This window comes from Cydia fagiglandana, chromosome 25, assembly GCF_963556715.1.
Source record: "Cydia fagiglandana chromosome 25, ilCydFagi1.1, whole genome shotgun sequence".
In the NCBI taxonomy this organism is placed as follows: domain Eukaryota; kingdom Metazoa; phylum Arthropoda; class Insecta; order Lepidoptera; family Tortricidae; genus Cydia; species Cydia fagiglandana.
Genome location: NC_085956.1, coordinates 1,603,179 through 1,867,774, shown reverse-complemented (window position 1 = coordinate 1,867,774; position 264,596 = coordinate 1,603,179). Strand labels below are relative to the sequence as shown.

The following is a 264,596-nucleotide window of genomic DNA, read 5'->3' as shown; positions in this document are numbered from 1 at the left end:
GATTTCGTAGAAAAACAGTGACGTCACACTAGGGGGAGGGGTTTGCCAAATGTGACCAAGTGTGACAAGGAGGGGGGAGGGGTCAAAAAACCTAGAAATTCGTGTGACGTAATTAATGGATGACCCCAAACCTGTGTGTGCGTGCGAAATCGGATTATCATGAAGTCACAGTCTTGTATTAAGTGTATTTACTGGGAGCTGGATTCAGATTCAAAAACTTGTTGCAGTTCGAATTTTGTTTTGATACGAACTGTGAAGCCGATGGTCCTGGGTTCGAATCCCGGTAAAGGGCATTTATTTGTGTGATAGCCACAAATGTTTGTTCCTGAGTCATGGATGTTTTCTATATATAAGTATGGACAGTCCGTTAACTCTCAGAATGAACTTCGGATTTTAGAAAGATACATCGGGTATCGACGCTGGTGGCCTAGCGGTGAGAGCTAAGCGTGCGACTTGCAATCTGGAGGTCGCGGGTTCAAACCCCGGCTCGTACCAATGAGTTTTTCGGATCTTATGTACGAAATATCATTTGATACTTACCAGTCGCTTTTCGGTGAAGGAAAACATCGTGAGGAAACCGGACTAATCCCAATAAGGCCTAGTTTACCCTCTGGGTTGGAAGGTCAGATGGCAGTCGCTTTCGTGAAAACTAGTGCCTACGTCAAATCATGGGGTTAGTTGTCAAGCGGACCCCAGGCTCTCATGAGCCGCGACGAAATGTCGGGATAACGCGAGGAAGAAAAAGAAATCGGGTATCGGCGGTAATACGCGAAGTGCCTATACTTACGTCGCTATAAGCGGTTGCGTAGTCGTTCTAACCGGACTCTACTGTATATGACATTTATTTCAGTTTAAGATCAAAACCTTATCATAGGCGGTCTGCTTACCTCTGCCTATGTGTCGATTCTGTGGATAAAGTCTCATTTTATTCAAGTCTTTGCTTCCGGCGATTCTATAATCTAGGTTTTCTAAAATTTGCTAAAAGCGTTTGAATATAAATATTCCTTAGTCTAAAATGTTGATACTATAAACATTTTTTTGTAGCCCTGTTGATGTGACTCTATATACAGTGAAACCTGGATAAGTGGGATCTCAAGGGACGAGCAAATTTGTCTCACTTAAAGAGGTTTTCCACTTACCCAGGCTCCCAGTTAGCCAGGTACAAATAAATTTCTATCTCATTTACAGAGGCTTCCATTAATAGAGGTGAGAATAGAGTATATTTCAGTTATAGAGGTGGTTAATATAAGGTATTTAGTAATTATCTTTAAAGATAAATAAGGTAAAATAATCCTTGTCCCTAAATATTTTTTAAGTCTGTTTAAATATTTCTTTGTATTTATTTAGAATGATTCTTCAAAGGATCGATATTTCAAATTTAAATTAAATTTGATACGGACTTCATTGCGTATTAGAAATTTAATAAATGAAAATTTATTTTTTCGTGCTACTTATCAAAATTTCAGCTTTCGTTTCGATAGTTTTAACTACTTACATAAATTAACTAAATCAATCTTGAAGTTGTTTAGACACAATTAGGCATATGTGGAATTTGTGGATAGACTAAGAGTTAGTAAGAATACGGAAATTGGCCAATGAAGTCTAAGTTAGAGAGGTCATAGATTGACGTTATCTCAGATACAGAAGTCAATTCCCTATAAAATTCTAAAAAACAATTAGGAAAATGTAATCTTATAAATATAGTCTCAGTAAAAGAGGTAAAATACACTCTCTGTCTCAATTATAGAGGTAAATGTGACTATAAAATCACAACAACGAATCCCAGTTATAGAGGTTCGTTTTTTCTCAGTAACAGAGGTAATTCAGTGCTAAAGTGTCGGGACCGCACCATGAGTCCCAGCTATAGAGGTTTCTCACTTATCCAGGTCCCACTTAACCAGGTTTCACTGTAGTTAGAGTGGGACCAAAAAAAGTCTGCAGCGGATTTGATAGCCCACGCTAGCTACCACGGTACCTGCAGACTTTTTTTGGTCCGACTTTAGTGTGTTTCACTCTCCCTTTCTCTCTCTCTCTCTCTTAATCTTAGAACCTCGGTTGTATCTTCAGCTACTGCTTTGGAACCCAAGGTTTGCTAGAGTCTTCCATTGTTGAGTAATGTTAGAGGGCGGCTGGAGTAACAATAAAGTGAAAATAATGGTTGCATGTATAATTAATAGTTAGTGTTTTCCACTCTCCCTTTCTCTCTCTCTCTGTCTCTCTCTCTCTCTCTCTCTCTCTCTCTCTCTTAATCTTAGAACCTCGGTTGTATCTTCATCTACTGCTTTGGAACCCAAGGTTTGCTAGAATCTTCCATTGTTGAGTAATCTTAGAGGGCGGCTGGAGTAACAATAAAGTTAAAATGATGGATGCATGTATAATTGGCCTGATGACAAATATTGAAATCCCTTTTAATATTGTCGGTACACTTGTATTGGTTCCGAAAAACACAATATTTCAGCTATACTCATAAGATTTAACATAAATAATTGCATTTTATTAAAGCCAGTTTAAACCTCGCGCGAAAACGGCGTGTGACGATTTGTGACGTCATAAATTATGGTGGTAGACATTGCTTACATACTTACAGTTACGAATTTCCCTTGAATCCGAATGATATTGTTAATTAAGCACCATATATTACGATTAGGGATGATAAATACATTACAAAAATTGTTCACAATAAGTCATTTTATACAAAGACTCTCACACGGTTGCAATTTAAGATGAATTATTTAGATACATGTAAATTTTGAGTGAAAATCACCGAGCGCCGGATTTACTTTTTAATTTTTTATAGTTACGACAGCCAACATGGCAATGATAGTTCCGTTCAGCCAAATAATTAATAAAGTTTTTTGGGGAAATATCGTATTATTTAGCATTTTATTTACCTATATAATATCAAATAAATATTTACCTTATATCGTGTAATAATATTTTTTGGACGTAATAAATGTTTAGTGGCGAAACAATATTTTTTTTGAACCTCCAAACTCTTTGGGGAGTACGTAATGGATTACAGTCAATGAGGTTGTCTATGTTGCTCTAAGAAATATGTCATGCATTGATGACGTCAACTCTTACGTCGCCTCTGATTGGTGTTTCAGCCAAAATGGCCGAGTGGAGAATTTCGCACTTTTATTTTATTGAATATATTGATAATACTTCAGTTTATACTGAGATTGGGCCATATTTTAGAATCATATTAACATATACGTTTCTTTGAAACCATTATTTCCATGATTCTTTGTTACTGTCATCAGGCCAATTAACAGTTAGTGTCTTCCACTCTCCCTCTGTCTCTCTCTCTCTCTCTTAATCTTAGAACCCCCGTTGCATCTTCAGCTACTGCTTTGGAACCCAAGGTTTGCTAGAGTCTTCCATTGCTGAGTAATGTTAGAAGGCGGCTGGAGTCACAATAAAGTTAAAATGATGGTTGCATGTATAATTAATAGTTAGTGTCTTCCACTCTCCCTTTCTTGCTCCATCTCTCTCTTTCTCTTAATCTTAGCACCCCGGTTGCATCTTCAGCTACTGCTTTGGAACCCAAGGTTTGCTAGTCTTCCATTGTTGAGTAAGTAATGTTATAATAAGGCGGCTGGAGTTAGAATTAATTAAAATGATGGTTGTATGATGTAATTAATAGCGATTGAGGGACCTTGATATGCAAAAATACATCTTTGAGAGAATTCTTCCTAATTTTTGGGACCACATGTCAAGATCTGGTTAATTGCGTCTTTAGAGTCTTCAGAAGTCAATAAAATTGGTGTTGGTCAATAATATTATACAAAAAATCAATCTTTGAGAAAGTTCTTCCTTGTTTTTGATGTGGTTATTCGTTTCCTTAGAGTGTTCGGAAGTCAATATAGTTGTTGTTGGTGTTGGGGCTGATGATGCTCCTAAGCCAGTTGGCAGTGAACTGCACGTTGTGGTAAATCCCGGGCTGGTGGTCCACCCACCGAACCCTGCTGACGTGATGCCGGCCAGATAGTACCTTCCAATATCCAGGACTATTAGGGAACCTGGGTTATTTGAGTGGCGAGAAGGCTTTTAAGTTCTGATGACTATATCCCTGTTGATGTGGTTCTTATCAAATAGTTTCTTCAGATACAAAGCATTTATTATCAGAAAATGAGTAATGGATATCCCTCTTTCTCACTCTGCCTCTCTCTTCCCTCTCGATCATCTTAGCATCCGGGTTGCATATTCAGCTACAGCTTTGGAGGATTGCTAAAAATAGTATCTTCCATGGTTGACAATTTTCGAAGACAGTGAGTTGAGTGCGTGTAGATTATGGTTGCATGGTGTCATTAATAGCAATTGAGGATCTGACCCTAGATATTATGCAAAACATCAATTATCCGAGAGAATTCTTCCTGGTTTTTCGGACCACGTGTCAAGATCTAGTTATTCGTGTCCTTGGAGTCTTCAGAAGTCAATATAGTTGGTGTTGGTGTTGGGGCTGATGATGCTTCTAAGCCAGTTGGCAGTGAACTGCACATTGTGGTAAATCCCGGGCTGGTGGTCCACTCCGCACCCGAACCCTGCTGACGTGATGCCGGCCAGATAGTACCTCCCGCTGTCCAGGACTATGAGGGGACCGCCTGAGTCACCTGAAATGCATAATTTATATTTTTTTATTGCATGAAAGTGAGGTGTTGATATACAAAGAGTCCATCATAATGTGCAGAGATCCAGTAGTGCAATAATATATCTTATTGAAGAGGAAAGGAGGAATGGAGGAAAGTAAGTAAGGAGAAAAGGACAATGGGAGGAAAGGAGGAAAAGAAGGAAAGGTGGAAAGGAGGAAAGCACGAAAGAATAAAGGTAAGGAACAAGTAAAGCAAACCTAATTGGAATTCTCAAGCTCATGCGTTGCGGGTTCTAATCACTGCTTGTATCAATGACCAATGGCTAGAAGGAAAACATCCTGAGGAAACCGGTCCAATTCAATAAGGCTTAGTTTCCCTTTTGGGTTGGAAGGCCAGATAGTAACTGAGCGACTACCGTGAAAACCGAAATTCGCAAATTGCGGGGATCTTTCTCTTTTACTCCAATGAAGGCGTAATTGGAGTGACAGAGAATAATGCCCGCAATTTGCGAACTTCGATTTTCGCGGTTATAGCCCTGTCGCTTTGAAAAGAAAAGCGGACCCTGGCATAGGCCAGGATAACGCTAGGTAGAAGAAAAGATTCGATTCGTTGCCTTGGGTTTTTGTATGATGCAACCAGGAAAACGCTAAGAGACAATAACAATTAATTGGTGTTACCTAAGCAAAAAAGCGCTAATGGCCTAGCGGTAGCGTGCGACTTGCAATCCGGAGGTCGCGGGTTCAAACCCCGGCTCTCGTACCAATGAGTTTTTCAGAACGTATGTCATAATTTTGATATTTATCAATCGCTTTTCGGTGAAGCAAAACATCGTGAGGAAACTGGACTCATCCCATTAAGACCTAGTTTACACTCTGGGTTGGAAGGTCATATGGCAGTCGCTTTTGTTAAAACTAGTGCGCCAATTCTTGGGATTAGTTGCCAAGCGGACCCCAGGTTTCTATAAGCCGTGGCAAAGTGCCGGGATAACGCGAGGAAGATGATGGTGTTACCTAAGCAGGCGTCCTGGTGACCGTCCGAGTGTCCCGCGCAGATCATCTCTGAATGGATCTCAACTGTGATCTGCTTGCGTTGGTGCCAGTTGATGCACTGCTCTGTACCTGCAAAGTTTTCATTGTTTGTATTCGAACTGGTTTGGGATATTGACATATTATCATCAAGTGTTTGTTGTTTCTTGCACCAGCCTTTCGGCCATTACATTGTAGAACTGACGAAAAGGGATTGTGGTGCTAATAAGCAATATCTCAATTATCAAGTCAAATATAGCCGGTAAATAAATACGAAATTCAAAAACGACTGGTAAACTGCTGGTAAAAGGTTTAGAGATGCTGAAAATCTATGTATAAGGGAGGCCCTTGACCAGCATTGTGGCAATAAAAACACTTACTCAATATAGGAACAGTAGCCGATCTAAGCAGATTTGTCCCCGTATGTCCATTACTGGTATCCGTCTTGCCCCATCCAGCGATGACTCCATTCTTCCCCCTCAACTCTAAGGTAGCTTCTGGCAGACAGATAGGTAGTATGTGGCTGGCATAGGCGATTGGTCGAGAGAGCTTGAGCAAAGCGATGTCGTAGCGATCTGGCTGCGTCATACGGAATTGGAAGAGCGGGTGGAGGATTTTTTGGATGACCCTGGAAGAGGAATGAATGAGTTTTGATTAGGTATATCAAGTTTGGCTTTTTGATAAGTCTTTCAAAAAGTTCATCATACATTTATGGTATACTTAGCTTTCTAGCGACTCACTTGTTTTTGGTAGCTCTAGTTACCAGCCACCCTTACACAATGTTCACTAAAATAAGCCTATAAAACTTTAGGGCTCTGGAGAGAAGCGCGCAGTTTAAGGGGGATTTATATGCAAGAATTTTTTCTGTGTGCAGCCTGGCAGCATTATAAATTAGGTGATATATGTAGGTACATGAAAATTAATCGTAATACAACAGGTCTAAGTTAGCTTTAAAGTGACATTCCATTTCCAACTGCAGCTGCAATACTGTTCATTTACTATGGAAATTGACAATGACAGCGACGCGTTTCCATAGTAAAATGAACAGTATTGCAGCTGCAGTTGGAAATGGAATGTCACTCTTAGACTGATAGCCGGTAGAACTGTCGCCAAAAACGTCAAATTTGTCTAGAAATATCCCGTGTATAGCGGCGCTACGATAATGTTGTATATACTGTACTGGCTGTATAATGGTAATATTACCTGACTTTTCTGGCAGTACTGGATCCAGCAGTGGTGTCCAAGGCTCCGAGCCACACCGCGATGTCTCTCGGATGCGCGCGACACGTAGTGCTCCGTCACGACCCAATGGGACATTAACAAGTGATATTACCCGACTTTCCTGGCAGTATTGGATCCAGCAGTGGTGTCCAAGGCCCCAAGCCACACCGCGATGTCTCTCGGATGCGCTCGCGACACGCAGTGAGCTGCTGTCGCCACGAACCAATGAGACACTGAAACCATAAAAGGATACCTATAGGTAAAAAATTGCACATATAAAACTGTTTAAATACAGGTACAGGCGACGTCAAAGATATTATGTTTACTCTTTTGCACCTTACTCCTTTGTAACAAGGCGAAAAATTTACAACGACAGCGGAAGACCTCCCCCAACCTGTTTATTAGGCGCGCGAGCAGCGTGCGACGCGGCGAGCCGCAGTACGCGATACACGGCCGTCGTGAACGCAGCTCGCACTGTCAGTGCTTGAGAAAGGGGACCTAGTCTCTCCGAAACATGTCGCGCGAGTGACTAAAAACAAGCGAGTCTAAACCGTAAAGGACCCCGCAGCAAACATAGGGAAAAAGTGGTTTCAGTTAAATCTCACGAAATTTTAGTATGATGTTAATTTGGCTCTCTGGCTGGATTATTTTTTAGTATGGGCACAACTCTCTCAGAAGTATACTTTCAGAAATAATCAATGTAATTGTTTTATACAAAATATGTGTTTTTTAACCGTTTTTACGTAATTCCTCCTCCTGACAGTTGTTGGCTGCACCTTATAACGTCAATAACTGTCAGTACGTGTCATAAAAATATATCGATTTTAGAAAACATGTCGTGTAAATAGAAAATTATATTCTTGATTATTTCTGAAAGTATACTTCTGAGAGAGTTGTGCCCATACAAGAAAATAATCAGGAGAGCCAAATTAAAATCATACTAAAATTTCGTGAGATTTAACTGAAACCACTTTTTCCCTATGTTTGCTGCGGGGTCCTTTGTTCAATGTTAGTATGTCTCACAACAGTTTAAATTCAACTTTGACAAACTGACCTAAAACACCTCCACACTGGAATTCGGAGATTCTGACATGTGCTTGCCACGGGAATTCGGCGAACCTCGCCTCTCGTCCGCCTATGATCCTCTTCTGCAGAATACGGGTGGAGGGAAGACCGCAGTCCAACTGGAATTTTAAATATTGAAAATTAATATATACAGTATGTATCAGAACGAAAGGCAAAGAAAGAGACCCACTAATGTTTAGGTGATACTGAGCAACTTTTACTATGGTACCAACCCCGAAAACGCGGAAAGAGAATTACCTCTCCCATAGGAAATTTCAACATCAGACCAGCAAAATGTATGAATAAACTTCCAATTTTTTTCCGCGTTTTCGGGGTTGGTCCAATGGTCCCATAGTAAAAGTTGCTCAGTATGATCTAAACATTAGCGGGTTTGAGTAATTGCTTTTCGTTCAGATACATACTGTATAAAAACCGGCCTAGTGCGAGTTGGACTCGAGCACGAAGGGTTCTGTACTATTTACGCAAAAAAAACTCAAAAATATCACGTTTGTTGTATGGGAGCCCCACTTAAATATTTAGGTATTTTATTCTGTTTTTAGTATTTCTTGATATAGCGGCAACAGAAATACCATCACGGTTCATGAGATACATCCTGTGTGACAGACAGTGAACAGACAGACAGACGGATAGTGGAATCTTAGTATTTGGGTCCCGTTTTTACCCTTTGGGTACGGAACCCTAACAACTCAACAACAATATTGACAACCAACTTCTCCGGCCCGGTCTAGCCACAGAATAAATAATAGTACCTGCTAGGTACACAAGACTCACTCTCTAAGAAAACGCTTCTGTTACGATCAGGACAGATATGGCCGCTAGGTGGCGCCAGCGCCACGCGCGGCTTATGGCTAGCCACCAAAATTGGTGTGGAACGGATGTACTTTTAGCTGCCTGTTGCAAAGCGACGAAACCGCGGAGTGAGCCACGCCTAGTCTAGCGTGAGTCTTCATTTAATGGCTCCTCTACACGATGGGCCAGCGCCGGCCACTCCAAGGACGCATTTATGCGTTAGAGGGAGCAAGTGATATTGCTATCTCATTCTACCGCATGGCTGCGTCCCTTGGATTGGCCGGCGCTGCCCCATCGTGTAGAGGAGCCATAAAAGACTACAAACCTGAGTGCTATCGTCGTCTACCCTTCTCCGAAAAACATTGTTGGGGACCACACTGCGCTGCGGCACTCGCAGGCGCGGCGGCGCCTTGTAGCGCCATTCTGATGACGTCATGCTGGAACTAAAAAAAAATAGTTTTAGCAACTGGCAAAAGTATTGCATAGATGGATCCATCTACTTAAAAGCTTCGCTTCGCGCATAAAGTTAGAATGAGACAGATTGAGATCTGTGTCCTCTCTTTCTCCCTGACGCAGCAGGTGAGCAGCCAGCCGCCGCCGCAGCCGCGAGCGCGCGCGCCGCCTCGCAGCCACCACGTCAGAGCTAGAGTGCATGGTCGGGCTTCACCGCCCCCACGAGGCGGTGTAGCCGAGAGCCCTCATGTTATAAGTGCTATAGTTAGAATGAGACAGATCTCACCTCTCTTTCTCCCTGACGCAGCAGGTGAGCAGCCAGCCGCCGCCGCAGCCGCGAGCGCGCGCGCCGCCTCGCAGCCAACACGTCAGAGCTAGAGTGCATGGTCGGGCTTCACCGCCCCCACGAGGCGGTGTAGCCGAGAGCCCTCACGTTATCAGTGCTATAGTTAGAATGAGACAGATCTCACCTCTCTTTCTCCCTGACGCAGCAGGTGAGCAGCCAGCCGCCGCCGCAGCCGCGAGCGCGCGCGCCGCCTCGCAGCCACCACGTCAGAGCTAGAGTGCATGGTCGGGCTTCACCGCCCCCACGAGGCGGTGTAGCCGAGAGCCCTCATGTTATAAGTGCTATAGTTAGAATGAGACAGATCTCACCTCTCTTTCTCCCTGACGCAGCAGGTGAGCAGCCAGCCGCCGCCGCAGCCGCGAGCGCGCGCGCCGCCTCGCAGCCAACACGTCAGAGCTAGAGTGCATGGTCGGGCTTCACCGCCCCCACGAGGCGGTGTAGCCGAGAGCCCTCACGTTATCAGTGCTATAGTTAGAATGAGACAGATCTCACCTCTCTTTCTCCCTGACGCAGCAGGTGAGCAGCCAGCCGCCGCCGCAGCCGCGAGCGCGCGCGCCGCCTCGCAGCCAACACGTCAGAGCTAGAGTGCATGGTCGGGCTTCACCGCCCCCACGAGACGGGCGGTGTAGCCGAGAGCCCTCACGTTATAAGTGCTATAGTTAGAATGAGACAGATCTCACCTCTCTTTCTCCCTGACACAGCAGGTGAGCAGCCAGCCGCCGCCGCAGCCGCGAGCGCGCGCGCCGCCTCGCAGCCAACACGTCAGAGCTAGAGTGCATGGTCGGGCTTCACCGCCCCCACGAGACGGGCGGTGTAGCCGAGAGCCCTCACGTTATAAGTGCTATAGTTAGAATGAGACAGATCTCACCTCTCTTTCTCCCTGACGCAGCAGGTGAGCAGCCAGCCGCCGCCGCAGCCGCGAGCGCGCGCGCCGCCTCGCAGCCAACACGTCAGAGCTAGAGTGCATGGTCGGGCTTCACCGCCCCCACGAGGCGGTGTAGCCGAGAGCCCTCACGTTATCAGTGCTATAGTTAGAATGAGACAGATCTCACCTCTCTTTCTCCCTGACACAGCAGGTGAGCAGCCAGCCGCCGCCGCAGCCGCGAGCGCGCGCGCCGCCTCGCAGCCACCACGTCAGAGCTAAAGTGCATGGTCGGGCTTCACCGCCCCCACGAGGCGGTGTAGCCGAGAGCCCTCACGTTATCAGTGCTATAGTTAGAATGAGACAGATCTCACCTTTCTTTCTCCCTGACGCAGCACGTCAGCAGCCAGCCGCCGCCGCAGCCGCGAGCGCGCGCGCCGCCTCGCAGCCAACACGTCAGAGCTAGAGTGCATGGTCGGGCTTCACCGCCCACACTGCATGAAGCGGGGTAGCCGAGGAGAGAGATCATGCGGCTGGTGAGAGCTGGAACGCAGACAAGTTTGTTTTTAAGTCCTGTCTTTTTTTAAATACTCTAATCACTTAAATGACCAAAGGTCAAAGGTCAACGGTCAAAGAAATTGGAGCGTTCGTCATTAAAAATAATCGAACAAATGAGACTCGAATAGCCTTTTTACTATTCTATTCGATCTCGTCTTTTGGTGAAGGATGATTACATTGATTACATTTACTGACTTAATATTCTTTTAATATATGTAGATAATATGTAGACTACCTATAGCTTCTGTCAGGAACTTGGTCTGCGTAAAATGATGACTTTCGTGTCAAAAAAGCTAGGGTTTTAAGCTTTAACACGTGACAGATAGACAACGATGATATTATGCTTTGCAGAGTAAGCTTGGTCTCATTCTGAAATTAAATTAAACCTAAAACCAAGTTTTAAAAAGAGGTCACTTCTGTGTACACTCAACGGTAAAAATATGGGTGTATAAGTCATTTCAAAAATATGTCCCATAACTCTTATGTCAGTGAATTAAGAACTATGGGACATATTTTTGAGTAAGTTGTCTACACCCATATTTTTACCGTTGACGGTACAGTACAATAAAAGTTAACGAGCTTTGTTCGACTCTAGGTAAATTAAGCATTTCAATATAATAGGATTATAAAGAAATATAAAAGTGTTCTTATAACCCGGCAACCTTCAAATCAAGAGTGAACAGGCACCTTCTGGGCGAGCTCGCTCCATCGTAGGCCACGTCTACGCCTCGGCTAGTCTGTGGCCATGAGTAAGCCCATTCATAATAATAAAAAAAAAAGTTACTTACACTCAACAGCTCCCGCCCGTCCAGTGACGTTCAAAATCATCAGCGGAATCAGCATCCTCGAGCTCAGCCGCCATTTTATTTTCGTCCGCCATCTTGGAAACTCCAAAACGTTCCGTTTCTTACATTCTCTATTCTCATTTCGAAATCTAGATCTATTGCGGCCATGTTTTTCGAGAATATTTCTGCATCCATTCTTTTTGAGGTTTTCACTTGTTTTGTAATATGTTTTTTGGAATTTGGAATGTTGTGTGTGTGGAAGCCATGTTGTTTTCACCGCTGGCATGGTGTCGATGTGTGGGTGGTTGATGACATATCGTCGTTGTGGTAGTTTGTTCTGAAATCCAAAAAATAAGGATAGTATTTAAACGATCAGCAAAAAGTTGCAACTCTAACCTAAACTTAAAGCTAATCGCACAGCAAAAAAAAATGCAGAGCAAAACAGTACTCTGTGCAAAGCAGAATTTTTAAAAGACTTTATTTAGGGACACTTTGATTAATAAATCATGAATGCGTGAAAATAAAATTATATTTTATAGAAATTGATAAGGTAAGGCCAACGAACTAATAAAAAAAAACATAAAACACTTTTGATAATCGCTTTCTATATTCGTGTTAGATCTGCGCAAGGGGGTGCTACGGGAGGGTGCACGACCATCAAACAAGCGAGCCAGTTTAACACTGATTTATTTTATGCATTACAGAACAAGTTAATACAAACACAGCGGCGCGCACTCACACATGCATAGTGTACATATCTAACATCCCTCCACCTTATAGCTAGGACTATACCTTAGTAGGTACCTACAACTACAATCACCTAAACCTAAACTACAATTACAATGACCTTAACTTAAAACTAGTAATTCACTCGGTATCGTAATTATTAGTGTCCTGCCCTTGGGGGGGGGTGGTGAACTGAGGGCTGATGGCATATCTTCGCCTAGCGACGTAGTCGGCAGTTGGCGTTGTTGGACCTTCGGCCTGAGCCGGGTCTGGGTCTACTGGTGTGGCAGTTACATCCAGTCTCTCTCCCTCTTCTGGCTGTGATGGTGGCTGCTCGCCAGCAGCAGGCGTCGCAGCGCCAAGGCTCGTAGTCGCGGGCGCGGCAGTATCGGCCTGCGCATTGGCTTCCGACGACGATGACGACGGTATGTCCGGCACGACGTCGGGATCCCACTGCGAGTTGACGCTTTGTATGGGGAATGGATGCGCCCTCAATTGATCGATGTGTCTGGTTACCTCGCAGTCCAGTTCTGGTACATAAATTTGGTACATAACTTTTCCAATCTGTTTTTTTACGATACCTTCGATCCAAGTGATTTTCTTATTATTATGCGTGTATTTAGTTAGCCACACGTTATCATTAATTTTAAAATACGGTCTCTGTACTCCTTTATAATATTTAGCCTGTAAGGACTGACGTTGTTCCACATTTTCAATGAGTTCTGTGGACGAAGGAGACGGTGCGAACGGATTTATCAAATCTAATCTTGATCGTAACTTTCGGCCGTATACTAACTCGGCGGGTGATTTACCCGTGGTACTGTTTTTGGAGTTCCTGTAGTCAAATAAAAATTTACATATTTTTACCTGTAAGAGTTTATTATTCTGACTGCTTAATATAATTCCCTTAAGGCCCTTTTTTACTATCTTGACAAAAGATTCCGCTTGCCCGTTACTCGATGGATGATAAACAGGTGAGAACACATGTTTTATACCGTTAGCATCGGAAAACAATTTAAAGTCGTGAGAAGTAAAAGAAGTGCCATTGTCGCTCACTAAGGTGTGAGGTACGCCAAATCGTGACATAAAATCACATAGCCGCTCAATAACCGCTTTTGACCCGTATGACGAACACATATTGTAACATTCGACCCATTTGCTATACGCGTCAACAACAATAAGGTAAACGTGATTATTGAACGGGCCCAAAAAATCAATGTGAAGTCGATAAAATGGGTGCGGGGGCACCGGCCAGCTGGCCAGCGGCGCGTGCGGCGGCGCGCCGCGCAGCGCGGCGCACACGGTGCACGCGCCCGCCAACCGCTCCAGCGCGGCGTCCACGCCAGGGAACCACAATCGCTTACGCGCCTCGGCTTTCATTTTCACTATACCGAAGTGAGAGCTGTGTAATTCTTTACAAATAACATCCCTTAATGACGAAGGAATGACAACCTTGTGCCCTCGCATTAGACATCCATTTTCATACGATAACTGTGATCGACAATAATAATATGGTTTTATTTCTGTATCATTAGTCTTCCTAGGCCACCCATTCATAACATAATGCTTGACCGTGCTAAGTACCTTATCGCGGCCGGTTTCGCGCTGCAGGTCGGCCAACGTCACGGGCAAGCTACCCTCAGCCACAAAACTGACGTAAGCGGTTCTTACCTCACATTCCTCAGTCTCGGCCTGCCCCGCCTCCCCCGCTTCCCCCGCCCCTGCCGCCGTCCGCGTCGGAAGGCACGCTCGCGATAGATAATCAGCACTATTTTGTTTACTAGTTATATACTCAATAGTATAATTATAGGCTGATAAAAATATCGCATAGCGTTGCAGTCTGTTAGCGGATATTTCGGGGATGCCTTTATGCGGACCGAATATTGAGAGTAGGGGCTTGTGGTCCGTTCGCAACACAAATGGAATTGACCGACCATACAAGTACTGGTGGAACCGCCTAATTCCAAAAATAATGGCAGTGGCTTCCTTCTGAATTTGCGCATACTTTTTTTCTGCTGACGTAAGCGTTCGGGAAGCGTAAGATATGGGTCTTTCCACTCCGTCGGGACCCAGTTGTGAAAGAATGGACCCCAAGCCCACTGGTGAGGCGTCTACTGTCAAAATTAAAGTAGCATTAGGGTCAAAATGGGCTAAAGTACTATCAGAGGCAAGAATAGTTTTTACCTTATTAAACGCGTTATCGTGGATAGAAGTCCAGTCCCATTTTGTATTCTTTTTTAATAAATCGTACAATGGGCTTAAAATTGAGGATGCCGACGGTACAAAATTTCGGTAATAATTGGCTAGACCTAAGAAAGACTGTAGCTGAGCTACGTTCAAGGGTTTAGGCGCCTCTAAAATAGCCTTAACCTTATCCGGTGATTTCCTTACCCCGTGTTTATCTATGACGTGACCTAGATAAGCAACTTCGTCCTTGAAGAATTCGCACTTGCTCATCTGTACAGTTAACTGTGCGTCTTCTAAACGCTGCAACACCGCAGTTAACCTTTCTTTATGTTGAGTTTTATTTGTGCCCGTAATTAAAATATCATCCAATAAAAAAATGATTCCATCTATTCCCGCTAGTACGCACTCCATGGCACGCTGGAATATAGCAGGTGCACACGCTAACCCAAAAACTAACCTGGTATATTTAAATAACCCCCGGTGTGTGTTAATACATGTCAGATTTTGCGATTTTTCCCCAAGGACGAATTGATTGTACGCCATAGATAAATCTATCTTACTAAATTGGACGCCCCCGTGTAGTTTAGATAACAAATCGTTAACCGAAGGCAAAGGATATTGATCTATTAATAACTGTTTATTAATAGTGACGGAGTAGTCGGCACATAACCTTATGCTACCGTCTTTCTTCAAAGCTGGTACTATCGGTGACGCATAGTCTGAGTGTTGAATGGGTTCTAAAATACCTAACCCAATTAACCTATCTAACTCTTTATCTATCTTTTCCTTTAAAGCATAAGGCACCTGTCTAGCTTTGAAGAAGATCGGCTTAGCGTCCGGTTTTAGGTGCAAATCGACGGTGTACTTATTAAATTTCCCTAGATTGCCTGAAAAGACCTGCGGGAACTTTAAAGACAATTCATCAATAATATTTTGGTCACAATGTTGCTCGGTGTGCCCAGGCGGCGCGGTTACGGCGTTCACGGCGTGCACGGCGCGGTTCGCCCGCGCCAGCTCCAAGTTAAATGCGCGAATAAAATTCCTGCCAAGAATAGGCGGCCCCCCCTTCTTAACCACATATATGGATATCAAATGGGTTTCTTCGTTATACGAAATAGGTACAGTAATAACACCTAACGTTGTAATGACCTGGAGCGAATAATTATATAATTTTTTGCTTGGGTTCGACAATGGCAATTCTTTAAAATGGGAATTATAAAAACTTTCGGTAATCACGCTTACCGCTGCTCCACTATCTATTTCGAACTCCAAAAACAGATCACCGATCCGGACCCGCTCCGTCATGGGCTTGCCCTTTACGCACCGAATATTGTAAAATTGCTTACCGTCGTCTCCTTCGTCCTCAAACCCTTCTTCGACGAATTTCACTGTGTCCTTGAACGTACACATTTTACGCAAATGTCCTTTTCTATTACATTTTTTGCACTTATAGTTTTTGTAGCCGCATTGATTAGATTTATGATTGGTAAACCCGCAAACATTGCACTTTTCTTTTTTGGAGATGTTGAACACGGAGTCCGGGGCCGCTGCCGCCGCGTCGGCGCCGGCGCCCGCTGCGCTCGCCCCCGGAGCCTGCGCGGCGGTGGCGCGGCGCGCGCACCGTACGCTCTCTGCCAAGTCGATAGCCTTGGCCAGGGTCAGCTCCAGTTGATTCTGTGCGAACAGCTTATCCTTTTCGTGTCCCGCCACCATGCCCATGATAAATTTATCCAGCAAGGCTTCTTCCAAATTCTTAAACCCGCAATGTGCCGCCAATCCTCTAATCCTGGCTGCCCACTGAGTGTGACTTTCACCTGGCCGTTGCGTTGCCGAATAGAAGGTAGACTTCTCCGCGAAGCCGAGTCGCTTTGGAGTGAAGTGGTCGTCGAGGATTTTGATTAATTTCACGTACTCCAATTCTTCCACTTTGCTGGGCAATGCCAGGTCACTAGCTAACTTAAACGACGATTCGCTTAATGCACTTAATAAGATCGCTCTTCGCTTGACCGCGGACTTATCGGTCTGCTCATTTATGTCGTTGGCAATAAACCACTGACTTAGCCGAGATTTATAGCTGACCCAGTCCTGCGAAGTGTGATCAAAGGTCGAAAGAACGCCAAACGTTGCTCCCGTGGCCATAATTATATTTTAAACGCGAGTCCGAACGTCGCCACGTGTTAGATCTGCGCAAGGGGGTGCTACGGGAGGGTGCACGACCATCAAACAAGCGAGCCAGTTTAACACTGATTTATTTTATGCATTACAGAACAAGTTAATACAAACACAGCGGCGCGCACTCACACATGCATAGTGTACATATCTAACAATTCGAACCCAGGACCATCGGCTTCACAGGTAGGGTCACTACCCACTAGGCTAGACCGGTCTAATTGAGCCATTGACACTCGTTGATATCGTTTGTATGATAAGATAAGATAAAAGATAAAAGATTTTTATTCGTGACGATCACAAAACAATGTATGGAGTTCCATGCAACTGTATGAAAGACATCAACGCGTCGCTACATGCGCGTGAGTGTATTAATACAAAAGGGTTCCGTTTTTTGCCATTTGGCTACGGAACCCTAAAAAACCGGGACAAGTGCGAGTCGGATTCGCGTACTAAGGGTTCCCATTTACACAAAAAACGGCAGAAAAATCACGTTTATTGTATGGGAGCCCAACATAAATATTTATTATAATATTCTATTTTTAGTATTTGTTGTTATAGCGGCAACAGAAATACATCATCAGTGAAAATTTCAACTGCCTAGCTATCACGGTTCATGAGATACAGCCTGGTGACAGACAGATGGGCAGCGGAGTCTCAGTAATAGGGTCCCGTCATTACCCTTTGGGTACGGAACCCTAAAAATCAACACCCGTAACCATGAACACTAAAAAGTTTCACCCAATGGGGTTGGCCGATTGAAGTATTAGCAGATGGCGCCAGCATAGCTTGCCCTGTCAATCCCTAGAATTGTGTCAAATTTTTGTTTTTTAATGGAATTTTAAACCAAATCAACCAAGGGGCAAGCTATGGTGGCGCCATCTATGCAAACCTTTGACAGTTGCCAACGCCATTTACCCGTCAAACGACCATCATACAACAAATTGATGCAAAGCAATTTGACCCATATTGATCTGTAGGTGTCTGTAGTAACACACATTTGATACTGATTGCCGTATTCGAACTTCAAGATATTCACAAGAGACGACACTTACTAGATCCATTCTAGATACGTTATAGTCTAGATATCAACTAGTTCTCTTTTCCAGCGCAATTCGGGCAACCAATGTCACTTTTACGTTAGATAGAGTAAGATATCTATTAGATGTGAATTGGATCTCTAAGTCATATCCTGTGGAAATCGTTCAAGAGTATCTCCAGAATCGCGCAAATGTCAAAGTTGACAGGTTAGATCTTAAACATATCGTTATCGTATCTTGGTGATGTCTAAAAGATATCTAATAGATGTCTATTTCAAAATCCGAATCGGGCCCTGAGTCGCTACGACCTTAGGGTAGCGCCGCTTCATCGCGGGGTTAAGGTGGTTCGCCTAGGTTACTCAAAACTTAACTCTCGCTAGATGGCACCACTTTTGCAAAATTTCAGATTTAATTTTTTTGTGAAATGGTCTTGGTATTTGTATACTTAAAAGTATGTTTCGCGCACTCTTTAAGTAAATATTGAACTATTAAAATAAACATTGAATACTTCATTGTGCAAAAACCACCTTTTTAATTCGACGGAATGTTGCTGTCACGTTTTTTCCTACTATTACTCACACATGCAAACAGTGTTTCCGTGATCCTTGTAGTAGACAATTTCACACAACGTAAGTATGTTGCAATAGCGTAACGGTATGTTCGTGGAAATACGTGCAAGAGGATTGGGGTTCAAGACTGGTGCGAGTAGGTAGTTTCTTTTTGTTTCTCCTTTGTGTTATCTTACCTTTAAACGAGCAATTATTAGATATATAATTATTTATTTATATATTTGGATGGTATCAGAAACGGCTCTAACGATTTCGATGAAATTTGCTATAAGGGGTTTGATCTCTTAGCTAGGTCTATGAGAAAACGCGCATTTTTGAGTTTTTATGTTTTGTAAGCTTTGGTCGGTCTCCCAGATATTCAATCTCCGCTTGGCAACTAATCCCAGAATTGGCATGCGCACTAGTTTTTACGAAAGCGACTGCCCTGACCTTCCAACCCAGAGAGTAAACTTATTTGGATTAGTCCGGTTTCCTCACATTGTTTTCTTTCACCGAAAAATAGGTATCGGTGTATAAATAGGTAGGTATCAAATGCTATTTCGTACAAAAGTTCGAAAAATCATTGGTACGAGCCGGGGTTAGAACCCGCGACCTCCGAATTGCTTTCCGCTAGGCCAGCAGCGCTTCCCCCACATACTCAGTGTTATCAGGTTTTTTAAAAATCAAAAACGATTACTTATGAAAGCAGAAGAATATAAATGATCGTATTAGATTTATAATTGTTACATATTTGCCGTAACTTATTTTTAAAATGTGTTTTTCAATTAAAAGACACGTCAAGATTGTTTACCTTATTTCTAATGCTAAAAAAACAAACTATAGTAATAATTGTGTTTTTCATTCATAGACAAAATCCATTATTTTTAACCACAGGAAATTTTATACACTTCTTTTTAGGGTTCCGTACCCAAAGGGTAAAACGGGACCCTATTACTAAGACTTCGCTGTCCGTCCGTCCGTCCGTCTGTCACCAGGCTGTATCTCACGAACCGTAACAAACAACAAACGTGATTTTTGACCAAAGTTAAGCAACGTCGGGAGTGGTCAATACTTGGATGGGTGACCGTTTTTTTTTGGTTTTTTTTGTTTTTTTTTTTGCATTATGGCACGGAACCCTTCGTGCACGAGTCCGACTCGCACTTGCCCGGTTTTTATTGCAGTGAGGATGTCCTGATTGTAAAAATCAGAGAGATTAGGTAGAGTATAATTTCTAATTATCTTTGTAAAAATAAAAGAATACGTGTAGCCCATACTTAATAATCGATTTATGATACTCGTAATAAGAAAAATTAAATAAAAATAAAAAAACAATACGAAATTTAGGTGTAACAAAAATACAAAAAGTTATGTTCCAGCATACAATATGACTGGGGATCGAACCGGGAATCTTCCGTTTGCAAGCAAAAAAGCGACTGTTTGCATAACACGCCATGATAGTTCTTAGCTAAGCTGACGAACTTCTCGCTTAGGTCAATTAACTACCTGTCAAGTATCAGTGTCAACAAAATTGCACTAAACATGACGGCACTCCAAATTCGAGCCGTGGTCAGCCCGGCAACGTCGGAAATGGTATGGCAACGTCGCATATGTATCTGTACACGACATTTGTGACACACACATACGTAAAATTGATGAAAAGTTAACTATGATTTTTGCATGATTTCTGTATGAAACATTGTTTTCCTGTTAATTTCGCGCAAACGAATATTCGAAAGAAGATAAATGCGGAAATATTTGTGTACTAATAGTGTGTAGTTACTTAATGAGCTTTGATTGAATTTTGTATGAAAAGCGAACCACCTTAAGCGGTTAAACCGTTAACCCAGTGTCAAATTTTACTGGTAACCATGGCAACTCCAGGTTTAACCGGTTATCCCCGGTTAGTGGAATGGTGTAAGTGGCCCTAATTGAGTTAGTAGCACACGTGTGATACTAGGGCGATCCACGGGTTAAAGGATCTATAACCGTCGCTTTTCCCAGACCTAGTGCTTATCTTGTAACCTATAGTCAGGAGAAACTTAACCCGCGATTAAACGCGAAAGCTGCGCGCTCCGCTGCGCAGGTAGGACGACCTCTAATCGTAGTCTAATCAACGTAGCCCAGTCAATTAGTCTTTGGGTAGACACTTTTTTTACAGTGGTCACCCAAAGCATCATCATCATCATCTCAGCCATAAGACGTCCACTGCTGAACATAGGCCTCCCCCTTGGACCTCCATTCGTACCGGTTGGAAGCGACCCGCATCCAGCGTCTTCCGGCGGCCTTAACAACGTGCGGCAACTGATAGCAGTACTGATAATTCCGCTACTCGACGCTAGATGTCGACTATGAAAATACTAATATTTTTGGCAGAGATATATATAACTCCGTATAAGATAAATAAAGCCTAAGAAAAAAACGTGCCTCTGATATCAAGAAGAAGTCATTCTCGAGTAGATGGCGCCATTATAATTTATACCTTTGGCCTATTCTCGGCTAGATGGCGTTGAGGACATCGTTTGATATTTAACAATTTTAACACATATCAGTGAAAGAACATGGGTCAGTATGGAACAATAAAAATTAAAAATCATTTATCCGTAAACATATTTTGATTAATTTATACATTTTCAATTTTATTTTAAGTTTTAATCGTGTGTCGATAGATGACAGTAAATGTACCGTGACTACAAAATTGACAATGACAGGACCCCTCTATACTATCTATTCTTTTTGTTTTTGGTACCAAAACTGATGTATGGAGTGAGCACTTTTGTCTTACTATATTTCTCTATGCCCAAAGTCAAGATCTTTTTTGAAATATACGTATGTTACTGTAATACTTATATCGATATATTTTATTAAACATATTGATTGTTCCTTTTTATTGTGGGAGAATAAGATTACAATCTTAAAATTGTATAAACAGATACAAAAAAATTAAAAAACTGTAAAATTGTATCACAATGAAAAAATTAACTGTGATTAACTCCAGCCAATGTGGGATTCGAACCCTCATTCCCCTGGAATCTTATTCCCCTGGCTATACCTAATCGCAAATTCCCAAGAGAATCCGCTTAGCTATTTTTGTAGTAGATGGAACTTGGCACGAGTTACACAGTCACCAAAAATGAGTTGCTAATAAAGCGGAATTTCCTGGGATTTTACTTAAAGGTATGGCCAGGGGAATGAGATTGATTGCCGGTCTAACGCGCTACAAATTCCGTCAGCTTGAAATAAATGATCGATGACCCATGAACAAAATGTATGTAACTGCATACATCATCTGTGAATCATCTGAGTGTGTGCTGCTGGTGCTGTAATGCATGTTAATTATAAGATGTTTTGAAAAGATGTGTCCCGCCGAGTTTGTTGCCGGTCCCATATTGGGATACCCTCCTCCAATTGAGGGGGGATTTGAATCTTCTTTGGGCAGAGGTGTACGGTTGGAGCCGGTTTGGGTTTATTTGACGTTCATAAGCGCATTGTAATATGCCTACTTGAATAAACTATTTTTTATCTTATCTTTTTTATCTTTATCTTATCTGCGACGAAATATCGGGAGCTCGAAAACAATACAAAATACTAACGTCGCGCTGCAATACTGCAGCAATAATGCTGGTTTAAGTCCGAATCCGAACGATACCTTATTATTGCCATGTCATGAACTGCCATAAAACTTGTCGAATCGGTCCCAGTATTGTTTTTCGAAAGCCAAAATTACCATCACAAAAGGTTGTGAAGTGAAATTTAATGTTTAAATAAGAAACAAAAGAATGTTTTCTATACGAGTGATCTTATGTTATTGTGTGGGTGAGTTTCACCGCCTGAGTCACACGGAGATTTAAGCTACGTTTTTATGTCAGATACAAATCAAATACAAAGCATTTCTTAAGACGAAACAGGAGCTGAGATTTAAATATTTTAGGTAAATATACCCGGCTCGCTAACGGAAGCGGCTCCTAAAACTAGTGCGATAAGGACAAGGCGAAAAATACTGCGTAAAAATTTCAAAAATCGAGGTTTCTTACTGGACTGTTTCCTCCTCTAAAACTTAACCAATCGTAACCAAATTTGGAAATCTAAATGATTATGAAATTATCTGTTTCGGACCGTTTTGATTTTTTGGCTATTTGATATTAGTTTTGAATACCACGCCTCTCATTGCGGCATAGTCAATGTTGCCATTTTGGCCATTTTTGAAGGGCAGCGCCTTAAAAAACAAGAATATCAAAAAAAGCAAAACGGTCCGACACAGATATTAACAATATTAATCTGTGTTGAAAAAAACATTGCTTTAGCTTCAAAACCCACGGAGGAAACAGTCGAGTACGTTTGTATGGAGAAATGACCACTCCTGTTGGCTCTTAAGCTACGTTTATATGTCAGATACAAGTCAAATACAAATCATTTCTTAACGTTTTGAATGATTGACGGTTAGTTTCCCTAGGCTTATATTGACCGGGATATGGAATGTGATTAACTGATTACCTTTTGTATTGTTTTCGAGCTCCCGATATTTCGACGCGGTTACATGCATCTTGTAACAATACAAAAGGTAATCACGGTCCATATCCCGGTCGATATGTCGGCGGCCGATCGTAAGATCAGGCAGATCGTAATGTTCCTGTGTAATGTTTTGACGATAGTCACATTAAACCAATATATAGGTAGGATAGATTCGTTAGGTTGCTTCAGATGCCTGAAGGGCAAACTGCCTAGAAATAAGAGCCGACTCCGTCGACTCAGGGAACGAGTCAAAGATTTTCACGTTTCACGATATGCCTAGGAATTTCACGATATGCCTGATCTTACGATCGGCCGCCGACAGATATAAGTCTAGAGTAAGGCATTGTTTACAGTATAACGAATAATTTCACTTTTAACGCTCTACATAATAAATAACATTAATTAGGCTCTAATTTAAGCGTTTCAAACTAGGCTGTCAGTCATATTAGTACCTACCTCTTGGTTGCTATTTTAAATTGTTTTTAGGGTTCCGTACCCAAAGGGTAAAAACTGGATCCTATTACTAAGACTACACTGTCCGTATGTCCGTCTGTCCGTCTGTCCGTCCGTCCGTCTGTTACCAGGCTGTATCTCATGAACCGTGATATTTTCAGTTGAAATTTTCACAGATGATGTATTTCTGTTGCCGCTACAACAACAAATACTAAAAACAGAATATAATTAATATTTAAGTGGGGCTCCCATACAACAAACATGACGTGATTTTTGCCGTTTTTTGCGTAATGGTACGGAACCCTTCGTGCGCGAGTCCGACTTGCACCTGGCCGGTTTTTACTTTTAACGCTCTGTATAACATTAATTCGGCTCTAATTTAAGCGTTTCCAACTCTGCTGTCAAATTAGAACTAGACATGCAACGGATAGTTGTTTGGTACGACACCAGATACCGGATATTCGGCCTGACCATCGGCCGAATATCCGATATCCGGCCGCCGAATATTCGGCAAGTGGAAGTATACCTACAATTCGGTTTTACAGGTGCGCATTCTGCAGGCCTGTTTCCTAGTGAACGTTCGCGCGGACACATTTCTAGGTACGCGTGAGTGCGCGTGCAAGTGAGTGGAATGTTTTTATTGTTTTAAAATAATAAACAAGTACGATTATGATCAAGACTGTTTCTTAAATCCAATTAGTTTACACCGAAATCAAGCAATTTTACTATCCGGTATCCGGCCGGATAGTAAGGTCACTATACGGTATCCGGCCGGATATTAAAATCATGGCCGGATATGCTGGATACCGGATAGTAACCGAATAACCGGTGCATCTCTAATTCTAGATCCTCTTGGTTGCTATTCTAAATTGTTTTTAAAGAGTTTAAAAACTTTTCATCACACTCGCTCAGTAAATGTGGAATCACACGCAGGTTTAGCGGGAGTTATAGAAAAAGCGTTTTCCCTAGGGAGTTATGAAGTTTCTAGTGCCATAATTAACAGTTTTTTGTCTTTAGGTATACTTAATTTTTGTATTGCGAGTGTGATGAAAAACATTGTGTGTAACTTGGGGCGTAATAATTGCAAACTCCGAAGCCGTCGCGATTTAACTATACTCTCGTTTGCAATATTTAACTTACGCCCCATGTTGAATAATGGCAGCTAAGGGCTACTTGCACCATTCCACTGACCGCCGGGGTTAACCGGTTAAACCGTTAACCCAGTGTCAAATTGTACTGGTAACCATGGTAACTCCAGGTATCGTAAACGTAGTAAATCGTAAATTAAAGAGTGTTATAGTTTGTCTAAGGTTAGAAAATTCTTTATTTTTTAAGAGCCCTTCAACGTGCACACTAGCGCCACTGCTAAATAATCGTATTATTTAAATTTAACGACAGGTATTTAAAAATAGAGGCCGCTACGGACTGTATTGTGTATTTAAGTACCTTTTGAATACATCAAACTAGTTTTTTATGTTGCTGGATTCGTCGATCTAGGAACTCAAAACAAAAACGGCCGTTTTTACTTTGGACGCATAGATTGACAAATCCAGCAACATAAAAACTAGTTTGATGTATTCAAAAGGTACTTAAATACACAATACAGTCCGTAGCGGCCTCCTTTTTTAAATATCTTTCGTGAAATTTAAATAGTCACGATAATTTAGTAGTGGCGCTAGTGTGCTTGCACGTTGAAGGCAAGGGCCCAACGTTTTCTGTTCTCTTTCACGGCGCAGCAACTAGTATCATTTCTCTCTCCTCGCTCTTTTAAAAATGCAGTTTGTCAAAAAAGGACAACCATACTGTTGACAAGGTGGACTTCAAATCAAGTGTTGCCTTTCTTGATGCGCCCAGGCTGTGTATGTGTGCGTAAAAGCGTATATGTGTGCTCTTTTAGGGATGTGAAAAGTCGATTTTAATTATGTTATATATCGATAAACGCTCCACAGCGGAACGAAGTAGCGATTAATTGAAGCTTCAATATCTTCGTTAAACATAAACATAATTGAAATGCTAATGGATAATGAATATATTTTAATATAATAATATAATTCAATTATTGCCATATGCTCGTATTAATATAATAATATAATTCAATTATTGCGGAACACCTATTTTAGAAGGTATTTATGTATTTTAATTAAATATCTGAACTTTCCCTTGGTTCCCTGCTGGGGCGTGAGTATAAAATTGTGATCTGATAACCACAATAAAGAATAAAAGCGTTTTTGGTCATTTTAGGTATCGTTAAGCCTTTGAAGTAAAATTAAAATTGCAAGAAATGTCGATAGTTTATCGATATGACTTTATCGAGTTATCGACATGGCTACAGCAAGGTGGGCCTCATTGTTAATCGTACACTAAACAAAAGTGGCAACAGTGGCAGCTCGCTGAGACACCGTCTCTATATATTATAAGTCTATGGTTGAAGGGCTCTTAAGTAGGTAGTAACTAAAATAGGGTTGCCATAAGCCATAACTATAGGGATGTCGACCGTCCGGCGTATGGGAATGTAGAGCAACACTAAACTAAAATAGTTATTTACGATACAAGTGCGAAAAAGACGAAATTCGAAACGAGTGGCGATAAGTTAAAACACGACCGAAGGGAGTGTTTTAAATCGACACGAGTTGCGAATTACCTATTCGCACGTGTGTCGTACAACGTTTTACAGTACATATGGCCCTTTAAACTTTTGTCATCGCACGAAAAGTGCTATAAAATAGTGCGGGAAAATAGGACCATGTGTACTGTAAACATGTTTTCGACTTTTATCTTAGATAATCCAGCAACTGAAGATGTCATTGCTGTAATTTTCTTTACGAAACAGTCTGCCGATTTTTGCGGGGGAGGGGACGTCAAATGTATTGCTATTTGTACATGGTTTGTACGTAACGTACAAATAGCCATGTCAGTCTATATGTCGGCGGCCGATCGTAAGATCAGGGAAATCGTAATGTTCCTGTGTAATGTTTTGACGATAGTCACATTAATGCAAGATATAGGTAGGATAGGTTCGTTAGGTTGCTTCAGATGCCCGAAGGGCAAACTGCCCAGAAATAGGAGCCCCGCGTAGCGGGGCTCCGTCGGCTCAGGGAACGAGTCAAAGATTTTCCCGTTTCACGATATGCCTAGGAATTTCACGATATGCCTGATCTTACGATCGGCCGCCGACATATACGTCGTCGTCGTCGTCGACGTTTTGTCGACTAAATAGTGTTTAGTTTTAAGTTTATAAAATACATTATGTATGTTAGTCTGTAAGGTATTTGTAATATGGGCCTTGTTGCCTGAATTAAATTTCTAAATAAAATAAATAAATATACACAAGTTTGCACAATTGTACAAGTTTTTCGGCACAGTAGGGGAGGGTTAAGCTCATAATGGCCACTCCAGTTATTAAATGCTCTAAGGGTCACTTGCACCATTCACTAACCCGGGGTTAAAAGGTTAAACCTGGAGTGTCACTATGGTTACCAGTACAATTTGACACTACGGTTTAACCGGTTAACCCCGGGTTAGTGGGATGGTGCAAGTGGGCCTAAGACTTTTATCAAGCTTTTAAGCTTTGTAAGCTCTATAAGCATAAAAGCTGTAACTGGGTCAGATACAAAGGCATCTTCAAAACATTTCTCCTGCACCCGTTCGGCTCACCTTTCACTTTTATCTTATACTTTCACTCCACTGATAGCACTATATTTTTATATTTAACACTTATGAATTTAATTAAAAAAAAATGTTGACGATTTTTTATATTTTTTTTCTTTACACTTACCTAGGGTTGATAATTTTTTTTTTAATTATTTTAAAACAATATTAACACTTTTTAAGTGATTTTTAATATTACAAAAAACACACAAAAAAAACAATAATTTTATTTATTTAGTCAAATTTTTAAGATATCTTTTAATAAACGGTTAAAGTCTCCACATTTATGAAAAAAAAAGTTTTGTTTATTTTTTTTACGCGCGAGCCGTGAATCCGGCCTCAAGCCTGCCGCGCAACTGCAGTTTCTCCAAACCAGTCGTAAAGCCGGAGACACACTAGCGGCCGACAAAATTATACACCATCCTACCAACTTACTAATGCAGCCGACAGAACGGCGCTGTGACAATTTACATTCAAATTAGTATGAAGTTTACATGTCAACGCGTTTTTCGACTTGCAAATAAAAATTTGTGATGGAAGGAAAAATTTAATAGCATGTTAGGGAATAGAGAGTATATTTTCTTTTAGGCGCAGTTTTACATTTTGATGGTAATTTATTTGATATTATCAATGTCGTAGAAAGTGAAAACGTCCTTGAATATTCGGTGACTAATTTGTTCATTAATATTTAAAAAGTAAAAGTTTTTAATTTCTTATTTTTCATTTTTTGTTTATTTAAGTAGACATTAATGATAGGCGTTTTCATTAATATTTATTATTTGTATCTATGAATTAGTTTAGTTACGTAAAATCGGTATCGTTTTAGAAATATTAATTTTACTTTAGCTATAGTGAGAATAAATGTATCAAGGTCATTTATATTATTATTAATAATGTTGTGTATTTCAACATTCGAATGAAAACAACTTAACCTGACCCTGGTGGCGTAGCGGTAAGAGCTTGCGATTTTCCAACCGGAGGTCGCGGGTTCAAACCACGGTTCGTACCAATGAGTTTTTTTGGTAATGTACGAAATATCATTTGATAATTACCAGTCGCTTTTCAGTGAAGGAAAACATCGTGAGGAAACCGGACTAATCCCAATAAGGCCTAGATTACCCTCTGGGTTGGAAGGTCAGATGGCAGTCGCTGTCGTAAAAACTAGTGCCTACGCCAATTCTCTGGATTAGTTGCCAAGCAGACCCAGGCTCCCATGAGCCGTGGCAAAATGCCGGGATAACGCGAGGAAGATAATATAATTTGAATAATAAAATAAATAAAATTATGTAACTAACTTAACAGTGTAGGTATAGTGAATGCTTGAGATTCTGCGAGACGATGGATGCTAGGCCAGCTCCTATTCCAATAAAATTTGTCTATGCTGATGTAATGTGCTATTATTGTTGTTATAATTGTTGCTGTTGTTATTGTTATTGATTTTAGTCTAAAAGGCTTGCTACACGGTCGCCGACAAGCCTTCTAACCGTCTGACCTTGGTCTGTCCTTGGTCATTTTTGGTCAAATTTTGTTGGTAACAACTGTCTACACGGTCCGGGACCGGCCAAGGCCACGCGGTCTGGGGGCTTGTCGGCGACCGTGTAGCAAGCCTTTAAGTTTCGTGACGCATTGGTTTAACTGTAATGTTTTTATCAATAAAATAAAAATAAAATTTAAGTACTTACCCAGTGTGCCCTTGACCGTATGACGGGCGAGGCTGCGCACGAGTCGACGCGACGCGTAATTTAATAGCTCTATTTCTTACTGACTGCCTACTGTACACCGTAACCCCTCATCGAAAGTTAGGAGTTATAATAATTGTTTATGTGACTCGCACATAATGAAAGGTATTAAAATACGAGTGTAATCATTGACTTGGCTACTCTACACTGTAACTCCTCATATGTATAAAGTTACCTTAGGAATAAAAAATAAGATAAGACAATGTCGATTAGAAAATCTAACTGTAGTTTAATAGCTCAATTTCTTACTGACTGTCTATTTTGCACTGTAAACCCTCATCGAAAGTTAGGAGTTATAATAGTTGTTTATGTGCCTGACACATAATGAAAGGTATTAAAATACGAGTGTGGGTTTATGAAACGAGTTAAAAGTAAGTTTCATAAAATCAACACACGTAGGCACAATTATTGCAAACTTGGTAAATTTTGGTAAATGGAAAGAGAGAGAGAGATAGAAATTTTATGTTACTTCTCAAGATATTTTCTTCCTCTTTGGATCCTAATAGGAGAAAAAAAGGACCCAAAAATTTCCATCCATCTTTCGCTCCTTCTAACTTTACTGTCATACAAAGTGTAACGGCCTGAATTTTATTTTAATAAACGTCAAAAATAAGTTTTAAATACGATATGGATCGGATCTGCCTGTGTCAAAAGTTACGTTTTTGTTTGAAAAAACGTCACTTTTGCACCGACAGCTCCGAGCTATATCGTATCGAGATCTAATAGGTATTTATAGTTTATTAAATTTAGAATCAGGCCGTAAGAAAAATGGTAAAGAAATGGAAAAAATTGGAACATTTTTTACCTATTTTTTTTATGTGTGTGTGTGTGTGTGTTTTTGTATGTTTTTGTTCAATGCGTGATCATTTCCGTTCCATTTAGCTTATTTTAATGGCAGTCCGTTTGTTTTGCAAGTACTCATGCTGATGCTCTGGGTGCGTAGCCACCGTGCAATCGTTAACGCTCCGTAGCGAACGAAACTCAACTGTCACTGGCGCACTAAGTGTTGAAGAGTGATAGAGAGATGACTACGATACGCTACCCTAGTAGCATTTTCGTTGGGGCCCACGGTGCCAACGGTAGGGAAAACGTTGGGATGAGGTTCGTTCCGTAGCCAACATTCATTTTGTATTGGCCCACCATCGCATTTACCAACATTCGCTGTGGCACAGATGCCCAACAATGGGCCTTTGTGTATTTTGGTACCGTTGGCTAAACAACGATAATATTCGTTGGCCCAATGATGACATATATCGCATTTACCAACATTGGCAGTAGCAGTGATGCCCAACAATGGGCCTTTGTGTATTTTGGTACCGTTGGCTAAACAACGATAATATTCGTTGGCCCAATGATGACATATATCGCATTTACCAACATTGGCAGTGGCAGTGATGCCCAACAATGGGCCTTTGTGTATTTTGCTACCGTTCGCTAAACAACGATAACATTCGTTGGCCCAATGGTGACGAATACCGCATTTACCAACATTGGCTGTGGCACGGATGCCCAACAATGGGCCTTTGTGTATTTTGGTAACGTTAGCTAGTCAACGATATCATCCGATGGCCCAATGATGACACATATCGCATTTACCAACATTGGCTGTGGTACTGATGCCCAACAATGGGCCTTTGATTATTTTGGTAACGTTGGCTAATCAACGATATCATCCGATGGCCCAATGACGACAAATATCGCATTTACCAACATTGGCTGTGGCATTGATGCCCAACAACGGGCCTTTGTTTATTTTGGTAACGTTGGCTAATCAACGATATCATCCGATGGCCCAATGACGACAAATATCACATTTACCAACATTGGCTGTAGCATTTATGCCCAACAATGGGCCTTTGTGTATTTTGGTAACGTTGGCTAATCAACGATATCATCCGATGGCCCCATGATGACAAATATCGCATTTACCAACATTGGCTGTGGCACTGATGCCCAACAATGGGCCTTTGTTTATTTTGGTAACGTTGGCTAATCAACGATATCATCCGATGGCCCAATGACGACAAATATTGCCTTTACCAACATTGGCTGTAGCATTGATGCCCAACAATGGGCCTTTGTGTATTTTGGTAACGTTGGCTAATCAACGATATCATCCGATGGCCCAATGATGACAAATATCGCATTTACCAACATTGGCTGTGGCATTGATGCCCAACAATGGGCTTTTGTTTATTTTGGTAACGTTAGCTAATCAACGATATCATCCGATGGCCCAATGACGACAAATATTGCATTTACCAACATTGGCTGTAGCATTGATGCCCAACAATGGGCCTTTGTGTATTTTGGTAACGTTGGCTAATCAACGATATCATCCGATGGCCCATTGATGACAACTATCGCATTTACCAACATTGGCTGTGGCACTGATGCCCAACAATGGGCCTTTGTTTATTTTGCTACCGTTCGCTAAACAACGATAACATTCGTTGGCCCAATGGTGACGAATACCGCATTTACCAACATTGGCGGTAGTACGGATGCCCAACAATGGGCCTTTGTGTATTTTACTAACGTTGGCTAATCAACGATATCATCCGATGGCCCAATGATGACAAATATCGCATTTACCAACATTGGCTATGGCACTGACGCCTAACAATGGGCCTTTGTGTATTTTGGTACCGGTGGCTAAACAACGATAACATTCGTTGGCCCAGTGAGCACAAATATCGCATTTACCAACATTGGCTGTGGTACTGATGCCCAACAATGGGCCTGTGTGTATTTTGGTACCGGTGGCTAAACAACGATAATATTCTTTGGCCCAATGATGACATATATCGCATTTACCAACATTGGCAGTGGCACTGAAGCCCAACAATGGGCCTTTGTGTATTTTAGTAACGTTGGCTAATCAACGATATCATTCGATGGCCCAGTGAGGACAAATGTCGTATTTATAACTATAGCCGGTCAAGCAAGTTTGTCACTAGAAAAGGTCGCGAAATTCAAATTTTCTATGGGACGATAACCCTTCACGCCTACATTTTTTAAATTTGTCGCTCTTTTCTAATGACGGAAATGGCTTGACAGAGTATAACACCATAAACAAATAAATCAATATTACACGAGCATTTTAACAAAGGCCAGGGGCTGCGTGACGTCATTAAAATAGCTACCAGTTGAGTTTGCTTGTGGCGTCACTAGATGGCGTTACTGTCTCCAAACATCGAAGTTATAGTTATTTTCTCGACTATTCCGGATATAATCATAATATTTTTTAAAAGTAACTTATAAATCTAATAGCTATAACTATAAAATGTATATATAAATTAAAAAAATTCTATTTTACCAACATTTTCTCAATTTAAATCTCAAAAAACATAAATCTCGCTTACGAAGTTTCGAAGTGCGGTTAGTATATATACAAATTAGAGTGTATAGTAAGTGTACTTGCTTCGGCAGTACATATACTAAAATTGGAACGATACAGAGAAGATTAACAACAACTGCTGCCTAGGGCCTTCATGTGGATACAACCAATGCCTACCGTAGTGTAATTGTAATATTTATCAGCAAAGGCCCAACGTCGTATTACACAACCACTTACCTAACGTAGGGTAACTGTAGGACTCGTAAACAAAAGCCCATTACATAATTAGACTGTAGGCCCACTATAAATTACACAACTATTTACCTACGGTAGTATTGTAAGAATCCTACACAAGGCCCAACGTTAAAGTTACAATGTTGGCCCTTTGTGGGACAAGCTGTGTTGGGCCTTCAACCTGGTGCACGACTACCTACCGACCTACCTGACTTGCCGTTGGGTAATTGTTGAATTTGCAAACAGAAGCACAACGAAAAAATTGCCCTTTTTTCATTTTTTGCAGTTGGCCCTACAGCAAGCCATACGGCCAAATGTAACAATTAACCAACCATCAAACAAATGTGTATAGGCCCAACCACGGTCCAACCAAAACCACCACCGTTGAATAATTGTATGATTTATTTAAATAGGCCCAACGAAAAAATTACTCTAATGGCCCTCTGTTGGGAATCTTCGGGAGGGCCTTTGTCGAGGGCCCTCCAGCAAATCGTACGGCCAAATGTAACAATTAACCAACCATCAAACAAATGTGTATAGGCCCAACCACGGCCCAACCAAAACCACCATCGTTGAATAATTGTATGATTTATTTAAATAGGCCCAACGAAAAAATTACTCTTATGGCCCTCTGTTGGGAATCTTCGGGAGGGCCTTTGTCGAGGGCCCTCCAGCAAATCGTACGGCCAAATATAACGGTTGCCCAACTAATACGTAAACAAAGGCCCAACAAAATCCCTACAAGAAAATGCTATTAGGGTAAGGAGCGGTTACGATGACTAACTATTGGCACCAGTGACGTAGCGTGAACTATTCTAGCCATGGGCACAGTATAATAGTACTAGGTGCAGAAGACTCACTCTATAACAAAACGCGTCTGTTACGATCAGCACAGATATGGTCGCTAGGTGGCGACAGCGCCACGCGCGGCTTATGGCAAACCCCAAAATTGGGGTCGAACGGATGTACTTCTAGCTACCTGTAGCAAAGCGACGAAATCGCGAAGTGAGACACGCCTGCCATGGGTGAAGTCGCATCTTTTCTTTCAGTGTGCCCGAAGGGGCCTCGCGCGAGTCTCCCTTGGGGCGCGAGGCCGTGAGGCACTTTGCCCACGCCTAGCGACGCCGCTGATTGGCACGTTGGCTACTCGCCCTGTTTCCATACGTTTGTGTTCGTTCACAAATAAAGCGCTAACAGCCTCTGTAACGGTGCGCGCAAAAAATGTCCCGTAAGCGACTTGTGAGACACAATTCTAGTGTGTGTGGTATGTACACATGACTGAAGAGTAGGTTTTTATAGGTATTTTATTAATAGGGTTAGCCGGTGGAAGTATTTAGCGGATGGCGCCATCATAGCTTGCCCTGTCAATCCCTAGAATTCAGTCAAATTTTTGTTTTTTTTTAATACTCTGGATGCCAGCCCTTTTAGCCAAATCTTATAGAAAAAGGGGCAAGCTATGATGGCGCTATGCTATATAATGCAAACCTTTGGCAGTTGCCAACCCCATTTGTTATCATCCGTGAAATCGTCAACAGACGGACAGACGGACAGCGTAGTGTTAGTAATATGGCCCGTTTTTACCCTTTGGGTACGGAACCCTAAAAATGAAATATGTTATTACTAAAAATAAAAATCTAAATCATAGTTAAAAGTGGGTGCTTACATGGAAGGACTTTCTTAGATTACACAGATTCAAAAAAATACACTTTTCTGTTTTAGGTAGAGTCAGACCAAGAAAAGTCTGCAGCGGATTTGATAGCCGCACGCAGTGTACGTGTTATTTTACTTAAACGTCAAACTTCTATGAAATTATGACGTATACATACCTAAATACACTTACACTGCGAGGGCTATCAAATCCGCTGCAGACTATTCTTGGTCTGACTCTATATGACCTACAGGGTAATTTTTGGACCGTTAGCCATATTGTGCGAGGTGATTAGGTAGGCCATATTGAACAACTTTTTCTATGGGGCCAACTCCGAAATCACAAGATTTTTTTTTGCCGTTTCATACATTTTGGTCGAGTGGATGTCCAGCTTTTCTATGGGAAGGCCATATTTTTGTTTGGGATTTCGGGGTTGGTCCCATAGAAAAAGTTGTTCAGTATGACCTACCTAATCACCTCGCACAATATGGCTAACGGTCCAAAAATGACCCTGTATATTATTAAATACAAACTAAAAACCATATCTCAACGGTGGAACCGTTCTCTAAGCACCATACTGGGCTGGCTGAGATGTAGGTTCAGTATCGCCGTTATACGCGCCACCAGCATGTGTATCCGAGGCACACGCCACCGTTTTAAGTCGACCGCCAGGTGGCTTGGGTTCGACGACGGTGCCGCCCTTCCACACATCGATTGAAACCACTTTTCTACCCTACCCACATATGTATTACCTAACCATTTGCCTATGTACTTATGATTGTTTTAATGTAATAAATTTTTGGAATTCCATTATACAAACCAAAACGTTCATAATAAATCAAATAACGTTATATATTCGTTTATGCATATATTACCGTCGAAAGTTGTTATTTTCACAGGTTTGAATGCAGACGGCGCCAACAACGTAATAAAGCGCTACGTAATACCTATGACACGGATTAATCAAGACGGTTGGTTTACTTTTTGTGCTAGTGGCGCCCTCTACGCTGAGTTCTTAATATTCCCTATAGACGGACTTATCACGAAAAACCATTTCTTCCTGGTAATCCAACAAAATACATACAACTTAGGTTCATCGGCCATACTGCCTCACCTGTATATTTATAAGCATTTAAGAGTCCGCAGCAAGTTCGGTTCTCCATACAAACGTACCTGTGGGCCTTTTCAAAAATAAATATCGAAAACCCGACTCTCACAGATCCCGGTGTTTTTAGGTTCTTTCAACTCCGAATCACTAGCATATTCAATTCTGATGATAAAATAAAATGTCCCAAAAATTTGTATGAAAATTGTACATTCCACTACGTCACGCACATACAAGTGAAAAAATTTTTCATACTAACACGTGACGTAATGGAATGGACATTTTGGGACACCTTTTATTAATGGTGGGATGGAGAATGCTGTCGATTCTGAGTAGAATGAGCCTAAGAACGTCCAGATGTGAAAGAATCAGGTTTTCAATATTTATTTCTGAAAACGCCCAGCTAGCTGTAGCTTTATTTCTTAAAACGACTAGCTAGATTGCTCTGAAACTTTGTACTAACAATAGGATAAGGTATATCTAGTCCTGTAATTAATTTATGTAGGTTCAGATACCATAGTTAAAAAATACAGCGAATTTAAGTTTTTCATAAAACACTTGTTTTTGCTCTATTTTGTTTGCTTTATAAACTGGAGATAATATATGAACTAGTTACAGAATTAAGGATGACTCACGTTAGACCGGGCTGTATCCGGGCCGGAGCTTCCGGCGCATCATTTTCTATGGAAAGCATCACGTGATCGCCTGTCATGTCATAGAAAAGTAACCTATGGAATCTCCGGCCCGGACACGGCCCGGACAGCCGCTTTATGTCGACACCGTTATCCTAGGAAATCAAAGTTTAAAAAATGATGTTGTTAATTCGATAGTTAAGCGCCATCTTTGAGTATTGTGAAGAACTAAATGGATCAAGTGAAAGGCTTGACAACATGGGTCTCTGCGAGTCTGATTCTATTAATCTTTTTTTACAGTTTCGTTTACAGATGGCGTTTTAATCACTGACAGTGGTATATCAAGGACACTTCCTACAAAACCGAAGTTTGGCAGAGACGAATCATTCATGCTGTCGCTTTCTATGGCACTAACTTTCGGCTATTTAGGGTTGTCAAAATTCGAGTCATTATCTTCATTATCTGTGGTCGAGAACGCAAAGGGACGTCAAGTTGTGCCAACCATAACAATTGCTCGGAGCAATGCTGAGCCGAACAGAGCCGAGAGTGCCCGAATCGAGGAGTGTCGCCCCACTGATATCATTCAGTTGTATAGAAGCAGTTATTGAAAGCACAGTGTAGTGAGTTAGGCTTGAGACGCATGCACCAACCAGCGTGAGTGATTTTCAAGGTTGTATCAAAATGAAATCAAAACCGTAACAATTTGGAAATCAGAATCGGGCACTATGATTTTTAAGGGGTGTAGTTGTTATAGCGGCAACAGAAATACATTATCTGTGAAAATTTCAACTGTCTTGCTATCACGGTTCATGAGATACAGCCTGGTGACAGACAGACGGACAGACGGACAGCGGAGTCTTAGCAATAGGGTCCCGTTTTTACCCTTTAGGTACGGAACCCTAAAAACATTATTTATTTATGTGACAAGGGTAATAATTCTCTTTTCACCACACCAGCTCGGAAAGGCTTACTTTGCGCTTCAAAACTGATAGCAAAGTTGCATTTAATTCACATATGAGGTAAAGTTATCAAATGCAAATTTTGAGTTGTTTTCTTATGTTTGCTGGTAGAATTGACTTTTAAATGATGACTTTGGATCTTAAATATTCAATAACATTAATTTGGATTTGTTTTATTTGATATTTTACACTATGTTTGCTTCGGGTTGGTGTGGTGATAAATTTTGTGTTTCACTCGGGAGCAAATTTTATTTAACCCTCGTCCTTTGAAACCCTCGCAACGCTCAAGATTCCATTTTTCGAATGACTACGCTACGATCGTGGTTCAATTTTGGAATCTTTCGCTTGCTCTGGTATCAATATTTAGCGCGAGCGGTTAAACAACAACTTTGCCCCCTTGTAAAACAAATAACTATTTTTCGGAAGTCGGTTAAACAGCTGGTAAATCCCCATTTTCACGGAAAACAAGCATAATTGCAATACGATCGTATCATTAACGTTACGTAAACCATTTTCACCGAAACCGTGAGTAACTTAATTGCAGACAGAGTAACACGCAAATAGATCACGCCAATGTGTTTGTATCATAAACCAATAGAGGTAATATTACTTCGTTAGGACTGGTCTTAGGGGTCATCCATTAATTACATCACACGTTTAGGGGGAGGGAGGGAGGGGGTCAAGAAAATGTGACATATTGTGACATGGGGGAGGGGGGAGACACAAAGTTTGTGACGTCACTTTAACTTCATCAGTAACCGAAAATTTATTTAAATTATTTTATGCGCTGTACATTTAAATAACAAGTTTTTAAAACGATAATCGTTTTTATTCGTTTACTTTTCTTTCCTAAGCAGTTCTGGGTTATAAAATTACTAATATTTATATCGTAGAAATAAAGGAAAGTAATTTGAATGTATTTCATCAAAATATCTGTGGTGTTAATAATAAGCGACAAGAACTTGAACTGTACATAAATGAAATGGAAAAAACTTTGCACTATATATGTTTAAGTGAGCATTTTTTAAGCAGCACTGCGGTACCCTCTTTTTCTTTGCCTAACTATTTCCTAGCTACTTGTAATACCAGAATAAATAAGAAAAGAGGAGGCACGCTAATATTAGCTTCATCTGATAGAAAGTGTGAAGAATTGCCTATTTGTAAGGACTTATACGCGATGGAATATTTTGAGATATGTGGGGTTAAAGATAGTCTCACTAATACTTGTATCATTTGCCTGTATCGAAATCCCACAGACAATCAATTAGGCGAATTTATGCAGAAACTAGAAATGTTATTAGAGTACTTTGCGAATAAAAAATGTATTATCTGCGGTGATTTTAACATTAATCTTCTCATCACCGACAAAAAAAGGGATGACTTTGTAACATTATTGAACTGCTATGGCTTTAGTTTGATGTTTAATGTACCTACATTTAGGAGAAATGGTTCAGAATCAAGCATCGACAATATTATATCTAATCTTTCCGATGAGAATATTATTTGTTATAAAATTGATCATAATAATTTAGCTGACGGGCACGCAGGTATTTTCGGTGATTTTTACTTCGAGCAGAAAAACAAAAAACAACTTCCAAAGTACATTTTCGCGGAACAAAGGATGTTTAACAAAACTAATAATGAAATATTTAGAAACTTTCTAACATCTGTGGACTGGTATGAATTAGGAGTAAATAAGTTCTTAGACAAAATTAAAGAAATTTTCCAAGAAAGTTTCAAAAAAAAGAAAAGAAAAATATTGCTTAATAAGCGGGAAACACTTAATTGGGTCACTCAGGGGATAAAGGTATCAAGTAAAATGAAAAGATTTTTGAACTCTGTTAATAAATCTGAATGTGACAGCAGCATCCTAAGTTATAGAGATAAATACATAAAACTCTATAGAAAAGTCATGAGACAAGCTAGGCGACTTGCCGTTCAAGCGGAAGTAGACAGATCCAATGATTCTGTGAAATGTATTTGGAAATTGGTCAATAAATGTAGAAATAAGGTTAAGAAGAATAATCAAAAATCAATACAGCTAGTTGTAGACAACAAAGTAATTTGTAACTCAATGGAAGTTGCAGATATTTTTTCGAGCAAGTTTGATCACGGCAAGAGCGCTGATGTAGGTGACTGTAGCAATGCACTTGACATGATAGAGAGTAATATAGAAACAAGTTACAATGAAATGAAGTGGTGGGCTGTAACACCTAAAGAAATTGAAAGCCTTGTTACTTCCATGAAAAATAAAAAATCTTGTGGCCATGATGAAATGCCGATTACAATTTACAAGGACAATATTGATTTACTAGCGGGCCCATTAGCACACTTCTTTAATAAATGCTATGAACTAGGCAGCTTTCCCGATCAACTCAAAGTAGCAAAAATTCTCCCAGTACATAAAAAAAATGCTAAGAATGATCCAAAAAACTACCGACCGATTTCTTTATTGCCGGTTATGTCAAAATTGTTCGAGAAAGTGATCAAAAAAAGGCTCAGTACACACCTAAATATACACAATGTAATAAATCCTAGACAATTCGGATACCAAAGAAATATTGGCACTACAGATGCAATAGATACTTTACTTAGCGACGTAGCACAGTACCTCAACAATGGAATGAAAGTAGCGGGTCTCTTCCTAGATTTGAGCTCCGCCTTCGATACAGTAGACCATACAATTCTTTTAAGAAAGTTAGAATACTACGGAGTGAGGGGGAAAAATCTTCAAATACTTAGAAATTATTTGCAGAACAGGAAACAGTATGTAGAAATTAGAAACGTAGATGAGGGACAAGACAAAGTCTTCAAGTCAAAAATGACCACAATTACTAGAGGGGTCCCTCAAGGATCTATTTTAGGCCCTATTCTCTTTATCATATTTATAAATGACGTCATAAAATACGTACAGAACTCCCAAAATAATTTAAACGTGGTGATATTTGCCGACGACACAAATGCTATTATTAGTGCAAGTAATGAAGTCGAACTAAAAAATAATATTAAAACGGCTCTTTCAGTTTTCCATAAGTGGTTTGGAGATAATAATTTAAAATTAAATACAGAAAAAACAAGTATCGTCCAGTTTAAGAGTGATCGAAAAAATAAGGACATCCTAGAACTAGCCTTTGACGATAACACTCTACGATCCGTTGAGGTTGTCAGGTTTTTAGGGGTAGAAATTGATTCTTTTCTTAACTGGAAACAGGAATTGAATCAAATCGAAAACACAATTAGTTCTGCCTGCTTTGCACTGAGAAATTTAAGAGATATCATCGGAATAGATCGATTGAAAACTGTATATTACGCTTTAGTTGACTCAAAACTCAGATACAGCATTAAATTCTGGGGGGCAACGTATAGTTATAATATAAAAAGAGCTTTCATCATTCAAAAGCGGGCAATAAGAATAATGGTGCGTATACCCCAGTGCTGCCGCCTTAAGAAAAAAAACCATAACTAACAAAAAGTAAGTTTCGAGAAAAAGCCAAAAAACTTTGCACTCCTTTTCAAATAGGTTAAATTCAAAGTACAAAGTTGAAACTTTTGTTAATGAACAAAGTAATAGTGTAGAATTTTTATGCGTTGTAAATTATTCGATTATCTTTTTATTTAAATAAGTTATTTAGAAAAAATAGTTACTGCCTCGTGATATAAATAAAATAAAAATATCTTTACTAACATTGAATGACATAAGTGTGTACTTATGGTCTTTGTGTTAGTTTTGCACTACGATGTCTAAGAAATAAAAACACAAGTACACAGTTGCGCTTATGTGACTGACCGATCTCGAAGCTGAAAAAGCACAATTGCGTACTTTATGTTTTTTTTGCTTAGTTAACGTTATCAAATTAAATCTCGTTGTTAAATTATCTCGTTAAAGGAGTTCATAAAAATACGAAGAAGAGAATTATTTATTAAAAGAAAACAAATGAGGTATATTTAGAGATATTTGATTAATAATGTAATATAAAACTAAAAAATTGCACAATTATATTGCACTATCTAAGTGCAAATTTATGCTATTAGAAACCTTTAAAATATCATAATGTTAATTTATTTTTTAGGCACTTGTATTAAGTCTGTTATAAAATTATGATAATAAATATATATCCTAGTTTGGGATGTGATAATGTAATACAAAACTGAAATGAGGTACAAATAGATTGTACTAAGTACTAGTCCTTAATTTATTGAGATGCTGCTGATGTTTGTGGCTAGACATAATTTTCTTGAATGTCACATCTGGCCATAAGAAGCAACCGTCTACTCCTGGACGACTGCCGCATCGTCAGTAGGTAATCTGATAACCAAAAAACAAAAAAACGCACCCACAGCCAAGAAGCAAGCACAAACAACCTTTGAGTTCTAGAATAAAATGTGGTCAGAATTAAAATGTTAGATACAGCTCAAACTCTCAAAATAATATAACAAAACTTGCAATCATAAAAGTAACAATAAAGCGATACTCATGATCTCATGAAACAAACATAATGAAAAATAAGTAGTTGGGAAAAGCCTGTTTCATAAACAAGCATGACTTTGGGCGGTGTATCCCGTACTAAAATTAAGCCATGTGCCAATGTAAAATTGTACGTGTTATTTTGCAACATACATAAAGCTCGGTGACGCCGGAGTGATCATACATAGGACCGAAACTTAAAGCCACGTTATTTTAAACCATTGTACCTTAAATTCATGGTTAGGTTTATAATATGTTTTAGGTAGATATTTAACAGCAGTCTCAATAGACAAGTTACTTAACACCAATATAAATAAATAGATAATGTTAATTCCAGATACGCATAGGTATACATTTGAATACGTGCGCCAAGCCTTAACGTAGGTACCTACTAGAATGACCGCGACAAATATACCTAAAGTTATTCAAAAATATAGGCAAAATCTGGAATACGCGACAAGATGAGAAACGTAACATGGATATAAGTATACTTACGAATAATTTTTACACTTATTACAATCACGTATACACATTTAACACTTCTAATATTTTTTGAAGTAGGTACAGGAGTAAATAATACGTGCGTCGTGCGCGCAACCTCTTCCGAAGGAAAGTAACCAGGAGTGAACCGGCCAAAATCTGTCCTTATAGGGGACCGGAGGGGGACTACCTACTAGCCTGATAAAGTATAACTGACCACAACATTTAATAAATAAAGCACAAGGTTACTTTTTTGGCAACCGACACTAAGCAGAAAAAGCATAAGGAAGAGTCATACGAGATAGAAAAAACATAACGTGCAACTTATGTTTTTTCGTATTCCCATAGTTATGACTAATAATTAATTTATACTTACAAGAATGAACACTTCTGTCAACTTATGGGTTTTTTACATAGAAATTTTATTGAAAACCAATATTATGGTTTTTCTTCTTGTGAAATAATTGTCGGGCTCAAATTCAAGACAAAGGAAAAAAACACAAGTCGTCAATTTAGTACCTTTCTGTCTATGAATATATACTTATGCTTTTTCTTTCTCGAAAATGCAGTAGTTTTACCAAAATGGCGTGTAGTTATGCTTGCCCAAATCGTGACCTGTTAGAGATAAAGAAATAACTGCTAGATAGAAAAATCACATTTTTCTTCCTGATTTCGAGGGTGTCAATAACTCAATTTCGCAAAAATTGTCACTTATGGTTTTTTTTCTTAAGGCGGCAGAGTGGGTTTCATGTAAAGACTTCTTCGCCAAATTAGACATTCTAACTGTACCATGCCTTTATATTATGATACTATGCACGGACTTAGTAAAATTTCTGGCAAGTAGTGAAACTGTAGACGCTCGGGCGATAAGACTGGCAACAAGAACAAAAAACCTGAACCGTCCCTTTACACCAAGACTAAAAGTCACTGAGTACTGTGCTAGATACCAGGCTATCAAAGTTTTTAATAGGCTACCCACAGAACTCAAAGCGGTTTGTAACCCAACTACATTTAAAAATAAATTAAGGTCGTTTTTGCTAGCTAAATGTTTTTATTCAGTTGAAGAGTTTTTCCAATACAATAATGAATCTATTTAATTCTGACATGTACACCGTATATTATTTAATTGAATCAAGTTTTCTTTGTTTTTTAGTTAAGTATTTGTTTTTTTTTTTTGATTGACATGTTATCAAATATTTATTTCACTGTAACTATTGTAGGGTATGATTTTATAACATTTTATATTTGACATTATATTATATTATTTTATTAGTACTTTTCACCTGTTATTTAATTGTTTAATTTAATTATTGAAAACTTATTTACTTATTTGCTGACATGTCCCATCTTTTACTTCGTTTAATTAGATTATAAGTATGTAATTAGTTCATAAGTTTTCTAACACAATGTATTATTGTTATAGAAATAAATGAATGAATGAATGAATGAATCGTCAAAAATATTTTGATAAAATATTAATAATACTTAGGTACTTACTTAATTCGATTTGGCGATTTCGTAGAAAAAATGTGACGTCACACTAGGGGGGGAGGGGTTTGCCAAATGTGACCAAGTGTGACAAGGAGGGGGGGGGAGGGGTCAAGAAACCTAGAAATTCGCGTGACGTAATTAATGGATGAACCCTTACCGGTAAAAATGGTACTACTTCAGCGGTATCACTCGCGAATTCGAGCCAATCGTGCAGTCTAATGGTAATATTCCATTTCTAACCGCAGCTGCACTACCGGTACTGAACGCGTCGCTGTCATTGTCAATTTCCATAGTAAAATGAACAGTAGTGCAGCTGTCGTTACAAATGGACTGTCAGTGACAGTCTGACAGTCTGTCACCCTAAGAGTGACATTCCATTTCCAACTGCAGCTGCAATACTGTTCATTTTACTATGGAAACGCGTCGCTGTCATTGTCAATTTCCATAGTAAAATGAACAGTATTGCAGCTGCAGTTGGAAATGAAATGTCACTTTAACGCAATTGGTTGTGGTTTTGGTCGAATACCGAATATTCGGCAATTTTAGTCTCTGTGTCGGCCGAAGTGCCGAATATTCGGAGACGGATATTCGGCATGACATTTGAAAAAATTTGGGTGTTTCATTCATTTTGACTTGTCCATTTTCTATGGGAGGGTAAATTTTTATTCGCGATTTCGGAGTTTCTTTTCATTATAAAAGTTGCTCAGTATAACCCCAAAACCTCCCTGGCAACGGGAATGCTGTTATTTTTTGGGTATTATACAGGATGGCCTATATAATTTGCAATAAAACAGCGCCTTTCCACTTTAGACTACTCTCTTCTGAGATTTATAGACTAATATATTCATATGGTGTTATTTCGAGTAGTAACTAGCGATATTTAGCGATGTGCCAAAGATAATGTTCAAAAATTCTGCACGTTCCTTGCCACACCTTTAAGTTATTTTCGATTTCTAATGGGCCTGAACTGGACGCCAATGAGTGATGTAAATGTTATTAAATGAAACAGTTTTCAACAGTTAAGTACATTGGGTTATAATTGTTATAAACCCTAATCTGAGCGGGATCTTTCCAAGTCATACTTACAATTTTCCAAAATTTATCGAAAATTTGAAAATTATATTTGTCGCAGAAACGTATGCGAACGATACTATTAAGCTTAGAATAGGCAGAGGTCGTGAGTTCAAGTCTCAACTAAGACAGTTATTTTTCCACTTTTAAAATTAATTTTGAAAATCCTCTGTTGCACATTGCTAAACACAACCAGGTCCACAATATCACATACAACGATGCCAATCAATTTTCCAAGTTTTCTAAATCTTGCGGTCAAATAATAAAACTTTATCCAAATAAGCACGCCGTTTAAGAATTACATAAACCCGGTCGCGTCACACACAATTTTATGTAACCAGTTACAGAGATAGTGGGGAACGAACAGACAGGCAGTCCGCGATCACCAGCCAACGGCGCCGCACGCTCGCCCGCTTAAAAAAAATGAAAACAAGATTATAAAAACAATACATGTACACCAAAACATGTATTAGTAAGAAAAACTACGATAATTTTTCGAAAAAAAGTGTCAGTCGTAAAATGAAAGTGAAACTATAAGTGCAGTGACCGTTTCAATATGTTGAGCGAAAAATGGAAAGTCATTCTCGTACTGGCTACGTCTGTGGTCGCGGGCGAGTCGAGCCGCGCGCTGAGCCTAGTCCGAGACCCTTATCGCCCCATCTTCATCCCTAAATACAAACCTAAGCGCTCCAGAGTCCTATTTCTAGATGACCACGAAAATTACCAGCCAGTCGGGCGAGGCGAGATAGATCTAACATTACAACCAGTAAATTCGAAAATCAAATTTGACGATGCCAGCGATTACGATTTCACTTCACCTGGAGACAAGACGGAACTATCAGGAAATGAGAGGTTCTACGAGCCGAGAATCCATCCTTTCTCATACCCTTTATATCAAGGAAGATTTGGGAGATACGCCCCTAACTTCAACTTTGAGCCTACTGTTCCTTACGCGCCTTTCCCGCCAGTAGTCCGCAACAGTTTCTACAATGGGTGGAAGGCGCGAAGTCCAAGAGTTGTCTTCCCTTATAGTGATGTGAACGCTATCCAAACAAATTCGCATGCTGGCCCAACGTTTAATGACAACGTTGTGTTCCGCGACAGCTTGAACGACGTGGGGGAGAACGAGATAGCTCCGCAGGATGATAATAGTGGAGGTGATGCGTTCGCGGAGAGAGGTGAGTGGGAAATACACAATATGTTACTATCACTAAATTGCAGTGGTGGTGCGTCAAGATTGGAGTTTCTTCACAAGCTGTAGGAAAAGTGCTCTGTCTAAAAGGCAAGCCAGTGGGAATCGAGTTCCGTAAAATCATTCAACTATAGTGTAGTGCTACAACTATGGACCACAAGTTTAATACGTAATCTTCTGTTTAGTGTTATCAGAGATTTTTATGAAAATATTTTGACTTAGAACTGCGAATTTCGTATGATTAATAGTCCTTCACACCTAAACGAAGATATTGGAATAAATTTTGGACCTCAGTTGGAAGCTTTTGAACTATAGTTGGATTGTTTGATGATTCTTTGGACGCAATGCCACTGCACAGAGTTCCAATAACTAACTAATGTGGTTTCACAGTGCCTTGGTTTTATACTGTAATGCTGTGTTACTTATACACTTACAACTAATGTTAGATTCAACATTGTTTTTAATTTAGTCATGACTGTTCATTGACATAGATATCTAGGGACTGGCTTTACGGGCAATAATAATGAGGCATGACAGGGGCCAGTACAGCGGTGTAACACCGCTACAACGCGATTGGTTGATGAGTTCGCATCACGCGCGCGATTGGTTGATGAGTTCGCTTTACGCGCGCTATATTGGTTAGACTGCACGATTGGCTGGAATTCGTGAGTAACACCGCTGAACTAGTACTATTTTTAGTGCCCGTAACTCCCGTCCTTAGATATTATACGTCAATGTGATGATATAACTTAAGATCAAGTTACACAAACCTCAATTTTAGCCTGATATCATCACTCTCAGCAGTAAACTATGAAACTTCCCATACAATTCGTGACTAGTGATCCAAAAGGCTCGAGCCCTGTGAGCCTTTTTTTAGGGCTCGCCTCATCTCTTGACGCCTAAAAGGCTAAAAGCCTTTTTTATTTCATAAGTAAAATAGGCCTTTTAGGCGTCAAGAGATGAGGCGAGCCCTAAAAAAAGAGCTAAAAGGGCTTGAGTCTTTTGGATCACTAGCGGTGAGGCGGTTTGGTGCAATCGACCCTAAAACATATCCATTACCATAAGACTACCTTCGAATTGGCCAGTTAGCCTACCAGACAACTAAACAAGCCTGGCTAATGGCAGGAAATTAGACATGCTTGGTTACGTGACCGATTTGAACTTATAACCTCTGAAAGTTGCAGTATACCACGTAATATGCATATTACGCTAGAATACACATATGTGTAATTTGTGTGTAAGTATAGACTGCCAAATTGTGAATGTAAAGTGTCATTCGATAGATCTTGCTAACTATGTAAATAAACCGCCATATTGAAACTGTCACTGAATGATGATTTCAGTATGGCGGTTTGTTTACATAGTTAGCCATGCAAGTTACATAGAATGACACTTTAATCATTATTGATGATGATGACGAATGATCCTGGTTTAACCTTTTGATTTCCGTTTGACAAAAATGTCACTCACACGCTAATTTCATCGAAAAAAGCCAGCAAAATCTGACAAATCTACTTTATATTATGAACAAAAAGGAGGGAAATTTAAAACTGTAGGCGCGAAGAGTTTGATTTCCCATAGAAAATATGAATCATAATCATAATCATAATCATAATCATTTATTCGATGCAATCCATGGTGTTTATAAAGGTGTTTAAGTTTCATTCAGTACAGCATGGACCCTACTAGGGCGTGGCAACATATTATACGTAAAAAAAGTAAGATATTTAAACATTCATACATTATATAACTATTTATAATTTGTCAAGCTATTTCCGTCAGTAGAGAAAAGCGGTAAATTTGGAAAAATGTAGGCGCGAGGAGTTCGCATCCCAAAAAAGGTTTAAATTTCTTGCCTTTTTCTACTGACAAACTTGTTTGACTGTCTATATTTATTATTTTAGGTAATCAAACTAATTAAATAGGTCACAATATGCTATAGTCCATATACTTTACTATTTAATTGTCCATAAACTCTTGCAAAGTGTATGGGCATTTGGTTAAAAGGTAAGTCTTGAGCTTATTTACAAAGCTATTATATTTATTTTCATTTTTTATATACTGAGGGATGTGGTTATATATTCGAATGGACATTGAGTAAGGGCCTTTGTTGAAGAAATGTAGGTTAGCGGGAACTGCTTGTACAAGTTTATTGCGGATACGTAAGTTATGTAGTTGTGGTATGGGATTTTGGGGTTTTACAAATAAGCTCTCGTGTTTTCGCACAAATTTGCAGGTTTCTATGATGTATAAGGATGTAAGGGTGAGAATATTTAATTTCGTAAAATGTGGTCTACAACTTTCCTCATTACTTATCTTGGTTAGAACTCGTATGCATCTTTTTTGTAGTAAAAATAGGTCTTTAGCGTTTACACTATTGCCCCACAAAATGATACCATATTGCAGCCATGACTGGGCAAAAGCATGATAAGCACATACAGCAGTTTTTAAGTTGGTATTTATTAATATTTGTTTGAGAGCATAAGCAAATCTGGATAATTTAACAGAGATTTTATCAACATGGGCTTTCCAGTTAAAGTTTTCGTCAATATTCAAGCCAAGTAGTGGGCAAGTGCTGGTAAGTTCTAGATTTTGTGATAGGTATGAATAATTTATTTCTAGGGCCAATCTTTGGTAGGGTCTAAACTGTATTAAGTTCGTTTTCTGCAGATTTATAATTAGATTATGATCTTCAAGCCAAGGTAAAATTGTATTAAATATTGTGTCTAAGGTGTTCGTAACTTCAGCGGTGTTCGCGCTGGGAAATATGATAGAAATATCATCTGCATAGAGTAGGGATTTGATATTAGTATTAAGTAATTTTGGTAAGTCATTAATATATAGTATAAATAAGATGCAGCCCAACACGCTACCTTGTGGGATAGAACAAGTTGTGTTAATTGTGGAAGACCGAACTTTGGATAATGTTTTAGTATTGTCATTATAGAATTCTATTTCGACTATTTGTTGGCGGTTCATTAGGTAAGAGGTAAACCATTTATGCGCGGTGCCACGAATACCAATTCCGTATAGTTTGTTTAGGAGTATGTCATGTCGAACTCGATCGTATGCTTTACTCATGTCCAGGAGCAGCCCGAACGCGTATTTCTTATTATCAATTAATTTTAACGCTTCTTGAACAAATTTATATACTGTTAGTGTGGTAGATCTTTGTTTCCTAAATCCGTATTGTCGTTCATCAAACACATTAAATTTGTTGCAAAAGGATGTAAGTCGGTTTGTCATAATGGATTCAAAGATCTTCGAAAAGGTATTGAGCAAAGCAATTGGTCGATAATTTTGGGTGTCTGAAAGGTCTCCCTTTTTAAATATCGGTTTTATTAGTGAGATTTTAAGGCTTTCTGGGAATATTCCTGAGGAAAAGGATTGGTTTATTAGGTCCGTGAGAGGATTTGTCAATTCAGTGGCACATAATTTGACAAGTGAGGGAGGAATTTCATCAATTCCATGACTAGTTTTATTCTTTAACTGTTTAATACATTTGAACGTCTCGCAGGGATCTACAGGCGACAAGAAAAATGTGTTGCTGGTTGGGTTAATGACAGGGCGGCCGTGCGGTATACTATTACTAGTTGTTGATCCTACGGAGGCAAAAAAGGTATTGAAAGTATTCGTTACTAGTTGCGGATCGTTTGTAATACTACCATTTATGTTTAGGCTCATATTTTCGGTTTTTTTTGTCTTGGTTTTATTTGTTTGTTCATTCACGATTTGCCAAACTGTTTTTACTTTGTTTTTAGATTTGTTTATTCTATTAATGTTGTTAATTTTTTTGGAGATATATACAGATTGTTTGAGAATTTTATCATATGTTTTAGAATGTTTTTTTAAAACTGGGTCGTCAGTTTGAGTCATCAATATTTTTAGGTGGCGTTTGTGTTCAGATGAAATTTTGATGCCGCGAGTTAACCATTGTCTTTTTGGTTTAGGTTTCGGTTTAAACTGTATTTTTGGAATGCATCGATCAAGTAGGTTTTTAACTTCAGTATGAAATCGGTCAAAATTTTCAATTATCGTGTTTTGAGGGTTAATCATGGATGTAAAGTCTGTATTTTGTAATTCAGTTTTGAAATTGTATATGTTTCTTTGGTTATAAATACGGGTCATATAAGAGTATTGATTACGTAAGTATTTTGTCTTATTTGTTATGTTTTGAGTAGTCACTAAAACTCCTCTATGGTCCGAAAGGCCAAGCTCAACGACGTCAACAACTATATTATTGATATCAAAGTTCGTGAATAGAATATCTATACATGTCTTTGAATTCTGTGATATTCTAGTCGGTTCTTTTACGTGTTGATGAAAGTTTGCGTTTCTGAATAGGTTTAACAAGTTTTGAGATAGAATTGATGTTTTTAATACATCGACATTTAAGTCTCCACCAATAATCACGTCTTTTTTACTGTACTTTATGTTAACGAGTTGAAGGAGTTTATCTAATTGTTCAAAAAATAAGTCGGGTCTTCGTGAGTTATTTGGCCAATAAATTACAATCAATATTAAATCTAGTTTACGAATCTTGATTGCACAAGTTTCAAAAATACATTCTATGGATAATTTATTAATATCTGTTAACTCTAAGTATTCTATTGTATCCTTTAGGAATATACAAACTCCACCTCCTTCGTGGTTTGTCCTACAGTAATAACTCGCTAAGTTGTATCCTTCTAGTTTTAACAAATCTAACTTAGACATTGAAATCCACGTTTCACAAATACATAAGGCTTCGATAAACGGCTTATCATCTATAAGTGACTCAATTTGGTAAATTTTATTTCTAATACTACGCGTGTTTTGGTATAATATTGTAGATTGGGTCGGTTTAGGGGCGAAAAGTTTTGACAGATGACGCTGGCTGTGTGTTTGGTGTCGGCGGATGGTTTCTCAATAACGTCTGTTGTGGTTCATCTCCGATGAGGCGCATAATAGGTAACGTTTCTGAGTTTAAGGTTGTTGCGGGTATAGTCTTGTTTCTATCTTCGTTATCGGCGTATACTTCTTGGAGGGGCATCTCTTTCCCATTGACAAATAATTTGTTATTGCGTATCACTGCGCTTTGTCCGGTTTGTCTAACTTCTCGTAGTTTTTCTCTGAGTAATTTTCTGGTTCGAAGGCTGTCACGATCAAGAAACTCTGACACAAAGAGTCCTGTGTATTTAAGGTATGAGGCGTTTTCTATAATATACTTCGTCATTCTCTTACTTAGAAGTTCTATGACAATAGGGCGCCTGAAGCCTCTACGCCCTATTCGCCAGATCTCCTCGATTTGCCCAGTTAAGTCGATGTTGTAGATGTCATAGAACAGATTTAGTACTTGATCTATCAGTATGGGTTCGGATTCACGGTCATGTTCGTTTAAGCCATAGAGAACCAGCCTCCTCACGTATTCAGTATGACTTGGTCCAGTGAAATTATGATTTGGGCTGTCTCTTACATAGTTATTGTTGCTGGGTTGTTCGGTTTTATTCGAAGGCACTATTCGGTCCGAGCCTGAGGATTTTAATTTATTTTCCAATAATTGAGTTTGAAGTTTTAAGGACGCCATTTCATGTTCAAGGGTTAAGATTTTCTTGTTTGTTTCGTCAATACGTTGGAAATTTGAGTTAGATTTTCTTAAGATGTTATCTGTTTGAATATTTGTAGCGTCAACTGATAGTTTTATGTTATTTAATTCCGTTTTTAATGTAGCATATTTTTGAAAGAGGTTAGATATATTAGTTTCTATTTTATCAGCTAGGTTGGTAAATCGTTGCTCTTGTTGTTCAAGCTGCAGGGTCATTTGAGATCTGAAGCTTCTTAATTCGGTAAGTATGATATCAGAGAGTACTTCATTGTTCTTTTTTAGACTTAGATCCGGATCTTTACGGGAGATTATTAACAAACTGTCGTCGAGGCTGTGTAATGTGTGACCTTTATTCCGTATTGTTACATTGGAGTCATCCGAGTCTGTGTCTGGAAGTTGGTGCCAATCGTCCATTGACACGTAATTTTGCAATGTGTTTTTAATTGGCGTGCTCGTTTTACCTGTTTTTGGAGCATTGCGACAAAGTTTGCAGGTCCAATTTAATTTTCTTTCAGTTGACATTAAATCAAATAATCCATGATATACATTGGCACAGGGAAGGTCGTAAGTACGCTCACAGGCACAGCATGTGAGACGATCCCGTTTCGGTAGTGTCTCGTGGCATTTGGCGCATACATCCGCTGTGCTGGACGTTGCTACGTCGGTACGCAGGTCTGGAGGTTTCGTGGAGTCATCTTTCGACATGGTGACAGGAAAATTTTAAAAATTTCACTCGCGCATTTAGGACACTGTTTGCGGTTTATTGCGTTGGTAAAAACGCTGGTATACTTCCCAGGTGTTTAATTATTATTTTTGGTGATGTTGTAAACACTATTTGACTATTTATATAATTAAAACATTTATTATTTACGGGAACAATATTTATTCGTGACAGTTGACATTGACATTACATAACTTGGGGGGGGGCCTGGAAAAGTGAGTGTCTGAGTATAAAAACGATATCGAGGCATATATTTAATTTTATATAGGTATGAACTTAAGCTTTTCATCTTGCCAATGGTGGTTCGGCCATCTTAACAAAATCTATCTATACGGAACCCTCGGATCTTGAGTAGGTATGACTCACATTTGGCTGTTAATAAGTTTTTTTTCATTATTAAAGCGATACCTTTATTTTTGCCATTTTTATATATTGTGACCTTTTTTGCCACTTTTGTGTTATTTCTACTCAGAATCACAGCTCTTTCGATCCTAATGGGATAAAAAATGTCCCAGAGTTATTTTCCTCTGGTGTTACCATTTCTTCATATACTTTGTATGGCGGTAACAAAAAGGAAATTTTGGAAAATGTATCGAATTGTAAGACAGTTTTTTTCTCCTTTAAGGATGAAAAGGTCTCGCGAATCACGATCCTGGGCTATAACCGCGAAAATCGAAGTTCGCAAATTGCGGGCATTTTTCTCTGTCACTCTAATTACGCCTCCATTGGAGTAAAAGAGAAAGATTCTTTCGCGGTAGCCCTGCTGACCAGAAATAAAACAAAAGTGGCAACAAAATTCACAATACCTATATAAAAATGGCAAAAAATAAAGACACGCTCATTATTCCTTCAACTATTGTCATCCAAATCTCTTGGATCGGACAATCATTACGATTTCACCGTTGTGTCATCGTGTCATTAAGTTTCGGATGTCATTTTAAAATCATTAATCTGAAAGAGTGTACTTAGGTAATAGCTTCTGTCATAGAGAAATATAGCTTCTGCATAAGATTTGCTTTTATGTAATATTTTCAATCGCCATTCAAATGTGATTAATCGTCCTAGTGCTTACACTTTATAGGGTTCCGTACCTCAATTGGACAATACAGAACCTTTTAGGATCACTTTGTTGTCCGTCCGTCAGTCTGTCTGTCTGTCAAGAACCTATATCTCGAGAACATATGGAGATATCGAGTTGATATTAAGACCATATTCTCAGGTCTATGGCCTCTTGACGTTGTGAAAAAATCAAACTTCTAATTAAGTTAACGTAAATAAAAGATAAGACCGTTAATGCCACATAAAACTATATTTCGACACTCTCAAGGGAATCAAAATTTATAGAGTACCCTCCGTTGACCTAGAACTATATATGAAATTGGCAAGTAATATCGTCATATAATTACAAGGTTGGCTTGGGTCGTCCCATTAGTTTTTCGTCAAGTTCTTAAATTAGTCATATTCTGCTTTCGTCACGCATTCTACATTGAGAGCCACCGACGATTGTGATGAATGTAGAATGAGTGACGAAAGCAGAACAGGACTAATTTAAGAACTTGACGAAAAACGAATGGGACGACCCAAGACGATACCATATACAACATGTAGGTACAGGAAAAAATCTCTAAGCTCAAAATTAGTAAAAAAAATCGTAAAAAATAAGGGACTCTCGCACTTGTCCGGTTATTAAGGATATGCAAGGCAAACGAACACACAAATCTGCTAAGGATTCGGACACCTGCAGGATCAGAAGGGTTGCGAGTGCGTTGCCAGCATTCAAGATAATAATGTGCCAAAGGAATTCCCAGGAAATGTTCTCAGTATTTTTTATATCATTGACAACTATTGTATGCACATCTATTCTAAGTATGTTGATTTGTGTATTGCCTAGCTCTTGAATTTCCTCTAAAAAGCGACATCTATTTTATTATGTTGGTATTTTTTGATAACATAACTGTTTAAATATATCAATTGACTTTTAAACTTTTGTCTAGGTATGTATGATAAGGAACCTGTCTGAATCTTTAGCCATCTTTAGCATTTCTCCCGAGAAAGATTTTTTCTCCTCTATAAAGCACAAGCGAGGTTTGAACCCACCATTTTTGACAGCCATACTAATTTGAAAGGTTAAAAGTAAGGATAATATTTCGGTTGAAAATTCTCTAATTGGCTTCCAAAAAGGATGGAACAGCTGTTCGTAATATGCCAAAATGTTACATAACGTAGTATCGTAAAACAATATACACAATACGAACTGAGAGTTCACGCCTTTGCATTTCCACACAATAGGTAAAAGTGCAGCGCGCTTTTACAAAAACGTCATACGTATGTATGGTACTAGATGGCGCTTACGCTCTTTTTATCACATTCATTTGACATATACAGAAGTCAAAAGATGTAACAATGTATGGAGTTTAATGTCGCTTAAGACATTCCCGTTTTAAGGAGTTGCGTTTAGTTAGGCAACGCACTTTCCAATTTTAGTGAACATGCATTTCGTGAAACACTAAATGTAGTGTCAAAAGTTGCTTGTCATATGTAAAAAGTTGTGCATAGGAAAATAGCCTTTACAAATGGGACTATCTGCCGTATTCGAACTTCAAGATATTCACAAGAGACGACACGTACTAGATCCATTCTAGATACGTTATAGTTTAGATATCAACTAGTTCTCTTTTGCAGCGCAATTCGGGCAACCAATGTCACTTTTACGTTAGATAGAGTAAGATATCTATTAGATGTGAATTGTATCTCTAAGTAATATCCTGTGGAAATAGTTCAAGAGTATCTCCAGAATCGCGCAAATGTCAAATTTGACAGGTTAGATCTTAAACATATCGTTATCGTATCTTGGTGATGTCTAAAACACTAGTTAGTTATTTTTGTAATTATTACCCACCAAAAACATAAATGTAAAAAAGGAGAGCTAGTTATACTATATATTGATATTCTAGTTCAGAGTTTCTTAAAGTGGGGTCCACGGACCCCTTAGGGGTCCGTAGCATGTTTATCAGGGGTCCGGATTAGGTCAGTTAGCTACCTACTACAGGTAATCTTATAGTAAAGTTGACTACATTTTATAAAATTTTATTTTAATAGTTATTTGTACAACAAGAGATCAAAGTTTGATATTTCTTCGAGTGCTTATTTTGAGTCCCGTGCAAGCGAAAGATTCTATAATAGATTCATGAGCGTAGCGAGTGAATCTAATTTAGAATCTTGAGCGTAGTAAGGGATTCAAAAGCGCACGAGATGTAAATAACTTTGATCTCGTGTAGTACACAAAATTTTTCACCCTAAGCAGTGAGAACATACCTAGAGGGACAGAGATAATAGAACCCAAGCATATCGAACTTGTATTAGACCCCGCATGTTGAATTGAAATGACATTTGACTATAAAGGTCACTTGAATGACATTTTGCTCACTGTTTTTAAGAAGCAAAGTACCCTTGTTCGAGCTGCTGAGGTGAAAAATATTTTTGACCGGGGTCCGTGGAATTGTTTAAAATGTGAAAATGGTCCGTGACTGCAAAATGTATAAGAAACCCTGTTCTAGTTGGTTGGTGCTAAACTATAACAAATTCTTGTTATTTAGAACAACCTCTAGTATGTTTGCTTAACACCGAAATAAGGCCAATACACACCAGTTGCAAACAGAAGGGCTATAACTCATCGCGTACACATGCGTGCATACATACAATTATACTAATGTATGATGATTATATGTCAGCTGTCACTGCGTTGCGTGTTAATAACATAATAAATAAATGCTATAATATTTATGTAACATATGCAAGCGTACTACATTATGTAATATAAATATGTTATGCAGGTAAAGCCTAGTCAATCTGGATAGTCCGTCTGTCAGGTAAGACGGTCTATTTGTATCTTGATATATCTATTTTTTGCGCCCTACAGCCGAAAATCATCATCTACATCAAGATTTTAATTACAATATCAATCCACAACACAGGCTTCGTCATATTTGCTTGCTACACACAAAAATAGTATCCGCTACATGCTTCGACAAAAAAAAACAAAAATTTTTTGTTTGTTTGTTTAGGAGTTTATTTATTCTTAAAATCAACACTGGCGGTTTATGTAAACGTACAAATAATTTTTAAAGGAATTTTTGCTGTAGGGCGCATATATCAACATACAATAAGCACGTTATAATAAATAATAATATAGGAACCTGTTAGTATAGGAAAACATACTACCTAAGCTCGATATTGTATTGTGGTTTGTGAACTAGATGACTATGTTTATAATATAATATATATACATAAAATACATCCATAACTCAGGAAGAAATATATGCCATTACCAGAATTTGAACCCAGGACCTCCTGCTGCGTAGGCGGGCCTGACTACCGACAAGGTTAGGAGGCCATAGAAGTGCATTAAAATAAAAACAAAAATAAATTGGTAAATATTAAACACAAAGTAAGATTCTCTGCACATCTTCATACACAAAACAGTATTTATAACCATTCAAGACCATTTGACCTACACAAAGCTACCCCGTGCCATATCCACTTTCTACTTGCATTGCACAATCCAAGATGGCGGCCAAGATGGCGTCTGACGTAACAAGACGTAATGCGCTCAATCGAGATCGAGGTTTTTTGTCGCGATTCGGGGTCGGCGTTTGGTCTCATTTCCGGAAATCGGATGTAGATTAGTTTGTGGTTTTGTTTTTTATTTAAAATCGGTGGTTTTTATAATAAATTAATTATGTGATAAGGCTGATGGTGCTCGACGCGGTCCCAGTACATGTCATCTTGAAACTTAAGTCATTGTCAATAGAGGTGACAGCAGGGTGTCATCTATTGGGCATTAGCATGTCGAGCACTACCTACTACACCTTACTCCTATTTTATTGTAGATATGAGATGTTAGAGTCTGTGCGGAAATAGACACATCGTGACATGTAGGTGAATTTAACCTAATTATTTTATGATAAAAATAATGCGAAATAACTTTTGATAGGTATGTTTTTTGGGTTTCTCCTTCTTCCTAAGGATCCTATTATTCCCTAGGGTATTACCAGAAATTTCTTCGTATCTATTTTAACTTGTTTTGCGTTCTAATTACATTTAAGTTAACTATGTAGGAAAAGATGATCGCTTGCCTCGTAATAGGCAATCCGGTGGGAAAGGAGTTATATAGACGCTCCGGAGCTCCTGTTCTCCTGTTACATATTTTATTGTATTTATTTATACATATATAGAGATCCCATTCAGGGATAAGTTCGCCTTTGTTGTATTTAATTGACTCTGTAACTGTGTTTCTCGTGTTTATATTTCTATGTACAATAAAGTAAATACATACATACATACATACATACATACATACATATATATTTCGGGGATCTCGGAAACGGCTCTAACGAAATCAATGTTTCGACGGGTTTTCGGGGGCAAAAAATCGATCTATCTATGTTTTATCTTTGGGAAAATGCGCATTTTTGAGTTTTCATATGTTTCCCGTGCAAAGGTCAGTTTTACAGATATTACTATTTACAATATGGGGCCCGATTCGGATTTTGAAATAGACATCTATTAGATATCTTTTAATGTAATGTAATGTAATGTAACGTTTATTTCAGACAAACAGTCCATATACATCTAGACACGCGGCAGCGTGTCAAGCCAAGTTCAAGCAAAGGAACTGGCTAGCCAGCGCCGAGTGTAATATTACACGAACCACTTGGTGCCACTTTTGACCCTTCTATAACTCAAAACATCTTTGACGTAAACACATAAAACTACGTGTGTTTAATTATATCCATAAGGACATCTAGAAGCCCAAATTTCATGAAGCTAGCTCAAACGGTTATAAAGATATGAAGGTCAAAAAGTCGTAAATTTTAAGACTGACTTATGACTTATAGTACCTAAACCTAACCTACTTCCAGATGACCTAGAAGGATGAAATATGGAATCCAGCTTGGTTATTGTGTGTAACCGTAGGAAAAAATCTAAAAATAAAATAAAGTTAAAAAATAGGGGGGGTCCCCATACAAAAAAAACACTTTTTATTGGGACTGACATATAAGTACCTAAACCTAACCTACTTCCAGATGACCTAGAAGGATAAAATTTGGAATCCAGCTCGGTTATTGTGTGTAACCGTAGGAAAAAATCTAAAAATAAAATAAAGTTTAATAATAGGGGGGGTCCCCATACAAAAAAACCACTTTTTATTGGGACTGACATATAAGTACCTAAACCTAACCTACTTCCAGATGACCTAGAAGGATAAAATTTGGAATCCAGCTCGGTTATTGTGTGTAACCGTATAAAAAAATCTAAAAATAAAATAAAGTTTAATAATAGGGGGGGTCCCCATACAAAAAAAACCATTTTTTATTGGGACTGACATATAAGTACCTAAACCTAACCTACTTCCAGATGACCTAGAAGGATGAAATTTGGAATCCAGCTCGGTTATTGTGTGTGAGCGTAGGGAAAAATCTAACAATAAAAAAAAGTTAAAAAATAGGGGGGTCGCCATACAAAAAAATATTTTTTATTGTAGCGTTGGAACCGTTACAAGCAGATATTTGAAACTACCCCAATATATGTATTATTATATTTGCTATATTAAAATAAAGTTAAGTCAAAAAATAAGTGGTGTCCCCATACAAAAAACTTGTAATACGCTCTAAACAACCGGCCAACGGTGTGTCGTCGGCGGCGCGCGGCACCACATAATTATACAAAGAACAGAAGTAAAAACCATACAGCGGAAACACAAGAAAAAACATTAAATCTCAATACCTGCCTAGTTTTCTTTACAAAAAGTATTGATATCCCACCAAAAACATAAATGTAAAAAAGGAGAGCCAAGTTCAATACAAAAATTATGCTTGGCTGTGGGGCTCGCCGCAAAAAGAATGGAGATCTAAATGAGTGCCACTGCCAAGTTCTATGCAAAATCCAAATATGTATTTATAGGAACAAAATAACATTATAAACAAGTATTAAACTCTATTTCTTTGCTTTATTGGATACCTATAACAATTGCTGTTATTTAAAAAAATGTGAGATCTTAAAGTAGGTTAGATTTGACTTGGCCAGTTTTCATTATATCAATCATTTTATATATATTGTAATTCTGATAAAACCTGGCCAAGCCAAATCTAACCTACTTTAAGATCTCACATTTTTTTAAATAACAGCAATTGTTATAGGTATCCAATAAAGCAAAGAAATAGAGTTTAATACTTGTTTATAATGTTATTTTGTTCCTATAAATACATATTTGGATTTTGCATAGAACTTGGCAGTGGCACTCATTTAGATCTCCATTCTTTTTGCGGCGAGCCCCACAGCCAAGCATAATTTTTGTATTGAACTTGGCTCTCCTTTTTTACATTTATGTTTTTGGTGGGATATCAATACTTTTTGTAAAGAAAACTAGGCAGGTATTGAGATTTAATGTTTTTTCTTGTGTTTCCGCTGTATGGTTTTTACTTCTGTTCTTTGTATAATTATGTGGTGCCGCGCGCCGCCGACGACACACCGTTGGCCGGTTGTTTAGAGCGTATTACAAGTTTTTTGTATGGGGACACCACTTATTTTTTGACTTAACTTTATTTTAATATAGCAAATATAATAATACATATATTGGGGTAGTTTCAAATATCTGCTTGTAACGGTTCCAACGCTACAATAAAAAATATTTTTTTGTATGGCGACCCCCCTATTTTTTAACTTTTTTTTATTGTTAGATTTTTCCCTACGCTCACACACAATAACCGAGCTGGATTCCAAATTTCATCCTTCTAGGTCATCTGGAAGTAGGTTAGGTTTAGGTACTTATATGTCAGTCCCAATAAAAAATGGTTTTTTTTGTATGGGGACCCCCCCTATTATTAAACTTTATTTTATTTTTAGATTTTTTTATACGGTTACACACAATAACCGAGCTGGATTCCAAATTTTATCCTTCTAGGTCATCTGGAAGTAGGTTAGGTTTAGGTACTTATATGTCAGTCCCAATAAAAAGTGGTTTTTTTTGTATGGGGACCCCCCCTATTATTAAACTTTATTTTATTTTTAGATTTTTTCCTACGGTTACACACAATAACCGAGCTGGATTCCAAATTTTATCCTTCTAGGTCATCTGGAAGTAGGTTAGGTTTAGGTACTTATATGTCAGTCCCAATAAAAAGTGTTTTTTTTGTATGGGGACCCCCCCTATTTTTTAACTTTATTTTATTTTTAGATTTTTTCCTACGGTTACACACAATAACCAAGCTGGATTCCATATTTCATCCTTCTAGGTCATCTGGAAGTAGGTTAGGTTTAGGTACTATAAGTCATAAGTCAGTCTTAAAATTTACGACTTTTTGACCTTCATATCTTTATAACCGTTTGAGCTAGCTTCATGAAATTTGGGCTTCTAGATGTCCTTATGGATATAATTAAACACACGTAGTTTTATGTGTTTACGTCAAAGATGTTTTGAGTTATAGAAGGGTCAAAAGTGGCACCAAGTGGTTCGTGTAATATTACACTCGGCGCTGGCTAGCCAGTTCCTTTGCTTGAACTTGGCTTGACACGCTGCCGCGTGTCTAGATGTATATGGACTGTTTGTCTGAAATAAACGTTACATTACATTACATTACATTAAAAGATATCTAATAGATGTCTATTTCAAAATCCGAATCGGGCCCCATATTGTAAATAGTAATATCTGTAAAACTGACCTTTGCACGGGAAACATATGAAAACTCAAAAATGCGCATTTTCCCAAAGATAAAACATAGATAGATCGATTTTTTGCCCCCGAAAACCCGTCGAAACATTGATTTCGTTAGAGCCGTTTCCGAGATCCCCGAAATATATATGTATGTATGTATGTATGTATGTATGTATGTATTTACTTTATTGTACATAGAAATATAAACACGAGAAACACAGTTACAGAGTCAATTAAATACAACAAAGGCGAACTTATCCCTGAATGGGATCTCTATATATGTATAAATAAATACAATAAAATATGTAACAGGAGAACAGGAGCTCCGGAGCGTCTATATAACTCCTTTCCCACCGGATTGCCTATTACGAGGCAAGCGATCATCTTTTCCTACATAGTTAACTTAAATGTAATTAGAACGCAAAACAAGTTAAAATAGATACGAAGAAATTTCTGGTAATACCCTAGGGAATAATAGGATCCTTAGGAAGAAGGAGAAACCCAAAAAACATACCTATCAAAAGTTATTTCGCATTATTTTTATCATAAAATAATTAGGTTAAATTCACCTACATGTCACGATGTGTCTATTTCCGCACAGACTCTAACATCTCATATCTACAATAAAATAGGAGTAAGGTGTAGTAGGTAGTGCTCGACATGCTAATGCCCAATAGATGACACCCTGCTGTCACCTCTATTGACAATGACTTAAGTTTCAAGATGACATGTACTGGGACCGCGTCGAGCACCATCAGCCTTATCACATAATTAATTTATTATAAAAACCACCGATTTTAAATAAAAAACAAAACCACAAACTAATCTACATCCGATTTCCGGAAATGAGACCAAACGCCGACCCCGAATCGCGACAAAAAACCTCGATCTCGATTGAGCGCATTACGTCTTGTTACGTCAGACGCCATCTTGGCCGCCATCTTGGATTGTGCAATGCAAGTAGAAAGTGGATATGGCACGGGGTAGCTTTGTGTAGGTCAAATGGTCTTGAATGGTTATAAATACTGTTTTGTGTATGAAGATGTGCAGAGAATCTTACTTTGTGTTTAATATTTACCAATTTATTTTTGTTTTTATTTTAATGCACTTCTATGGCCTCCTAACCTTGTCGGTAGTCAGGCCCGCCTACGCAGCAGGAGGTCCTGGGTTCAAATTCTGGTAATGGCATATATTTCTTCCTGAGTTATGGATGTATTTTATGTATATATATTATATTATAAACATAGTCATCTAGTTCACAAACCACAATACAATATCGAGCTTAGGTAGTATGTTTTCCTATACTAACAGGTTCCTATATTATTATTTATTATAACGTGCTTATTGTATGTTGATATATGCGCCCTACAGCAAAAATTCCTTTAAAAATTATTTGTACGTTTACATAAACCGCCAGTGTTGATGTTAAGAATAAATAAACTCCTAAACAAACAAAAAAAAAATTTTTGTTTTTTTTTGTCGAAGCATGTAGCGGATACTATTTTTGTGTGTAGCAAGCAAATATGACGAAGCCTGTGTTGTGGATTGATATTGTAATTAAAATCTTGATGTAGATGATGATTTTCGGCTGTAGGGCGCAAAAAATAGATATATCAAGATACAAATAGACCGTCTTACCTGACAGACGGACTATCCAGATTGACTAGGCTTTACCTGCATAACATATTTATATTACATAATGTAGTACGCTTGCATATGTTACATAAATATTATAGCATTTATTTATTATGTTATTAACACGCAACGCAGTGACAGCTGACATATAATCATCATACATTAGTATAATTGTATGTATGCACGCATGTGTACGCGATGAGTTATAGCCCTTCTGTTTGCAACTGGTGTGTATTGGCCTTATTTCGGTGTTAAGCAAACATACTAGAGGTTGTTCTAAATAACAAGAATTTGTTATAGTTTAGCACCAACCAACTAGAACAGGGTTTCTTATACATTTTGCAGTCACGGACCATTTTCACATTTTAAACAATTCCACGGACCCCGGTCAAAAATATTTTTCACCTCAGCAGCTCGAACAAGGGTACTTTGCTTCTTAAAAACAGTGAGCAAAATGTCATTCAAGTGACCTTTATAGTCAAATGTCATTTCAATTCAACATGCGGGGTCTAATACAAGTTCGATATGCTTGGGTTCTATTATCTCTGTCCCTCTAGGTATGTTCTCACTGCTTAGGGTGAAAAATTTTGTGTACTACACGAGATCAAAGTTATTTACATCTCGTGCGCTTTTGAATCCCTTACTACGCTCAAGATTCTAAATTAGATTCACTCGCTACGCTCATGAATCTATTATAGAATCTTTCGCTTGCACGGGACTCAAAATAAGCACTCGAAGAAATATCAAACTTTGATCTCTTGTTGTACAAATAACTATTAAAATAAAATTTTATAAAATGTAGTCAACTTTACTATAAGATTACCTGTAGTAGGTAGCTAACTGACCTAATCCGGACCCCTGATAAACATGCTACGGACCCCTAAGGGGTCCGTGGACCCCACTTTAAGAAACTCTGAACTAGAATATCAATATATAGTATAACTAGAGCTCAATGACTGACTGGCCAATTCAAACTTTAAGATACGTCAATTAATAGATCGAGAAACGATATGGATTAGGTGTGTCAGTGTCAAAAGTGACATTTATGACGTGATAACGTCTTATAAATCGATGAACACCGGTAGCATGCATGAAAAAGTGTCACGTTGTGGACAGATATCCATGGTAACGTTACGGCAATATTTCATCTATGTTTTCTTATGACATTATCAATATTATCACGCAATATTTATCGTCCGTAAACTGACTTTACAGACAATAATATACTTGTTTAAAAAAATTGTTCATATCGGGCCGAATATAATATTCCATCACTGTGTAACCCCAATAAGTGCGCACGAGCTAAGCACGCGGGGTCGAATCAACGTGCGATTGTCAAGGTATCAAAACCAAAAAAAACCCTGCCAAGTGCAAGTCGGACTCGCGTTCCAAGGGGTCCGTACATTACCCAATTTTTAATAATGTATTTTTTATATGTGAAACGTGAGTGAATTGCCAAAACTAAGTAATTAGTCCGACTCACGCTTGACTGCATATTTCGAATAGGTTTTCCTGTCAGATAGATTTTTTTTGTGTGTGTTTTTTTATCTGTATTTTGTATGTAATTCGACATTAAGAGACCATATACATCTCTTAGTAATTGTAATACGTTAGATTGAATTGTTAGTTTTATTTTATAAAATTGTTGATGTTATTATTTTTGCTTTGATGTAAATTCAATGTTGACGTGTAAAAGTGCCCTTGTGGCCTATTTGCTGAATAAATGTTGATGATGTTGATGATGTTGATGATGTCATTTATAGGTAAAGAACAATTTTGTATATTTATTTTAAAATTTTAGACCCAATAGTTTCAGAGATAAAGGTACGGAACCCTAAAAAATGCTAAATCAGAATTGGCCTCCAACATTTTGTTGGAAAACCGAATGTCCTTTATTTGAATACACGCAACATACTCTCACGCACTAGTTCAATATTATTCCTTCATGCAATTTAAAACTCTAATCACGTGGCCATAAAGTTTAAAATTCATTGCAATTTCTCGCTACACAAGTTAGATTTCCGAATATCGTTGCAAGCTAATATCAACCTTGTATTAAGTAAATAAAGTTGAAAGTTGTAACTATATTGGTAAAGTTGACAGGTGCTCTCTTCCTATTTTTTATAAGACTTGTATGGTTTTTAAGTGTTTTTGCGTTGTATTTACTTCGTACAAACAATATTGAAAAAAAAAACATAGCACTGCTACTGCTAAAAAGAAGTTATCCATTTCATGTACTACATTTCAATGGAAGTAGTTTTTAAACCATTTTTTGTATAAAAACGAAGTTACGGGACTAACGAAGTAGGTACTTTATCTATTTTAAACCTTACTCGTCGAATTATAGTTTTTTTGCAATGTTATAAATGTAACATTTAAGTAATAAATACGTGGTACAAGTAACAATGTACAAATTGCAGAAAATTCCGTACAAGCATATATAACTTCAATTATTTTTAAAATTAAGCCCAGCAAAAAGATTAGATCGCCACGCTCCTATTTTAGTTTTGGAATCTTTCGCTTGCTCGGATATCTAACTTAGCACGAAGAGTTCAATAATAATGTTGCCATCTTGAAAAACAAATAAACTATGTACTTTAATGTTTCTACTTTTGTATGAATCGACGAAAAAAATTTTTTATTTTCTTTAAGAATCTTATAAAACTGCTTATGTACAGTTATCGTATATTTTTTGAACACTGATAACAATGTGCTTCATTGCACATTCATCTCTTCACACTTTTATTAGATGTCTTCACACTTTTATTAGATGTCAATAGGTATTGTAATTTGTGATGAACTGTATACATATAGTATTATTTTTCTTTAATTTTCTGTGTAAGTTAGCAGTGGTTTGGTAGTTTTACTGTTATGCTGTTTAACTTGTTTGAAATAATAATAATTAAAACAAAAACTGACTGGTAGAGAATACCTTCTGGCATTAAGTCCGTATTTTGTATTGTAATATTTTTTGTGCAATTAAGATTAAATAAATAATCTCATCTGATGTGACAGATGTCATCCAATTAGCCAAAACACGATTAAATCTCAATTAATTATGCAATTATTATCAAACAATAGTATTTATATTAACTTCAAAGTCCACTTTCGTTTCTGCTGTACTTTCTTTGTTACACAAATTGTCGTAAGTACAGTCAGCGTCAAAAATATGTTTACACTTTTGCACCTTACTCCCTTGTAATAAGGCGAAAAATGTAAACATATATTTGACGTCGACATGAACATTGGGAGGAGTTACGCCATTTTGTTTTGATTTCAAAACGGTTCTCACTGTTTTGTGACACAGTGAAACTAGGTTTTCACCCGGCGCCGCTCGGTCCCACGTCTTTAGAAATTATTGCGCATTGTTCGTGTTTTTTTGATAATCTTTTTTTCCTGTGAGTGTTTGAAAGTTTGACCTTTGTTGGTTTGTATGTATGTATTTATGTTTATGATTTGGGATTTATTCTAAATTGAATGAGCAGTTACGCTTATATTATGAATAACTATAAATTATTTACCTTTACGGTAAAACGGTATGAAATGAACAAATAGTTTCAATTTCAATATCACAAAAGTGTAATTAAAACCGGACAAGTGCGCGTCAGACTCGCCCATCGAGGGTTTCGTACTTTTTAGTATTTGTTGTTATAGTGGCAACAGAAATACATCATCTGTCAACATTTCAACTGTCTAGAGTGTCTAGCTATCATGGTTCATGAGTCATCAACATGGCCTGATGACAGACAGACAGTCGCATATACGGATAGTGGAGTCTTATAGTAATAGGCTTCCGCTATTACCTGCCCAAAGCGAACCAACCCTAAAAATTATTAAAAAAAATATATTACAATAATTCAGCCTTTAAACGTCCAACTACTGGACACAGTAGGCCTCCTCTCATGTGCGAGAGGGCTTGGGCTATAGTCCTCAAAAAAAAAAAAATTTAAACGAAATGCATTCAGATTCAGTACAATGAAAGATCCAAATCAAATGCATTGTCATTGTCAATGTTCTTAAAACCTTGACAGCAGATCGTGACGGTTCATGGTCGTCCGGTTAGATTTTGTATCAGTATTGAATGATGCACCACCCGTAGGGGTGATCCATTAATTACGTCACACGAATTTCAAGGTTTTTTTACCCCTCCCCCTCCTTGTCACACTCGCATTTGGCAAACCCTGGTGGGGGGGAGGGTGGACACTGGTGTGCCGTCACATTTTTTCAACGAAATCGACAACTCGAATTAGTTTAGTAGGTATTATTAATTATTACTCAAATCTATTTTGAAATGTTAGAAATTTTATAACCCAAACCTGATAGTGAAAGAAAATTCAACTAATAAAAACGATTATCGTTCCAAAAACTTGTTATTTAACTGTACAGCGAATAAAAAAAAATTAAATAAATTTTTGGTTACTGATGAAGTAAAAGTGACATCACAAAGTTCGTGAGTCCCCCCTCCCCCTTGTCACAACATGTTACATTTTGTTGAACCCCCCCCCCCCCTAAATGTTTGATGTAATTAATGGATCACCCCTACTCAATATTGTGACTAATTTTAAATTAAAATTTCTTGTCGGAGTTACACAACAACAACAACACACAACAACAACAAACAACAATTTGTAGTCTGTGGCCATGAGTAAGCCCATTCATAAAAAAAACATAAAAATTTTATGACGCACAAAAACGTACTCAGAAAACCGACTCAACGCCTCAAACTCAAATTTCACCTCATTTTTTGTCCTAAACAATGCAAATAAAAACGAGATACAACACAATGAAAGATAGATCCGAACTGGCAATGCCCTCAAAGCCTTGACAGAACGGTTCAAGGCAGGTCAGGTGTACCAGCTGTGTTGATTATTTCCTGATGTGAGTCAACGTTTTACGAAGTTGATATTTTGTTTTTAATTTGAGAAGAAATGACATTTTCCATCTGACTTAAATTTACTTTTACTAAAAAGAAATTAATGTGTGTTTTTGGTCCCGAATGAAAACGTTGTATAGGGACCGTGCGCGTTGGAGGGTCTGCCATCTTGTGGCTTTATTCGGAAATATATGTGCACATGTACTTTGCAAAAGCAATTGCTACATCGAAAACATAAACGACACATTTAACTCACTCATCATCACTCTATAGCACATGCACTAATTATTCTAAATAAATAAGGGTTACCCTAGACACAACTGAATTTGGAGCCAATATACTTACATCAGTCTGTGTGGCCCCGAATATGGTTTGCCAGGGGCCGACATAATGCCAAACCTAACAATCTAAATCATCTAAATTGTTTTAGAATTGTTTTGTTGAAGCGCTTGTGCGCTTCTCAAACAGACAGCCAATATTACGTAACCAATATTTATTATTGTCCGGAATCGAACTCACGACCCATTATCCAACCTCACCTACGCGTGTCGTAATAGTTACACAATTTTAACAAACAACCGCTGTTCTATAATGACATGAAAGAAAACTTTGTGGTGCTAACTATTAGGTGATAACGAGTGTGATAACTATTAGGTGTTGAATTATGAAATTTATGTAGTATGAGATATTTGAGGAAAATATATTTCTCCGTAGTAAGCGCTGATGGCCTAGCGGTGAGAGCGTGTGACTTGCAATCCGAAGGTCGCGGGTTCAAACCCCGGCTCGTACCAATGAGTTTTTCGGAACTTATGTACGAAATATCATTTGATATTTACCAGTCGCTTTTCGGTGAAGGAAAACATAGTGAGGAAACCGGACTAATCCCAATAAGGCCTAGTTTATCCTCTGAGTTGGAAGGTCAGATGGCAGTCGCTTTCGTAAAAACTAGTGCCTACGTCAAATCGGGATTAGTTGTCAAGCGGACCCCAGGCTCTCATGAGCCGTGGCGAAATGCCGGGATAACGCGAGGAAGAAGAAGATATTTCTCCGTAGTACATTTAAGGCCGATGTATTATATGTAGTCTACTTGAGCGTTTCTTTTATTTTTTGCCATTTTATATATTGTGACGTTTTTTTCCACTTTTGTGTTATTTCTAATATTTTTTTTTTTATTATGAATGGGCTTACTCATGGCCACAGACTAGCCGAGGCGTAGACGTGGCCTACGATGGAGTGAGCTCGCCCAGAAGGTGCCTGTTCACTCTTGATTTGAAGGTTGCCGGGTTATAAGAACACGGAAATATAGACGCCGGCAAGGAATTCCATTCCTTGGCAGTGCGCATAAGGAAAGTAGAAGCAAAGCGCTTCGTGCGAATTGGTGGAATATCTACCAAGTAAGGATGGAAACCGGCCGTGCGTCTAAAAGTCCGATGGTAGAATGGGGACGGTGGAATAAGCTCGTGTAGCTCTTGGGCACACTCCCCAAAGTGCAACCTGCAGAATACCGACAGGCTGGCGACTTTCCGCCGATGGGCCAAGGACTGAAGCTTAGCCGATATGAGTCGACGGAGCCCCGCTACGCGGGGCTCCTATTTCTGGGCAGCTTGCCCTTCGGGCATATGAAGCAACCTAACCTATCCTACCTATATATTGGTTTAATGTGACTATCGTCAAAACATTACACAGGGGAACATTACGATCTGCTTGATCTTACGATCGGCCGCCGACATATATACCCCAAAATACAATGAGGACACATCTTTACATAACACCTATAACGCACAATTAACCTAAACTGACCCAAAGGTCATCTTATTGCACTCTTATCTAACAATTCAAACAAAATTTAACCTTAAAATCTAGCATGCAAAATTCATTGCATAATCTTGTCCATCTAAAGTGTACGACTCAAGTAAATATAGACTCTAAACCTCCTACATTAAGGTTGTGTTTTCGTTGGAAGCTTCATAGCGACTATGTAATACTATTGAGTAATCATTTGGTTCCGTATTGAGTGATAGTGTTTTTTACTTCCGATGTTTTTGGGTCAGTTATGTTGCTATGTCAATATTGCCTACTTAATAACTGGTTGAATGTTCGACTTTTTAAATATAATGGATTCTGCGGAAGTGGCACAAAAGTATAAAGAATCTTTATATTCATACCTTTAAACGAGCAATTCTTGTTTATTTATTGCTGCAAAATAAAAATTTACTTAAGGCCATGATTATTCCGATCATGCTTCTTTAATTTAGGGTTTGTCTCAAAAATACATAAAAATAAAGTAAACAAACACTTTATTTGACGTGGCAAGTAGTTAATTACTTGTCATGTCAAATTAAGGTGGACGGCGTACATTGCTGCTCGGTAGGATTAAAAAAAATAATTACACCTAATTAATAACACTATTTAACAAAATGATTATCGTATGCGATTTGTAAGATCAGATACTATAACTGGATACATTATACGCCCGTATGGAATACACACGCTGTATGTATATATATTTCGGAGATCTCGGCAATAGCTCCAAAGATTTCGATAAAATTTGCTATATGGGGGTTTTCGGGGGCGATAAATCGATCTAGCTACGGAAAACGCACATTTTTGAGTTTTTATATGTTTTCAGCGAAGCTCGGTCTCCCAGATATTCTGAATATCTTTAAACGAGCAATTCTTATTTATTTATTTAGGTATATTGTATATATTTCGGGTATCTCGGAAACGCCTCTAATGATTTCGAAGAAAGTTTCTAGGTTTTCGGGGGCGGTAAATCGATCTAGCTAGGTCCTATAGTTCGATTTTTTAGCATTAGAAAGAACTTGCAAGAAGGTTAGCGATCTTGACATGTCTATTAATTGAAAAACGCTTTTTAAAAATCAAAAACTATTACTTATGAAAGCAAAAGAATATAAATGATCGTATTAGATTCATAACTGTTACATATTTGCCTTAACTTATTTTTAAAAAGTGTTTTTCAATTAAAAGACACATCAAGATTATTTACCTTATTTCTAATGCTAAAAAAAACTAACTATATCTCTGGGAGAGCGAAGCTCGGTCTCCCAGATACTGTGCAATAATAACATACAATTCCTTTTTTCACTTAACCGCCGTGAGGAATACAAAACGTACCATAAATGATTGTTGTCAGCTTTCTAACAAAATAAGTTTTTGGCAAAAATGTCATTTTTGGTACAAGCTTTTATCGCTGACTGTACTTTTCTTACGACAGACAATTAATACTCATCGAGACCATTCCAAAAACCCCTAATACAATTAGGTTGCGTTGTTTCATCACAGAGTTCCTATGGCCACCTCCTGTCTCCATCATCAGATCAGCTCGATGGTACCATAATATTGCATTGTCATCCGATTTATACATGCATGCAAAATTTCAGCTCAATCGGAAACCGGGAAGTGGATCAAATTTAACTTGCAAGATTTGATTACACACAGACAGACAGACAGACAGACAGACAACGGTCAGGTGAAACTAAATAAAAGCTTGTAAAAAAATCACTATCTGTTCAAGCCTCAAGGTGTAAAACATCATCACGCCTACAAATATTCCAAGATATCGAAAAACGCTGTAACCTAAATATTTAATATAGTTTAAAAATCAATTAATAAAGCTCTAACGGGCTAAATATATATTTATTTATTATACAAAAGGTTAAAGGTACATAAATAATCATACAAAAGTAACTTAAATATATCTAAATATTAAAATATTTTAATCTAAAAGACCTCCGCGGGCTGTACCGGGTGCAAAGGTGCCCATGATACTTGCCGCGTTATCACGTTGGATAGCGATGGCCAGCCTTTGCACCAGGTACGAACCCGCGCGAGCATCAGAGGGCTAAAAGTCTTAAAAGCAATTTAAAAACTATTAATAACTAAAAACATCCAAATCTAATCAATTACAGTACGCAGTAGGAAGCTGGATATTAAGTCAGACAGAAAATTATAGTCAGACCGTAAAAAGTCTGCAGCGATTTTGATAGCCCACGCAGTGCAAGTGTCATTTTAAACGTCAAACTTCTATGAAATTATGACGTATAGGTACTCACTTACACTGCGTGGGCTATCAAATTCACTGCAGACTTTGTTTGGTGCGACTACTTAGGTATAGTAATTAAGCTTTTTTTGCGTACCTCTAAATTTGTCCTTCTTTTTCCCCTGCCCTTATCCCACGTTATGTGGATTCGGCACAAAATGTTTTTCTCTTCCATTCTCCTCTGCCTTTCGTCACCTCAGCATACAACAACATATCACTGGACAACATAACATCATGCCTCAGCAACATAACTCTGGACAGCGTGGAGGGTTTTAGTCTGTAGGCAGCTGGAGCAATCCCAGCTGAGTCGGGCATGCTGCCAAAACCCGGCTGGCAGTATCCAATGAGGATTACCTCCACCCCTGACAAAAAAGAAACTTTCTCATATCCTTTCTCAGTATAAATTTCCTTGCCAGTCTTCTAGATAAACCAATCTTCTGAATAATATGCCAATTTCTTATTAATCTTTGAAGAAAGTAACAGAGAAACTTCACGATCTAGTGTAGTGATAAAATATTCGTTTATCTTTAACTTATACTCTCCTCAGAATAGTCATGTCACGTACATAATAAATATGCGTCGAATACCACAAAAGCCCATAAGGGTCGACGAACTTTTGTAAGCTTACGAAAGCTTAAGCGGTTGCGACATGTGTGTACATATTTTCGGCGGGTAGGATTGGGAAATGGTTCGACACTCGAATCCATTAGTTATGCTATTTGGATGTACGAGTGTGACTGGTTTGTCATAGAAATACCGCCGATTTTATTAGTGTAGCGGACTTATTAAGCATAAAAAAAATTCCATTGCATAGCTTTTATACTTTAGATTTTATTCATATTTAAAAAACCCAGATTACGTCACTGACTGACTCACTCACTGATGATCATCAAAACCTTTAGGGTACTTCCTGAAGTCCTAGAAGCGGCAATTTGGTATGTAAGATAGTCTTCAAAATCAGGGCATCAGTAAAAAGCAAATTGTATAAAAGATGCCCCCAGATAAGTATTTCAGGATTTGCAACAGTCAATTTTCTACCAGCCGTATTAACAGCCGTAGTAAGGATTAACAGCCGTATTCGAACAATGAGATACGTCAAATACTAGATATTGAAACGATATGGATTAGATGTCAGTGTCAAACAAGTGTCAAAATTGACATTTCTTCAAACAAAAACGTCACTTTTGACACTTTTTTTTTTTATTATTATGAATTTTATTATGACTCATGGCCACAGACTAGCCGAAGCGTAGACGTGGCCTACGATGGAGCGAGCTCGCCCAGAAGGTGCCTGTTCACTCTTGATTTGAAGGACACTTGTTTGACACTGACATATCTAATCCATATCGTTTCAATATCTAGTATTTGACGTATCTCATTGTTCGAATACGGCTGTTAATCCTTTAAATTAGACGATGGAAGATTGTCATAAGCAACTTACAAAAAGAAGTGAAATCCCACCAAAAACACTTTCATGTCAAGACGAAACCATAAGGCTCGCACTGTAAAAAAGTTATCAGATCTCTTGTAGAGCCAAGCTTCTAACTCTACAAGCCCTAACTTCACAAACTCTACACCTTAGTCATAAGAATGTGGCTGGCCAGGCCAAACTTGCTCTTAAGAGGAAACAGGAGCGGACATTTAAATATTTTAGGTAAATATACCCGCCTCGCTAACGGAAGCGGCTCCTAAAACTAGTGCGACATTTCTGAAAGGCTCTAGCGCCTTAAAAAACAAAAATATCAAAAAACGCTAAACGGTCCGACACAGATATTGACAATATTAATTTGTGTTGAAAAAATCATTGCTCTAGCTTCAAAACCCACGGAGGAAACAGTCGAGTACGTTTGTATGGAGAAATGACCACTCCTGTTGGCTCTTAAATAATCTTTCACACTAACGGCAGTAGAGTTGACCGGCTACAACAACTTAACGGTACTATGCAACTGCGCCATGCATTTTAATGTCAAAATAAATACGTGTATGGTTCCATGCTGTTTTATGTTTCTAGTGGGAACGGACGATGGAATTTTAAGTGCTTAGTAATTTAAGTAAAAAATATTTGTATGATGGTTTTACATAAAATAAATCAAATTAAAACAAATATTATATTTTAGACCCGTTAAGTATTGCGACAGCCGTATTCGAACATTGCTCATAAGATGTCACAGCCACAGCGTTACGATACCTATCTGTCAGTGTTAAAAGTGACGTTTTTGATTGAAGAAATGTCACATTTTGACACTAACAGATCGGTATCGTATCGCTGTGACTTTTTATAAGTTTCGTTCGAATAGGGTCGTGAGTCAAAATAGAATATCATCAATTCAATAGACTCACGCGCATGCGCATGTAGTAGCGCGTTGATGTCTTTCATACAGTTGTATGAAATTCCATACAATAGACATAAACGTGTGTCAGTTTATATGTTTCATTAAAAAATGTATTTACTTGTCCTTTCATACAATATTTATATATACAATAATATCTAGAGATAATTAAATATCTATAGATTTATATATTACATATCATAGGAACCCTAGCTTTTCGGAGGAATAAAATAAAATTACCACTACTATAATCGCAATCTTGCTATTGTTATATCCTTCAAGTCATTCGATCACTACGGGCCCGATTCGGATTTTGAAATAGACATCTATTAGATATCTTTTAGACATCACCAAGATACGATAACGATATGTTTAAGATCTAACCTGTCAAATTTGACATTTGCGCGATTCTAGAGAACTCTTGAACGATGTCCACAGGATATGACTTAGAGATCCAATTCACATCTAATAGATTATCTTACTCTGTCTAACGTAAAAGTGATATTGGTTGCCCGAATTGCGCTGCAAAAGAGAACTAGTTGATATCTAAACTATAACGTATCTAGAATGGCAGCCGTATTCGAACAATGAGATACGTCAAATACTAGATATTGAAACGATATGGATTAGATATGTCAGTGTCAAACAAGTGTAAAAAGTGACGTTTTTGTTTGAAGAAATGTCAATTTTGACACTTGTTTGACACTGACATATCTAATCCATATCGTTTCAATATCTAGGATTTGACGTATCTCATTGTTCGAATACGGCTGTGGATCTGGTACGTGTCGTCTCTTGTGAATATCTTGAAGTTCGAATACGGCACTACGTATATTGCATGCATATAATTTAAATGACTATTACATGCGATATTACAATCGGTGACATCAATTACACTTGGACAGTCGACGTCAAAAATATGTTTACATTTTCCGCCTTATTACAAAGGAGTAAGGTGCAAAAGTGTACACACATTTTTGACGTCGACTGGACTAGAAACAAACACGGTATTGGGTAAGCAGACGATTTCACTACGCCCTCTCGCTCTAACCGGCTGTCTCGCTCTAGTCATTGACTTCGAGGGGTTTCCCACAATGCAGGAAACGTAAACCTTTTGAATGAATGTTTGGTGTCAAGGTAAAAAGGTTGTGGATTTCTGTTTTATCTGTCAGTAAAACTATTATTCATTCAAATCATTAAACATTCATCAATTAATATGTCAGCAAATTCACAACTTATCGTATTTGAAACACAGGCGTATTCGAATTTCAGTTATTCGATTTGTTTCCGATATGATACTGATCCTGTCAGTGTCAAAAGTGACGTTTTTGGTTAAAGAAATGTTGCTTTTGACACAAGTATCATATCGGAAACAGATCAAATAACGAAGATTCGAATGCGTCTGACAGTCCTTCAAGTCTAATATCGTCGGGTGACAAGCAAAAGTCACTAATTACGAGTAATATGGTTCACTATGGCTATGAATTTGTGGAGGCACAAATTCATAGCCATAGGGAACCATATTAGTACTAAAAGATGGTCGAATTTTGTTTAAAATGTTTTTAGTAATTAGGGACTTTTGCTTGTCACCTGACGATAAGGACCCGACACTATCAATAATGATTAATGTCATTACTTTGAAGGAATTACATTTTTAGTGATAGTGTAGGGATTGGTACGAAGGAATAGTGCAAGTCATCATCATCATCATCATCATCATCATCATCTCAGCCTATATACGTCCCACTGCTGGGCACAGGCCTCCTCTCGAGCGCGAGAGGGCTTGGGTTATAGTCCCCACGCTAGCCCAATGCGGATTGGGGACTTCACATACACCTTTGAATTTCTTCGCAGATGTATGCAGGTTTCCTCACGATGTTTTCCTTCACCGAAAAGTAATAAACTTCATTACTTTTTAGGGTTCCCGTACCTCAAAAGGAGAAAACGGAACCCTTATAGGATCACTAGCGTCTGTCTGTCTGTCCGTCTGTCACAGCCTATTTTCTCGGAATCTACTGGACCGATTAAGTTAAAATTTGGTACACATATGTAAATTAGTGACCCAAAGATGGACATGCTTTATTTTTAATTTTAAAATACATAGGTTCAAAGTTATTTAAGAAAATAACCAAAATATGACCATTCCCCCCTCCCCCCCTTTATATCCAAAACTACTGGGTCTAAAATTTTGAAAAAACAATACACAAAATAGTTCTTTACCCAAAGACGACGGGAAAACCTATTAGAAATGTGCAGTCAAGCGTGAGTCAGACTTATGTACGGAACTCGAAACGCGAGTCCGACTCGCACTTGGCCGGTTTTTTTAATATCTTCCTTCAGTATTGGAATTATGTCAATGTAATGACACTAGTAATGACATTACTACTGACAGTGAATTGATTAGAATGATGGAATCAGAAATGACAGAAAAAATGACGGATAAAGTTCTAAACCTTCTAACCTAACCTTCACGAAACTATATTATTAGCTAACAAAGAAATTACTATACTCAGTTCTATCGCAAGCCAATGTACGCAACATTATTTCCAAGCCATTTTAAACCTTACACCGACGAGTTAAGGTCGAGTGTAAGTGAAGCGCCTGTCACGGACGGTAACCGCGTATGTAACATTTAGGCGATTACAGCGATTTGTACATTTTGAGGTAATTGTATGGAGTTGCGCGGGAAAGTGAGGTAGCGTCCGTAGAATATAGTCATGTATTCGTATAAACTATGAATTCTGTAATATTATTTATCTACACACATAAACCTTTTCAAGATTCAGTTTGTAAAATATGGTAACAATACCATAAGGTTGTTATAATACTCTTATATTTTTATTTTCATCTTTTTAGGGTTCCGTACCCAAAGGGTAAAACGGGACCCTATTACTAAGACTTCGCTGTCCGTCCGTCCGTCCGTCCATCCGTCTGTCACCAGGCTGTATCTCACGAACCGTGATAGCTAGACAGTTGAAATTTTCACAGATGATGTATTTCTGTTGCCGCTATAACAACAAATACTAAAAACAGAATAAAATAAAGATTTAAATGGGGTTCCCAACTTCCCATACAACAAACGTGATTTTTGACCAAAGTTAAGCAACGTCGGGAGTGGTCAGTACTTGGATGGGTGACCGTTTTTTTTTTGTTTTTTTTTTTGCATTAAGGTACGGAACCCTTCGTGCGCGAGTCTGACTCGCACTTGCCCAGTTTTTTCTTTTTTATTGTGTTTTGTTTTTGCGCGCACAAATAGCTCCGTTTTACTATGTACTTAATACTTAGAGACTACTTAATAAACATGATGTTAAAATATTTTCATTAAGGAAACTGTAAGTCTAGTTTTAAGAAGAGTTCCAGTGTTATATATAACTATAAAAGACTGTTTGTTTCTTAAATAAATAAATAAACCCTCTATGATGCGTTCAAAAACTGCAAGTTACGGCCAGCATGAAGATAAACTAATGTGTTAGAACAGATTACTTATCTGTGAAAATGTTTACGTTACGTAATAATAATAACAAAGGAATTGGATTCGACCTCATTTCCAGTATTAGTTAAAATTGAAATCACATTTTATTGAGAGTGTGATCAAATATTTGTGTTCCTGAACACATCGGAGAAAGCTTATAATATACAGGGAGAAATTGTTATATTTGACCATACGCCGAGTGGTAGATATGTTAGGCCTCATACATTTTGGTAATTTTGGTAATCACATGTCAATGTTTTCTATATAACAGCTGATTTTTAGGGTTCCGTACCCAAAGGGTAAAACGGGACCCTATTACTAAGACTTCGCTGTCCGTCCGTCCGTCCGTCCGTCCGTCCGTCCGTCCGTCCGTCCGTCCGTCTGTCCGTCTGTCTGTCACCAGGCTGTATCTCACGAACCGTGATAGCTAGACAGTTGAAATTTTCACAGATGATGTATTTCTGTTGCCGCTATAACAACAAATACTAAAAACAGAATAAAATAAAGATTTAAATGGGGCTTCCATACAACAAACGTGATTTTTGACCAAAGTTAAGCAACGTCGGGAGTGGTCAGTACTTGGATGGGTGACCGTTTTTTTTTGCTTTTTTTTTTGTTTTTTTTTTGCATTATGGTACGGAACCCTTCGTGCGCGAGTCCGACTCGCACTTGCCCGGTTTTTGTTTTTCGATATTGGGGTTGGCCCCATATTAAAACATTTTCAGTATGTCCCACATATTCACTCCTCACCGTATGGTCAAACACGACAATTTCACCTTTTATTGATAGAAAAAGCAGTGTAAATATGGGGCATTATCAAAAGGGGCCTTATTAACGATGGCGCTTACGCCGCACTGCGTCGCGCGGCATTGTTTTTATATCGGAGCATTGTTAATAATGGCGTAAGCGCCATCGACAATAAGGTCCCTTTTCATTGATAACGTCACATAATTGTCTACAGAATTGGGCATTAAAACATTCTTATGATGTGAAACATTTTTAACAGTTATCTATGATTGCATTTGGAAGATTTTTTATTCCCCCCCCCCTCCCTCCACTCACTACTATCGCTAGAGTAATGGCGCATGCGTGTGAACGTGTCGTGCGCAAGCGACTGTTTTTCTCCCCAGTTGTGTCAAGAGAATCAACAGTTTTTGTTGAAAAAGGTCGGGGCTAGTGAATGTATAGGTACAGTCGCCATCAGATATATCGGAGCGGCCAAGGTGTTCACAATGTCTGAACACGCACTCTAACGCATTGACAATAGAGGCGTGTTCAGATATTTGTGAGAGCCTTGACCGCTCCGATATATCTGATGGCGACGGTACAATGTGTAAATACACCCACAAATACTATAGGCCCCGTGCATGAACTATAGGGGGCAGCATAGGAGCCGTCAGCTTTTGGCGCGAGGCGTAAATGTTTTTATATTTCCGATGTAGCCCACAAGATGGCAGAACCTACTGTGCACAAGGAAACGTACCGACCAGAGCGATAGATGGTAGCACTTGCTTTGGCAATGTACATGTGCACATATGTTTCCGATTCAGGCCACAAGATGGCAGACACTCCAACGCGCACCGTCCCTATACCCCTTAGGCCCACTTGCACGGTCCCACTAACCCGGGGTTAAAAGGGTTAAACCGTTAACCTAGTGTCAAATTGTACTAGTAACAATAACAACTCCAGGTTTAACCGGTTAACCCCGGGTTAGTGGAATGGTGCAAGTGGGCCTTATTCATAAAACTTTACGGGCCTGATTTAGTTATTATGTTATCCCTTTCTTACAAATATATAAGTCAAAATTACAGATAAAGACAAACGATTAGGTATTAACTAATTGAGGTTTGTAGCGCGTTTATTATGTAACTATCAGGCAAATTCGTGTTTTAAATTATTCGATGTATTTGCAATACTTTCTTACAAATAATATGACCAGAATAGCAAGACAAATAACTTTTGGCCTTCTTAGGCTTTCTTAGCAGTCTTAGCTCCATAACTTGATCCAGCCTGCTCATAATTTAATGACTAAAATACAATGCCTTCATCTACACGTTTACCCAATTTCATTTAAATTAGAACAAATTTACTTAAGTTATTGTGTATCAAACTATCCTCTGATAGTTCAGCTTAGATCGAAATGCCGGGATGTACCCCTAGCCAGCCGCGTGTTCAAAGTTGAATGTAAGAACTTCGCTTCGCTCGCTCGTCGGATCATTGTTCTTGGCTCTGTCAGCCGTATTCGAACAATGAGATACGTCAAATACTAGATATTGAAAGGATATGGATTGGATATGTCAGTGTCAAACAAGTGTCAAAGGTGACGTTTTTGTTTGAAGAAACGTCAATTTTGACACTTGTTTGACACTGACATATCCAATCCATATCGTTTTAATATCTAGTATTTGACATATCTCATTGTTCGAATATGGACGGCTGTATATCAAATTAACCATTTTGCGTTAAACAACAATTCTTCAATTTTCAGACAACAAAATAACAGCAACGTCGCAAACTTATTTTAGACTTTAACTTCAAAGAATAGAGTCCAAAATACATTGAGCGATGCGGTCAATCGAAAGTGAGCGTATGACATCACCACCCGGACATGGTTAGCGCCCCGTCTTTGCCTGATTTTAATGATCACCATTTTTAGAGTGATATTGGTGGTCTTACGAATCAGAGATCTGAAAATAAGTCTTTATTTATAATATGAGCAAAATTGGCATTTTTGTGAACAAATTACCGATATAAAAAAATATAAAGTGTAAAATAATTGTACCTATAGTTACAGATTTTATGGCTAAAGTAGATGACAATTAATAATAACAGAGTAAAAATAAAACAACGAGTTGCACTCCGGGAGTGCCGACAGAAGTGAAAACTCAATGACTAGTCCAAAATGTCTGCAGCACTATGTATAATTTGACCCATCCTCCTTTCTATTGAAAAACTTTAGATTCGAAATTGCTGGTCACGGTCAGTGAGCTTGTTTAAAATTCGAAATTCAAATTTGTAGCGTTAATTTGTTTAAAATTCGAATAGAAATTGTAAAGTTACCTTGCAGACCTCGCATCTAAATATACCTATTTGGTCTTATATTTTGAGTTTTATTCACCAGTACTAGAAATTAGCGATTTCATCAAGATGTAGCTTTATTGAATTATATTTGAGTGATATAAAGTTAGAATGTAACTGTGAGATCCTCGTATTTCAACCCGTACAAGCGTACAAGATTAGAACCTTTTTCATGTAATGTCATTGAGTTTTTCTTTATTGATTTAAATGCCATCTATATAAATGAGTGGTCATCTAAACGTTACGGTCACGTGATCGCCTTACGCTGTCTCGAGTTTATCATTTTTTCCCCACCTCAAAAAGTCCCGAGCGCCGCTAAAGAAGTTTTCACTTCAAAAATATGCTTGAAAGTGTCCAATTCAAATTAAAAAGTGACTTTGTTATGCCAACTTGTACATTATAGACCGATGAGATATTTTAGAAAATTATTGAGGGCGTTACATTTTTAACGTAAAATGCTTAAACAAGGCAACAATTTAGTATGGAATTTTCTTAGTTCCATTTTATTTAATTTCTACTATTTTATGTCGCACTTGATAAAATGTAGTGACATTTGCAGCCACATTACTGCCGATATTTGTGACTATCCCGTAAAAGACAACTTTTAGTATGTCAGTTCCAAACACTGTAATATTATGACCAAATCCATATTAACCAATTATCACGCGTATTCGGGAAACGAGATAATCACAAGATCTAGAAACGATATAGAGATCAACTAGATTTACATTAGATATCGACTAGATGTGACTTGGATATCTAAGTCATAACTTGTCGAAATCGTTCAAGAGGACCTCCAGAATCGCGGAAACGTCAAATTTGACATATCTATCTTGTCGAAATCGTTAAAAAGGACCTCCAGAATCGCGGAAACGTCAAATTTGACATATATATCTTACAAATATCTTTAAATTATCCACATCGTAACTTGTTGAGGTCTAGTAGAGATCTAATACATTTTCAGAATCGAGCCGTATGTTTCTGTGAAAGATCTTTAACTACGTTCCGAAATCATGTCTGAGTCAGTATCCGGCCATGCAATCTTGCATAACGGTATTACTCATAAATAAGCAAAGATGTCCTTTCATAATCGTATGCAGGCGTTAACTCGGTTAAACCATGGCCTCCTGAGACCAGTGGCCTATCCCACAAAACTTACAATTACAATTTTACAAGTGTCAAGTTACAAGTTTGTAATAATACAAATGTGCGTACCACAAGTAACAAATTTGTAGTGGAAAATTCTTACAAATATGTAAATTGTATCACAAGTCTACAATTTGTTGTATCACAAAACTTTACATACGCTACATATCTTTTCCGGAAAATGTACAAATTTGTAGCTGACAATTGTTTTGTGCTACATTAAATTGTAGTAATAATTATACATATATTAAACGTGTGTCGCACCCTCTTGCTACAATTGCTACTATACGAATACTAGTAATTGCAGTAGTATCTTTATCATATTTAGCGATTCCAACCCTTTGTATATATACCTACCATGAAATATTTAGTTCAAGTAGCAGTCATAGTGATCCTAGGTGTCATGAATTTCATATATACCTACATATATAATCCCAATTTTACTTAGCTTTAATTTAATTTACGAAATACTTATATATACTGGACAAAAAAATACGTATACCCAAATTGAGCTTATCTTCGTACGCCTTTTCCAATTTTGCCACATAGTGTCCCTTAAGTATTTCCAATCTTTCTCCATTATTCCTAAATCATTTAAATTTTGCACTTTTTCCTTCCATTTGTTTTACATAGTGTGCGTCAATTTATCACTAAATTTACTAAAGTTTTTGTTTTCATTTGTGAGGTTTATAATATAATGGTCAGTTTAGCTTGCAAATCCATTGTAATGTCAGTTGGTATGTAAATGCTCGTAGATAGATCAAGATCACTATATAAATATAATTGATGTAATTCTTGCGTATTGCGTATAAAGTGAAACTACCTTCAACATTAAAGAAGCAAAATAAATTGTTACATATTTGTAGTTGTAACATTTCGCTTGTATATTTACAAATCAACAGTTCTACAATTATGTAGCTGTCGTGACATACCTTTATTCTTTGTGATACGCTTTAGCAATAATGACATATTTGTATACGGCAGACTTGTAATGAATACATATTTGTAATTATTGTGGTACATTTTTTTGTTTACAATTTAATAATTTTGTCGAATTGTACACTTGTAAAGTTTTGTGGGATAGGGCACAGATGTTTTGTTGTTGAATTTGGAACCTTTTGTTAATAATTGAAGGTTCAGAATAGATTGTGGAATGTATACAAAAAATTGTACCGGGGGCCTCAGGAGGATATAGAAATAAGAATGTTTACTCCGTAATTTAATTTGCTTACTTCATACATAACTACTACTTGTATAGGAAGTGTGATATAATGTAAATCATGTATGGCTGGCTGACCATCTCCGGTGTGCATCAGCAGATCAGCTCGGTACCATAATATTGCAATTATTGCATCCAATTTACATACACAACTTTTAGCTTCATCGGAAACCGGAAAGTATGTATGCCAAATTTAATTTTCAAGATTTGACTCATACAAACATACATAGCTACATACAATATTGCAAGTTAAATAAGTACAAACTTGTAAAGATTCTATATGAAATTATGTGAATAATATTATGTTTTTTATGAATTTAATGTAAACAGTTTGGAAGATTCTTTTTTACGGTATTTGATTCAATAAAAAACCGGACAAGTGCGAGTCGGACTCGCTCACCGAGGGTCCAGTACTTTTTAGTATTTGTTGTTATAGCGGCCACAGAAATATATCATCTGTGAAAATTTTAACTGTCTAGCTGTCACGGTTCATGAGATACGGCCTGGTGACAAACAGACGGACGGACAGACGGGCAGACGGACAGACGGACAGACGGACAGACGGACAGACGGACAGACGTACAGACGGACAGACGGACAGACGGACAGACGGACAGACGGACAGACGGACAGACGGACAGACGGACAGACGGACAGACGGACAGACGGACAGACGGACAGACGGACAGACGGACAGACGGACAGACGGACAGACGGACAGACGTACAGACGTACAGACGGACAGACGGATAGTGGAGTCTTAGTAATAGGGTCCATCAGTTTTTACCCCTTGGGTACGGAACCCTAAAAAGCATTAGTAAATAATGGCTATTTGTTCAACTCGACCGAATGTATTCAGGAACTTCCAATGTGAATGTTTATGTTTATGTAGGTATGCAAGTGCATATGTAATAGGAACTGATTTACATGTATGTAAAACACATGTAAATTATATGAACTTGTTGTAAAACAAATAGCTATGTAATCGCGGATGTGGTGTGTTATGTTATGTGGGGTAAGACCTCCAGTGAATGAACACTTAAGCAATTTACCAATTTTGAAAAATCATTTCTCAGCAATTATTCATTATTGGAATAATTATTTGCTATTTAATTAATCCTCATTTAATAAGCAAGAAAGTAATTGCTGTGATTTTTTATTATTGTCATAGTTTTTGAGTTATAGAAGAATTTATCAACACATACCTAAAAACCTAATGAATGAACATAAAAACTAATGAATGAACACCGCAAAACCCAGTAAATGAACATTATTTTTATGTATTTAATCAGCACTAAAATACATTTTATACAAAAAAAAAGCGTTTCCTACATTTATATACTTTGTTTTATAATATTCTCCCCTTTTCTAGGTTTCTCTATTCACTGAAATTTTACTACTTGCACATGAATGGGTTATTTGTTTTATCAATGGTCTTTGTTCATAGGTACATATTGTATATAATGTAAAGACACGTAAACATTATTGTACATATATTTCACTTAGGAATTTCCAAACACTCATTGAATATTTAAAAAAAAAAACTATTTTATTATTGTAACTTACCTACTATATCAACCTCTTACCTACACTGAACATTCTCTAAAATACGAAAATAGAATACTTTTCTTTAAAAATGTATACATACACACTTTTGAAAGTCGTACATGTAAATGATAAGATTGATAACTTGATAAGATTGATAACTTGACAAGTATAGTTGTTTACTTTTTAAAACTGTTCTTTTGTGGTGCCAATTTTTTTCCCTTTTATTTGTAAGAAATATGTTAAATAGGTATTGTATAAATATGTAGATACTTAGTGTTAAAATAGTAGTGCTTATTAGAAGGCACTACATAGTAAAATATTTAGTTGGATGAAAATACTTTTCAAACTTTACAATAACATCTTCTTTAAACAGTTTGAATGATTCACGGTTAGTTTCACCAGATTTATATTGACCGGGATATAAACTGCGTCGAAATATCGGAGCTAAAAAATAATACAAAAGGTAATCACGGTCCATATCCCGGTCGATATAAGTCTAACATCTTCTTTCTCCTTATTAAGTAATAGTAGCGTCACACAATTTCTAGAAGTAATAAATAAATACAGCAGGCAGGAAACTATGATAATATTAGTAGTTGAAATAGCACTATTTTCTGTAAATTTCGCACATATATCTATATAGGCTCTTTGTTACTACGTTTTTAAATTTTACTTTTTATACAGGTTGATTCAGGAGACGTGAGCAGGACTAACACTGCGCATTTCGTAAATTATAAGCAACTGTTTCGTATCAGTATTAGTGAGGTTAACGTTAATTATCTAGTCGTGTTGAAAAAAAAAGTTATTAATTTATTTACGACATGCATGGTCACCCTACAGTTAGAATACTAAACTACCGATATTCTGTGTCAAATTGAATGTCATCACGGTCTGGTTACTTTTGAAAACTCGTATCTCACTCAAGTTTGACAGTTTATTTTCTTCGTAATCATAATGCTGTCACTACGGTTAAAGAGGTTTTATATTTATTAATTAGGCCGTGTAGGGTAACCATGATTGTAGAGAATTAAATTTGCCCTCGCCAAAAAGTTAAAAAATAGGAAAAAGTGTGGTTGTTTCACCTAAATACGACGGTGATCGATCAATTATCAGTTACTGAGTGTGCAGGATTAGTCCTGCTCACGTCTCATGAATCACCCTGTATATTTCACTTTTTCTGGGTCATTATTTGAGTGCTCCATATACCCCGCTTTCCTGGACTTTTTTTACATATTGGCATCAGAATTTCCAGTTGTCGTAGGACCCAGAAGCCAACTTTTTTTTTATAAGATTAAAATACGTACGCAGTACTGTAATTTTCTACGCAGGGCCTAACGAGGTTATGTATTCGAATTATAGCCTAAATTATAAACAAATTCTCATGCCACTTTTAATACATGTGTCCAGGAAAATGACGCATTGTATCCACAAAAATGACATAAAACACTCCAATAATGACCCTTCCTTGATTGACGTCATAATTCATATGATTCTTTTTTCGCACAGATGCCAACGACCACCGAGCTCTCGACATCCAAAGAATGGATTTCAAAAAGCGAACACTCTCAAAGCCCATGTTCGTTCAAACAGAAATAAAAAGGCCATACGTAAAACGAAACTACATTTCGAACGCAACTGTCCTGCCGCAATTTAAGCCAATCACAGACGAGCAGATGTCCCGAATGCGTGATATTTTAAAAGACATTAGTACAAAAACAGTGCCAGTATTCAGTACAATTAGAAAAGGTAGAATGTCGACGGACGCGTCGAAAGTAGAACCTCAGAAAGAGGACAGACAGGATGAGAAAAACTGCTCGCAAGGCGGGACTTGCGAGTTTTTTTTCTACTGCTGGATGGTGGGTGGTTTGCTCGAGGGATCCTGTGGGGGATTGCTTAAAGGATGCTGCCACAGAGTTGCGAAGGCTGGGATCCTGGGGGTCCAGGATTCGAACAGCATTGAGTTTTCGGGGGAGAGTTATGGGCCTGTGATTAATGATGAAAGTAAGTCTTTTGGAATTTTGGGGATACGTAGCTGATGTGCCTTATTACAGCGTGTTTCTTATCTTATCTTTGAATTTTTTTATCAAGATAAATGTTTGTAATGCTCTCTTGATCACCTAGAGTGATTTTCAAATATCAAGTATATGTAATACCTACATAGGTATGTACACTACTCAGCACTTTAGGTGCGTAAACTGGCACTTTTATGGCACTTTTTTGTAAAAAAAGGATTAAATACTGATTACAGTGGCACCTGTTCATATAAAGTTCATACAAAGAAAACTACACAAATATTTACGATACGGACATGTTATGTATTTAATTTATATAGTACCGTAATGAATAATAATGCATAACTGTGTACAGTGTTATGTATAAAAGTTTAAAAAGAAATGACGTGCCATAAAAGTGCTGCACTTCAAGCACTTTAAAGGCCAAAGTGTCATTAAAGTGCCTTGTCTTAATTACATGACTAAAAGTGCCATTATTGAACATGTAAAGAAATTATGAGAATTATTTTATATTATTGCTGTGATAAGGCACTAAGAAGCTACTAAAAGTCCCCTACTAACAGAGCTCAGATGTGGTCGTTCGGCAAGACATAGATAGGAAGCTCTAGAACGTTCTAGATCCCAGATATGCCGTGACGTCATCAGGTACCTTGTATATAGTAAATATGTATATATTCTTCTCGCTCTTCTCTAACTATGTCTTGCTTTCTCACATCTATTGTTAACAATCATTTGTATATCTGTACATAATACTAACACGCTAACTATTTTTTTCTGTGATCAGTTTTATATGTGATAAATTTCGTTTGTCCCTTACTAACATGTATGCTTGTGTGAGAGGGACAATTGATTTTTATCAAACATAAACACGATCGTAATTCTGTGGGCACAGCATGGTTCCATTTTTATCGTCTATCACTATGCCCGTCACTTTCACACATACATACTTGTTAGAACGTGACAGGCATGGTGACAAGCGATAAAAATGCGACCATGCTACCGCCGCTGGTGGGGTAAGTCAAAACAATTTTCTATTATTTGTAGCTTTTGTAAAAACAGTGTTTTTTTCTACTCTATATTTTTAGTCATTTTTACTCTTACCGCATCAAACTATTAGAAAACATTTTTTTGTTGTATATTTTGTATATTTTCAGCATTTTGACTATTGGAAAATACTATTGTTGTATATTTTGTATATTTTCAGCATTTTGACTATTGGAAAATACTATTGTTGTATATTTTGTATATTTTCAGCTTTCTTCCGTACATTCTTCCCTAATCGCTATAGATTTGAACTATTTTATCACGTGGGAATTTTCAATTCCTTATTGAATATTAGAGATGCACCAGATATCCGGTTACTATCCGGTATCCGGCCTACAGGCCATTATTTTACTATCCGGCCGGATACCGGATAGTGACCTACTATTCGGCCGGATACCGGGTAGTGACCTACTATCCGGCCGGATACCGGATAGTAACATTGCTTGATTTAGGAGTAAACGAATTGGATTTAAGAAACAGACACGGTCATAATCGTACTTGTTTATTATTTTAAAACAATTTAATCATTCCACTGACTTGCACGCGCACTCATTTCGAACCTAGAAATGAGTCCGCGCGAACGTTTACTAGGAACAGGTCAAACCTGCAGAACGCGCACCTGAATAACCGAATATTCGGCGGCCGGATACCGGATATTCGGTGATGGTCAGGCCAAATATCCGGTATCCGGCCAAACAACTATCCGTTGCATCTCTATTGAATACGAGTATCATATTGGCGCGCATGTTACGCACGTCATTTTCACTTGATTTCGCATGCACCAATCCACCTAAGCAACCTTTAAAGTGGTATCGAAACCAGTTTAAAACCATAATAGTTATTTACGATACAAGTGAGGAAATGCGAATTACCTATTCGCACGTGTATCCTACAACGTTTTACAGTACATATGGCCATTTCAACTTTAGACATACGCACGAAAATTGCTATTTTACGCACTAGTGCGGGAAAATAGGACCATATGTTCCTACTGTAAAATATTTCTTAAACTAGTTAAGGTCAAAAACATATTATATCACAAACATGTTACACAGTTAACCACATATGATCAACTAAGCCTATTTAACATACCATTCTCGGACATGTACATACAATTATCTCAAAGTCTAGACACGCATTTATGTCATACGTGTAATGACATCCTAGCTCTTGGCATTGACGGTTATACTACTTATTAGATCCTAGAAATAGACATCTTTTAGACATCACCAAGATACGATAACGACAGGTTTAAGATCTAACCTGTCAAATTTGACATTTGCGCGATTCTGCAGATACTTTTGAACGATTACCACGGGATATGACTTAGAGATACAATTCACATCTAATACATATCTTACTCTATCCAACGTAAAAGTGACACTGGTTGCTCGAATTGTGCTGCAAAAGAGAACTAGTTCATATCTAAACTATAACGTATCTAGAATGGATCTAGTACGTGTCGTCTCTTGTGAATATCTTGAAGTTCGAATACGGCAGTTACTCTTTGACATAAACCCTGCATTGTCAGCACGCGGTTTCCGCAAGTGGCTTTCACCGTCATTCATTGTGCATATTATTATTTTAACTTGTTACCACAAGGTTATTTCTTTAGTTCTTTCTTTATCTTATGGCCTCTACACCAGCGGTCGGCCACCAGTGGCCCGCGGGCCGCGCAACCTCTCACTTGCGGCCCGCGAGCCTCCCTGGCTATTTTGTATGTAATATTGACAAATGACAAAATCTGATAAAGTCATAAATATTAACAAAGTGCGGTCCGCGTCCAGTTCGTTAACTGTTATGTGGCCCTTGGCTGCTAAAAGGTAGCCGACCGCTGCTCTACACGATGGGCCAGTGCCGGCCACTCCAAGGGACGCAGCCATGCGGTAGAATGAGATATAAATATCACTTGCTCCCTCTAACGCATAAATGCGTCCCTTGGAGTGGCCGGCGCTGGCCCATCGTGTAGAGGAGCCATTACAGTGATGTAAAGGGGTATCCAGACGGGACTGATGAAATCAGTCGATTTGTTCAGGAAAATAATTGGTTAATCTCATCTAGCGTCCACACGTACACAAATTAAATCACCAATTTGCATTCTACTGTGACAATTGGCATTTTTGTGTCCGCACCTGCTGATGTGATCGGGGAATCAAATTGGTATTTGCGTCCGGACGGCCCTGTGCGATCGGAGAATTTCATCAGATTGGCGAAAAATTGTCTTGTCTGGATACAGCTTAACTGTACTCTAAATTTAATTTAATATCTGATAATGCATTGAGGTGTTGAGGTGGAAATGAGCATAAAAACGGACAAGAATTTCCAGAGAAACTTATTGAGAGCACCACCGGAGCTTTCGGCGCATCGTTTTCTATGGAAAGCATCACGTGATCGCCTGTCATGTCCAGTGGCGTAGCTAGGGGGGGGGGGGGGTGTTTAGGGGTGACACCCGACCGTGAACATCAGTAGCGCCACCTATTTAACAAAAATTACAATTACTCTTTTTAAATATAAATATTTTATAATTTTGATTGAATTTTGGGGTGACACCCACAATTTCCGCACCGGGTGCCACCCATGCTAACTACGCCACTGGTCATGTCATAGAAAAATAAGCGCCGGAAGCTCCGGCCCGGACCCGGCCCGGTCTAACGTGAGTCATCCTTTACACTCCGGTTTTTCCCTCGCAAAACCATGTCACGGTAATATTTGTGATCATCTATTTCCACACGAGATTTCATCGCGATTGTCTGCGCTTAGCCAACCGGATGACACAGTGCACTAAAGAGATTTCAGCAAGCTATGTAGTAAGATCCTGGTGTGAGATTTGAGAGGTAAACACGAATGGCAAGGACTTGTTTGCAATAATTTGGATTACCGTAAAACGGGGTGAGTAGGTTTCGCGGGGATTTGTGGGTTATGGATGGGGAGAGAAGGTTTGAGAGGGGGGTGAGAAGGGATTTTAAGGCTACTGCTACAAAAATAATGTATTCCAATTTAAAATGGAGCTATACTAATACGCATAAGTAATAGAAAAAATCGATCCAACAATCTTCCAAAATCACCTTTGTATGAAAACCCCTCTCACCCCAAATACGAGGCACTACGGGGTGAGGTGGGTTTTCCTCTTTATCGTCAAAGTTATGAAATGGAACTACCCAAAATAAAATAAAAACTAAAATACAAACGTCCGGAACACTTATTATATACACCATTCAGTTTTCATGTGTAAAAATAAAAAATGTTATCGAGGTTTGAATTTGATTTTTGACCCTTCTCGCCCCATTTTACGGTGCCCAAAATGCTGTAAAGATGTAGTGCATAATTGTTTTCCATCGTATTTTCTCGGAAACGTTCGTATTTGTCATGCTACTTCAGTCAACCTCAGTACTTTTTACCGAGACTGGGTATTTCAGCCCAGCAAGACACGTTCGTACGTTTCCGTGAAAATACGATAGAAAAAAAATATGCACTACAACTGTAGGTACAGTCGCCATCAGATATATCGGGGCGGCCAAAGTGCTCACAAATATCTGAACACGCCTCTATTGTCACGGCGTTAGAGTGCGTGTTCAGATATTGTGATCACCTTGGCCGCGCCGATATATCTGCATGGCGACTGTACCTACTTAAGGTTATGATCTTATGATAATTGCACTTTTATTGCCTTTTATGACACAAGAATGATACATTGTCTCGATACTTATACTTTGTTAAAAACATCATCATCATATCAGCCTTTTATCGTCCACTGCTGAGCATAGGCCTCTCTTCGAGTGCGCCACTTATCCCGGTCCCGAGCCAATCTCATCCAGAAGTGACCCGCAATCTTCCGGATGTCGTCCACCCAACGAGCCAAATATGTTCTAATAAGTTTTGATTTTCGTAGATTTCGGTATAAAAATCATTTTTCGGACGAATTCGATTGTCCAAAACTCTGCCGAAACTTTAGGCCGCACCGTAGGTACTTAACTGTATTTTCGGTAGGGTTCGGCTACAGTTTTGGTTGGGATATAAAAATCAAGGTTTGGTTTCGGCCGAAACTTAGAGCAAACCGAAATCTTCGGTTTCGGTCGGACACTAGTTGAATTAAAAAGTTTGATCATACGCAGTAAGTTCTAATAACTTTACTTTATAAAGAAAGAACCCTAAGCACGAGGAATTTCATATATTGACCCGCCTGTTCCTATCTCTATCGCACGCACATAATTATATTGCGGTCCTGCTCGCACAGTGTCATTGGCCGCCAGAATCATGGGCGAAACAGCCATATAATTACGCGCAATCCAATAGAGATAGGAAAAACGGGTCAATCTACGAAATTCCTTGTGCTATGCGTCCTTTCTTTAGGTACTTAGTCAAGAACATAAATTGTACTAGAGCTAGACCAAACAAAGTCTGCAACGATTTTGATAGTATACTGTACAATTGTTATTTTATCACACGTCACAATTTCATAGAAGCTGGACGTTTAAAATAACACTTGCACTGCGTGTACTATCAAAATCGATGCAGTATTTATAAGTAATCCCTTGTTATGTGATCGGCAATTAAGAGATAAGTGCGAACGAGTAGACGAGCAAACAGTGAAAGGCAGGAAGACACGCGTCGCCGCGCGCGATTACTGGCCCGAGAGTGGTGCAATTCACGAGGAATAGGCGGGGTTCAGGATAAGGGCATTCGATGTCGATATGTCGAAGGGCAGGTGTCTGAATGAATGAATATTATTTATTTCTGACCAGGTCCTTCCTTCTTCTTCCTCTCGTTATCCCGGCATTCTGCCACGGCTCATGGAGCCTGGGGTTCGCTTGACAACTAATCCCATGATTTGACGTAGGCACTAGTTTTACGAAAGCGACTGCCATCTGACCTTCCAACCCAGAGGGTAAACTAGGCCTTATTGGGATTAGTCCGGTTTCCTCATGATGTTTTCCTTCACCGAAAAGCGACTGGTAAATAAAATATATAAAATATATATAATAACGCCTATTTTCGTTACTGATAAGTAAACGTACTGGTGCTCGACGCGGTCCCAGTACATGTCATCTTGAAACTTAAGCCATTGTCAATAGAGGTGGCAACAAGATGTCATCTATTGGGCATTAGCATGTCGAGCACTAGTACGTTTATCTTAATATATTTTTTTAACGTTGGCTTGTGCAGATGTTTGTGATTGTACATAACTCCTTAATTTTATGTAAAACAGTGTGTTTTGCCCAACCGGCGCGTATGGAGGTCCAAGGGGGAGGACTATGTTCAGCTGTGGACGTCTTATGGCTGAGATGATGATGATGATGATGGAGTGTGTTTAGGAATTCCGTCCGCTATTGCTTGTGACTTGCGCATGCGCCGCATCTGTTTCCGCGATTATGAAACTAATCAAGGGCAAGTCGCTTCCTCCGACTAATTAGGGGATGTGGGACAGTCCCACAAGTGAACCAATACCAGTGGGGAGACACTCCTGACTTCGGTCGAACTCGGCTCCGCTCGGCTCAGCATTGCTCCGAGCAATTATCAGGGCGATTGTGCACTACAATGAATTTTACTGTCCGGCAGTCCGAGTTTTCATGGTCCGATATGGCATGACAAAAAACGGATGATTGGCCTGTGGACTTGTCCGTCTTCTTCCTCGCAGGTGCGGCGCAGTGGCATGAAACACACACCCCCCCTAGCCCGCCCCCGCCGGCCAAGTCATGAATAATACTAATTCCGGACGCAGTGCACAAGCATAAACACGTTTTTCATAGCTGTCATCTCGGACCGGGAAAAAACTGTCCGGAATGAGGAAAAGTAAAATATCGGACGGTAAAATTACGTGTAGTGCACAAGCTACTATATACATTTAATGGCGTGCCATATCGGACGGTAAAAACTCGGACTGCCGGACAGTAAAATTCATTGTAGTGCACAATCGCCCTTAGGGTTGGCACCACTTGACTTCCTTGTGCGTGCACGACCACAGATAAGATAATCAGTTGAATTTTGACAACCCTAAATAGCCGAAAGGGATACTGCCATATATTAGAAAGGGATAGCATGATTCGACCCTGAATCGCTGTCAAACTTCGGGTTAGTAGGAAGTGTCCTTTCTGTGCGGTAGTACTATTATTTCTTCTGTGCCAATACCGATGCAGTGATGAAGACGATGGGTCCCCTCAAAACTCAAACTACATTCAAAAAGTCCTAACTCAATGGCAATAAATAAAATAAATAAATAAATAAATAAATATTGGTGGACGTCTTACACAGATCAACCTAGCCCCAAACTAAGCAAAGCTTGTACTATGGGTGCTAGGCAACGATAAACATACTTATATAGATAAATACATACTTATATACATAGAAAACACCCATGACTCAGGAACAAATATTAGTGTTTATCACACAAATAAATGCCCTTACTGGGATTCGAACCCAGGACCATCGGCTTAGCAGGCAGGGTCACTACCCACTAGGCCAGACCGGTCGTCAAAAAAAATAAAAAAATAATAATATTCAATAAAATTAGTAACGAAATAAATAACACCAAGTCCGACAATGAATTCTTTAAAAAACTAAAAGATCACCTCATTAAAAAAGCTTATTATACTTTAAATAAATTTTTTCACGACCAATAATTGTAATTAATAAAGCACCTATACAATAGATAACCCTAATTAAATCTTATTATCTTGTACAAAAAACTCGATCTCCTCTTGATTAAACTGTTTGCTGTGCCCTACAGGGTGTCATGTTGTACACAATTCTATGTAATAGGTACAATGTGATATGCAATAAAGATTATGAGTATGAGTATGATGATGATGATGATCCTTGCCGCAATGATTTCAAAAGTAACAGCCGAAGTGATCCCATAAGTGTTCCGTGATCAAAATTTTGTACGGAACACTAATTTTTGGTCCATTGAGATTTCGTGTTAATTCCGCCCAAATATTTATTAAATCTAACAAAAGATTATTCAACTACGAAACGAAATGGGTCAAACAGAAAACTGTCGCGTCTTTTCTGCAGACATACACAAAAGTTGCCCATAGGAGAGAAAAATGTACAGTTCGCGCGAACACACTAGTTTTATCTCCTGTAGGCAATAGTTAACAGCTTGTGGGCATGTAGGTAATGATTTTGTCATAGTTCTCTAAATAAAAGGAGTACCTTTTCACGTGGATAAGGGTTAAATAAGAAAATTAACCTTTAAAGCCCTTAACTTTTGTGTATGTCTACAGAAAAGACGCGAACACAGTTTTCTGTTGGACCCAAATACAAACAGGGTCCAAATGGTAAACGGGTGAAATAATAATCACATGCAAAATGCGTATAATATTTTTTTATACATTTATTGACCATTGCTTAATATATACTTAAGAAAAGGGTGCCAATTAATATTATGATATTCGATTTACCAAGTCCCGAAACTCAGAATACAATCCCAATAAAATATTCCACGTTAAAATCATAAAACTTCACTAACCGTATTAAATTTCTTAAAAGCCAAAATTTTATCACCGCACGCGATCTCTCGCTAAAACAAGTCTTTAGCAGTAATAAAAAACATAAAGAACTGAGTATGACGAAAATATCACGTGAAATGACGAAATCTCTACATTAGGGTATTAAGAACAATGTCAGACTTTCTTCAAGCCTACGCGGTAGGGTGCCTATGCTTTGGGAGCCTGTGTGGGATATTTCCTGCAAGGATTTTTTTTATTTAGTATATTTAATTCAGATAACAGGGTCCATACAATAGTTTAAATTAAACTAGAACTATTTCTTAAATAACTAAATTAGCACCTCTATTATGGTCCATGGGCATAGCGTTCCATTTGAGCACTATTGGACACTGTAAATTGTCAATAACAGTGTTCAGAAGGCTGCTGGGGCTGTCCCTAACACGGCGCATCAGGGAGGCCACTCTCTTGCGCATTATGGCTTGGAAGCCATCCACGCGAGCTTCGGCAAACATCCCCGACGCGCTGCAAAATCGGTGCAACCCCAACAACACCCTGACAGTGTTGCCAACTTGGCATAAATGATGCCAAATCTGGCATATTTTCACTCGCTTTGGCATCAAAATCTTCCATTTAGCATCTGGCATATTTTTTAGCATAATTTAGTTTAAGCCAAGTTTGCACCAACTTGGCAGCAACAATATGCGCCATCGCCTTATGCGGCTCATATTTTCATATGAATTTTGACTTTTGTGAACGGATGGACGTCAACGGACTATATAAAGCTGGTCAAGCAGATCTTGTCAGTAGAAAAAGGCGGTAAATTTGAAAAAAGTATGTGTCTTAAGTGTCTCATTTCAAGTGATATTTTAGCATAGGTGTTACAAAAATCTTTGGCATAATTTTGGCATAATCTAGACATTAGTCTAGCATTTTTTCAAAATCCGAGTTGGCAACACTGCACCCTGAAACCAATTATTCTCAGGCACATTTTTTTGTGGATTTTTTTTGCCGGATTCGGCTAGCAGGTAGAAGTATCGCAGCCGATATCAAAAATGTTTACTTCTCTGTAATAAGACGAAAAATGTAAGACATACCTTTGGCGTTGACTATACGAGACCTCATTTGTGACGTCCCACGGGTAAAGGTACCTAATGGCGGTTGGCGCTTACGCTATCATGAACATCGCTCCAATATTATTGCGACGCTATGCGACATAAGCGCCGGCCGTCGTAAGGTACCTTTTTTCGTGGAACGTCACATTTTGTAATGGTTGACCTTGCATGTGCCTTACATAGTCTTTCCCCAGTAGGTATATTGTCCAATTAACGAGTTAAGTCAATTACCTACTTTTGTCGTTGGAGCTATTGTTTCATATCGTCTGTCGTAAAGTACTAACGAGTTTATAAAAAAAAGTAGGTCAATATCAGTGGGTTTCAGTCTGTGTACATTTTTGTAGTATTTTTTTGTAAATACAAGTCATAGAATACTTTCAGGCAACAACGGGAGATATCATAAAAATGTAGAGGTGTTAGAGAATTACATCAAAGAATATGTGACGTTCCACGAGTAAGGGTACCTTATGGCGGTTCGTGCTTAGTAACGATTCTCCAATACTAATGCGGTGCCACGCGACCAAACCGCCTACCTCTATAATTATGGTCACCATCATCACACCATCTATACCTTTGGATCGTCACATATTGTAAGAGGTTTCATTCCTGTAGAATAGTATAAACCAGGTGGCCACTGACGAGCCTTCCAACAGTCCAAATAGCGTGGCTGCAATCCAAAAGCGGTCAGTGAATGTCAAAAACGTACAATGTTTAATATTAGGATGCCGTCCATTTGGATGAATCCATTGTAACGGCATCCATTTGGAAGGCTCGTCAGTGCCCTGCTTTACTGTAATCCTAACCGATACGCACTTAAAATGTAATTGACGTTGTTATTGATTTCTGATTCTTGTTTTTTCTCTTAAGGGGCCCACTGATTAACAGTCCGCCGGACGGTATCGGCCTGTCAGTTGTTCGGAACTGTCAAAATTTTGTTCTAACTGACAGGCCGATACCGTCCGGCGGACTGTTAATCAGTGGGCCCCTTTATGCTTAATAAACTCTACTTTATATGTAACGTTCCACGGAAAAAGGTACCTTACGGCGGTCGGCGGTTACGTCCCATAACGTCGCAATAATATTAGAGTGGTGTTAATAATAGCGTAAGCGCCAACCGCCATTAGGTACCTTTACCCGTGGGACGTCACATATTAGGTATATCTCATGAAATAAATATGTATTTAAATTTACCCACACAGTACATATAGTACTCTGTATATATGTGTGTGTATGTGTGTGTGTGTGTGTGCGTGTGTGTGTGTGTGTGTGTGTGTGTGTATGTGTGTCAGTAGTGTGTAGTCTGTTAATAAGACATCCAACACTATCCGAAAGAAATTTAACTCATGGTCACCGCCCAGCTTGACTTTCATTCACAATTGTTCTTTATTACCCAAAGTCACATACGCATCTCGAATACATTATGTCTTAAGTGCTGTAAAGTGAACTGGAGTAGAGTCGGACCAAGAAAAGTCTGCAGCGGATTTGATAGCCCACGCAGTGCAAGTGTCATTTATACGTCATAATTTCATAGAAGTTTGACGTTTAAAATAAGCAGCAGATTTTTCGTGGACTGACTCTAGTATTCGGCCTTTAGAAATCTGATCATGATATGATATTTGCTTTGAAACTTGCATTTCTCGTGTATTTGTAACTCCTGATGAATATATTACATCTTAATGTATGAAGCAGTTTCATTATATAATATGAATAAGGATAAGAACTGTTTTGTTTGACATAAAAAGATAACACATACAATACAATAATTACAAAAAAAAAACTAAAAGTAAGGTAAATCTTAACTACCTATCTATGAAGTTATGGGGTTTAAAATAACACTTGCACAATCTATGCTATCAAAATCGCTGCCGAGTTAGCTTGGTCTAACTATGGAACTAGCTAACTTTGTAAAATAACCGCCATATTGAAATTGTCTCTGAATGATGAATTTACTAGTGAGTTTTGTTTACATAGTTATAGTTCGTTTTTTTTTGCAGTCTTTTAATTGAAAAGCGCTTTTTTAAAATCAGTAACCATTACTTATGAAAGCAGAAGAATATAAATGATCGTATTAGATTCATAATCATAATTGTTACATATTTGCCGTAACTTATTTTTAAAATGTGTTTTTCAATTAAAAGACACATCAAGATTGTTTACCTTATTTCTAATGCTAAAAAAAACGAACTTTAGCAAATTCCATAGAATGACACTTTATAATCTATATATATAAATGCAAGTGTCCTGACTGACTGACTGACTGACTGACTGACTGATTCATCAACGCAGAGCCGAAACTACAAAATCCAGAAAGTTGAAATTTGCACACCAGATTGCATTTATAAAGTGTACAAGAGATAAGAAGCGATTTTGAGAAATTCAACCCCTAAGGGGGTTAAAAAGGGGATGAAAGTTTGTATGGGGTTAAAGTTTTCTTTTAAGCTAGGAATTTAAAACTTCGTAAAAAGATATGTCAGTAAAATACAAGAAAACTGATTTCAGCGTTTTTGAAAATTCATCCCCTAAGGTGGTGAAAAAGGGGTTGAAAGTTTGTATGGATATCAAATTTTTTTACGAATGCGGGACTTGAATCTTTGTATTTGGAGGTATTATTAAAAAACAGGAAAAATAATTTCAGCGTTTTGTAAAATTCATCCCCTAACAGGGTTAAAAAGGGGTTGAAAATTTTAATCCATTACAAATGCTTTGAAACTTCTTAGTAAGGCATAATAGCCGATTACAAAAAAAAGTGATTGCAACGTTTTTGGAATTTCAACCCCTAAGGGGGTTAAAAAGGGGATGGAAGGTCGTCTGCGGGTGCAAATTTTATTTTAAGCAAGGAACTTGAAACTTTGTAAAAACGTTTTAAATTAAAATACAAGAAAACTAATTTCAGCGTTTTTGAAAATTCATCCCCTAAGGTGGTGAAAAAGGGGTTGAAAGTTTGTACGGATATCAAACATTTTTTCGAGCGCGGGACTTGAATCTTTGTATTTGGGGATACTATTAGAAGACAATAAAAGTAATTTCAGCGTTTTGTAAAATTCATCCCCTAACAGGGTTTAAATGGGTTTCAAAGTTTAAATCCATTACAAATGCTTTGAAAATTCTTAGAAAGGCATAATAGCCGATTACAAAAAAAAGTAATTGCAACGTTCTTGGAAATTCCACCCCTAAGGGGGTTAAAAAGGGGATGAAAATTCGTCTTGGGTAGTAAATTTAATTGTAAGCTAGGAAATTTAACTATTTGGAATAAAAGGTAATAAATTAAAAAACATGAAAACTAATTCAAGCATTTTTGAAAATCATCCCCCAAGGTGGTGAGAAAGGGGTTGAAAGTTTGTATGGAGATCAGATATTTTGTGAGTGCGGAATGCGGAACTTGAATCTTTGTATAAGGGCATAGGTTACCTACCTATTATGAGAATACAAGAAAAGTAATTTCAGCAACCAACATCAAAATCCACTTGACTTAAAACTTCATACAACTTGCTAAAAAAGAAAAGTACTTAATTTCAACATTGCTTGGATATGAAAATTATAGGTACTAAAGATTTAAAATGTTGAAGATAAGATTCCACGCGGACGAAGTCGCGGGCAACAGCTAGTGTTGTATATTTAAAGACCTACGTTTTCAAGCAATAAAAACTAAATGCTAACTTTTTAGCACTAAACACATCCGGCAGATAATTGTTAAGAAAATGGCGTTTCTTTTTGACGATTTGCATGTTATTAGGCTTATTAGCATGCTGTAAGAGTTTATGTAATATCACATAAACAACACACACACACACACACACACACAATAAACACATACATACATACATACACACATACATAAGTATTATTGTGCGCGACCTACATGCTCAGTTTTATGCTTAAAAATATGCATACAGGGTGTTACTGACTGTGGGGCTTTAAATTCAGGGCTCGATTCTACTCGCTAAACTGAGCTAGTTTTATTATGGCACCAACCCCGAAAGCCCGAAAAATTTTTTTTACTTTTTCATACATTTTGGCTGATCAGATGTCGACGTTTTCTATGGAAAAGCTAAAAAAAATTCCCCGATTTTAGGGTTGGTCCCATAGTAAAAGTAACTCGGTTTAGCGAGTAAAATCAAGCCCTGGAATTAAAGCCTCATGGTCAGACACACCATGTATATATTCGTAATATATAATCATGTTTGTGTGAACAAGTTAGATAAACCAAAATAAAACTTTTGTTTTTATGTTAGACTAGCGATCCACCCCGGATTCGTTCGGGTTACATAAAACCGTGACAAATTCTACATTTAAACATTCCTTAAGAATCCCTCTATTGATAGGTGAAAACCGCATGAAAATCCGTTCAGTAGTTTTTGAGTTTATCGCGAATATATACTCTACTCAACTGGCTTAAGCAGCCATTTGAGGTTGGATTTTTTTTTATTAGGCTGTTGTAGTGTCCCACTGCTGGGCAAAGGCCTCTCCCCCTGATTTCCACAACTCCCGCTGTAGTGCCTTCTCCGGCCAGCCACTGATGAAGGCGTCTAACACGCGTATTCGGGAAACGAGATAATCACAAGATCTAGAGACGATATAGAGATCAACTAGATTTACATTAGATATCGACTAGATGTGACTTGGATATCTAAGTCATAACTTGTCGAAATCGTTCAAGAGGACCTCCAGAATCACGGAAACGTCAAATTTGACATATCTATCTTACAAATATCTTTAAATTATCCATATTGTAACTTGTTGAGGTCTAGTAGAGATCTAATTCATTTCCCGAATCGAGCCGTAAGTCGTCCCGCCATCTTCGTCTGGGCCTGCCACGTCCGCGCTTTTTGCGGCATCCACTTGGTGGCTATATTAGCCCACCTATCCGGATGCAAGCGGCAGACTTGACCCGCCCGGCGCCCAGTCCTACTTCAGTCTGGCGGTCTTCTCCCCCACGTCAGCTATCCGTGTTAGCACGTGCCGTGTCCGGGCCGGAGCTTCCGGAGCTTACGCTTCTATGACATGACAGGCGATCACGTGATGCTTTCCATACAAAACGATGCGCCAGAAACTCCGGCCCGGACACGTCCCGGTCTAACGTGAGTCATCTTTATGGAGCGCAATGTGGTTTTGTTTACTTTTATTTAAATACATAAAGATACAGAGGATAGTCGGAATAACCCACAGTGTCCCATGTTTGTTTTGACCACAGCCGATTAGCCGCGCGTGCATCTCGGTGCCGTAACAGTTATGTCAGAGGGGAAAGTCGCCTACTGACCGACTTGCCGTTTTCGCTGGCGCCGGCGACGTAAGTCAGACAGTATAATATCAACAAGTATATGACAAGCAAGCAACACAACACATACAACACAACACGCAACACGACAACACGACGGGCAATAAAACACATGCGCGATGAGGATCGATGCGGATCCTCAATGCACTTTTATTTGTCACAAATGTGGGCGACTGTGCCGTTCAAGGATCGGGTTATATAGCCACGAGCGACGCTGTCGCTAGATAACATATAAGTCATAGATGCTGCTTAAATCATCTGTAAAGATGCACAAGGCCTAATGATGATGTTGACAAGCAAGTAATATCACTAAAAACAAGTACCTACTTACCCTTAAATTGGCAACGGGACAGAGGAGGCGCATAACCTTTGCTTGCGTCTTTTTGCATTTTTAGGGTTCCGTACCCAAAGGATAAAACGGGACCCTATTACTAAAACTAATGTCCGTCCGTCCGTCCGTCTGTCACCAGGCTGTATCTCACGAACCGTGATAGCTAGACAGTTGAAATTTTCACAGATGATGTATTTCTGTTGCCGCTATAACAACAAATACTAAAAACAGAATAAAATAAAGATTTAAGTGGGGCTCCCATACAACAAACGTGATTTTTGACCGAAGTTAAGCAACGTCGGGAGGGGTCAGTACTTGGATGGGTGACCGTTTTTTTTTTTGCTTTTTTTTTGCATTATGGTACGGAACCCTTCGTACGCGAGTCGACTCGCACTTGCCCGTTTTTTTAAAAAGGTTCAGTAGTACTATTGAGCTCCGAGGAGGCTTGAACTCACGACCTTCCACATTCTTTGCCAATTTAAAGGTTAAATTTTCGACATAGGCACGTACAGTGCAAATTACTTACCCCACTAGTGCGGTAAAGTGGCGCCGTGTGTACTGTAAATACTGTAATATAAACAAATAAAATAGCAGCTTAATTATTGTTCACCCCACACACTCAGATATTATCTACACGGTTATCTCACCACGTGAAGGGTCGAGTAAAGGCAGGTTTTCCTCCCTAGTGACATAACTGTTACATTACTTGTTTGAGATGCGAAATGCGTACGCGCACAGGTTTCCCAGCTTGCCTAATCGTGCGATTAGGTATTGGTCTTTACATATGTTGGATTGCGATAGCATTTATCCAAGAAGTAACTTAGTAACTTTCAACCCCATTTCAAAGAGAATTTGGATTTGGGGAGAATTGTCTGAATAAATTAAGTAGTCAGTACATATACTGCCATCTTTCGACACAAATGATTAACACTTTAAGAACGCCGTTTGACTTATATCCTTATTTTTTCGATAGTAGGCCAAAGGTAGGCGCCATCGCTCGAAAATATGGCACCATGCCTTTGGCCTATCGTCGATTCGTCGAGTAGATGGCGATACTTTTTGACATTTAACAAATTTAACACATAACGGTGAAAAAATAAGGATCAAAGTCAAATGGCGCTCTAAAAGTGTTAATTATTTGTGTCGAGAGATGGCAGTAAATGTACTGTAGTGACTACATAATTTACTTTGACAATTCTCTTTGCCCACTTTCACACACTTAAGGGATGAACAGCGAAGGGTTATAGATGAAGCTCTCAATACATTTATGACTTCGAAAATCTGCCCTTATGACCCATATCCGACACGCTGACACAAGCTGTTAACTATTGCCCACAGGAGAGAAAAATGTACAGTTTGCGCGAACACGCTAGTTTTCTCTCCCGTGGGCAATAGTTAACAGCTTGTGGGCATGTAAGTAATGATTTTATCATAGTTCTGTAAATAAAAGGAAGACCTTTTTACGTGGATAAGGGTTAAATAAGAAAATTAATCTTTATAGCCCTTAACTCTTGTGTATGTCTACAGGAAAGAACGTGACACAGTGATCTTTTTGACCCACATATAATTTACTTCAAATGATTACCGCGAAAAGTGCCGGATTTGGAACCACAAGCTTACTTCTACGAAGTTCTTTCTAATGCTAAAAAAAAACGAACTATACCTAACCGTTAAGGTTGACACGCCAGATCGGGCCGTGTCCGGACCGAGGCGTACGACATATCATTTTCTATGACGGCTGATCACGTGGTGTTTTCCATAGTAAACGAAGCGCTGAAAGCTCCGGCCCGGCCCCGGCCCGGTCTAGCGTGAGTCATCGGTAATTGAACCAATAAACTGCCGTATCCGAACTTCAAGATATTCACAAGAGACGACACGTACTCCAGATCCATTAAACTATACCGTATCTATATCCATTCTAGATCCATTCTAGATACGGTATAGTTTAATAGATATCAACTAGTTTTCTTTTGCAGCGCAATTCGGGAAACCAATGTCACTTTTACATTGATGTGAATTGGATCTCTAAGTCATATCCTGTGGAAATCGTTCAAGAGTATCTGCAGAATCGCGCAAATGTTAAATTTGACAGGTTAGATCTTAAACATGTCCATGTCCATGTCCATGTCGATCTCGCATCGGTCTATTTAGCCACCAAAAACGGTGTTACACCATAAATCGTCTGATATAGACGAAAAGGCCTATGATGATGAGATCTTAAACATATCGTTATCTTATCTTGGTGATGTATAAAAGATATCTAATAGATAATAGATGTCTATTTCAAAATCCGAATCGGACTCAAAATAATCAAAAGTAAACAAATATAACATAACACATAACCCACATTTTCACTGCCAGCTCAAGGCCGGGAGCGCTCTGAATACCATATTATCGCCCTCATTATATTCATTAGAATTCATTTCACTGTACTGTAATGTTACATAAGATACGTGTGCGCTGTGTTATAATAGGTTTGTAATGGTTTCCGTGTTTAAATGGGTGGGTTGATCGATTGATTACGTATAGCCCTTTGGTTTGAAGAAGATAGTTTTTAGAGAAACAAGTTTTTGTTAACCTCGTAAGGCCCAATGTGCATTACAATGTACACTATCCGTTTCAATCAAATTTGAACTTTTCATAAACCAAATAAAGTAGCATTTCTTTTGTTACGTCGCTTTTTAAAACAAACGAAATTCGTTCCAATTGACTAATAGAACAAGGTTCAAATTAAAAATAGGAAATTTTGTATCGTGGTTGGTCTTACGAGGTTAAGTATAAAATATTTCTCATATATTTGTTCTCGCATTTAAACTGTAGTGAACTATTTTAGTCATTATTATTAGACCACGGGCCATTCGCAAATTTCGTCGGTCATCGCATCCCGGGTGATAATTCATCTGTGGGTGGTTGTCGTGAACGTCAGCTGCCGCTCCGTTCGCTCTTAGCTACGGCAGTTTACGCCCCGGAGGAGATCCGAGGTTTGCGAGTTAAGCCGATGGCATATGAGATTTATCTTATTTTCGTAATTTATCCTTAACAGGGTGTTAAAACCTTTAGATTCAATTTTTTTTTATTCAAGTCCGAAATGTATCCAAATCGTTAACTTTTGTAACGTTCACAGAAAAAAATACCCGTAGGTAAAGGTTTTTCCCCATCGCTTTTAGGCCAGTGATTCATTACAACAGAATTGCGGATAATATCAGTTAAACAACTAAATAGGCATTTACATATTGTTCTTATGTAATCGTCTTGAAATACCGCATTACGATATATTACCTTCAAGTAATGGCCCGTTTATCCGCTGTAGCAATATCCTATGTGAGATTATATGTCAGAGTCTGAAATTACGTGGTATTCTTTAAACTGTGGCCTTGATGTAAGAATAGAGGGTTTTAGTATGAAATTAGGAAAATTAAAAATGCATTTGGCACAATAAATAATAGTACTAAGTACAGAAGACTCACTCTCTAACAAAACGCGTCTGTTACGATCAGCACAGATATGGCCGCTAGGTGGCGACAGCGCCACGCGCGGCTTATGGCAAACCCCAAAATTGGGGCGGAACGGATGTACTTTTAGCTACCTGTAGCAAAGCGACGAAATCGCGGAGTGAGACACGCCTGCATTTGGCCAGAATTAATTTAGCTGACGATGTTTTTTCGAAGGAGCTGGGGTGGTTAGAGTAGGGCTACCTCATCACGTAAAAATATAGGGAAATCGAGATTTGCTCGGAAAACATAAATACTCGAAAATGCGCGTTTTCCCAGAGATAAGACCTAGATAGATATCGCCTCCGAAAATTTCCTATGTGGGGGCACAGCAAATTTCATCGAGATCTTTAGAGCCGTTTCCGAGATCCCCGAAATATATATATGTATGTGTAAACAAGAATTGCTCGTTTAAAGGTATTAGATAGATATAGTCGCATCAATAAAAGTCTGCAGCGGATTTGATAGCCCACGCAGTGGAAGTGTTATGTATACATCATAATTTCATAGAAGTTAGACGTTTAAAATGACACTTGCACTGCGTGTGCTATCAAAATCGCTGCAGACTTTTTACATTCTAACTCTAGATAGGCATAGTGGATGTCGATTTGCGGAAAAGACCCAGGAAAACTAAATAATTAAATGTTAATGAATATTTGATTTGTGTTTTTGTTCTTATTTGACTATTAATTATCAATTTCATTTTAAATTATTATTTTTTGACTTTGTGTAAAATTGTGCCATATACTTAGCTTATAAGAATGCATGTATGTACATATAGCCAGAATATAGCTCTTAGGGGTAACATATTGAATATTTGTACGCCATATTATGGTAAAATAAGGAATGCGACTGAAAACTTTGTATACCACCTATTGTACCCTTATTTATGCAAATAAATATTTTTGATTTTGATTTTTTTTTTTATACATATTAACGTAAGTAACACAAATAAAACGGCAAACATATTGAACCAGTGGAGGAAGCAATCTTAGCGATTCGTATTGTCGGTTACTTTCTCGTCTGCGGTGAGGTCGCCGGCGGATCGTTTACCGACAACGTTATTCCGACTATCACTCAGAAATAAACATAATATGCTACTTACTCTAGGTAGCAATGCACCAAGGAGAAGTTTCCAAAGTTGCGAAATTTTTCATACGGAATGTTCTCAGAACTTAAATTTTACGAACCATAAAAATTATTCAGAAAGTCGCTGGACACCGCCGTTTTCAATTATTTTAACTGACTGTCTTATTTACGAGTTTATTAAAATAATACTAACTAATAGTACATTTTTTGATAATTCTCATAGGGAATGTTGAATTGAAATGAATTGGAAATTTAATTCAAATTCTCGTGTAAGTTTCCGGAAATTCCCGAGAATGTTACTGAATTTTTGAGAATGTTCTGCAACTTGTACATTGCTAACTCTGAGTAAGCTGCAACTAACTACATAAAACTATTGAAACGGATTATATCGCGTATATTGAATACATACTAACATCTCGACGTTTCCGGACGTTTTCTAAAATAAATATTGAAAACCCGATTCTCACAGATCCTGGTGTTTTTGGGTTCTTTCAACTCAGAATCACTAGCATATTCAATCCTGATGATAAAAAAACTTGTCCCAAAAAATTGTAGGTTAGGGTGGGCCGATTTTGTATGGAAGAAAATAAATATTCAAAACTCATATCGTAATAGGTATCAAAAGTTGCGTAATAATGCGTAGATTACAATTATAGCAAAAATAATCAAAATAGGTATTATTTTTAGCCCTCTACCAGCCGACGAAGAAAAAAAAAATAGGGCAAAATTAAAAAAAAATTAAAAATGTTGGATGGCTCTTATTTATTAAAATTATTATAATAACATAAATAGACCATTAACTAACCTAATTCAGTAGTACTTAGCTCTTAATTTTCACTAAAATCATATAATATAACACCCACAGTTCATATAAAATACAATTATCACTTTATCGCATGAAATACGAGAAGGGTCGTTAATATATACACTAAATTTTTAGTTTATATTGAATATGAAAGTAGAACTGCTTAAATATGATAAAAACAGTTTTTGGCATTTTTATTATGCATTTTTACAATTATTCCTATTTTTGTAAACTTAGGCAAAAGTTGCGTTTTATGCCAATTCAGGCATATTACGATGTGCTTTTTCTCATTGGTTTGCTATAAACAGTATATATTTTTATGATCTATTTTATTTTATTGTTCACTAATGGGCCTAGAATAGGATTCAAATAAAAATTTGGGCGTCTGCCATATATTAAAAAGTTTTTTTCCGAAAAACGCAATTTACGAGTACTTTTTCGACTTCAGAAAAAAACGTTTAGGAGTGTAATTGACGAACGTTAAAATCATGTCGGATGCTTAAGGCATTGCTTTCTTCAAACAAAAAATAAAAATGAAAAAAATTATAATGAAATTTTATTAAAAAATATATATTTAATTTTTACACTTAATCGTTGGTAGAGGGCTCAAAGTAAATAGCTAGATTTTTTAAATTATTTTTCTCGTTATCTACATAAAATTACGCATCTTTTAGGTATTACATTGCTTATTTCCAATATTTACTCAAACGGCCCACCCTATTGTAGGTACATTCCACTACGTCACGTCCATACAAGTGAAATTTTTTCTCATAATAAAACGTGACTTAATGGAATGACATTTTGGGACATCTTTTTTTAATGGAAGGATGGAGAATGCTGTCAATTCTGAGTAGAATGAGCCCAAGAATGTCCAGATTTGAAAGAATCAGGTTTTCGATATTTATTTTAGAAAACACCCTTCTAACTCTTTACAGCGCTCGTGGTCAACGGGTGACTGAGGAAAAACTACACTGTGCAAAAACTACCATAATGTAATAAAAAGTTATTCGCCGGATGCACCAATTTGTAATCATACTTAATTACTTAGGTAATGCATCGCGTGTTCACATGTTTTGATATTTACTTAACAGCTAATCTGATTTTAACGCTTAGTTTTAGCTTTACTTGAAAATAGTTGTAAAGTAGAACTAGCCTTATGAACCAATTCTCCATGTATAACTGGCCTTAAAAGTTATAGTTTATGAAGGTTCATTATTTTGTAAGTGGTATCGACGGAATCCTAGTTCGTTGGTGGGCATTTTTACTTAACTGTCGGTTACCTTTTACGGCCGGTTAGCAATCGTTACAAAACTGACGGTCAATGTCAAATCCCATAAATTTTGTCAGGAATGTAACGGTTAGACATTACTGAAACACGACTTCAGTCGCGCTTTAAAGTACAAGTTAAATGAAAATGCCCTGGCAAGTGGGTAGTTTTTGCACAGTGATAGTTTTTCCTCAGTCACCTGCTTCGAGCAAAACCGGCTTCCGACATGTCGGAAGGGAGGGGCCCAAGCGATACCTCACCGTACAAATCTTTCTGCCATTTTTCGCGGGGGGGGAAGGTGCACACAGACGCACTTCTCACACACTTACATACAAAATCCAATCTGTAATGACGACACAAATACATAGAAAATGACGCAAGTCAAAGACAAATCTTGCAAACCTCGATCTCTTTTTGTGTACGGACGAGTGACTAGTGTCACAACACGCACACTAACACATTTTCGTTGAAGTATGTCATTGTATTCTGAGAGATGAGAAGTCGGATTTGTCGCTCGACCGATCCGCAATTTGTACTGAGCGAGCAAAATCGATAAATCCAACAATTACTTAAGACTAAAATATAATAATTGTATTTAAATGTAATTTAAAGTATGATATGTAAAAAAAATATTACATGTGAAATGTAACACTTTCTTTTTGTAAATTTGATGTCCCCGACCTCTTTTTATAACAAAAAACCGAGCAAACAGGCATTTTTGTGCAGCAGTGTTCACGCGCGCGTCTGGACTCGGTCTAGTGAAAAATCCAAGTGCAACTAGTTTTATTACCCGCGCTAGATTAAATTGACGTGCTAATCTTGTACCTCGGCAGAGGGGAAATAGTGCGAATGCCGCCTCCCTTCCGTGTTGCTCGAAGGTCACCTGATGATCACGAACGCTGTAAAGGGTTGGAAACCTCGGGATGTAGTATATGTATTATGTATTCAATATACGCGATATAATCCGTTTCAATAGTTTTATTTCATCAGCTAATTGGATTGAATATTACATACATAATATACATATTATGTGTGATTAAAAAAAATCAGAAAAAATATCTCTTGCGTGTTGCGCCTAAGACAAAATAGTGGCAGCTGACGTAGATGGCGCGAATTAGCCTGTAAGACTAAGCGGAATCGGCAGTAGTTCCCTAAATGCTGAGGATCGTGACATCATGTAATTTTATTGAAAAGTAAGAACCTGGCGGCCTAGCCAAGGTGACAATAGCTTACGCTTCGCCATCGAATCGCTTTGTGTCTCTCTATCGCTCTTCCATATTAGTGTGACAGTGACAGTTGCATTTCGTTCGCTACGGAGCGTTAGCGACTGGCATGTTGACTTACGTACGAATTTACAAGAACGACAGAGAAGCAACACGTCGAACATGGTTCTCTGAAGTCCCGTACCTTCAACTTTTATATAACTTATCCATGGAGAAACATGAGAGGTGTCCGAAGTCTACTAGTGGCTATATGTGGTTTTAAAAAACCCCCGACTTTATGAAAATAAAACCATATGGGGAAATAATTCGGTCGGTAGAACAGCCAGATATGTGAGTGTTGCCAACTCGGATTTTGAAAAAATGCTAGACTAATGTCTAGATTATGCCAAAATTAATCCAAAGTTTTTTTGAAATATGCTAAAAAGAATGCTAAAATGTCACTTGAAATTAGACACTTAAAACACATACATTTATCAAATTTGCCGCCTTTTTCTACTGACAAGATCTGCTTGACCAACTTTATATAGTCCGTCGACGTCCATCCGTCCACAAAAGTCAAAATTCATATGAAAATATGAACCACATATGGCGATGGCGCATATTGTTGCTGCCAAGTTAGTGCAAACTTAGTTTAGACTAAATTACGCTAAAAAATATGTCAGATGCTAAATGGAAAATTTTGTGTACCAAAGCAAGTGAAAATATGCCAGTTCTGGCATCATTTATGCCAAGTTGGCAAAGCATACTTGCCCATGCGAAACGAAGACGCTTCGCGCTCGCTCGATCAATAATTAATGAACCATTAATTTACGATTCTGGTTACGAAACCCTAAAAGAATATATGAACTCCCAACATAATTACATGCAACCTTATTTACTTGTTCAACACACAAGGCTCATGCTTTCCCGTCTCTCATGCATGATCTTCATAACTATTCGGATATCCGCACAGGAACTTACATACAATTAGCGCGATTACATACATGCTTATCTAATGGGGGGCGGTTAGTTTACAATCGAGTTATGTGTGCGGTGGACGTGTGAAAAAAGTTGGCAGAAAATGCTGAAAAAAGGGGTGGTGATCCGATACGTAATGATTTAAAAGTGATGCAAAGTGAAGTGTAGTTGGAATACCGGTTATAACAAATTCTAAGACATTGCATTCGTGGTCAACTTGAAATTTTTGATTAAAACCAAAATATTACTTTGCTTATCCGCGAAAAATATCGTGCTAGTCAATAGTATCATGTCATATCATATCATTTATTCAGTAATGGTCATACATTGTCATTTATATACAATAGTAATTAGTGCTATCGGTTTTAATTAATATGGATTTCCGCAAAGTAACACCTGATTCTATTCATTATTTGTAGTTTATGTTTGAAGTTAACCTACAAGTTTTATTTATATGCATTGATGTTTTCAATGTTTTAATATGTTAATGTGCCCTCAAACTAAAATCGCAATCATGTTAGGTCGATCCCCATAGTATACAAACTTTGCTACGTAACATTTTCCATGAAATATTTACTTAATTACTATTTATTTTGTCAGTAATTGTAATTTGTCAATAAGCAAAAAATAATATATTAAATAGATCGTCCTTTTAATACTTAATCATTAATACAGTTACCAAAGTCTTAACCTAAACTAATAATTAACAAAACAAAAAACTATTTGCCAAATTTGCCCCGCGCCCTTCAGATGCAAAGGAGATAAACAGGAATAGAAAATGGGAGAACTAGCAGTAATTTAAGATTACTGTGATGTGCCGAATCGAAAATGAAGTTAATAATTATAGTAGTAATATTTTTTCTCGCTGGATTCACGAATGAAGTGAGAATCATACGAGTGATACGGAGGAGTGAGAAGAAAATACCGAAAGTCGATTGGGAGAACTATACGTTTGAAGGTATTTAAAAGTAAAAAATGATTGTAATAATGACTCTGTCCTAGAATACGAGATGTCGGAAGCCTCGGCCCGCGCCCGGACCGGTTTAGCGTTAGTCATCGTTATTAAATCGTATTCATAACAGTTACATAGTCAAATCAGACTAACCTTGCGTAGAATTTGCATATGATGAAAATTCAGTATGACCTAAATATAAAGTCGATCACTATCCTTCTAAGGCCCAAGGTCCTACCTATAGTACTTATTCAGTTCAATGAAATTTAAATCACATTCGATTGGAACAGAGTTGCGTATGCTTTGATTCGTTCAGCTCTATTTCCTTCATTGTAGGGTCAAATTTCTGTGGCAAATTTTGCATTTTTCGTTTGTATGGCTGGGCCTTACATGGCTATACGTAGAGGTGGGTTCAATTTCACCCTGTAGCATAAGCATGTAGGTATAATGACGAAATCGCCAAGTTGATGCAGAGTAAGACGAACTAAAAGACATTTTTATAATCTGTATCATCTCAATAATATTCTATATCTTTCTTTCTAGGCTGCGGCATAGCTGTTGGAAAGCAGACAGCGCAGCGGCGCATCGTCGGCGGCGACGATGCGGGCTTCGGAACGTTTCCCTGGCAAGCTTACATCAGGATTGGCTCCTCCAGGTACCTTATTACAGGGCTATAAGGTTCAATTTCCAATTCTATTCTTTAAGGTACATACTAGTATTGCTAGTACATATAAATCGAACCCAAAATACTCAACTTAAACGCGAATTAAAATGATGTATTATATCATGTACAAAACTTACAAGTAAATTAAAACACTAAACAAATTGTATAAATTAACATACACATCACAATCACATAACACTGGAATTAAAAATTGAGGGGCATTCCACAAAATGGTATACTTAGTGTTAGTGGAGACCGAGGTGAGTTGTGACAGAGGAGAGTTGTGACATAAAAACAAGGTCGCAATAGAGCGCGTTTGTTAGTTCAAGTTACGAGCTAACAAACGCACACTGTTGCGAGCTCGCTAACAGTCATTAGATTCCAAAAAATCGACAATGTCACAACTCTCCTCTGTCAAAACTCACCTCGGTCTCCCCTAGTCGGGAGCGTGACGGGTATGGTAGCTACCTTAATAACCTGCAGAAGTCTGTATACTCTTACATTATACATCGTTTAATTTTTAAAGCTAATTTATCAAATATAATCCAAATATTGGCTTCATACCTGTGTTATAGTGTGTAGCTTTCAAATAGAGCTCGACGGCTAATCCTATTTTCTATTGTTAAGTAAAACCGCTCGTGCCACGTGCCACAACTACCTGCATAAAAAATACGTACTTCGGTTACTGAGTGCCGGCGAGTCGAACGCTAAAGAACCAGTCTCAAATGTGTCATCGAGATGCGTAACAAAGACGCGTTATCGGAAAGCGCACCTACACTGGTTTTTAGAGCGTTGGACTAGCCCGCGATCAGGTGCCAAGTAGAATTAATGAAGACCCTTTTTTGCAGGTAAGTAGCACGTGCGGTTTTACTTAACAATAGACAATGGGATTAGCCGTCGAGCTCTATTTGAAAGCTACACACTATAAAAGACCGTTACGTAGAGTCTGTTCTGTATTGGATCCCATACATTCCACGACTTATCTCTTTCCACACAGATGCTACTCTTTTCTGGAATGCCCCGAGAGTACAGTCAACAACAGAGCTATGAATACAGGCAAAGTGCCAAAAATATGTATACACGACCTTAATTCCTGTATTCATAGCTCTGTTGTTGACTGTACATACCTGGAGCTATATTCGAATTTAAAAATCTGTTTTTGATTTGTAATTACTTACGACGCATATGACTCGCATCAATGAGCAAAGGTGACATTCAGATGTCGACAACGTTGCTTCTTACTCAATTTATCATGGTATAATAATATACTCCGCCTGGTACTCTCTTCCCGTCTTTTCGTGGTCACGTGACTGACATAAGCTTACGTCATCATGCGACAGCGCTATATGATAATATGCGATAGCGCTATATATAGCGGCCATGTTATGGTGACGTAGGCTTGTGTCACTCTGGGAAGAGAAGACCATGTTTTATTAGACTATGACTAGAACGCATATCCCTCGCATCACAATGAGCAAAGTTGACAATTAGATGTCGACAACGTTGTTGCTTCTAGGTGACAGTCCATTTCCAACGACAGCTGCACTACTGTTCATTTTACTATGGACATTGACAATGACAGCGACGCGTTCAGTACCGGTAGTGCAGCTGCGATTAGAAATGGAATGTTACCATTAAGGTGACAGTCCATTTCCAACGACAGCTGCATTACTGTTCATTTTACTATGGACATTGACAATGACAGCGATGCGTTCAGTACCGGTAGTGCAGCTGCGGTTAGAAATGGAATGTTACCATTACTCAATTTATCAAGGAAATTGACAGATACAGCGGCGGCGTTATTTATTATTTATTATTATTTATTATTAATACACAGTACAGAGCTTAAATCTATACAGATCCCTGCAAAACTGTATTTACAGTTTGCCTGCAGGTAAGAGTCTCTACATACATGTATATTATTATACTTAATTATTATTTAATATGTATAAGCACTATAAGCACATAAGCACTTAAGTGACACTTGCACGCGTGCAATTGTCACTTAAGTGTTTGCAGTAGGTACAGTTTTAATGCGCTTTTGAATTTTTTCTTATTTGGTTCATGCCGAATATTCTCGGGTAGACTATTTAGGAAATACGGAAGTCTTTTCTTAAGAGTCCTGTCATCAAAATAGTTACTAACCCGGGGAACTTCAAATTTTCGCGCTGTTACTGTCCTTGTTTTGTGTAACACCTCCGCTGTAATGTCGCAACAGTAAAGCAACTGCAGTTTATTTTCGAATGTCACCTTAATGCTGGTGTGGATGCAGACGAGATACGGGATATCAAAATCCAATCAAATCGATATCAATTTTTAAGTTCGAATAGCCTCCTGCTTAGAAATCTAACACTATTCGTCATCGTCATCATGCTTATTCAAATCAAGTAAACGTATTTAACACTTAAAACACTATTTTCATAGCTTTTTGTGTACTTAACCCTTTATTACGCAATGTAGGTTAGAAATAATCAATCAATCAGACGCTCTTTTTACACTATAGCCCAATAAAGGGAATAAGTAGGCGTTTTCAGAAATAAATATTGAAAACCTGAATCTTTCACAGCTGGACGTTCTTTGGCTCATTCTACTCAGAATCGACAGCATTCTCCATCCCACCATTAAAAAAAGATATCCCAAAATGTCCATTCCATTACGTCACGTTTTATTTAGACCGAAAAAATTTCTCACTTGTATGTGCGTGACGCAGTGGAATGTACAATTTTCATACAAATTTTTGGGACATTTTATTTTATCATCATAATTGAATATGCTAGTGATTCTGAGTTGAAAGAACCCAAAAACACCGGGATCCGTGAGAATCTGGTTTTCGATATTTATTTCTGAAAACACCCAAGTATAATATTTTCAGGGTTCATGTTTGTTTTATACTTTTACCTTAAAGGGGCCCAATGATTAACAGTCCGCCGGATGGTATCTGCCTGTCAGTTGTTCGGAACTGACAAAATTTTGTTCTAACTGACAGACCGATACCGTCGGCGGACTGTTATAGTCGCACCAATAAAAGTCTGCAGCGGATATGATAGCCCACGCAGTGTAAGTGTTATTTATACGTCATAATTTCATAGAAGTTTGACGTTTAAAAGGACACTTGCACTGCGTGGGCTATCAAAATCGCTGCAGTCTTTTTACGGTCTGACTTTATAATCAGTGGGCCCCTTTAGCTTGAAGGTAGTGTGTTAACACTACCATGACTATTTTGTGCGCTATAAAGGGTTAATTTTTGTGACCTAACATTGAAAATTAAATTTGACTTGCTATGAAAAAAAAAGAATTTAAAACATTCTGTATATATACCGGAATTAAACACAATATACATGTTTGGTACATCGTTTGCCAAATTAAAACGGCAGATAGCTTGAGTCATTTGCTATCTTCTAATGCCTAGAAAAACAATATTGGTCGTGGTTTTTTTTTACTACTACGCAAGTAAAAATTAGAAATTCACGAAAAACTGTCATAGAAGTGAAACATTTTTCTTGTACCAAATTAATAATTTCTAGGCCTGAGAAGATCGCAATGACTCAACCCTCAACCTATCTGCCGTTTTAATTTGGCAAACGATGTACCAAACACCCTGTATACTATCGAAAATAAATGCTAATGATTTCATAGCTTTTGTCAAATTTATTTTATTAATCTAATTTAATAATTGTTGTTTGTATCCACAAACACCCGATTTCAAAAGGATTGAATTGAATTACGAAAAATAAATATATCGTAGAAAGGGGCTATTTGGGATGTAGGGCTAAATGAAACTCGTGTATTTAAAAAAATGCCGGACTCATAGCTGAAAAAATAACTGAACTTCAGCAATAAAGCAATTAATGTTACTCAATATCGTAAAACCGATTTTGTAACAGGTAACACATAGTTTGAACATAATATTTTTCATTTCTCATGCTCTGAAAGAGGGTCATTGTTGTTCTAAAGGGTGTGCAGAAAGTGATACGTTTCTGCACTAGAGCATTTTAGGTTCCAAGTACGATTTTTTTTACGATAAGCAATTGAAATTTGGGTATAAATGGATTTGTTATACAATTTCCATTCTGATATTTGACTCCCCATTCCATAGTTATTAATTGAAAGTACCCTCAAAAATAGTATAAAAATTTATACTTAGTCATGTTTTTACAAAACACATGCATTTTACTTTCCTCGTATTCGAAATGAAAAGTAGAGTGTGTAACTCCGGTTAAAGGCGTCATTTCATCTCTTGGTTAGCAATATACTATTGTTATTTTTATGCAAACATTATTTTGGTGTTTTCGAAGCAAAAAGCTTCCACGTCTGAAAAATTCCATCATCATTAAATCTTTTCGCTCAACATTTAAAATTTTTAATATAAAATATGTAACGTCACAGATACGACATTTTAAATTAGCCCCCTTTTCTAATGTATCTCAAATAGCCCCTTTTTACGGTATTTGGAAGTAGGTATTTACTTTTGTACTAACTTGCACCCAGTTTTGAATTTTGTTTTACCTATTTCGATACAAACAGCCGTATTCGAACAATGAGATACGTCCAATACTAGATATTGAAACGATATGGATTAGATATGTCAGTGTCAAACAAGTGTCAAAATTGACATTTCTTCAAACAAAAAAGTCACTTTTGACACTTGTTTGACACTGACATATCTATACCACATCGTTTCAATATCTATAGTATTTGACGTATCTCATTGTTCGAATATAGATGAAAATCAAAATATTAAATAATTTACTCTTTTTGAAATGGTATTGGTATTCGTTTATTAATAATATCTACTAATACGTGTATTAATTACAGATGCAACATGCTTATGTCGATTTTCGAGCTTATCGGGTGGAAGCAGTGTTGGATAGAGAGGTAAATGTGCGAAAGAGATAGCCCGTTATCGGTAACTGGTAGAAAATGGTACCGGAGTGGTAGAAAATGGTAGAAACCGTAAAATATTGGAATCTGTTTGATAGTTGCAGGCATGAAAATGGGAATAAAGTTATTTAAAGGGGTTTACCTTTTTGAAGGACATTTTCTAACAGTAGAATTTTCCATTTTACGAAATTATTATAATTATTCATTATTTTTGAATTGGTAGCCAATTCAATAATTAGCTACTAATAATATTACCAAAAAAGAGTTTAGGTATAATTTATTTATTTATTTATTTATAATATATAGGAGATTAATTTTTCACACTTAAAATTTCGGTTTGGTGGATAGTTTTATTTATTATTAGGTATTATTATTTATTTATTTTTCTTCTTAGGCTAGGTCATTTATAACATGAATATAAAAGTAAAATACAAAAACACATAAAAAACAACAAAAAATAAGTATAAACACATTATAAAAAATATAAACACATTATAAAATTAGGTATTTATTTTTACCCGTATTCTGACATATCGTAAAACGGAAACGATGACTCGTAGAAAATGTCCCGCAAAGAGATACTTAAATGTAACTTAAAAAAAGTTTTAAGAATGCGAATGGGGATTTTTTTTAAACAGGTATACCTACTTATAGGTAGTATTTTGGATTTTTTAACATAGCACACTATTAGAAAAGGGTAGAAAATACTTTTCTTATTTTGGGAAATATATTAAGGTAGTAAATGTATTTTTTTTAAACTGCAGTTATTCTTATAATATCGCATATTTGAAATGGTTTTCGTAGTTTCTTTAGAAACGGTATTAAAGTAGGTAAATGCATGTAGCATGATATAGTTTAAAAAGTTTTGTACATTCAAAGTTTAAATTTTTAAATGTATTTTGTGTATTTGTATAATTTTGCTCTGTTTTTCTCTTAATCTTCTGTCTCGTGTATTATTTCTTTACTTAAGTACATTATTTTTATTGTTCCTGTCTACTTTTTCGCACATTTTTCTTCTCGTTTACTTAAGTATGTAAAATAACATAGTTTATATCAAAACTAACACTTTAACCGCTGTAATATAAAAAAAATAAGGTAAGTGATATTTTCATTGCTTTTATTTTAAGTTTGAAATGTTTGAATTATATTTGTTTATAATATGTAGAGTTAGACCAAGAGAAGTCTGCAACGATTTAAATAGCACAATGCAGTGTTATTTATACCTACGTAATAATTTCATAGAAGTTTGACTTTTAAAATAACACTTGCACTGCGTGTGCTATCAAAATCGTTGCAGACTTGCCTTGGTCTAACTCTATTGGTATCTAAGCTTATTTATTAAGCTTGTATAATGTGAGTATCAAAATATTATTATTATTTAATTCGGAGCCTTGAGTTTCCTCTTGAATGTAGGTATTCTCAAAGTCGTATCATATTATATTATTATTACTATTTGGAGCCTGTCATGTCCCACTGCTGGGCAAAGGCCTCCCCAATTTCTCCACAAATCTCTGTCCAGTGCTATGTCTGTCCACTCTAGGAAGGAGTCTAGTTCATCCCGCCATCACCGGCAGGGTCTGTCAGATCCCCGATTTGAATTTTCGGGCTCCCACTCTGAAGTGATTTGGCCCCACAACTCATTCGGCATTCGGTGACCAGCCCAGTCCCAATTTAGCTTGGCCGCCTTCCGAGCTACATCGACGATTTGGGTCTTGGAGCGTAGCGTGGTGTTCCGGACTCGATCCACCAATTTGACGCCTAATATGCTACGCTCCATGGCTCGTTGCCAATAGTAAAAAAATAAGTGCATTGATTGATTTATTGAATAGTATCATAATAAGATCAAAATCGTAACAATGTGAAAAATCTGAATCGTTCTCCATATGACGGTATCAAAAACAATGGATAGTATAGAGGGGTCCTGTCATTGTCAATTTTGTAGTCACGGTACATTTACTGCCATCTATCGACACACGATTAAAACTTAAAATAAAATTGAAAATGTATAAATTAATTAAAATATGTTTACGGATAAATGATTCTTAATTTTTATTGTTCCATACTAACCCATGTTCTTTCACTAATATGTGTTAAAATTGTTAAATACCAAATGGTGTCGTTAACGCCATCTAGCCGAGAATAGGCCAAAGGTAATGGCGCCATCTATTCGAGAATGACTTTTTCTTGGCCGTCCGAGGCACGTTTTTTTCTTAGACTTTATTTATCTTATACGGAGTTATATATATCTCTGACGGTATGGTTACTGACAGTAACGTTTTCCATAAGATACGGTTACGTAAAGAAAATTGGATAATTCGAGTCTTTGTTTATGTTCTTCTGGAGTTATTAGTCAATTGTTTTTATCGATGTCAGGATACATAGGTTATGTCAACATTACTATGGTACATTATTATGGTTTAAATAAATAAATAAATAAATAAATAAATTACAGTGATTGAAGTTACATCAGTACGGATATGATGGTCGTTCTTGTCTGCGTGACAGCGTGATAAAACGGTGTCCGTCACTTTATATCCCACGGCACGGTGTTAAAAAGTGACAGTTATTTTATCCCGTGGATAAAGATGGATAAACATTATTAAATTGCACAACGGGACTTAATCGCGTATTTAAGTTTTAAGATTAACTCCGACGTTTCGAGGACTGCGTTGTCCCCGTGGTCTCGGAGAAGACTCCGTCGACGTTGTAGGTAAATCTTAAAACTTAAATACGCGATTAAGTCCCGTTGTGCAATTTAATAATGTTTAATAATCGTGAAAGTTTCAATCAAGATGGATAAAGGATGACTTACGTTAAGCCTCCTCCAGACTATGCGCGCGAATCGCGGGCGAAGCCGCGAACGCGAGTGTGGATGTGGAGTCGATTTCGCTGTCTGCGAAAATTGACGCCACACTCGCGTTCGTGGCTTCGCGCCGCGATTCGCGCACGAGGGTGGAGGAGGCTTTAGACCGGGCCGTGTCCGGGCCGGAGCTTCCGGCGCTTACTTTTCTATGACATGACAGGCGATCACGTGATGCTTTCCGTAGAAAAGGATGCACCGGAAGCTCTGGCCCGGACACGGCCCGGTCTAACGTGAGTCATCCTTAAAGCTATCCGGCTGGAGTTATTAAGTATAGCTATTGTTTTTATCGATGTCAGGTTACATAGGTTATGTCACTTATGTCAACATTACAGTGATGAGAGATTGAAGTTACAAGATACAAGTTATGTGGTGATGTTACAACAGTCGGTGCGATTCGGGAAATGAGTTAGAGATTAACTAGATACGATATAGCAAAGTTGTGATATCCATATCCCACGGGTACCTAAAGGTGCCTTATGGCGGTTGGCGCTTATGCTATTATTAACGCCGCTCCAATTATTGCGGCGCTATGTGACGTAAGCGCCAGCCGCCATAGGGTACCTTTTGCCGTGGAACGTCACATATTTTTACTATATCGTATCTAGTTAATCTCTGGTTCATTTCCCGCGTCAGCTGTTTAACAACAAAAATTTTTTTGCAAATAGGCGCGGAAAAAAGGTTGGACACTTAATACGACACGACCACTTCTTTAAAACTATCCTGGAGGGGCGGATAGGGCGCAAGCGGGGAAGAGGAACACCCAGACGCAGCTTTTTGGAGCAAGTGAAAGAAAAAGTAGGGATCGTGTCGTATCAAAAAGTCAAAGAGCTGGCGAGAGGGAAAGCTGGAAGATACTCCAGCGACAAGAGAATAACTATTAAGTTAATGATGATGACAATATTATAATTTCTTTAAGGAACAGTATCATAATACACACTACATTTATGAGTAGGTACCAGTCATAGACTAGGAATCCCAGACCGAGTTTAGACCAATTATTTCATGCAACCGATGATGCCAAAAATGCGGGGGTGCGCGGGACGAGGTGAGCGAAGTCCCGTGCCGTGATTGGTCCGTTCAAAGACACGGACGTCACACAAAGACACTTTCGACTCGTACATGGAGTAAAATTACCGTATGCGTGGCAGAGGGGGGTAGCGCGACTATGCTCAGTCTGGAGGATGTTTTGTCTGCGGTACCAGTCTAAATATCGTTACTAAAACGTTTCCCACCCCAGTGTAACGCTACTACGCCTTTATGTTATATCACACTGTAATATAAGGCAGCGATTACACAGATTAGTTTCACATATCATTAATTCTCACTAAAAAGGCGCGTCCACACGAAAGGGCATGTTACATCATGTTACTTTTACAACATATAAACCTAGTTTAAAACAATTAGGGGAATATCTACCTTATGGGTAGAGATTACGATTGCTTTTTGGTTGTATATGGATTTATGAAGCGTTAGTAAATGTTATGTTCCAATAAGTATGTGGGTGCTATTCAAGGATTAGAAATAATGATTTAATAAGTTAACATTTCTTCAGAACTGTTTTCACTTGGTGTTAAGTGTTAATTTAGCCTCCTATGTCAGGGGTGCGAAACTCCTGAGATCGGTCAAACTCGGCTCCGCTCGGCTCAGCATTGCTCCGAGCAATTATTAGGGTTGGCACCACTTGACTACCTTCTGCGTGCACGACCACAGATAAGATAATCACTTGAATTTTGACAACCCTAAATAGCCGAAAGGTATAGTGTCATATATTAGAAAGGGATAGCATGATTCGACCCTGAACCGCTGTCAAACTTCGGTTTTGTAGGAAGCTTCCTTTCTGTACGGTAGTACTATTATTTATTCTGTGCCTATGTCCCTGCGTACAATTTTTCGTACACATTCCAAAATCTATTTTGAACTTTTATTGTGTAACTAAGAAATTTTTCATTTAGCCTTGACCGGTCGGATAGAAAAAAAAACCAAATGATACACATCAGGTTAGGTGTAGGGCGGGGGGTAGCCAAAAACCTCACCAAACATCACCAAGGGGGGGGGGGATCAAAAAGTAGCCGAAAACACCTCGCGTGATTTGTGCACAACCCCTTTGCTGCCAATCACGTAAAAATAGTCGCTGTACATAGACTAGGAATCCTCTAGACGGAGTTTAGAGCAATTATTTAATGAAACCGATGCTGCCAAAAATCCTGGGGTGCGGGGGACGAGGTGAGCGAGGTCCCGTGCCGTGATTGGTCCGTTCAAAGACACGGACGTCACACAAAGACACTTTCGATTCGAAAATGGAGTAAAACTACCGTATATTTGTGGCAGAGGGGGTAGAGCTACTATGCTCAGTCTGGAAGATGTGTTGTCTGTGTCGCTGTATAACCAGGCGTAGCTCACTCCGCGATTTCGTCGCTTTGCTACAGGTAGCTAAAAGTCCATCCGTACGACCCCAATTTTGGGGTTTCCCATAAGCGGCGCGTGGCGCTGTCGCCACCTAGCGGCCATATCTGTGCTGATCGTGACAGACGCGTTTTGTTAGAGAGTGAGTCTTCTGTACTATTATTTATTCTGTGGTATACCTTTATCTCCCTATCATTCCAGATGCGGTGGCTCTCTCATCTCCCGCCGCCACGTCGTCACGGCCGGGCACTGCGTGGCGCGCGCTCAGCCGCGTCACGTCCGCGTCACGCTCGGCGACTACGTCATCAACTCGGCCGCTGAACCGCTCCCTGCGTACACGTTTGGTGTGCGCGGCATCAAAGTGCACCCACTGTTCAAGTTCACGCCGCAAGCGGATAGATTTGACGTGGCGGTGTTGACGTTGGATAGGAATGTGCATTACATGCCGCATATAGGTCAGTATTTTGCTTACAAACGTTTAATAACTATGTCGCTAAAGTCGGACCAAGCTAACTCTGTATATCATGTAATGACAAAGTATGTCAATGTCATTATTAACGTTAAATTTGACAAATTTATATAAACATATTAGTAAAATTGTCCTATAGAAATAGAAATTTATTTTGTACCTACTATATTTTAATGTTATCAAATTGACATGTAATAACTATGAATTAGGGTAACATTCCATTTCCAACGACAGCTGCACTACTTACTGTCAATTTTACTATGGAAATTGACAATGACAGCGACGCGTTCAGTACCGGTAGTGCAGCTGCGGTTAGAAATGGAATGTTACCATTATTGTTACTATACTATTATGAATATGTACTTATCTCACAGCTAAATGCTACAGAAATTAAACTCCACTGTTTCTTTTCCAGCACCAATCTGCCTGCCAGAGCGCGGCAGTGACTTCCTAGGCCAGTACGGCTGGGCGGCCGGCTGGGGCGCCCTGAGCCCCGGGTCGCGGCTCCGACCCCGGACGTTACAAGCTGTAGATGTGCCCGTGCTTGATAACAGAGTGTGCGAGCGGTGGCACCGAGCTAATGGTAATGAAATAGAATAAGTTTTTCCAGCACCAGTCTGCCTGCCAGAGCGCGGCAGTGACTTCCTAGGCCAGTACGGCTGGGCGGCCGGCTGGGGCGCCCTGAGCCCCGGGTCACGGCTCCGACCCCGGACGTTACAAGCTGTAGATGTGCCCGTGCTTGATAACAGAGTGTGCGAGCGGTGGCACCGAGCTAATGGTAATGAAATAGAATAAGTTTTTCCAGCACCAATCTGCCTGCCGGAGCGCGGCAGTGACTTCCTAGGCCAGTATGGCTGGGCGGCCGGCTGGGGCGCCCTGAGCCCCGGGTCGCGGCTCCGACCCCGGACGTTACAAGCTGTAGATGTGCCCGTGCTTGATAACAGAGTGTGCGAGCGGTGGCACCGAGCTAATGGTAATGAAATAGAATAAGTTTTTCCAGCACCAATCTGCCTGCCAGAGCGCGGCAGTGACTTCCTAGGCCAGTACGGCTGGGCGGCCGGCTGGGGCGCCCTGAGCCCCGGGTCACGGCTCCGACCCCGGACGTTACAAGCTGTAGATGTGCCCGTGCTTGATAACAGAGTGTGCGAGCGGTGGCACCGAGCTAATGGTAATGAAATAGAATAAGTTTTTCCAACACCAATCTGCCTGCCGGAGCGCGGCAGTGACTTCCTAGGCCAGTATGGCTGGGCGGCCGGCTGGGGCGCCCTGAGCCCCGGGTCGCGGCTCCGACCCCGGACGTTACAAGCTGTAGATGTGCCCGTGCTTGATAACAGAGTGTGCGAGCGGTGGCACCGAGCTAATGGTAATGAAATAGAATAAGTTTTTCCAGCACCAATCTGCCTGCCAGAGCGCGGCAGTGACTTCCTAGGCCAGTACGGCTGGGCGGCCGGTTGGGGCGCCCTGAGCCCCGGGTCGCGGCTCCGACCCCGGACGTTACAAGCTGTAGATGTGCCCGTGCTTGATAACAGAGTGTGCGAGCGGTGGCACCGAGCTAATGGTAATGAAATAGAATAAGTTTTTCCAGCACCAATCTGCCTGCCGGAGCGCGGCAGTGACTTCCTAGGCCAGTATGGCTGGGCGGCCGGTTGGGGCGCCCTAAGCCCCGGGTCACGGCTCCGACCCCGGACGTTACAAGCTGTACATGTGCCCGTGCTTGATAACAGAGTGTGCGAGCGGTGGCACCGAGCTAATGGTAATGAAATAGAATAAGTTTTTCCAGCACCAATCTGCCTGCCAGAGCGCGGCAGTGACTTCCTAGGCCAGTACGGCTGGGCGGCCGGTTGGGGCGCCCTGAGCCCCGGGTCGCGGCTCCGACCCCGGACGTTACAAGCTGTAGATGTGCCCGTGCTTGATAACAGAGTGTGCGAGCGGTGGCACCGAGCTAATGGTAATGAAATAGAATAAGTTTTTCCAGCACCAATCTGCCTGCCGGAGCGCGGCAGTGACTTCCTAGGCCAGTACGGCTGGGCGGCCGGTTGGGGCGCCCTGAGCCCCGGGTTGCGGCTCCGACCCCGGACGTTACAAGCTGTACATGTGCCCGTGCTTGATAACAGAGTGTGCGAGCGGTGGCACCGAGCTAATGGTAATGAAATAGAATAAGTTTTTGAGTGTTTTATTTTTACCCATGTTCTATATTTACCAATTTACCCCACCTGACCCTAAAAGCCCATCAACGTGCCCACTAGCGCCACTGCAAAATAATCATGATTATCTATTTAAATTTAACGAAAGATATTTAAAATACGAGGCCGCTAGGGCCGCGACGTACTGTAACTATTTTGAATTAAAGTACCTTTTGAATACATCAGACTAGTTTTTATGTTGCTGATTGTTTATATCAGATTCGTCGATCTATGAACTCAAAACAAAAACGGCCGTTTTAACTTTGGACGCATAGATTGATGACGAATGCAGGCAAAATAAACTAGTCTGATATATTCAAAAGGTACTTAAATACAAAATACAGTAGGTAGCGGCCCATTTTTAAATATCTTTCGTTAAATTTAAATAGTTACGATTATTTAGCATGTGGCACAGAATAGGTAAGTAATAGTATTATCATAGCAGTGGTGCTAATGTGCACTTTGATGGGCTCCTAAGACTTTTTGAATTTAGAGGAAACGAACGGGTCGAGAACGGGGAACTGGAACCGATATAACATGAATTACATGAATCTACGAGTAGTATAACTGGATCAGGCATGAGGAGGGGGGGGGGGGGGGGGGTTAAATGACCGAACGGTATAGTCTTATGTATCTTTCAGTGGGAGTAGCTGAGCAAGCGCTATTATTGTTTGTCCTTGTCAGTCTCACATTTTTTTTATTCTCCACCGTAAATTTAGTATATATGTATAATGGTGGGCAACGTATGTTCTGTCCCTCACGGATGCACGCGTATAGCACATCTATAGGGACCGTGCGCGTTGGAGAGTCTGCCATCTTGTGGCCTGAATCGGAAACATATGTGCACATGTACATTGTCAAAGCAAGTGCTACCATCTACCGTTCTCCTCGGTACGTTTCCTTGTGCATAGTAGGCTCCGCCATCTTGTGGGCTACATCGGAAGCATTACACTTCACACCTCGCGCCAAAAATCTGACGGCTCCTATGCTGCCCCCTATAGTTCATGCACGGGGCCTCACATCTTATAGATCCTACCATCTATGCGATATTACGATGTTTATATCCAAAACATAGTCAAATATCCTGTTGCATATTTTTTGTATGCAAACCACTTGCTAATCAAAAACCGTCTCTATTTCCAGGCATTAACGTCGTAATTTACCCAGAGATGCTCTGCGCTGGCTACCGCGGCGGCGGCAAAGATAGTTGCCAAGGTGACAGCGGCGGCCCTTTGATGTTAGAGCGAGCCGGCAGATGGTACCTCATTGGTGTTGTCTCAGCTGGCTACTCGTGCGCAAGCCGCGGACAGCCGGGGATCTATCATAGGGTCGCGCATACGGTGGATTGGATCAGTCATGCGACAACCCTGTCTTAGGGGCTCTACACACTGATAATTGCTTGCGATTTGAGTTACAGACTTAGTGCAATAATCCTTCACCATCGTATTTTCACGGCACGGACGGACGGACGTGATATTATAGTTGGTCAAGCAGATGTTGTCAGTAGAAAAAGACGCGAAATTAAAATTTTCTATGGGAAGATATCCCTTTGAAATTATTTATATTTTGAAAAATGTAGGCGTTTTTCAAATTTGCCGCCTTTTTCTACTGACAAGATCTGCTTGACCAAGTATATTATGTGGACGAGTCAGTCTCAGAACAAGAAGTAAAATACGATGGCAAAAGCATTATGCACTACATCACATTGCGGCATTTTTGCCCTCCTAAGCTAGAAGGTAGTTATTTAAAAAACAAATGAGTATGAAAATTCAACTATCAGATTTTTTAATTAAAAGCAGTATTTTAAATGGATATTAATGTACTTTAAATTAATGTAATTTACATTTTTAATGAAAATGTATGTACTGTATATTAATTTTCATTTAAAATACTGCTTTTAAGCTTTGCCTTTAAGATTTTTTGTGTTTAAAATACTGCTTTTTAGCTTAGCAGGGCAAAATTTGATGAATTTGAACTCAGCCGGCAATTATCTAAAATCGCATGCGATAAGTTGTAAGGTCTGTAGAGGCCTGGTGTACACTGTGTACAGTTCAAAATTGGAATAGACTTTGAAGTAGGGTTGTGCCTCAGTGAAAGCTTAACATGCGCCTCTTGCACCATCCCACTAACCCGGCGTTAAACGGTTAAACCGGCCCCTATTTCACCAACGTGACAGGTGCGACAATTCGACAAGTCTCATTGTTGCTGACGTCACAGGCATCCATGGGCTACGGTTATCGCTTACCATCGGGCGGACCGTATTCCTGTTTGTCACCATCATTGTATTCTTTTAAAAAAGCTTTATTATATCGGCAAAAAACAGGTATTTCTCTTGTGATGTTTATGATGATAATGATGACAATAGTCACAAGATTTCAAAGAACTTTCGGTAATTCTTGACAGCAAATGAGTTCTGTGTCGGAATTTCGTGACAATTGTCGTATTTCTTGTGACAATTGTCATTAGCTTCGCAAAATGAGTACTTATTTACTGGCGATATAGTGGAGTTTTTTTTTTAAATTAACATGTTGGTGGCAAACAACCACACCGCCCGTCTGATGGTAAGCGGTTACCGTAGCCTATGGAGGCCTGTGACGTCAGTAACAGTGATGTCGACAAATGCGACATTTGTCACGTTGGTGAAATAGGGCCCTGGAGTTACCATGGTTACCAGTACAATTTGACACTGGGTTAACGTTTTAACCGGTTAACCCCGGGTTAGTGGGATGGTGCAAGTGGCCCTTAGCAATTACGGTACTTGACGATTTTTGTGTGATTTGAAATGATCGGAACTAATGGACAGACAATTAATAATTAACAATACAAAATACATACTGAGAATGCGATGCGGTAAAAGCGAGTAGGTTTGCACTAGACGCCGATGCTATATGTACGTTAGTGTGGGGTGACCCTTAGTAAGCCGAATCTTGAGAGCCTCCCCACACTAGCATCTCCCAAGCTTCAGCGTCCATAGACCGACCGCTTAACCTTTTGGACCCCAATGACCGATATATATGCACCGCAGGTTCAATGCCAAAGACTGATTAATCGGTCATAGACCACAGAGCAACATAAACCTACGTGCATATGGATAAAGTTCAATTTCAATTTCGACACTTCGGTGACGTGGCATCCGCGTGGCACGTTTTGTGTTTGACACTACACGGCATCGAAAAGGTTAAATGAGTCCTCGCCTGCGCGGTACGGGGGCGACGGGGAAGGACGACTAAGGGCGGCGGGGAAGGTGCGGGCGGGGGACGGCGCCCGAGGCGAGGCTAGAACTCATTTAATGGCTCCTCTACACGATGGGCCAACGCCGGCCACTGCAAGGGACGCAGCCATGCGGTAGAATGAGATAGCAATATCACTTGCTCCCTCTAACGCATAAATGCGTCCCTTGGAGTGGCTGGCGTTGGCCCACCATGTAGAGGAGCCCTAAGCGGTCTGTCTATAGTTAGCACTATGAAAAATGGCGTCGCTGCGCAGTTGCACGAACGCTGCGTCGAGCAGCAGCTATAGAGTTCACTAGAAATAGTAGCTTGTGTTACAAGGGATCAAATATATTTCCGTCAAGGGCGTACATTGAATCCTGAATGAAGCGATGGATTGGAATCCTGAGTGTAATGAGGGATTCAAGCGTTAACGCCCAAGACGAAATAATTTTGATACCGTGTGACACATACTGCTTTTCACATCAACTATGAGGAACATAAAAAAATCTTAGTGTTGACACAATTATTATGTTTCAAAATATTATTTAAACTAAAAAAAGAATGCGAAAAATAACAAAAACAGTGTCCTTGAACAAAAAAGTGCCACTTTGATCCCACCTAGTAGGGAGAAAAAGTGCCACTTTGATCCTTCCTAGCGGGGAAGAAAACGCCTTTTTCCGACTAGGTGATGTGAAAAATACTTTGTTTACTTTAAACATTTACATATATAATTCGTTCAGTAAACAACTATATATATTGTCAAAAAACGTGTTAAAAACAAAAACATGTAGTATTCAAAGGAAAAGACGAAACCTAGAGGCCGATTCTGTTTAAAATCAAGTTAGATATTTTATTGTTATGATACGAATAAGAACATAAATAAGTACAAGCGCGAGTTATCGTATCATATCAATATCTAAACCATAACAGATTTTATAATCAGAATGCCGCACTTTCGATGTGACATGTGGAAACGATAGGAAATTTACAAAACTAGTTGTAATTCTATCCCTTTCGTACTTAACTCCATTCCCAAAGTGGGAGAGAGAAAAAAACTGTCGTTTTACATTAAAATTACCAATAACCTATTGTAAAAAATCTCATAACTATATTAGGCTAAAATTGTGATACCGACCATGCAATTGAAATACTCGCCAAAATTGCAATAAAAAAAGTATAATTCTTAAGTGCCTATATAGAATATGTAAATAATTTAGTTTTACCAAAGAGAACAGAGTGTATAGAGGCGGATTGTCAAAGTAAATTATGTAGCCACTGTAAATTTACTGCCATCTATCGACAGAACATAAAACTTAGAACGCCATTTGACTTTGATCCTTATTCTTTCACCGATGTGTGTTAACTTATTAAATATTAATATTAACGCCATCTACTCGACACTAGACACAAAGGTATGATGCAATCTTTTCGAATTATGGCGCCATAACCTTCAGCCTACTCTCGAGTAGATGGCGTCAATATTAATATTTAACAAGTTAACATATATCATTGAAAGAATAATGATCAAAGTCAAATGGCGTTTACAGTTTTATTCGTCTGTCGAAAGATGGCAGTAAATGTACTGTAGCTAAATAATCTACCATGACAGTAACTCTCTATTTCAAATTCTCTTTGGTTGTACATAATTACCATTTATTCTTGTGTAAATATTTATTCGGAAATAAGGCTTTAAATAAATTATTGTGAAGCATGTATTTATTTTCTAAATGTCTTAAGTTCACTTTTTTTCTTTTATTTGTTTGATTGAGAATGTTAAGCACTATTTAAGAACAATTTAGGTTAATAAAGTGTATTTATTGTTAATTTATATTTAGAACTTTTATTTCAATCCCTTTTGTTTTTCAGAGCTTAATTTCAATTTTAAAGTCATATTTTAACTTCACCATATCCAGTTGCTTAACTAATCGGGCTGATAAAAACTTATTTTTAAATAAAAAATATTATTTTTCTATAGACATATATACATTCTTTAAATATGTACAATCAATTTCTGAAAAACAGTAATGTGGAGGTTAGGTTAAATCAATTAGTCAAAACTCCCTTCTTTATTTATGATAAAAAAAATCATCCAAATTGCAAAATAAGTAAAAACTACTTTATTCTGTATACATGTTTCCGATTATTTTTGTCTGAATTAATCCGATCTCATTATTCAAATGCTCTAATTGGTCGGCTACCAGCCAATAGGGATGCGATGCGCGCGCACATGTTTAACCAGCAACGCGTACAGAGGGCGGTAGTATCGCTCGAGCGCTGCTGAGGAGATGACGTCTGTGCCGAGCGTCGCTTGGAGTATTTCTTGATAATTTTGAGAATGGCCTCTTGACATTATTTCTCTGAAATGAGAAGTTTTTTTTTTACGTAAGCGTACTAGTGTTAGACCAAGAAAAGTCTGCAGCGATTTTGATAGCCCACGCAGTGCAAGTGTTATTCTAAACGACAAACATCTATGAAATTATGATGTATGAATAACACTTGCACTGCGTGGGCTATCAAAATCGCTGCAGACGTTTCTTGGTCTGCGACGGTATAACGGTCGGAGTTTTCACCATGCCTGTCACGTTCTAACACGTATGTAAGTGCGAAAGTGACGGGCATAGTGACAGGCGATAAAATATGGAACCATGCTGCCTCCGCTGATCTTCTAAGCTTTATGGAAAACCATACTAGGAAACTTGGGTCATCGCACCAACCAAGAACCTAAGTACATACATACATCACTGGCTCAGTGACCCAAAGAGGATCTTGGCCTCTGACATAAGAGAGCGCCATTCTGCCCTATTCTGCGCCACCAAGAACCTAAGTAAGCATACTAGATTTATTTGGGAATAATCCTGTTTCTTTTCGAGGAGTTCCTTCATCAAAGAGCGCCTAGTGTAATCTACTCATCATCATCATCATATTAGCCAGAGGATGTCCACTGCACTGGACATAGGCCTCCCCCAAAGAGTGCCACAATGACGTCTTGCGCCACCGTGCCAGCGGACTCCCGCGACCTTTACCAGGTCGTCAGTCCACCTTGTAGGGGTCTACCCACGCTGCGCCTTCCAGTACGAGGTTGCCACTCGAGAATCTTTTTAGGGTTCCGTTCCCAAAGGGTAAAACGAGACCCTATCACTAAGACTCCGCTGTCCGTCCGTCCATCCGTCCGTCCGTCTGTCACCAGGCTGTATCTCACGAACTGTGATAGCTAGACAGTTGAAATTTTCACAGATGATGTATTTCTGTTGCCGCTATAACAACAAATACTAAAAAGTACGGAGCCCTCGGTGGGCGAGTCCGACTCGCACTTGTCCGGTTTTTTCTTAAGCTACTCACCTCAACAGTTTTCCAGCAGACTTAGACCCGTAGATATCACACCTGTTCATCGGTATGGTCTTCGGTATGTCTTCCTTAGCTCCGACACGGCCAAAGACAGCAGCTTTGCAGAGGCTTTCAAATAGTTGGTGTTGAAGAAAACTGCTTAGGAAGTATCTGAAAATAATCAAGACCAAAATGGTCGCATATATCTTATCTTATCTTATTGTTTTTCGGGGGCCCTTGGGGACACTTTGACCCATAGGGATCTTTGGTGCAATTACACCCTAGAAAAGATCCGTCAACTCCTGGAGAGCTTTTCCCACCATATCCATGTGTCGGATGATGGAGCTCATGGGTAGCTTTTTAAAGTCCTTTGGTTCCAGATATCATGCTCCAAAGTCCTTCATTCGTTGTCTGGCGAGGGCGTGACATTCACACATTAGGTGTTTTACTGTCTCTGCCTCTTCGCCACACATACGACAATCGATGTTGTCAGAGTGTCCCATCTTGGCCAGAATTCCTTGGCCGCATATAATTAGCCAATATGGACGGCCAATAAATAAAGTGCCCAATATATATACATATATAATTATATATAATATTTTATATACCTAAATAAACTGCATAATAATACATTCATAAAAACTAATGAAACGAAGTAATAATAGTTATAGGCCGCCCGTATTGAAAGCGAGGACCTACAACTATAATAATAGTTAAAAAAAAATATATGGACGGGTGATGCTGTGACCCGAGTTGTTTATGTTTATTTAGGTTATGGGGTGAACCGGGAATTATGAAGACATCGGTTCGAGATCGACTTCGGGCACAATAATTAAGGATTAAGGATTAAGGTGACAGAGGTACAAATACTGCAGGTATTACCGAATATATACTTAGAGCTGACTACTTTCTTGACAAAAATAGTTTTGTTATATGACAAACACCTTAAATATATACCTCTGACTTCGTTCTGCTTGATGACATGATGACGAAACCAAGACGAAACAACTAAAAAATTCTAAATAGAAATTAAACTAAGGTTAAGCTATAATTAAGCTTGACAAGAGACAGCATAGTGTAGTAACACACTTTGTATTCGAATGAGAAGGATGCTTGAGTATGAGTATACTCAAGCCATGTCGAAGGACGACTCACATTAGACCGGGCCGTGTCCGGGCCGGAGCTTTCAGAGCTTACTTTTCTATAACAGGCGATCACGTGATGCTTTCAAAAAAACCGGGCAAGTGCGAGTTGGACTCGCGCACGAAGGGTTCCGTACCATAATGCAAAAAAAAAAAAAAAACAAAAAAAAAGCAAAAAAAACGGTCACCCATCCAAGTACTGACCACTCCCGACGTTGCTTAACTTTGGTCAAAAATCACGTTTGTTGTATGGGAGCCCCATTTTAAATCTTTATTTTATTCTGTTTTTAGTATTTGTTGTTATAGCGGCAAAAAGAATACATCATCTGTGAAAATTTCAACTGTATAGCTATCACGGTTCGTGAGATACAGCCTGGTGACAGACGGACGGACGGGCGGACGGACGGACGGACGGACGGACAGCGAAGTCTTAGTAATAGGGTCCCGTTTTACCCTTTGGGTACGGAACCCTAAAAACGATGTGCCGGAAGCTCCGCGCCGGACAAGACCCGGTCGAACGTGAGTCATCCTTAACTAGTTATAATACCTTAGTACCTTATAAATGGTGTGTTATCAGGGACATGATATTTAGCCCCAGCGTCGAAACCCTCTTCACCCCTCTTCTCCGGCGGCGCTATCCCTTGCAGTTCCATCACCAACTCCCAAAACTCCTCATTCAGATCTTCCTTCAAATCCCCTTCGAAATACCTCCATCTATACTCATCTATGGCAAGCGAAAATGGAATCTGTGGTATCTTGTTTAAGGCTTGCTTTAGAAGTAACACATCATCTGTAGTTACTCCCCAGTTTGCATCTTCTAATGAGTCAAAGGAATTTGGAATCTCTTCTTTAGATGTTAGAGTTTCTTCTTCATTGGTGGTTGGTGGATTTGCTGAGTCAAATGAATTTCGAACTTGTTCGTTAGATATTAAAGTTTCTTCTTGGCTGGATGGTTTAGGGTTAATGAAAAGCAAAGAGTCATTGATTAGGCCGAGACGGTAGAGGTGTTGGGGGGTTAGTACCCCGTACATAATGGTGTCTCCGATTGTTTCGTGTAGAGCTGAGTTCGCTTGCTGGAAAAAAGAATATAGTGAGTACAGAGTGCATAATTATTTTACATAGTTTTTTCACGGAAACGTACGAACGTGTCTTGCTATTTTAGCCAGTCTCGGTACAAAAATAACTGAGGTTGACTGAAGTAGCGTGACAAATAAATATGAACGTTTCCGGGAAATTACGATGGAAAACAGTTATGTGGCCGGCCTAGCCAAGGTTACAATCGCTATCGCTTCGACAACGAAAAGCATTATGTCTCTCTATGACGCTTCCATATTAGCGCGACAGTGACAGTTGCGATTCGATCGCTACGGAGCGTAAACGATTGGCTTCTTGGCTACGCGGCCTGGTACCTGGAGCCAGATTCTGATTTAACAACGTATTACGGTTTTGATTTTATTTAGATACGAACTAGACGTTACGCTGATGGTGTAGTGACCATTACCAAGACGATCGTCAATGTCGCATCAAAACCATAACAAATTATTTAACTTGAATCTATCTCCTACACTAAATTTTTGAGTTTACTTTGGTAGTTAAGGTACTTTTAAGGGCTGATTTAGACGGCGCGCGAACTCGCATGCGATTTTAGTTACATTGCGGACTGTTGGTTACGTCCGTAATTCAACCGACCTATCAGAACCCGCAATGGTATGAAACTCGCATGCGAGTCCTCGCATTGTCTAAATCGGGCTGGGTAAGACATTTTTTGAGGTTGTTTAAACAGTCTCGTAGTAAAAACACTTACTCGAAAAATGCCAGGTTGGTTTTGATACGCCATGTAATACTGAATATGTCCCAATTCATGGTGGATTACGTACAAATCTTCAGCGTTTGACCCTGAACAATACAACAGCCTGAAAAACAGAAAAAAGGCGTGTGATTCTCAAACCGAAGGTCGAGGAAAATTTCTCCGTATACCAAAATATTGCTCTAAAAATGTTATAATAAAAAAACCGGGCAAGTGCGAGTCGGACTCGCGCACGAAGGGTTCCGTACCATAAAGCAAAAAAAAAACGGAAAAAAATGCAAAAAGAAAACGGTCACCCATCCAAGTACTGACCACTCCCGACGTTGCTTAACTTTGGTCAAAAATCACGTTTGTTGTATGGGAGCCCCGTTTAAATCTTTATTTTATTCTGTTTTTAGTATTTGTTGTTATAGCGGCAACAGAAATACATAATACATCATCTGTGAAAATTTCAACTGTCTAGCTATCACGGTTCGTAAGATACAGCCTGGTGACAGACGGACGGACGGACGGACGGACGGACAGCGAAGTCTTAGTAATAGGGTCCCGTTTTACCCTTTGGGTACGGAACCCTAAAAACTTATTTCATATTTCATAGCGGCCCATACATTCATGTAACTCAACTAAACTATGAAAAAGTATTAACACACTATCGCACTGCATCGGGACCTTGGTACGTCGCGGTGAGGTACGATAGTGTGTTACGGCCTTAACAAATCCTACAAAGTCTCTAAATAAAATTTTCGAACTGGCAATACCTGAAGTCGCCATCTTGAAACATGTCCGCCGCGGTGCCGTGACAGCGCGTGTTGGGGCTCTGCCGCTCGAATACAGATTCGCGCCAAAAAATATCTGTCATGGCGGGCAGCCCAAGTGATTGGTAGAAATCCTCCGCGTGTTTAACCTACAACGAAATACCAGTTATAATATATGTTTACTGTTTTTAGGGTTCCGTACCCAAAGGGTAAAACGGGACCCTATTACTAGGGTCTATTTCACCAGACGAGCATTTTTGTCTAATTCCCATGGAATTTTGAAATAGCAACATTACACAAAAAAAAAATACTGAGAATTTGATAAAAAATATAATAGATATGAATTTTCTTATGGGATAAAAATATTCATAAAACTATAAAAGTTATTTAAATTTAAAATTTTGGTCAGGACACGGGAATTAGTGTGTCCATGGAAATTAGATTTTACTAGGACGGAAATTAGAACACGGCACGGGAATTGTTTTCTTAACTTATTTTGGTACTTAAAACTATTATTTATGTATATATTAATCTACAATAACATACTGCAACCATACTGAAGTGGCATCGGACATATTTACCTTCTTTAATTTTAGTTTCGAACGACAAATCTACGAAAGTATGTTACACTAAAAACTACGTATTTGAATAATCCTTTCCTTTATTTTAATGGCAACTAATCTCTCTTTCTTAGTAAAATGTACATATTTAAAACAATACTTTGAGTAGTTTCGTAAACTTGTCCGCCTTTACATACAAAACTATTCATTAAAAAGTGTCATTATGTATCTGCATGTAGATAGGTACAAGGTGTATGATCTGGTATATGGTCTTATAGGAAATGATACTAAGAAATAAATAGGGGCACAGTGAGAAGAAGTTATTGTGTAAGTTAATCTGAAGAAATCGAATATGCTGCCTTCATAAATTAATAACCCAAAACATTGTTTGAACACATATGAGGTAAGGTGGGGTAAGACTATCACCGGGATAAGACTATCACTTGTATGGAATCCTCATACTGTTAGTCTTGCCCCGATCAAAATAAACTAAGTTAGTCTTACCCCGCCTTACTTTACATATAGGTATACGGGGTGTCCCTGCCCTGCGGGAAAATCTTCAAAGTGTAGGTTGGTTAAATAATTTCTCAAAAATATCATAATCTTCCTAAAAAAAAACTTGCTAAAAAAATACCCCCTGGCACTGACTAAAATAACCGACTTGGTTTCACATTACATCCCAAAACTTTTTTGTAGTAGAGTAGAAGAACTGCGTTGCGAGATTTGCATCTTTTTACATGAATTCTTTTTGATAGGATCCCATCTCTTTTTGTAGGCTGTCCTTCTTTTCGGGTAATCATACCCATACCATACTGATACTATATATATACATATCATAATACATCTTTATTCATACTCACATCGTCCATCGTAGTGTACCTTTACTTTCCCTACTAATTGTAAGAACTAAAAGGTAACGTTGTTATCGCATATATTTCTATAGGATTACAAACTTAATTATGCAGTTATCTTTAGAACGTGACTAATATTGCATTATTATTAGATTTTTATTGGCTTAGAAAGCTAAAACCTAATTACGTTTCTAATTTGGAACTTGTGGATATGCTAGAAGTACCTTAAAATAATATTGATTGAGAGTGATTGCAGTGATAAAACTAAGGGATTTTAAAGTGTATTAATTCTTAGACTACATGCTCTGCATGCTCAAATTTAATGTTATTTAGATAGAATGTTATTGAGATTTGATGGTACGGCCTTGCCACTTTGTTTTGCTCGACTTGGCGGCGGCACTGCCGTGCCCCCAGATCCTTTGTCCTTCTTCAGGCCTCAAACTATCTCCATGCCAAATATGTATTATCAAGATGATATTGTTTCAGTGGCTTAAGCGTGACAAGATAACAGACAGACAGAGAGAGATACTTTCGCATTTATAATATAGTAAGAATAGGATATATTTAATTTTTCTTGTACCTATTAGACAAGCTAATTTATAACAACTAATCTATTAAACGAGCAATTCTTATATATATTTCGGGGATCTCGGAAACAGCTCTAACGATTTCGATGAAATTTGATCATATATGGGCGTTCTCTGGGATGAAAAATCGATCTAGCTAGGTGTCTCTGGGAAAACGCGCATTTTTGAGTTTTTAGGTAGGTATATGTTTTCCGAGCAAAGCTCGGTCTCCCAGATATGTAAACTTTATACGGCTTAAGCTGTCAGCTGTCAAAGTTACAAAAAAAAACCATTGTAAATTTAATTCATTTTGTTTCATGTAACCTTAGGTACGGGTATTATAATATGTAATAATTCCAAAAATAGTTTTATGTTTATATAATATTTTAATGTTATAATATGATCAATGAATAAGGTAAGGTGGCGCAAGACTAACAGTACGAGGATTCCATACAAATGATAGTCTTACCCCAGTGTCGTCTTAGCCCACCTTGCCTTACGTATTAAAATCACCCGGGTTATTCGGGTCCACCCTGTAAGTATGTACTATAGGTACTTATACTAAAAAACCGTTCATAGATTTTTGTGTATTCTTTGAGATTTCCTTAAATGTAAAATAGAAAGATATACGTCATATTATTATTACATATAATATATATTCAATGCCAATATATATATATATATATATATAATAATAATATGACGTATACATTGCCAATTAACTTACAGTGCCCCCAATTAAAAATTTGTTGACGATAAATGTAATACTTTCTAATTCCCGTGCCACTTAATCAGCTGTTTTAGGTAAATATTCCATGGGAATTAGGGCACGGAAATTAGAATTCGTAATAAAAAAATTCGCCAAAAATTTAAATCGTGTTTAACCAAAATGTTATGTTATCGCTTACATAAAGATACATAAAGGGCTCCTAAATATGACAATTGTTATCGAAAAGCTATGTGGGAAATAAAATTTATAAGGGGCATCGAAATTAGAAAAAAATTGTCGCCCACCCGGATTCCGATATACTTATGGGATTTGCTCGAACACGCCGCGGCTTGACGTAAATCCGTTTGCTTTGAGAAACGGCCGAATACTGCCAGTACAGGTGAGGCGGGACACGAGGCGGTTCAGATACAGACGTCGGCTGTCAGAGCCCTTTGAGTTTTGCTGACGAAATTTTACTCGCGCGCTCGGACAAAATTTAAACTTCGATCACGAGTTATTTACCACAATGAAGTTAATAGTGTATGTGCTCAGTGATAGTAAATATCATCTAGTTTAAGTATTTGACACTAAATTAGTGATACTAATGTAGAATTTTTCGTAGGATTTTTCATTATGCTCAAAAGTAGATTCCGGACAGGGCACGGGAGTAGTAATTTGAGCCTTTAGGTATTTTAAAGTGTACTCTAAAAACCAATTAATCAGTGAATTCATATGGAACCCGGTGTGAAAGTGTGGCTTCTTTATGTAAAAAAAAATGGTAAGTATTATCTGATGCTAACCCGCGATTTTCATCACGGACAGAAAAAAAATCGTGTTCAGAAATTGACCCACTAAGACTCTGCTGTCCGTCCGACCGTCTGTCACCAGGCTGTATCTCACAAACCGTTGAAATTTTCACAGATGATGCATTTCTGTTGCCGCTATAACAACAAATACTAAAAACAGAAAAAAATAAAGATTTAAGTGGGGCTCCCATACAACAAACGTGATTTTTGACCGACGTTAAGCAACGTCGGGCGGGGTCAGTACTTGGATGGGTGACCGTTTTTTTTTGCCTTTTTTGCATTATGGTACGGAACCCTTCGTGCGCGAGTCCGAGTCGCACTTGCCCGGTTTTTTAAGTGACGTGATCATTATGATCCTGGTCAGCTGTATTTTTTCCTCTATTCTGATTGATCGTATAACTTCCGAGATTTTCTGTATATAACCTTTAGAACACTATAATGAAGGTGTATACAGAGTTTCCAGCTTATTCTCTCTCATTTCGAGGTAAAACCCTTAATTTTCCTTGCCCAATTATTATTAAAAAATAATTTGAATTTAAAAAGAAAGAAAGCATGACAAGACGTTGGTTAATGGGTTTCTAAGTTGGGTAGACCTGCTCCGTTGTTTATGTTTGGACCATTATACCGGGTGTGGCCTGTAATAGGAGCAAAAAATTAAACCGTAAGCTGTACTCTTCATACTGACCAACATTGTTCAGCGACTTTTAAAAATAACTTGTGGTTTGAATTTTAATACACTTTAAAGTTTATTCTAAGACGCAATGTATTGCAAATTTATTAAATTTATTTTTATTATTTATTTATTGATTTGCTCATGTTACAGGCCACCCCCGGTATAGTAAGTTTGTTTTTGTATTTACTAACACTATATAATGGATCAACGGATTCGAAATAAATAAATAATCGAATTAAAAATTATACATTTTCGGCGTACCATGTCCACAGTAGTCCAGTTAGTATTCTTGATACTCTTATCGAGGTCTATAGTCTGGGGCAAAATGAGATCAGCAATGGACTCCCAATTCTGAGACCACAAATTGCCTGAAAAAAAAGGAGTAAATTTATATTTAAATACAAATTAAATCGGGATACCTATGACTAACCATACCAAGTAATACCAAGTAAATGAGCAGGTATGGCCCCTCTCTCTGGCACTACATCGCCATACTTCTTCCTCAAGTAGTATCTCGCGACGCCATGTAGTTGTATAGTTCGTTTTTTTGAGCATTAGAAATAAGGAAATTGAAAAACACATTATAAAAATAAGTTACGGCTAATATGTAACAATTATGAATCTAATACGATCATTTATATTATTCTGCATTCACAAGTAATCGTTTTTGATTTTTAAAAAGCGTTTTTCAATTAAAAGATTTAAAAGACATGTTAAGATCGCTTACCTTCTTGCAAGTTCTTTCTAATGCAAAAAAAAACGAATTATAGGGAATACAATGGTTTATTATTACCAAAAAGAATATATAGTATAGAGGGGTCCTGTCATTGTCAATTTTGTAGTCACGGTACATTTACTGCCATCTATCGACACACGATTAAAACTTAAAATAAAATTGAAAATATATAAAATAATCAAAATATGTTTACGGATAAATTATTCTTAATTTTAATTGTTCCATACTGACCCATGTTCTTTCACTGATATGTGTTAAAATTGTTAAATACCAAACGGTGTCGTTACCGCCATCTAGCTGAGAATAGGCCAAAGGTAATGGCGCCATCTATTCGAGAATTACTTTTCCTTGGCCGTCCTAGGCACGTTTTTTTCTTAGACTTTATTTATCTTATACGGAGTTATATATATCTCTGTTATTACTTACTAAGTATATGTATAAAAGAATAAAAATGTATAACCATACCAAGTAAATGAGCAGGTATAGCCCCTCTCTCCGGCACTACATCCCCATACTTCTTCCTCAAGTAGTATCTCGCGACGCCATGGAGAAGGGAATACAAAGGTTTCACATGGTTGTAGAGGCGGCGGCAGATCAGTCGTAGGTCTGTTACTTCTGTTTCGTCTCGCCAGGTGGCGCCAATGTCTGTGTAACCTGAAAATTGAAGTTTTTTAACAACCAAGCTATCTTTTTTTTTGACTGGTGGTGTGTGGGACTCACTGCTCCTCACCCCTCTCCTGATGAGGTGAAGGGGGGAGAATTTGGCCCTACCCGCTAAACCCACTCGGGCGTTTCACCTTCTCCAGTTAAGGATAACTCACGTGAGACCGGGCCGTGTCCGGGCCGGAGCTTCCGGCGCATCGTTTTCTATGGAAAGCATCACGTGATCACCGATCATGTCATAGAAAAGTAAGCCCCGGAAGCTCCGGCCCGGACACGGCCCGGTCTAACGTGAGTCATCCTTTAACCAGTTAACCCCGAGTTAGTGAAATGGTGCAAGTGGCGCTAATTTGTTAAACTTTACAGTCTTTACATACCCAATAAAATCAAGAGGTTTTTGTAAGAAATTACATTATAAACCGACCGCTTAAATAAGTCCTCGCCTGCGCGGTACGGGGGCGACGGGGTAGGACGACTAAGGGTGGCGGGGAAGGTGCGGGCGGCAGGCATACGGCGCCCCACCCCGCCCCGCCGCCCCCGTACCGCGCAGGCGAGGACTTATTTAAGCGGTCGGTCTATAGTATTAAAAACATAAGATTTACCATTCCGTCTAGCAGCTCTGTTCTCAACATCAACCAACTCCTTATACGGTTCCTTCATCGGCGGTCCCACCTTCTCCCGCCAGGATATCCACAACCACCGCAACACTTCCTCGTTCCTAGAGAATCTCATCATTTTATCGAAATCGGCGTCGCCGTGCAAACAGAGAGAGGTCTCGGCTTTCTCGTTTACTGCCAGTTTTGCAGCTCTGGAAAAAATGTTATTTGTTTTACAAGGGTGCAAAGTGTTGTTTAACTGCTCGTGCTAATATTGATATGCAGTTTCAAAGAACGAGGGCTAAACAAAATTTCAAAAATTTGCCCCCGAGTGAAACACAAAATTTTTCACCACACCAACCAACCCGAAGCAAATATTAAATAAATGTAAAATATCAAACAAAATCAAATCCAAGTGAATGTTATTAAATATTTATCATCCAAAATCGTCATTTAAAAGTCAATTCTACCAGATACAAGCTTAAGACTTTGCCTCACATGTGAATAAAATGCAACTTTGCTATCAGTTTTTGATGTGCTTTTCCAAGATGGTGTGGTGAAAATAAATTTATGAATTCTAACTGATGACCACGACATAATTATAAAGATATAATAGCAGTGGGGAGACACTCCTCCTTTCGGGTATTCTCGGCTCCGTTCGGCTCAGCATTGCTCCGAGCAATTATTAGGGTTGGCACCACTTGACGTCCTTTTGCGTGCACGACCACAGATAAGATGACTTGAATTTTGATAACCCTAAATTGCCCAAAATAATAGTGCCATACATGAGAAAGGGATAGCATGGTTCATCCCGGAATTGCTATCAATCTTCGGTATTGTAAGAAGTGTCTTTTCTGTACCTACGATAATATTATACTGTGATAAAAGATAGATGAGTTGGAGTCTTAGAAAAATTATCCAAGCCGTTGCCTTTCGTAATGTCCAAAGAAAATACGCTCGATATCCCTAAAGGTGACAGTCCATTTCCAACGATAACAGCTGCATTACTGTTCATTTTACTATGGAAATTGACAATGACAGCGACGCGTTAAGTACTAGTAGTGCAGCTGCAGTCAGAAATGGAATGTTACCATAATGCTTTAGACCTACCTCTTTGAGTATTTAGTAACTGGAGATAACTGGAGACGCCATGGCTGTCATTTTCTGTACAAAACAGTCAGGCGATGCGGGGGAGGGGGGACACATCAAATATATGGCTAACGTCACTCCATATAAAAGTTTGCACAATTCGTGCAAAGATTTCGGCAGAGGTAAGCTCTTAAAGGCGACTCCGGATGCTCTAAGACTTACCTGAATACTCCTTCTGACTTCACATTCAGAACTCGTCTGACAGTCGCGATATATTCCAAGATGGCGGATTCCACTCCCTCCAGATCAGTTGGAGGTTCAGGTTTGTCGAAAGGAATACACACTTTAGCGTCCGAGTATATGGATTGGAGACGTTCATACAATTTGCTGATTTTCCTGGAAATATAATTGGATTTTCAATGTGTTTTATACAAATCAAACAAAGGCGTTAATAACATATAGATGGTCAAGCAAATCTTGTCAGTAGAAACAGGCGCGAAACTCAAATTTTCTATGAGACGATATCCCTTCTCGCCTACATTTTTCAAATTTGCCGCCTTTTTCTACTGACAAGATCTGCTTGACCAACTTTAAACCAAATTGCGTCGAAATATTTGCTAAAAGGAAGAGAGAGAGGAAAAGGGGCAATATCCTCCCCCCCCCCCACGCACACAGTTCACATTTCTCAACGCATAAATAGCTGAGCAAATAAAAGACGATTCACGCTAGACCGGGCCGGAGTTATAGGTTTTCGCGGGCTTGGTTTCCGCAACTCGATGTCATATTATTGCGCCTATTTTGCGTGATGGGTCGGCGGCACTATTAATGCCAACCCAACTCTACCAAGAGTTTCCGGAGCTTCGTTTTCTATGGAAACCACCACGTGATCACCGATCAGCCGTCATAGAAAATGACATGTCGGATGCCTCGGCCCGGGCCCGGCCCAGTCTATAGTCTGTATCTTTAGGTATTTAAATAAAAGTAAACAAATAATTTGTAAATGTTTCGGGTAGTTATAACATTTATTGGTTAAACGACCAAATACAAAACCGCCTGGATCAGTCGCTGAACGACCTGACTTTAACCTACATTATTTGATCAAGTAATGATCTACCCTCAACTGGCTTAAGGAGCCATTTGAGGGTAAATTTTGTTCACTCTTTTTTAAATACCTAAAGATACAGACGATAGCGTGAGTCATCCTTAAGCCGCTAGTCTTAAACATTTAAAAGAAACGTACATAGCTTCATCTACCGTGAACGTCGGGCCCCTACAGAACAAGTACGCCATCCTCCTCTCGGTCCCGTTGAGCACCTGACTCCTCTCCAAAGCGGACCCTAAACCCTACCCCCCCTCCCTCACACAGTTCACATCTCCCAACTCATAAATAGAGGAGCAAATAGGTAAAGGATGACTCACAGTGATCACCGATCAGCCGCTCGCCTCTCATGTCGGACGCCTCGGCCCAGACCCGGTCCAGTCTAGCGTGAGTACTCCTTAACCTTTTAACCGCCGAAGACATCAAGTGACGCGCGCGGCTACAGCTCAATATCAACCTTTGTGCATTCCAGCAAGGTTCACGATGGCGTTCAAAAGGTTAAGCCGCTTAAATATTTGAAAGTAACGTACATAGCTTCATCTACCGTGAACGTCGGGCCCCTACAGAACAAGTACGCCATCCTCCTCTCGGTCCCGTTGAGCAACTGACTCCTCTCCAGAGCGGACAAACTTGCGCAGCTTCTCCCTTCCCAAGCGATCCGCCGTCGCTGGTAGTTGGCAGACCTATTTAAACGCGGACCCACATCCCCCCCCCCCTCACACAGTTCACATGTCTCAACTCATAAATAGCTGAGCAAATAACGGGCGACTCACGCTAGACCGGACCGGAGCTTCTGGCGCTTCGTTTTCTATGGAAAGCACCACGTTATCACCGATCCGTCACAGAAAATTACATGTCGGATGCCTCGGCCCGGACCCGGTCCAGTCTAGCGAGTCATCCTTAACCCGCTAGTCTTAAAAATTTTCAGAAATCGTCAGGTGACAAGCAAAAGTCACTAATTACATACTAAAAAAAATTAAACAAAATTCCGACCTTTTAAAACTAATATGGTTCACTATAGCTATAAACTTGTGGTGGTAATTAGTGAGTTTTGCTTGTCACCTGACGTAATATTTTAAAGTAACGTACATAGCTTCATCTACCGTGAACATCGGGCCCCTACAGAACAAGTACGCCATCCTCCTCTCGGTCCCGTTGAGCACCTGACTCCTTTCCAGAGCGGACAAACTTGCGCAGCTTCTCCCTTCCCAAGCGATCCGCTGTCGCTGGTAGTCGGCAGACCTATTTGGAAGGAAATATTTTGCACTTCAAAACTGATAGCAAAGTTTAAACGTCAAATTTCTATGAACTGCGTGGACTATCAAAATCGCTGCAGACTTTTCTTGGTCTAACTCTAACTCACCTCAGGGGCAGTTCAATATTCTCAGGATATAAAGACGACTCCCAGGCAATCTCAGCAGCCGCGGCATTGAACTTAGTGGTGCCGTCATTAAGATGTTGAATAAAGGTGACATCAGTGCAGGAGACAGCAATGACGATCGCTAGGAGGGTCACATGTGATGTCTCTGTCCCTATAATCTGCGCGAATATTTTAAAAGAATCTCTATCTACAATAAGTGACTTACCTCAGAGGCAGCTCAGTATTACCAGGATCCAAAGACGATTCCCAGGCAATCTTAGCAGCCGCGGCATTGAACTTGGTAGTAACGTCATTAAGATGTTGGATAAAGGTGACATCAGTGCAGGAGACGGACGTGACGATCGCTAGGAGGAGTACCTTCATTTTTGTACTATGCTCGCATTATGGTTTTCCTGAAAATTAAAACAAGCTGTCCATTGTTCAGCGATATATTTCCGATTTAGTATCAAATGCAAATCATTATCCTACGAGCTGCCCCTTTTTTCGCACAAAAACTCAGCCTCGCTGTGCAGAGGGGGAACGCGGCCAGCCACCTGGGAACAATGCCTCAGGCTAATTAGGGCTAAATTTATGATTTATTTATTTTGTTATTTAATATCTGTTTTAATAAAAATCATTTAGAATCCAAATATAGTTTTAGTTTCGAAAGTGTCGCGGTTTAATAACAGATGTGCAAGTTTCGGAAACATTCCAAAAACTTGGATATTGATGACTCACGCTACAGTCCCGTTTTTTAGCATTAGAAAGAACTTCGCAGAAGTAAGCTTGTGGTTCCAAATCCGGCATTTTTAGCGGTAATAATTTGAAGTAAATTATATGTATTGACCATGCTATATTAGATAATTCAATAATTATTAACAATTAAAGAGCCTGATAAAAACTGCACGCTTGCTTCTGTGGAGTTCTTTCTAATGCTAAAAAAACGAACTATAGACCGGGCCGGGGCCAGGCCGGACCTTCCATCACTTCGTTTTCTATGGAAAGCACCACGTGATCACCGATCAACCGTCATATAAAATAACATGTTGGACGTCTCGTCCCGGGCACGGTCCGGTCTAACGTAAGTCAGTCTTAAGTAACAGTGAAACTGACATACTGGTTGATTTCGTTCTGTAAAAAAAACTGAAATATCATGAAAGAAGTAGTTTTTGTATGTAAAAACGATATTATCGGTACCACCTTCAAACCCTCAAGAAAAGAACGTCCTCCCATCTTAAACGCCGTCAACGCACTTACAACCCCTTTGGTGTTACAGGTGACCATAGGCTGTGGTAATCGCTCACCATCGGACCAATAGTCTGCTCGTTTGCCTCCCGTTCATAAAAAAAAAAACGTTTTATTAACACATTCATTGCACTAAGTGCTACAGGTTACGCTCGTAGCGCGTAGCCACGTCTTCGCCGTATGTAGCGTGTAGCCGCTACGAACAGTGTACCCGACAGTCGGGTTCTTGGCGGGGTGTTAAAATAAATTAGGTTCCCCGCGATCCCTAAACTTGAAACCCCGCAATCTAATCTCGAGTGTCAGTGATTCCTGATAGCTAACAGCGTTCATTAAAATGTACACGTTATCTGCTGTCCGTTCTGATGGACGTTTGATTAGCGGCTCGGTCACGACATTGCGCGACTTGCGACGGCGGCGGCGACAACAATACTGTCCTCCTAAGCTAAATGGGCGTATTTTCAATGAAAAGTTAATGCAAATACCGCTGTTTAGCTTAGGAGGGCAGCATAGGTTGGAGCGAGACACAGCGATGAGACCTTTCGTTGTCGCCCACCTATGGTTGTCGCCGCCGCCGTCGCAAGTCGCGCAACGTCGTGGCCGAGCCGTAACGAGGAAATAGCAGTGGAAGTTGTAGACTATTCTCAAAAATATTCTCGCGAAATTGCTGACTCACATGAGAATTTAATGCAAGTTTCCATTCAGAATGATTCCAGAGGGAACTTTCCAAAAATATTATCTGTCCGATTCGAACTTTAAAGCCCCCTCCAGACTATGCGCGTGAATCGCGGGCGAAGCCGCGAACGCGAGTATGGAGTCTAGTTCGCTGATATGCGAAATCGACTCCAGACTCGCGTTCGCGGCTTCGCGCCGCGATTCGCGCACGAGTGTGGAGCGGGCTTAAGATAATAGATCTAGAAAGGATATGGATTGGTTTGATATGATTGATAAGGACGTTATTAGAAAACTATTTCAAATGAAATGTACCAAAACCACAAACCACAAAATAAATAAAGTTTTGCAATTTTAACTTGGCCCGAGATCCCAACGTGACCCCAAATCATATTTACACATTACATAATGGTATTGAAAGGTTAATATACTATGTATAACTAGCTTTTTTTACGATTTCGTCAGAGAAAAACTTTCAACTCCTTTCAAAATTAGGGGTTGAATTAAAAAAAAAATTATAGGTAATTAAGTTTTTTTTAATCCTTAGTTTTGTTGAAAAAAAAATTGTTTTATATAAGTACCTATAGATTAATGGCTTGTTGATAAATAAATAACTTTTCCATATATTTGTATGTAGGTGGACATATTATTTGTTTTTAAAATGTTTACTAAAATATTGTAAGTACAAAATTTGTGAGTAGGTACCTAAGTATTGCAATACTTATATTAAAATATGAAAAACAAAATAAAAACGGAATAATTTAGGTATATGTACCACAATTTAGTTGTTTAATAATAATAATTTAGTAAAATTGTTTGAATTTAGTTCGGCGTGGTATTTTCTTTTTCATTATTCATTATTAAAAACCGGGCAAGTGCGAGTCGGACTCGCGCACGAAGGGCCCATAATGCAAAAAAAAAACAAAAAAAAGCAAGAACAAAGCGGTCACCCATCCAAGTACTGACCACTCCCGACGTTGCTTAACTTTGGTCAAAAATCACGTTTGTTGTATGGGAGCCCCATTTAAATCTTTATTTTATTCTGTTTTTAGTATTTGTTGTTATAGCGGCAACAGAAATACATCATCTGTGAAAATTTCAACTGTCTAGCTATCACGGTTCGTGAGATACAGCCTGGTGACAGACGGACGGACGGACGGACGGACAGCGAAGTCTTAGTTCCCGTTTTACCCTTTGGGTACGGAACCCTAAAAAATACCACTACTTAGCTGACTTTTGAGCTCCATTGAAATCTCCGTAAACTTTTCCATGAATTTGAAGATTTTCCGTAACTTGCAAATGTAGGTAGGTATATGTACAGTTCAACACGATTAGGTATGTATAGGTCAAGCAGATCTTGTCAGTAGAAAACGGCGGCAAATTTGAAAAATGTAGGCGCGAAAGGATATCGTCTCATAGAAAATTTGAATGTCGCGCTTTTTTCTACTGACAAGATTTGCTTGACCATCTATGAGTTTGCGGCGCTCGCGGTTGAGACTTTGGGTCCCTGGTCAGCCGACATGAAAACATTTATAGGAGCACTATCGGCGCGGCTGGTTGACACCACAGGGGACCCCAGGGCTGGTGCGTACCTCTCTCAACGTATTTCCCTTACGATACAGAGAGGTAACGCCGCCAGTGTCATGGGGTCCATGCCGCAGTCCGACCTGTTGGACGGGGTGTTCTTTTTATAGTTTTTTTTTTGTAGGTAAGGTAAGTATATTTTATAGTTTGTATTTTTATTTTATTTCTAGTCTTAACTTTAGTTTTAATATTGTATCTGTTGTATGTTTTTTCTTCACTTAAATAAAATTTAACATCTATAAATTAAAAAAAGATAATTTACCTTAATGTCGATTCCCACGTGAACTCGGCCGGGCGGGGATCGGTGGCGATAAGGCGAGATCGGGAGTCGCACTGATAGGGCGACAGAAAGTTATTTCCATCGTGGATTTAGGCCGGAGGCATAGCGCGAGCGATGCAGAGAAAATATGGCCAATTTATGTGACAGTGTTTTAGCGATATAGGTTCTCATCATTGACGTAGGTGTATAATATCTAAGGACGGGCTAACGAGGCACTAAAATTGGCACTAGTTCAGCGGTGTTACTCATGAATTCCAGCCAATCGTGCGGTCTAACGCAACTAGTTGCGACCAATAACGCGCGTAATGCGAACTCGTCAACCAATCGCGCGCGTGATGCGAACTCATCAAAAAATCGCGTTGTCGCGTGTCACACCGCTGTACTGGCCCCTGTCATGCCTCATTATTATTGCCCGTAAACCCAATCCCTAGATATCTACGTCAATGGTTCCCATACTAATCCAGGCCCATGCCGTTTCCCGTCAGAGCGCGGCGCGCTCATTCTGTCTTCCGTGGATGCAGTATCTATTCTGAACTCTTTTTTCTGAGATATCGTATCATCATCATTTTCCTCGCGTTGTCCCGGCATTTTGCCACAGCTCATGGGAGCCTGAGTCCGCTTGGGAACGAATCCCAAGCATTGGCGTAGGCACTAGTTATTACGAAAGCGACTGCCATCTGACCTTCCAACCCATAGGGTTTAACTAGACCTTATCGGGAGTAGTCCGGTTTCCGTACGATGTTTTCCTTCACCGAAAAGCGACTGGTAAATATCAAATGATAATTCATACAAGCTCGTAAGTTCTGAAAAACTGATTGGTACGAGCCGGGGTTTGAACCCGTGACCTCCGGATTGAAAGTCGCACGCTTTTACCGTTATGCCACCAGCGCTTCTTCTGGGATATCGTATGGTGCCTGCAATACGACCATATCGAAACATTTTATGGTTTTTTAACCAAGCGTTAGCGAAGGTCTGCGTTAAAGCTTGTGAAAAAATTGCTTTCGTATGGCCGTATGTAATGGTATCCCCTACAGGTCGAAATTTCCAACCGATTCTCGTGAAATTTTGTGAGGAGGTTTGATTATTAAATTTTTTTCCCTCCCTCACGAGAATAACTTAAAAATCAGTTTTAAGTTTTCTCGTGAGGTTTACCTATAGATCACAGAGACACTAGTTTTAAAGATTAGACCTTAATTTTTTAAATTTCTTATAAATAAAAGTATGTACCTACCTATCGTTTTTAGGGTTCCGTACCCAAAGGGTAAAACGGGACCCTATTACTAAGACTTCGCTGTCCGTCCGTCCGTCCGTCCGTCCGTCCGTCCGTCTGTCACCAGGCTGTATCTCACGAACCGTGATAGCTAGACAGTTGAAATTTTCACAAATGATGTATTTCTGTTGCCGCTATAACAACAAATACTAAAAACAGAATAAAATAAAGATTTAAATGGGGCTCCCATACAACAAACGTGATTTTTGACCAAAGTTAAGCAACGTCGGGAGTGGTCAGTACTTGGATGGGTGACCGTTTTTTTTTGCTTATTTTTGTTTTTTTTTTTTGCATTATGGTACGGAACCCTTCGTGCGCGAGTCCGACTCGCACTTGCCCGGTTTTTTAAATGGTCTTCTTAATATCTACCTGCCACTAAATATGGAACTCCGGTATTGCGGGTAAATACCCGATTTCAATACCGATATGGAGTATCGTCCGATATTGGAAGCTTTAGCCTTAAAACTATATCTTAGACTGGAAGACGGGCTTAAGGCTAAGCGCTCCCCCGGGGCGAAGTCAGTTCATCTTAATTTGCGTTTTGTTTCTCGATTCCATTACCGCGTACAAATCTCTGTTATTGGGTACATCTATTTGCGATTTATTTAATTTGGCTATTTATATGTAATGTTGCAAAATGTTTTTCCTTTTATTTTAGGAATTCACCCGGAGAGGAAAATGTCTATATAATATCACGTTAAAATTAACTGTATCAATAGTAGTGATTATACACGGTCAAGCAAATCTTGTCAGTAGAAAAAGGCGCGATATTCAAATTTTCTATGAGACGATCTCCCTTCGCGCCTACATTTTTCAAATTTGCCGCCTTTTTCTACTGACAAGATCTGCTTGACCAAGTATAGTCTACCGTCTGTCACAATTTGCTACAAAACTACCAACCTATTAGAAATTTCAAACTGGATAAGTGCGAGTCGGACTCGTTCATCAAGGGTTCCGTACTTTTTAGTATTTGTTGTTATAGCGGCAACAGAAATACTTACATCATCTGTGAAAATTTCAACTATCATGGTTCATGAGTCATGAGATACAGCCTGGTGGCAGACAGACGGACAGTGGACTCTTAATAATAGGATTCCGTTTTTACCCTTTGGGTACGGAACCATAAAAATTAAGTGTTTCAAACCATCGACACCATCGTATAAACGTACTACACAAATATTTTTTTAAATTTAATTTTAACATATTTTAGTACAGTTTAAATGTGCTTCTTCATAGTTACCGTAGGTAAGTACTTACCTACGTCAATCGATATCATATCGAGAAAAATCTAAAACGAATGCACCCTGTACATTTTTCAGGTATTCATGCATGTGTTTAATATTGCATTACTGAGTTCGTACCTATATCGAATTCTGACTCATATCATATTGGAATATTTGAACACTGTTTCATAGAGAAATATAAGTAAGGATAGAGTGCTAACTCAGTACATCAGTTTTCTTGCCAAAACGCGAGTTATCTCGTAGTCGACATCTCAATTAGTGGAACTATCAGTGCTAATTATCGTACTAGTGCGGTAAAGTGCGGTAGAGCGCTCATAATAGTTGCCTGATTTTTTTTTTATAAGTTTTCACTATGACCTTGATGCATCAAGGCGGTTTGTTCAAAGGGTGGCCTACCGCAAAACGCGAAAATCGAAACTTCTATCTGCCTGTCTATCGATCGAATATGCAAGAGTGATAGAGAAGCAGAAACCGAACTTTCGATTGTCGTGTACGGTAAGCCATGTGATTGAGCTAGTGACGCCATCTACGCAGAGTTCCCTATTGAATAAATAAAACTTAGGTAGAGCTTGGCAAAAAAAGTAGAAATTAAAAAGCGGCAACACTGTAGTGTCGTCCCGTTCTCTTATATTTATTGGTTTGAACGGGACGACACTACAGCCACTTTTTAATTTCTACTCTTTTTTGCCAAGTTGTACCTAAAAAGCAGATATCCGAACGCACACCGCACGCTGTCAAAACTGACACTAGATTTGTCAAACAAATGTCAATGCATCGCTGACAAGACTACGCTCTCATCTCTGTGTTGATTAAATTGCGTTAATTTAACTAATTTATTGTAATTTGTCAACATACTCTTTGTTTATTGATTAAAAATAAATATTATAACATTTATTCAAATGATTTAGCCTGCGAACGAGGTCAAAATGAGTAATATTTACATTCAAGAACCACCTGCGCTAGGAAAGGTAATTTTCGGTTTTTTGAGAACTCCTTACACATTTACGGACTTTTTTTTAATAAATGAGATCTTTACTAAGCTAAGTACATATCCGATGGCAGTTACTTTGGCTAGCGGCTAAGCATGGCCTTTTATAGAGGAAACGCCGCTAGTCTACTGGGCATCAGTAGGTACGAAAGCGCAGCATTTTTTTTAAAACGGGACCCAATTACTAAGACTTCGCTGTCCGTCCGTCCGTCCGTCCGTCACCAGGCTGTATCTAACGAACCGTGATAGCTAGACAGTTGAAATTTTCACAGACGATGTATTTCTGTTGCCGCTATAACAACAAATACTAAAAACAGAATAAAATGAAGATTTAAATGGGGCTCCCACACAACAAACGTGACTTTTGACCAAAGTTAAGCAACGTCGGGAGTGGTCAGTACTTGGATGGGTGACCGTTTTTTTTGTTGCTTTTTTTTTGTTTTTTTTGCATTATGGTACGGAACCCTTCGTGCGCGAGTCCGACTCGCACTTGCCCGGTTTTTTTAAATAAATAATGGCTTTTACTCCTTGCTAAATTTAGCAAGATGGATTCTGCCAATGTCGATAGCATTTGTTGGTCTAAATGAATTTTAGTTTTATGTTAGAGTCAGACCAAGAAAAGTGCAGCAGATTGATAGCCCACCCAGTGCAAGTGTTATTTTTAAACGTCAAACTTCTATGAAATTATGACGTATAAATAACACTTGCACTCTGTGGGCTATCAAATCTGCTGAAAGACTTTTCTTGGTCCAACTTTATTTTTTCTGCTAATAAATAATTCTTATTCTTATTCATTTCTTATTTATTAATTGTTATTCTTATTTTTGTTTATTGTGACTTATAGTCTATCAATCTATAAGTCCATTTGTCCTGAGTAAGTGACTAGACTATATCTGTTAGCTCTTTCCACTGTAGTCCGTCAAGGGCCACTCTTCACCATTTAGGACCTGCCGTTAGTTTAAGTTCATCTTCCCATCTTGTTAGTGGTCTTCTCTGATGCCATTTGCACCCTCTAGACAGTCTTCGAATTTGACTCCACTTCTCCTGTTTTTATGTCAATATAGAGTCATTGCATCAGTTTACGTCCAGTGCCCATTCACTTGGCGTAGTAGAAACAGGCACTAGACGGTAAACTGACGCAATGATCCTATGCCCAGTCCATGTTTGCTTCTGGTATTTAACACATTCACTGCCAAGAACATGTATGTGTGTTAATTTTGTACTGGAAACAGGGCGCCCGGCACCACAAGGAAATTAGTAAATATCCTTAGTATGTCAGGATCGTAGCAAGTGGAAATCCGTAGTCTCTGCCTACCCCTCCGGGAAATAGGCGTGATTATATGTATGTAGAAGACTGGCAATTCTAGGGGAGGCCTTTGCCAGAAGGCAAACTGACAAGGAAACATCCAGTTAAAAACACAATTTAAAAACATGTATATAGATCAAGTTTAAAATGTCAGAAATAAAGGCTATATTATTATTATTATGTATGTATGTAAATATCCTTTATTGCACCATAAAGTTAAAAAAATACAAAAAGCGAAACACAAGCTTAAGACTAGGTAACAACAGGCGGTCTTATCGCTAAAAAGCGAACTCTTCCAGACATCCTTTGAGCGATCTCTTCCAAACCTTTGACAAAAGTGTTAATTATGAGTGTTTTTATATTTCAGGTGCTATTAAAGACATCAGCAGGTGACATTGACATAGAGTTATGGACAAAGGAGGCCCCAAAAGCGAGCCGCAATTTCATACAACTATGTATGGAAGGATACTATAATGGTGAGATTTTTAACTATGAGTGATATTATTGGAAGATTGTTTCAAGAAAGCATTTTTTGATGAGAAATCGTATAGATATCATACAGTGTGTTTTCTGTAACAGGGGCAATAAATTAAACTGTAGGCTGTACTCCTCAAACTGACCAACATTTGTTCAGCAACTTTTGAAAATAACTCATGGTTTGATTTTTATTACACTTTAAAGTTTATTCTAAGACGCAATGTATTGCAAATTTTGTTAAATGTTAAAAGCGTGACAAGTAACGTCAAACACACTGATGTCAGTGTACATTGATGGCAATATTTATTTTGTATGAAAAAGAGGAAGTCTAAAGGATTTATAATTTTTAAAAGTTGCTGAACAAATGTTGGTCAGTTTGAGGAGTACAGCCTTTAGTTTAATTTATTGCTCCTGTTACAGGAAGCATCCAGTATAAGGTCATTGCGCTAGTTTTCTCCCAGCTCTAGTTTTCGTCCACTTGACGAAATTGGAATATAAACCTACATTGCTGCACAAATTTAGACTTATTGCAATCCTTAATATCTATATATCTATCTACATATAAATTACATTTCACAAGTAACAAATTAAAAATGAAATATGTTATTTGCTAATCCGTCATGTGTGGACGAAAACTAGAGCATGGACGGGAACAAGCGCAATGACCTTACTATAGAAAAAGTGACTAGCCCTGTGATGATGATGACGATTTTGATTCTAAAGTTGTAATTTTCGATTAAGTGGAACTGCTGATAGAGACGATAAAATTATGGCTTATTTTTTTAAGTCCATAAGTTTTTGATTGAAAGTTATTATTTTCAGCATTTATAGTATACATAGTAACATACTACTTAATTATTTTCAGGCACAATATTCCACCGAGTGGTTCCGGGCTTCATAGCACAGGGCGGCGATCCGAATGGAGACGGCACGGGCGGGGAATCCATCTACGGAGCACCTTTCAAAGTAATTAATAATAATAATAAAACATCATCGACCAACATCTTGAGAGACTTTCGCTAGGTGGTTGGATCAAGGGACAGATGCAGAAGGCGCTGATCTTGGACACGGCGCGGATAGTCCGCCGGTTCCTCTCTCTGCAGCCCTGACCACCGGTAGCTTGGGCCTTGCCCCGCTGCTGGCTACTTTTATATTCATATTATAAAAACCTAGCCTAAGAAGAATGATGAATAAAAGATAATAATTCAAAAGGGCCTCTACGTGTTGGCTTCGGCTCCGCGCACGCCTCTCAAAGGTCCGGAACACCATTGTTCCGTGATGGGATAGACATACAAATAATAATTCAGCCTATATACGTCCCACTGCTGGGCACAGGCCTCCTCTCATGCGCGAGAGGGTTTAGGCTATAGTTTCCACGCTAGCCCAATGCGGATTGGGGACTTCACATACACCTTTGAATTTCTACACAGGTTGCAAGTTTCTTCACAATGCTGTCCTTCAATGAATGAATGAATGAATAAATGAATGAATGAATGAAAATTATTCTTTAAGGCAACTAGTGGCCCATAGACCTTAAAACTAGCATACCTATTTTAAAAATATATTTTCAAACTAAACACTATATATCACATTATGGTTGCGATGCATTAACCCCGCAATGTCAGTGTTAAATCAGTTAACTGTCGTTCTATTCTCATAAATCTTGCTTATAATAAAAAAAAAAAAAAAAAATATTTTTATTGACAAAAACAAGTTACAGGTAGGTGTTGAAGTCCCTGACTTCTGAGCTAGGTAAAGACCTGTGTTACAGAAGTCAGTGTCCTCTCCCAGACAATAGAGACAGAATGAAGATTATCAAATCTTATTATTAACTACTAAATTTATGTTTTTAATTTTATATTTAAAGAAATTAATTATATTTATTTATAGGGCTTGTTTTGATACCAGAAAACAATGCCATTCTAGTAAGATTACATAGCAATTACATTATATATATATATATTTATTTATTGTGTGTGTGTGTGTGTGTGTGTGTGTGTGTGTGTATGTGTGTGTGTGTGTATATGAGTATATTAATGTAGGATGCTTTCAGTTTGATCATAATCTAATGACAGCAACCAAGACTTAAGTTTTCTCTTACACTCATATTTAGTTAGGGGATAGATATTTAGAGTTTTGTTAATTTTATTATATATAAAGATGCTCATAAAACCCTGTTGCCGTCTGGCAGTAGCCAGTCTGCATTTATATGGCACACATACATTTGTCATTGTTCGCTTACTTGTATTTTTATTTTGATCATAGGGGGTAAGCTTATGCTGTTTTAACGTTAACAGTAATAAATATAGTTGTCTGACAGATAGCAATTGACATTGTTTATATAATAGAGTCGTTGGATATCTATATGGTCTACATGTCATGACCTTCAACAGGGATCTCTGAGCTCTTTCTAATTTTATCATATGGGTTTTACAAGCGCCACCCCATACAACATTGCAATAACCAATGACTGGCTGCGCCAAAGCAACATACACAGTTTTTAATAAATCTAGTTCAGATACAGATCTTAATTTCTTAAAAATATAAACTAGTTTTCTTATTCGTGTTGAGGTTAGTTCTAAATGTGGCTGCCAACTCAGTCTATCATCAAGCAGTACTCCTAGATACTTAATGCAATCAGATTTAGCAATGACCGTACAAGTACAATCAGTTCCTGTCTGAAAACTACATGTGTGAACCTTAAGTTCTCTATTTTGCATAAATGATTTATTTAAAGAAAATTGTAAATATGTGGTCTTACTTAAGTTTAGGGTAAGTAGATTTCTTTGTAACCAGCTACTGATTTTATGGAGTCCTATCTCAGCATTACTATACACTTCCTCCCATGTATCTCCATGGAAAATTATAGAGGTGTCATCAGCATAAGTGAAGATTTTACCTTTTGTAAGCGATAATTGACACAGGTCATTTATGTAAATCAGAAACAAACTGGGTCCCAGTATACTGCCCTGGGGCACACCATAAATGACAGGGGCATCCTTACTAACAGTGTTCAATAATAAAACTGACGACGAAATGTCTAGGTATATTATAGTATATTCCAAAAATGATTTCAGGATGAGTTCCACACCCGACTCCGGTTCAACCGGCGAGGTCTTGTGGCCATGGCCAATGCGGGGAAGGATGACAATGGATCCCAATTCTTCATCACGCTTGGAGCTACTCCGGAACTGCAGAACAAGCATACTATCTTTGGAAAAGTCACCGGTTAGTATTACATACATACCCTCCTCCAATTGAGGGGGGGACTTAAATCTTCTCGAGGCAGAGGCGTAGGGTTGGAGCCGGTGTAGCTTTAATTGACGTTTATAAGCGCATTGTAATATGCATACTTGAATAAAAAAACCGGCCAAGTGCGAGTAGGACTCGCGTTTCTAGGGTTCCGTACATAAGTCCGACTCACGCTTGACTGCAAATTTCTAATAGATTTTCCTGTCATCTATAGGTAAAGAACTATTTCGAGTATTTTTTCAAAATTTTAGACCCAGTAGTTTCGGAGATAAAGGGGGGGAATGGTTAATTTTTGGATATTTTCTTAAATAACTTCGCACCTATGTATTTAAAAATTATAAAAAAAATGTCCATCTTTGGGTCACCAATTTACATATGTGTACCAAATTTCAACTTAATTGGTCCAGTAGTTTCCGAGAAAATAGGCTGTGACAGACGGACAGACAGACGCACGAGTGATCCTATAAGGGTTCCGTTTTTTTTTTTCCTTTTGAGGTACGGATAACGGAACCCTAATAAACTATCTTTATCTTACCATTGCGGCTGTGGCATTTTTTTAATAAACTTACATAACCCTCCTTTTTCAGGTGAAACTATATACAACGTGCTAAAACTGACCGAAGGCCTAATAGGCCCCGACGACCGCCCCGAGCACCCACATAAGATCACCGGGGCCACGGTGATCATTAACCCGTTCGACGATATCCAACCGCGGGTCGCGGCCCCTAAACCTGTTCAGGTCACTAAGAAGAAGAAGGAGCGCGGGGCAGCTGTTAAGTAAGTACCCACACTTGAACCTCGCGAGAGGTCCACTTACACGCGAGGCCGAAGGCCGAGCTGCGGGAAGTTAGTGCTTAAACACAGAATAATAATACAAGTGTAGTAATGCGAAGACTGAGCTCCACCAGTGGGGAGACACTCCTGACTTCGGTCGAACTCGGCTCCGTTCGGCTCAGCATTACTCCGAGCAATTATTAGGGTTGGCACCACTTGACTTGTGCGTGCACGACCACAGATAAGATAGTCACTTGAATTTTTGACAACCCTAAAGCCGAAAGGGGTAGTGCTATATATTAGAAAGGGATAGCATGATTCGACCCTGAATCGCTGTCTTCGGGTTTGTAGGAAGTGTCCTTTCTGTATGGTAGTACTATCAATTCTTCTGTGGCTTCACGTAGGGCCGAAGGCCCGGACGGTCTGACGGGTACATGATTCCTACAAATTCCGCAAGTAACTTCATTGCGAAAGCTAAAGGCTGAGCTTCGCGTAGGGCCGAAGGCTCGACGGGCCCGGGAGAGGTGCACCTGCACGCGAGGCCGAAAGCATGCATCTGTGGCTCGCTCCAGGCCTTCGGCCCTAAGCCTTCGCATTAAGACATTTGTACTATAGTTCTGTTTAAGAACAAACCTCCCGCTGCTCGGCCTTCGGCCTCGTATCTAGGTGGGCGTCTCCTGGACGCTTCGAGCTTTCGGCCCTGCGCAGAGTTCGGCCTTCCCTTCGCATTTAAGTTTCTAGCAGAAGTTGCTGGAAACATCCACCCATCGGAGGCTCAAAGCAAAAGCTGATTTTTCAATAAGAAAATCGTTGGATCTACTTAACTTTTATTTAATTATTCTTTAATAAAACCTTCTAGAAACTTCGGTTTGCTGTCCTTCGGCGAAGAGGCAGAGGAGGATGAGGGCGAAGCGATGGAGTACAGAGGGAAGCCGAAATCCACACATGATCTGCTAGAAGACCCTAAACTTAGCAAAATGACTGCCGCAGGTAAGATATTTTTTTTTTTTAAAGGGAAATGTTTTACGCATACCACCCGGCGCGGGGGCCGGGATGGTTATGTGGGACTCCCTGTTGTGGGCTAATGAGACACCAGGTTTACCCACTAAAACCCCTCTGTTTCCGCCTCGCTGCTACGGCTAGGTCCCAGGAACGCCGAAGTACTCCTCCGCAACCTCGTCAGCGCAGGTAAGAACCTAACTTAAGGTGCATTCGGGTAGTTCTTAATCACTCCGGAACTCTAGCAATTCCGGCTTCCGACACGTCGGAAGGGAGGAGCCCAAGCGATATCTTACCGTACAAATCGTTCTGCCATTTTTTGCGGGGGGAAACGTGCACAAAGTCACACAAACATTTAACTGACGTATTAAGCAAAAAACGGTATTGCCAGCCTCTTTTCTTTAACGTCCTCGCTTCGATTGTCTGTTAACTTTACGTTAATAATAGGCACATTATTATTACAGAGCTAGAATTAGAAGAAAAAAACCAAAAAGACAAACCACCGACTCAAGAGGAAATAAACGAGAAAAAAGAGGAAACAGCAGCGACCGTGTCCAGTATAAGGGACAAGCTTAAGAAGAGAAGTCCAGAGAGGGAGCGAAGCGGCAGTCCGGAGGGAAAGAGACGGAAGAGTGAGAGCGAGGAGGAGGAGTATTATATTGGGATGGAAAGGGATAAGGAGAGAAGGAAGGAGAGGTAATTAATCAATGGCTAAAAAAATAACTGCATTCCTGTTGCTAGGGAGATTTCGGGATTGTACTGAGCAACTTTTACTATGGGACCAACCCCGAAATCTCGAAAAAATTTACCCTCCCATAGAAAATGGACCAGCCAAAATGTATGAAGCAGCCAAAAAAGTTTTTTTTTCGCTATTTCGGCTTAATTAACTCGAATAATATATATATTTTGAACATAACAATAACATTATTTTTGGTTTATTGCAGAGACAGAATAAGAAACGAAATAAAACAGCTGAAAAAAGAAATGAACGCGCCCAAAGAAGATAAACAGGAGAAAAAAGAAGAACAGAAAGAAGATAAAAAGACAATTAAAGAAGATAACGAGATGTACAAGGATTATGTTGAAGAACAGGAGAAATATAAGAAGATGAAGGAGAAATTACCGAAAAAAGGAGCTGCCAGGTAAATATACATTTTTTTTAATAAAAATATTTATTTGTTTCACTAGGGAGCAAAGTTGATGTTTGCGTATCGTGTTTATATTGAGACCTGCACAAGAAGCGAAATATTGAAACGTGAGCGTAGCGAGTGGTTCAAAAAGTGAGTTGAGCGTTTTCAAGGCATGAGGCAGACTACTTTGCTGCCTGGTGAAACTTGACATCTCATCCATTAACCCTTTGACTACCCCTTGTACCATGAATCCTTAGTTTTGATAGTTTCAAATTTACGTATACAGAACATTAATACATTTTTGATAGTTTTGAGTCTTTAGGGTTCCGTACCCAAAAGGTAAAACGGGACCCTATTACTAAGACTTCGCTGTCCGGCCGTCCGTCCGTCCGTCCGTCTGTCACCAGGCTGTATCTCACGAACCGTGATAGCTAGACAGTTGAAATTTTCACAGATGATGTATTTCTGTTGCCGCTATAACAACAAATACTAAAAACAGAATAAAATAAAGATTTAAATGGGGCTCCCATACAACAAACGTGATTTTTGACCAAAGTTAAGCAACGTCGGGCGTGTTCAGTACTTGGATGGGTGACCGTTTTCTTTTTGCTTTTTTTTTGTTTTTTTTTTGCATTATGGTACGGAACCCTTCGTGCGCGAGTCCGACTCGCACTTGCCCGGTTTTTTTTAACATTTTTCATATACAAATACAAAATACAAAAACTCTTGCTCTTGCGCTACTCAATACAGAAAAACAATTCAATACAATAAATACATCAACTCAGGAAGAGGTAACAAACAGGCGGTCTAATATACTGATTTTTTAACGTCGAAATTATTGATCTATATTCGATTTTACATCCGTTTGTGACCAAATACTCTAAAATTCGATATGCATTTCGGTTTAAATTTAAGTGTGCCTGTGAAAGTATCAAGAAGAGTGAAGCAAAACCGTCTTTTCAGAAGCAGACGTACGAAAGTATCAAGAAAACCGTTCAAAAAGAAACCTTGGGTCAAGAATTTATACGAAAACCGGGACTATCCTGACAACTATACAGATTCGAAATTTCTTGAAGAACTGAGGAAGAATCTATTTGTAGAAAAAGTGACTTTAAAACAAGGTGTTGAAGGCTCATTTCGAGTTGTACTGAGACTATCAATTTGCGTTTTATATGCTGTTCTATTTACTTATATGTATAACGATTGGACGCACACATATACAGTTATATATGTGGCTATAACTTTTACTATATGTAGTTATATCGTATATTTAATAGTTGAAGGTAGCGAATTACTTAGCAATTTAAAAACTGTGCTAGTATACCTAGTTATAGGTTATCTAGTATCACCTATTTTACATACTTTGACGGATACTGTCAGTACTGACACTATATACGCTTGGGCTGTCATAATGATGTTGGTACATATGATTTTCTTTGACTACGAAGTACCAATAGCATTAGTGTCAAAATCGCTGTCAATAAATGCCGCCATATTTGGCTCGGTGTGTTTAGCGTCAAGACTGTCAACGCCTTTTGACGCGTTCGTGCTTTTGACAGTATCTGTCATTTTTTTCGTGTTAAGCCCGCAACTTTTTAAAGTTTTACTAAAAACCAAGTTATTCTTACCTTTATGTGTTTTTACTGTGATTTTGACGGTTATTAGTTTATATTTAGTTTCGATGACGTTGTTATGTTATTATGTCATTTTGGTGTGTATTTTGACAGTTTACTGTCCTGTCATGTTTGTCAGATGGCAGAAATATAAGGATAATATTTATGGTCCGTGGGATGAGGCTGTAATAAATGATTCTGACGATTTAGATGAATGTTTGAATGAATTTAGATGATCATATTAAAATAATTACTGTATTTAAAAAAAAATGTTTTGTATAAAATGTTAATATTTTTTTGTACTAATACAATATAATTTCCTGCAAAAGTTATAAAAGTTTGCTTTAAAGCAGCGGTCGGCAACAAGCGGACCTTAATCCCGCCCGCGAATCTCTCACTTGCGGCCCGCGAGCCTCCCTGGCTATTTTGTATGTAATATTGACAAACGACAATATCTGATAAAGTCACAAATATTAACAAAGTACGGCCCGCGTCAACTTCGTTAACCACTATGTGGCCCGTGGCTGCTAAAAGGTTGCCGACCGCTGCTTTAAAGGAATATCTTTCTGTCAACTTAATTTTTACACCACCATTGTAAACATTACTGTACTTATAATTTTTTTGTTTTTAGTATTATCGTTTAAAAACACATTTACTATTAAGTGCCACTTGCACCATCCCACTAACCCGGGGTTAACCCGTTAACCTTGTCTCAAATTGTACTGGTTACCATGGTAACTCCAGGTTTAACCGGTTAGCCCTGGGTTAGTGGGATGGTGTAAGTAGCGCTTACGCACTTAAAAATTTTTTTTCTAAAGTAAGGACGCAAGTGCGAAGAATTTCGTACCTTGACCTACCTGTTTCTATATCTATCGTACGCGCATTATATTGCCGGCGGTCAACACCACTGCGCAAGCGGGACATCGATATAACCATGCTCTTGCGATAAAGATAACAAATAGCGGGTCATTGTACGAAATTCTACGGGCTTAGCGTCCTTACTTTACTCAAGTTGAAGGCGTTCATATGCTACGGTGACTCCTTACTATCAGGTGGGCCGTATGCTTGTTTGCCACCGACGAGGTATTTAAAAAAACTTTATTCAGTATTTAAGTTTAGCAGGGTATATATTACGATATATTGTCTGTGGTATTCTATTGCCCTTCAAAATCCTGTGTCCATAAATATTTTCTTTCATACAACTTTTCGACATTTTTTTTTTACTAGTATGAGAGGCATACGGCGTGCATTCTGCCATCATTAACTTTAAATGTTTATATTACGTTATTTCGCTGTCGAAGGAAAAGTATTAGTATAAAACGAGCGAAGCGAGTTTCACAATAAGATCGCATGAGTTGCATAACCTACTTAAAAAAGCCAAAGTATTATTTTACGATACCTAGCTAGTTTAAAATGGATACCATTATTTAAAGAAATATACACTAAATAAACTGCTTATTTTTTATTATTTGTTTTATTTATACTAGTAGGGGAAGTAGCGCAGAAATATAAGGAGCAGTATACAGGGTGTCCCAAGACTATGGGACATCAAGGGAAAGTACCTTAAATATCGTAGTCAGGATATTTTGCTGAAAGAAGACATTATTTTAATTTAAAATAACAATTCAAACTGCATTCATAGAGTTTTAAATAATTACATGGTTGAACCGGGAATCGTACCCGCTACACCAGAAAAAAAATCAGCCAGTAGTTTTATCATACCGATCGAAAGGATTCATCATCATAGTGTCATAAATAAAAGTTAAATTCATGGTCTTCCTTTTACTTCTGACACTATGTTATTCAGCAAAAAGTAATCCTTATGATGAAGCCTTTCGATCGGTATGATAAAACTACAGGGCGATTTTTTTCTCGTGTAGCGGGTTCGATTACCGGTTCAACCATGTAATTATTTAAAAATCTATGAATGCAGTTTAAATTGTTTTTTAAATTAAAATAATGTCTTTCAGCATAATATCCTATCTACGATATTTAAGGTACTTTCCCTTGATGTCCCATAGTCTTGGGACACCCTGTATATTTTTGTCTCAGGCTGAGAGCAACACAGGCGACGCCGCTTCGCACAATTGTAGCTTGGCTCATACTGAGCTATTCTAATGCCCTAGCCACGAGATTAACTCTTGGATACCCCCCAAAAAGGGAGGGGGGAAAGGCGGTTCCGGTGATCCAGCTACCGTTCTGTTTAACCTTTTGAATGTCAGACCACAGAATAAATAATAGTATAACCGTACACCGTACTGGAAACTTCCTGCAAAACCGAAGTTTGACAGCGGTCGAACCATGCTGTTCCTTTCTAACATATGGCACTATCCCTTTCGGCTATTTAGGGTTGTCAAAATTCAAGCCCTTATCTGTGGTCGTGCACGCAAAGGGCCGTCAAGTTGTGTGAATCCTAATAATTGCTCGGAGCAATGCTGAGCCGAACGGAGCCGAGTTTGCCCGAAGGGAGAAGTTTCGCACCCCTGGTCAGACGGCGAAGGAATATGTCGCCGGACGCCAGGCGATCGCGATCATTTAAGCGAAATTGAACTTTACGGAGTCACGCGTAAGTCCATATTGCATTGGCGATGCTGTCGGATGTAGCCGTCCTTGTCAAAAAGGTCATAGCCGACTGTGGCGGTCAAAAGGTGAAACTGGTAGCACTCATGTCAAGTTTGGTATCATTTTGATATAAATTAGGGACGAGGAATTCCTTTACGGAATAACAGTTCCACCATTTTATGCAAAATACATAAAATATTAGAGGACATCTTACACAGATCAACCTAGCGCCAAACTAAGCAAAGCTTGTACTATGGGTGGTAGGCGACGATATACATACTTATACATATAGATAAATACATACTTATATACATAGAAAACACCCATGACTCAGGAACAAATATTAGTGTTCTTCACACAAATAAAAAAACTGGCCAAGTGCGAGTCGGACTCGTGTTCCAAGCGAGCAAGCACATGTGTACCAAATTTCAACTTAATTGGTCCAGTAGTTTCGGAGAAAATAGGCTGTGACAGACGGACAGACAGACGCACGAGTGATCCTATAAGGGTTCCGTTTTTTTCCTTTTGAGGTACGGAACCCTAAAAATAAAATTATATGTAATTTTAACACAAAAACTTGTTAACACGACTTTTCCTTGAGATTCGTATTACCGAGGTTCCACTAAACATTTGTTACAGAGAAAACTTCACGTTAGAGCTACTCGCCAAGTTCAAGAACAAACTTCACGCTATAAAGGAGAAGGCGTCTACGTCAGAGGCGGAAGCGGGGGCGGGCGCGGAAGCGGACGATGACAACCTTAATAGTGACGACTGGTAAGTTACCTATACGCTATAAAGAGGGGCCTAGCCAAGACGACAATAATTATAAACTGAAATAAATGTCATATACTAAGAAAAAGTGACCAAGGCTTCCAGTGCCCCAGGCTGAACTTACAGGTTGGAATTTAATTTGTTAAAATACTTCTAATAGTACGACAATAATTGGTAAAAGAGTCAGGACCAGATAACTCTGCAGCGATTTTTATAGCACAGGCGTACGAGTGTTATTATAGTTTGTTTTTTTTAGCATTAGAAAGAACTAGAAAGAAGGTAAGCGATCTTGACATGTCTTTTAATCGAAAAACGCTTTTTAAAAATCAATAACTATTACTTATGAAAGAAGAAGAATATAAATGGTCTTATTAGATTCATAGTTGTTACATATTTGCCGTAACTAATTTTATAATGTGTTTTTCAATTAAAAGACACGTCAAGATTGTTTACCTTATTTGTAATGCTAAAAAAAAACGAATTTTAATGCTATTTTTTTTTATAAAACGACATAATTTAATAGAAGATTCACGTTTATAATAACTTTTGCACGTCTGTGCTATAAAAATCGATGCAGAATTATCTTGGCCTAGTGCGAATTCAACACGCGCCCTAGTTAATTCCGTACCACATATTTTTTTTATTTTTGTTTAGGTATATCTGTCTCACACTTGACGGGTTTCTATTTTTTGTTGTTATAAATTTTATTTTCACCACACCAGCTCGGAAAGGCTTACTTTGCGAAGCAAATATTAAATGTAAAACATCAAACAAAATCAAAGCAAACAAAATCCAAATGAATGTTATTAAATATTTATCATCCAAAATCATCATTTAAAAGTCAATTCTACCAGCAAACATAAGAATGTGAATAAAATGCAACTTTGCTATCAGTTTTTGCAGTGCAAAGTTAGCCTAGCTGGTGTGGTGAAAATAACTATTATTATTTTAGTACCTAATGATTTATATGTAACATGTTATTTTGTACACAGGCTGGGTCACAAGCTCAAATTCGAAGAAAAAGGCCCCCTCCTAGCGAAAGACGCCTCAACAAAAGGCGACGATTGGTTTGACATATACGACCCGAGGAATCCAATTAATAAGAGAAAGAGAGAGAATACTGATAAAAAGAGTAAGAAATAGTATTCGTTTAACATCAATTTTCGGGTCTTGGCCTTGGGTTACTTAACCATTTCGACGCCGTGTCAAACACAAAAGCTGTCACTCGGACGCCACGTCACTGAAGTGTCAAAACTGAAATTGAACTTTATGCATATGCACGTAGGTCTATGTTGCTCTGTGGTATGTGACCGATTAATCGGTCTTTGGCGTTGAACCTGCGGTGTGGATATATCGGTCATTGGCGTCCAAAAGGTTAAGCCCAAGAAATTTTTCAATTTCAAAGTTAGTTTGAAAAGACTTGGAGTTTTGTCAAGAAATAGTGTAAACTATTTAAGCTATATAAGTTATATAACTCTAGTCTAAGATAAATAAAATATTTGATAAATAATCGTTTTGGTTTTACATATTTATTTTCCTTGCATACCTAACAGCAATTAATGCGAACTCTTCAACTCTTTTAATCCTGACCTACCAAACTACAGTAAGTACATATATGTACTTTGAAATTGCACCTAAGTACTTAAGTTTTCTGGTTTAACCCATTGGTTGACTGGTAGACAATGCCTTAAGGCATTAAATTCGCCATTTGTACCATTTGTACCTTCATATAGTATTGTGCGATAAAGATTAATAAAAAATATTTGTTTCAATTTGAACTTTCATAGCTGTCAATAGAGTTGAATATCATATCCACCATATGCGGTAAGGGCTTAATAAACAAATAAATCTTAAAAAATTGGTTGTTTTGTATGTACATTTTGGCTAATCAGATTTTGTTCTTTCTATGAGAGTGCCAATGTTTTTTTTCAAGCTGTCGGGGTTGGTCCCAATGAAAGTAACTTAGAATGACTAGCAATATTCACTTCGCAAAATTTGACTAAGAGATGAAAAAATACATCCCCATACTTTTTCCTCGCGTTGTCCCTTTTCACGGCTCCCGCCTGGGGCCCGCTTGGCAACTAATCCCAAGAATTAGCGTTGGCACTAGTCTACGAAAGCGACTGCCATCTGACCTTCCAAGCCAGAGAGGAAACTAGGATTTGTTGGGATTAGTCCGGTTTCCTCACGATGTTTTCCTTCACCGAAAAGCGACTGGTAAATATCAAATGATATTTCGTACGTCAGTTCCGAAAAACTCATTGGTACGAGACAGGGGGTTGAACCCGCGACCTCCGGATTGAAAGTCGCACGCTGTTATCACTAGGCCACCAGCGCTCATAAATAAAAAACATCCCCATACATTCTAAACAATTAAGAAATCTTTTTATGAAAGTTCAAATGCGAATAGGTATCCTTTGGTCTCAAGTACCTACCTAACGGCATTTTTAAAACTTATTTCAGCAAATGTGTGAAAAATTAGCAAATTGCTGTTTTAATTCCATTGTTTATTTGCATCGTTTCCTCGCTCGTGGATGTAACTTTTAATATAAGCTCTTCAGGTTGTATTGTACACAAATATATGTAGCTACTAAATAACCAGTATTTTAACCAAGAATGTTGCTGATATTCGCATCAACATCCGCGGAACATCCGCATTATTTTCAACATCCGCGGAACATCCGCATTATTTTCAACATCTGCATCTCCATCCGCATCCGCATAAAATCGATGCGGAGCATCCGCATGATGCGGATGTCGACCAAGTCGGTAACAGGAACGTATTAGCGGCGGCGCCGGCGGCGTAAGTGCTAGAGGTACTTAATTGCGTCATTATATATAACGAAATCGCCTTTGGTCCATTTTTCGGCTAGATCCCTAGATAGGTTTATTAAATAAAACGCACATTTTTAGTGTTCCGTACAAAACTTTGTTTACGGAACACTTATGGGATCACTTCGGTCTTGCAAATCAGTTATTTTAATAAAAAAACTTTCCATAAATAATTCTAAAAATGTAATATTTGACGTTTTTTAAGTACCAAATCTTGACAATCTTGGCTTTAAATATCCGCATCCGCATCCGCGGATGTCAAAAAATCTGCATCCGCAACATCCCTGATTTTAACCTTTTCGACGCCGTGTCAAACACAAAAGCTGTCACGCGGACGCCACGACACCGAAGTGTCCAAACTGAAATTATTGAGCTTTATGCATATGCACGTAGGTCTATGTTGCTCTGTGGTATGTGACTGATTAATCAGTCTGGCGTTGGACCTGCGGTGCGGATATATCGGTCATTGGCGTCCAAAAGGTTAACTGCAGTTCATATGACCGATGGCCAAGGGCAGGGGGTTGTCTGGCAATAGTCTGTCTTGAGCAAAAGTTACGAGGGTTTTCTATGCGGGTTCCTGAGGGCCAACCGCGAAAACAGAAATTTCCATGTGCCTCCTTATCGCTCTTGCATATTCGAGCTATAGAGCTATAGAGGCAGACATAGAAATTTCGTTTTCCACAAAACCACACCAGCTCGGAAAGAATTACGTTGCACTTCATAAACGAATAGCAAAGTTGCATTTTATCCACATGTGAGGCAAAGTAATCAAATGCAAATTTTGAGTTATTTTCTTAATATCTTTGCTGGTAGAATTGACTTTTAAATGATTTTGGATGATAAATATTTAATAACATTCATTTGGATTTGATTTGGTTTGATTTTACATTTAATATTTGCTTCGGGTTGGTGTGGTGAAAAATTTTGTGTTTCACTCGGGGGCAAATTTTGTTTAACCCTCGTGCTTTGAAACCCTTGCAAAACTTAAGATTCCATTTTTCGAACCACTCGCTACGCTCGTGGTTCAATTTTGGAATCTTTCGCTTGCTCGGGTATCAATATTAGCACGAGCGGTTAAACAACAACTTTGCCCCATTGTAAAACAAATAACTATTTTCGTCGTAATAGGGTTTCTAGCAGTGAATGTTATTAGTAAGTAGGTAAGTAATAAGTTAGGTACCTATACCTACTAACATCCTTAGTTTGTAGGTAAAATGGGGTTAGTAGGGTCAAAACTGAAATTCAAACCTCGATAACATTTTATTTTTACATATGAAAACTGAATGGTGTATATAATAAGTGTTCCGGACGTATTTTGTATTTTAGTTTTTATTTTATTTTGGGTAGTTCCATTTCATAACTTTGACGATAAAGAGGAAAACCCACCTCACCCCGTAGTGCCTCGTATTTGGGGTGAGAGGGGTTTTCATACAAAGGTGATTTTGGAAGATTGTTGGATCGATTTTTTTATTATACGTATTACTATAATTAGCTCCATTTTAAATTGGAATAAGTACATTATTTTTGTAGCAGTAGCCTTAAAATCCCTTCTCACCCCCTTCTCAAACCTTCTCTCCTCATTCATTAGTTCATAACCCACCTCTCCCCGCGAAACCTACTCACCCCGTTTTACGGTAATAGTAGAAGAGTTGTAGGTAGGTAATCGTTTCCATTTAATATACTGTAAAATATGTTAGCTGTGTCTCTGACGTGTCATTGGCCACTGTTTCATACATACATACATTAACGACCATACAATGCCTTTATGCCTCTAGAGTGGCGGTCAAAATTCACGGGTCACTTAGATGCGCGCTAGTGATGGGATAGAACGTAACTAACTATCGATAACACCCATTGTCATACATTGACGACCATACCTATTTATATGTACAACCTATCTATACCTCTACCTACCGTAGCATTACGCTGAGTGAGGGTCTTTTTTAACGTCTTGTCTATGTCTTGTTTGTAATTTTACGGTTTCCGACAAACATTGTGGTAATACTTGACGTATCGGCATACAAAATTAATCGATATCATACATACATATATTCATACATCACTGGCTCAGTGACCCAAAGAGGATCTTGGCCTTTGACACAAGAGAGCGCCATTCTGCCCTATTCTGCACCACTTCACGCCAGTTGGGTATTCCGAGGGCGGACAGGTCTTTTTGGGCTTCGTCACTCCAGCGGTATCTGGGACGCCCAGACGGACGTTTTCCCCCGAATGCCCCACATACGCGATACATACATACATACATAGATGCATACATGTCGATATCGATACTTAGTAACTCCCATCACTATTCCCAGGTGTTATTGAATTAATAATAAATCCGGCGCGTCTGCAGATTGGTGATAAGGAGATAATTACCCTCTTTGTTTTATCGCGAGACTTAGTATGGACACGCCATGGTGCTAAAGGATTGAGTACAGGGGCACAGAATAAGTGAGGATTTCATACAGGATGGCGGTGAACCACCGCGCAACGAATAAAATTACCTACTGATGTACCGTTAAAATGTTTCCAAAATTGCCAATTTTTTGACTTGGAATTTTTTTAAACTTCTCATTTTATTACCTACAAGCTTTCATTTAACTTGCCCTAAAAGCTTGTAGGTAATAAAATAAGCTATACCTACGTCCTAAACTTCGCACAATTTTCTATAAAAAAAAACTCTGAAAAAAAGAAATTTTTGAGAACTTTCCAGATCTTTGAAAAGTTTCCACAATTTTGGTACACGTAAGTTTAGTAGGTAGGTAACTACCTAACATTCACTCTTGTAATTCTTTTATATTGGTTTAAGCGATGATATCATAGTTAACTAAGTACATGAAAGCGATATAATTCCTACACACGTACCAAGTGCGTAAACTATAATTTCCCGCCCAAGTGAGCGAAAACCTGTCATTTCCGAAATCCACACAATTCTTTACGTGGTTCTTTGTCCATCAGTTCGTTCGCCTTTTTCTTTTTCACCACACGTGGGAAAAAGCCTAATTTCGCCATTTAATTACTAAAATATAAAATAAACACAAAACAATAAAAATTCCAAAGAAAATACAACTGTAAGACGAAAAACTTAAGACTTGAAATTGTGATCTGACAAATTGTCAGATTGAACAGTTTTCGTTTTGTTTTCTATTTAGTAAGTAAGTCTAGATTTTTATTTACAGGTTAATTTGGTGTTACTCTTATTTTAGACATTTTTATAGCATTGTCTAATAAATTACTTATCTATTATAGTTCGTTTTTTTAGCATTAGAAAGAACTTGAAAGAAGGTAAGCGATCTTGGCATGTCTTTTAATTGAAAAACGCTTTTTAAAAACCAATAACTATTACTTATGAAAGCAGAAGAATATAAATGATCGTATTAGATTCATAATTGTTACATATTTGCCGTAACTTATTATTAAAATGTGTTTTTCAATTAAAAGACACATCAAGATTGTTTACCTAATTTCTAATGCTAAAAAAAATGACGTATAGTATCATCTAACAGTTAGATGATACGTATACTAAAGTTAGACCAAGAAAAGTCTGCAACGATTTTGATAGCACACGCAGTCAGGCGTGTCTCACTCCGCGATTTCGTCGATTTGCTACAGGTAGCTAAAAGTACATCCGTTCCACCCCAATTTTGGGGTTTGCCATAAGCCGTGGCGCTGTCGCCACCTAGCGGCCATATCTATGCTGATCGTAACAGACGCGTTTTGTTAGAGAGGGAGTCTTCTGTACCTAGCAGTAGCGGCGCGTCCATAAAAGCCGATCCCCACCGGCTTGCTTGTTTTTGGACGTTTGAACAGAGTTGTAAAAGAAATATGTAAGCCAAATTAGCCCCAGCTTGTCTATGGATATGTTTGACGCTCCGCCACTGGTACCTAGTACTATTATTTATTCTGTGACGCAGTGCAAAAAGTTTGAAAATACAATGGCAAATCTATAACAAACAAAAAATTTAAACAATTAGAGGCAAGATTCAAACCAATGACCTCTTGTCTAAAAAGAGTCTAATCACCTTAAAACACATTAAAACTATTACAAGACTATACATAAAATTTACATAATCCTCCATTATGCCAAAACTGTTGAAGTCCATTTCCCGTGCCACACGATTATAATGCTTATTTCTACATACTTATATCCTAGATTAGTGTGAAAGGGTTTGTGGACTTGTACTTTTATTTATTTGTTTTTTTTTTTTTTTTTTTATTATGCATGGGTTTACTCATGGCCACAGACTAGCCGGGGCGTAGACGTGGCCTACGATGGAGCGAGCTCGCCCAGAAGGTGCCTGTTCACTCTTGATTTGAAGGTTGCCGGGTTATAAGAGCACGGAAATATAGACGCCGGCAAGGAATTCCATTCCTTGGCAGTGCGCATAAGGAAAGTAGAAGCAAAGCGCTTAGTGCGAATTGGCGGAATATCTACCAAGTAAGGATGGAAACCGGCCGTGTGTCTAAAAGTCCGATGGTAGAATGGGGACGGTGGAATGAGCTCGTGTAGCTCTTGGGCACACTCCCCGAAGTGCAACCTGTAGAATACCGACAGGCTGGCGACTTTCCGCCGATGGGCCAAAGTCTGAAGCTTAGCCGTTAGCCTCTTGTCGCCATGTCGCCAATCATCCTCCTGGCTCTGCGCTCCACTGAGTCCAAAGCGGCGAGTTGGTATTTAGCTGAGCCATCCCACAGGTGGCTGCAATACTCCATACACGACCGGACTTGAGCTTTGTAAAGTGTTAGAAGCTGTCCAGGTGTGAAGTATCGCTTCACCTTATTTAGGACGCCCAGCTTTCTGGCCGCAGTTTGTGCTTTAGACTCAATGAAGCTGCCGAAGCCGAGGACTGAACTCAGCTCCATGCCGAGGAGTTCCAGGCTGTCGGTAATAGGTACAGATGCACCCCGGAAAGAAGGAGTCAGGTCGAATGGACTCCGTTTAGCGGAAAATAGACACGCCTGCGTTTTGGAGGCATTGAACGTGACCAGATTGTCATCACCCCACTGGGAAACGAGACTAAGGGTCAAGTTCATTCGCTCAACCATGGCCTCTCTCTGTGAACGTATATCCTCCCTGCTGTCCCTTGCACTAGCCAAATATCTCTCAACAATCGTACTGTCATCTGCATAACCTACAATGCTGGGTTGCAGCATGTCGTTAATGTGGAGCAGGAAAAGGGTTGCGGAGAGAACAGACCCCTGAGGAACACCGGCGTCAATGGCCATGAGGTCCGAAGAGCAGCCATCAATAACTACTCTGATCGACCGTTCACTCAAGAAATCAGATAGCCAGCTACAAAAATCAGCAGGGATGCCGTAAGCAGGAAGCTTGCTAAGGAGACTTGCGTGCCAAACCCTGTCAAAGGCCTTCGAGATGTCCAGTGAAACAGCAAGCGCTTCACCGTTCCTCTCGATGGCCTCGCCGCAGCAGTGCGTGACATACGCTAAAAGATCCCCAGTAGACCGACCTCGGCGAAAGCCATATTGACGGTCACTGAGCAGATCATTTGCTTCGAGGTATGCCAGCAGTTTGCCGTTAACTACCCTTTCCATGACTTTACAGAGCATGGAGGTAATGGCGATTGGTCGGTAATTGCAGGGATCAGCACGACTACCCTTCTTGGGTACTGGCTGCACGTTTGCAAGTTTCCAGGATTTCGGCACCGTTCTTGTTTGGAGAGAGAGGCGGTACAGGCGTGTCAGTACAGGAGACAACTCAGGCGCACACTGCTTTAGTACACGTGCAGGTATACCGTCTGGTCCATTGGCCTTATTCACGTCAAGATTCAGCAGAGCTCGGCGTACCTCTTTTTGATATATAGCAATTCTCTGCATAGAGGAACTGCAATGAGGTAGCGTAGGTGGAAGTTTTGAGCCTGCATCTAGACGTGAATTGCTCGCAAACAGCGAAGCAAACAAGTTAGCTTTCTCTGTCGCGGAGTGGGCCAGTGTCCCATCAGGTTTCTGCAGAGGTGGCAATGTGGGTCGGCAGAAGTTGGATTCGACCGCTTTCGACAGGGACCAGAACCGCTTGCTACCAGGAGGGTAGGAGGCGAGTCTGGCCCCTATTCGACTGACGTGGTCGAATCGAGCCTTTCGAAGCACCCGTTTGCAGGACTTGGCAGCTGAGTTAAAGGCTTTTTTCTTCGCGCGAACCCTCTGTGCTCCAGCTTTGGTATCGCGGGCTAGTACCCAAGCCTGGTATGCAGACTGCTTAAGAGCCTCGGCTCGAGCACAGTCCGAATTGTACCATGCTCGGGTCTTGTGATCGAGCGATAGGTCGGAGAACGGAATGAAATATTCCATTCCCTGCCGAATCACATCCGCAACAGCCTCAGCAGAACACGAGGGGTCACCCGAAGAAAAACAGACCTGCTGCCAGGGGAAAGACGCAAAGAAATGCCGCATCTCATCCCAGTCCGCTGACTCGTATCGCCATACTCTCCTCGTGCCTCGTGCTTGATGCAGATATCAAGATTTCACGCTTCTTAACATCTTGCTAATGAATGTTAGGCGTTTAATAGAAATTAATTGTAAATTTACTGCAAAATGTTGTCAGTTTACTTAATACCCTTCTTAATAAAATAAATAAAAAGTCATTTATAGTTGTGAACAAACATACATCAGCGAGCGAAAAAAACCCATTGGGTTTAAGCAGGCGTGCCTCACTCTGCGATTTCGTCGCTTTGCTACAGGTAGCTAAAAGTACATCCAATCGACCCCAATTATGGGGTTTGCCATAAGCCGCGCGTGGCACTGTCGCCACCTAGCGGCCATATCTGTGCTGATCGTGACAGACGCGTTTTGTTAGAGAGTGAGTCTTCTGTACCTAGTAACTACTATTATTTATTCTGTGGTTTAAGTAAAATAGAGTAGTTGCCTGTATATTAAAAAAAAATACAACATACATAAAATAGCACTAAAAGTTATTGAAAAACAAACCATTAACTATAGGTTAGGTAACTAGCTATAATATACCTAGTTACGTTTAGGATTCCGTACCTCAAAAGGAAAATACGGAGCCCTTATAGGATCCCTCGTGTGTCTGGCTGTCCGTCTGTCACAGCCTATTTTTTACACTCTTTCTATTTAATAAACCGAAAAGAACTATGTATAAAGAAGACAATATAATTCTGTAGGTACATCGGTGTCACACTGGTCGTCAATACGCATGTGCGCGAGCGTCCATAGGCTATGGTAGTACTACCACCACCTATTGTTTCACTGAGAGAAAAGTACAACAAAAATACACTTAGAATTACAAAAATAAACTTAATCCGGGGACAAGGAGAGTTAACTAATAGGAACAAATTGACTTTTGCAATTTCTATTAAGTAGTTTTTGCAATTTCTATTATCTGTTTGTTGAAATTATATTTGGGATTACTGAGCTGTTTGTAGAAATAAATAAACTTTACAGAAATAGTGAAACGTCCATAATTATTACTAAAAGTTCATTTTTTCCCCCAGTACGGAACTGTTTTTTAATTCCTGGTGATGATTTTTCTCTCAGTGTTGTCATACATGTGGTAAGGTAAACGTACAACTGCTCGACATGATAATGCCCAATAGTTGACACCTTGCTGTCACCTCTATTGACAATGACTTAAGTTTCAAGATGACTTGCACTGGGACCGCGTCGAGCACCAGTATGTTTAACTCATGCCTTTTCAGTTTTTTTTTATTTGCGTTTCAACTCCCATTTTCCGGTCAATAATAATGATTTTTAAGAACTGTGGTTTCGATACAGACGGACGAACAGTAATCTTCTGATAGCGATCAGTTCAATAAAAAAAGGGGTCTACAAACTTGGTCGAAACTTGATAATTTAGAGTTATGACGCTTTGACCTCCAACATTGTGGAGTTGAGAACTTATTTCTGGGAGCACAAAATAAATAGAGTCAGACTGATTGTGAGAAAAGTCTGCTGCGATTTTGATAGCCCACGCAGTGCAAGTGTTATTTATACGTCATAATTTCATAGAAGTTTGACGTTTAAAATAACACTTGCACTGCGTGTGTTATCAATATCGCTGTAGACTTTTCTTGGTCTAACTTTTACTACGTGGTACTACCGTACAGAAAGGACTCTTCCTACAAAACCGAATTTTGACAGCGATTCAGGGACGAATCATGCTATCCCTTTCTAATGTATGGCACTTTACCTCGGCTATTTAGGGTTGTCAAAATTCAAACCATTTTCTTATCTGTAGTTGTGTACGCAAAAGGACGACATGCCCAAATTGCCCAACCCTAATAATTGCTCGGAGAAATGCTGAGCCGAATGGAGCCGAGTTTGCCCGAAGTCAGGAGTGTCTCCCCACGACAGGGGGCCTAGCGAAGATGACGACTGGGGACACTCTTCACCGGTGCTTTCCAAGCCGCTTTAATACTGGGCCCAGTGCATGCTACGCTGTAATATGGCTTTTGTCTCTAACATCCACACATTGATATTGTGTATATCTACAAACGTGAAGCACGAGCAGAGGCCGAGCGCAACGGCGAGGATCCCGAATAGGCCGCCGCGAGCGTTGAAACCATGCCTGATGAAGAAGATGTAATTGAAGTGAAATACGCGGCGCGCTCCGGGCCTTAATGAGCTGTGCCGTGTCGTGCTGGCATCGGTGAGTGACACATCACGTCTCTTTCCACCGTGACGTAAATATTCTGTCCGCCCAACGCGTACGTTCATCCCTACGCTTTCTTGCCATGCGGCCATCAATGATTATCAGCTTCTTCAGACCTGCATCTCGTCCTGTTCTGCTCAGATGGCTGGAGAAACTAAGTACCGTAAAAGCACCCAAAAGAAAAGGATGAGTGTACTTAGTTTTTTTTTTGTCCTTATTTACTGACTAATTTGGTTTGACCCTCTATAATAGACCCTCTATAAGTTCACAGTCACAGTGATCATTGCTAAAAAAACAAATCCTCTGCCTCTATGGTCCGTAACTCATAATTGCCATGGAAACAAATTCTGCCGGAAATGCAAAAAAACAGTTATCTCCTAGGAAATAGAGTCGCTATTTGCCTGGCTAATCATACCAGCTTGATTGACGTTGCAAAGTGTAGTATAAAACAAAACACGTTACAATTATTAATTAGTTAAAATTTGGTTAGTTGAAAAAAAAATATCGAATATTTGGGTTCCGCAAAAATAAAATGACAGTGTGATATGTCTTAAATGTGAAGGCCACTAGCAAAGAGTAGTAATACCTAAATAATTACCTACGATACAAGTGCGAAAAGTAGGAAATTCGCACGTGTATTGTACAACGTTATGCCGCTACGGATCTTAAACAGGATGTTTTTGTATATTATCATACTCTGTGGTGAATATGTAGGCCGATCGTAAGATTAGGCAGATCGTAATGTTCCTGTGTAATGTTTTGACGATAGTCACATTAATCCAAGATAGATAGGATAGGTTCGTTAGGTTGCTTCAGATGCCCGAAGGGCATAACTGCCCAGAAATAGGAGCCCCGTAGCGGGGCTCCGTCGGCTCAGGGGACGGGTCAAGGATTTTTACGTTTCACGATATGCCTAGGAATTTCACGATATGCCTGACCTTATGATCGGCCGCCGACATATAGTCCGACAAGAAATTGTAGAAAATTATTGAGGGCGCCACTTCCTACGTAACTGTCACATTTTTGATGAAACTTCGAGCTACCTACCGACGAAAATCAAAAGTTTTGTGAAGCCTCCTTAAACCAGGGGTGCGAAACTCCTGAGATCGGCCAAACTCGGCTCCGCTCGGCTCAGCATTGCTCCGAGCAATCATTAGGGTTGGCACCACTTGACTTCCTTTTGCGTGCACGACCACAGATAAGATATATATAATCACTTGAATTTTGACAACCCTAAATAGCAGAAAGGGATAGTGCCATATATTAGAAAGGAATATCAAGATTCGACCCTGAACCGCTGTCAAACTTCGGTTTTGTAGGAAGTTTCCTTTCTGTACGATAGTACTATTATTTATTCTGCGCTTATACTAACTTCCTTTCAAAGTTTTTTTGTGTAGTGGCCTTTTGACGGGCTGCGGAATTTTTCTCACAAATTTTTTATATTCTTCTTTTTCTCAGGAAAACCAATCATCGCTTTATTCCAGCTAATCCTCTAAACGTATAATTAAGATATATTTCACATATCCTGCCCCTTTGTTCAACTTGTCTCGTGTCGTGCGAGCAACCGAGCGTGACAGACACACCCAGCTCAGAACTTTTGCAAAATCACACAAGAATACACGTCTTGGACCATGGCCGGCTGAACGTCCTAGTGCCTTTACTTAGAAAAAAAAGTTACTAGAAAAGAAAAGGTTTGCTGCCAATTAAATAGCACAGTTAAAATCAAATAAAATCATGTGCTATTTTTAATAACAATAAACAATAATATATAATAGGATTCAATTAAAAAGTAATCGCTTAAATAAATTGTCATCGCGCGCGTTTGACTTTAAAAAGCGCGGGAAAGCAGAGGCGTTTTTCTGTTTTAAATACGAACGTTTTTTTTTTAAATTTCGCGGGGTATTTGTCACAGATAATACCTATCATTATATTTTTTTTTAAAGTGAAGTGGACTGTAGTATTATTTCTTTTAAAATGGAAAAATAATGAATACAGTGAGAATATGATAGCAGCTATGTTGAGTTTACTGTTTTGGTGTCCGGTGCTCGCGGCGGTGCAGACTTTGACCATAGACTCGCAACTCGGGACTTCAATTGAAGGTAAGACAAATTCTGATTAAGGCTCTACAGACCTTGCGACAAATTGTATGCGGTTTCAGATAATTTGCTGGCTGGGTAGAAGCACCAAACATAAGTAAAGAAAGAGTGGTACCTAACTCCATATACATCAGTTTTCTACCAAAACGCGAGTTATTTCGTAGTCGACATCTAACGTCAAGTAGTGGAACCATCTGTACCGATACTTGACACCAGAGGGCCTACCGCGAACCACGTTCGACGTGTTGCCTCTCTGTCGCACTTGTAAATTCGTACGTAAGTGTGACATGAGGCAACACGTCGAACGTGTTTCGCGGTAAGCCCTCAGATGTCACAAGTGTCGCTACTGACGAAGAATGTACCACTAAAACAATTTACAACTAATATTATAAGCAGGTGTTGAAAATAGACTTCCAGATGAATCCGGTTAGAGTTTTCGTTCGCCGCGACATCTATTGTCAAATAGCAGTATTTGACGCTAGATGCGAAATAACTCGCGCATTAGTAAGAAAACCGATGTACGGTTACCACTCATTCTTTACTTATATTATTCTATGGTAGAAGCAGAGATATATATAACACGATCCGTATAAGATAAATAAAGTCTAAGAAAAAAGCGTGCCTCAGACGGCCAAGGAAAAGTCATTCTCGAATAGATGGCGCCATTACCTTTGGCCTATTATCGGCTAGATGGCGGTAACGACACCGTTTGGTATTTAACAATTTTAACACATATCAGTGAAAGAACATGAGTCAGTATGGAACAATAAAAATTAAGAATCATTTATCCGTAAACATATTTTGATTATTTTATACATTTTCAATTTTATTTTAAGTTTTAATCGTGTGTCGATAGATGGCAGTAAATGTACCGTGACTACAAAATTGACAATGACAGGACCCCTCTATACTATCTATTCTTTTTGGTAGAAGCAATGAATTCATCGAACGAATATACGCACCTATTATATTAAACAATGGTTTTAAATTCAAGAGCATTGATCAGCGCTTAGTCTAGACCAGCGGTCGGCAACCTTTTAGCAGCCAAGGGCCACATAGCAGTTAACTAAGTGGACGCGGGCCGCACTTTGTTAATATTTATGACTTTATCACACATTGTCATTTGTCAATATTACATACAAAATAGCCAAGGCGGCACTCGGGCCGCAAGTGACAGTTTCACGAGCCGCATGCGGACCGCGGGCCGCAGGTTGCCGACCACTGGTCTAGACAATACGAAGGGTTAACTTAGAAAGCTGTATCCTAGACTCCTAGAGTTTTCTCATTTCTATTCAAGCATGACTTACAGTATTTAAGATCGCCTAGATACTAGATAGATCGCTTTCTCGCCATGTTGGGCTAGAAGTTTGGTAACCTAACTTTCATCATTCACTTGCCCTTGTCCCATTCACTTGGTGTCGGCGCAGAATGTTTTTCTCTTCCACATCTCTCTGTCGCCCCTCATTTATTTCATCATTCACTTGCGCTCGTTTCATATCATCTCTCACACAGTTCATCCACCTTTTCCTCGGTTTTCCTTTCCTCGTACTTCCCTCCATATTCATTCTTAATACCTTTCTCGTCACATGATTTTCATCCCTCCGCGTCACATGCCCGTACCACGCTAGGCGATTCGCTCTTTCTTTTTCTGTTATGGGCAGGCGTGTCTCACTCCGCGATTTCGTCGCTTTGCTACAGGTGGCTAAAAGTACATCCGTTCTACTCCAATTTTGGGGTTTACCATAAACCGCGCGTGGCGCTGTCGCCACCTAGCGGCCATATCTGTCCTGATCGTAACAGACGCGTTTTGTTAGAGAGTGAGTCTTCTGTACCTACTATCATTTATTCTGTGTTATGGGTGCTTTTATTTCTGGTAACCTAACTTTAACTTTATAAATACCAATAAATACTAAATAATAGCTAGCTACTAACCAAGACCACAGAATAAATAATAGTACTACCGTACAGAAAGGAAACTTCCTACAAAACCGAAGTTTGAAAGCGGTTCAGGGTCGAATCATGCAATCCCTTTCTAACCTATGGCACTATCCCTTTCGGCTATTTAGGGTTGTCAAAAATCAATTATCTTATCTGTGGTAGTGCACGCAAAAGGAAGTCAAGTGGTGCCAACCCTAAAAATTGCGCGGAGCAATGCTGAGCCGAGCGGAGCCAAGTTTGGCCGAAGTCAGGAGTTTTGCACCCCTGCCAAGGCACAGACACTGATTTGTGCCAAATTGTGTCTTGGTATTACTGGTTTATTATTAACCAAAGTTTCAATTAAACGTCCAACGAAGACGTAAACAAAAGCTACGTAATACCGCGACCTTGCTCAATTATTTTTATAGCTTGATTGTCAAAATAAATCACTTAGAGCATCCGGATCCGGATTGTGTGGCAATTTAAGTGCAAGTTGTCGTTATTTGTTATGTTGGCATTGCGATAAAATTAAAAGTTTCCTGTAATAAATTGGTAATAATAAGGGATGTCTCATGGATGTCACGTTATTTATTTGTATAACATTTCAAATCTCAAGGTTCTCAAGATTTGAATTGTTTTTAGGGTTCCGGACCCTAATACTGACTCCGCTGTTCGTCTGTCCGTCTGTCTGTCACCAGGCTGTATCTCATGAACCGCAATAGCTAGAAAGTTGAAATTTTCAACACTGTAACCACTATAAAACACCCCCTGAAATCACTCCAACTTAATCCTTAAAATGTGACGTTCCACGGCAAAAGGTACCTTATGGCGGCTGGCACTTACGTCGCATAGCGCCGCAATTATATTGGAGCGGCGTTAATAATAAGCGTAAGCGCCAACCGCCATAAGGTACCTTTATCCGCGGGACGTCACAAATCAGCAATATCTTAACTTAATAAATCTCTTTTAATTATTTTTAGATAACTCATAATATAATTAAGGTGGGGTTAAGTTATTATAAAATTGAAAATTATCAATCTCTTTTCAGACTGCTTTGACCGCATATCGATCGGCGAGCAACTCTCGCCGGACGCCATCTATCGGAACATCACGGAACTAACGACGCACGAGTGCGAGACGCTATGCAAACAGGACAAGCAATGCCAGACATTTGATTACGGGTGAGTTCCCACGTTGGAAGATAGGTGGCACTGTAGTTATTTATGATAGTTCAGTAGATGTCCCTAGTTTTATTTTTATCAATGATCTATGGATCCTTTTGAAGTTGAAGATATACTTTTCCAATTTTACAGTTGACAAAAGTTGACAGTTCTTTTATTTAAGTTTTCGGGATTATAATAAATAAAACCTAACTTTGGGTAAATATATTATTCATGTTTTAAGGTAAATTAGCAAAAATTTTAAATTTTATAAGAAATTTAAGAAAAAGAAAACGAGAAGAAAGTTGCTAAAAAAACCACTATGGAAGTCTAACTTTCTTAGTTTATACTTTTTTCACTGAATTACTATAAAGCTGAAAAAGATTTAATAATAAGATTTTAACTACCATACCATATTCATTGGAACTGATGTATATTACGTGCCCTCAGGGACTTATATATTTGACAAACTATTTGTCTTTTACTGTTTGGAAGAGATCGCCCTCTATCAATAAGTCCGCCTGTTGTCTGGCACTCTTAATCTATATTAGTTTTTTTTTGCTATAATTAACAGTAATTTTGTCTCGTAAACTCATAAGTTCTAATCCTTCCAGGGTTGGCGCAAAAGGCAACGCAACCTGTAACCTCAGCACCCTCGGCGACTCAGACCTTCGCGCCCAGAACCAGATCCAGCGCCACCCTGACTACGACGTCTACGTCCGCAGGGTCCTCTGCGAGCAGATGGCCCCCTCCCCCCTCCAACCCCAGTTTGACGAGGAAAACCCCCCACTCCACCGCCCTATCTTCCGCCCTGATGAAGAAGAACCCAAAAACCCCCTATCTGATGACTTCGCAGACTTAAGGCCTTTTGAAACCAGACCAAACTTCGGACCGCCAAGACCTAACTATATAGACCTCGATAGACCTGATGATTACAATTCAAAACCGAGTTTAGATAACCCTCCTAGCTATGGAGCGCACAGACCTCCTGAAATACCGTACAGGCCAATCAGACCTTTAAGACCTTACCCTGAACCAATTCGACCTGATCTGTATATGCCTGAGAGACCATGGGTAAGACCAGGTGACCCATATAGACCACAACGACCAAGACCAGATGTACCGTACGGTCCTGAAAAACCTTTAAAGCCAGAGGATTACAGACCTATAAGACCGAATGACCCATATGGATCTGATCTAAGACCTGATGATCCTTACAAGCCGGATAGACCATTAAGACCGGATCCTTATAGACCTGAAAGGCCAGGCTCATATAGACCCGATGAACCTTACAGACCTAGTTATAATAGGCCTTATAACCATTCGCGTCCAAAGCCGGATCCATATGATGAGCTGCAGTTCCAAGGGGGCTACGGAAGACCAAAACCAGACCCAGGTCTTTGGAGACCAGACCCTATCTATCCGCCTTCACCAAACGATGATGTTCCTGACTTATACGGACCTAAGCCAGTAAGACCTGAAAGACCTCCATATAAACCCGAAGACCCAGAGTATCACTACATTGTCAGACCAAATAAGAAACCAAGACCTCAACACGAGTACAATAAACCTGCTGAAGACCCATATAAACCTAATAAACCTGACTATGAATCAAACAGACCTGATCCTTACTCACCAATTAAACCTGATCCAATTGAAGATAGTGGCTACGGAAATAAGCCAATTCAAGATTATCCAACAAAACCAAACGATGGGTACAAACCTAAACCAGACCCATATGGACCTGGGCCAATAGGACCACCAGACAGACCTTACAGGCCAAACAGACCTTATTATGACTATCCATCAAGACCCAGTGAAAAACCTAGTTACAGTTACAACAGTCAATACGCTAGTGGTTACGGTCAGAGTCAAGAAAACTCAATCCATTTAGAAATTTATGACCCTCCAAGACCTTATAAGCCAATGAGACCTTTAAACGACAAGCCATATCCAAGCCAAGGTTATGGTCAAAATTATGGCTATGGAAGCTACTCTGGTCATCATTCTTATGCGCCACCTTCTAACAGTCACTTAGGATATGGTCCTATAGAATCAGGGTATGGTCAGAATTATAACAGACCTGGAGACGAAAAACCTGACCGACCTTACGGTCAAGGTTCTTACGGAAGTCAGAATTTTGACCACTCTAGTGGTTACGGTCACAAACCTCAAAATTCTAAACCATCGTATAGCAACCAAGGGTTTTATGGTCAAAACAATTTTGCTGGTGACCATGGTGGGTCAAGCTATGGTGGCCATCGACCATCTTATGGTCAAGATGACAAACCATATGGTGTCAATGATAGACCTTCATATACCAGTCCTAAACCTTCTTATGGTATAAGTCATGATAGTCCCTCTTATGGTAGTACCCAAAGACCTCCTTATGGGGATACTCAAGGAAAACCATCCTATGGAGCTCAGACACCATCTTATGGGAATCAAGACCCAAACAGACCGGACGCAAATGATAAACCTTATGGGAGTAATCAGAATGGTCAAAGTGATTACAAGCCCAGTCAGAAGCCTAATGAGACCTATAGACCTGATGTTAGACCGGTATATGAATATGAATTAGAAAAACCTGGAAATGTGCCTAGTTACATTGTGAAACCTAATGGTGATGTGATCACTTCAAGACCTGTGAGTGTAGGTGATTATGGGAAACCAGGGTATGGGGATCCAAGCTACGGGGATAAGCCAGGATATGGCAAGCCAGGTTATGTGTATGGGGAAAAACCAGGGTACGGAGAAAAACCACAGTATAGTGGGTATGGAGATAAGCCAGCATATGACAGACCATCGTATGGAAGTAGCAATAGCTATGGGTCTAAACCAGGGTATGGGGATAAACCTGGATACGAAAGGCCAGAGTATGGTGACAAGCCTGCATATGATAGACCTATGTATGGAACTGGAGATGGTAATAGACCTGGGTATGGGCCTAAGCCAGGGTATGGTGATAAACCTGAATATGATAAGCCAGAGTATGGAGTTAAGCCAGAATATGGTGGTGGAGACGATAATAGACCTGGATACGGCTCCAAGCCAGGGTATGGGGAGAAACCTGGTTACGATACAGAGTATGGAGATAAACCGGGGTATGGAGGAGGGGATGGTAATAGGCCAGGGTATGGAGATGCAGGATACAGAGATCCAGGGAAGCTGGGCAGTTATAAAGGTAAGTCCGTAGACCTCATTTCAGTAGCCTTCAGGTCTAAGACCTAATTTTAAATTACGATTTCTTTACTTAACCTCTTAAGACCCAAGGTCCTACATCTAGTACTTATAGGTCCTACCTATATAAACAAAACCAAAATCAACTCTATTTCCTCCACTAAAGGTTCAAATTTCAGACTTAAGACCATTATGAGTTCGCTGTGACAATGGGCCCGATTCGGATTTTGAAATAGACATCTATTAGATATCTTTTAGACATCACCAAGATACGATAACGATATGTTTAAGATCTAACCTGTCAAATTTGACATTTGCGCGATTCTGGAGATACTCTTGAACGATTTCCACAGGATATGACTTAGAGATCCAATTCACATCTAATAGATATCTTACTCTATCTAACGTAAAAGTGACATTGGTTGCCCGAATTGCGCTGCAAAAGAGAACTAGTTGATATCAAAACTATAACGTATCCAGAATGGATCTAGTACGTGTCGTCTCTTGTGAATATCTTTAAGTTCGAATACGGCAAATAGACTTGACGAAGTATGTATTTTATTTTTTACATTTTGTAAGTTTATCACGAGGTCTACAGGTCAACAGAGCCACTAGCAATTAGCGATGTGCCGTTCGCGAAATTTTCCCGAGAACAGAGAAATCTATCGGAAACATTCTCGGAAATTTCTCGGAAATATTTTCTGAGAGTTTTACCCTTTCGTCGCAAAAGCGATGAATTCTTTTGTTTTATCACTTAGTATAGGAGATAAGACAAATACTATGGAAGCTTAAAAGCAAATTCTTTGGCACCATTCATAGCAATATAAAAAAATACTATTTGATAAAAAAAACCAGGAGTAAAACAACAGAAAATTTCCCTACCAAGTAATTTGAGGCAAAATGTATACCTAAACTTAAGAAAAATAAATTTTATACATCATTCCGAAATAGGGGGGAGGGGGGGTGTGGACATCGGATGATGGTAGCATGTCATAGGAGGAAACGGGGTCATTCGAAGCATGATTTTTGGATGATTTTAGGGGTCAAAAATCGTCAAAAATCAATGACGTAATTTATGGACAGCCCCATAAGAGAACGTGCTGGAGAAAATTGGAAATTTATCCGGAAATTTCTTCGGAAAGAAATTCTCAGAAACGAGAACGTTCTTTACGGCACATCACTACTAGGAAATACAATTATTGAAAGTAGATGCGTCTTTATGGATCCGAATATACATGTCGGCGGCCGATCGTAAGATCAGGCATATCGTGAAAGTCCTAGGCATATCGTGAAACGTGAAAATCTTTGACTCGTTCCCTGGATCGCCCTATTTCTGAGTAGTTTGCCCTTCGGGCATCTGAAGCAACCTAACGAACCTATCTTACCTATACATATATTGGTTTAATGTGACTATCCTCAAAACAATACACAGGAACATTACGATTTGCCTGATCTTACGATCGGCCGCCGACATCCATATATAATTATGTAGGTAGGTATATATATTTATGTATCTACATTACTTGGGAATTTCGAAGCCGCACTTATAATATACTCGTAACACAGCAAGGTTATGCCATTAATTAAATTAAAACAATACCCAATTAAATAAAACAATTAATTTGCACACGGAAACATACACACACACAAATTGCTTAACATATGTTCAGTTTGTCGTATTTAGTTTTTTTTGAATTTTTGTCAGAAGCCGTCGTATGTGAGCGCGGATCCGCGTACGAGGAAAATATTAGAAAAAACCGGGCAAGTGCGAGTCGGACTCGCGCACGAAGGGTTCCGTACCATAAAGCAAAAAAAGGCAAAAAAAAACGGTCACCCATCCAAGTACTGACCCCGCCCGACGTTGCTTAACTTCGGTCAAAAATCACGTTTGTTGTATGGGAGCCCCACTTAAATCTTTATTTTATTCTGTTTTTAGTATTTGTTGTTATAGCGGCAACAGAAATACATCATCTGTGAAAATTTCAACTGTCTAGCTATCACGGTTCTTGAGATACAGCCTGGTGACAGACGGACGGACGGACGGACGGACGGACGGACGGACGGACAGCGAAGTCTTAGTAATAAGGTCCCGTTTTACCCTTTGGGTACGGAACCCTAAAAATAATCACGGCACACGAGAGGTTCAGGCGGTAGTCGTTATAATTACGAAATGTTATAAAATACCTACTGATGAGTGATGATGATGATATTGATGATCCACATTAAGAGTATCAATCAATCAATCAATCAGTCAATCAAGCATTTTATTCGTGGTAAACTTAAAGCTAGGATTACATACAAAAGTATAACTAAAAACTACAGATATTAATAAAATTGGTAAGCGTTAAAGTTTTCCACGAAAATGGGCTCGCCTCAGCATAATACCTCGGTATAATAGACATACTCATAATATTCTGTTTTGGAAAAATAAATAGGATACTGGAGCTGAGATTTAAATATTTTAGGTACCTACGGTACGGATGCGGCTCCTAAAATAAGTGCGCCAAGGACAAGGTGAAAAGTCCTGCGTAAAAATCTCAAAAAACGAAGTTTCGTACTCGACTGCTTCGTCCTCCAAAACTTAACCAAATGAAACGAAATTTTGAGATCTAAATGGTAATGAAATTATCTGTGTCGGACTGTTTTGCTTTTTAAGTTTTTAGATGTCAGTTTTGAATACCATGCTTTTCTTTGCGGCCTAGTAAATTAGGCCGTTTTTGCCAATATTTGAAGTGCTTTAGCGCCTTAAAAAACAAATATATATGTCATATTCACAAAAAAAATGGTATACATTGAATTGTATTAGCCTAAATAGCTCAATATTTAAAGTCCATATGACACATAATACACAAAAACACGCCCAAAGTAAGGTCACGCCCGTCTGTCCTTTTGTTTCAACATTAATTGTGTTAAACAATAATGTCATGTTTTGGCGGTCTTTCAACCACATTTACGGTTAAAACTGGTGAAGATACGTTTTTATTTTATTTAAATGTACTTTAAAATATAACTAAAGGACAGTGACATGTCATTAAAAGGCGCTCAGCAAATGTTACTGTGGGACTAGGTCGATCTGTGTAAGATTCTCCTATAATATTATATCTGTTAGACCGAGCTTTGCTCGGAAGACATAGCGTTTTCCCAGAGATAAGACCTAGCTAGGTCGATTTATCGCCCCCGAAAACCCCCATATAGCAAATTTCATCGAAATCTTAAGTGCCGTTTCCGATATCCCCGAAATATAAATTATTTATATACATAAATAAACAAGAATTGCTCGTTCAAAGGTGTTAAACTTATAATTTATTTTTAGATCACAGTAATAGCTGTAATTGATATTGTAAATGACATCATTGTAAGTATGACTTAACTATAGGTAACCGCTATTTCGACCATCACGCCTTAAAGTGACATTCCATTTCCAACTGCAGCTGCAATACTGTTCATTTTACTATGGAAATTGACAATGACAGCGACGCGTTTCCATAGTAAAATGAACAGTATTATCATGCCGCGATCAGAAAGGGATAAGAAATAACAGATTTCCATACACTTACGTCAAAATCAATATGGATTGACAGCTATCTCAATCCCTTTCTAATCGCGATTCAGTAATATTGCAGCTGCAGTTGGAAATGGAATGTCAGCACTGCCGGCGCCGGGTACTCATGAAACTCATGACAATATACATGCTGGCTAAAAGAATACCTGCATTTCCATTGCCAGGAAGGCTTTGGGACTACACTGAGCAACTTTTGCTATGGGACCAACCCTGAAATCGCGAAAATTTGGCTGTTTCATACATTTTGGCTGGACCATTTTCTATGGGAGTGTAATTTTTTTCTCGATTTCGGGGTTGGTCCCATAATAAAAGTTACTCAGTATAATCCCAAAACCTCTCTGGCAACGGGAATGCAGTTATTTTGTAGCCACCGTGTATGTTATGTAAAATCCGCCTAAGCGAATTCTGCTGTAGTAGTAGGTAACATCAGAGGGCCTACCGCGAAAACCGAAATTCGCAAATTGCGGGGATCTTTCTCTTTTACTCCAATGAAGGCGTAACTAGAGCGACAGAGAAAAATGCTCGCAATTTGCGAACTTCGGTTTTCGCGGTTATAGCCCAGGCGTGGCTCACTCCGCGATTTCGTCGCTTTGCAACAGGTAGCTAAAAGTACATCCGTTCCACACCAATTTTGGGGTTCGCCATAAGCCGCGCGTGGCGCTGTCGCCACCTAGCGGCCATATCTGTGCAGATCGTCACAGACGCGTTTTGTTAGAGAGTGAGTCTTCTGTACCTAGTACTATTATTTATTCTGTGCTAGCGGCCATATATGTTTGATCGTAACTGACGCGTTTTGTTAGAGAGTGACTCTTCTGTACCTATGTAGTAGATACTATTATTTATTCTGTGGCAACATTTTAGTTCCTAAAATGTTGTACAAACCTAACTCAAGTTTACAAGCCCATGATGATCTTAGCCCGCAGTTTTTGCCGTAATGGAAATAATGGAAGGTCTAAACAATTTACTCGGAGTCTACTGGTAAATTACTATTCGTGCGATATTTGTGGTGCAAGTCACAAGCGTTAATCCTGATTCACGTTAGACCGGGTCCTGTCCGGGCCGGAGCTTCCGGAGCTCACTTTTCTATGACATGACAGGCAATTATGTGATGTTTCAATAGAAAACGATGCGCTGGAAGCTCCGGTCCGGACACGGCCCGGTCTATCGTGAGTCATCATTTGTTGCTCGCACTACGGTCCGGCCACACGTTGCGAGGCGGCGGCAGCGACGAGCGGCGGCCATAGGTTGAAGCGAGACTCGGCGATCCGACCTTTCGTTCCCACCTATGGCAGTTTGCCGTAATGGAAGGTCTAAACAATTTACTCGGAGCCCACGGTCTACTGGTAAATTACCTACTATTCGTGTGATATTTGTGGTGCAAAATGAAAATCCGTTCGGTACTTTTTGAGTGTATCGCGAACATAGGCACATACTACATACCAGTGGCGGCACGTCCATAAAAGCCGATTTCCACCGGCTTGCCTGTTTTTGGACGTTTGAGCAGAGTTGTAAAGGAAATATGTAAGCCAAATTAACCCCGGCTTGCCTCATGGATATGTTTGACGCGCCGCCACTGCTACATACATACAGACAGACGCCGCGAGGGACTTTTTTAATAAGGTTTAGTGATGTAGTAGTGGAGCTTAGTCAAGTAATATGGGGTGCATACGTCCCATAATTTTTAAATCTCTGACATAAGAGCTAAGGGACATATATTAGAGTATGATGAGTGATGCACCCATATTTTGACACTTGATTGTACACCCAAGTGTAAAAATATGGGTGCACAAATCTACTCAAAAATATGTCCCATAGCTTTTATGTCAGCGAATTAAGAACTATGGGACCTACTGAAATAAAAAATACAGAAAAAAATTATTTATTTTCAAATAAACTTAAGTCCATTCTGTTAAAAAAATCATAATTTAAGCAGGATGATCTATGACTGAAAACAAAGTTCCTATACTTAGATAGTAATAATATAAGTTAATGTTAAGTAAGACTATTTTTCTGTACTAAATATTATATTTAGTTAATGTATTTAGTTATAAGGATAATTGCCATACCCTACCAGGGTGCCATGCGACCCATTTCCATTGTAACATCTATTGTACATATTATACCATGGTTTGCAATAAACGATACTATACTATACTATTTTTGAATAAGTTGGCTACACCCATCTTTTTACAGTTGACTGTACATAGAAAAGAGATTCTCTTGTTCCTTGCACCACAAACCATTCAAGATAGTGATCTGATAACAAGAATCTTTGAATAATTGTGTACGAAACTTATTGTCCGGCCATATCAACGTACTTCGTATGTGGCCTTCGTATATTGTTTGACAGTATGAGAAATATATATGACTCTCCATTGAAGGAATATGTGAACTATAGTTCGTTTTTTTAGCATTAGAAAGAACTTGCAAGAAGGTAAGCGATCTTGACATGTCTTTTAATTGAAAAACGCTTTTTATAAATCAAAAACTATTACTTATGAAAGCAGAAGAATATAAATGATCGTATTAGATTTATAATTGTTACATATTTGCCGTAACTTATTTTTAAAATGTGTTTTTCAATTAAAAGACACATCAAGATTGTTTACCTTATTTCTAATGCTAAAAAAACGAACTATATGTGTTGTCACTATCATAGAGTTAGACCAAGAAAATTCTGCAGCGATTTTGACAGCTCTAGCAGTGTCAGTGTTATTTTAAACGTCAAACTTCTATGAAAGTATTACGTATAACACTTGCACTGTGCTATCAAAATAGCTGTACCTAGACTTATCTTGGTCTAATAAATCTAACTACACCTTATAAAACAAAGTCCCCCGCTGCGTCTGTCTGTTTGTGTGTTTGTATGTTCGCGATAAACTTATAAAACCGAAACCGGGGCGGGTCGCTAGTTTATGATAAAATTGAATCACGCATACAAGATAGATTTTTAATTACGTTCATAAAAAAAATATTTGGCAATATTTTCAGTTTCGGCAATATTTCCGTAGCTATATTTATTTATTTATTCATAATTCCTTTCGAGAATTTCATTTGTTTTGTGAGCTACTGAAAAGTGTTGACTTCAAACATATCAAATGTTAGTAGTTAGGTACATTCGTAATTTATGAAAAAGATAGAATATTTTATTTGATTGTTTTTAAAGTAGTTGTTTTCTTAAAAATATATTGTCATTAGCATTGTTTTTGGGTACCTTTATGTTAATACTTTTAGAAAAAAAAAATACATAATATTATTTTTTATTCGTATTGCGTACCACCAAGTGCCATAAAGATCTATTTGTCTTATTCCGCAAAAAAAACGTAAAAAAACATGTTTAAGAGCATCCTAACGCCTTACAAATTGCTAAAAAGATCGCCCAAGAGAGGGTGAAAGAGCACATAGCGGCAGTTAAAAATCGCCAATTACACAAATCCGCAATCGCCGAACATCTTCTTACATCTGGCACAAATCACTGGATTGAGTTGCATAGACCAAAAGTCGTCTCCACTGAACGCCATTATTATCCTCGAGTTGTGCGAGAAGCAATTGAAATCAAGAAACACCCCAGGAATTTTAATAGGGAGGATGGTTTCAACTTATCGCCAACTTGGGAACCAGTGATACAGAAGCTAAAGCCAAAGGATCTATCTTCGGACGGGTGCGTGGATATTGTGAGTGTTGCGTGTCGGACTATTGACAATAATTAACATTATGTGTGGTGGGTGGTTTGAAAATGTGATGTCTACCCCAAACTTTTCCATACACTTTTCGTCGGGTAGATGCACAAATCTCTGTTTTGACATTTTGCTGGGACAATCAGTCAGCCGCGACCACGACCAGTGAAACCTGTGTCGAAACGTCGGTAAATAAAGGTAATTGAATATAATTCGCGTTAGACCCGTCTATAATGTGAGTTAATATGTATTCAAAACGCGAAAGTTTAAAATATTATATTGCAAACCGCTACCGGCAGGAGTGTGCAAATAAAATAAAACATCTGGAGAAAGTTCGGAAAAGACGTGCATTTTTAGAGACATCGTTGGACTTTTTAGTGAAGTGCCGCGATTTAAACTTAATACCGACGTGTGTTCGTTTAGCGCCCCGTCGGGATATCGCACATTCCGATGATATTCTCCGCAACGCAAGTGTCAAACTACTTAGAAGAGTGATAAAAAACCATCAAAAGGAGTATTTCTGGATACAGAGTGATTTATATAATTTACATCAGGATTGTAACACGTTGTTGTCACCAGAGGATTTTGAGGTATGTGACCGTATAACATATCTGCAAGCAGCTAGGAAATATGAGTTAAGTAAGGCTACACATGAGCGAAAGTTGGAAAGATTGATCTCAAGACAAAACCGCCGACATGACAGGGAACATAGTACCTCAAAAACGATTTCGGAGACGAGGGAAACGGTTATTAATCTATCAAAAGAAGTGTTAGATCAACCTACAATAAGCGTTTTGTCCAAAGGCATGAATTTCGCTATAACTCCAAAAAGAATTCCGTACGAGAACGTTATATGTAGCGTAGAGGAGGCATTAATACGAAATAAAGTACCGTCAAGTGACGCGGAAACTGTGCGCCAAGATATTTCGGTATTGTTACGGAAGGTCAGACTACAGCAACATTACTACAGCAGAGTGTCAAGCATTGAAGGCTCTTCGTGATAATGAAAACTTGTTAGTTTTAAGAGCTGATAAAGGTAACGCTACTGTAGTTATGGACAGTTCGGAGTATGATGGCAAAATGAAAGCGCTGCTGGCAGACAGGAAGATATATAAGCCAGTTAAATATAATCCAACTGCCAGGGTCACTCGTCGTCTACGAAACCTCATCAAAGACCACGAGGATCTTTTTGAAGAGGATGAATATAATCGGCTATACAGACCGAAATCAGTCCAACCGCCCAAGCTATATGGATTACCAAAGGTACATAAATCCAATGTGCCATTGCGACCAATTGTTAGTCAGATCAGTTCGCCATCCTATGATCTCGCAAAACATGTAACAAGCGTACTCCAGGGGCTAGTTGGAAAGACCTCGTCCTATGTAAAAGATTCTCGCCATTTCATTGATATTGTCAAGGGTATAAGACTGGAACCAGATGAGATTATGGTGAGTTTTGTAAAGGGGAATAACGACACCGTCAAGTAAAGGGGAATAACGACACCGTCAAGAGTTATAACGAACACTTAAACTCCATCCACGCAAGGCTGAAATTCACATATGAAATAGAATGTGACAGGTCCTTACCTTTTCTGGATGTCAAACTGATGGTGAGATCGGACGGCACCTTGGCACACTCTGTATACAGAAAACCTACGCATACCGACAGATACTTACAGGCATCCTCTCATCATCACCCAAGGCACCTACAGTCTGTGATCGCGTCCTTGGTGAACAGGGCACATGACTTATGTGACCCTGAGCACCTGGACGGTGAACTGGCCCATGTCCAAGCTGTACTGGAGAGGAATGGATACCGTGGGAGGATGAAACGCAAGCCGAAGAGAACGGAGAGACATCCAGAGGTCAACAGACAACCAGCGTTTCTACCATATGTGAAAGGAATAACGGACAAAATTGGAGCAGTACTTAAGAAATTCTCCATCAAGACTGTATACAAGCCGTTATTCAAAGTAGCAGATCTGTTGCGCAGTCCAAAAGATGTCATTCCGTATCAAAATCCGGGCGTATACAAAATAGACTGTAGCTGCGGAAGTGTGTACATTGGACAAACTAAACGGAGCGTGCAAGAGAGGGTGAAAGAGCACATAGCGGCAGTTAAAAATCGCCAATTACACAAATCCGCAATCGCCGAACATCTTCTTACATCTGGCACAAATCACTGGATTGAGTTGCATAGACCAAAAGTCGTCTCCACTGAACGCCATTATTATCCTCGAGTTGTGCGAGAAGCAATTGAAATCAAGAAACACCCCAGGAATTTTAATAGGGAGGATGGTTTCAACTTATCGCCAACTTGGGAACCAGTGATACAGAAGCTAAAGCCAAAGGATCTATCTTCGGACGGGTGCGTGGATATTGTGAGTGTTGCGTGTCGGACTATTGACAATAATTAACATTATGTGTGGTGGGTGGTTTGAAAATGTGATGTCTACCCCAAACTTTTCCATACACTTTTCGTCGGGTAGATGCACAAATCTCTGTTTTGACATTTTGCTGGGACAATCAGTCAGCCGCGACCACGACCAGTGAAACCTGTGTCGAAACGTCGGTAAATAAAGGTAATTGAATATAATTCGCGTTAGACCCGTCTATAATGTGAGTTAATATGTATTCAAAACGCGAAAGTTTAAAATATTATACTTCCTAAGCATTGTTGTGCCAAAACCAAGGTACCTAGGTAGGGTAAATGCGCCTGTTGTGTTGAATTAACTTGTTATGATTGTATTGTAGTTCGAGCGATTTTCCGCAAATCGACGTCTTGCTCCTATTTTGCGTGATAGGGGGTGGACTTGCCAGCCCAGCTCCTCGAGGAATCCGATCAAACCTTTTCTTCCTTCCTTTCGTTGACTGTATTTCCTGCGATGGACTTAATGAGGTCTGTCCATCGTATTGGGGAGCGGCCACGAGATCTTTTCCCTTGACTCTCCCTTGCACCACCAAGCGTTCCATGTAGTCCTCGTTACGAGTGATATATCCAAAGAATTTGAGGATTAGAGGAGGACTACAATTATGTATTCAGAATATTCAGACTAAGCGACGTAGATAGGGCCTTTTACCCTTCAGAGCTAAATTTGCTGAGGTTACTTAATGCAATTCTCTGATGATGTCAGGTTTCGGTCAAAAAACGTGTCAGATTGAGATACAGTGACTCAGAAATAATTATAACGTGAAACAAAGGGTCTACGTGTTCTAATTAATGGTTACAAGACGTTTTTTATGGTTTTTGACTAAGAATAATTACGTGTTAGGTAAAGTTTGACCCAAATCTTCTCACCTAGTTATTTTTAAACCCCTCTGCTTTTATTTTATTTATTTATATTTATTTATACTTTATTGCACAACAAGGAAAAATATACAAATGGCGAACATATTGCCACCGGATTGTTACTATATGACACCGGAGATATTCATTCTACTTTTTTTTGTTTTATGTTCATTAAATAACAATTATTTCTGCTTGCTTGGGCCTTGTTCTGATATAACTATGTCTCTCATTGTAAATCAGCCTCTCATTATAAAATGTTTAAAAAAAATGTATGATTCATTACTTTTAGCCCTCAAAGGACCTTTTATTTTCCTAATAACATGTTAATTACATTAAATTAAATAAAAAAACTTTATTAACCACATGACATTAATATCAATGTCTTTCCAGTATTTAGACTTGTTCAAATAAAGCATTCTGATTCTGATTCATTTCACGTAATTTTTCTATGTCATTGCAATGGCTTTAAATAATATATCTTTTTAACAGCCATGATTTTAAAACAAAAGGTACCTATGTTAAATTTATTATGACGTAATTTTACTTTTAGTCCTTGCACGAAGGGCGTTTTTTTTCTCATTAAATCCTGATGTCCACAGTCTTCCGCGTATTTAAAATAACGACACCTATCCGGCCACAAAATAGGCTTTTTCTGGCCTGTAAAAACATATAACAGTTCTAGCCTTGGAGGCTGTAATCTTCTTTAAATATGATTTAAATGAAGATGTAATATAGTGTCAATTAGATGCGCATACAAATCATAATTATTATAACATTCCATCCCTCCTCACCGCACTGGGTTCATGTCGAATTCGTTCTCCGTGCAGGTGGCTGGGAAATTAAACAAGACATTTATGCGTTGCCAATTTTTCCATTTTATTTCGGCAATATGGCATTAGAAAATGTTAAATAATATTACTATAAACCTCACACGTATTTGCAAAACATTAGTAAATTATATAATCAACATTTGCCATCACATTGAAGTAAAAAAGGCAAGGGCCGAAAATCCAGTTCAGTTCAGTTTCGCAATTTCCGCAATATTTCCTCGTGCAATATTGCCTAACTGCAATTAAAAATTGGCAATATTCCCCATATCTTATACAAATGAAGGTCGGTTTAAATTAGCCCTTTTACATTATTTATAGGCGGCCCACCACAATGGTCGGATATATTAGGTTTTTGCTATAAATCCGTTTTTTGAGACAATAGGCCTCCAGCAGCGTTATCAGGTGTAATCGCAGCTGAGAGCAGTATGTGGACATGCCTCATTACTTTTTATGTTTAATTATGTTAAATTTAAAAAAAATTAAACTATCACACTGTGACTGACACTAGTATTAAATACAAGTAGTAGATTGATACATTTCATTTCGAATAAGATGAAATTAAAAAACAAATGTGTTTTTTATAAACATGTCGAAGTACCTATATTATTTTAAAACAATTTTGAGCGTTAAATTAAACATTTACGTAAAAGCGTTGTTATTTATGTAATGGGCAATTAAATATCAGAATGGTAATTGTATAACAAATACATAAACCCAAATTTCAATTGCTTAACGTAAATAATTATAAAAAACCAAATAAATTAAAAAAAACGTTCAAACATTGATTATGCTCTATACTATCTATAGAGCAGAAAAAATCGGATCGGATCGGAGCGGATAAAAATAGGTTAAGAAGGTTAAAATAGTTTAAAATTCGGTGATGATCCTTATCCTACCCAGAATAAAACATTAAATAAACGTATTTTAAGTCTTATCCATGTCCCCAATGTCACCCAAATTGGTGACCTAATGGATCCAGCAATTGGGCGTACTGTTATAATAATATAGATACCTATACCTGTTACACTATATATCATATGAACGATTGTATTTTTGTCATACGAATAAATAAATAAATAAGTCTTATCCATACTATGCCACGTCAGTCATTCCATTCACATATAAGCTTATGTCAGACAATAGCTCCGCTCAGTAGTCCATGTCACGCGCCGCCGCTCTGACCCACATCCCACACATTAAAAAAAAACTTAAAAAAAAAACAATTATGCAAAATATCGAACTGATGACATAAGAAAGATTTGTGTAAAATTATTGATAAAATACGCAATAAGATAAGTGACACTTTAAAAATTACAATATTTTACACAATTGAGTGGACATTAAATTAAAAAAAACAATTTAATAGTGAACTAGATCATGCTGAATAAGAAATTAAAAACAACAAATCAGTGCGATTTGAAATGAAACAATCGAACGATATTTCTAATTTGAAAATAGAATACAAAAACAAAACGGTGAAGAAACGTTAAATCTTAAAAAAAAACAGTGACAACGATAAAATATACAGGGTGGACGAAAAAATACACAGGGTGTGAAAAATGCAGTGATACCGCGTGACAGTTGAATGTGGTGAATGGAAACAGTGATGTTATCTGTGTGCGTGTGTGCGTAACATGCGTGTGCTGACGCTGTTTGTGTGCCTGTGTGCGCAGGCTATTGGATCCAGGGTGATACTGGTGGAAAATGCTCCTAGTACGTATTTTTAGGTTATAATAATAAAATATACTCGCTAAGTCGGATCAGTTAATTTTGAACAGATTTTCCAGTAGCTGATTGTGGAAGTGGCGGGTGATGCTTTCTATGGAAAGACGCCACGACCCGTTCCGTTCTAGTATGAGTAAAGGATGACTCACGCTAGACTGGGCCGTGCCCGCGGGCCGAGGCGTTCGACATATCATTTTCTATGATATGACAGCTGATCGGTGATCCCGTGGTTCCATAGCAAACGAAGCGCCGGAAGCTCCGGCCCGGACCCGGCCAGGTCTAACGTGAATCATCCTTAATCCTTTACAATACCAAACATTCTTCAACAACAAAAAAAAATTAGTCAACATTCCTATTAGCATTTATCGGTTCCCTATAGTCATGTTTTCACGGTTTGATGTCTCAATCAAACAAATAACATAAACGATTGGTCAGAAGACGGATATGACAAACAATGTATAAAAAATGGTCAGAAAAACGGCTCATTATAATAATGGCCGATAATCTAAGCAAATGGATAATGAGATCCGTTTGAGGATGACCTAGTGCTATAATGATGATGAATTAGGATGAAAACTGGTTTTTAGGGTTCCGTACCTCAAAAGGAAAATACGGAACCCTTATAAGATCACTCGTGCGTCACAAATATATATTTTTTGCAATTTTAAAATAAATAGTTTAGAAATTGTTTAAGAAAATAGCCAAAATAAGACCATCCCCCCCCCTTTATCTCCGAAACTACTGGATCTAAAATTTTGAAAAATATATACATAATAATTCTTTACCTATATATGACATGAAAACCTATTAGAAATATGCAGTCAAGCGTGAGTCGGACTAATTACTTAGTTTTTGATCCGACCCCTATGGGTTTTACACATTTCACTGACGTTACATTTCGTATAAAAAAATAAATTGTTAAAAATTGTCTAATGAACGGAACCCTTGGAACGCGAGTCCGACGCTCACTTGACCGGTTTTTTTATATTATTGTTATATACAGGATGCTCAGCCGGCCTAGCCAAGGTGACAATCGCTTGCGCTACGTCTACGAAACGCTTTGTGTCTCTTTATTACGGCCCCGACACTATCATGACTAATGACATGACTTTTCATGACACTTCAGCGTTTGGTCCAGTCCGGTCATGATATTCTTAAATCTCTCTTAATTCTTAAATTTCTAGCGTCATTACTTTGACATAACTCCAATACTGACGAAAATTATTTAAATGACCTTCATTACTTGCCGTCATTACTTCATGTCAATCCCAACACTATCAGTAAAAACGTCATTCCATCAAAGTAATGTCAGTATTCATGATAGTGTCCGGCCCATATATCAGTCTATCATTCTTACATATTAGACCAACAGTGACAGTCATAATGTGATGAACCTTAAGCGCCCATCAACGTGCACACTAGCGCCACTGCTAAATAATCGTGATTATTTAAATTAAAACAAAACCGGGCAAGTGCGAGTCGGACTCGCGCACGAAGGGTTCCGTACCATAAAGCAAAAAAAAAACGGAAAAAAAATGCAAAAAGTAAACGGTCACCCATCCAAGTACTGACCACGCCCGACGTTGCTTAACTTTGGTCAAAAATCACGTTTGCTGTATAGGAGCCCCACTTAAATCTTTATTTTATTCTGTTTTTAGTATTTGTTGTTATAGCGGCAACAGAAATACATCATCTGTGAAAATTTCAACTTTTAGCTATCACGGTTCGTGAGATACAGCCTGGTGACAGACAGACGGACGGACGGACGGACGGACAGCGAAGTCTTAGTAATAGGGTCCCGTTTTACCCTTTGGGTACGGAACCCTAAAAAAGATATATTTCATTTTAGTTTTTGTTTTGAGTTCATATATCGACGCAACCGAAATAAATTATTTATTTATTTTACAAATCCAGCAACATAAAACTAGTTTGATGTATTCAAAAGGTACTTAAATACAAAATACAGTACGTAGCGGCTCCCAGTTTAAATAAAATTTAAATTAAAAAATTCACGATTATTTAACAGTGGCGCTAGTGTGCACTTTGATGAGCTCTTAAATAGCTGTAAAGACATTTTACAACATGTTTGTCATCGTATTTTGCGCTTAATCATTCAATCGTATTGTTTTATTTAAGTGTGCAACTTCAAATTGATTAATTTCTACAAAAAACGAAATAGGTACTTGCTATATCCGGTCCGGTTGCACCTGCAAAATAAGAGGGATGACATTGGTTTTATTATACAAATACAAGCGATTGTGAATGTATCTTTTGTAATTATTACTATTAATTAAATACCCGTCCACTTTATTTACCTATCTATAACTCTATTGTCTATAACTTTTGAATTTTTTTGTGCTAATGAACGTTTCAAATAATGTATTTGAAACGTTTTTAGCACACAAAATTATTTAAAAGTTATAGACAAAAAGGCGGAAAAAGAAGACATTTCTTTTCTCTAGTCTTCATATTACATCAGTTTTGGTACCAAAACAACTATTATTTTCGTAGTCGCAGAATTATTAGTACTGTTACTTGACAACAGACGTTGTGAAGATTCAACAATCTTCAGCTAATATTATAATCGGATTAACCGGAACTCTATTTCCAACTCCTTCTGCTTTTAATATTAGTTGTAAATTGTTGTTCAATACAATTAACGTGAGTCGCGACATTCGAGACATATAGTATCAACAGAGATATATATAATTCCGTATAAGATAAATAAAGTCTAAGAAAAAACGTGCCTCGGACGGCCAAGAAAAAGTCATTCTCGAATAGATGGCGCCATTACCTTTGGCCTATTCTCGGCTAGATGGCGGTAACGACACCGTTTGGTATTTAACAATTTTAACACATATCAGTGAAATAACATGGGTCAGTATGGAACAATAAAAATTAAGAATCATTTATCCGTAAACATACTTTGATTATTTTATACATTTTCAATTTTATTTTAAGTTTAAATCGAGTGTCGATAGATGGCAGTAAATGTACCGCGACTACAAACTTGACAATGACAGGACCCCTCTATACTATCTATTCTTTTTGGTATCAATTAGCGGTAATGATAATTCCGCTACTCGATGCTAGATGTCGACTGTGAAAATAATAGTCGTTTTAGTACGAAAACTGATATATGGAGTAAGCACTCCATGCTTACTATATTTCTCTATGCTTAAATGGACTTTTCCAATAGCATTGTGTCATTAAGGGCTGATTTAGATGATGCGAGTTTCATAGCAATGCGAGTTTTGATTGGTCGGTTGAACTGGACGTAATCAACCGTCCGCAGTGTACGGTAGAACGGGGTGACTTTCAAATGAGGGGCGACTTAAAAATTCTAGTTTTTATGCCTTAATATATTTTTATGCGAGACTTTTTACAGTAGGTGAATATGAATATATAGTAATCTAACTAGATACATGAACATTTTCAGTAAATAATGAATAATGGTAATTCTATGGCCGTTTTAAATATATCAAAGTAACCCCAAATTTTCCAAAGTCACCCCGTCGTCCGGTAACTAAAATCGCATGCGAGTTCGCGCGCCGTCTAAATCAGCCCTAATATACTTGGAGCAACTTTCCACACCAATGAACATATATTCTGTCCACCAGCCTGCTTCCGACGCGTCCTGGCCGGCCGCCGTGCCGTCCGCAGCCACGTCCGACGAGTGGTGCACTGCGAGAGGCTTGAAGACTGTAGGCGCGAGTGTGGTGAAGAAAGGAGGTTCCATTGCGAGAGCTTCAACTACAGGTGAGTTCTAGACAAGGGTATTAGACAACTGTCCAAAGAGTGGTGCACTGCGAGAGGCTTGAATACTGTAGGCGCAAGTGCGCTGAAGAAAGGAGGTTCCATTGTGAGAGATTCAACTACAGGTGAGTTCTAGACTATGGTTAGTAGAAGACAAGGTAGCAGACAACTGTCCGAAGAGTGGTGCACTACGAGAGGCTTGAAGACTGTAGGCGCGAGTGTGCTGAAGAAAGGAGGTTCCATTGCGAGAGCTTCAACTACAGGTGAGTTCTAGACTATGGTTAGTAGAAGATTAGAGTAGTAGACAACTGTACGAAGAGTGGTGCACTACGAGAGGTTTGAAGACTGTAGGCGCGAGTGCGCTGAAGAAAGGTACCGTTCCGTTGTGAGAGCTTCAACTACAGGCGAGTTCTAGACTATGGTTAGTAGAAGACTGGGACCTTCCATTCCGAGAACTTCAACTACAGGTTAGTCCCATTTTATTTTATTTCTACTATTTTATATTGCACTATACCTGCAGCTTCTTTTCCCTCAAGTGTGTTCGCTCTTCATTGTATTTTAGCGCGAAATAATTAATCACCAGACTTAGCAACCATTTGCAATCTCAGTATTACGTTGTTGATACAAGGGCCGATAATTAGCATTGAACAAATAATTTTGTTAGTTATTAAAATTATTAAATTAAGGCCACAGCCTCCAGCCACAATGGTGTGAACGTTTTGTGGGAACGGTTTGAGCAAGTTCAGATTGCGGATAATGTTAGAATGGGCAATGTTTTCCTTTACCATAGCTAATGTGATAATGGGTCATACACAGATTTTAATACAAGGAAACATACCCAATCACGGTTCATGAGATACAGCCTGGTGATAGACAGACAGACGGACGGACACTGGAGTCTTAGTAATAGGGTCATACACAGATTTTAAAACAAGGAAACATACCAATCACGGTTCATGAGCTACAACCTGGTGACAGACGGACAGACAGACGGACACTTAATAGGGTCATACACAGATTTTAATATATATGTTATAGAGTAGCTTAAAATAACAGACACGCACTGAAAAGTCCTCCAAAGTACTGAAAAGTGACCAAAATTACTAGATTCTGTAGAGAGTTTTGCTCGAGCAAATTGAAGTGTTTTTTTTTTGTAAAATGTGAGTTTGAGTCGAAATAACAAACCCGTGTCCATTATTTTTTCACGTTCTCCAACATACACCGTGTTTTTATTGAATTCCGTTAACTTCGGGGTATGATTAAGTACGTTTAAGATAACTAATTGGCATAGTTAATTAAAAAAAAAAAAGATTTTTTTTTGCATTTTTTTTTAAATAAAATTAAGTTTTTAAAGTAATTAAATGTAGCATGTAGCGTTGTTATAACACGGGCATTACATTTAACTTAACCAAACAATTGAAATCTGTGACATATCAATGTCATTTCCAGCATCGATCGACCGACATTGTACTTAAGTTTAGTAGCAAATGTATGAACTCATTCTAAACACTAATCAATATGTAAACTGGCCCTAAGGCAAATGTACACGCTTGTAGAGACCTTATAGGAAAAAAATAAATTATAGAATATCTCCGAAATGGAGATAATTAGAATATCGGTGTCTTTGAGAAAGTTACTTTTTTTAAGCTCAGGAATGCACCCTTGAAATTAACGGAAATCAAAAAAAACACGGTGTATAATCAAACCAGTAATTAACTAGCAATTTGCTTGGACAAAACTCTCTACAGAAGTTAGAGGGTTTGGTCACTTTTCAGTATTGGAGGACAATTTCTCCCAATACTCTAAATATATTTTCTGGACTTTGGGCAGCTAATAAAAATACGGGTCTGTTATTTTAGGCTACTCTATAACATACCTACTTGATAAATTGGATCGAATATTTCGTCGGGTGACAAGCAAAAGTCACTAACTAACACCATTGAAATTATTGGATAATAAACCGTGTTACAAGTGTAATAAAGTGCATTGTTACTTTAATTTTTTGATAGTACTCGTACTTAGTGAGTTTTGCTTGTCACCCGACGATTTACAAATCAGCCTCAGTCTATCTTCTTCACAACTAAGTAATATATATGTATGTGAGAATTATGTACCTAGTAGTATATTCATTGTATATACTTTATTATTTTTATCTGTGTATTGTATATGTAGTTTATTATGTTTTTCTGTTGTTTGCAATAGTTCCTAATTAAATTCTCTTTTCTTCTTGCACCATTTTTATTACACCCCTGTTTAGCCCTATGGTTGACTGATAGAGAATGCCTTTCGGCATTAAGTCCGCCATTTGTACATTTTATTTGTATTTTGTGCAATAAAGTTTAAATAAATAAACCAAGTCGAATAGGGCCTTCTTATCTTATGTTGAGATTATGCATGACCTATAGGTAGTACAGGTATACAGGTAGTACCTACAGGTAGGATAATACAAAAGCGATCGGATGCGGCCCTTCTCTCACGCTGCGCAAGCAACTAGGTTACTACTAATACTACTGCCACTTAGGGCTGCCAACAATGATTTGTATGTATGTATGAAACACTTTCTTGTACATAAGACAGGATTTGTTTACTAGTTCATTTATCGATAAACTGTCAGCAATCCCCACCCTAAGATTTTAATGCCTTTTTAGGGTTCCGTACCCAAAGGATAAAAACGGGACCCTATTTGTAAGACTCCAGTGTCCTTCTTTCTGCCAGTCACCAGGCTGTATCTCATGAACCACGGTTCGTGAGCTCATATATGAGTTCATAGCTAGACAGTTGAAATTTTCACAGATGATGTATTTCTGTTGCCGCTATAACAACAAATACTAAAAACGTTGTAGTGACCGGGGCTCCAATACAACAAACGTGATTTCTTTGCCTTTTTTGCGTAATTTAATATATTTATTTCGGATAACAAGATCCATACATTTTAATAATTACATTACTTATATAAATACCTAATACAATAAATTAAATTAAACTACTTCTTAAAATACTTAACTAAATTTGCCCAACAGCACCTCTATGGTCCATGTGCATAGAGTTCCATTTGCGCACTATTGGACACTGTAAATTGTCTATAACAGTGTTCAGAAGGCTGCTGGGGCTTTCCCTAACACGGCGCATCAGGGAGGCCACTCTCTTGCGCATTATGGCTTGGAAGCCATCCACGCGCGCTTCGGCAAACATCCCCGACGCACTGCAAAATCGAGGCAACCCCAACAACATTCTGAACCCGTTATTATACTGAATGCGTAAGGCATTGAGAGATCTCTGCGTACACTTGACCCACAGGCTGCACGAATAAAAAGACTGACAAAATGCCCTAAATAGAGTTATTTTGACGGTCTTCGTACAACGTGCAAACCTGCGAGTCAACATGTTGCTTCTCACCGCCAATGCCCTACGCTCCCGCTCCACATCAAGGTCGTCAGATAGGTCCTCGGTGACCCAGTGCCCCAGATACATGAACTGAGTGACATTTTTTAACTCAGTGCCTCCAAGTTTTAGTGGTGGTATGTACTTCGGTTTTTTTGAGCCCGCCTTAAACACGAGAAGCTCACTTTTCTTGGAGTTGTATCTGAGACCGTGGGTCTCCGCGTACCCCTCACAAATTCCAATCAATATCTCGAGGGCTCCGATCGACGGGCTCAGCAGAGCCATGTCATCAGCGTAGCTTATATTATTCATTATTTTGCCACCAACTGAGCACCCAATGCCAGCTCTGCTGAGCTCCTCGATCAGGTTGTTGACGTACAGATTGAAAAGCCGCGGAGACGTCAACCCACCCTGTCTCACGCCGCATTCCAACCTGTACTCCTCTGAGTATGAACCGGCCCATCTTACACTATTGTTCTGGTTCTGGTACCAATATTTCATGATGTAGACCAACTCTTTGGGTGTAGACGTCTCCCTCAAGAGCTTATCCCATAAGATATTGTACGAAACAAGGTCGAACGCCTTCGACAAGTCCAAAAAACACGCGTATATCGGCGTATTTCGCGTAGTATAGTATTGAACCGTGTGCTTGAGCCGCAAAATTGCCGTTTCTGTAGAGAGCCCTGGCCTAAAACCGAATTGCGCCTCGTTCAGGTGTATATGGCGCGCAAATTGAAGATCAAGCAGACGGTCCAAAACCTTAGCCACTATGGTTGCCAACGAAATAGGCCGATAATTATTCTTGTCGGAGGCATCACCCGTCCTGTTTTTTGGTATTGGTACTACTATGGTCTTCATAAGCTCTTGAGGAAGGTAAATATGGCCAATACACAAGTTGAAAAACATCGCCAACACCCTAGGCAGATGCGTACCAGCGAACCGCAGGTGTTCAACACTGAGGCTGTCGTGACCAGGTGACTTTCCCCTACTCATATCTCTAATCACTGTAGCTACTTGCTTGGCACTCACAAGTGTGTAGGCACCCCCTACCACAGCCTCAATGCTGGACGACCCTGATGACATTATGCCTAAAGGAGACTCCACCTTAAAATGCTCTTTAAAGAGCTCCGCTATACATTTAGGCTCACACTGCCCTTCCACACTAGCAGGCACGCACGCCCCAGTTCCCAGCCTCTTTGTATGATTCCAGAAGCCCTTGAAATCTTTAGTTGAGTGCCTAGTCGCTAGAATGTCCATTTTTATTTGTTCTTCGTTATCCTGGCACCATTTCAACTTAGACTTAAAGAGCCTCCTGGTTTCACACATTTTGTCATACACATTACCGTTTTTAGGTCTTCCGTGTAATACCCATTCCTGAAAACTAAGTCGCGCCCGCCCGTGGGCCTCCTTTACATGTCTATTCCATCCTATTATTTTCCTACGCCCATGACGAGATTTTTTAGCATCATAGCTGATTTCAGCTGACCGGCTCAGGATTTTAATAATAGAATAGTATAGTCTATCAATGACCAATCTGTGCTCAGTATTGGTGCAAATCGCATCTGCACACTGCAAACACTCCGCTGGAAATTCAATACATCTTAGGTTCTCTTCACATTCCTCATAATAGGCGCTAATTTGAAAACCATCTCTTTCGCCCCACCTTACTTTGTTTACTACGTTTTCAAGGTAAACAACTTTTGGAGTAAGACAACCCAATCTACATTGAATTTCAAGCGGAAAATGATCTGACCAAAATATGTCATGACATACCTTTATATCCATAATACATTGCGAAGCTGCCTCTGTTACCACACAGTGATCAAGCCACCTTCTGGAACCATGACTCTCGCTGATAAAGGTGTACGTATTCGAGCTCAAACCTAACTTAACCACGTCGGCACAGAGCCACCTACGCTCATTACAAAAACTCATTAATTCACTAAAGAATAACTCGTTCGGGTGCGCATTAAAATCACCGAGTATAAACACAGACTCGACTTCACAACTGTCAACTACTGCATTCAACTCGCCTAGCACCTCCGTAAAATCCGCTAAATTTTCCACACCGTTTGTAGGCATATACACCGAAAAAAACAACGCACTACGATCTCCCGCGCACACTTTAATGCCCGCTAACCGATCACTTTTACACGAGATAACAGACACCGACGTAAATACACCTTTTCGCCACATTAATGCAACGCCGCCATAGGGGCGCCCTCGTAGTATTCCCGCCGATGTATCGACGGCCGACTTACTGGTAAACTCGAAGTCCTTGTCGATCGTTCCTATGAAGCCCACCTCGTGAGGTAATAACCACGATTCTTGAAGAGCCAATATATGCGCTGTCTTACACAGTTGCCTCACTCCGTCTATGGATCTTTTAACAGACTTACAGTTAAAGCTTACTATTTTTGTTATTATATCCATAATTATATCCGTAATGGTACGGAACACTTCGCGCGCGAGTCCAACTCGCAGTTGTTTCCTTTTTTTTCATGGCTATTGAGTTTTGATATAAAATCTCCGACGTGCCAACCCTAGCCTCGCGTAAGCCTAGGTCCTAAGTAGTCCTAACCTGATACCAATCTTCTCACATGATTCTATGCGTGTACGCATGTCATAATCGCTAACTGATACTTTGCATATCATACTTCATTCCAAATTCAATCTTAAATTTATGGAGATACGGTCTAAGTTGGAGATAGAGATATTATTATCTAGTCAGAATCAGTGTTTATTTAATTTTCGTGTGAATCTTAAGATATGCCCATGGAGAATAATTATGTACAGTCAGCAGCAGATATACCTGAGCGGGCAAGGTGTCCAAGAAAAAATATACACTTCAATCGTCACAAAAATAAGGACATCTAAGATGTTATTTTCACGTAGGCTTTCAGTTCGTCACAAATACCTTAACTTCTGAGTTTTTCTTTAACACATACACCCTTATTTAATCACAATGACAATAACGGTTAAAAAGTCAGTGGTAACTAAGCAATCAAATTCAAGCTGCTGTCATTAATACCTACACGCACTGCCAATCACGTACGTCAGCAGCCAGGGTGCCACCAGTTGCTAAGCAGTTGTTATTTCAATGGTAATTAAGCATCAACATTTTATCTGTTTAACTTTAAAATAAATACTGTAGCACTACGAATTGACACCTCCTTTCTTAAAGAAGTATTTTATCGTTAAGTGTCAAACTTATACAATAAATAAGAAGATTCTACTAGAATGATCGGTTTTTTTATTTTAACTGTCATATGCGGCTGTTCTTCCAAACCGGTGATCATATTATATACCTATGTTAATATATTTATTTAGCCCACTTATTGTAGTAAAATATACTATACAGGGTGGCCCATTTAGATCGGCCAGTATGGGAAAATCTGATACTATAAGATATACACCGATCTCTTCTTAGGAATCATGTCATCGATTTTAATAACACGAAAAACTGTATTCATTCATTAAAAAAAATGTGTACTCAGCTCGGGAATCGAACCCCGAACGTTTTGAAAAATAAAACTAAGACTATTTCTATTTAGATATCGATTGTGTAGGTCTTAAGCAATAAATGTTACTATGAAACATGATGTCTGAAATTAATAAAATGCATTGTTTTCATATCCTTTAATTTAATTTAGTCAGTTTTCGAAGAGACCAGCATTTTTAAGGTTCCGTACCCAAAGGGTAAAACGGGACCCTATTACTAAGACTCTGCTGTACGTCCGTCTGTCCATCCATTCGTCCGTCCGTCCGTCTGTCACCAGGCTGTATCTCAGGAACCGTGATAGTTGAAATTTTCACAAATGATGTATTTCTGTTGCCGCTATTATAAGTAACAAGAAATACTAAAAACAGAATAAAATAAAGATTTAGTAAGGGGCTCCCATACAACAAACGTGATTTTTGAGCAGTAAATATCAAATGGCATTCCGCACAGGAGTAATCTAAGTAACGCCCACTGCGGGTTCAAACCTACAACGTCCTGATAGAAAGTCGTACATACGCTACATGTGACATTATCTTCAAAAATTATATAAACTAATGCGAAATTAACATAAAACCAGAAGACACAAATTAATAATAGAAATGAAACCCAAAAAAAAACAAAAAGCTGTGATATCTCTAGGTGCGTACGACTGAGATTTGAACCCGCGGTCTCTGCTTTGAAAAGCAAACGCCTGTTACTGAGACCACGACGTGCCTTGACAATTGGCTCTAAATTCGGCTTCAGTTAGCTTTTGCTATGTGTCATTCGTCTTGACGAATCTGTTAAAAGAAATAGTTTGCAGTAAGTTGACCGAGAGGCTCCTGTCAAATGGTTGAAGGGCAAAACGTGAGATAGATGTATGTGATGACAAGACTGTACTGCTTTCGATGATTGTCAAAACGCTTTACCTGAAATTAGCATGGCTATCTTTTATTCAACATTCGACCATACTTGTAAGCTTTAAAGTCTATTTTTCCATATTGTTCAGATATAATTGACACGCTGACCGCTTAGATACCATTGGTTTTTTGACAGCTAAGGTATCAATGACTTGTTGTAAGTGTAGAAATTAATGAATAGCGACTGTTAACATATTTGTGACACGATGAGCGCTCACAAGTAAATACTACCATGACAGTCAACAACTTTTTGACAGTTTAAACGTTTACCTCTCTTTGAGCACCTGGAGTGTATAGCGACTTCTGCTGCTGACTGTATATTTAACTAAACGCAACAGCTTGTAATGTTTGGTGTCGACAAGAGTGATGATTAAGCATAGAGGTATAGTTCGTTTTTTTTAGCATGAGAAATAAGGTAAACAATCTTGATGTGTATTTTAATTGAAAAACACATTTTAAAAATAACTATTCCAAATTTCAGGTACCTACATCAAACGGTCTTTGAGAAAAACGCATTTAACCGATTTGCAAGACCGAAGTGATCCCATAAGAGCACCGTGAACAAAGTTTTGACGGTGCTCTAATTAGTTACGGCAAATATGTAACAATTATAAATCTAATACGATCATTTATATTCTTCTGCTTTCATAAGTAATAGTTTATGATTTTAAAAGCGTTTATCAATTAAAAAACATGTCAAGATCGCCTACCTTCTTGCCAGTTCTTTCTAATGCTAAAAAAAATATAACTATAGTTACACGTTCAAGATTTCAATTTTTATTTAAATCTAAATGTAATTAACAAAAACAAACATAATAACTCTTACTAAATACTTAACCTACCTTTAGGTAAAAAATTTGGCCTAAATCACAGATACGAAAAACCGGCCAAGTGCGAATTAGACTCGCACACGCAAAAACGCCAAATAAATCACTTTTGTTGTAGGTATGGGAGCCCCGCTTGAATATTTATTTTAGTCTGTTTTTAGGGTTCCGTACCCAAAGGGTAAAACGGGACCCTATTACTAAGACTTCGCTGTCCGTCCGTCCGTCCGTCCGACCGTCTGTCACCAGGCTGTATCTCACGAACCGTGATAGCTAGACAGTTGAAATTTTCACAGATGATGTATTTCTGTTGCCGCTATAACAACAAATACTAAAAACAGAATAAAATAAAGATTTAAATGGGGCTCCCATACAATAAACGTGATTTTTAACCAAAGTTAAGCAACGTCGGGAGTGGTCAGTACTTGGATGGGTGACCGTTTTTTTTTTGCTTTGTTTTTGTTTTTTTTTTGCATTATGGTACGGAACCCTTCGTGCGCGAGTCCGACTCGCACTTGCCCGGTTTTTACTATTTGTTGTTATAGCGGTAACAGAAATACATCATCTGCGAAAATTTCAACTATCTGGTCACGTCTGAGGTTCATGAGGTACAGCCTGGTGACAGACAGACGGACAGTAGAGTCTTAGGAATTAGGGTCCCGTTTTTGCCCTTTGGGTACGGAAACAAAAAAACCGGCCAAGTGCGAGTCGGACTCGCGTTCCAAGGGTTCCGTACATTACACAATTTTTAACAATGTATTTTTTATGTGAAACGCGAGTGAAATGTCTTTCAAAAATCCGTAGGGGTGGGATCAAAAACTAAGTAATTAAGTCCGACTCACGCTTGACTGTACATTTCTAATAGGTTTTCCTGTCATCTATAGGTATAGACCTATTTTATGTATTTTTTTCAAAGTTTTAGACCCAGTAGTTTCGGATATAAAGTGGGGGGATGGTCAGATAGACGCACGAGTGATCCTATAAGGATTCCGTTTTTTTCCTTTTCAGGTACGGAATCCTAATAGGGTCAAATTTAACATTAAAACGTATGTCTATTGACACACAGTATCTAGCAACTCCACAGTAGTATTATCCCAAGGTGATCTTAGAAACAATGCTGATGGTATGCCCGATACTTTGGTTGGAGGCTGTTTTTTTTTATTTCCTACTGGACCAATACGAATGGCTGTCATATTGTATGGGTATTCTAACATTCCATAGCTATTGAAATATCCGATGCGTGGTTTCCGAAGATTTTTGATTGTTTAAATTATTTAGGTAACTACAGTCACCTGCAATAATATGTTACCTATACAATGAAGGCCGCAAAAATATCTGACACGATCTTATTTGTAGAGCCATAAGAGCGTGTCACATATTTTTGCGGCCTTCGAAGAGTAAAATTGATTGCAGGTTTGCATTGTTCACACAGATACACGCTAATTGTTTTAAATAGTATGGACTTTTCCACTAAACCAGATGGTTCCAAATACCAGGCCTTTTTGTGTAAAAATAATGTATAATTTTATAAATTAGTTTTTCCGAAATACATAAAATAAAACTTATAAAACGTTCGAAATTACAACACCAGCGCGAGCAAAAAGAGGGCAGTAGCATTGATTTTGACATTTTTGGCAGTAATGCAGTTATAACATTACTGCATTACTGCCAAAAATGTCAATACTGCTGCAGTAGACGGCAATGCGGCGCGGCAATGGAGTCGTAATTGGATTTTGGTCCTTTTATAAACCAGACAATATTTCGTTTAAGAACGTTACAATATGTATTAATGCAGGCATGCACTAAGTGCATACAATGCTACTTTGACATTGACTATTGTCGTCGTTGGGGCTTCGTACGAGAATAAAGATAACATTACTGTATCAAAACTGGAGGTCGTTTCTAATTTAAAATTTTTAGGGTCCCGTACCTCAAAAGGGAAAAATCTGAACCCTTATAGAATCACTTGTGCCTCTGTCTGTCTGTCCGACCATCTCTGAAACTATACTGGGTCTAAAACTTTGGAAAAATACGCAAAATAGTTCTTTACCTATCGATGACAGGAAAACTAAAATGTGCAGTTAAGCGTGAGTTGGACTAAATTACTTAGTTTTTGTTCCGACCCCTACGGAGTTTTTTAAAGACATTTCATTCACGTTCCACATTAAAAAAACAGGAAAATAATACAAAAAATATATACATAATACAAATCATTTTATTGTTAGAAAGTGAGCAATAGAAATTATGTTTATGCTACATAAAGAAATTAGTGATTATTTGTGATTACCAAAAATTTAGCTAGAGTCAGACAAAGTAAATTCTGCAGCGATTCTGATAACCCACGCAGTGCAAGTGTTATTTACACGTCATAATTTCATACAAGTTTGACGTTTCTGACGTAAGTCTGTAAGGTGTAACTCTACTTTCCTCTCTGCCGTACTTGCTATGTCCAAGTTAAAGAGACGTAGTTAACGATTTGATGTTCGCGGTAGGTCCTCAACACAAGTAGCCATCATGTCATCAACTGGCGAGCGATTACGCATAATGGTCAAAATCAGGTCAGCATCAAGGTTACTCTACTTTACTACGAGATTGCTAATGATGGGCATTTTTCTGTTTTTGTTGAACTACTGAAAGACCTAGTTTACCCTCTGGGTTGGAAGGTCAGATGGCAGTCGCTTTCATAAAAACTAGTGCCCGCGCCAATTCCTGGAAAATGCCGGGACAACGCGAGGAAGATGATGATGATGTTAAACTACCTATTGGCTGTAACGTAATAGGTATTCTTAACATGCTTAGGGTAACATTCCATTTTTGACCGCAGCTTCACTACTAGTACGAACGCGTCGGTGTTATTGTCAATTTGTCAATTTCTATAGTGAAATGAATGGTAGTGCTGCTGTCGTTGGAAATGGACTGTCACCTTTAATACCTCATTCCGGGACCCTTAGACCAATCGAAAATAGGTTATTCGTGTGTAAAATATGGACATAGTTCTAGGGGGTGTTTTAAACAATCATGATATATACTAAAAGTACCTACTGATAGGTACTCCGATAAAGCTAGCGATCCTTCTTTTTAGTTTTTCGTTAATAAACGTTGGGCCGTAGTAAAAAATGTCCTGTATAAAATTATCCACATAACATTTTCTACAAAAACCATAATGCACTCTTATTAAGGGGCCCACTGATTAACAGTCCGCCGGACGGCATCGGCCTGTCAGTTGTTCGGAACCATGGTATAATAATATACATACTTCGCCTGGTACTCTCTTCCCGTCTTTTCTAGGTCACCTGACTGACACAAGCCTACGTCATCATGCGACAGCGCTATATTATATAGCGGCCATGTTATTGTGACGTAGGCTTGTGTCACTCTGGGAAGAGAAGACCATGTTTTATTAGACTATGTTCGGAACTGTCAAAATTTTGTTCTAACTGACAGGCCGATGCCGTCCGGCGGACTGTTAATCAGTGGGCCCCTTTAGTTAGGATCAATATTTAATGAGATATGATATCGCGTCGTATTGACGTAGCTCGTCGCTTTACTTAGGGCCACTTCCACCATTCACTAACCCTGGGTTAACCGATTAAACCAGGAGTTACCATGGTTACCAGTACAATTTGACACTGGGTTAACGGTTTAACCGGTTAACCCCGAGTTAGTGGGATGGTGCAAATGGCGCTTAGTTAGTTTGGACTCATCTTAGGAGAAAATCATCATCAAACGCAAATCATAAAATTAGGTCATCCGCAAGGTTACACTACTTTATGACGTGATGATGTTGATAGATACGTAATGTATGTTATTGTTGAACTGGCTTTGACCTTACATGTCGCTCAGGGACCTTAGATAGTCATTTAGATTGCAATTGGACTATTAACAAAATAGTTCAAAATGGCGGCGAATTGTTTCAGTGAAAACGAAACGCGTTGTAATCTAATGAATTAATTACCTATTGTGTTCATGGTTTAATTAAGGGAATAAAATAATATAACTTGCGACGGAAGATTTATTTATGTATTTTATTTTATTGATCAAATAAGTAACACAGCATTACAGTATAAAACCAAGGCACTGTGAAACTACAAAGTAAAATAAAAGACAAAGAAAAACAATACACATAAAAATTAAATTAACTAGATATGGCGATCACGCGGGTTTTATTTGCCTTTTATCAAAATTACTCTGTTTTTAGGGTTACGTACCTCAAAAGGAAAAAACGGAACCCTTATAGGATCACTCGTGCGTCTGTCTGTCTGTCCGTCTGTCACAGCCTATTTTCTCGGAAACCACTGGGCCAATTAAGTAGAAATTTGGTGCACATATGTAATTTTGTGACCCAAAGATGGACATGTAACGAAAACAAATGAATTTTATACATGGGGGCTACTTTTGGGGGGTAAATGAGAAAATTAATAAATTAAATTTTTCTAACTATATCGTGTTATACTCGTATATCAAATGAAAGAGCTCGTTTAGAGAATTTCAAATATATTTTATTTAAAATACGTAAGTTAGAAGTTATTTAAGAAAATAGACCAAATATAATCTTATCCCTTCTTTCTCTCCGAAATTACTAGGTCTAAAATTTTGAAAAAAATAGGTACCTACACAAAATAGTTCTTTACATGACAATGACAGAAAAACCTATAAGAAATGTGCAATCAAGCGTGAGTCGGACTTGGAACGTTTTTTTAGTCACTAGAAGGCATTGAATAATTTTCTAGGGGCTTAAACATTTGAAGTAAACAAACGAGAATTTTAGGCAATTAAAATATTTTTTTTTCAGATTGGACCCCTCATTCCGCGGCAAAGGCCTCTGCGAGCTGATGACCAAGCCCATAGAAGCCTTCGACCTTCGCCGGGACTTCGTTGATGATAAGGACTACGACTTTTATGAGATAGACCGGAACAGCTTGGAGCCCAACTGCCCCGAGTCTCTAAGAGGACCAGGTGATGATGATGATGCATTCCTGTTATCCCTCATTAGCGACATAGGGCTCGCAGAAGAATCCTCCATTTGTCACGATCTTGAGCGGCTACTTCCAGCTCTTTCCAGCCGAGTCCAGTTGAGCCAGCCTCTTTCTCAACTGATCGCCTCCACGTAGTACAAGGCCTCCCCGCCCGCCTACTGCCGGCCGCATGCTAGCGGAGACCCTGCTTGGCCAGATGGCTGTACGGCCTACGGAGTACGTGTCCGATCCAGCGCCATTTCCTTTCGAGGATTTCCCTTCTTATGGGTTTCTGTTCCGTCATCTGCCATAGTCTGGCGTTTGAGATGGTTCGTGGCCAGTAGATCCCTAGGATGCGTCACAGGCATTTGCTAAAATACTAAAAATAATGCAAATAAAGCTAAAATACTGACAAATATTACACTTTATGTAGACATGGTGCTAATCTGATGATAGAGACAGGAGGTGGCCATGGGAACTCTGTGATAAAACAACGCAAAGTAACCGTGTTTAAGTTTGTTAGAATTGTCTAGATGAGTATTAGTTGCATGTGGAAAGAATAATACAGTCAGCGATAAAAGCTTGTACCAAAAATGAATTTTTTGCCGTAAACTTATTAAATAAATAAATAAATACTCAAATATTGTTGGACAATTTTACACAGATCAATCTAGTCTCACGGTAAGCTCAATAAGGCTTGTGTTGTGGGTACTAGACGACGAAATATATAATGTATAAATACTTATATACATAGAGAACATCCATAACTCAGGAACAAATATTTGTGACAAACACACAAATAAATGCCCTTACCAGGATTCGAACCCAGGACCTCCTGCTTCGTAGGCAGGGTCACTACCGACTAGGCTAGGAGGCCGTCAAAAAGTTATTGTAAAGTGAAATGTAACAGAAACCGGCTATTTTCAGGTCTCCTCCACTCCGGCTACCTGTCTTCCAAACCCTCGCAGCCTGCAGCAGCCTCTTGGGCCCCAAGTTGGGACAGGCTGGACTTCCACGGCTCCAGTCACCAGGACCGGTTCTATGACGACCGGCAGCCGGGACGGCCCGGTCCGGGACGCGTCGATCCGGGGCACAGGAGATATGAGGATCAGTTCTACATCCCATATCAGATTGGTAAGTTATAACCTATATTAAATAGATTAAACTTTTTAGGGTTCCGTACCCAAAGGGTAAAACGGGACCCTATTACTAAGACTTCGCTGTCCGTCCGTCCGTCCGTCCGTCTGTCACCAGGCTGTATCTCACGAACCGTGATAGCTAGACAGATGATGTATTTCTGTTGCCGCTATAACAACAAATACTAAAAACAGAATAAAATAAAGATTTAAGTGGGGCTCCCATACAGCAAACGTGATTTTTGACCAAAGTTAAGCAACGTCGGGCGTGGTCTGTACTTGGATGGGTGACCGTTTTCTTTTTGCATTTTTTCCGTTTTTTTTTCTTTATGGTACGGAACCCTTCGTGCGCGAGTCCGACTCGCACTTGCCCGGTTTTATAAGTATGCATTATTAAAAGAAACTTTTTTCAGGCGTAGGCCGTAGCAACGACGATCAGGCATGGGGCCAGTACGGTGGTGTGTACGGTGGCGACACCTATTACAAGAACCGGAACGACTATCACAAGTCCATCAACTATTGGCGATTATCCACAGACTCGGATCTTGAGCAAGGTTAGTCAAATGTATTTAAATGTGTTCACGAACTCTCGCCGAGATACCAAAATCCAAGTGTCGCCCAAGGCGGCGAATATTTACATTATAACGGTGTTTATTTCAAACATTGGGGACTTAAACGCAGCGGTCGGCAACCTTTCAGCAGCCAAGGGTCACATAGTAGTTAAGGAAGTTCACGCGGGCCGCACTTTTATTAATATGTGTGACTTTATCAGACATTGTTGTTTGGCAATATTACATACAAAATAGCCAGGGGGGCTCGCGGGCCGCAAGTAAGAGGTTCGCGGGCCGCCAAGAGGTGCCGACCGCTGACTTAAAGGATGACTTACATTAGAACGGCCCGGGTCCGGGCCGTGGCATCCTACACTTCGTTTTCTATACACAGCATCACGTGATCATCGGTCACCTGGGGGCTGTTCATAAATTACGTCATCTGACGAAATTTATGATTACGATTTTTGTCTCTCCCCGCCTGCCTAATTTTTTTTTTTTTCAATATCATCCAACCATCATATTTCGAAGACCTCTTCCATAGCCAGCGAATCTTTAATAAGGCCCAAGGCAATACTTTTTCCACTTTTAAATTTATTACAAGCTTTTATTTACTTTCACCTGACCGTTGTCTGTCTGTCTGTCTGTCTGTGTGTAATCAAATCTTGCAAGTTAAATTTGATCCACTTCCCTGTTTCCGATTGAGCTGAAATTTTGCATACATGCGTAAGTCGGGTCACAATGCAATATTATGGTGTTATCGAGCTGATCTGATGATGGAGACCGGAGGTGGCCATAGGAACTCTGTGATAAAACAAGGAAACTTAATTGTGTTAGGGGTTTTTAGAATTGTCTCGATGAGTATTAGTTGCCTGTGGAAAGAAAAGTACAGTCAGCGATAAAAGCTTGTACCAAAAATGAAATTTTTGCCAAAAACTTGTTTTAATAAATCTATATTTCAAGGCGTCAGACCCTGGGGCTTCAAAACGGACTTCAACTACAACGACCTCCGAAGAGACGGAGACGACGAGATCCATCCCTACTCCTACGGGTCCTGGAAGAGAGGAAGGTGGAACAATTCGGGTACGGGGAACGGACTGGACTATGGGGAGTCCAACTACTATAAGCCGAGTTATGGACCTCCTAAGAAAGGTAAGATCAATTATACTCGTAACACTTTAAACTCTCGCATTTTGTACACATATTTAAGTAGGTACACAAACGGGTCTACCGCGATGTGGTCACGGAAAAACTTTTGTGGTGAAATTATATCGCGGTAGACCCGTTTGTGTAATTAAATATAGGTAAGATCATTGTTAAATGTAAAGATATATATATAGAATACTCTTTATTGGTACACCTCAGTAAAAATATATAGTCGCACCAATAAAAGTTTGCATCGGATTTGATAGCCCACGCAGTGGAAGTGTTATTTATACGTCATAATTTCATAGAAGCTTGACGTTTAAAATTACACTTGCACTGCGTGGTCTATCAAAATCGCTGCAGACTTTTGATGGTCTAACTTCTACAAAAGAAAAGAACAATTGATTAAATGTAGGGGCAGTCTGCCAAGTGCTGCCAAGTCTGCCAAGTAGACAACAGGCGGTCTTATACAAATCGCACTTGACCGGTTTTTTTTATTCAGGGCCAGAGTGCACATCCGAGCGTCGCCCCGGCCTCTCCCTAAGCACGGGCTCCATCAGAAGATCTCTCCTAGCCCACAACGTCCTTGAATGTGAGGCGGCCTGCTTCGAGGAGAGAGACTTCAAATGCGTCTCCTACAGTTATCGGTGAGTTATACCAGGCGTGGCTCACTCCGCGATTTCGTCGCTTTGCTACAGGTAGCTAAAAGTACATCCATTCCACATCAATTTTGGTGGCTAGCCATATCTGTTCTGATCGTAACAGACGCGTTTTGCTAAAGAGTGAGCTGAGTGAGTCTTCTGTACTGCATAATAATACATTCATAAAAACGAATGAAACGAAGTAATAATAGTTATAGGCCGCCCGTATTGAAAGCGAGGACCTACAACTATAATAATAGTAAAAAAAAAAAGTTTTCTCTACCTAGTACTATTATTTATTCTTATACCTCCATCTATAGAAATACCTCATAGACTTCCAATCCTGCTGATGTAACGTAATTTCTGGCCAGGGGAAAGGTGGGGAAGGAAAGGGAAAGGGGTGGCCAGCCAAGCCAAGTCTAGCCAAGGCACTAGGCCGTCAGTTATTGAGAAATGCGTCCAGGTCATCCTAACATGTCTAGGTTGACTCTTCCATTTCTATTCTCGATCTTCATAAAGGAAGATTTTTAACAGAAAGATGTTTTTTCTGATGTACATTTTTAGGGTTCCGTGCTTAGAGCATTTAATATCTGGAGGCGCCTTTAAGATCTTACACCCCTCTGCCGAAAACCTCGCACAGTTGTATGGACTGACGTTTATCTAATTATCTGACATGGCTATTTGTACGTTGCGTACATAATAGCCATACATTTGACGTGCCCCTCCCCCGCAAAAATCGGCAGCCTGTTTTGTATAGAAAATGACAGACAAGGCGTCTCCAGTAACTAAATGCTCTAAGGTTCCGTGCCAAAAAGGTACAAAAGAAGTCCTTATGGTGCGACTCTGTCCGTCCGTCTGTCTGTCACGTTTTTCTAACCCACACGTCAAACCTTGCCAAGCAAAATGAAATTTTATTATGTCGACACAAAGTTCAAATTAGAATGGAACAGGAGACATTTTTATAGGTCTCTGGGCGGGTAGAGGTTAATGTTCTGTGTTGTTGCAGGTACTCCAACTCACATGGTTCTGACAACTGCTTCCTGAGCGAACGTCCTTACAGAGGACTCGACTTGGCTACAGATAGTGGATCTGATGTGTATGCAATGCCACAGGACTGTGCTGTGTCCGTATCCCATAGACCTTGGGTTGAGAGCGGTAAGATTCAATTAGACTTATATCAACCGGGATCTTCTTCTTCTTCAGTCGGTCCCTCAATACTGAGGATCGTGACATCATATCCTTCTGTTGAAGACCAGGATATGAACCGTGATTACCTTTAGTATTGTTTTCAAGCTTCATATTTCGACGCAGTTACATGCATCTTGTTCACGGGTTTAACTGAATGATAGCGGGTGGGTGTCAAAGTTGTGTAGACCGCGCTCGGTCTACTCTCATTCGTGCACGTTGGGCTGCGTTCGCTTTCAACGTTACCACAGGTAGAGATGGGCGGCGGGTAAATACCCGGGGTAGATATCGGGTATTTATCGGGTATTTACCCAATCTACCCGGTATTTACCTTTTCTACCCAAATGAGTGGGTATAAATAAAAGTTGGAAACGGAGTAGTAAATTGAATGGAGATATTGCAAATAACAGTTTTTTTGATACTCATGTAGTTATATAAAACGTATAATATTTGTATTGACTAAGAAAATTGACAAATGTTTAATATCTTAAACATACGTTCTACAATACGTGTGTTTGTCACTCTACTCCTCCTAAACGGCTGGAATGATAACGATAAAATTTTGTGTGTATATTTCAATGGGTTCCTGAAGGGTTGGGAAAAACAATTAAACCCGGTAGGTGGCGCTGCTATCGGTATATAGCCAAATTCGATTTACTGAAACCGATTTGGGTGAAATTTTGTGTATATGACTATTATATATGTATATTTCGACGGGTATCTGGATGGTTTGAAAAACTATTGGACCCGGTAGGTGGCGTTGCTGTCGGTATATCACCTAATATTAAATTACTGACTGAAACCGATTTGGATGAAATTTTGTGTATATATTTTAACCGGTACCTGGATTGTATGAAAACACTATTGGACCCGGTAGGTGGCGCTGCTGTTGGTATATCACCTAATATTATTTACTGAAACCGATTTGGATGAAATTTTGTGTAAGTATATTTCAACCGCTACCTGGATTGTTTAAAAACACTATTGGCTATATATATACCGATAGCAGTGCCACCTACTGGGTCATATTGTGTTTTCATCATCGTCATCATCATCAACATCATCAGCCTACTCTCGTCCACTGCTGGACATAGGCATCTCCTATTGCACGCCATTAAGCACGATTTGCGGCAACTTTGATCCAGCTCTTGCTGGCCGCCTTGCGAAGATCATCGCTCCATCTAGTCTGAGGGCGTCCTACTCTACGTTTGCCGATGCGCGGTCTCCACTCGAGAACTCGTCAACCCCAACGGTTATCGGTTCTACGGCTAATATGACCGGCCCACTGCCACTTCAGCTTGCTAATCCGGTGGGCTATGCCGACGACTTTAGTTCTCTGACGGATGACTTCATTTCGAATACGATCCCTCAGAGAGACTCCGAGCATAGCCCTTTCCATTGCTCGCTGAGCGACTTTGAATTTATGGACTGACCCTACCGTGAGTGTCCACGTTTCGACTCTGTATGTCATCACGGGTAGGACGCACTGATTGAAGACTTTTGTCTTCAGGCTCTGTGGGATTGACGACGTGAAGACTCGACGCAGCTTCCCATATGCTGCCCAGCCCAGCTGTATCCTTCTATTCGACTCTTTCTCGAAGTTGTTCCTTCCTAACTGCAGTATTTGCCCGAGGTAGACGTATTCCTGAACAACCTCGAGAACAGCCCCTTGTACTGAAATAGGTCCCGGAGCAACACATTTGTTGAACATAACTTTCGTTTTGTCCAAATTCATCCGGAGACCTATACGTTGAGAAGAATCAGCTAGACCGGTCAGCATATATGCTCTAAATCCTGCAACGTCTCAGCCATGGTGACGATGACGATGACGATCCGCAAATCGCAAGTGTGAGATGTATTCGCCATTAATGTTAATACCATGTTCCTTCCAGTCGAGCGTTTTAAACATATCCTCCAATGCATTTGTGAACAATTTGGGGGAAATCACATCCCCTTGTCTCACACCACGATGCATGGGGATAGGCTTAGTCTGCTGGTTTTGGACTTGGACGGCCATGGTAGCTGCGTTGTACAGACATCTCAACATTTGGATATATCACCAGTCGACTTGGCATCGCTGCAGGGAATCCAGAACAGCCCAGACTTCAATGGAGTCAAAGGCTTTCTCATAGTCCACAAATGCTAAGCACAGGGGCCGATTATACTCTTCAGTCTTCTGTATAATCTGCCGCACTGTGAAGATGTGGTCTATGGTGCCGTATCCTCCTCGAAATCCGGCCTGCTCGGTGGCTGAAATTCGCCGAGTCTTCGTGCTAGGCGGTTCGTGATGACCCTCGAAAACAGCTTGTAGATGTGGCTTAGGAGCGAAATGGGTCGGTAGTTCTTCAATAGGGCCTTATTTCCCTTTTTGAAGAACAGCACGACTACACTCCTACTCTACACCTCTGGAGTTCTCCCATCGAAAAGAACGGCGTTAAAGATGTTCTGGAGCTCCTTCAGTGCAGGTTTACCTCCCGCTTTCAGAAGCTCGTAACGCCGCCCTCGCCTGGGGCTCTTCCATTTTTAAGCTGCCTGAGGGGCATCTCGATTTCATCAGTGCTGATTTCTGGCAAGTTTTCGATAAAGTGGCGGATTAATGAGGCTCTCGAATCATCATTTTCGGGATCTGGTTGAGATCAAACAATTTAGATACACACAAAATTTCATCCAAACTGGTTATAGTAAATCAAATTTGGCCATATACCTAACGAAAAAATTACTGTATTAAACGATAAATAAAATAAAATGTAGAAATATCAAAACCAAAATATGACAACACTTAAAAAATAGTAGGTATATAGGTATAAAAAAAAAATCACGAAAAAAAATTAATTGTGTACAAAAAAGTTGTGAGATTGTGATTTGTATACTTTATTTTAACTTATTTTCATATTTATACGATAATAATATTGATATATCTTAGTTTTATAATGAATTTCTTCAATTATACGAACAAATTTTAAATACCCAACAATTTGGGTAGATACGGGTAAATATCGGGTAGATTGGGTTGTTTTGGGTATTTTCCCGGTATTTACCCGCTGGCGCCCATCTCTAACCACAGGACGTGTTCACACTCGTTGGTCTACACTGGCCACTGGTTACGCTGGTTGGTCTCTGGTTGGTTGGTTGGTCGGGCGGTTGGTTGGTTGGTCGTTGGTATCGGGAGCTCAAAAACAATACAAAAGGTAATCACGGTTCATATCCCGGTCGATATAAGTCTTCTGAAACGAACTGTGAATCATTCAAAACTGTTAAATGTAATTATGTGTAATTCCTACTTTTCTTTCAACATATATCTCACAGTTCGATATATCGTATACAGATCTAGACTTTAGATTGAGAGTGGTAAGATTTTTTTATTGACTGACTCTAACTTCCATGCCAGCAACTGACAGTGGCTCAGTATATGTGACATGCCACAAGACGCTCTCTCCATCTCACATAAATTCTTAGACTGCCAAGTCACAGAAATCCTGACTCTCCTTACTCTTTATCTAGGTACATAACATCAAAAAGGACTATACCCAATAAAAAAAAATCTAAAATCAAAATTCGTTAAACATGTACTAGGTATCCAGGTGAGTCGAATCCTCCTTTTCAGTTAATAACTTGTATTAGGAGGATTTCAAAAAAGAGGATGAATTAGGGACATAATAATATGTGATCCAAAATCCAAACGTGCTGAAAACTTTACACTCGAAACGATATATCTCTTCTATAAGCATATCATCATTTCTCTTCTTCTTCAGTCGGTCCCTGAATACTGAGAATCCTGACATCATATCCTTCTGTTGAAGACCTGAGGGTTCTGTTCAACACCAAGCGCATGGCCTCGTGCAGTCATCATCATCATCATCATTTAATTACCTACTACTTCGCATTAGCAAAGAGGCTGGTGGATGTAACTGGGGACCGTAGGGCTGGCAGCTTCCTCGCACAACGCATAAAGCATTGCAATTCAGCGAGGTAATACTGCCAGCGTCTACTGATTCGGTCAAATTGTGTTTTTTGAAAAACTAATTATAGCCAGCATTCTATGAATGTAGTATGATACCTTTGGGTATGGTGCTTTACGCACACTAGCGTCCCTCCCCCTCCCCCTGACGTAACCCCCCCTTTTAGCTTGAAATATGTCCCGGTTGAGAGTGTTTTTTGTTTTTTGGGGAAAGTATACAATATAGGAAAAAAGTGCCAATAAAAGAAATGTTCCCTATTAAATTCTTAACAAAAAAGGTTATATTCATTTTTTTGATACGACGCACCATATTGATGTTTTAGCTAGATGAACTTCGACAAAATTTTACCGTTGAAAAACTTGTTGAAGTTCGATATAACATAGTACGTGACAGTACTGAAAGAAATTTAATCTTAACGAAGAATAAGCTTGCAAGCTTATTCTCCGTATTAGTTTTATTTCAGTACTATCACGTACTAACTTATATTGAACTTCAACAAGTTAATACATGAATATGTATATGGTGAGTCTTACCAAAAAGTTGTATATAACCTTTTTTGTTCAAAATTTATTAAGGATTATTTCTTACCTTGACACTTTTTTCCTAACTCTAATACTTTTCTCAAAAATAAAAAAAAACCGTAAACCGGGACATATTTCAAGCTAAAAGGGGGGGTTGCGTCAGGGGGAGGGGGAGGGACGCTAGTGTGCGTAAAGCACCATACCCAAAGGTATCATACTACATTCATTGAATGCTGGCTATAATTTGTTTTTCTTGTCCATACATTAGAACATAATTTAACCGAATCATACGGTACCTTGCCGAGGGCGATTTTTTATCGTAGTTTAGGTTTTATTTTTATTAATTTAGTATAATTTTAGTTTATAAGTTTTTATACAACATTTATATTTACCTATTGAATAAAAATTTTCAATTTATAACCGAAAAAATGACCTACTTATGTTTGTTTTTCAGAATGCTTCTGGCACGTCCGTTCCGGCGTGGCAGTGTCTGAGACTATCGCCAGGGCGGCGATAACGGTGACCGGTCTTGGTGCGTGCGAGGCTGAGTGCATCAGAGCGCAGGGATTCTTCTGTAGAGTGTTCAGCTTCAGGTACTTACATTTACTTTATGTCCTATGGCTTCAGTTCAACAACGCGTTCAGGGTACTGTGGGAATTTTGAAATCTTCTTCTTCTTCTTCTTAGTCGGTACACTCTTGCCAGAGTGGTCGTGGTCATCATTGTAAATCTCGATGAGTGATGATCTTGCTAATACGGCGTCATTCAATTTTGAAATAGACATCTATTAAGATACGATAACGATATGTTTAAGATCTAACCTGTCAAATTTGACATTTGCGCGCTTCTGGAGATACTCTTGAACGATTTCCACAGGATATGACTTAGAGATCTAATTCACATCTAATAGATATCTTACTCTATCTAACGTAAAAGTGACATTGGTTGCCCGAATTGCGCTACAAAAGAGAACTAGGTGATATCTAAACTATAACGTATCTAGAATGGATCGTACGCTATAGTCCGTTCCGGTGGGCAGTGTCTGAGACTATCGCCAGGGCGGCGATAACGGTGCGAGGCTGAGTGCATCGGAGCGCAGGGATTCTTCTGTAGAGTGTTCAGCTTTAGGTAACTTATTAAAAAACGTCAAATTTTTATGAAATTGTGACGTACTATAACACTTGCACTGCGTGGGCTATCAAAATCGCTGCAGACTTTTCTCGGTCTAACTCTATGTATATAGTAGCCCGACGCTTTGAGTACGTGGATGCCTTCAGCGCCCAACTTTGGCAAGCGTACAGCGTGTCACGTACGTCGGTCTACGCCCGACACTTTTAGTATGAGGGCGCCGAAGGCGCCCCGCTTTAGAATGCGTACAGCGCGCCACGTACGTGGGGCTACTCCCGACGCTTTGAGTATGAGGGCGCCGAAGGCGCCCGGCTTTGGAGCGCGTATGTACAGCACGCCACGTGCGGCCCGACGCTTTGAGTATGTGGGTGCCTTCGGGGCCCAACTTTGCCAAGCGTACAGCGTGTCACGTACATCGATCTACTCCCGACTCTTTTAGTATGAGGGCGCTGAAGACGCCCAGCTTTGGAACGCGTACAGCGCGCCACGTACGTCGGGTTACGCCCGACGCTTTGAGTATGAGGGCGCCGGAGGCGCCCGGCTTTGGAACGCGTACAGCGTGTCACGTACGTCGGTCTACTCCCGACACTTTTAGTATGCGGGTGCCGAAGGCGCCCGGCTTTGGAACGCGTACAGCGCGCCACGTACGTCGGGTTACGCCCGACGCTTTGAATATGAGGGCGCCGGAGGCGCCCAACTTTGCCAAGCGTACAGCGTGTCACGTACATCGATTTACTCCCGACTCTTTTAGTATGAGGGCGCTGAAGACGCCCATCTTTGGAACGCGTACAGCGCGCCACGTACGTCGGATTACGCCCGACGCTTTGAGTATGAGGGCGCCGGAGGCGCCCGGCTTTGGAACGCGTACAGCGTGTCACGTACGTCGGTCTACTCCCGACACTTTTAGTATGCGGGTGCCGAAGGCGCCCGGCTTTGAAACGCGTACAGCGCGCCACGTACGTCGGGTTACGCCCGACGCCTTGAGTATGAGGGCGCCGAAGGCGCCCGGCTTTGGAACGCGTAAAGTGTGTCACGTACGCCGGTCTACGCCCGACTCTTTGAGTATGAGGGCGCTGAAGGCGCCCGGCTTTGGTAATCATACAGCGTGTCACGTACGTCTCTTTTAGTCGGCTTTGGAACGCGTACAGGCAGAGCGCCACGTACGTCGGGTTACGTCCGAAGGTTTGACTATGAGAGCGCCTTCGGCGCCCGGCTTTGGTAAGTGTGCCCCGTGTCACGTACGTCGGGCTGCACCCGACATTTTTGTATGAGAAAGTCGAAGTCGCCTGGCTTTTGACCGCGTGCAGCACGCTACATACCTACGTCGGGCTACGCCTGACTCTTTTACTATAAGGGCGCCGAAGGCGCCCGGCTTTGGAACGCGTACAGCGAGCCACGTACATCGGGCCTTCTTTGTATTTACATAAGTATCCCATTCAATAACAATATTTGGTTTAATGAGATTAGCTTCTCTTAATATTTATTGTCAATTCGTACTTTCTCAAACTCAAATTTAAACCCACATGTTGGATATATATTTATGTATTATTAATCGGCTTTCACATCACAACCCTTCATTTTGATACCCTTCTCGATAGGTTTGCACGATATTTTTTCTAAAGGTTGCGTAATATGGCGTATTAAGTCCGCCATATTGGTTTGATAATGACGTCACATAGCCTATCTCATCCGGGATGACGTAAGGATTCTAATGATGTATCGTACGTCTAAATCGGATAAGGCATTTAGAAGTTAAGGTGGAATAAAGAAACTCACATAAATAAATATATACCTACATACAAACACGAACGCTGAAAACACAACACACTCTCTCTCTCTTTTTTTTGGACTGTCGTGAAAAAAATGGCACCGTGCAATGAGGGGTTATTAATTTACTGTCGTTTAATTTTGTTGTATTATTAAATCAACATAATTATTCAATTAAATTTGTTGATATCCGTACCCCCTCATCTAAACTTAGAGTTATTAATTTGGCAAAATCCTTCCTCGGTGGCTAATTCATGTCACTACGAATTAAATTCAGCGCCATCTATTAGTTTACCAGGGTACTCAATAGTGGTAGCACATATCTGAAAAAAAGTTTGCCCCTCCTTCCTAAGTAGCGCCATAAGATTCAGGGGCAAACTTAAATCAAGCGAGTGTTGTGGCTACCCCCCCTTTTAAGGGTTGAATTTTTATAGCCTATAACCTGGCCGGGGATTTTATCGATAGATTAGTAAAGTTTGCATCAAAATCCGTTCAGCCGTTTTCACGTGATGCGCGTTCAAATAAACAGACAAACAGATAAACAGATAAACAGACAAACAGACAAAAATTCTAAAAACTGTTGGAACGTGTTCTGTTATTGATTCTAAGTATCCCCAGCCAACTTTTTTTCAAATATCTTCCATGTACAGACTTTCGACCCTCTACAGCTTTATTATACGTATAGATAGATAGATAGATAGATAGATAGATTCCGTCTCACCAAAAACATTTTCATGTCAAATGTTGCCAAGACCAAACCATAAGGCGCGCACTGTCAAAAATTTATCAGATTTCTTGTAGAGCCAAGCTTCTAACTCTACAAGCCCTAACTTCATAAACTCTACACAACACAAAATTACAATTACAATTAGACAAAATATGTGGCTTGGCCGTTTTTAACGCAGTGGAAGATGTATAACTGCATTTCCACACCGTTAAATAGTTATTTGTTTTACATGGGGCAAAGTTGTTACTTATCCGCTCGTGCTAAATATTGATATCCAAGCAAGCGAAATATTTCAAAATTGAACCACAATCGTAGCGAGTGGTTCGAAAAATTTAATCCTGAGCGTCACAAGAAAACAACTCAAAATTTGCATTTGATTACTTTGCCTCACATGTAAATAAAATGCAACTTTGCTATCAGTTTTTGAAGTGCAAAGTGAGCCTTTCCGAGCTGGTGTGGTGAAAAATATCTTACCTCTATTTTTTTTCAGGTTTTCCGCCCCTACAATAGGCGAAGACCTCCCCAACTGCATCCTAACCACATCGCCCCCCACTTCCCTCTCCGCCGGGCGGGGGCTACGCCCCTCTAAGGGACATGAGCTGTACGCCAGGGGAAACTATGGAAGGGGCTGCGAGCCGGCCCTGTTTGATTATACTGCTGTCAGCGAACCCAAGAAAGGTAAGACTAAGGGTCACTCGCACCATCCCACTAACCCGGGGTTAACCGGTTAAACCTGGAGTTACCATGGTTACCAGTGCAATTTGACACTGGGTTAACGATTTAACCCGATAACTCCAGGTTAGTGGGATGGTGTAAGTGACGCTTAGTGGATCTGAGCTATAGACCCGAACCCACAATTCACTCACACAAACACACAATCACAATTATCCAACGTGCTCACAAAATTTCACTAGAATTGGTCGAGGAATACCACCTGTAGAGAACAGCCGATCATACTTGAAATCATTTTTAAAGACTCCGCTGTCCGTCTGTCCGTTTGTCCGTCTGTCCGTCTGTTCGTCTGTCTGTTGAACCGCGATATCTAGGCAGTTGAAATTTTCACAGATGATGTATTTTACTTGGGTAAAAGTGGTACAACTATAACAACAAATACTAAAAACATAATATAATAAATATTTACGTGAGACTCCCATACAACAAACGTGATTTTTTTGCCGTTTTTTGCGCAATAGTACGGAACCCCTCGTTCGCGAGTCCGACTCGCACTTGGCCGGTCTTTACACAAACGAAAACCGAGATTTTCGTTTCGCTCAATCAAAAGGAACTATAGTTTCTAGGTTAGAAGGTCAGATGGCTGTCGCTTTTAAACTAGAGTCAATGTCTACTCTAAAGATTAGGTTGCCGAGTGGACTCCAGGCCTCTCAAGTGAGCCTCCGTCGATTGGTTGTAATTTCTATTCCATAACCTTAACTGGCTCAGTGCGTGCTCCAACCTGTACTACAGTCCGTTTTTTTTAGAATTAGAAAGAACTTCGCAGTAAGCTTGTGATTCCAAATCCGGCACTTTTAGCGGTAATAATTTGAAGTAAATTATATGTATTGACCATGCTACATTAGATAATTCAATAATTATTAACAATTAAAGAGCCTGATAAAAACTGCACGCTCGCTTCTGTGGAGTTCTTTCTAATGCTAAAAACTGGTCAAGTGCGAGTCGGACTCGCGTTTCAAGGGTTCCGTACATCACACAATTTTCAACAATTTTTTTGTACGTGAAACGTGACGTGAGTGAAACGTCTTGAAAATGGGTCAATCAAAAACCAAATGTAACATGATGTTTTCTGGCGTGGTGGCTTATATCTCTACAACTCTGAAGACTAAATGCCGAACAATAGTACAACGGCGCGATTCGGGAAATGAATTAGAGATCCACTAGATATGAAATAGTAAAGATATGTGACGTTCCACAGTAAAAGGTACCATTTCCCCGGCTGAATATTGGAGCGGCGTTAATAATAGCGTAAGCGCCTGCTGCCATAAGGTACCTTTTGCCGTGGAACGTCACATATCTTTACTATTTCATATCTAGTGCATCTCTAATTCATTTTCAGAATTGCGCTGCAAGTGTCCAAATGCGAAGACCGAGCTCCGCATAGAGCTGAAAACTCGGAGCGTCCGACGGGTCGTGCTCTCCTGCTTCCTACAACTTCCGAAAGTGTTATAAAAGCGAAGGTCGAAGAGAGATAATACCTACAGGTTGGCCAAAAAATAAGTGCATTCCCGTAGCCAAGGAGGTTTTGAGATTATACTTAAGCAACTTTTAGTATGAGACCAACCCCGAAATCGCGAAAAAAAATGTATGCTCCCATAGAAAACGGACGAGCCAAAATGTATGAAACAGCCAAATTTTTCTTCGAGATTTCGGGGTTGCACGTTGGCAACGGGAATACACTTTTTTTTGGCCATCCTGTATAGTGCTTTTTAAAACACGTAGCAATAGTAACCTAATCAATCAGTACTACAAGTAGCTAGAGATGCACCGGATATTCGGTTACTATCCGGTATACGGCCTATCCGGCCATGATTTTAATATCCGGCCGGATACCGGATAGTAACATCGCTTGATTTCAGAGTAAACTAATTGGATTTAAGAAACAGTCTTGGTCATAATCGTACTTGTTTATTATTTTAAAACAGTTTAAACATTCCACTGACTTGCACGCGCACTCATTTCGCACCTAGAAATGTGTGCGCGCGAACGTTCACTAGGATACAGGTCAAACCTGCAGAATGCGCACCTGTAAAACCGAAATGTAGGTATAGTTCCGCTGGCGGCTGGAATATTCGGCGGCCGGATACCGGATATTCAGCCGATGGTCAGGCCGAATATCCGGTATCCGGCCAAACTACTATCCGTTGCATCTCTAACAAGTACCATTGCGGCTGTGTGCCAGATACAGCCTAGTCGCATTTTTTATCTTCAGTCCGACTCACGTATGAAGCTAAAGTCACGCCTCTTCGGGACGCTACGGGCCTTCGGCCTTATGCAGATATCGGCCTAGGGCCTTCGCAATAGCTGTCTACATCACGTTTCACTTAAACCATTGCGGCTGTGTCCCTAAAAAAACGTAACTGCATTTTTGTTCTTAAATCCGACTCACGCTTGACTCTAGACTTCTAAAGCCCGCTCCACACTCGTGCGCGAATCGCGGCGCGAAGCCGCGAACGCGAGTCTGGAGTCGATTTCGCATATCAGCGAACTAGACTCCACACTCGCGTTCGCGGCTTCGCCCGCGATTCACGCGCATAGTCTGGAGGGCGCTTAATAGGTTTTCCTGTCATCTTTAGGTAAAGGACTATTTTGTGTATTTTTTTCAGAATTTTAGACCCAGTAGTTTCGGAGATAGAGGGGGGGGGGAATGGTCATTTTTTGTCTATTTTCTGGAATAACTTCTAAACTTTTTATTGTAAATTTATAAGAAAAATATATTTGAGATCCTCACAATGAGCTCTTTCGTTTGATATGTAACATGATATTGTTTTCTAAACTTTGTTTTTTAATTTTATCGTTTACCCCCCAAAAGTAGCCCCTATGTTTAAAATTCATTTGTTTACGTTACATATCCGTCTTTGGGTCACAGACTTCCATATGTGTACCAAATTTCAACTTAATTGGTCCGGTAGTTTCGGAGCAAATTGGCTGTGACAGACGGACAGACGGACAGACAGACGCACGAGTGATCCTATAAGGGTTCCGTTTTTTCCTTTTGAGGTACGGAACCCTAAAAAAAACGAACTAAGTTATCGACACGCACTGAATATATTTTGCTGACCGACATAAACGATCTTTCATAAACTTCCAGAATGCTACCTCCAATACGACAACGCCGCTAAGCTGATAGGGTCAGCTATTAAGGGTCACGCTAGGGTCCGAGATGAACAGTCCTGTGGAATAGCCTGCACTGACGCCCCTTTCAGATGTCTCAGCTTTTCTTTCAAGTAAGTTTATCTTAGGTATATTGGCGTTCAGAAAATGTCAAATAAAGATGTGCGATTTTCGTGAAATTTCATTAATACCCCGTAAGAGATATCACCAAGAACTGGTGGCCTAGCGGTAAGAGGGTCAATCCGAAGGTCGCGGGTTCAAACCCCGGCACATACCAATGAGTTTTCCGGAACTATCTACGAAATATTTTGTGATATTTACCTCGCGCTTTTCGTTGAAGGAAAACATCGTGAGGAAACAGGACTAATCGTAATAAGGCCTAGTTTCCCCTCTGAGTTGGAAGGTCAGATGGTAGTCGCTTTCGTAAAAACTAGTGCCTATAGGCCTATGACTATGTCTATGACATATATAGATGTCAATTCTTGGGATTAGATATGTCAAGCGGACCCCAGGCTCCCATGAAACCGTGGCAATATGCCGGGATAACGCGAGGAAGATGATGACGAAGTACATTTCTTTTTCAGCAACATCGCTCCTCCCGGAGTGGATAACTGCCTCCTCTCCGAGATCCGTCTCTTCGACCTGCAGAAGGGAGTAGACTACGAACACTCCACTGACGACTGGCTCTTCGCCTTTGATCTCTTCAACGGACAGTGTTGGAGGAAGGTGCATGGGAAGGATTTTGAGTAAGCTACCTTTTAATTTTCCCTTAGCTTGGCCCAAAAACTCACGTCAAGGCCTTCCTCTGCCTTATCTCTCTCTTCAATCGGTCCCTCATTGCTGAGGATCGTGACTCCGTTTGATTCCGTCAACTAGTAGTCTCCATCGGTCCCGTTCTGTAGCTTGGTGGAGTGCGTCGCTGACATTCCTCTGCCTTAGGTCATAGAGGAAGAAATACATATTGTCACTCCGTACATCAGTTTTAGTACCAAAACGACTAATTTCATGGGTGGGAAACTCCTGAGACCGGCTAAACTCGGCTCCGCTCGGCTCAGCATTGCTCCGAGCAATTAGGGTTGGCACCACTTGACTTCCTTTTGCGTGCACGACCACAGATAAGATAATCACTTGAATTTTGACAACCCTAAATAGCCGAAAGGGATAGTGCGATATACTTGAAAGGGACAGCATGATTCGACCCTGAACCGCTGTCAAACTTCGTTTTTGTAGGAAGTTTCCTTTCTGTACGGTAGTACTATCACTTATTCTGTGCCAAAACGCATGTCATGGCTTTCCTCTGCTTTAGGTCATAGAGAAGAAATACATAGTGCTCACTCCGTACATCAGTTTTAGTACCAAAACGGCTATTATTTTCGTAGTCGACATCTAGCATCGAGTAGCGGAATTATCAGTACTGCTACTGGACAATAGATGTTGCAACGACATAAAAATCAAATGTTCAACAATTTTAGCTAATGTAAAATATTATAACGCGATTAACTTGTACAAGTCCGTATGTCTCTTCAACGGACAGTGTTGGAGGAAGGTGCATGGGAAGGATTTTGAGTAAGCTTAATTTTCCCTTAGTTTGGCCCAACAACGCATGTCTCAGCTTTCCTCTGCCGTAGGTCACAGAGAAATAAATACATAGTGCTCACTCCGTACATCAGTTTTAATAGGGGAGCGGGGGCTTGTTGTAACGGTTTTAGAAAAAAGGCCTGTATTGTCTAAAATATGTATAATTTTATGATTCTGATTATGAGGGTTTGTAATCTAAGCACTAATTCCGATTACAAAATAATGTTTACGCATCTTTTACACCAGACACTGAAAAACTGGGAGTTGTTACAACTTACCCCGTAAGTTTTTACAATACCTGGTCGAAGTAGAGCTCGTATGCACATCCACTCGCTTCGATGTCTGGCCAGGCAATGGCGGTGTTTACGTTATTCCCCGAGTTAAAAGAACGTCATTCAGCAAAAAAAAAAATGTTTTTAATTCCCCGTCAAAATTGAGCGTTACTACTTACCCCTGTTACATTAAGCCCCCGGCTCCCCTATCATAACGTCTATTATTTTCGTAGTCAACATCTAGCATCGAGTAGCGGAATTATCAGTACTGCTACTGGTCAATAGATGTTGCAACGACAGAAAAATCTAATGCTCAACAATTTTTAGCTAATATTATATCGGGATTAATCAGTACAAGTCCGTATGTCTTTAATCTTGTCTTATCAATTGACCAATTTCTACCTTTCATTTCAGTGACCACCCAGGAGAGCTGCCGAGGCCGTTATTACCACCTGTCCAGACATATCCGGTAGACCGACCGGACGCTAGTGGGCCCAGCTATTTACCAGCTCCTGAAGGTACTTAATTGAATCTAGATCTTATATATGTGATGATGATGATGATGCTCTCCTGGGGGGTGCTTTTCGAATTTAAATCGCTCGGTTTCGTCACTCGAAAATCGGTGTAAAACGGCCAATTGTTAAAATATGAGCAATAGAAATTGGGAATCTAGTAGTATTGACCACTCGTTTTCAATTCTATTAGTAATAAAATGCCTAGTATTGGAGATGTTATTGAACGAAATACACGAAATCGAGCGGTCGAAAGTCAAAAATCGATCTCGGCTCCAGCGACTGTGTACAACTGTATTTTGTTTTGCGACCTACTACGCGCTACATACGGCGAACCCGTGGCTACGCGCTACGAGCGTAACCCGTAGCACTTAGTGGTGTTGAATGTGTTAATCGTACAATGGGACTTAATCGCAACATTTACAATAGGGTATTATACTGTATTTAAAGTAAATTATTTTACACCATGCATGAAATAAAGCACCAGATAATTATTAGAAAAACACAGATAAGTATAATTTATTTTTTCAACACAAGTTCTATTTAATAAATCGGATAGAAATATAAAAAGTAGATGAGTTGACCGTGACGTCACGATGTAATGTTTCATATAAATTCCATATTAGCAAATCGTTTTTTTTTTTACCAATTCAAACTACCGTAAGGTGTATTCGGGTAATACCGAATGTCGGAAAATTCCGAAATTCAGATGAAAATCACCCTTAATTCCATCATAATAAAAGTCTCTTTTCGGATTTTTTTTTTCAATCGTTTTGACAGTTCTAAAAAAGTAACTGATTTGACTAATAGGAAAATTCCCTATTAACAATACAACACACAACACAGCAACAACAATTAACAATTTTTACAATTTAATAATGTGTAAAAATCGCGAAATTTTAAATCAGTGATATGGTATATTTTCCGCCTCACTCAATTGCCAATAATATATTTTTCTCAAACATGCAATGAAATATTGATGTTATGTTCCTTATAATAGGCTGCGAAGTATGACGTTTCAGGTGCGGCTAGTACAAAAAGTCGTTAATGGAATTTCATACACATCTTGCAGGCCTAGGCCGGCAAAGTCCTCTTTTTTAATTTTCATTTCACAGATATTTGTGACACAGCATCGTGGCATTCATCCATTAAAAAAAACTAGAGGCAGTTATTGCTTTATGGTTCGTAATGACACTCTGCCACTACGCCTAAAAAAAAAACAAAAAACAATGTTTGCTATAATTTGCAGTTTTATTTGTATAAAATCAACATGAATTTAATAAATAATACATTCTATAATTTTAAATTATAGATTTAACTACACAAATAAAAACATTTAAAATATTTCATCTAAACGTTAGCGGTAAAAAGGTCTACTCAAACACGCGTAGTTATATTTTTTAAATTGTTATGGAGGTAAAGTTGAAAGATATTCATTCTGTTTTATTGGATTTATGGTGCGTTGTTGATTTTTTGACTTTAATATGAGTTCCGACGAAATAATGTAATTAATATTAATTGTAATCGTAGGTGTTGGAATTGGCAGCGTAAGCAGAATTGATTTTAAATAACTTGCTAGGTACCTCTGCCGCAAAGTCAAAGACGAAGTATGTATATGGTTGCTTATGGCAATTTTATTATTTGAGAAACTAAGAAAATGGCTTACAGTTTATTAGAAACAGTTTTGTGGCATATTTTAAATGAATGTAACTACAAATTCGTCAACAATGTGGAATTTATACTTATTTACTCCATGCATAAAGCAACGATGTATGTGAAACGTGATATCAACATGAAAGACTATGTAAACTTATGTGACGAAAACGACAGTCGGACGGATACAAGGCGAAAAAATCAAAGATACATGAAAATATACGGGTAGTAAAAATACACGACTCGTGTAAAACATACGCGTGATAATGATATAGGTACGTGTTGGTTATATTTTGGGTGTAGTTTACTTTTAGTTTTTTCTATAAATAAAACTTGGGTTTGGTGGATTTTTTATTTTATTTATTTCATTGCATGTTTGAGAAAAGCACTATACATACCTCGGCGGGAAATGGGGTTGCCCGCGCTCAGACCTATCCGGCCTCGCTTCGCTCGGCCGTCTATATGTCTTCGGCCGGCAACCCCTTTCGTCCCGGCCTCTGTAGTAATGTACTATCTCCATAAATAAACAATGGTCTATTTTCTTACAATTTTAAATTTGGAACTCAAACACAAAAACACGATAGGAACTGCAAAGAATTCAGGCTGTTGACCAATCAACCATTTTCTTTTCTTATAGTTCCACCGTACATCTCTGGCCCACCATCAGGCCCACCGTCCGGCCGACCATCCGGCCCATCCGGCCCACCGTCCGGCCCATCCGGCCCAACAGGCCCATACCCCGAAAAACCTTACATAGACCCCGGATTCAAACCTAGCTACCCTTACCCAGACCCTAGACCTGAATACCCTAACTACAAACCTTTTGAGCCCTACCTTCCATCTAGTCCTGGGTCTGGGTATCCAGGGTCAGGGTATGAGAAGCCTGGATATCAGCCTATAGATAGGCCTGGGTATAGGCCAGAGGGTAGGCCAGTACGGCCTATTGAAAGGCCTTATCCTGGTGAGAAAGAAGAGGGACCGAGTAAGTATTTTGTTGCTCTTTTTTTTACTAAGATATTTTTTTGTTCAATTGCAAACAAAATAATTATTCACTGACTTTTAGGCACATGTTGATGAATTACAAAATTACTTAATATTTTTAATATTTTTCTTATTTTCTAATTCTTAATATTTTTTTTATTTTCAGGTTTTTTAGTTTTCTTTTTCATTGTAGATTAGAAAAGTAGAATTGAATAAAAGAATAGTAGATAGAAAGCAATCATTCCATAACAAAATCTCATTTAATAGCACGCTTCGGTACTAGGTATATTTAGAAATGTTGCTATTGCTAGTCAGTCATTTATTAGAGGTAGTTATAGAGTCATCCGTAGATATGTAGTTATAGGTATACGTAGATAGAGTCAGACCAAGACAAGTCTGCAGCGATTTTGATAGCACACGCAGTGCAAGCGTTATTTTAAACGTCAAACTTCTATGAAATTATGACGTATACATAACACTTGCACTGCGTGTGCTATCAAAATCATTGCAGACTTCTCTTGGTCTTACTCTAATGCACTGTAAGAATTGGCCACGCACTCTACAGCTCGTAGCAATGGTGACGTTACGTTTAGTGCCATCGGACTAAAAGTTTTAACAGTGTTGGTACATATGCTTGCAAATTTGACACTTAATTCTTACGGTATCGGTAATAAGTTCTTTTTTGTACGAAACATTTATCTTGACTTAAAATGCTCGTAGCGTATTAGACATGTAACTGTCAATGTAGTTTTTAATTTTGAATATAGGTACCTGCTTTTGTACTCGTATGTCTATTTTTACCTGTGTGTAATTTCATTAATTCATTTATTTGTTCCCTTCGTCTTTAAAATGAAGTTTTGACGTGATAACGTCTGCACGAAAAAGTGTCACGTTGTGGACAGATCTCCATGGTAACGTTACCACCAAAGTATGCAATTGTTCATCAATGTTTTCTTATGACGTTATCACGCAGAATTATCTTCCGTAACCGACTTTACAACTTTAGACAACCAAAATTTGTTAAAAATTTGCAAGGCTCAACTCACAACATTTTAACCCACAGTTGCAGTATCCTGGAGCAAATACACCGTGTCGGGATTCCCGTGTCGGGCTGGGACCACTTGTGCCCAGAACCACGTGGCTGGTCACTGGGCCTGCGAGCCAGAGGGGGGGGAAGTAGGTAAGAAATACATCATCATCACATACGCTACTTGTGAACTCTATCATGTAATAGAAGCTTTTATACTTTACCGATACCATGCACGTTGATAGAAATTTTCACTTTTTTTTGACGTTCAATACGGAGGTCGCGGGTTCAAACACTTCAAGCCCGGCTCGTACCAATGAGTTTTTCGGAACTTATGTACGATATATCATTTGATATTTACTAGTCGCTTTTCGGTGAAGGAAAACATCGTGAGGAAACCGGACTAATCCCTATAATAAGGCCTAGTTTTCCCTCTGAGTTGGAAGGTCAGATGGCAGTCGCTTTCGTAAAAACTAGTGCCTACGTCAAATCATGGGATTCGTTGTCAAGCGGACCCCAGGCTCCCATGAGCCGTGGCAAAAATGCCGGGATAACGCGAGGAGAGGATTCACGTTGATAGAAATTTTTACTATATCGTTAAAACAGGAGACCTGAAGAATGATGCAAGATGTTCGCTTTTAAATTACCATAGACGTTAAAATTCTTAAAAAAGAATGTTTAATTTTCCAGGATCTTGGGACTACTGTTGCGCTCCAAGCCATCGGTGTGGATACAGCGAAGGATTTAGCAAGCCTTGGTAAGGATTGTAACAATAATAGCAAAGACATGTAACTTCGTATAAGATGAATAAAGTCTAAGAAAAAAGCGTGCCTCGGAAATCAAGAAAAAGTCATTCTCGGATAGATGGCGCACACACCTTTAGCCTATTCTCGGCTAGATGGCGTGACAACACCGTTTCATATTTAACAATTTTAACACATAGATATCAGTGAATGAACATGGGTCAAAATTATATAGAGTCTGTGCGGAAAGAGAAGAGTCGTGGCAGAAACGGGAACTAACATTTTAAATTTTATATGGCAATCAAACCTTTGACACCTGTCTTGTAAAAAGTAAACAAACTTCTGTCAATGTATATTTTTATTAACAAAAACCGCAAGTTTTATGTATTAAATATTTTCAAAACACGATAAAACCGTACATAAAACCACAAGGAAAATTATATTTAACATTGTTCGGTTTTGTCAGCGGGAAGAAAACGGCTAAAAGCCGACTATCGACTTACAAAAAATCGCGGTACGTGTTTCCGCTATTCGCGGGTATTGATGTTGTATTTAATATGAAATAATTACCTATTTAATAAGCCCCCTAAGTAACTTGTCTCCGGTACATAATCGGTAAGTATATTCATTCAAAATATATTAATTTTCATAAATATGCAGGTCATTCATGAATTTCATGATCTTTAAAATAACTGACAAATAGTCTTGATACTTGCCATTTTATGCATATTTATATGTAATTTCTTTTTCAGGATTGTGTAAAAGTACCTACGGTATCTCGAATAAAGGACCGCTAAGTAGATGATATGCAAGAATTCGTAATCTACGTGCCGGATTCAAGCACATCCAGTTCAGATGAATATGATGATGATTCTATGAGTGTCCCTGGTTGTTTTGAAGCTAGCTCAAACATAAGTGACATTGAATATTTTAATTCAGACTTCGATTACAAAGAATAAAACTTTTTCTAATAAAATATTTCTTTATTTGTAAGTTCGTTTACTAGGTTCTGAATAAAACTTTTTCTAATAAAATATTTGTTTATTTGTAGGTTCTTTTAGTTACGAAATTATATTTCATATTTAGCAGTGACTTTTCGGCGAAGTAAAATATCGTGAGATGAGAGAACCGGACATATCCCAATAAGGCTTACCTACTTATGCACTATTTTTATTCATATTCATATTTATTATTAATAATGTACACATACATTACAAGTCAAGTTTACAATGGGTGAAATATATCCCAGATAAAATTACAGTTCTATTGCCCAATTTCTACCCGATCTACCCGGTTTTAATAACTGTTGGACTGCACAGATTAGGCAGTACATAAATGAGACTCGTATCTTGTTTGGTACTAAAATTACAGTTGTATTGGGCAGATTCTTAACTAGTTTTAGCAGTTTTGTCAATCGCAGTCACTTTTTAGTATCTGAGATATAAAAACAAGTGTGTTTTAAAAAGAAAACTAGTGCCTGCGCTAAATCAGAGGGTTGAGTTGACGAGCCGACACCACCACCAGGCTCCGTTTAGTAAGCCGTGGTAAAAAACCGGAACAAAAGGGATTCAAGTATCATGACCTTTAGTGTCGTACTATAATCACGTGACCAGTGTTGTCAGCATAGCAAAAACCATAAAATAGCACTGGCGCGCCCTCAAATCCCACGACTCTTCTCTTTCCGCACAGACTCTAAAAGTAATAAAATCATTTATCCATATATATATTAATTTTTTTGATAAATTTATACGTGTTTATTTTGAGTTATAGTCGTGTGTCGATAGATGGCAGTAAATTTACAGTGACTACAACATTTATTATGACAGGACCCCTCTATAATATCTATTCTTTTTAATAATAGTAAAAGCAATATTGCTGCAGGAATACAAAATCAATAATTACAATAACAAAACGGCTAAGGCTAAAATCAGCTGCTTAGTTAGTTGGCTGGTTAGTTTTTAGTTAGTTAGTTTATAAAGTTTATACCTACACTGTATGTACATTTGTTAGCCCAGAAAAGATAATACCGGGTGTGGCCTGTAACACGAGCAAATAATTAATACATATATTGTACTCCTCAAACGGTGACACTTTTGTTCAACAACTTCAAAAAATTATGAAGTATTTAGACTCCCTATTTTTCATACAAAATAAATATTATCTTCAATGGACGCCATCGCCACGCCATATCATTGTGACGTAGCTTGTCACGCCTTAAAAATAACAAAATTCGCAATACATTGCGTCTTACAATAAACTTTAAAGTGTATTAAAAATCACCACAAGTTATTTTTAAAAGTCGCTGAACAAATGTTGGTCAGTATGAGGAGCACAGCCTACAGTTTAATTTTTTGCTCATATTACAGGCCACACCCGGTATATGTAACATTATGCGCCTTGTAGCCTGATTTAAATTTTAAAATAAATTTCTTCTAGGTGTTACGTCGGACCAGAAAACGACCAATGGCGTCCATGTAGTGAAAAATACTACCCGTACCATCAGCATAATGTACCACATCCATCCCAGGGTCACAGAGGTTCGTAAATGTTATGGGTAAAGCCTAATTTCCTTAGTAAACTCTTAAGACCCATTTGCACCCTCCCACTAACCCGGGGTTAAGCGGTTAAACCGTTAACCCAGTGTCAAATTATAGGTACTGGGAACCATGGTAGCTCCAGGTTTAACCGGTTAACCCCGGGCTAGTGGAATGGTGCAAGTGGCACTAAGGATGACTCACGCTAGACCGGGCCGAGGCGTAAGTCATGTAATTTTCTATGACGGCTGATCGGTGATCACGTGGTGCTTTCCATAAAAAACGAAGCGCTGGAAGCTCCGGCCCGGCCCCGGCCCGGTCTAGTGTGAGTCATCCCTAATCTGTCAGTTTATTGCCGTGGGGTGAGGAGCAATTTCAGAGGAGCGTATCTATTCTAAGACAACATACACACAAACACCACCTTACACAACACACGCACACCTGCCGTCTACAATTAGTAATATGGTAATAATAAGCAATAGGTGTCAGTTTTTACTAGACCTAAACTATGTTTCTTTTTTCTCTTGTATAGATTAAGCCTTTTTATTTTTATTTAATACTTTAAGCTATATGTATTACTTAGTACAAATCCAAAACTTCAGCGTAGGAAGATATTTAAGCTATTGAAAATTGGAATTGTTTAAACTGGCTCCACGAGACAGGCCTAGCCTAGTGTGGCGGTCATAGGTTAACCCTACAATGCATACAGTTCCATATATGGCACAACCGAAATATGTGCGAATTGCGTCAAGATTCAGGTAGGCAGCGACATCTGTTATACCTTGAAGGTTACTTTACACTCAAGGCTACTATAATAGTTCGGCGTGTTGCCGCTAGGTAGCAGTAAATATCCATGGTGACGGACAATCAGTCAAATTTCGGGAGTTGGTGCAAAAATCAGTTTTGACAAGTTTCGAAGTGCGACAAAAAAATCATTTTAAAGTTAAAGAATAAGAAAAAATATATATTGTGACTGTTAATCTGTATATTACTCAATGGTAAGTTTAATTTTATAGTTTTGCAACGTTTAGATAGCGTCAAGCAATATTTTTCAAACGTTCCCGATATGGCACACCATGCATTGAGGTTCATATTGCTTACACAAAACAAGTAAGGAACGCTTGCACCTGTCAGAGTCTTTATTACGTTGGCATAAGTTTTAGTTTGGCGTAATCTGTAGGAACGGTTATTTATGGTTTTACGGCACACTCACGTTAAAATATGTATACATTTGAGAACTTCTGTCCAAGGCATACGGCTCAAAATCGTTAACCTTTGTTTAGAGCTCACAACAGCTGATTAATTAATAATTATGAACAGTTTTTAGACGATGCGAAAGTAAATCCTTACGGAATGCAGATAATGAGCATAATTTATTATTTTTATCAATCCTTTGCAAGTAAAGATGATCGGGATCTGGATGATGGGATATTAGAGTGCCGATAGTGAATTCGTCTTTGAAATAATGCGGGCAACAATAAATCAGGCTTCTGAAGAATTTAGCGACTCAGAAAATAGTCGGTCGTCATGTCCTGAGTTAGTTGAGCTGACGCCAGTTACATATGACTTATTTTTAACTATATCACAACTCCATACATCGGAATCACCTGTCAGAATTTCGGAGTTGGTATCAAGTTCAATAATAGGTCACCAATGTGTTCCATGATCATCTGCACGTCCTACACTTTAATTCTGTAAAGTCAACCTACAATACCAGAAGTTTTTGGAATGCTGATGCTGCCGATGCTGGTAATACATCGCCAGTAGAGCTTGAAGCTGGCCTCATCAGGACTAAGTAAAATTACAAAAATCTCGTCAAAAACATCATTCAAGGCCGCTAAATCCACAAAAGTCATTTTCAAGCAATCCACATCCATAAAAACTGTTGATAGCATTACAAAAAGAAATGGAATATGTAAAAACGAAAATGTGCCATATATTTTTAAATGTATATACTCTATACCTTAATGCATGGTGTTCCACATATGGAACACAGATAAAAAACCTTCTATTTTCCAAAATATGCGTTGGGTATTTTTTTTATTATTTTTCCCTAATAGTAAACACATATATTTATCACATATAATTTTATTTCCATAAACAAAAAAGTCATGCATTGTAGGGTTAAGTAAATCATATGTATTCTTTCTGGTAAATAAACTATTTTATTATTATTATTTATTATTATATTTTAATTTTTCAGAGCCCCCCTCCCGCCTCCCAGGCAGACCGTGGTCTGGCAGACCGGGCCACTTTGCCGACGACAGAGACAAGCCTATGCTGGGCCCGTACATATCGGAGGAAGACAGAAAATACTGGGACGACTTGTACAAAGACGGTCCAAAGGCGTATTACGACCAATATGGAAATCCTTTACCTGGTTAGTACTTGTATAATTCCAGGCGTGGCTCACTCCGCGATTTCGTCGCTATGCTACGGGTAGCTACAAGTACATCCGTTCCACACCAATTTTGGTGGCTAGCCATAAGCCGCGCGTGGCGCTGTCGCCACCTAGCGGCCATATCTGTCCTGATCGTAACAGACGCGTTTTGGTAGATAGTGTCTTCTGTACCTAGTACTATTATTTATTCTGTGATAATTCTTAAATCGGCTTCATCATTGGCTACAGTATCTTTGCAGTTTATAGTTGCAGCGACTAAGGAGGAACTTTGAAGAGGCATTGTCATCCATTCCATCCATCCATCCATCCATCATTGGCAATAACATCCTACATCGACTGTGATGGCTATATAAACGCATGGCCGATCGGCATTTCTCACCGCATCGATCACAGACGTGTCTTGACTCCTGCCGGCGTATTATGGATGGCTTTATCCATCTTTATCCACGTGATAAAATAACTGTCACTTTTTAACACCGTGGGATAGAAAGTGACGGGCACCGTTTTTTCACGCTGTCACGTAGACAAGAACGACCATCATATCCGTACTGGGCTGGTCCAGCAGCTCTGCGATGTCGTTTCTGCTTGAGTTGGTGGAAACAAAGCTCGTCGTGCTTTGCCATGCCTTCCTGCAGGTTCCACCACCACCACTCCGCCAACCCTCTCATCTCTGCGCTTTCCTCCCTAGCTGGATTGTTGATGATGGCTTCGAGATCCTCCTCCTTGCGTCGTTATCCTCAGTGATGAGGGTCGTGACCTCCCTTCTGAATCACCTTCTCTCTCACAATTTCTCTCCATCTGGTTCTGGCCTTGGCGGTGTGGACAGCCATGTGAACTGTGGAGTCAAGAGCGGTGCGGATCTGGTCGGACCAACGTATTGGACTGCGTCCTTGTCCAGGCCTTTTTTCCCGTCCACTTTGCTTGTCACCAAAAGCTTTTCGAGGCTGCCACCGTCTTTCCATGCTATATAGAATATATTTAAATATTCCAGGCTACACCCGCGTGCCAGCCATATCCCGCCCGCACATCAAGTACCACCACAACTACCCGCGCCCCGGCACCCACTGGGCGCCGCTGGCGCCCGAGGCCCCCCAGGAGCTGGACCCGCCGGTGCCTGGAGGTCTTGGGGTTCCAAGGTAATATTTGCTTTCGCTGCGTCACTTTCATCTGACTTATTAAAAAAAGTAAAACCGGCCAAGTGCGAGTCGGACTCGCGCACGAAGGGTTCCGTACGATTACGCAAAAAACTGCAAAAAAAATCACGTTTGTTGTATGGGAATTGGGAACCCCTCTTAAATATATTTTTTATTCTGTTTTTAATATTTGTTGTTATAGCGGCAACAGAAATACATCATCAGTGAAAATGTCAACTGTCTAGCTATCACGGTTCATGAGATAGTACAGCTTGGTGACAGACAAACGGACAGACGGACGGACAGTGGAGTCTTAGTAATAGAGTCGTTTTTACCCTTTGGGTACGGAACCATAAAAAGGGCTACATAGATAAACCTTTTTTTGCAAATAACTAACCAATAAGTTAATTTTTGAGTTAAAGTAATTTTAGTAACAATACCATACATGGATGGTGGTGGTGGCCATCAGAACCCTGAATTCTGTAATATTCAAAACAATCCAACACTTATTGAATTCAGGTCCAATTTAATTTAAAATGTATGTGTCTACTTGTTATACAATAATATATATTCCTTGTGTATTATTTTGTAATTGCATTGTTGATTCTATTCTCAAAACATTTTTTTCCAGATATTGGCCAGTTGCATACCTCCACAAGGGTCCCCCGCCGAATATAACTTACTTTAAATTCAATGAATCGACTCCTACTACTGAAAAACATGGTTTCTACCCGGAGAGACCCGAAAGACCTAGACCCGATAGACCAAATAGACCAAACGAAATAGATAGAAATGATAGACCAGAGCCACCAAGAACAAAACCAGGCGAGTTTGTTAAAATCAATACTGACAAACCAAATAATGATATAGATATAAAGAGTCATAGGGATGAAAAGACAAGAAACATTGTCAATATTACTGATAATGTTCAAGAACAAATAGAAAAAGCTGAAACAACTACACCTAAAATAGAAATAAAATCAAAAGAGGAACCAGAAGAAAAGGCAGTGAAAGAAGCTAAAGTTAACAGTTCTGATGTAGAAATAGTTAAACCAGTTATTGTTAGCAAAGATAATGATAAATTAAAAGGAATCGATGATAAACTAGAAGATTTGACTGAATCCATTGAAGTTTTGGACATAGAAGACGCTAAAAAAGGTGAAAAGGAATCTGATTTGAAAACGTTAGAAGCAGAAGAAAAACAAATTGAAGCTATCGGTAGACTGCTAGCTTCACGGCGCCGTGGTCAACTAATCATAGAAAAAAGATCCCAAAAAGACTTGGAATCTAAAAACATAGCTGTTGATAAAGACCTAGTCGATTTCAACTTTGGTAATCGATTCCCCACTACAGAAAGGAGAGGGATAATTCAAAAAGTTACAAAAGAAGAGATAGAAAGAGAGAAAAACAATGATAGGAGCTTGGAAGTGAGTGAGACAACATTCGTGAGGCCACCGAGGGTATTAAGCACAACAGAAAACATAAGGAAAGCGATTGTCAATGGAAAAGTCTTTTACGATGCTACAATAAGAGAGCAAAGAGATATTTTCAACAACGCTACAAGAAAACCTAGAAATTTTCGACATCTAGAGGAAAATAGAGCACCGTCAGTTTTCAGTAGTAATAACTATGGCAAGAAAAAGACAATTAAAGCAAGAAATGTAAATCCCGTAAGAAGAGTTCGTAGGGTTTATAGAAAGAGGTATAATCCAGAGGAAGTGAGAAAGAGATTGTTGGAAAGAGAGAAAAGTTTGAAAGAGGCTAAAGAAGTGAAAGCGTAATAATTCAGATATATAATAATTATATCGAATTAAGGTATAAGAATGAAAGTCGTTGTAGAGAATTACAGTTTGAAGTTTAAGTTTAGTTCGTATCTATGGAAATACAGATCTGCTTAAGTGCTTAGTTGTTATTAAGTAAGTATTTTATTAATAAGGGATTTTGGAAAGATATTCACGGTTTTAAATTGTCAGTTTGACCACAAAACTTTATTTTTGAATTTGTAATGCAAAATAGGTGCAAAGGTGTAGACAGCATTTGCCCTTTCAACTTTACAGTGAATCATTGTACACTTTAAAGGTATCATTCCATTTACGACAACATTATAACGCAGCATTGCTGCCGACTGCAAGAAATGTCAATTATCTAGAACATCGATATTGCAATTTGCATTTCTATTGCTGCAGCAAACATCTAATTTAATATCCTTGAATAAATGACCTTTTCTTGCAGCAATGCCGTTGACAGATTGCTGCCAATGCAGTAATTGCAGAGATATGCTGGTCCGAATCCATTCGTATTATTACCTTTGCATCAATGTGAGGTTTTTGTGTCAAATTGACGATGAAAGAAATTATAAGATTAATTAGTACCTAGATGTTAAGTAATATTTATTATTAAAACGTAAATATTTTTGCACTACCTTTTGCCCTCGACTTCGGCTGCGTAGAGTTAGTAACAGCAGCTAGAGTAAGTATAGCGCCTGGATAAAGTGTAATAGCAATCATTCAATTTGAGCATAAGCTTAATTTCTTACAATAATTATCAGGCAATTCATTAACTCTCTCAATTCCACCCCCCTTTTCATCACTTGATCTCATTTTTCATGATTTTCGACATAAAAACTATCCTATGTCCTTCCCCGGCACAAAAACTATATCTATGCCAAATTTCAACTAAATCGGTTCGGTTTAAGCTTGAACAGGTAATAGACAGACAGACACACTTTCGCATTTATAATATTATATAATATATGGATATACAATTTGTTGGAAGGAGATAGACCACTTTCACAACATACATAGTTTTATGCAATGGATATTTGGATATGTCTAATTTCCACTACTTTTTGAATATGAAAACGTAGTGGATATTAGCAATTAAACAACAGTTGTTTATTATGTTCATATTCAATTACACAAACGGGTCTACCGAGATGTAATTTCATTGTTATTACCTTAAATTTCGACGTTTCAGCTGAGTTGCACCAGCTGTGGTCACGGAAAGACTGACGTCCCAGCAAATGTCAAAGCTAATATAAATAAAACAACACTAAACTACCCTTTTGTGTAATTAAATATGTGTACAAAACGCGAGACTTAAAGTGTTCTATTGTATCAGCATAAATCACATTACTTCTAAGCAAATAGAAGACTTGCAAAGTATAATCGTTAATCAAATCTTGGTATATATTTGTTTTATATTTTCAACTATTTATTTATAAAAGTAGTAAATCGATTTAGGTTTATACCCATAGTATTTTATTTATTTTTAATATCAAAGATTTTTATACGAATCCTTAGAACACAATAGTTTGATGAGTTTGATGGCAATAAAGTTATATTTGTACGTAAATTAATAAGGAAATTTATGTGATTTGTCATGGTTACCAGAAATTCGAAATTGAAAGTTACCTGTAAGAATTATTGTAATATTTATAGTTAAGTATTGGTTTAGCTGGTAATAAATAAACTGCATAATCAACTTTTTTTTTATTTAAATAAATCCTCCTAATACTGTATTATTTGAGAAAATAAAATTAAAAGATAATACGCAATGGCTGAATGCCAAATATTTAACAAGTAGCTATTTTAAAAGAAGTTTAAAATGTTTAATTCAACAAGGTCTTTTTATAATATCAATTTAAGTTATACATATATCGAAACAATAAATTGAAAAAATCTATATATTATCTTCATTTTGATACCCGGTTCGATATACATAATTATATTTTAGACATTAACAAAAAAAAACATTCTTCTAGTATCCGAAATCCGCCATTACGTTTGATTTTACTTTATTTTATTTATGTTTTATTTTATTTTAATACCGAATACCAGCCAAATAATTGCATTTATTAGCCAGCTGCAATTATTCCCATGCTAAAAGGCCTAATTTAGAATGTCTAGAATACTTAAGGTTAGAGCAATGTGAAATATTTAAACAAGCATGTATTAAGTTAATTCCAGGTTTTCCCCTGCAATATAATATGTAGTGCGAAATCCAACTCGTAAAAAATCTTAGCCGTTGCGTTAAACTAAGTTACATCTGTCTGAGTCATGATTCAATAGCTAGGCATATATCTATATATATAAATGCAAGTGTCCTGACTGACTGACTGACTGACTGACTGACTGATTCATCAACGCAGAGCCGAAACTACAAAAGCCAGAAAGTTGAAATTTGCACACCAGATTGCATTTATAAAGTGTACAAGAGATAAGAAGCGATTTTGAGAAATTCAACCCCTAAGGGGGTTAAAAAGGAGATGAAAGTGAGTATGGGGTTAAAGTTTTCTTTTAAGCTAGGAATTTGAAACTTCGTAAAAAGATATATTATTAAAATACAAGAAAACTAATTTCAGCGTTTTTGAAAATTCATCCCTTAAGGTGGTGAAAAAGGGGTTGAAAGTTTGTATGGATATCAAAAAAATTTTCAAGTGGTGGACTTGAATCTTTGTATTTAGGGATATTATTAGAAGACAGGAAAAGTAATTTCAGCGTTTTGTAAAATTCATCCCCTAACAGGGTTAAAAAGGGGTTGAAAATTTTAATCCATTACAAATGCTTTGAAACTTCGTAGAAAGGCCTAATAGCCGATTACAAATAAAGCGATTGGAACGTTTTTGGAAATTCAACCCCTAAGGGGGTTAAAAAGGGGATGAAAGTTCGTCTTCGGGTGCAAATTTTATTTTAAGCTAGGAACTTGAAACTTTGTAAAAACGTATCAAATTCAAAAATAAGAAAACTAATTTCAGCGTTTTAGAAAATTCATCCCCCAAGGTGGTGAAAAAGGGGTTGAAAGTTTGTATGGATATCAAAAATTCTTTCGAGCGCGGGACTTGAATCTTTGTATTTAGGGATATTATTTGAAGACAATAAAAGTAATTTCAGCGTTTTGTAAAATTCATCACCTAACAGGGTTAAAAAGGGGATGAAAGTTTGTATGGGGTGAAAGTTTTCTTTTGAGCTAGGAATTTGAAACTTCGTTAAAAGATATATTATTAAAATACAAGAAAAGTAATTTCAGCGTTTTAGAAAATTCATCCCTCAAGGTGGTGAAAAAAGGGTTGAATGTTTGTAAGGATTAAAAAAAGTTTTCGATCGCGGGACTTGAATCTTTGTATTTGGGGATATTATTAGAAGACAATAAAAGTAATTTCAGCGTTTTATAAATTTCATCCCCTAACAGGGTTAAAAATGGGATGAAAATTTGTATGGGGTTAAAATTTTCTTTTGAGCAAGGAATTGGAAACTTCGTTAAAAGATATATTATTAAAATACAAGAAAACTGATTTCAGCGTTTTTGAAAATTCATCCCTTAAGGTGGTGAAAAAGGGGTTGAAAGTTTGTATGGATATCAAACATTCTTTCGAGTGTGGGACTTGAATCTTTGTATTTAGGGATATTATTAGAAGACAGGAAAAGTAATTTCAGCGTTTTGTAAATTTCATCCCCTAACATGGTTAAAAAGGGGTTGAAAATTTGGATCCATTACAAATGGTTTTGAAACTTCTTAGAAAGGCATAATAGCTGATTACAAAAAAAAGTAGTTTAAAAAAGCAACGTTTTTGGAATTTCAACCCCTAACGGGGCTAAAAAGGGGATGAAAGTTCGTCTGCGGGTGCAAATTTTATTTTAAGCAAGGAACTTGAAACTTTGTAAAAACGTTTTAAATTAAGATGCAAGAAAACTGATATCAGCGTTTTTGAAAATTCATCCCCTATGGTGGTGAAAACGGGGTTGAAAGTTTGTATGGATATCATACATTTTTTCGAGCGCGGGATTTGAATCTTTGTATTTGGGGATATTATTAGATGACAATAAAAGTGATTTCAGCGATTTGTAAAATTCATCCCCTAGCAGGGTTAAAATGGGGTTCAAAGTTTGAATCCATTACAAATGCTTTAAAACTTCTTAGAAAGACATATTAGCCGATTACAAAAAAAGTAATTGCAACGTTTTTGGAATTTCAAGCCCTAAGGGGGTTAAAAAGGGGATGAAAGTTCGTCTTGGGGTTTAATTTTATTTTAAGCTAGGAACTAGAACTTTTTGCAAAAAAAAGGTATTCAATTAAAAAACATGAAAACTCATTCAAGCATTTTTAAAAATTATCCCCCAAGGTGGTGAGAAAGGGTTTGAAAGTTTGTATGGAGATCAGATATTTTGTGAGTGCCGAACTTGAATCTTTGTATAAGGGCATAGGTACCTATTATGAGAATACAAAAAAAGTAATTTCAGCAACCAACATCAAAATCCACTTGACTTAAAACTTCATACAACTTGCATATGAAAATTATAGGTACTAAAGATGTAAAATGTTGAAGATAAGATTCCACGCGGACGAAGTCGCGGGCAACAGCTAGTAATAATATAAAGTTACATATGTGTTCAATTGTTCATCAGATATATCTGTCAAATTGTGTCGATGGAAAAACCTGTAAATGTATAGCAGAAATTGTGCAAGTGTCTGCCGAGATTTGTCCAAAAATCTGTGCTTATAGGTACCGTCTGATTCAGACTACACCAGAATTACTGTTGCAGAATTGCAGCGCAACAATACTGCCGACTGTATTTTGCTGCCGCAAATGTCAAAAGTCCGGGCGGCAGCATCGAGTTTGAGATTAGCGGCAGTAACGCTGTCGTCAGTAATGTCGCGCGTATTGTCTGATAACAAATGTCTACACGACAACGTCAGCGTCACGTGGATAAAGCCAGTAACAAATCGGCCCTATTCGAATCCCTTTGTTTGACATAATTTTTGAAAGAGTTAATGTAATGATTGTCAGATTATCATTAGTCATAATTCTGAAACCGTTAAATTTTCAGGATTTTCGTAAGGTTATCCTATAGATAGGTTAGATTAGGCCAGGTTTGTTTTATAGTAATCCTGAAAAGTTACGCGTTTCTGAGAAAAAACAAATTATTACTAACGACAATGCGGACAAACAATACATTATGATTTAAAACTTTATGGGAAACAATAGAGACCCTTTGGCTATCACATGATATTTAAGTAGTTAACCCTAGCTAATTTCTAGTTCATTAGCTTAGCTACTAGTTTCAGTTTCATTAGTTTATACTTTAATTTCTGACTCACACGAAACTCCAAGGATAGATACTCATATTCTATGAATTTGCACGTCATATCCGTGGGATAAGTTCTATCGATCGTTCAATTTGGCCTTTGGATCTCAGCCTACAAAACATAATATCCAGCATATATGTTCAGCACTTTCCAGTTTCTCCGTACGCTAGGGAATTTAGCCTCACTGCGAAAGGGGCATCTTTCGCTTTCTATGACATTTGCTTTCGTTCGCTTGCATACAGATAGGTACAAAATACGTCTAAGCTAACTCTGCACAGATTTTGCAGCGAAAAAGAGTGGAAGTGCCACTGTAAACTTCATATTTTCATATGAATTTGACGTTTATGGTGGGACTGCCACACATTTTCGCTTGACAATTGGGTGCAGGGTTAGCTTTTGATGACTTACTTATGATATAGGAGGCAAATGGGAAAACGAATCACCTGACAGTAAGCAATTACCGTCGCCCGTGGACACCTAAAACACCAGAGGGGTTGCGACTGCGTTGCCGGTCTTTAAGATGGGAGTCTCTTTTCTTGAAGGTTTCGAGGTCGTATCGGTCCAGGGATACGATACGACAATGTATTGGGTTTGTAGTGGAATTATACCAGGATTGATAGAGTAAAACATTATTTTGTGCAGACAGAAAGAAACGATATATATTCATTTGTTCATGTATACTGACAAAATAAAAAACCACAGACAAAACAAAATAGTCGCCAGCTCATGGCATAAGGTTTACAACCTGTTTGGTTTATAAGTTCCAACACCTGCCCTTAAACCGAACAGTTTAAACCGAGATTAGAAACACAATTAAAATGTTTGTCCTTGGTTAAAGGCTTTGTCAAAACATCCGCAGGCATTTGATCAGTAGACAAGTACTCTAAGTTAATAATTTTATCACTTACGACTTGCCGCACATAATGATGTCGAATGTCTATATGTTTGCTTCTACTATGGTTGATTTGACTATTGCAAATCTTCTGCGCCGACTGACTATCATTGTATAGAGTAATGGGTAAGTATTTACCTAGGCATTCATGTAAAAAGGTCCTTATGAATGCAGCTTCCTTCGCTCCTTCACATAACCCCATGTACTCTGATTCGGTTGAAGACAAGGCAATGGTTCTTTGCTTACGACTCTCCCATGACACAGCTGAGCCGCTAATCTTGTACACGTACCCTGTATACGAACGTCGGTCTAGCGGGTTGGATGCCCAATCAGCGTCTACATATCCTGTAACAGATAATATTGATTTCTCATATTGTAAGGAATAATCCATTGTTCCTTTTAAATATCGAAGAACACGCTTCGCCGCTTTCCAGTGCGTTTCAGAATAACAGTTGTTGAACTGGCTTAATAGGCTTGCTGCATGGGCAATATCTGGTCTTGTGCACACCGCTAAATACATAATGCATCCAATCAGGCTTCTGAACTTAGAGTCAGGATCAGTCTGTTCTCCCTTTTCAAATTTCAAGCCGGTCTCTAAAGGTGTGCTCACAGGCTTGCAGTCCGCCATATTAAATTGTTCTAATACTTTCTGTATGTAATTTTTCTGATCAAGAGTAATTTTATTTTTATCTTGAGTCAATCTCATGCCCAATACATGTATTGGGCACATGCGTAGCACGACCAAGATCCTTCATCTCAAATATTCTCATCAGTTCTTCCTTCAGCTTTTTCTTCTCCGGCGTATCTTTACTGAAAATCAGAATGTCATCAACATATAGTGCCAATCTAATGAGGTTACCACTATCATTCGATTTTATGTAAACACAGGGCTCGCTGAGTGATTTTCTGAACTTGAGAACCTTCAGGGCATTATCAATTTTGTCATACCAGGCCTTCGATGCCTGTTTCAGACCATAGACTGCTTTGTTAAGCTTGAATACGTAGTTTTCTTTACCTTTTACTTTATACCCATCTGGCTGTTCCATATACACAGTCTCCTTTAGATCACCATTAAGAAAGGCTGTCTTCACATCCATGTGATCAACTTTCATGTCTAAGTTGACTGCCAGGGCAAGTAAAGTACGTATGGTTGAGTATCTTACCACAGGAGAGTAGGTCTCATTGTAGTCTACGCCATATTCCTGGGTAAATCCTTTAGCTACAAGTCTAGCTTTGTAACGAAGTAGCTGACCTTCCAATCCAAGTTTCTTTTTGAAAATCCATTTGCATTTTACAGCTTTCTTTCCAGCAGGCAATGTTGTCAATGTCCAGGCTCTGTTCTTTTCAAATGACTTGTACTCATCCACAATTGCTTCCTTCCAATGTTTTTTTTCGGGTCCTGACAGCGCTTCATGAATTGTCTTTGGTTCAGCACCTTGACAAGCAGCTGTCATTGCAATCACAGCATTAGCGGAGTCTGTCATTTCTTCATACTCACTGGAGCCTTGATCCGTAGTCATATCAGGATTCCAAGTGACATCGTTAGGATTATCCACAAAACTGGAACTAGAAGTGCTCGATTCATTTTCAGATACTTCAGGTACTTCCTCAATAGGATCAGCTGGCAAAGGATCTGCAGGTAAAGGTTCTGCATTTCTAGTAGTATTATCCATGCCATCACTAAGTAAATGTAACTGACCATCAGTAGTAGAATTTTGCTGATTCAGTTTTATATCTTTATACATTTTCTCTTCAAAGAACTGTACATCTCGAGACTTAATACATTTAGACGGGTTTTCAGGGTCAATCAATCTATATCCTTTTGATCCGTCGCAATATCCCACAAATACGTACATTTTGCTCTTTGCATCTAATTTCTTACGTTTTTCACTAGGGATCATTGCATAGGCAACACAGCCAAATACTCTCAAATTGGATAAATTAACTTTATTACCTGACCATAGCTCTTCAGGTGTGGTCCCTCTTACCGCCTTACTTGGTGACTTATTCTTGATGTATATTGCTGTATTCAATGCCTCGGCCCTCGACCTTTTGGGGAATGGTAATCGACTTTGTTTCCCTTCAAGACATGCTACACAGGGAGTATATTTATCATTAGTGTAATCAATTCCACTAGCCATACCTTTTTTCAGTAAATCCATACTCCTTCTGTTCAGATGTGAAAGTCTGCGGTGCCACAACTCCTGGGATGGCTTCGTTTCACACAGATTAGCAGCTTCCGGATCCCTTGAAAGAACCTCAGGCACTCGCTCACCCAAATCCTTAGAGTGACATGCCGCAGCTTGCTCGCATCCACGTGACGGTTGACTCGCCATGTCCAGTTCATAGACGCCATTCACCTTCGTAGCACTGGCAATTACGTCTTTGCCACAGTAAATATAGCACTTTTGCTTCTTAAAAAGCACCTCAAGTCCTTTGTCTACCATCTTGCCAACAGAAATAAGATTTGTTGACAATCCCGGCACGTAAACAACGTCGCTTAGTTTCGTAGTTTCACTGTGTCCTTTTAATAACAATTCCACGGTTCCATGTCCCTCACTATGCAACTTTTCTTTATTCGCCACTGTTATTGAACGCGGAGTTTCCAAAACATAATTTTGCAATAACGTTTTGTCGTTTGACATATGGCTTGTTGACCCGCTGTCAACGTAGAATGAGTTTGACTTGACGTCAACTGTCAAAGCGGTTAGCAACGTTCCGTTCCACGCTTTTTCACTCTTCTCACTGCGTTTCTCACTTTTATTGGCTTTGTTCGGACAGTTTTTCGCATAGTGATTCGGTTTCTTACATATGAAGCACTTAACCTTCGATGGATGTTTGTTGACACTTTTTGTACTAGAACCCCGGTTTGTAAACATAGAACTTTCTTCGGTCTTATCGTCTCTTCGTAAATTTTCTTGTAGTAATTTACTTCTTACTGTTTCACTGCACAATGTAACGTTCGAGTTTTCCAATGCCATAATAAGTGGATCATAGTCTGGTGGTAGACCACTTAACATAATTACTGACAGGAAATCATCATCTAATGGAGAATTTATGTCTCGTAGTTGTTGATCGATATCCATGATCTTCAAGAGATACGCCTCCATATCTTTACATTGCTCTAAGTTTCAATCCAAATAAAGTACGTAGCAGGCCTAGTTTTCTACATAGCCCTTTATCTTCGTAGGCCTTTTTCAAATTGTTCCAAGCTTCGTATCCAGTCTTTGCGTTACGTACATGTGAAAACGATGACGGTTGCACCATCAGGCATATTTTTGCAAGCGTTCTCTGTTGTCGACGCTCATCGCTGATCTTGGGAACGCCAGGTGACGCTTCCTCTGTGCAATCCCATAGATTCTCGTGAATCAAATACATACGCATCGAAAACTTCCAGTTTCCATAGTTGGCTATGCCACTGAGCTTTTCGAAATTGACTGCGATCCCGGAACTCGACCCGGAAGACGAGGTCGTCGTCGGCAAATTTTCATTCGACATTTTCGAATTAATTTTGTACTTTTTGCCGAAAACTATTTACGTACTAATTAATCGCGTATCCTGGGCCCAAACCTATTGGGTTTGTAGTGGAATTATACCAGGATTGATAGAGTAAAACATTATTTTGTGCAGACAGAAAGAAACGATATATATTCATTTGTTCGTGTATACTGACAAAATAAAAAACCACAGACAAAACAAAATAGTCGCCAGCTCATGGCATAAGGTTTACAACCTGTTTGGTTTATAAGTTCCAACACAATGAATTCCACATAGTAGCTACTTACGGCTCGATTCGGGAAATGAATTAGAGACTCACTGGATATCAAATAGTAAAGATATGTGACGTTCCACAGTAAAAGGTACCTTATGGCGGCCGGCGCTTACGTCGCATAGCGCCGCAATAATATTGGAGCGGCGTTAATGATAGCGTAAGCGCCAACCGCCATAAGGTACCATTACCCGTGGGACGTCACATACCTATCTTTACTATATCGTTTTTAGTTAATCTCTAATTCATTTCCCGAATCGCGCCGTTGTCATACCCTATAGCAACAGGATCATTTTGTGTTTGATGTTTCATTCTCTACATTTTAATTACACCGGCCGCGATTATTAATTTATTAGTTCAAAAACTGTAGGATTTTCAAAAGGGTCACAAATCTAACCGAACCTAACTTAATGACTTCTACAAAATATACCTATACCATTTTCCAAACATTTTAGAAGTGAAGCGAGTTTAAAAGATAGAAATATTATAATCATACCTAGCTAAACAAGTGATACAAGATTCAGCTCAAGCACAAACCAGCAAAAAAAGAACCGCTTTCTATGACATTTGCTTTTGCTCCCAATACAGTTGTGGTATGACATTTAATTTTAAGGAAATGAGATAATTTAGTTACACAAAAGTGTCATGGGAGAGACAAATAATGCAAAATTATAAAAAACATGTTAATCAAAAACTGTTCCAATTTAAACTAATTAACCCCATGACTGTCTCTTTTAAAGTATTAATGTCTACAATTATAAAGTAAAGTAGGACTCACATTAATATATAGTCGTGTCTTAGAAATAAGTACTCAAAACTCTTAGATAGTATAAAAACTAGGTGCGGAGGTATCTATGTCTCCCAATCCCAACTGGATCGAGTCAAAGTACTTCTATATTAAAAAAAAAACTGTACATTGTGAAATTTTATCATAATTTACATATACTTGGTCAAGCAGATCTTGTCAGTAGAAAAAGGCGGCAAATTTGAAAAATGTAGGCGCGATGGGTTATCGTCCCATAGAAAATTTGAATTTCGCGCCTTTTTTTACTGACAAGATTTGCTTGACCAGCTATAGTACTCGTAGTCGTTTTTGGTAGTAACTCTGCTTGCGAAGCCGATGGTCCTGTGTTCGAATCCCGGTATGGGCATTTATTTGTGTGAAGAACTCATGAATCATGGACTCATGGTTGTTTTTTATGTATTTATCTATATAAGTATGTTTATATCGTCGCCTAGTACCTACCCATAGTACAAGCTATGCTTAGTTTGGGGCTAGGTCGATCTGTGTAAAATGTCCCCAATATATTTATTTATTTATAGTTAATTAAAGGGCTTTCGGCCCTAATTCATCCTATGTCCCCGAGACTCAAATTAATCCTATACCGATTTTCATCTAAATCGGTTCATAAAGTTTTAAGAGTCACTTTTCCATTAAATTTGTAATATTAGGCAGGACAATTTAATTTGCGTTAAACTGTTCCCGTCTGGACTGGCTTTATAGTCAAATAAAAAAAAAAGTAATTTCTTGTCGCAAACAAAATATTGGATCTGGAGCGTAAAGGAAACTATGATGATCTGGATGAATAGGTATATTATCGAAAAGAATAGGCACTGATACAAATTCTGTGTTTACAGCATTAGGGTCTAAACGGATGTGTCTGCTTGACGCACGCGAACAAAAGCCGTATATTTATTTAAACATTAGTTATAAACATTTAAACTAGTTCTACGCGCATTCACGCAGTATCCTATAAACAAGATTCTGTTAGTTTATAAAGACACTTTCCAACACAAAACTTACAGTAGCAAATCGAACAAAGAGAAAAACAGGTAGTATCCCATCTATCCTTCACCCCATCTATCATTCCCCTCCGTCCGTACAAGTTAACTATTAAATAAACTAATAATTAATAAATTAACGCCGTATTATGGTAATGCGGCCCGGAAACACAATAACGTGGGTAATTTCTCTCTGGGAAGCACTTAGAGAGTATTCTTGGAGGAAAAGCGGGCGCAGAGTAGAACAGCTTTATCAGTTCAAGCTAATAACTTTTGTATACAGCGATATCTAGACTAGTAAATTTTTCGCCAATCTGATTAAATTGGCCGATCGAATCAGGACGTGTGGATGCAAACACCAATTTTTAATATATAATGACCGATATTACCGATAAAATGAGGTGCGGACGCAAGAATACCAATTTGTGACGCCAGTATTTTCGTTCTGGGGCATATTTCGATTTAAAGGGCTCTATTATCACCATGAATCTAAAATTGGTGATTAAATTGGAGATTGGCGCCAATTATTTTCCTGATCAAATCGACCGATTTGATCAGGCTTGTCTAGATACCACTACCAGGGTGGCTAAAAAATAACTGCAATCCCGTTGCCAAGGAGGTTTTGGGATTATACTAAGCAACTTTTACTATGGGACCAACCCAGAAATCACAAAAAAAAATTAGCTGTTTCATACATTTTAGCTGGTCCATTTTCTATGGGAGGGTACATTTTTTTTTCGTGATTTCGGGGTTGGTCCAATAGTAAAAGTTGCTCAGTATAATCCCAAAACCTCCCTGGCAACGGTATTGCAGTTATTTTTTGGCCATCCTGTATATGTACCTATACATCGCAACTCCTCTGTCTCATAACTGTTCTGTGGCAAAGTTCACATAGTTTGACCCGTATGCACCGCGGCTAGCTATCGTACCCATATTTGACATTTGAAAGTGGTCAAAACTACACAAAGACTGGCTTGGGTGCATTCAGTACACTGTCTTTCGAAAGCTGGCAAATTACTTTATCATAGCAAATTGGTGTTATTTTTAGAGCCTTTGTTTCGTCGTGGTACTGTCAATTTTGATAAATTATTTTGATACCTAAGTACTTCATCGCTTTTCTTAAGGGGCCCACAAATTACCAGTTCGCTGGACGATGTCAGCCTGTCAGTTTTCGGAGCTGTCAAATTTTGCGTATAACTGACAGGCTGATATCGTCCGGCGAACTGGTCATCTGTGCCCTTTAGATTTCTTATTACTTTTAACTCAGGGGACCAAAAAAAGATTAATTTTCTGAAAGAAAAACCTTTTCAAAAAAAACAAACACACTCACATTAGAGCAAAATCGTCTTTTTATTTTATTTTGATATTACCTACATGTGCCTACGCGTTTAAATGTATCAAGTATGTTCAATGACCACAGTTTTATATTTTACTATTTATATTATTATATTTATATTTTAACCACAGTAAAATATAAATTATATATAAGCGGACGGAATTGACATTATGACCCTACATTTATATTTTATTCATAAATTATTATTTCTTTGTCTATATTATTTTGCTTATATTAAGTTTAGTTTAGTAGTTAATTAGTTTTATGTTTAGATTATGTAGTGTATTTTTAATTGTATTATTGTTTATGACCCTTGTCACAGTGACAATCAATATGAAAGTCGCTAGAGAACTCATACTATTGTCATTGTGACAAGGTGCAAAATGGGTCATAAATTAATAAATTAAAACTTTCGACTGTACAGTAACTGCAATAGTATGTACTCTTCGAAGGCCGCAAAAATATGTGACACGCTCTTAGGGCTCTACAAATGAGATCGTGTCAGATATTTTTGCGGCCTTCGTAACATACTATACTCTGTATCTTTAGGTATTTAAATAAAAGTAAACAAAATCTACCCTCCAATGGTTCCTTAAGGCTTTCAGGCATTTCAGGCATCAACTGGTAATAGATGAAAACATTACAGTACGATCAAATAATGTACGTTAAAGTCAGGTCGTTCAGTGACAGATCCAGGCGGTTTTGTATTTGATTGGCTAACCAATAAATGTTATGACTACCCGAAAATGTACAAATTGTTCATTTACTTTTATTTAAATACAGAGTATAGTGCTGACTGTACTAGTGTAGCGTTAAAAACAAAATCAGTACAAATACAGCTCAGTGGAGCGCAGAGCCAGGAGGATGATTGGCGACAAGAAGCTAACGGCTAAGCTTCAGTCTTTGGCCCATCGGCGGAAAGTCGCCAGCCTGTCGGTATTCTACAGGCTGCACTTCGGGGAGTGTGCCCAAGAGCTACACGAGCTTATTCCACCGTCCCCATTCTACCATCGGACTTTTAGACGCACGGCCGGTTTCCATCCTTACTTGGTAGATATTCCACCAATTCGCACGAAGCGCTTTGCTTCTACTTTCGTTATGCGCACTGCCAAGGAATGGAATTCCTTGCCGGCGTCTATATTTCCGTGTTCTTATAACCCGGCAACCTTCAAATCAAGAGTGAACAGGCACCTTCTGGGCGAGCTCGCTCCATCGTAGGCCACGTCTACGCCTCGGCTAGTCTGTGGCCATGAGTAAGCCCATTCATAATAAAAAAAAATAATAATACATGGTTTAAACCAAACTTAATTGTGCATAACAAACCACATACGAATAATTTTACAATAACCAGATACATTTACACAACATTTATTTAATAAACACTAATATAACCACATAACATTACTCGTAACTCTACTACCTAACACTTTTGTAATTTTAACTTTATTCCCTACAAAATAAAGTAAATATTACAATAAACTTGTTTGTCAAGTTAAGAGGTTCGGTAAGCGAGACGGCAGATATCACTTTTACTTGGAATGAAGGAGAAAGCCCACTTTCCCTGGGGTCGAATTGCTTCGTTATGGCGTTTTTACCTGCGGTCAATTAGGGTTCAATGCTTGCAAATATTGCAAAACATGGAACCTCGATAACTCGAACCTCAAACATAACATCATCATATTCCTCGCGGTGTCCCGGCATTTTGCCACGGCTCATCAGAGCCTGGGGTCAGCTTGGCAACTAATCCCGAGAGTAGGCACTTGTTTTTTCGAAAGCGACTGTCATCTGGCCTTCCAACCCAGAAGGGAAACTAGACCTTGTTGGGATTAGTCCGGTTTCCTCACGATATTTTCTTTCACCGACAAGCGACCGGTAAATATCAAACAATATTTCGTATATAAGTTCCGAACGCATTCTAGGGATCTACTGGCCACGAACCATCTCAAATGCCAGACTATGGCAGATGACGGAACAGAAACCCATAGGAAGGGAAATCCTTGATAGAAAATGGCGTTGGATCGGACACGTACTCCGTAGGCCGGCAGCCATCTGGCCAAGCAGGGTCTCCGCTGGCAGTCGGCTGGCAGAAGACGGTCGGAAAGGAGGAAGGAGGAAGACTACATGGAGGCGATCAGTTGAGGAGGCTGGTTAAACTGGACTCGGCTGGAAAGAGCTGAAAGTAGCCACTCAAGATCGTGACAAATGGAGGATTCTTCTGCAAGCCCTGTGTCCCTAATGGGGGATAACAGGAATGCATTGTCATCATCATCATCCGAAAAACTCATTGGTATATGAGCCAGGTTTTGAACCCGCGACCTCCAAATTCTCATGCTCTTACCGTATACCATCCGGTGTAAACAACGTATGTTCTTGGAGGCTAAGATCTTTTTTATCGCAGGTTATCCTCAGTTTTTATAACTTAGAACCCTGTTTATTTAATGAAGCCGGCTCACACTTGATCGATTCACCAAACGACAGTTGCGTCAGCGTGCGTAATTCAGGCGGTTACGCTATTACACACTTTCCAGAGCATTAATACAATTAATTATGCACAAATTACAATTGAAATAATTCTGTTGTCCCATAGTCTCAAGCAGGGGAAAGGATATGGGCGTCTTTGCTCCACGGCCCTAGTGTCTCAACTGCAAAAGACTGCAAACGCCGCAAATATGTGGTTGTTATTCGACCTATTATGGTCTCTAATTCTACACCTAAACTTTTAAGCCCAAGAAACCTATGAACAGCATTAAATTTAAAAAATCTATACTGATTTTTCGGAAATTAACTTATATATTGGAAACGACGGGTGACCCTAGGGCTGGCTCATTCCTAGGCCAAAGAATAGGCATAGCTATTCAGCGTGGGAATGTAGCCAGCCTTATGGGCACACTTCCGCAGGGGACAGATCTGGGGGATCTAAGGTAGGTGGGTAAGTTTTATTTATTTATTTATTTTATGTTTATTTATTTATAAGGCAGATACAAACGTTAAAAATAAAAATAAACTAACTTATCTATAAAATAAACCTAAATTAAAACTAAAAACTAAAACTAAATAAAATAAAATATAATTAAAAAATGTCTAGGAAATTGGGCCCCTTTGGCATGGTGCCGAGGACGCTGTCAGCATTTCCTCGCTGTATTGCTAAGCTAATACGTTGAGCGAGAAAGCTGCCAGCTCTTGGGTCACCAGTGAAGTCTTTAAGCCTTTTTGTGAGCTCTTTAAAAAGCTGTACAGCATTAGGACCCCACGGGCCAAGGGTCTCAACCCCAAATGGCATAAAAATATACTCGGGGCCGAGACCCCTGTACTTCTGGGATTTTAGCTTTTCGGCCGCTTTAGCCGCCGCACCTGCTTGGTTACTGGTTCCCGTCAGGTGGGAAGGGGCCAGAGTGTCTACGCAGGTAGCGTCCCACACTAGCACCCTTCCCAAACCCCAAGGAACCAGGGACATGCCGTCCGGTCTCTTTATTTTATTAGTTTTAGTTTTAATTTATTTAGTCTATACTTAATTTTAATAATAGTTTGTATAAGTTTTGTTATTGAATAAATTAAAATAAACTTATATATTATCTACTTGAAATTAAATAAATAAATAAATATTATAGGACATTCTTACACAGATTGACTGGGACTTATCCCACAGTAAGCTCAAGAAGGCTTGTGTTGTGGGTACTCGGACAACGATATATATAATATACAAAATCTTAAATACATAGAAAACACCATTACTCAGGAACAAATATCTGTATCATCATACAAATAAATGCCCTTACTGGGATTCGAACCCAGGACCATCGGCTTCGCAGGCAGGGTCACTACCCACTATAGTTCGTTTTTTTTAGCATTAGAAAGAACTCCACAGAAGCAAGCGTGCAGTTTTTATCAGGTTCTTGAATTGTTAATAATTATTGATTTATCTAATGTAGCATGGTCAATACATATAATTTACTTCAAATTATTACCGCTAAAAGTGCCGGATTTGGAACCACAAGCTAACTTCTGCGAAGTTCTTTCTAATGCTAAAAAAATCTGACTATAGGCCAGACCGGTCATCACCCACGAGGCCAGACCGATCGTCATTTATTACAGTCATTTATTAAGTCAGTATTAATTTTAAATTAGGTGATATATTGTCTTTAACACTTCAATACTTTTAAGAATATCGAAATATCCTGCGCTAACACCACAAACAGATATAAATCAATAGTTATTTGTTTTACAAGGGGGCAAAGTTGTTGTTTATATATATTGACACCCGAGCAAGCGAAAGATTCAAAAATGGAATCTTGAGCGTTGCGAGGGTTTCAAAGCACGAGGGTTGAACAAAATTTGCCCCCGAGTGGAACACAAAATTTTTCACCACACCAACCTGAAGCAAATATTAAATGTAAAATATCAAACAAAAACAAACCAAATCAAATCCAAATGAATGTTATTAATTATTTATCATCCAAAATCATCATTTAAAAGTCATTTCTACTAGCAAACGTAAGAAACCAACTCAAAATTTGCATTTGATTACTTTGTCTCACATGTGAATAAAATGCAACTTTGCTATCAGTTTTTGAAGTGCAAAGTATGCCTTTCCGAGCGTGTGGTGAAAAACTATTTTAACAAATAAGTAGGTAGGTACACTTCTATTTTCTTAGTAGAAAAGCGAGAAAACACTCAATTTGCTGTCTCTCTTTAACGTAAAGATTATATTTATATGTGAAATCGAGAAGTTTCTCCCACACTTAGTATTCTAAATGCATCAGAACACCGTGTTTGCATCAGGATGTACTTGTGGTAGTAGGACGGACGGACGGATGTCGGATATCATTCGTTATGTTACAGTCACGCTAAAATGGAAATAAACATGATATAAATAAATAAGTAAATAATTATTTAATGAATAATAAATATTAATTTTGGCTTTACAAATGAAATATTATTACCCATTTTGTTCTTATTATGTTTTTAATTTTAATTTTCCTTTAAATAAAATTTAATTTCAATATTTATTGTTCATGACATTAGAATTAGATTTTTTTATTATTTGTTATTATTTCTTAAAGTGTATTAAATTTGGTGTTGTGTATGTCTTGTTATAAGTATCTTATTATAAGATTTGTTTGTGTATATAGATAATAAATATATAGATAGATAGATAAATTTATCTGACATGCTGAACATGCTGAGATGGGATCATTTCGTGACACTTTATTTTTCACTATGTTTTTTCTATGTATGTCTGTTGTCTGTGTGTTTACGAATAAAAAACTATTATATTCTATTCTATATGTATGTAAATTAATTTCAAACACAATGAAAATTGTTTATGAATAAACTATGACTATGACTATATCGTTTTGATGACATACTTACTCCGTTGGCTCAGCGACCCAAAATGAGAATTGGCCTCCGACACAAGACAGCGCCACTTTTCTCGGTCCTGTGCGACCTCTCGCCAATTGTTGACTCGAAGTTCGCGTAGGACCGCCTCCACCATGTCGCACCAGCGATACCTGGGGCGTCCGATAGGACGTCTTCCTGCTGGACGGCCCAGGTATGCTCTTTTCACGTTCCGATCTTCATCCATCCTCTCAAGGTGGCCCAACCAACGGAGTTTCTGATGACATACTATATCTTAATGGATTTTAGGAGGATCTATACATCACTTATCATTAGAACGAAGCGATATTGATGTGTCTTTTTACTGAAAAACACTTTTAGAGTTCTGTATCAAAAAGGGACAAAAGGAACCTTTCTGGTGCGACTCTGTCCGTCC

General features: G+C 39.0%; 5 protein-coding genes across 6 annotated transcripts; 3 read left to right on the top strand and 2 right to left on the bottom strand.

Moving 5' to 3' along the window:
• Positions 1-4,428: 4,428 nt before the first annotated feature.
• On the bottom strand, positions 4,429-11,868 carry LOC134676726 (serine proteinase stubble; the record flags this gene model as incomplete). Its single annotated transcript, XM_063535111.1, has 8 exons — positions 4,429-4,613; positions 5,603-5,710; positions 5,998-6,245; positions 6,951-7,071; positions 7,893-8,022; positions 9,039-9,156; positions 10,749-10,917; positions 11,721-11,868. Coding segments are annotated over 8 exons (1,227 nt in total), but the record flags the coding sequence as incomplete, so codon positions are not given.
• Positions 11,869-44,388: 32,520 nt separating this feature from the next.
• On the top strand, positions 44,389-126,883 carry LOC134677139 (proclotting enzyme). The gene is made up of 7 exons (XM_063535598.1): positions 44,389-45,339; positions 85,239-85,733; positions 111,282-111,393; positions 116,218-116,277; positions 121,751-122,004; positions 122,434-122,601; positions 125,345-126,883. Exons 1-7 carry the CDS (start codon positions 44,718-44,720, stop codon positions 125,575-125,577), a joined length of 1,944 nt encoding a protein of 647 aa, XP_063391668.1. The 5' UTR covers positions 44,389-44,717; the 3' UTR covers positions 125,578-126,883.
• Positions 126,884-129,515: 2,632 nt separating this feature from the next.
• Positions 129,516-144,533, bottom strand: LOC134676915 (angiotensin-converting enzyme-like). Its single transcript, XM_063535297.1, has 11 exons — positions 144,373-144,533; positions 143,317-143,469; positions 141,910-142,083; positions 140,605-140,810; positions 139,808-139,996; positions 138,868-138,974; positions 134,445-134,590; positions 133,684-133,792; positions 132,435-132,952; positions 130,753-130,908; positions 129,516-129,770 (listed from the first exon to the last, which is right to left on the bottom strand). Exons 1-11 carry the CDS (start codon positions 144,528-144,530, stop codon positions 129,608-129,610), a joined length of 2,079 nt encoding a protein of 692 aa, XP_063391367.1. The 5' UTR covers positions 144,531-144,533; the 3' UTR covers positions 129,516-129,607.
• Positions 144,534-151,222: 6,689 nt separating this feature from the next.
• Positions 151,223-165,708, top strand: LOC134677004 (spliceosome-associated protein CWC27 homolog). Of its 2 annotated transcripts, XM_063535399.1 has the most exons (10): positions 151,225-151,406; positions 153,100-153,208; positions 154,075-154,175; positions 156,287-156,437; positions 157,049-157,238; positions 158,095-158,225; positions 158,699-158,930; positions 159,179-159,376; positions 164,179-164,313; positions 165,303-165,708. In XM_063535399.1, the coding sequence occupies exons 1-10, from the start codon at positions 151,365-151,367 to the stop codon at positions 165,451-165,453; spliced, it is 1,440 nt and encodes a 479-aa protein (XP_063391469.1). In that variant the 5' UTR covers positions 151,225-151,364; the 3' UTR covers positions 165,454-165,708. The 2 variants fall into 2 exon arrangements, with proteins under 2 accessions (XP_063391468.1, XP_063391469.1); XM_063535398.1 differs by lacking the exons at positions 164,179-164,313; positions 165,303-165,708 and adding an exon at positions 160,328-161,246 and having other exon boundaries at positions 151,223-151,406.
• A 12,062-nt stretch (positions 165,709-177,770) lies between these two features.
• LOC134676779 (uncharacterized) lies at positions 177,771-247,404 on the top strand. The gene is made up of 24 exons (XM_063535161.1): positions 177,771-177,867; positions 180,830-180,962; positions 181,556-184,125; positions 192,331-192,623; positions 193,040-193,415; positions 200,825-200,963; positions 214,359-214,522; positions 215,449-215,655; positions 216,071-216,211; positions 217,169-217,357; positions 217,854-217,998; positions 218,999-219,147; positions 224,112-224,250; positions 227,769-227,956; positions 231,102-231,237; positions 231,709-231,870; positions 233,389-233,492; positions 235,777-236,121; positions 237,184-237,300; positions 237,838-237,904; positions 240,327-240,427; positions 242,628-242,804; positions 243,817-243,961; positions 244,590-247,404. Exons 1-24 carry the CDS (start codon positions 177,771-177,773, stop codon positions 245,737-245,739), a joined length of 7,434 nt encoding a protein of 2,477 aa, XP_063391231.1. The 3' UTR covers positions 245,740-247,404.
• Positions 247,405-264,596: the final 17,192 nt, after the last annotated feature.

Bases quoted from the DNA above. Each gene is read 5' to 3' on its own strand.
- LOC134677139 (XM_063535598.1), top strand. From the start codon at position 44,718: ATGTTGAGCGAAAAATGGAAAGTCATTCTCGTACTGGCTACGTCTGTG. The intron at 122,005-122,433 runs GTCAGTATTTTG...TTTCTTTTCCAG, and splicing joins GCATTACATGCCGCATATAG to CACCAATCTGCCTGCCAGAG. The intron at 122,602-125,344 runs GTAATGAAATAG...CTCTATTTCCAG, and splicing joins GCGGTGGCACCGAGCTAATG to GCATTAACGTCGTAATTTAC.
- LOC134676915 (XM_063535297.1), bottom strand. From the start codon at position 144,530: ATGAAGGTACTCCTCCTAGCGATCGTCACGTCCGTCTCCTGCACTGAT. The intron at 140,811-141,909 runs GTAAGTCTTAGA...CATTTTTTCCAG, and splicing joins AAGTCAGAAGGAGTATTCAG to AGCTGCAAAACTGGCAGTAA. The intron at 134,591-138,867 runs GTACGCCGAAAA...ATTTCGTTGTAG, and splicing joins ACTGGACTACTGTGGACATG to GTTAAACACGCGGAGGATTT.
- LOC134677004 (XM_063535398.1), top strand. From the start codon at position 151,365: ATGAGTAATATTTACATTCAAGAACCACCTGCGCTAGGAAAG. The intron at 158,226-158,698 runs GTAAGATATTTT...TTATTATTACAG, and splicing joins TAGCAAAATGACTGCCGCAG to AGCTAGAATTAGAAGAAAAA. The intron at 159,377-160,327 runs GTAAATATACAT...CCGTCTTTTCAG, and splicing joins CCGAAAAAAGGAGCTGCCAG to AAGCAGACGTACGAAAGTAT.
- LOC134676779 (XM_063535161.1), top strand. From the start codon at position 177,771: ATGATAGCAGCTATGTTGAGTTTACTGTTTTGGTGTCCGGTGCTCGCG. The intron at 215,656-216,070 runs GTAAGTTATAAC...AACTTTTTTCAG, and splicing joins CTACATCCCATATCAGATTG to GCGTAGGCCGTAGCAACGAC. The intron at 224,251-227,768 runs GTACTTACATTT...ATTTTTTTTCAG, and splicing joins TGTAGAGTGTTCAGCTTCAG to GTTTTCCGCCCCTACAATAG.